We start from the raw sequence: 288,358 nt of genomic DNA, 5'->3' as shown, positions 1-288,358 counted from the left end.
CTTCCTCCTCTTCCTCTCTCTCCTGCTTCCATTCCTGGCTTGCCTTACGTGCTCTTCAACCCGTGCCTTCCGCCGCCAGCTGATTGTGTGTATGCGTTGGTATATATGTACATTGCGGTTGTGTATTGTAATTAGTGGGTGTTAGCATTTATTTATTTGTGTGTGACCTTGACGATGCGAGAGAAGCTGGTTCATTTTGGGATTTAAAGTGTTATCGTTGTATTGATGGTTTATTTTATTTCGTGCCGCTGCTGATGAGACCATTCGATGCCCCTGCCAATTGAGGGTGAAGAAGCCTAAAACAAGCGTAGGAGAACGTCTAACACTAATCTAATATTTTTTTATTTGAACATGTTTGATGCTTCAACGACCTTCTATGCATCATGTAGCACAGTGGTATAGTGGTTATATATTTTTTTTAATTTGCCGAAATCTGTCTCCAGTTTTTGGGTCTCGACACACACACACACGCACACAGCGCGGGGAAAGTGACCGTTCACTATATCATGCCGCGATCCCCCACCCCGCCCGATGCTTTGAATGAGGATGCGCTACAAGATAGCTGAACCAGTCTTTCTTCCGATAAGGTAGCCGTAATCGATCATTCGGGTGGGGGGGGGGTGCGTGCTCGCGTGCGCGCATGTGTGTGTGTGCGTGCGGTAACCCCCCATTGTCACCGGCTGCGTCTACACATTCCATGCATTCTCAGAAAACGCACTGTACGCCGCTCGATCGATTACCGCTACCTACGAGACAATACAACCATTTAATTGGCACCACCATCTTTGCGACCGGTTCTGCTGTTGGGGATATTCAAAAGACAAACGATCGAAGCGATCGTGCGTGTGACATTTATTTCTAATTCAGCTAGCGGACGCAACTGGAAACAAAACTTGAATTGAATTCATACAAAAGAGGATTCTGGATTTGTTTATTATGGTGCGCGTATGGTGCTGCACCTGTCCATCCAGAATCTGGCGGCTTGTTGGCTTGGAGTCGTTATCATGACGCCGAGCGACCGGAACTCCTTTGGAATGGGTAAGGCTCGGTAGTTTCATGTCCTTTGGTCAAGTGCATTCCGTGCATTTGTTGCGCCACGGCGGTAGGCCCGGCAGCGACAAAGTCAAGCCGGAAAGTCAGCCTTTGCTACGACGGACGGTTCATACGCGGTTAGAACCAACGACGGGCATGCAGATGTGAGGAATGATGGCAGTGCCGCGGGACTGCTCGTATCTAGCGGGCAACTTGCATACTGCCACACTGTCTCCTGCCCGATGCCGATGCCTACGCTGCAGCCAGGGGGAAGGATGCACCTCCACAGTAACAAAACACCGTCATGAACCAGCGGTGGATCTAACGGTAGATCCGAAGATGTTTGAGTCTGTATCGCCAAAGATGTTTGAGTCTGTAGTATGCCGTATGTCTACAATTGGACAGAGTATTAGCGACAAGGGCCGCCGGAAAGATGGTAGTTGGGGCTCCGTTGCTCGAGAACCAATTGCCCCCCCCCCCCCCCCCCGGCAACAATTTTAGGGCCTGTGATCGATGATCTTAGGGGTTCCATGGCCACCCACCTTCCCGCCAGCAATTTAAGTATACTATTCAATCTCCCAACAGCTGTGTGCCACTACCTCCTCCTCCCGGTCACCAGTTACCCTTTTCAGGGGCCTCAACTCGTCTTTCTGCCTAGGTCCCCCGATTCCCCTAATCCCCCGATTCCCCTAATTCCCACAAAACACTTTCCTTTCTTTGACCGATCGATCGTGACATTCCGGAAGAACACACATTCGGCGACAGTTTTGCACACATACGCACACCCACACCCATGCGCAGGCGGCTCAGCATATCTGTGTAATCCATAATATACGAAAGCACAAGCTTAGTGTAACAAAGTTCGGTGGCAGGCCCCAGGGACTGCCAGTGAACTTTCCAGTATGCCTGTTGGAAACTCGTGAGTGACCAACAATCTGCCAGGTCACAGCGCGAGAGAAGAAACGGAAAGATGAAGAAAGAGTGAGAGGGAAGTCAAGCGAGCGAGAGGAAAGAGAGGGAAAACGATAAGTTTGGTGATAAAAGGGCAGGATGCGCCTGCCCTCGCCCTTTTAGTTGAAAACGGAAATCTGTAACAGTGGACTAATTTTTTGATTCACCATCAGCACAATAAAATATAAGTGTTATCTAAAAACATCTACACCGTTTTCAACAATGCCGGTTTCACAATCAGCTTGCGTTCTGGATGCCGGCGGAGCGAAATGTTGATGAAAACAAGCGCCGGGCTGAACGTGTTTATGCGAATTAGGGTTCTGCGCGTTGCACAGCAAACCCTCCAACGTGAGCTAGCGATTCCTTAGTCATTTTTACATTGCAGCGTTTGAACTCATTGCGCTTTTTTGGTTTTGTTAAGGTCTGTCGTCATGTATTTAAAATAAGAGGTGGACGAATGCACGCGAATAAGTTAACACATATAAAAACGTTTATTCACTATCCTACCCAAGGAAACATTTTGGACCTAGCTTGAACAAAAACTGGGCTGTCTTGCTCTATCTTCTATACCGCACCTGCTTGCACTCATTTGCAAGCGTTAAAATATACTCTCCCGATTTCATGTTCTCGCGAATTGCCAGCTGCTGTAAGAATGTATGAGTGAATGTGCAGCGTTTTTCTCTGTGCTTCCTCTTCTCCTCCCTCTTTCGTACCCCCTTCCCAAGCGCCACAGATTAAGCTTAAACGACTGGAAAATTGAATATCCATAGAAAAAAAATGAAAGCTCCACAGCTTCATTGGTTTGATCAATAGATGGCGTATTACAACTCATCATCATATTGCTATCCTTTTCTTGCAATGTGTTTCGACAAGTTGCATTTTATTATGACCTATATAGCCTTCTAACTTTCTGAGCAAAAATCTATATAAATGGTCGTGTGGTTAGATACGTGGGTATCAACACCAATGACCATTGCTCAAATCTCACTAGCTTCAGTGCTGGTGGTTTCCGTTGGAGTTTAGTATTTAAACAATCGTATCGCCGTTCTAGTTCTAGCGATGCATAACTTCAATGCGAAACCATACAACAGTACAGAGGAAATGAGAAAGCTCTCCTCCAAGCGATGAAGCTCAACTGGTTGGGGTATCCCACCAACAGATAGCGCCACCAGCTTTTTTGCTATTTTTAGAATGCATGAGTCGTTTGGCGTCTGCTAAACGAAGTCTTTCTATATTCCGTTTAGGTAGAGAACTTGAGTCGTTTAGAAGCCGTTTAGTGGTCGTTTAGTGGATTTGTGGCACTTGGGTTCTTCCATCGATCCGATGCGCGATTCCTGATTCGACCGCGCAATAACATTTGTAAGGTTCCGCCGCAATGAGATACTGTACGAAAATATATACAACGATTTCATTTCGCATCAGTGGTCCACACGGAACGCCGATACCCCAAACACCACCGGCCAAAGTCAAATTCTCGATATTGGCGGTGACTGATGAATGCGTCCCTCCCCACTCCTTATCAACTTTAATTCACATGCTACATCTCCTCCCCTTTCCCCTTCACTTAGCACTCATACATATGAAATTCTAGAGAGTGGGAGACCAGGGAGAGGGAGAAGATCAGCTTTTTCGCTCTCTCAAAAAATAAGTCCAAAATTGTCTGCCTTTGGGTACCAGTTTGGGTACTGAGATAGGGCCCCATCTCAAGTCCATAGTTTTACCCATTCATCGCGTTTTGGTCGTTTGGGTAGGTGGAGGCGCGCCGGAGAGAGAGTGATTCTTCGGGGATCACGTCATAAGCCCGAACCTAACGGCATCTCACGAGATGCGTGCACTCATCAGTGAGAGCCGTGATACATACAGGTTGGCTCACTAAGGCAAAATATTCACCATAACAGGTTTGATTTGTGAAAATGCAACTTCATCGCTGCAATGTGTGTTAACGGCTTTTTTAAGCGACACAGCAACTCGTGATCATTGCCCACACGCGAGAAAGAGATAACGCTATGGAGAGAAAAAGCACGGATGACGGCTGACAGCGATTGGCAGTCTGGCGCACCAACACATCTAAACATGTGACAGCGCGCTCAGGCGAGGGGTTTGAGGCACAGCCAGGCCCAAGCTCCCGACCACGCTGGTTTTCGCTGGTCTTTTCGGGGATAATTCGTTAACGAATTATCCCCGAAAAGACCAACGAAATACAGATCATTTTCGGGGATAGTGAACACACGTGAAAGATGAACCCATGCAAAAAAGAGCTAAAAATAGAAATGAACATTCGGATTCACTCCCTCCACTCATGATCATGCTTCATCCTTGATGCTACCAACCACATCGCTAGTTCTACTTCGAATCACTTTGCCAGTTGCGCCACCATATTATTATTCATTATCGTGCTATTTACTGGTTTGTTTGTATGAAGGGGTACTGATACTAAAAGAATTAAAAGAAATAAATAAAACAATAAAAATAACAGATTAACTATTAAACACGCATTTCTAACAATGAGTAAATGGGTTTGAAGTTATTGGAGCTGGATGTTTTAAAAATTAAATAAAACTTTAAATCATAAAAAAAAAAACAAAAAAAATGGAATTGAACTCAGGTCGACCATGGTACAAACATTACACCATTAACATTTGACCATAACTAGTTCATGAACATGAATTGTTATCTATCACTTTTAAACCCTTCAAATATAGTACAATGAACAAAGAGATGTGTAAAAGTTCATCGATGCGTGTGAGAGAGTAGGGCTGATGAATAGAAAGAGATGGCATGAGTTTGTGTTCATTATCCCCGAAAAATTTCGCTTGGGAGGTACACAGCAAGGTGGAATGTATAATGAGGTGTAGTTATAGCGCTTTTGGCGATCCCCCCCCTGTGCAAGGTGTATGGATATTAGGAGGTGAAGTGCTTCAGAGCAAATTGACATTTCACTACTTAACATAACAATACTGTGGGCTTCGGTATTAAAATCGGGAAGGGCTGGAGGGGGTATAGAAAATTGTATGCGATTTGACATAACAATACTCAATGATGGCGCCTGGAAAACGCGCTAATAATTCACCTTCTTAATAAACACACCTTGCCCCTGTGCTCCGATTTTGACAGATGGTTTTCCGCCTGCATATGTATTGATGGATTGTTTACGTTTTGCATGGTCAATATTTGGTGGAGATCAATTTGGGTGAATATTTTAGTTTATTAGAACACAGCCCGTGATTTAAAATGGAAATTTTCCTTCGAGAACAAGAAGCGTTCGCCAAACTCGGAAAACTAACTGTCAGTTTTCTTCGTCGATTCTTCTTCCACCTAGCTGTCAAAACGGGCTTATAACTTGACCTGATATCTTTACGGTCCTTGGTACACAGTAAATGTTTATTTTTGACAGCTCAATGTTGTGGGCTGCTGCCGTAACTTGGAACAATATCACACCTTGGATTTGGCTGAAAATTTCTTTAAAAAATTGATCAGAACACTACAATGCGTATGTCGACACATAATATTACCTTTCTTGTACCAAATGTCACCAATTTTACGATAAAAAATACACTAACTTAAGAGAAAAATGAATATTTGTAAGCCAGTTCGCACCGTACGCTATAACCATCAAACTGTCAATTTTCTTCAATGGTTGCTCTGTTTAAACGTTGCATCAAAATGGCTGTCAAAATGGGCAAAAATAAGCAACTTTAAATTAATAATTAAAGTGCTATTTAACACCAATCTGAGCAAAGTAAGAGTGTTAAATTGCTTTAAACATTTTTTGGACATGTTTACATTGATAAAAACATTTTCTGAGCCGTATTCGCGCTGCCGAAAATAGGAACACAGCCTGCCAAAAATAGGGACAAACTGCCGAAAATAGGAGCAAAATCAATCCCAAATAGCCAGAATTGCTTAAGCAGCTCATTTTGGCACGCTAAAGATCGCTGCTCTAATTTGCCTTTTGCAGTAGATAAACAGCATCAAAGTTCTATGTGGGTCTTTCAAACAGCGCCTAAGCAGCTTCCTTATGCCACGATGCCAGGGATTATTTTTCTTTGTGTTTTATTTTCAAGCAAGCGTCATCGATGAAATAAACAACAAGATTTGTTTCGTTTAAACACATATGTATATTTTTAAATCTTTTGTATTGATGAATTACACAAAATTTTACACAATTTACTGATAATTCACAATCACTTCACTCAATATTCATTCTTCAATTAACGAATCTAACTTGTGCAGCAGCAATGAGATTATTGCCGGCGTCCGTGTTTGACACTTTGACAAGAGCCACTTTGTACCGATGTCATGCATTAAAAAGCTATAAAGTTCCACCAAGTTCGGTACGCTTTCTTAACAAGCCTTCAAGTTCCACCTTGAACCCTACACATAGTGCTAATCAGCCGCAAAGTTCCAAAGAGTACCATGTGCCTGTTAAAAAGCTTCATAGTTCCGCAAAGTACCGTCTATCTCTTAATGAGCCACAAAGGACGACATCGAAATGATTTTTCGTTAAACAGCCCCAAATCAGCTATAAAGTACGAGCTGGCTATTTGGGCAGTCTTTGACACTTTGGCAAGGGCCATCTCGTACTGTTGTCATGCATTAAAAAGCTATAAAGTTCCACCAAGTTCGGTACGCTTTCTTAACAAGCCTTCAAGTTCCACCATGAACCCTACACATAGTGCTAATCAGCCGCAAAGTTCCAAAGAGTACCATGTGCCTGTTAAAAAGCTCCATAGTTCCGCAAAGTACCGTCTATCTCTTAATCAATCACAAAGTACGACATCGGACCGATTTTTCGTTAAACAGCCCTAAATCAGCTACAAAGTACGAGCTGGCTATTTGGGAAAGTACAAGCTGCGCAATAACGTTCAATTAAAAAAAAAACAAAGGAGCACCCGAAAAGCTGAGAGATGACAGAAGCGAAACCGCCCAAGTGACATTTTCGAGGAGATTGTTTGCGTTTTTCGAGTTGCTGGAAGCTTAAAGAGCAGGCTTAAAACTGGCTTAAAGAGCAAGCGATATTGCAGAGTTTAAGCTTATTATAACAGTTGAAACATCAGAGTGAAGCGTTTTTTCTGGTGCCATTTTGAGAATTGTCATCACGTTGTGCACAAGCTTCCAGCCCAAAACAAAACATGCGTACTCTTCAATCCGTATCAAACAAAAAGTTTATTATAAAACACTCTTTCACGTTGTTTTTTATTTTCCCGGCGTTTCTCCACTATTCTGATACTCCTGGATAGATCGTTTATTTCTTCTTACTCAGTGTTTTGGTTGTTGAACACCGAGGACGAAACTGCAAGCTTCTTGTTTGTCTGGCTTCTACCGAAGTTCTGACATAAACATCAACGCTTCAACACATCGTTGTTCACTCACACATCCATGTTTTCAAGCGTTTATATGAGGCAATCCCGTCAAACATTGCGAGGGTTGCGAATGGTATCATGTGCTCGAAATCTTATGTTATTTTAAATAATCTTTGATTTTATTCATGGATTATTTTTTTGCGATAGTATTTGTCGAAAAGATCACTATTTAAATTTTTGTGAATTTTTAATAATAAAATGTCTTAATTCAAGTGTATAGTATTGTAATATTTTCTGGTGATAGTTACGGTCGCCATGTAATGTGATGATCGTACAACTGTACCTCGAGTACCGTCGCGGTAGGTCAGTGTTTCGCTGACATGTATCGATGTAGAATCATACTTTGTTCGAAGCGGACTCTTCGACACTTGATCGTCCAGGCGATCATAGAAACCTTTAGGAGGTTTCCCTTACTGGAAACGTTGGAGTTTAGAAGCATTACCTTGGGTAGGGGGACATAACTAAACTCTTGAAATAAGTTGGAAAGCGAAGGTTTTGGGGCAGCGTAATGTCCTATCCTGGCAGTCCGAACGAATCTGACTTGCCACGGTTGGAATTGGTTTTATTTATACTCAAATGAGTTAAGGGTTTCGCACATTTGGTTCCGGGTTGTATGTTGAAAATTCACAAAACACAATTTTGTAGTGAAAGTGTACTTATTTGTTATTAACATACGAAGTTTCACACCATTTCATTACGTATTTTTCAAAATATCTAATAAATTGTGTTTTTTTTTTCGGCAGCTTTGCTGTTGTGGCAGGTTTTGTGGTTCAGAGAATCTGAACAGTAAAACAATGAAACAGTGATGTATATTAAAGATTTTATGCTTATTTAATTTATTCTAACTTGTTTGGAATTTTAAAATTATGATAAATGAGTTATTTTTCACTATAAATGCTGCCGAAAATAGGTACACAGCAAGGTGGAATGTATAATGAGGTGTAGTTATAGCGCTTTTGGCGATCCCCCCCTGTGCAAGGTGTATGGATATTAGGAGGTGAAGTGCTTCAGAGCAAATTGACATTTCACTACTTAACATAACAATACTGTGGGCTTCGGTATTAAAATCGGGAAGGGCTGGAGGGGGTATAGAAAATTGTATGCGATTTGACATAACAATACTCAATGATGGCGCCTGGAAAACGCGCTAATAATTCACCTTCTTAATAAACACACCTTGCCCCTGTGCTCCGATTTTGACAGATGGTTTTCCGCCTGCATATGTATTGATGGATTGTTTACGTTTTGCATGGTCAATATTTGGTGGAGATCAATTTGGGTGAATATTTTAGTTTATTAGAACACAGCCCGTGATTTAAAATGGAAATTTTCCCTCGAGAACAAGAAGCGTTCGCCAAACTCGGAAAACTAACTGTCAGTTTTCTTCGTCGATTCTTCTTCCACCTAGCTGTCAAAACGGGCTTATAACTTGACCTGATATCTTTACGGTCCTTGGTACACAGTAAATGTTTATTTTTGACAGCTCAATGTTGTGGGCTGCTGCCGTAACTTGGAACAATATCACACCTTGGATTTGGCTGAAAATTTCTTTAAAAAATTGATCAGAACACTACAATGCGTATGTCGACACATAATATTACCTTTCTTGTACCAAATGTCACCAATTTTACGATAAAAAATACACTAACTTAAGAGAAAAATGAATATTTGTAAGCCAGTTCGCACCGTACGCTATAACCATCAAACTGTCAATTTTCTTCAATGGTTGCTCTGTTTAAATGTTGCATCAAAATGGCTGTCAAAATGGGCAAAAATAAGCAACTTTAAATTAATAATTAAAGTGCTATTTAACACCAATCTGAGCAAAGTAAGAGTGTTAAATTGCTTTAAACATTTTTTGGACATGTTTACATTGATAAAAACATTTTCTGAGCCGTATTCGCGCTGCCGAAAATAGGAACACAGCCTGCCAAAAATAGGGACAAACTGCCGAAAATAGGAGCAAAATCAATCCCAAATAGCCAGAATTGCTTAAGCAGCTCATTTTGGCACGCTAAAGATCGCTGCTCTAATTTGCCTTTTGCAGTAGATAAACAGCATCAAAGTTCTATGTGGGTCTTTCAAACAGCGCCTAAGCAGCTTCCTTATGCCACGATGCCAGGGATTATTTTTCTTTGTGTTTTATTTTCAAGCAAGCGTCATCGATGAAATAAACAACAAGATTTGTTTCGTTTAAACACATATGTATATTTTTAAATCTTTTGTATTGATGAATTACACAAAATTTTACACAATTTACTGATAATTCACAATCACTTCACTCAATATTCATTCTTCAATTAACGAATCTAACTTGTGCAGCAGCAATGAGATTATTGCCGGCGTCCGTGTTTGACACTTTGACAAGAGCCACTTTGTACCGATGTCATGCATTAAAAAGCTATAAAGTTCCACCAAGTTCGGTACGCTTTCTTAACAAGCCTTCAAGTTCCACCTTGAACCCTACACATAGTGCTAATCAGCCGCAAAGTTCCAAAGAGTACCATGTGCCTGTTAAAAAGCTTCATAGTTCCGCAAAGTACCGTCTATCTCTTAATGAGCCACAAAGGACGACATCGAAATGATTTTTCGTTAAACAGCCCCAAATCAGCTATAAAGTACGAGCTGGCTATTTGGGCAGTCTTTGACACTTTGGCAAGGGCCATCTCGTACTGTTGTCATGCATTAAAAAGCTATAAAGTTCCACCAAGTTCGGTACGCTTTCTTAACAAGCCTTCAAGTTCCACCATGAACCCTACACATAGTGCTAATCAGCCGCAAAGTTCCAAAGAGTACCATGTGCCTGTTAAAAAGCTCCATAGTTCCGCAAAGTACCGTCTATCTCTTAATCAATCACAAAGTACGACATCGGACCGATTTTTCGTTAAACAGCCCTAAATCAGCTACAAAGTACGAGCTGGCTATTTGGGAAAGTACAAGCTGCGCAATAACGTTCAATTAAAAAAAAAACAAAGGAGCACCCGAAAAGCTGAGAGATGACAGAAGCGAAACCGCCCAAGTGACATTTTCGAGGAGATTGTTTGCGTTTTTCGAGTTGCTGGAAGCTTAAAGAGCAGGCTTAAAACTGGTTTAAAGAGCAAGCGATATTGCAGAGTTTAAGCTTATTATAACAGTTGAAACATCAGAGTGAAGCGTTTTTTCTGGTGCCATTTTGAGAATTGTCATCACGTTGTGCACAAGCTTCCAGCCCAAAACAAAACATGCGTACTCTTCAATCCGTATCAAACAAAAAGTTTATTATAAAACACTCTTTCACGTTGTTTTTTATTTTCCCGGCGTTTCTCCACTATTCTGATACTCCTGGATAGATCGTTTATTTCTTCTTACTCAGTGTTTTGGTTGTTGAACACCGAGGACGAAACTGCAAGCTTCTTGTTTGTCTGGCTTCTACCGAAGTTCTGACATAAACATCAACGCTTCAACACATCGTTGTTCACTCACACATCCATGTTTTCAAGCGTTTATATGAGGCAATCCCGTCAAACATTGCGAGGGTTGCGAATGGTATCATGTGCTCGAAATCTTATGTTATTTTAAATAATCTTTGATTTTATTCATGGATTATTTTTTTGCGATAGTATTTGTCGAAAAGATCACTATTTAAATTTTTGTGAATTTTTAATAATAAAATGTCTTAATTCAAGTGTATAGTATTGTAATATTTTCTGGTGATAGTTACGGTCGCCATGTAATGTGATGATCGTACAACTGTACCTCGAGTACCGTCGCGGTAGGTCAGTGTTTCGCTGACATGTATCGATGTAGAATCATACTTTGTTCGAAGCGGACTCTTCGACACTTGATCGTCCAGGCGATCATAGAAACCTTTAGGAGGTTTCCCTTACTGGAAACGTTGGAGTTTAGAAGCATTACCTTGGGTAGGGGGACATAACTAAACTCTTGAAATAAGTTGGAAAGCGAAGGTTTTGGGGCAGCGTAATGTCCTATCCTGGCAGTCCGAACGAATCTGACTTGCCACGGTTGGAATTGGTTTTATTTATACTCAAATGAGTTAAGGGTTTCGCACATTTGGTTCCGGGTTGTATGTTGAAAATTCACAAAACACAATTTTGTAGTGAAAGTGTACTTATTTGTTATTAACATACGAAGTTTCACACCATTTCATTACGTATTTTTCAAAATATCTAATAAATTGTGTTTTTTTTTCGGCAGCTTTGCTGTTGTGGCAGGTTTTGTGGTTCAGAGAATCTGAACAGTAAAACAATGAAACAGTGATGTATATTAAAGATTTTATGCTTATTTAATTTATTCTAACTTGTTTGGAATTTTAAAATTATGATAAATGAGTTATTTTTCACTATAAATGCTGCCGAAAATAGGTACACAGCAAGGTGGAATGTATAATGAGGTGTAGTTATAGCGCTTTTGGCGATCCCCCCCTGTGCAAGGTGTATGGATATTAGGAGGTGAAGTGCTTCAGAGCAAATTGACATTTCACTACTTAACATAACAATACTGTGGGCTTCGGTATTAAAATCGGGAAGGGCTGGAGGGGGTATAGAAAATTGTATGCGATTTGACATAACAATACTCAATGATGGCGCCTGGAAAACGCGCTAATAATTCACCTTCTTAATAAACACACCTTGCCCCTGTGCTCCGATTTTGACAGATGGTTTTCCGCCTGCATATGTATTGATGGATTGTTTACGTTTTGCATGGTCAATATTTGGTGGAGATCAATTTGGGTGAATATTTTAGTTTATTAGAACACAGCCCGTGATTTAAAATGGAAATTTTCCTTCGAGAACAAGAAGCGTTCGCCAAACTCGGAAAACTAACTGTCAGTTTTCTTCGTCGATTCTTCTTCCACCTAGCTGTCAAAACGGGCTTATAACTTGACCTGATATCTTTACGGTCCTTGGTACACAGTAAATGTTTATTTTTGACAGCTCAATGTTGTGGGCTGCTGCCGTAACTTGGAACAATATCACACCTTGGATTTGGCTGAAAATTTCTTTAAAAAATTGATCAGAACACTACAATGCGTATGTCGACACATAATATTACCTTTCTTGTACCAAATGTCACCAATTTTACGATAAAAAATACACTAACTTAAGAGAAAAATGAATATTTGTAAGCCAGTTCGCACCGTACGCTATAACCATCAAACTGTCAATTTTCTTCAATGGTTGCTCTGTTTAAACGTTGCATCAAAATGGCTGTCAAAATGGGCAAAAATAAGCAACTTTAAATTAATAATTAAAGTGCTATTTAACACCAATCTGAGCAAAGTAAGAGTGTTAAATTGCTTTAAACATTTTTTGGACATGTTTACATTGATAAAAACATTTTCTGAGCCGTATTCGCGCTGCCGAAAATAGGAACACAGCCTGCCAAAAATAGGGACAAACTGCCGAAAATAGGAGCAAAATCAATCCCAAATAGCCAGAATTGCTTAAGCAGCTCATTTTGGCACGCTAAAGATCGCTGCTCTAATTTGCCTTTTGCAGTAGATAAACAGCATCAAAGTTCTATGTGGGTCTTTCAAACAGCGCCTAAGCAGCTTCCTTATGCCACGATGCCAGGGATTATTTTTCTTTGTGTTTTATTTTCAAGCAAGCGTCATCGATGAAATAAACAACAAGATTTGTTTCGTTTAAACACATATGTATATTTTTAAATCTTTTGTATTGATGAATTACACAAAATTTTACACAATTTACTGATAATTCACAATCACTTCACTCAATATTCATTCTTCAATTAACGAATCTAACTTGTGCAGCAGCAATGAGATTATTGCCGGCGTCCGTGTTTGACACTTTGACAAGAGCCACTTTGTACCGATGTCATGCATTAAAAAGCTATAAAGTTCCACCAAGTTCGGTACGCTTTCTTAACAAGCCTTCAAGTTCCACCTTGAACCCTACACATAGTGCTAATCAGCCGCAAAGTTCCAAAGAGTACCATGTGCCTGTTAAAAAGCTTCATAGTTCCGCAAAGTACCGTCTATCTCTTAATGAGCCACAAAGGACGACATCGAAATGATTTTTCGTTAAACAGCCCCAAATCAGCTATAAAGTACGAGCTGGCTATTTGGGCAGTCTTTGACACTTTGGCAAGGGCCATCTCGTACTGTTGTCATGCATTAAAAAGCTATAAAGTTCCACCAAGTTCGGTACGCTTTCTTAACAAGCCTTCAAGTTCCACCATGAACCCTACACATAGTGCTAATCAGCCGCAAAGTTCCAAAGAGTACCATGTGCCTGTTAAAAAGCTCCATAGTTCCGCAAAGTACCGTCTATCTCTTAATCAATCACAAAGTACGACATCGGACCGATTTTTCGTTAAACAGCCCTAAATCAGCTACAAAGTACGAGCTGGCTATTTGGGAAAGTACAAGCTGCGCAATAACGTTCAATTAAAAAAAAACAAAGGAGCACCCGAAAAGCTGAGAGATGACAGAAGCGAAACCGCCCAAGTGACATTTTCGAGGAGATTGTTTGCGTTTTTCGAGTTGCTGGAAGCTTAAAGAGCAGGCTTAAAACTGGCTTAAAGAGCAAGCGATATTGCAGAGTTTAAGCTTATTATAACAGTTGAAACATCAGAGTGAAGCGTTTTTTCTGGTGCCATTTTGAGAATTGTCATCACGTTGTGCACAAGCTTCCAGCCCAAAACAAAACATGCGTACTCTTCAATCCGTATCAAACAAAAAGTTTATTATAAAACACTCTTTCACGTTGTTTTTTATTTTCCCGGCGTTTCTCCACTATTCTGATACTCCTGGATAGATCGTTTATTTCTTCTTACTCAGTGTTTTGGTTGTTGAACACCGAGGACGAAACTGCAAGCTTCTTGTTTGTCTGGCTTCTACCGAAGTTCTGACATAAACATCAACGCTTCAACACATCGTTGTTCACTCACACATCCATGTTTTCAAGCGTTTATATGAGGCAATCCCGTCAAACATTGCGAGGGTTGCGAATGGTATCATGTGCTCGAAATCTTATGTTATTTTAAATAATCTTTGATTTTATTCATGGATTATTTTTTTGCGATAGTATTTGTCGAAAAGATCACTATTTAAATTTTTGTGAATTTTTAATAATAAAATGTCTTAATTCAAGTGTATAGTATTGTAATATTTTCTGGTGATAGTTACGGTCGCCATGTAATGTGATGATCGTACAACTGTACCTCGAGTACCGTCGCGGTAGGTCAGTGTTTCGCTGACATGTATCGATGTAGAATCATACTTTGTTCGAAGCGGACTCTTCGACACTTGATCGTCCAGGCGATCATAGAAACCTTTAGGAGGTTTCCCTTACTGGAAACGTTGGAGTTTAGAAGCATTACCTTGGGTAGGGGGACATAACTAAACTCTTGAAATAAGTTGGAAAGCGAAGGTTTTGGGGCAGCGTAATGTCCTATCCTGGCAGTCCGAACGAATCTGACTTGCCACGGTTGGAATTGGTTTTATTTATACTCAAATGAGTTAAGGGTTTCGCACATTTGGTTCCGGGTTGTATGTTGAAAATTCACAAAACACAATTTTGTAGTGAAAGTGTACTTATTTGTTATTAACATACGAAGTTTCACACCATTTCATTACGTATTTTTCAAAATATCTAATAAATTGTGTTTTTTTTTCGGCAGCTTTGCTGTTGTGGCAGGTTTTGTGGTTCAGAGAATCTGAACAGTAAAACAATGAAACAGTGATGTATATTAAAGATTTTATGCTTATTTAATTTATTCTAACTTGTTTGGAATTTTAAAATTATGATAAATGAGTTATTTTTCACTATAAATGCTGCCGAAAATAGGTACACAGCAAGGTGGAATGTATAATGAGGTGTAGTTATAGCGCTTTTGGCGATCCCCCCCTGTGCAAGGTGTATGGATATTAGGAGGTGAAGTGCTTCAGAGCAAATTGACATTTCACTACTTAACATAACAATACTGTGGGCTTCGGTATTAAAATCGGGAAGGGCTGGAGGGGGTATAGAAAATTGTATGCGATTTGACATAACAATACTCAATGATGGCGCCTGGAAAACGCGCTAATAATTCACCTTCTTAATAAACACACCTTGCCCCTGTGCTCCGATTTTGACAGATGGTTTTCCGCCTGCATATGTATTGATGGATTGTTTACGTTTTGCATGGTCAATATTTGGTGGAGATCAATTTGGGTGAATATTTTAGTTTATTAGAACACAGCCCGTGATTTAAAATGGAAATTTTCCTTCGAGAACAAGAAGCGTTCGCCAAACTCGGAAAACTAACTGTCAGTTTTCTTCGTCGATTCTTCTTCCACCTAGCTGTCAAAACGGGCTTATAACTTGACCTGATATCTTTACGGTCCTTGGTACACAGTAAATGTTTATTTTTGACAGCTCAATGTTGTGGGCTGCTGCCGTAACTTGGAACAATATCACACCTTGGATTTGGCTGAAAATTTCTTTAAAAAATTGATCAGAACACTACAATGCGTATGTCGACACATAATATTACCTTTCTTGTACCAAATGTCACCAATTTTACGATAAAAAATACACTAACTTAAGAGAAAAATGAATATTTGTAAGCCAGTTCGCACCGTACGCTATAACCATCAAACTGTCAATTTTCTTCAATGGTTGCTCTGTTTAAACGTTGCATCAAAATGGCTGTCAAAATGGGCAAAAATAAGCAACTTTAAATTAATAATTAAAGTGCTATTTAACACCAATCTGAGCAAAGTAAGAGTGTTAAATTGCTTTAAACATTTTTTGGACATGTTTACATTGATAAAAACATTTTCTGAGCCGTATTCGCGCTGCCGAAAATAGGAACACAGCCTGCCAAAAATAGGGACAAACTGCCGAAAATAGGAGCAAAATCAATCCCAAATAGCCAGAATTGCTTAAGCAGCTCATTTTGGCACGCTAAAGATCGCTGCTCTAATTTGCCTTTTGCAGTAGATAAACAGCATCAAAGTTCTATGTGGGTCTTTCAAACAGCGCCTAAGCAGCTTCCTTATGCCACGATGCCAGGGATTATTTTTCTTTGTGTTTTATTTTCAAGCAAGCGTCATCGATGAAATAAACAACAAGATTTGTTTCGTTTAAACACATATGTATATTTTTAAATCTTTTGTATTGATGAATTACACAAAATTTTACACAATTTACTGATAATTCACAATCACTTCACTCAATATTCATTCTTCAATTAACGAATCTAACTTGTGCAGCAGCAATGAGATTATTGCCGGCGTCCGTGTTTGACACTTTGACAAGAGCCACTTTGTACCGATGTCATGCATTAAAAAGCTATAAAGTTCCACCAAGTTCGGTACGCTTTCTTAACAAGCCTTCAAGTTCCACCTTGAACCCTACACATAGTGCTAATCAGCCGCAAAGTTCCAAAGAGTACCATGTGCCTGTTAAAAAGCTTCATAGTTCCGCAAAGTACCGTCTATCTCTTAATGAGCCACAAAGGACGACATCGAAATGATTTTTCGTTAAACAGCCCCAAATCAGCTATAAAGTACGAGCTGGCTATTTGGGCAGTCTTTGACACTTTGGCAAGGGCCATCTCGTACTGTTGTCATGCATTAAAAAGCTATAAAGTTCCACCAAGTTCGGTACGCTTTCTTAACAAGCCTTCAAGTTCCACCATGAACCCTACACATAGTGCTAATCAGCCGCAAAGTTCCAAAGAGTACCATGTGCCTGTTAAAAAGCTCCATAGTTCCGCAAAGTACCGTCTATCTCTTAATCAATCACAAAGTACGACATCGGACCGATTTTTCGTTAAACAGCCCTAAATCAGCTACAAAGTACGAGCTGGCTATTTGGGAAAGTACAAGCTGCGCAATAACGTTCAATTAAAAAAAAAACAAAGGAGCACCCGAAAAGCTGAGAGATGACAGAAGCGAAACCGCCCAAGTGACATTTTCGAGGAGATTGTTTGCGTTTTTCGAGTTGCTGGAAGCTTAAAGAGCAGGCTTAAAACTGGCTTAAAGAGCAAGCGATATTGCAGAGTTTAAGCTTATTATAACAGTTGAAACATCAGAGTGAAGCGTTTTTTCTGGTGCCATTTTGAGAATTGTCATCACGTTGTGCACAAGCTTCCAGCCCAAAACAAAACATGCGTACTCTTCAATCCGTATCAAACAAAAAGTTTATTATAAAACACTCTTTCACGTTGTTTTTTATTTTCCCGGCGTTTCTCCACTATTCTGATACTCCTGGATAGATCGTTTATTTCTTCTTACTCAGTGTTTTGGTTGTTGAACACCGAGGACGAAACTGCAAGCTTCTTGTTTGTCTGGCTTCTACCGAAGTTCTGACATAAACATCAACGCTTCAACACATCGTTGTTCACTCACACATCCATGTTTTCAAGCGTTTATATGAGGCAATCCCGTCAAACATTGCGAGGGTTGCGAATGGTATCATGTGCTCGAAATCTTATGTTATTTTAAATAATCTTTGATTTTATTCATGGATTATTTTTTTGCGATAGTATTTGTCGAAAAGATCACTATTTAAATTTTTGTGAATTTTTAATAATAAAATGTCTTAATTCAAGTGTATAGTATTGTAATATTTTCTGGTGATAGTTACGGTCGCCATGTAATGTGATGATCGTACAACTGTACCTCGAGTACCGTCGCGGTAGGTCAGTGTTTCGCTGACATGTATCGATGTAGAATCATACTTTGTTCGAAGCGGACTCTTCGACACTTGATCGTCCAGGCGATCATAGAAACCTTTAGGAGGTTTCCCTTACTGGAAACGTTGGAGTTTAGAAGCATTACCTTGGGTAGGGGGACATAACTAAACTCTTGAAATAAGTTGGAAAGCGAAGGTTTTGGGGCAGCGTAATGTCCTATCCTGGCAGTCCGAACGAATCTGACTTGCCACGGTTGGAATTGGTTTTATTTATACTCAAATGAGTTAAGGGTTTCGCACATTTGGTTCCGGGTTGTATGTTGAAAATTCACAAAACACAATTTTGTAGTGAAAGTGTACTTATTTGTTATTAACATACGAAGTTTCACACCATTTCATTACGTATTTTTCAAAATATCTAATAAATTGTGTTTTTTTTTCGGCAGCTTTGCTGTTGTGGCAGGTTTTGTGGTTCAGAGAATCTGAACAGTAAAACAATGAAACAGTGATGTATATTAAAGATTTTATGCTTATTTAATTTATTCTAACTTGTTTGGAATTTTAAAATTATGATAAATGAGTTATTTTTCACTATAAATGCTGCCGAAAATAGGTACACAGCAAGGTGGAATGTATAATGAGGTGTAGTTATAGCGCTTTTGGCGATCCCCCCCTGTGCAAGGTGTATGGATATTAGGAGGTGAAGTGCTTCAGAGCAAATTGACATTTCACTACTTAACATAACAATACTGTGGGCTTCGGTATTAAAATCGGGAAGGGCTGGAGGGGGTATAGAAAATTGTATGCGATTTGACATAACAATACTCAATGATGGCGCCTGGAAAACGCGCTAATAATTCACCTTCTTAATAAACACACCTTGCCCCTGTGCTCCGATTTTGACAGATGGTTTTCCGCCTGCATATGTATTGATGGATTGTTTACGTTTTGCATGGTCAATATTTGGTGGAGATCAATTTGGGTGAATATTTTAGTTTATTAGAACACAGCCCGTGATTTAAAATGGAAATTTTCCTTCGAGAACAAGAAGCGTTCGCCAAACTCGGAAAACTAACTGTCAGTTTTCTTCGTCGATTCTTCTTCCACCTAGCTGTCAAAACGGGCTTATAACTTGACCTGATATCTTTACGGTCCTTGGTACACAGTAAATGTTTATTTTTGACAGCTCAATGTTGTGGGCTGCTGCCGTAACTTGGAACAATATCACACCTTGGATTTGGCTGAAAATTTCTTTAAAAAATTGATCAGAACACTACAATGCGTATGTCGACACATAATATTACCTTTCTTGTACCAAATGTCACCAATTTTACGATAAAAAATACACTAACTTAAGAGAAAAATGAATATTTGTAAGCCAGTTCGCACCGTACGCTATAACCATCAAACTGTCAATTTTCTTCAATGGTTGCTCTGTTTAAACGTTGCATCAAAATGGCTGTCAAAATGGGCAAAAATAAGCAACTTTAAATTAATAATTAAAGTGCTATTTAACACCAATCTGAGCAAAGTAAGAGTGTTAAATTGCTTTAAACATTTTTTGGACATGTTTACATTGATAAAAACATTTTCTGAGCCGTATTCGCGCTGCCGAAAATAGGAACACAGCCTGCCAAAAATAGGGACAAACTGCCGAAAATAGGAGCAAAATCAATCCCAAATAGCCAGAATTGCTTAAGCAGCTCATTTTGGCACGCTAAAGATCGCTGCTCTAATTTGCCTTTTGCAGTAGATAAACAGCATCAAAGTTCTATGTGGGTCTTTCAAACAGCGCCTAAGCAGCTTCCTTATGCCACGATGCCAGGGATTATTTTTCTTTGTGTTTTATTTTCAAGCAAGCGTCATCGATGAAATAAACAACAAGATTTGTTTCGTTTAAACACATATGTATATTTTTAAATCTTTTGTATTGATGAATTACACAAAATTTTACACAATTTACTGATAATTCACAATCACTTCACTCAATATTCATTCTTCAATTAACGAATCTAACTTGTGCAGCAGCAATGAGATTATTGCCGGCGTCCGTGTTTGACACTTTGACAAGAGCCACTTTGTACCGATGTCATGCATTAAAAAGCTATAAAGTTCCACCAAGTTCGGTACGCTTTCTTAACAAGCCTTCAAGTTCCACCTTGAACCCTACACATAGTGCTAATCAGCCGCAAAGTTCCAAAGAGTACCATGTGCCTGTTAAAAAGCTTCATAGTTCCGCAAAGTACCGTCTATCTCTTAATGAGCCACAAAGGACGACATCGAAATGATTTTTCGTTAAACAGCCCCAAATCAGCTATAAAGTACGAGCTGGCTATTTGGGCAGTCTTTGACACTTTGGCAAGGGCCATCTCGTACTGTTGTCATGCATTAAAAAGCTATAAAGTTCCACCAAGTTCGGTACGCTTTCTTAACAAGCCTTCAAGTTCCACCATGAACCCTACACATAGTGCTAATCAGCCGCAAAGTTCCAAAGAGTACCATGTGCCTGTTAAAAAGCTCCATAGTTCCGCAAAGTACCGTCTATCTCTTAATCAATCACAAAGTACGACATCGGACCGATTTTTCGTTAAACAGCCCTAAATCAGCTACAAAGTACGAGCTGGCTATTTGGGAAAGTACAAGCTGCGCAATAACGTTCAATTAAAAAAAAAACAAAGGAGCACCCGAAAAGCTGAGAGATGACAGAAGCGAAACCGCCCAAGTGACATTTTCGAGGAGATTGTTTGCGTTTTTCGAGTTGCTGGAAGCTTAAAGAGCAGGCTTAAAACTGGCTTAAAGAGCAAGCGATATTGCAGAGTTTAAGCTTATTATAACAGTTGAAACATCAGAGTGAAGCGTTTTTTCTGGTGCCATTTTGAGAATTGTCATCACGTTGTGCACAAGCTTCCAGCCCAAAACAAAACATGCGTACTCTTCAATCCGTATCAAACAAAAAGTTTATTATAAAACACTCTTTCACGTTGTTTTTTATTTTCCCGGCGTTTCTCCACTATTCTGATACTCCTGGATAGATCGTTTATTTCTTCTTACTCAGTGTTTTGGTTGTTGAACACCGAGGACGAAACTGCAAGCTTCTTGTTTGTCTGGCTTCTACCGAAGTTCTGACATAAACATCAACGCTTCAACACATCGTTGTTCACTCACACATCCATGTTTTCAAGCGTTTATATGAGGCAATCCCGTCAAACATTGCGAGGGTTGCGAATGGTATCATGTGCTCGAAATCTTATGTTATTTTAAATAATCTTTGATTTTATTCATGGATTATTTTTTTGCGATAGTATTTGTCGAAAAGATCACTATTTAAATTTTTGTGAATTTTTAATAATAAAATGTCTTAATTCAAGTGTATAGTATTGTAATATTTTCTGGTGATAGTTACGGTCGCCATGTAATGTGATGATCGTACAACTGTACCTCGAGTACCGTCGCGGTAGGTCAGTGTTTCGCTGACATGTATCGATGTAGAATCATACTTTGTTCGAAGCGGACTCTTCGACACTTGATCGTCCAGGCGATCATAGAAACCTTTAGGAGGTTTCCCTTACTGGAAACGTTGGAGTTTAGAAGCATTACCTTGGGTAGGGGGACATAACTAAACTCTTGAAATAAGTTGGAAAGCGAAGGTTTTGGGGCAGCGTAATGTCCTATCCTGGCAGTCCGAACGAATCTGACTTGCCACGGTTGGAATTGGTTTTATTTATACTCAAATGAGTTAAGGGTTTCGCACATTTGGTTCCGGGTTGTATGTTGAAAATTCACAAAACACAATTTTGTAGTGAAAGTGTACTTATTTGTTATTAACATACGAAGTTTCACACCATTTCATTACGTATTTTTCAAAATATCTAATAAATTGTGTTTTTTTTTCGGCAGCTTTGCTGTTGTGGCAGGTTTTGTGGTTCAGAGAATCTGAACAGTAAAACAATGAAACAGTGATGTATATTAAAGATTTTATGCTTATTTAATTTATTCTAACTTGTTTGGAATTTTAAAATTATGATAAATGAGTTATTTTTCACTATAAATGCTGCCGAAAATAGGTACACAGCAAGGTGGAATGTATAATGAGGTGTAGTTATAGCGCTTTTGGCGATCCCCCCCTGTGCAAGGTGTATGGATATTAGGAGGTGAAGTGCTTCAGAGCAAATTGACATTTCACTACTTAACATAACAATACTGTGGGCTTCGGTATTAAAATCGGGAAGGGCTGGAGGGGGTATAGAAAATTGTATGCGATTTGACATAACAATACTCAATGATGGCGCCTGGAAAACGCGCTAATAATTCACCTTCTTAATAAACACACCTTGCCCCTGTGCTCCGATTTTGACAGATGGTTTTCCGCCTGCATATGTATTGATGGATTGTTTACGTTTTGCATGGTCAATATTTGGTGGAGATCAATTTGGGTGAATATTTTAGTTTATTAGAACACAGCCCGTGATTTAAAATGGAAATTTTCCTTCGAGAACAAGAAGCGTTCGCCAAACTCGGAAAACTAACTGTCAGTTTTCTTCGTCGATTCTTCTTCCACCTAGCTGTCAAAACGGGCTTATAACTTGACCTGATATCTTTACGGTCCTTGGTACACAGTAAATGTTTATTTTTGACAGCTCAATGTTGTGGGCTGCTGCCGTAACTTGGAACAATATCACACCTTGGATTTGGCTGAAAATTTCTTTAAAAAATTGATCAGAACACTACAATGCGTATGTCGACACATAATATTACCTTTCTTGTACCAAATGTCACCAATTTTACGATAAAAAATACACTAACTTAAGAGAAAAATGAATATTTGTAAGCCAGTTCGCACCGTACGCTATAACCATCAAACTGTCAATTTTCTTCAATGGTTGCTCTGTTTAAACGTTGCATCAAAATGGCTGTCAAAATGGGCAAAAATAAGCAACTTTAAATTAATAATTAAAGTGCTATTTAACACCAATCTGAGCAAAGTAAGAGTGTTAAATTGCTTTAAACATTTTTTGGACATGTTTACATTGATAAAAACATTTTCTGAGCCGTATTCGCGCTGCCGAAAATAGGAACACAGCCTGCCAAAAATAGGGACAAACTGCCGAAAATAGGAGCAAAATCAATCCCAAATAGCCAGAATTGCTTAAGCAGCTCATTTTGGCACGCTAAAGATCGCTGCTCTAATTTGCCTTTTGCAGTAGATAAACAGCATCAAAGTTCTATGTGGGTCTTTCAAACAGCGCCTAAGCAGCTTCCTTATGCCACGATGCCAGGGATTATTTTTCTTTGTGTTTTATTTTCAAGCAAGCGTCATCGATGAAATAAACAACAAGATTTGTTTCGTTTAAACACATATGTATATTTTTAAATCTTTTGTATTGATGAATTACACAAAATTTTACACAATTTACTGATAATTCACAATCACTTCACTCAATATTCATTCTTCAATTAACGAATCTAACTTGTGCAGCAGCAATGAGATTATTGCCGGCGTCCGTGTTTGACACTTTGACAAGAGCCACTTTGTACCGATGTCATGCATTAAAAAGCTATAAAGTTCCACCAAGTTCGGTACGCTTTCTTAACAAGCCTTCAAGTTCCACCTTGAACCCTACACATAGTGCTAATCAGCCGCAAAGTTCCAAAGAGTACCATGTGCCTGTTAAAAAGCTTCATAGTTCCGCAAAGTACCGTCTATCTCTTAATGAGCCACAAAGGACGACATCGAAATGATTTTTCGTTAAACAGCCCCAAATCAGCTATAAAGTACGAGCTGGCTATTTGGGCAGTCTTTGACACTTTGGCAAGGGCCATCTCGTACTGTTGTCATGCATTAAAAAGCTATAAAGTTCCACCAAGTTCGGTACGCTTTCTTAACAAGCCTTCAAGTTCCACCATGAACCCTACACATAGTGCTAATCAGCCGCAAAGTTCCAAAGAGTACCATGTGCCTGTTAAAAAGCTCCATAGTTCCGCAAAGTACCGTCTATCTCTTAATCAATCACAAAGTACGACATCGGACCGATTTTTCGTTAAACAGCCCTAAATCAGCTACAAAGTACGAGCTGGCTATTTGGGAAAGTACAAGCTGCGCAATAACGTTCAATTAAAAAAAAAACAAAGGAGCACCCGAAAAGCTGAGAGATGACAGAAGCGAAACCGCCCAAGTGACATTTTCGAGGAGATTGTTTGCGTTTTTCGAGTTGCTGGAAGCTTAAAGAGCAGGCTTAAAACTGGCTTAAAGAGCAAGCGATATTGCAGAGTTTAAGCTTATTATAACAGTTGAAACATCAGAGTGAAGCGTTTTTTCTGGTGCCATTTTGAGAATTGTCATCACGTTGTGCACAAGCTTCCAGCCCAAAACAAAACATGCGTACTCTTCAATCCGTATCAAACAAAAAGTTTATTATAAAACACTCTTTCACGTTGTTTTTTATTTTCCCGGCGTTTCTCCACTATTCTGATACTCCTGGATAGATCGTTTATTTCTTCTTACTCAGTGTTTTGGTTGTTGAACACCGAGGACGAAACTGCAAGCTTCTTGTTTGTCTGGCTTCTACCGAAGTTCTGACATAAACATCAACGCTTCAACACATCGTTGTTCACTCACACATCCATGTTTTCAAGCGTTTATATGAGGCAATCCCGTCAAACATTGCGAGGGTTGCGAATGGTATCATGTGCTCGAAATCTTATGTTATTTTAAATAATCTTTGATTTTATTCATGGATTATTTTTTTGCGATAGTATTTGTCGAAAAGATCACTATTTAAATTTTTGTGAATTTTTAATAATAAAATGTCTTAATTCAAGTGTATAGTATTGTAATATTTTCTGGTGATAGTTACGGTCGCCATGTAATGTGATGATCGTACAACTGTACCTCGAGTACCGTCGCGGTAGGTCAGTGTTTCGCTGACATGTATCGATGTAGAATCATACTTTGTTCGAAGCGGACTCTTCGACACTTGATCGTCCAGGCGATCATAGAAACCTTTAGGAGGTTTCCCTTACTGGAAACGTTGGAGTTTAGAAGCATTACCTTGGGTAGGGGGACATAACTAAACTCTTGAAATAAGTTGGAAAGCGAAGGTTTTGGGGCAGCGTAATGTCCTATCCTGGCAGTCCGAACGAATCTGACTTGCCACGGTTGGAATTGGTTTTATTTATACTCAAATGAGTTAAGGGTTTCGCACATTTGGTTCCGGGTTGTATGTTGAAAATTCACAAAACACAATTTTGTAGTGAAAGTGTACTTATTTGTTATTAACATACGAAGTTTCACACCATTTCATTACGTATTTTTCAAAATATCTAATAAATTGTGTTTTTTTTTCGGCAGCTTTGCTGTTGTGGCAGGTTTTGTGGTTCAGAGAATCTGAACAGTAAAACAATGAAACAGTGATGTATATTAAAGATTTTATGCTTATTTAATTTATTCTAACTTGTTTGGAATTTTAAAATTATGATAAATGAGTTATTTTTCACTATAAATGCTGCCGAAAATAGGTACACAGCAAGGTGGAATGTATAATGAGGTGTAGTTATAGCGCTTTTGGCGATCCCCCCCTGTGCAAGGTGTATGGATATTAGGAGGTGAAGTGCTTCAGAGCAAATTGACATTTCACTACTTAACATAACAATACTGTGGGCTTCGGTATTAAAATCGGGAAGGGCTGGAGGGGGTATAGAAAATTGTATGCGATTTGACATAACAATACTCAATGATGGCGCCTGGAAAACGCGCTAATAATTCACCTTCTTAATAAACACACCTTGCCCCTGTGCTCCGATTTTGACAGATGGTTTTCCGCCTGCATATGTATTGATGGATTGTTTACGTTTTGCATGGTCAATATTTGGTGGAGATCAATTTGGGTGAATATTTTAGTTTATTAGAACACAGCCCGTGATTTAAAATGGAAATTTTCCTTCGAGAACAAGAAGCGTTCGCCAAACTCGGAAAACTAACTGTCAGTTTTCTTCGTCGATTCTTCTTCCACCTAGCTGTCAAAACGGGCTTATAACTTGACCTGATATCTTTACGGTCCTTGGTACACAGTAAATGTTTATTTTTGACAGCTCAATGTTGTGGGCTGCTGCCGTAACTTGGAACAATATCACACCTTGGATTTGGCTGAAAATTTCTTTAAAAAATTGATCAGAACACTACAATGCGTATGTCGACACATAATATTACCTTTCTTGTACCAAATGTCACCAATTTTACGATAAAAAATACACTAACTTAAGAGAAAAATGAATATTTGTAAGCCAGTTCGCACCGTACGCTATAACCATCAAACTGTCAATTTTCTTCAATGGTTGCTCTGTTTAAACGTTGCATCAAAATGGCTGTCAAAATGGGCAAAAATAAGCAACTTTAAATTAATAATTAAAGTGCTATTTAACACCAATCTGAGCAAAGTAAGAGTGTTAAATTGCTTTAAACATTTTTTGGACATGTTTACATTGATAAAAACATTTTCTGAGCCGTATTCGCGCTGCCGAAAATAGGAACACAGCCTGCCAAAAATAGGGACAAACTGCCGAAAATAGGAGCAAAATCAATCCCAAATAGCCAGAATTGCTTAAGCAGCTCATTTTGGCACGCTAAAGATCGCTGCTCTAATTTGCCTTTTGCAGTAGATAAACAGCATCAAAGTTCTATGTGGGTCTTTCAAACAGCGCCTAAGCAGCTTCCTTATGCCACGATGCCAGGGATTATTTTTCTTTGTGTTTTATTTTCAAGCAAGCGTCATCGATGAAATAAACAACAAGATTTGTTTCGTTTAAACACATATGTATATTTTTAAATCTTTTGTATTGATGAATTACACAAAATTTTACACAATTTACTGATAATTCACAATCACTTCACTCAATATTCATTCTTCAATTAACGAATCTAACTTGTGCAGCAGCAATGAGATTATTGCCGGCGTCCGTGTTTGACACTTTGACAAGAGCCACTTTGTACCGATGTCATGCATTAAAAAGCTATAAAGTTCCACCAAGTTCGGTACGCTTTCTTAACAAGCCTTCAAGTTCCACCTTGAACCCTACACATAGTGCTAATCAGCCGCAAAGTTCCAAAGAGTACCATGTGCCTGTTAAAAAGCTTCATAGTTCCGCAAAGTACCGTCTATCTCTTAATGAGCCACAAAGGACGACATCGAAATGATTTTTCGTTAAACAGCCCCAAATCAGCTATAAAGTACGAGCTGGCTATTTGGGCAGTCTTTGACACTTTGGCAAGGGCCATCTCGTACTGTTGTCATGCATTAAAAAGCTATAAAGTTCCACCAAGTTCGGTACGCTTTCTTAACAAGCCTTCAAGTTCCACCATGAACCCTACACATAGTGCTAATCAGCCGCAAAGTTCCAAAGAGTACCATGTGCCTGTTAAAAAGCTCCATAGTTCCGCAAAGTACCGTCTATCTCTTAATCAATCACAAAGTACGACATCGGACCGATTTTTCGTTAAACAGCCCTAAATCAGCTACAAAGTACGAGCTGGCTATTTGGGAAAGTACAAGCTGCGCAATAACGTTCAATTAAAAAAAAACAAAGGAGCACCCGAAAAGCTGAGAGATGACAGAAGCGAAACCGCCCAAGTGACATTTTCGAGGAGATTGTTTGCGTTTTTCGAGTTGCTGGAAGCTTAAAGAGCAGGCTTAAAACTGGCTTAAAGAGCAAGCGATATTGCAGAGTTTAAGCTTATTATAACAGTTGAAACATCAGAGTGAAGCGTTTTTTCTGGTGCCATTTTGAGAATTGTCATCACGTTGTGCACAAGCTTCCAGCCCAAAACAAAACATGCGTACTCTTCAATCCGTATCAAACAAAAAGTTTATTATAAAACACTCTTTCACGTTGTTTTTTATTTTCCCGGCGTTTCTCCACTATTCTGATACTCCTGGATAGATCGTTTATTTCTTCTTACTCAGTGTTTTGGTTGTTGAACACCGAGGACGAAACTGCAAGCTTCTTGTTTGTCTGGCTTCTACCGAAGTTCTGACATAAACATCAACGCTTCAACACATCGTTGTTCACTCACACATCCATGTTTTCAAGCGTTTATATGAGGCAATCCCGTCAAACATTGCGAGGGTTGCGAATGGTATCATGTGCTCGAAATCTTATGTTATTTTAATAATCTTTGATTTTATTCATGGATTATTTTTTTGCGATAGTATTTGTCGAAAAGATCACTATTTAAATTTTTGTGAATTTTTAATAATAAAATGTCTTAATTCAAGTGTATAGTATTGTAATATTTTCTGGTGATAGTTACGGTCGCCATGTAATGTGATGATCGTACAACTGTACCTCGAGTACCGTCGCGGTAGGTCAGTGTTTCGCTGACATGTATCGATGTAGAATCATACTTTGTTCGAAGCGGACTCTTCGACACTTGATCGTCCAGGCGATCATAGAAACCTTTAGGAGGTTTCCCTTACTGGAAACGTTGGAGTTTAGAAGCATTACCTTGGGTAGGGGGACATAACTAAACTCTTGAAATAAGTTGGAAAGCGAAGGTTTTGGGGCAGCGTAATGTCCTATCCTGGCAGTCCGAACGAATCTGACTTGCCACGGTTGGAATTGGTTTTATTTATACTCAAATGAGTTAAGGGTTTCGCACATTTGGTTCCGGGTTGTATGTTGGAAAGTAATTGTTTTCACTCAGCTAGTTACGTTCGTCTTTTGTTGACAAGAACGATGGTTCTTGTCACTAAGTTCCTGTTTTGGGTTTAATGCATATACCCCAAATAGCCTGCTCGTACTCCATAGCTGATTTGGGGCTGTTTAACGAAAAATCGGTCCGATGTCGTACTTTGTGGCTGATTAAGAGATAGACGGTACTTTGCGGAACTATGGAGCTTTTTAACAGGCACATGGTACTCTTTGGAACTTTGCGGCTGATTAGCACTATGTGTAGGGTTCATGATGGAACTTGAAGGCTTGTTAAGAAAGCGTACCGAACTTGGTGGAACTTTATAGCTTTTTAATGCATGACATCGGTACAAAGTGGCTCTTGTCAAATTATCAAAGTCTGACGCCGTCAATCATCTCATTGCTGCTGCGCAAGTTAGATTAGTTAATTGAAGAAGGAATATTGAGTGAAGTGATTGTGATTGTACAGTAAATTGTGACATTTTGTATAATTCATGAATATTCAGGATATAAAAATATACACATGAACACAAACAAAACAAATCCTGTTGTTTATTTCATCGATGACCCTTGCTTGAAAATAAAACACAAAGAAAAATAATCCCCGGTACCGTAGCATAAGGAAGCTGCTTAAGCGCTGTTTGAAAGACTCACCTAGAACTTTGGTGCTGTTTAACTACTGTAAAAGGCGAATTCGAGCAGCGATCTTTAGCATGCCAAAATGAGCTGCTTAAGCAATTCTGGCTATTTGGGACTGTTCCTGCTTTGGGTTATAATGCATAAACTGTTCCTGCTTATGTTGTACGTTTCGGTTGGTTCTGTTATTTGTTGGAATGGACGGCCTGAACTCTTTCGGTTGCGGTGCTATGGTATGATCTGATTTACTGAATGTGTTATAATGAATGTGTTACAATGGTGTGGTTTGGCTTTCCAAAGTGTGTTGCAATGTGTCTATAGCTGATAGTGTGTATTATAATAAGTTTTGTATAGCAGATATGCTACAGTATGCTACAATTTTCACTGTTATACCTGCTCTCGCGGTGCTATAATTATAACTGCTGAAACTAGGGGTGAAAAAACTACCAAGGCTCGCAAGCTCTTTAATGCGAGGGCTCTGGGGCTGTGAACTTGTATGGCGTGCGAACCCTCGCGTGCCCTCGCAAATCGCTGTCAATTGCATGGCGGGAGGTGACAACTGTTCTACATTTTTAGCTTAAACTCCTTGTGAACAGCTCGATTTAACCCATCCCGCGAACGAACAACACCACCGACGCCAATGCTAATCTGCCCTCCGCCCAAGGTGTAGCTGCCGCCCTTCCCCGCGGTTCCGACGATATGGAGGCTCACATCGAAGCGCTGCGAATGCAGCTACAGTTAGCCGAATTGCGTCAGAAAGTGCATCAACTCGAGGCGCAGCAACCGACCGCCATTTGTACAAAGGATTTCGAATCCTCATCGAGCCACTTGATGCTGAGAAAAATTCCGATGTCATCCGCTGGTTCCGTGATTTGGAACGCCTTTTCTCACTCCACCGAGTGTGCGATGCGGACAAATTTTTGTTTACTCTTCGGCTCCTCACAGGCACGGCAGCTAACGTCGCCAAAGAATTTGACGTCACCACTTACGACGAACTGAAAATGGAGCTGATCGACAACCTTCATTTCGTCGCTACTCCTGAATCTATGTACCGCCAACTCCGCAATCGTCGGCTGCAGCCCCAAGAATCTGCCCTCCGCTACCTGTTTGATATGCAGCGCATAGCTGGCCAAGCCGACATCCCTGATTCGGAACTGATCCCGATCGTCATCGACGGCTTGGGAAGCCCGTCAATTACTTCAAGCCTGCATTTCATGCCCCTCACGATGGAAGATTTCCGGAAGAAGCTGAAGCTTTTCGAGTCTTGCCGTCATCTTCGAGCCATCAAGCCCCCTTCCGCCGATATTCGGGCCCCGATGAACAGCCGTATGGAACGGCCCCAACCGTCGCAGGAACCTGTCCGCTGCTTCAACTGCTCCCGATTTGGACACCTTCAGAGTGCCTGCTCCAAGCCGAAGCGCCCACCCGGCGGATGTTTCCGCTGTTTCCAGACTGGGCACGTCTACCGCAATTGCCCTGAACGTCGGGCCAACGCCACTGTTGAGGGCGGTATTAGCTCGGAAGATACTCTCGGCACAAACCAAGAGGTGAGTTTGACATTTCTACACCCTTCTACTAAGCGTACCACCCTCAATCGCGTTCGTTCCCTTCTCGATACAGGGAGTCCTGTGAGCTTCATCAGTGACACAGTAGTACCAGCTAGGCTGCTGTAATGTGATAGTGGCCTGTACGGTACATACTGTACATCGAACAGCGTCGCGGTAGGTCAGTTTTTACTGACATGAGCCGAGGTGGAATAATACATCGATCGAACGGACTTTTCAGCACTTGATCGTCCAGGCGATCATAGAAACCTTTAGGAGGTTTCCCTTACTGGAAACGTTGGAGTTTAGAAGCCTTACCTTGGGTAGGGGGACATAACTAAACTCTTGAAATAAGTTGGAAGGCGAAGTATTAGGAAGTGTAACGTCCTATCTTGGCAGTCCGAACGAATCTGACCTGCCAGGGCCGGAATTGGTTTTATTTATACTCAATGGGTTTCGTACATTTGGTTTTGGAATGTGTTTTTGTCCTAATTAAAGGTTATTGATATGAAGTACAATTAATACATTTTATTGGAGTGAGGTGTCTATCATTATGTGCCTATGCTGCGTTTTTAGTGATTTTACGAAGGTTCTGGAAAGTTTCAACTGTTCTAGCCAAAGAACGAGTGCGTTCGTCGATCTTTGCCTACACTGCGCTTTTAGCAATAAGTTGCTATGCGTTCTCTGTTTGTCCACTTTGCCGCAGTAACGCTTGAATTGCTTATGTTGCGCGTTTCGGTTGTTTTCGATAAATGTGTCTCAATTGTTTTTTCTATGAACGGTATGGTCTGGGTGTGTTGCTAAGGTGTGGATTGATTTGCTGATGTGTTATAATTAACGTGTCGCAATGGTGTGATTTGGCTTTCCGAAGTGTGTTACAATGTGTCTATAGCTGATAGTGTGTATTATAATAAGTTCTGTATAGCAGATATGCTACAGTTCCCTTCTCGATACAGGGAGTCCTGTGAGCTTCATCAGTGACACAGTAGTACCAGCTAGGCTGCTAGGACCTCTTTCAACAACTGAATACTGCACTATGGTTAAGGGACCACTTTATTCTCGAGGACGAATTAATTGCACAATCCAGTTTAGGATCATTCTGTTCAACATTCTTTTATTATATTACCTGGAATTGCGTGGCCTGTCATTATTGGTCGCGATTTACTTAATTCTCTTAACATTTCTCTTACTTATTCATCTTTTTCAAAATCATGTATTACTAAAACCCCGTTGGCGGAACTTGAAGAAGTTAATACAACTCTTCCAGAAAAATTAGAAGATGCTATTAGGAGTATTTGCTCGCTCGATGTAATCGAAGCCGAAAATGAACTGGATTTAGGAGATACTCTATCCTTAGAGCAGCGTTGAATTGTTATTTCTATTATTGAGAATTCATACCTCAAATATATTTCAAACACTAAACCACTCGTACATCCAATGAAAATCAATCTTACCCATGATACACCGATATTCACTAAGCCGCGTAGACTTTCTTATGGCGAAAGACAACAGGTGAAACAGATCGTTGATAAACTCTTAGCGGAAAACATCATCCGCCCTAGCAATTCTCCTTATGCTTCCGCATTAGTTCTCGTTAGGAAAAAGAGCGGCGAAGTTCGTATGTGTGTGGATTACCGGCCCCTCAACAAAATTACCGTTCGGGATAATTACCCCCTACCCCTTATCGAGACTTGTTTGGAGCATCTGTGTGGGAAAAGATTCTTTAGTTTGCTAGACTTAAAAAGCGGTTTCCACCAAGTCCCAATGAGTGATGAATCCATCCCTTACACTTCTTTTGTAACCCCAGACGGTCAGTTTGAATATTTGAAAATGCCCTTCGGTCTCCGCAACGCCCCTTCCGAATTCCAACGTTTTATCAACTCTATTTTAAGAGAATTTATTGATGATGGCAGAGTAGTCGTTTATCTTGATGACATCATCATCGCTTCCACCGATCTTAACTCACATCTTACCACTCTTCGATCTGTCTTAGAAAAGATTAAACAGAACAATTTGGAACTCCGTCTTGATAAATGCAAATTTGCTCACGAGGAAATAGAATACTTGGGCTACAAAGCTAATTACAATGGAATTCAACCTAGTGATCGGCATATTCAAGCACTTACCAATTACCCTATGCCCACGAACCTGAAGCAGCTTAGGCGTTGCCTTGGGTTGTTTTCATATTTCCGACGCTTTGTTCCTTCCTTCTCTTGCATAGCCAAACCTATGACAAAACTACTTCAGAAGGATGAAGCATTTAATTTCGATTCAACTTGCGTACACGCTTTTGAAACCCTACGTGACAAACTTGTTCATTCCCCTGTTCTTTCCATCTTCGACCCAAAGCGGGAAACTGAATTACACTGTGACGCGAGTTCTTTTGGTTTTGGTGCCATACTCCTTCAAAAAACAAGATGACAATAAATTACACCCTGTCGCTTACTTTTCCAAAACCACTTCAAAAGATGAGTCCAAGTTACACAGCTATGAACTTGAAACTATTTCCATCATTTACGCTCTTAAGCGCTTCCACACTTATGTTCATGGGCTCCCCATTAAAATAGTTACCGATTGCAACTCCCTGGTTGAAACCCTTAAGAACCGTAATGCTTCCGCTAAGATTGCCAGGTGGTCCTTGTTTCTGGAAAATTACGATTACACCATCTGTCATCGCTCAGGTACCTCTATGCCCCATGTCGATGCACCGAGTCGCACCGAAGCCGTGGGTGCCATCGGTGAGATTGACCTTGACTTCCAGCTTCAAGTAGCTCAGACACGTGACCCATCTATCGAAGCTCTTAAACATCGGTTAGAATCAGAAGAAGTTGACGGATTCTTACTTCAAGATGGGCTTGTCTATCGCGACATACCTGATGGTCAACCTCAATTGTATGTCCCTTCGGAAATGGTCGACAACGTAATTAGACAACTCACGAGCGAATTGGCCACCTAGGCATTAACAAAACCTTTAGCAAAATTAGTCAGCATTATTGGTTCCCCCATATGAAGCCCACCATCGACAAATTCATTAAGAACTGCCTCAAGTGTATCATTTATTCTGCACCTCATCATACTAATGCCCGAAATATGTACAGCATCCCTAAAGAACCTTTGCCCTTCGATACAATCCATATTGATCATTTAGGTCCACTGCCTAGTTCCCCTTTACGCAAGAAGTACATACTTGTTGTTATCGATGCTTTCACTAAATTAACCAAACTTTACCCAACCTCTTCCACTAATGCAAAAGAAGTGTGTTCTGCCCTCTCTCAATACATGTCTTACTATAGCCGCCCTAAGCGGATTGTTAGCGATCGAGCTACTTGTTTCACCTCCACCTTGTTTGAGGACTTTTTGGAATCGCATAACATTATTCATGTCCTCAACGCCACCGGATCCCCACAAGCCAATGGACAGGTAGAACGGGTGAACCGCGTGTTGCGTCCCATCCTTAGCAAACTATCTGATGCTCCAGACCAGGCCGATTGGGTGTCCAAGTTGCGATCAGCTGAGTATGCCTTAAACAATACCGTCCACACATCTACGAACTTCTGCCCCTCTGTCTTGCTCTTTGGAGTTGAACAACGCGGTAAGATTCCGGATGAAATAGTCGAACACTTAGACGAAAAATTTGACCAAGTGCCTAGGGACTTAGGAGCCATTCGGGCTAAAGCGTTAGAAAACATAGAAGAATCTCAACGGAAGAATGAGGATTATTTTAGCAAGAAGCATAAAACACCGCAATGCTACAAAGAAGGTGAATTAGTAGCCATACGTTATACCGATACGACCGATAGCGGTAATAAGAAGCTCAATCCCAAGTTCAGGGGACCGTATGTCATTCATAAAGTGTTACCTCATGATAGGTACGTGGTACGTGATGTAGAAGGATGTCAACTCACACAACTACCCTACGATGGGGTTCTAGAAGCGAATAAGTTGCGGCGCTGGACCGAGTCCAGTGATTAGGAAATTGAGGGCAATTTATTGTTCAGGATAGCCGAGCTGTAACGTCCGGACTAATATCGCCCACTTTGCACTCAACCCGAACCCCAAACGCAGCGGTATATACGCATTGTATTTTGACCGCTGGAGCACCCGGTGTGCTAGATGAACTGTCATAGAATAAAGCTCTCTTCTTGGCGCGACATTGAACTGAACAGACGTAAGCCACTGACTTCTGTGTTTAACTAATTGTGTGCTCTTCTGAATTGTGCTAAATATTATTAAAACGGCCAATTAACCTTCCGCCACTCGTAAAACGCTTGGTCGTTACAATAGTGATCTTTTCGACAAATACTATCGCAAAAAAATAATCCATGAATAAAATCAAAGATTATTTAAAATAACATAAGATTTCGAGCACATGATACCATTCGCAACCCTCGCAATGTTTGACGGGCTGGGCGGAGAGCAGGGTGAAAGCATACGGCGACAGAGGAAACAAAACCACGAAAACTTCAGTCTTGTGATTAAGCGAAAGGCCACGGGAGTGACAAAATGCTGACAAATTTTTCAAAATGTGAGCTTTTGTCACTTTTTTGAGCTTTTGTCAAAATTTTGTGACCTGGAGCAGCCAGGAAAAAAAGTTGACAAAAGTTGACAAAATTTGACGTTCGTGAAAAAGCGTAAACAATCAGCTATTTGGCGCAGTTGTGACCCATTGTTATGATAATAATGCTAAAATGCATGATTCTAATTGATTTATGTACCTAGTTAGTGCTTCTTAAACAAAATATCGATGATATTCAGATGTTGGAGCTTTTTGTCGCTCTTGTGTATGTTTTTGGTGCGGCCACGAGAAAAGCTCTTTTTTGCAGTTGACAAGCAATTTTGACAAAGTTGAAAAAATTTTCAACATTTTTTCAGCTCCGTGGCCACGCACTAATTGATCTCAAAGAGAGCTGTTGGCTGTGCAAGACGGATTGTAAAACGTAATAAAGAATCCCAGAAATTTAAGTGAAAATGAGCGGAATTCACCATACTCGTGTTAACAGTTTGTTTTTTGAGGAGGAGCATTTATGGCTTAAAACAATCAGCAAGGAGTGTTAAGAATAAGCAACGTTTTGTTTGTTTGGGTTTGATAGTACTGGCGTTTGGTAGTATATAAGCGATAGAAAATTGTGAACTTGTACAGTTGCGTCTCAGGAATAAAAGAACTAACATCGAAGCTTGGTCGTTATTCTTTTTGTTCAAAGTTCGTCGCGTTACATTTCTCTTGGTTGATGGTTTGCTTTTCGTCGTTGTTTTAACAATGGTATCATCCAGAAGACCTTGGCGAAGGAAAACTTTGCAACTTTGGAACTTTGCAATTTCATCTAGAATACATGGTACGAAAATACAAAAAACAATTTCGACGACCTAAACGGAATACGGAGACGGATATAGTTGATGTAAGCGCAAGCGGTACAAGTGTAGATACATCAAATCGGACGGATGATAGTTTAACTGAAATGGTATGTATTACATCAACCCTGCACCAGGTATTATCATTTTACACTTTTATATCCTGTCTTTATAGGTTAACAAGCTTAAACTTATTGTGCCTTCAGAAGAATCGTTCTCCCAAATTAGAGAAGATTGGATAAAAACTACAGTGATTCGACAAGAAATGAGAATGAAAAAAAACGGATATAACCACCACCATGATGGAAATGTTTCCTGTGTCAACGGAATATGACGGATATCTGGTAGTATCAATAATTTGGGTTTTTTTTAAACTTTAATCTATCTCCTGTATTCTTTAATATATTAATATTTATCATGATGTTGGTGTGATGTTTCCTACGGCAAAAGAACACACGGATGAAAATTGGAGCACGTTGCAACACAAGACATTGGATACGTTCAAGCATATCCACACAACAATTTACGAAAGTAAGCATACTATTATAAATATTATAAAATCTCTAACTTTATATAAAAAAACTACTAAAATTTTTACAGAGTTTGTTCGCTTGTTACTCATAATAAAACAGCGAACGCCGACACGAGGTGTTAAGCGTGTCAATAATGGATCACAGAAAATAGTTAATATGCTTGAGGCTGTTGTGGAATGGATAAATATGAGTGTTTATTTATAAACTTTTTAATACTCTTTTTTTAAACATTTTTGGATATTTTTTCAGCCAGAAGATGATATCGTGCAATTCATCGGGAAATATCGTTCTACCAAAAACCCTGTGCTAATTATAAAAGCAAATCAGTACACCTCGGGAGAAACATTTATACGCATTGGAAATCATTATTTCTCTGTAGGCTCCGATTTGCAGCATGCATTTTTCATTTTGATTAAGACACATTATTTTTTTAATTTGAAATTTGAACCTACGCTATCCAACTTTTATTCGTTCTTTACATCGATAGTAATGCAAATAACCGAGCCTTCAACTACTGTAATTAACTTTATTCTTCAGTTAAATTGATCCTCAATTTAAATCAGTTTACTTACATTCAAAGAAAGAAAAACAACATTACATGAAATAAAAAAGATTGAATTAAAAATACCATTCAAAAATATTTTTATTCTGGTGTAAAATTTGATTATTTCGTTACCCTTTTTCAACAAAACAAATTACTGAATTTTCAGTAAAAACAATAATTACTGGTTTTTCGGCAACATGAGCTTAGCTTTACTGAAAGTTCAGCAAAAGAACTGTCATTTTTGACGCACAACCATTTACTGAATTATCAGCATTCTTCAATTCCCTTTACTGTGTTTTCAGTAAACGAGCTGTCATTTTGTTCAATTCAATTTTTTGCCTCTTCAATTTCTTTGGTACGACCGCATCCACTGTGGCGATCTTCGAGCCCGCGTAGAACGACGTAGGGGCTGCACCGGTGAAGGCGATGATACACTGTCAGCTGTAGCGAAATCTGGAGAACTTAGAACATCCGTATTATTTGAAGATAACAAAAGGGACGGAGACGATTCAGACATAAAAGGTGACAGTGACGGGGATGACGATGAAGACGACGGAGACGACGTCGAAGACGAATACGACGGTGATGAAGACGATGACGATGACGATGGCACAGAAATCACAGGAGGTAACACCGCCGAGGTAAAGCTGTCACTAACAGTGGTTCGACATTCATCCAATAAAATGTCCAAAGCCATCGAAGTTTCTGTAGCGTCTGGCTGGACGATATGTGTACCAATATTCAGTCGTGGTCGTAGCTGGTTGATGTGTGAACGCCACTTCTTTCCGGCTGCGTTCTGTACTTCATACATCACGTTTCCACGCCGTTTGGTGATCTCACCAGGTACCCAACTCCAGGAATTATTACGGTACTCCTTAGCATAAACCGTTTCACCAACGTTGAACATTCTGGGTGGCATCTGCCTGCTAGCTGGTTCAACTTGTACTGGGGGACGCAGCAGTTCCAAGCAAGTACGGATTTTTCGTTCGAACATGACCTCTGCTGGAGTACGCATTCCTTCTAGCTGCTTGTTCGGTGTACTTCTGTAGGTCAGGAGAAACGTGTCTAAGGCTTCCTGTAATGACACCTTCCCCACCTTAATCTTTTTGAGTGCTCTTTTAAAGGAATCAACAAACCTTTCTGCTTGCCCATTCGACTGAGGGTGATATGGGGCAGTCTTAATATGCTCGATTCCATTAGTGTTGCAAAAATCGGTAAAAATTGCACTGGTAAACTGCCTACCATTGTCACTCACTATCGTGTTAGGCATGCCAAATCTAACACATAATCCTCTCAACATAGTGACGGTTGCAGTAGCGGATATACTTGAAGTCGAAATAATTTCAGGCCACTTAGAAAAGGAATCAATCACCAGAAGAAAGTAGACACCATCTATAGGTCCAGCGTAATCTATATGAACACGCTGCCAAGGTGCATCAGTTTTCGGCCATGATATTGGAGAGCTATGAATTGGCGATTTAGCTGCTAAAGCACACGATTTGCATGACTTCACAAGTTTCTCAACATCCGCGTCTATCATTGGCCAATAAACATAACTTCGTGCTATAGCTTTCATACGATAGATTCCTGGATGACCACGGTGCATCATGTCTAGCACCCGCCGACGCTGCGACGCAGGAATCACTAACCGCTCTCCAAAACAAATACAATTTTCAATTTTTTGAAAGGGACTCTCGCCTCGCGTAGAAGTATTTCAATTCCGCATTATCTATATTCTTTGGCCACCCACTTTGTATGTAGTTATACACGACCTGAAGCAAAGGGTCTTTATGCGACTCGCGCGCTACATCTTCAAATGCCAGCAGTAAACTCTTCGCTGCATTTTTCACAAGGGCTTCGACATCATTATCTAGATCAATACTGGCAATTATAAAATCTTGTTCCGGTTTCTCGTGTTTATCCATCAACCGGGATAGCACATCTGCATTTCCGAACTTCTCAGTTGGTACGTACTCTATTTCAAAATCGTAAAGCAGTAATGTCAAAGTGAAACGCTGTAGAAGGTTTGCGGTGTATATAGGTATACCTTTTTTTCGAGCCAAAGATTCGGAGCAATGGTTGATGGTCTGTTTGGAGTAGAAAATGTCGCCCAAACAGCATACGGTGAAATTTAATGACGGCAAAAATAATCGCTAGCCCTTCACGATCAGGTTGGCTATAACGCTGCTCAGCTGCTGTAAGTGCTCGCGATGCGTGTTGGACTACTTTTATTTTTCCATCCGGCCACCTATGCGATATAGTAGCTCCTACTCCTATCGATGAAGCGTCTGCCGAAACAATTATGTCGAGACGTGGGTTATAATGCGTTAATAACAAATCTGAAGATAAAATCTTCTTAAATTGCTCAAAGGTATGCTGACATTGTAGCGTCCAGCAAAAAACCTTTCCTTCCTTGAGCAACTCATCAAGAGGATGTCGCAGCATTCGCATATTATGGACAAATTTGCCGTAAAAATTTATGGCTCCTAGGAATGACCGCACTCCCGGCACATCAGTAGGGGGCAGCAACTTTGTAATGGCCTTAATCTTGTCCGGATCTGGACGTAACCCTTTTCCATCTAATAGATGGCCCAAGTATTTAATCTGGGATTTGTAAAAAGTGCACTTACTTGCGCGTATGGTAAATCCATACTCTTGTAGCTTCTCCAAAACCGCTCGCAGGTTGCTATTATGGGTTGCCATGTCCTTGCCTCCAACTACGATGTCGTCCATATATGCTGCGACACCATCCAAGCCAGCTAGAATTGTGTCGATTAACTGCTGGAACGCTCCCGGCGCTGCCTTGACTCCGGGTGGTAAACGGTTATATCGGAATAAATGCGATATAATTGCGATGCTCGATGCGTGTTGACCGTTAAAAGTCCGCGATGCTCTTCATCCACCTCTACCTGTAAAAATGCATCAGAGAGGTCAATCTGGCTAAACACAACACAACAACTCAAGTTGGCAAAAATTTCCTCGGGTAATGGCAGTGGGTATTGGTGCGCCATTAGAGCATTATTCAAACCCGTTGAATAATCTCCGCAGATCCTGATGGTTCCATTCGCCTTGCGTACCACTACTATAGGTGCTGCCCAATCCGAATATTCCACTCGTGTAATAATGCCATCATTTTCCAGCCTTAGAAGCTCATCGTCGACTGCTTGCAACATCGCATACGCTACTGGTCGCTTGGGTCTGAACACTGGTGTCACTCCTTCTTTCAGTATCAACTTCACACAACCTTTCGTACATCGCCCTAGCTTCGACGAAAATAATGCAGGAAAAGCTTTTTGCAGGGTCTTCGTATTCTCGCTTGCTTCTACGACACTTATCTCACTGCATACCGATGCCAAAGGAATATTCCAAAGGCCAAATGTGTCCATTAAATCCGCTCCCAGCAACATTAGATCAGCTTCTGTCACCCATATTGTACAACACTTGCACTGCTGGCCAATTGTTATATCACATTGGAACTCGCCCAAAATGTGTAAAGGATCACCAGACGCCGTCCTCGCTTTCACACTTGCAGGAATTAATGCAGGGCTACCGATCGCGTGCCATTGCTTGCTCGAAATTATGCTTATATCGGCTCCGGTATCTACCATCATCGGGATCTGGGTGTTATTCAAAAACAAATTTACACGGCCACGGCTAGCACTATTCACCCTGTTCACGATCACCGATTTCACGCATCGCTTCTTTCCATTGGCCCATCTCAAAGCTGACTCGCAGTACCCTTCCTTGTGTCCGTATCTATGGCAATTATTGCACATATAGGACTTGTGGAAACACTTTCGCGCATGGTGCCCTTCGCCACACAGGCAGCATTTTATTGCATTTTATTATTATTGGACTGTTTCCACGCTTGGTGCTCCTTCTTAGGGTATTTCTCACGGGATCCACGAACGATGCACACACTCTTCTCTCCCTCGCCTATCATTGCCGTATCACGCTTCAAGTTCACCATCCGTTTACACTCTTCTGCCATATCCGTTACCGTTTTATCACTTTTCTCCTCTAGTCGATTTAGGAGCCTTATGCGAATCTCGGAATAATTGTCGTCTTTCAGACCACATACAAAAATTAGACATTTTAGTTCCTCTTCCGATAACTTTCCCAGCTCGGATTCTATAACAGCCTTGTTCACGCGGCACGAGTAAGTCATGTAGTCCCCAAGTGCCACAAATCCCCTAAAAGACCACTAAACGGCTTCTAAATGACTCAAGCTCTCTACCTAAACGGAATATAGAAAGTTTAGCAGACGCCAAACGACTCATTCATTCTAAAAATAGCAAAAAAGCTGGTGGCGCTATCTGTTGGTGGGATACCCCAACCAGTTGAGCTTCATCGCTTGGAGGAGAGCTTTCTCATTTCCTCTGTACTGTTGTATGGTTTCGCATTGAAGTTATGCATCGCTAGAACTAGAACGGCGATACGATTGTTTAAATACTAAACTCCAACGGAAACCACCAGCACTGAAGCAAGTGAGATTTGAGCAATGGTCATTGGTGTTGATACCCACGTATCTAACCACACGATCATTTATATAGATTTTTGCTCAGAAAGTTAGAAGGATATATAGGTCATAATAAAATGCAACTTGTCGAAACACATTGCAAGAAAAGGATAGCAATATAATGATGAGTTGTAATACGCCATCTATTGATCAAACCAATGAAGCTGTGGAGCTTTCATTTTTTTTTTCTATGGATATTAAATTTTCCAGTCGTTTAAGCTTAATCTGTGGCGCTTGGGTCTTCTTCCTTTAATTTACACATCTGCAAGCATCGGTACCGTTTGGCGATGACGGATTCAAGAGAACCGAATAATTTTATCAGCTTGCCAGTCGTCGATCTAAAATCGAAATCATTTAGTTTAGCTGGAAGAATGTGACTTACATATCGCTCGTGTTCCGCTGCACCCAGCTTCCGCAACAAAAGACGCACTCGCGCGGCATCGTCCAAACGTTCCGCATCCCTTTCGAAGAGATCTTCGTATCGTGCAAACCAAGCACTGAATGTAACAGCATCCTCCGGATCATAGTGGAACTCTTGTATGTGTTTTGCTAGGGCATCAATAATATGTTCATTTCCCACTGGTTGTCGTGATCCAATTGTAGCTAGTACTTTAGTAATTAGCTGCTCCTGCTTTTGCAAGAAGGACTGTTGTTGCTGATGGAGAATTTCCTGCTGCTGCTTAAATATGTCTTGGATGAAGGCATTCGTGTCCAACGGTAAATTGGTGACGGTTCGCTGGCTTGGGTCATGGCTGCTCCGCGATGGCGATGGTTCACCATTTCGTTCCATCAGGTCAAAGACACGGATCCTCCGTTTACACAGAAAACGGGTAAAATGCAAATTAAATCGATAAATCACGGAAAACAGCTCGCCAGAATTATTCTCGTCGCCACTTTTGTATCTTGGATCTATAACAATAGCTTTTATTAATATTAAATAATATTGTATACACGGACCATACGATACGTCCTTTGCCTTAGCCGGTCGGGAGAGAAGAGAACGATCTATTTATCCCGAAGCGCGTCGTTCGTGCTTTCACGCACACGGTCGCCTAACATCGGGTGTCGCTGGTGGTTAAAATAATTAGTTTACTAGGTCGCGATAGCCATCCGGTCGATCAACCGATCGAAGACGGTTTGGCTGCGTTAGCCTTAAAATAAATAAATAAATAATAATAAACAATGCTGCGAGCACGCGCACGATCGGTGGTCGATCGGCATGTTGTCAACGCAGCATTTTAGCAAGTAAGAACAATTAGCATGTAACCATTTAGGTATAAATAGGTAAATTTTATGGTAATAAAGCGTCAGTGTTAACCCTACACCCTTTCGATCACAACAGTCACTCGGAGGTTATCTTCCAGTGTGACAAATTGGTGGCTTCAGAGAGGAATAGATCAAAGCGAAATTTCACTCCGGAGTTAAGCTCCGTGTGTGAAATAAAGGCTAGCATTCACCAGCCAGTGTTACTCCGAGGTCAGCCTCGAGTGTGACAATGACAGCCAACACCAAAAGACGAGTTCCGTGGAAGAATAGCCACCCTCTCGCAAGCAGAAGAAGATGAGTTACGTGGAAACATAGCCACCTGCTCGCAACCTACAAAGACGAGTTCCGTGGTACAATAGCCACACTCTCGCAACCAACAAAGACGAGTTCCGTGCAAGAATAGGCACCCTCTCGCAACACCAAAAGACGAATTCCGTGGAAGAATAGCCACCCTCTCGCAACACCAAAAGACGAGTTACGTGGAAGCTTAGCCACCTGCTCGCAACCTACAAAGACGAGTTCCGTGGTACAATAGGCACCCTCTCGCAACCAACAAAGACGAGTTCCGTGCAAGAATAGGCACCCTCTCGCAACACCAAAAGACGAGTTCCGTGGAAGAATAGCCACCCTCTCGCAACACCAAAAGACGAGTTCCGTGGAAGCATAGCCACCCTCTCGCAACCAACAAAGACGAGTTCCGTGCAAGAATAGGCACCCTCTCGCAACCAAAAGACGAGTTCCGTGGAAGAATAGCCACCCTCTCGCAACCAACAAAGACGGGCTCCGTGGCACTCATCACCGGAAGAGGTCACTCTCCTGCACCAGGAGACGAGTTCCGTGGAATTCAGCTGAAGAAGAAGCCACCCTCTCGCAACCATCAGACGACGAGCTCCCGTGACTCCCGCGACCAAAGGGATCACCCATTCGCATCGAAGTGAAGACATCGAACCACGACACCAAAGGCGACCTTGAACCAGCTGATCACCGACCGGCCTAAGTCCAAAACAACAGAGTCCAGCAGCGGCTTAAGTCGAGCACCAGAAGACGAACAAGACCTAACCGATCACCAGCTACACCCAGCAGAACACCACTCTCCACCCCGCGACGACCTCCCCGGCGTGACGATTGCCGGCAGCAACAAAAGCGAACCCATCGCACCTAGGGCGAACTTGATCCAGCGCAGCGGCAGTATTCTGCATCAGCACCGAGGTGAGTCATGGAATATAAATATAAGGTTAATCCGAACGGTAACTGCTGGTTATGTACACGAAAGAATGAGTGGGGAAAACTCATCGGTTGTTATATTTGATATAGGTATTTCCATAAGGAATGCTTAAAATTAAAGACAATCCCGGAAGAGTTTACATGCCCAAAGTGTGAAACATTATTCGGGAAAAAAGAAGCAGAGATTAAATCAATTCAAGAGGAAGCAGAAAGGCTTACTAACGAAAATAATCTACTTGAGAAAAAATTAGCAGAGATAGAGGAGGGAAAAATAAGCTCTTGCAACGCGTAGAAAAAATACAGTAGGAACAAAAGAATGCCGAAACACGAGTAGAACAGATATCAACTGAGAAGGAACAATTCAAAAAATTAGTAGACGAAAGAGATGCCGAAATTAAGAATCTCACTTGGCATCTGAAAGAGCTTATCGAAAAGGATTCAGTAGCAGAAGAAATTCATAAAGACCTACAGCTGGCTCCACTTTCTAGCACGAGTCAGCACACGGTCAACAGTTTGATTGAGCCTTTGGGACAAACCACTAAGGAAATATCCCAACCGACTCCTATTAAGGAGAGGAATTTAGGGATACTAGAGAACCAGCCGGTCTCATGGTACAGTCGTCAACTCGTACGACTTAACAACATGCCCGTCATGGGTTCAAGTCCCAAATAGACCGTGCCGCCATACGTAGGACTGACTAACCTGCTATGGGGGGAAATCAATAAGTCACTGAAAGCCAACCCTACAAGTGTGTTGGCAGGCCTTGACCGGCATCGGTTGTTGAGCCAAAGAAGAAGAAGAGAACCACGAAGGACAAAAGCTCGTCGCACTTTCCAGCACGGATCAGCATATGGCCAAAGATGGACACAATTTAAATGAACCCTCAGAACAAGCCACCCAGGCAATATCTCAAATTGCTACCGCTACAACGTACCCGAGAAAAGGATAGAAACAAATTTAGACCAGCAAAGAAATGATAGCCCCGAACTAGAAAGACAATTAACAGAGATAAAAAAACGGATCGAAAGTTTGAGCAAAAGCAGGTTGGATGAGTCTCCTACTACACCAACTGCACCCCCACAAGTCACAATTGTTCAACCTTCAAGTGAGATGGGGATACTAACCGCTACCTTGAACAAAATGGTGATGGCTATGAACACCTAAAAAAATTCACTACTGGTATTACCAAATTTTGATGGTGTTCAGAAAGAGTGGCCAAAATTTCGATCGATTTTTTACGAAACAGCCCAAACAGCTGGATTCACGCGCTTGGAGAACCTGAATAGGCTTCAAAAGCACCTGAGGGGAGACGCGCTAAAAGCCGTCAGCTCTTTAATGCACGATCAAAACAATTTGGATAACATAATGGATAGACTGGAAGAGTTATATGGGAACCCTGACGTCATTTACGACGCTCTTCTTGCAGATTTAACAAACGCTAAGGAACCTACGCTTGAAACATCTAGCACGTTCATTGACTTCACGAATGCCTTAAATAATTTGATTAGAAATATGACCTTGCTGAACAGAGAGGAATATTTAAATGACCAGCGACTCCTAAGAGACCTAGTCTCAAAACTTCCCTCAAGCCTACGAAATAACTGGCTAATAGAAAAATCTTGCTGTGCAACCTTAACACTAACCGACTTAGCTGAATGGCTCAAACCCACAGAAGAGTTGGCCATACTATTAGAATCTAGAGATCTTGGTTCTAAAAAGTCTGCTAAAATGAGCCCCATCCAAACAGCAAACAGACAACAGTTTAAGGACAAATGTCTAAATTGTAATAAACAGCACAAAACCACCGAGTGCAGTACGTTACTGGCAAACTCTGCAGAACAAAGATGGGCTATTTTAAGAGGTAAGGGAATATGCACTAATGGTTGCAGGTTAACGAACCATACCTCCTACAATTGCAAATTTCCACCACAGTGCAATGTCTATGGATGTAGAGAGAAACATCACTCTATCCTCCTCCTAGAAGAGTCAATTATCACTCAAGCAACAAACAACTCTTTTACCAGATCGTTCCTGTTACTCTGAAAAACGGCGAAGTAGAAGTAAATACATTTGCCTTTATAGATCCAGGGTCATCTACAAGTCTTATACTTGTACTTGATTTTCTTATGTAAAAAATCTCTTAAAGGCGGAAGGCCCAAACAAACCTCTCACTCTTAGCTGGACAAACGGTGAGGTCCAAGATGAAAACGAAAGCCAGTCCATTGCCATTCAAATTAGGGGAAAACAAAGGAAAACTTATGATGTAAGCAACGTACGCTCGGTGAAGCATCTCGATCTGCCCACACAATCAATAGATGCACAACAGTTAGCAGATAACTACAGCCATTTGTGCGATGTGGGAATTGACAGTTATACAAACGCAACCCCCACTATTCTCTTAGGTTTACCTCATGCGTACATTACCAGAGGAACTTCATCTCGTGAAGGCGAACCGGACGAGCCAATCGCACACCACACTCGGTTAGGCTGGGTACTGTTCGGTGGACATGATAAAAGGGATAGAGAATGCAACCTGTTTACCATGATCGAGAAACAGGAAGAAGACGAAAAATCATTAAGACAAATGATGAAGGAATATTTTTCCACCGAGGAATTTGGGGTAAAGGTTACCCAAAAATCCCTGGTTCCAAAGAAAGACGAGTTAGCGTTAGGCATTATGCAAGAAACGCTACGCTACAGCAATGGACAATACGAGATTGGTCTTCTTTGGAAGGTCGCTAACGTCATACTCCCGAATAGTTACGAACAGGCTTTAAGAAGACTAAAAACTCAAGAGAGAAAGATGGAGAAGGATAGCGAACTCAAAGATGGTATCACGCCAAGATCAGAGAATATTTAGAAAAGGGGTACGCTCGTGTAATAACACCATACGAGCTTCTAAGTACGAATCCTAAAATAAATTATATTCCACATTTTTCTGTGGTAAATCAGAACAAACTAGACCCAAAACCGAGGCTAGTGTTCGATGCAGCGGAAAAGAACCAAGGAATATCCTTAAATTCTATGCTCTTGTCAGGACCTGATGCCACAACGTCCTTGTTTGGCGTAATAACACGATTCAGAGAACATACTATCGGAGTTTCAGGGGACATCAAAGAAATGTTCCATCAGGTCAAGATACGAAAAGAGGATCAGTGTGCCCAAAGGTTCTTGTTTAGAGACACGCCCGCTGACCCTCCACAAGTATTCACAATGGAGGTAATGACCTTCGGCGCCACCTGCTCTCCTGCATGCGCTCAATATGTAAAAAATCAAAACACATTGAAATACAAGGAACAACACCCAGGAGCAGTGAAGGCCATAATAAATAACCATTACGTAGACGACTATTTAGATAGTTTCCCTTCGGTCGAAATAGCTTTGAAAACGATCCACGAAATCAACCAAATACATGACAGAGCCCATTTTTTTATGAGAAATTACTTCTCAAATTCAAGGGAGGAAATAAATTCTCTACCGGAGGAGCGTAGGTCATCTAAAGACCTACTACAAATCTCAGATAAGGAACATACCTTTGAAAAGGTTTTGGGTTTGTACTGGGATACCCACAACGATGTTTTTAGATACAAAATTAAAGACGAATTTAAAGATCATTGGAATAAGAGAGACATGCTCTCGTACATAATGAAAATATACGACCCACTAGGCCTGATAAGCAACTATCTGATTGAAGGGAAGATAATGATGCAGTCTCTATGGAAGACAGGGCTGAATTGGGATGAAAAAGTTCCCCTAAAAATAAAAACACAATGGGACCAATGGATGAAAAAATTAAGTAATGCCAGTGCCGTTGCAATCCCAAGGTGCTATGTATTAAGGGAACAATGTCTAACAAGGGAGCTACACGTCTTCGTGGACACTTCAGAACAAGCTTTCGCGGCCGTGGCATACCTACGAACAATATATGCCGACGGTGTTAACGTAGCTATAGTTGCAGCGAAAACAAGAGTTGCTCCCACAAAACCGCTTTCAATCCCCAGACTAGAACTACAAGGAGCAGTGCTAGGGACAAGACTTAGCGAAACAATAAAGAAGGAGCTAAGGTTACAAGTTTCCAAAGAATTTTTTTGGACCGACTCCAAGACGGTCCTTGCGTGGCTAAACTCAGAACCCCGCGATTATAAGCAATTCGTTGCAGTACGAGTAGGAGAAATTTTAGAAGTAAATTCACCTTCTCAATGGAACTGGGTAGCATCCGCAGAAAATCCAGCCGACGAGGCAACCAAAATCTATCATGAACCTTCAAAATGGTTAAAAGGTCCTCAATTCCTGTGGGAAAGAGAGATTAACCCATCAGTGTTGACAACCACTGAAGAACTCAGACCCGTACATGCCATAAGAAAGGTCGAAAATTGGATTGGAACATCATAAATATTGAATGGTGCTCGGATTGGGCTAGGCTAAAAAGATCAGTGGCAGTCATGCTAAAATATTTAGAATGGTTAAGGGTAAAGAAAAATTCATCGCAATTCTCTAAAACAATTGACAAAACTATCCTAGATAAAGCAGAAAGACTGCTAATTAAAAAGGCACAGTGGGAAAGGTTTGGACAAGAGATCACAAATCTCACCCAAAAAAATCCCGTAAACAATAACAGCGCCATACGCGGGTTAAACCCCGTTCTTGATGAAAATGGTCTTCTGCGATCTAAAGGAAGGCTAGAGAACGTTAAATTTTTACAATATGATACCAAAACCCCTATAATTCTACCAAAAGGGTACCATATAACTAGTCTGATTCTAAGTAACTATCACCAAAGATATTACCACAAAAAAAAAAACAGAATCAGTACTAGCAGCCGTAAGGCAAAGGTTTTGGGTGGTAGATTTAAGGGCTACCCTAAAACGCGTAGTCAACAATTGCCAATATTGCAAAAATATGCTTGCCAAGCCAAACCCCCCAATGATGGCCCCGTTGCCAAAATGTAGAACAACCCCATACGTAAAACCATTCACTCACTCTGGTGTCGACTATTTCGGACCCTTATTAATAACAATGGGAAGAAGAACAGAAAAACGCTGGGGCGTGTTGTTCACGTGCTTGACCACGCGTGCAGTACACATTGAAATAGCAACGGACTTAAGCACTGGGTCATTTCTAATATGTCTCAAAAATATGCAACAACGAAGGGGAAAAATCAGTCATCTGTATAGTGACAATGGCACAAATTTTGTCGGGGCCAGCAATGAAATGAAAAGATTGAAGGAAAGGTGCGCCTCAGACGGTATCGAATGGACATTCAATCCACCAGGTGCGCCACACTTTGGCGGCGCTTGGGAGCGACTCGTAGGGGAAATCAAAAGCTTGCTCCCAATTGAAGAAAGCTATAAGGAAGATGAACTAAGATCTATACTAATGGAAATAGAGTTCATTACGAATAATAGACCTTTAACTCATATACCCCTCGACCGCGAAGACGACGAGCCATTAACGCCTGCTCATTTTCTGATAGGTTGTTCAGGCGGAGCCGAGCCTAACGTCATAGACATCTCAAAAGCTGAGGCTACTCGAGCCGGTTGGAAGAGATCCCAGTTCGTGACCCAACGCTATTGGGACCGTTGGGTAAAAGAGTATCTTCCAAATCTGTCAAAACCTGGCAAATGGGCAGACCCAGCTAAACCTCTATATATTGGAGATATAGTGACGTTCCCGGACGAGCAAAGGAAGGGCCGCTGGATAATAGGTAGAATAATAAGTGTGAACGTGGGCAAGGACGGGCAAACGCGATCCGCTAGCATAAAGGTAGGAAACTCAATACTTACAAAACCAACAATAAAATTGGCACGGCTAGACTAAAAGGGAAATTTCTCAAATTGGGGTAAGAAACGTAAGGTCGATATTAACTTCGTTAAAGAAAGAGCAGCTGAGCTGTCGACACATCCAGCAAAGAAACGCCAAACGAGAATAAGACCGGTACACCGGTACAATAAGAATTCAATGGTACACTTACCAATCATAGTAATATTAGCAATTTTGGGTGCTGCGACAGGATTTTCCGTTGCACCGATCAATCAATCAGGATTATGTTTTGATCATCAAGGAACGCTCTTACTAAAAAGGGGGATATGGGAGACTAAACTCCATACGAGAGTCTACCCAAAAAGAGACTCAGAAATACTGAGGAAAATAGAGGAAAATTTAGACATAGCTTTTGATAAAATTAATGTCACTGACCCAAAGCTCTTCCAAATAAAAAAATACTTAAAGGAAATTGTGACCACGCTCTACAGTTGATGTCTGAAACTATTAAATCAAGAACTAAACGATCCAGCGGAGTTTTCGGCATTCTCAAAGATTTTATTTTTTGAGGAGACAGCATTGACGAACAACTGGCATTGTTTAGGGTCTCGGAAAATGAGAAGATGTCTCACATATCCGATTCCTTGAAACTGACAAACCAACAGCACGAAAGGTTAGCTCACTCGATTGATGACCGCATCAATCAAATTCATGAAGGGATCAGTATAATCGAAAAGCAATTTAGCGAGAACAAAATGAATGTTCTTACGAAATTTACATCAGAAACAATTGCAACAGTAAACATGTTAACTCAGGGCATAATAAACAAGTACACAGAAATGAAGATCAAACCCCTTCATCCAGATGATGAGATAAAAATAGTAAACAAAATCATGATAAAACTGCCTACAGGATATATCGTTTTACAAGATAGCATATCCAAGAATATGATAATTTTAGACGATCAGATAATAATACTAGTACACAACACTATAGTATTAGCAGATAGGTACGAAATGTTTCACGTCATCCCGATTCCAAATATGAAAACGAACACAATCTTCAATGTAACACACGATGTAATAGCTATCAATGAACATAGTTTTCTATATCCAACAAAACAGGAGAAAATTAATGCAACCCACAGCATTTCCGCCGATGTATTCATACAAATAAAATTAGATTGCGTAGCGTCAGCATTTTTCCATTCTAAAACGAATCAATCATGCCACACAGAAAGGTTAGGAAAGACGTACACAGAATTCTATGAATTAAGCAAACCTAATAGCATTTTATACTACACTTCCGATCCAAGCAAGATCTACATAAATTGTAACAACACTAAAACAAACCCGTATGAATACGCAGGCATAATCACTCTTTCGCAAGACTGTAACATTCAAACGACAAACGGGGAAATTAACCCGACCTTCGAAGTCAAGACCGAGGTCTTTCGTACGTTTTTTAAACCAATAATAGAAGACCCTCCGCAAGGTAATGAAAAAAATAACAATAACAAAGAGGGAGAAAAAACAATCAGCTTCATACTGATAGGCTTAGGAATTGCAATAAGCAGCAACTTTATATTAATCGTTATTATTATTTCCCTGGCAATGCGAAAACACAAAACCGTAACGATTCCCAAACCGCCACCGATAGATGTCACGACAACAAAATACACAAAATTGTAACCCCTTAGCAGGAATTACGGGGGCGGGGATGTCGCTGGCGGTTAAAATAATTAGTTTACTAGGTCGCGATAGCCATCCGGTCGATCAACCGATCGAAGACGGTTTGGCTGCGTTAGCCTTAAAATAAATAAATAAAATAATAATAAACAATGCTGCGAGCACGCGCACGATCGGTGGTCGATCGGCATGTTGTCAACGCAGCATTTTAGCAAGTAAGAACAATTAGCATGTAACCATTTAGGTATAAATAGGTAAATTTTATGGTAATAAAGCGTCAGTGTTAACCCTACACCCTTTCGATCACAACAGTCACTCGGAGGTTATCTTCCAGTGTGACATCGGGCGCATGACGAACTCTGTCAAGGCTTGTACAGGGTGGCTCCCAACAGATACAATAACCCATTACTGCAAATGCCATGATAATGCGTTCCGGAGACATTCGCATAGATCGGATTTTGAATCGAAGTCGAATATCACGTTTTACAACCAAAATATACTTGATTAATAATGAGTTTTTTTAATTGAATTTAGTTCATTTATGTAATTTGTTAAGTCTTCTTCTTCTTCTGTAATTTATTACGTATTTGATGCAATTGGTGAAGACGAATCGATTATTTCTGTTTTTTAAGTGATTTAAAACTTTAGAAAATAATGAAAATTATTTTTTATTTGACAACTAATAGACAAAATTCTACTGATTTGACATTTGAACCGACAAAAATAAAAATTCGCGTAACTCGAATCCACGTAATTCGGGGAAAGACTGTATAGTTAAGTCTCAATTTTCAATCTGAATAGAGTAATCAAACGAAACAAATCAGAAAATAATGATTATTTTGTAATTGAGCGAATTCAATGATGATTAACACGTTGGAAGGATCTATTTTCTTTGCGCCTTGAAAATAATATTCACTTAACCAGACCAACCCTACTAGACACATGGAAACAATTCCACAACGTAAAGCGAGAAAAGGCAGCCAAAATTAACATGGAAGTGTATGTATCCAAGCGTCATCTTGTATGGGGCGATAAAATGCCACAATTTTCACGGGCTCACACATGGCATGAAAATATTCGCCGTGAAACAGATTGGTTTTGTATGGACCTGTCATCGAATATCATCATAACTCATCGGATTTGGCTTCACGCTTCGCGGAGCGATGCTATTTGGCGGAGTTGCCCGTTAACAAAATGTGGTTTTCTAAGACTTTGGAATTTGTATAGTAAAATCGGTAGGACTAGCTTATATTTGCACGGACATCATGTGAATATAGTCGGACCTGACTGGTTAAACTTCATTTGCATGCCAAATAGTGAAGGTTTTTAGTTGGCACGTTTTCCCGTACAAATTAGATTCCTTTTTCAATATACCATGAGATTTTGCATTTTTTTTTTTATTGAAAAACCTGATTTTTCTAAACAGCTTTAAACTATTGATTTCTAATTGCAGCTGGTTTTGTTATAAAAAATAACGTACAAAGAACCATTTCGAAGAAGTGACGAACATACATGAGTAAACGATTCTTGTGGCCCCACGGGAAATTTGGTTCAAAAACACTTGGCAGTTCACATTCTACAACAGCCAACATAAATACTATATTGCCGCAGACCACTACAAGATAACTTTTATATATATATATATATATATATATATATATATATATATATATATATATATATATATATATATATATATATATATATATATATATATAAGGGACATTACTATCCAACAGGAATTCAAAGCCGCTTTAGACGAGTCTCTGCTACCAGAAAACAGTTATGAAACTACGAGCGAGAGGTGGAACGCTCTAAAAACAAAAATAATAGACTCTGCAAGAAATATACTCCCACCACGTCGTGGCCACACCAAATCTGGCTGGTTCGACGACGATGAATGCAGACAAGTGACCGAACGTAAGAATACTGCATACCGAGCAATGCAGCAACGGCATAGAACGCGGGCATGCGCAGAGGAATATTCACGGCTCAGACGCGAAGAGAAAAGAGTTCACCGCTCCAAGAAGCATGCTTTGGAAGAGCAAAACATGCGGGAACTCGAGCAAACCAGAGAGGCGTACGGACCGACACGAAAGTTTTACCAAGCGATAGCAGGTCACCGAAACAACGTTGTACCTAAGGTAACCTGCTGTCGCAACAAGAATGGAGATCTGGTCAGTAACCAGCCAGAGGTCCTCTCGCGGTGGGCTCAGTACTTTGATGAATTACTCAATGACCAGTTTAGCGAACAGCTAGAAGCGCCACTAGCAGATAGTGTCATGCTACTGCCACCTAGCATAGAAGAAACACGAAAGGCTATCCGTCGGCTGAAAAATAACAAGGCACCCGGAACCGACGGAATTGCAGCCGAACTGGTCAAGAATGGAGGTGCACGACTAGAAAACGAGATTCATCAAATTGTTACTGAGGTGTGGGATAGCGAATCGATGCCTTGTGATTGGAATCTCGGCATCATCTACCCCATATACAAGAAGGGAGATAGGTTGGACTGCAACACTACAGGGGTATTACGGTGTTGAATACCGCCTATAAAATATTCTCCCTGATCCTTCAGGATCGCCTTGTCCCGCACGTCGAAGAGATAGTAGGAAACTATCAAAGAGGATTCCGAAACGGAAAATCAACCACTGATCAGATCTTCACCATGCGGCAGATCTTGGAGAAGATGGCTGAATACAGACACGACACATACCATCTCTTCATTGACTTCAAAGCCGCATATGATAGCATAGCCAGGGTAAAACTGTATGACGCTATGAGCTCTTTTGGAATCCCGGCCAAACTGATAAGGCTAGTTAGAATGACTATGACCAACGTCACATGCCAGGTGAGGGTGGATGGAAAACTCTCAGGACCTTTTGCTACCACCAAAGGTCTGTGCCAGGGGGACGGGCTTGCCTGTCTCCTATTCAACCTGGCGCTAGAGAGGGCCATCCGTGACTCGAGGGTGGAGACTACGGGAACCATCTTCTATAAGTCAACCCAGATCCTGGCATACGCTGATGATATAGACATCATTGGTCTGCGGCTCTCCTATGTAGCAGAAGCCTACCAAGGGATCGAGCAGGCGGCAGAGAGCCTCGGATTGCAGATAAACGAGGCAAACACCAAACTGATGGTGGCAACATCAGCGGGCCCACCAATAAATAATCAGAATCTACGTAGGCGTGACGTGCAGATAGGTGAACGCACTTTTGAAGTGGTCCCAGAATTCACCTATCTTGGGTCAAAGGTCAGCAACGACAACAGCATGGAAGCTGAGTTGCGCGCAAGGATGCTGGCTGCCAACCGGTCATTCTACAGCCTGAAAAAGCAGTTCACCTCAAAGAACCTGTCGCGACGGACGAAGCTGGGACTATATAGTACCTATATAGTACCAGTACTCACATACGCCTCTGAGACATGGACACTGTCCAAATCTGACGAAACCCTCTTAGCCGCGTTCGAGAGGAAGATGCCTTCTGAGCATACTTGGCCCCGTATGTGTGGAAGGACAATGGAGGAGCCGCTATAATGACGAGCTATACAAGATGTACGGCGACCTCACTGTCGTACAGCGAATAAAGCTCGCCAGGCTCCGGTGGGCTGGCCATGTTATACGCATGGAAACGGACGACCCAGCCCGTAAAGTCTTTTTAGGCCGTCCACAAGGACAGAGGAGGCGTGGTAGGCCCAAATTGCGGTGGCAAGATGGCGTGGAGGCGTCCGCCATTAAGGCCGGGATAACGGACTGGCAGACGAAGGTGCGAGACCGTGAGCGGTTTCGGACACTCCTGAGGCAGACCAAGACCGCAAAGCGGTTGTAGCGCCGGATAAGTAAGTAACTAAGTAAGTATATATATATATATAGCAGCAACAGCACATATAATATATATATATATATATATATATATATATATATATATATATATATATATATATATATATATATATATATATATATATATATATATATATAATTATTATTAGTCGATGGGACTGGGTGACTGGCCCCGCGCCCACGTGACCGTTTTGTTTAGCGTCGGGTTGCCCCCCCGACGTTCAGGCACCCAGTTTCACGGGATACCCACCCCCCTCCTGGTTCGCCAAGGGTTTGGGTCAAGCCCGTGTACCCAAGCTTGGATATGTGGTGACACATGTTACCACTCTGCACGACGTATATATATATATATATATATATATATATATTATATATATATTATAATATATATATATATATATATATATATATATATATATATATATATATATATATCTACAGTGTCGGACAAATCAATAGGACCACTTATCAATTTATTATTCACTTATCATATTTCATGACTTAAAGTGAATCAATCTTTATCAAACTTTCATGAAAGCACTTTTCGGATGTTTGCTTAAAGTCTGCTTTGAAAGTTTGTTGAAAAGTTAACAAACAAAAAAGTTATTATAAGAAATGTTTAAAAAAACCCAAAAATCATGCGACAAAATAATAGGACCAATATAGATTTTTTTTTTATTTTAACCATTTATCATTATTAAATAACAGCTCCGGTTTTTAATTCGCAATGTGGCCAGGCCATACATTAATATTTTGTTGCATGCCCTTTGTTCCGGATGACAGCTCGCATCCTTTTAGGCATGGATTCCACCAAACTTTTACAAGTCGATGGCGGAATGCTGTACCAAGCATTCTCTATATGCTTCCACAGTTTCTCTTTAGTTCGAGAACCTGCCGGTGGAAGCTTAGCTTTAACAATCTTCCACAGGTTCTCGATCGGATTCAGGTCGGGCGATTGTGCAGGCCAATTCATGACGTCAATTTTTTGATCAACAAACCATTTTTTAACCGCTTTTGCAGTATGTTTTGGATCGTTGTCATGCATGAATTGCCATTTCAATGGCATCTCCCACTCTGCATGAGGCAACATGACAGTTTGGATGATGTTTAAGTATCGGTGTTGGTCCATGATATCTTTTATCCAAAAGATAGGACTGACACCGTACCAAGAGAAACATGCCCAAACCATTATGTTGCCTCCGCCGTGCTTCACGGTTTTAAAGTGTACTGTGGCCGGTAGGCGGTATTCTTTGGACGACGCACAAAGCGTTTCCCATCCGAACCTACCAAGTTCACTTTGGACTCGTCCGACCACAGTACATTTCGCCACTTGTTCAAGTTTTCACCTGCCCAGTCGTAGTGCTCTCGAGCAAACTGCAACCGGGCTTGAACGTGGCACCGTCGAAGCAACGGAACTTTGCGGGGATTCCGGCCGACCAGGTTGTTTTCAAATAGGCGACGCTGCACTGTCCGATCACTTACGGAAAGTTGCAGCTCGTCCCTAATTGCCCTGGCCGACATGAAAGGATCAGCCTTGCACAATCGCGGCATCCGAGCATCATCCCTAGCGGATGTCTTGCGTGGCCGACCCGTTGGTATTTTCGTGCCCATGCTATGCAGCGCGTTATACACGCATGTTTTGGCTCGGCCAAGTATTTCCGCGATTTTACGCTGAGAGTACCCAGCAGCGGACAAACGTTTTATATCTAAACGCTGTTGTTGTGTGGAGTGTGCACTACGGCCCATCGTTGGAATTCCTTCAATCAAGCACTTGAAGTAGTGCACCCAAAAATACACGAGCTAATTGATCGTGTGAAGTGTTCTAGGCAACGGCTTAGAACACAGTGTAAGCGATCCAGACGAAGGTACTCACCACAATTTCGTCTCTCAGTTCAAAGGGAACTCAAAACCCTCAAGCGAGTGCCGTAATATTCTCGCATTAGTAAATTAGAGCTCTGCTCTGTAATGGGATGGGATCCGAAGCCCCTTTGAGGGATAATACAGGCTCTCCCATCCAACTCCTATTCCGACACGTCCTCGTCGTGCAGAGTGGTAACATGTGACAGGCTAGGCTTTCAAGCACACTTATTGTCATGGCTTCGATCATATCTGATCAATAGGACTTACTACGTAAAGTTTGGGAAAGCTAGTTCAGATATCTTTACAAGCACATCTGGGGTTCCTCAGGGTAGCAACATTGGCCCCTTATTGTTTTTAATATATTTAAATGATGTCTCTTTTGTTTTACCTGACGGGAGTTACTTAATGTATGCAGATGATGTAAAAATATTTCGTCCAGTTAACACTCACTCCGACCATAACGAACTGCAACGCGTGATTAAAATGTTTTCTGACTGGAGCAATCGTAATTTTCTTGTCCTTTGTATCGATAAGTGTGCTATTATCTCGTTTACTCGTGCCCGGCAACCTATTTATTATAATTATGACATAGATGGACAAACGATTAACCGTGTAGATACAATTCGCGATCTGGTATCTTATTAGATCATAAATTAACTTTTACAAAACACATAGAAGACGTTGTTAGCAGAGCCAATAGGACCCTAGGTTTAGTACGGAAAATGACGAAAGAGTTCAATGATCCTTTGTGTATCAAACACTGTTTAACAGTCTAGTCAGGTCGATTTTAGAATATGGATCAATTGTGTGGTGTCCTCATACCGACCGATGGATCAAACGCATTGAAAGTGTACAAAGGAAAATGACTCGTTTCGCGATTAAAAAGCTTAGATGGCCAAATGGTGACACGCTACCCTATAGAACAAGATGCTTATTGTTAGGTGAAGAATCATTAGAGAAGCGGCGTGAAAAGGCTAAAACAATCTTTATGGCCAAACTGATAAAAGGAGAAATTGACGCACCTCGCTTATTAAGCAAAGTGAACATACACGTTCCTCGCTCTAGTCCTCGTTCATCGTCCCTTTTGTATGTAGATAGGCATAACACTAATTATGCGGCAAATGAACCGATATCAGCAATGGCACGCAGTTTTAATTCATTCTATGCAGGAGTTGATTTTCACACATCTATGTCCACTATTAGTGAAGGTCTGCGCTACATTAATCTATAATAACTTACGATATCTTGTGGGGCCATCATTGGCGGACAAGAATTATAAAATAAATAAATATATAAATAAATGTGTCACCACATATCCAAGCTTGGGTACACGGGCTTGACCCAACCCCTTGGGCGGATGGTGGCATATGGCGAACCAGGAGGGGGTGGGTATCCCGGGAAACCGGTTGCCTGAACGTCGGGGGGGGGGGCAACCCGACGCTAAACAAAACGGTCACGTGGGCGCGGGGCCAGTCACCCAGTCCCATGAATCAATGACTACGAAAAGCCACAGAAGTTTTCGAAACGGACGTCCCGATACCGACCATACGCAATGCCCCCGGACTACTCTGAAAATGGGATCATGGAACGTACGTACTCTAAGCGAAGCCGGAGCCTTGAAAAAACTTGATGATGCCCTAGCCACACTGAGCATGGACCTTGTAGCTCTACAAGAGATTCGGTGGCTAGGGAACGGTGTGCACAACAGGTAAGTGGTAAGCATTGCTACGACATATACTACAGCTGCCACGACCGCCACCGCGTGCTCGGAACGGGTGGATTTCAAGGCTATAAACGATAGGCTATGCACCCTGCGCATGCGAGGAAAATTCTTCAATATAAGCCTCATAAACGTTCACGCCCCTACCGAAGATAAAGAGGAAGAGGAGAAGGACCTTTTTTACGGCCGCCTCGCTAGAATCGTAGATGCGTGCCCCAGGCATGACCTCATAATCATCCTGGGGGACTTCAACGCAAAAGTCGGTAGGGAGCCAATGTACCGCCAATACACTGGCTGTCACAGTCTGCATGAGCACAGTAACGATAATGGTAGTAGATTGGTCCAGTTCGCCGCAGCGAACAATCTGGTTGTAGGAAGTACCGAATTTGCGCGCAAAAAAATCCACAAGATTACATGGACACACCCGCGTGGAGAATCCTTCAACCAGATCGACCACGTGTTAATAAGCCGCCGACGACAGTCGAGTCTGTTAAATGTCAGAACATATCGAGGAGCCAATATCGATTCCGATCACTACTTGGTTGGCTTAGTGATACGTTGTAGAATCGCCCGCCCCCGCGCCAATGGGGGTGAAGAAAACACGCAGCCTCGGCTCAACACGGACTCTCTAAGGGACATTACTATCCAACAGGAATTCAAAGCCGCTTTAGACGAGTCTCTGCTACCAGAAAACAGTTATGAAACTACGAGCGAGAGGTGGAACGCTCTAAAAACAAAAATAATAAACTCTGCAAGAAATATACTCCCACCACGTCGTGGCCACACCAAATCTGGCTGGTTCGACGACGATGAATGCAGACAAGTGACCGAACGTAAGAATACTGCATACCGAGCAATGCAGCAACGGCATAGAACGCGGGCATGCGCAGAGGAATATTCACGGCTCAGACGCGAAGAGAAAAGAGTTCACCGCTCCAAGAAGCATGCTTTGGAAGAGCAAAACATGCGGGAACTCGAGCAAACCAGAGAGGCGTACGGACCGACACGAAAGTTTTACCAAGCGATAGCAGGTCACCGAAACAACGTTGTACCTAAGGTAACCTGCTGTCGCAACAAGGATGGAGATCTGGTCAGTAACCAGCCAGAGGTCCTCTCGCGGTGGGCTCAGTACTTTGATGAACTACTCAATGACCAGTTTAGCGAACAGCTAGAAGCGCCACTAGCAGATAGTGTCATGCTACTGCCACCTAGCATAGAAGAAACACGAAAGGCTATCCGTCGGCTGAAAAATAACAAGGCACCCGGAACCGACGGAATTGCAGCCGAACTGGTCAAGAATGGAGGTGCACGACTAGAAAACGAGATTCATCAAATTGTTACTGAGGTGTGGGATAGCGAATCGATGCCTTGTGATTGGAATCTCGGCATCATCTACCCCATATACAAGAAGGGAGATAGGTTGGACTGCAACAACTACAGGGGTATTACGGTGTTGAATACCGCCTATAAAATATTCTCCCTGATCCTTCAGGATCGCCTTGTCCCGCACGTCGAAGAGATAGTAGGAAACTATCAAAGAGGATTCCGAAACGGAAAATCAACCACTGATCAGATCTTCACCATGCGGCAGATCTTGGAGAAGATGGCTGAATACAGACACGACACATACCATCTCTTCATTGACTTCAAAGCCGCATATGATAGCATAGCCAGGGTAAAACTGTATGACGCTATGAGCTCTTTTGGAATCCCGGCCAAACTGATAAGGCTAGTTAGAATGACTATGACCAACGTCACATGCCAGGTGAGGGTGGATGGAAAACTCTCAGGACCTTTTGCTACCACCAAAGGTCTGTGCCAGGGGGACGGGCTTGCCTGTCTCCTATTCAACCTGGCGCTAGAGAGGGCCATCCGTGACTCGCGGGTGGAGACTACGGGAACCATCTTCTATAAGTCAACCCAGATCCTGGCATACGCTGATGATATAGACATCATTGGTCTGCGGCTCTCCTATGTAGCAGAAGCCTACCAAGGGATCGAGCAGGCGGCAGAGAGCCTCGGATTGCAGATAAACGAGGCAAAGACCAAACTGATGGTGGCAACATCAGCGGGCCTACCAATAAATAATCAGAATCTACGTAGGCGTGATGTACAGATAGGTGAACGCACTTTCGAAGTCGTCCCAGAATTCACCTATCTGGGGTTAAAGGTCAGCAACGACAACAGCATGGAAGCTGAGTTGCGCGCAAGGATGCTGGCTGCCAACCGGTCATTCTACAGCCTGAAAAATCAGTTCACCTCCAAGAACCTGTCGCGACGGACGAAGCTGGGACTATATAGTACCTTTATTTATTTTATTTATTTATTTTTATTTTTTTTAATTGCTCGGCCACGTTGGGTTTCAGCAATAGTGCTTACTGACTATAGTATACAATTATTCACGAAGGAGTTGGAAGCAGTTTATGGTACGGAAAAGGAGCGAAGACGGGATCGGTAGACAGGATAGGATATGTTGAAATCGAACAGATCAGAAGTACTATTAAAAGACGACATAGCTCTTACAAAAGGCTCATTGCGAGCAAAACGTGTACGACATATAGGTAACTGGAGACGAAAACGATAACGTAAGGTGCGACAAGGTGCATACAAATGTAAGCGCGACAGAAGTGAAGGAGTCTCAATCGTAATGAGCAATATGCCAGCGACGAAAGAAGCCTGAGCGACCGAGAGGCGGTGCTCCAACTTGGCAAGGCCTAATAGAGTGCATCTACCGTCATACGAAGTGTTACGTTTTCGGGTGGTTCGTAATATCAAACGTTAAACAACACGCGTTTACTTATACAGCTAACAGGATACTTTTTATTCCGCTTACTTCCTAATCGCGTTCCTACTAGCTTGACCGCTTATCCGAGAGTGTCCTCACGATCCCTGGCTAAACCCGAACACACTCACGTTCCGAGGCGCGCAGCTCCTGAGTGCCTAAGGGCGTTTTCTACTCGTCACAACATCTCCCCCTTTTAGTTCATACGATAGGGTGCAAACCTTCGTGGTACCGTTCTATTTCTAGAAGAGCGACGAGGTGCAAGTGGCTGTTGGGCTTCGCGATGACAAGGGGTATGCTGCGTCGACCTTGATGATGCTATTGTTGGCTGTGACGCGCTTTCTGGCTGTAACATGCACGTCGAAGGAGTCTGAGGTATAGACGTACATGCAACGGGTGTCTCTGTCTCGCTAGGATTGATCGTGGTTTGCGGCGGTAACGGTAAATTCCACGATTCCAACAAAACACTTAGAGGAATGCTAGTTAATGACCTGTTTTCAGTGCTTTCATAAAATCGTTGTCTTATCTGGTTCATATGACACCTCCTAGTACGCCGATCATTTGTTTGCACCAGATACATTACGTGGCCAATCTTTCTAACTATAACCGCAGGTATCCATTTCCAATTGTTTCGGTTACACTCTTTGATAAATACTAGATTGCTTTGTTTGAATAATCTCGTGCTGTTGTATGTGGCTTGGTTCTCTAGTCTTGGTGGCGGCCGCAGTAACTCAAAACAGGTTCTAATATGTCTTCCAAACATGAGCTCTGCGGGTGATTTGTTCTACTCTACCTGAGGATTTGGAGTTGTTCTATACGTTTGCAGGAATATGTCGATTGCCTCTTGTAACGCCATGCCACCAATTCTTATCTTCCGCAATGCCCTTTTAAACGAATCCACAAAACGCTCGGCCTGGCCGTTTGACTGAGGGTGGAACGGCGCTGTTCTCATATGATGCACACCATTTTTCAAACAAAAATCACTGAATGCTTCGCTGGTAAATTGCGTACCATTATCTGTTACTAAAGTCACCGGCATGCCAAACCGGGCATATAATCCTCTCAACATAGTTATCGTAGCTGTTGATGTACTACTTGGTGTCTTGAATATTTCCGGCCACTTAGAGTGTGCATCAACTACAATCAGAAAATATTCCCCATCAATGGGTCCTGCATAATCTACGTGTATGCGCTCCCATGGAGTGTTAGTTTTACCCCAAGCCTGTGGAGATTCATGTGGTGGTGATTTTGCGGCAGTTGCACACGATGAACATGTTCTGACATACTCCATTATATCTCTATCCAAGAATGGCCAATATATGTAACTTCGTGCAACTGACTTCATTTTTTGCATACCTGGATGACCCTGGTGCAATTTCTTCAAACAACGCTCTCGCAATCTTTGTGGTATCACCACTCTCTCCCCGAAAAGAATACAACCATCAATAAGCGTTAAAGCATCCTTTCTGCTATTAAGACATGCTAGCTCATTACCGTAAGACACGCTTGTTGGCCAACCATCTTGTATATAATGTCGCACTTTACGTAGCATCGCGTCTGCCGATGTATGCCTTTCTATTTCCCTGAAGCTTATAGGAAAATTACTCATAGCCTCTATTGCCATAGCCATATCTATTTCCATCTCTACACTGGCGATAACATAATCATCCTCTGGTTGCGAACGGTTTTTTATCAATCTGGATAATATATCCGCGTTGCCAAACTGCTCAGTTCTTACGTATTCGATCTCAAAATCGTATAATTGCAGAGTTAATGCAAATCTTTGCAATCTATTTGCTGTATAAATCGGTATGCCTTTCTTAGAGCCAAAAATTTTCAATAGCGGTCGATGATCCGTCTGCAGTAAAAAATGCCGTCCATATAACATTCTGTGGAATTTTGTTATTGCATAAACTATTGCCAACCCTTCACGGTCAATTTGGCTATATCGTTTCTCTGCCTCTGTTAACGCTCTCGAAGCGTGCTGAACCACTTTCATACTACCATCCGCATACCTATGGCTCAATGTAGCTCCTAACCCAACTGAGGATGCATCAGCTGATACCACTATCTTTTCATTAGGGTTATAGTGCGCGAGGAGCAAATTTAATGAAAGTATCTTCTTAAACTGATCAAACGCTTCTTTACATTTATGATCCCACTGGAAACGCTCTCCGTGCTTTAATAATTCATCCAAGCGAAATCGGAGCTGTCGCATATTCGGCACGAATTTTCCATAATAATTAATGGCTCCCAGAAACGATCTAATCTCAGTGAGGTTTGTAGGCTCCGGTAAATTCCTTATCGCTGCAATCTTATTTGGATCTGGTCTTAAACCTTGACTATCAATTACGTGCCCCAGGTATCTTATTTCATTCGTTTTAAATTCGCATTTTTCGTTTCTGATCGTAAATCCATATTCCTCGATTCGCTTTAACACATCCTTTAAATGCCTATCATGTTCTGCTTCGGTTGCGCCTCCGATGATTAAATCATCCATATACCCACACACTCTCTTAGTTCCAGCTAGCATTGTGTCGATCAGTTGCTGAAAAGCTGCTGGGGCAACCTTTATGCCTGGTGGGAGGCGATTATAGTAGTATAGGCCACGATGCGTATTGATTGTAAGAATATGTCGGTAATCTTATCTGATGCGTTATCTGAACTTGAAGGAACGCATCAGATAAATCTATCTTGCTAATATGTGGCATCCTGATAGCTTTGCGAATATGTCATCGGGCAATGGAAGCGGGTATTCATGAGCACATAAAGATGAATTCAACCCTGTTGAATAATCGCCACATATTCTAATTTGCCCATTTGCTTTCCTTACTACTACTATGGGAGCCGCGCATTCAGAAAAATTTGTAGGTGTTATAACTCCGAGTTTTTCTAATCTATTCAACTCATCATCTACGGCACTCTCTATGGCATGAGCTACAGGCCGCTTGGGACGGAAAATAGGTGCAACACCTTCTCTTAACTTCAGCTTTATATTTGCCTTAGTACATAATCCCAATGTGTTCCGAAAAACTGTCGGAAATTGCTCTTTAATTTGCTCTATCTTCATTACACTTTCCGCTGGCCTCTCTCGATTTTCCGAAATATAGATAGTTTTACAGGCACGAACTTCCGCCGACCACATACGCTCATAGCATTTACTCGAACCACACGTAGATCTGCACTATCATTCCTTCGACGGAATCCAAACGGTTTTCTTCGGTGAAAGCAATTTTTCCCTATGTGCCCTTGTTTACCACACACGTTGCACACAATACGCTTTCTAGTACAATCACGTTGTAAATGCTGTCCTCCGCATGACCAGCATGATCGGTAAAACTTTAACTGTTGCTTGCTTCGTTGCCTGTGCTGGAACCCCTATTGCTGTTTAACATCTTTTTTTACGGCATAAACATTACCCTCGTAAACTTTTTCTATCATAGCACTGTCCTCTTTTAAATTGATAATACGCTGACAATCGGCGGTCAAGCTTTCTAGCGTTATATCTGTACGATCTTCGATACGCGATAGCAAACGTGTCCTTATTTCCACATCTTCTTCATTTTTAATTCCACATACAAACACTAGGCATTTTAATTGTTCCTCACTTATCTTGCCGATTTCAAAATCTACACACACACGGTTTACACGACACGCATACGACAAATAATCCTCCCCACGAGCCTTTGTTGTATTGAGGCACTTATACCTTCTGCTTAATAGAGATTCCCTATTACCAAACAGAGCCGTTAGCTTATTTATCGTTTCTTGGAAACTGAAATCTCGCGTATACCTCGGCAATATAAAATTAGCGTAACGATTATACTCCGCAGCACCTAACTTTCTGACTAACAAACGCACTTTCGCTTCATCTTCCAACCTCGATGCATCTTTTGCGAAAAAATCTTCATATCGTGCATACCAAGCCGCAAAAGTAATTTTAGCTTCCTCGTCATACTGAAATTCTCTTACATGGGAACTTAACGAATCCAGTATTTGCTCCGGATTAAGCACTGGAACGGACACAGATTGACGCTCTGGCTGGTGTTGTTTCTGCATCATCAACTGGTTCATTTGTATCTGCAATTGTAAAATCATCTGCATTAGATCGGGTGACGAAGCATTTTGTGGTTGGGAAGAAAGCGTTTGTCCCGTATTATACGATGGCGATATCGTCGCATTCTGCCCGGGAGCAGCACTCAGCGATGGCGGCACCCCCGCGTTTTGTGCCGGCGCTGTTACAAGCGATGGCGGATTCTGCACTGACGCCACTTGACCGCGCGCTTGCTGGTCCAATGACACCAACACGAACGCACTGGACGATCCGCTTGCAGGCTGGTGTACGGCTGCTGCGCTCTGCTGCCAAAACATCTGCGAAAGCCGTCGTTGCTCCTCTTCCGATGATTCGCTGCCACTTGGATTCATTCTGCTGCGCTTGCGTTTAGACGGAATTTTGTCCACTTTTATTCACAATACTTCTTTCACTGATAGTTCTTTTTTTTCTCGTACAATTCACTCGCTGCTATATTTGTCTTTAACACCAATTTTATCACGGAATAATGTTAATGTTCACATACACATACAATTTTCTTTTAACATCACTTTTTTTATCACTCGTCGCCACTGTTACGTTTTCGGGTGGTTCGTAATATCAAACGTTAAACAACACGCGTTTACTTATACAGCTAACAGGATACTTTTTATTCCGCTTACTTCCTAATCGCGTTTCTACTAGCTTGACCGCTTATCCGAGTGTGTCCCCAAGTGCCACAAATCCACTAAACGACCACTAAACGCCTTCTAAACGCCTCAAATTCTCTACCTAAACGGAATATAGAAAGACTTCGTTTAGCAGACGGCAAACGACTCATGCATTCTAAAAATAGCAAAAAAGCTGGTGGCGCCATCTGTTTGTGGGATACCCAACCGTGGAGCTTCCTCGCTTGGAGGAGAGCTTTCTCATTTCCTCTGTACTGTTGTATGGTTTCGCATTGAAGTTATGCATCGCTAGAACTAGAACGGCGATACGATTGTTGAAATACTAAACTCCAACGGAAACCACCAGTACTGAAGCAAGTGAGATTTGAGTAATGGTCGTTGGTGTTGATACCCACGTATCTGACCACACGACCATTCATATAGATTTTTGCTTGGAAAGTTAGAAGGCTATATAGGTCATTATAAGATGAAACTTGTCGAAACACATTGCAAGAAAAGGATAGCAATATAATGATGAGTTGTAATACGCCATCTATTGATCAAACCAATGAAGCTGTGAAGCTTTCATTTTTTTCCTATGGATATTCAATTTTCCAGTCGTTTAAGCTTAATCTGTGGCGTTTGGGTCCTCACGATCCCTGGCTAAACCCGAACACACTCACGTTCCGAGGCGCGCAGCTCCTGAGTGCCTAAGGGCGTTTTCTACTCGTCACAACACGAAGGAAGCGGAATAGAGTGATGACCCAGCGACCTACGAAATACGATCCTTGTAAAACGTCTCTGGATCCTCTCAATCCTTTGGAGCAGAGATAGTTGTACAGGAGACCAGATGACACAGGCATATTCTAGTACGGAACGGACCCAACAACAATAAAGGGACTTAAGACAAAAAGGATCACGAATTTCAGTGGACATGCGACAAATATAACCAAGACTTTTGTTGGCCTTGTTGATGACATAGTCCGTGTGCTCCTTGAAAGAAAGACTCGGGTCAAAGAAGACGCCAAAATCCTTAGACAAGGACGCACGGGGAATAGGGGCATCACAGACACTATAAGCATGAGTTATACTTGTAGAGGATCGGAAGAAAGACAAGACAGAACATTTTTCAGGACATAGGACTAAACCGTTAGAAGCACACCATGTAGAGAATTTACAGAGCCAGGATTGAAGGACTAGACAATCAGCTGTAGAAGATACAGGAAGAAAATTTTTTACGTCATCCGCTTATAGCAAGAAGCCGTTAGGAGGAAGGATCGAAGTACAGTCATTGAGGAAGAGAATGAACAGTAAGGGACTAAGGACACTACCTTGAGGGACACCCGAAGAACTAAGAAAACATTCAAAGAAAGAGCCACAGATTTTAACTACATATGAACGATTCTCAAGATAGGAGTTGAACCACGGCAATATAGAGCCACCGAAACCTAGTTTTCGAAGCTTAGCAACAAGTAATGATAGAGGTATACTGTCAAATGCCGCTTTGAAATCGGTATAGATAGTGTCTACTTGCTTACCACTAGACAGGTAGTGATATAGAGAAGACAAAAAACACATTAGGTTGGTGGACACTGAGCGATGGGGCATAAAGCCGTGTTGTTCCGTAGAAATATATTTTTTTACACAAGGCATTACAGATAAATGGACAATTGACTCGAGGATTTTAGAACACGCACAAATAATAGAAATGCCTCTGTAGTTTGATGCCAGTGTGCGGTCACCTTTCTTATAAATGGGAACAAGCCAAGCTAGTTTCCATTGAATAGGAAAAATCCCTACACTAAGCGAGCGAGAAAAAAGACGAGTGAGAATAGGAGTGACGAGTGAGAATAGGTATTGCCACATTTTTTCAAAACACAGGTAGGGATGCCATCGGGGCCTGGTGAAAACAAAGTTTTAAGTTTGGATAAAGCGGATTTTACTAGGCTTTCACTTACAACGACTGAAATAAGACGTGTAAGACAAGCCTACGTCCAAAGGAACCTTAAAAGAACTAGGATCGACAAATACACTAGAGAAATGTTTGGCAAACAGGTTACATTTTGTGTCTGATGCACGGGGATTAAAACAATTCGAAAACAAACAAGACTTAAAGGCATCGACACAAATTATTATAAACTTTATTCCCTATTCCTATACTAACGCTATAACGGGCCCGTTTATCCTAACTTAGCTCTACCGCACGAATGTGTCTGCTCTCTCTCTCTTCGCTCCCTTATCCTCCCCTTTTGCTTCTCTGGTCAGCGACCCGGGAACTCACGCACACATCATACGACAGCCGTCGACTGCTGTCGGTGAGTGGCGCGTCCCGGTGGACAGACTGCGTAGTCAGGTTGGACCACAATATCTCCCCCTTTTAATTGAGCTGGTACTCGTCAAACCTACGCGGAACTCTTCTAAGTCTAGAAGAGCGGCGTGGTGAATGTACCAGCTGACCGTTGTTGCGCCTGTGGTTAGTGGTCGTTTGCCCCATGGCTACTGGAGTAAGCGGGACGGAAGGTGTGCTTACCTCTGGTGCTACCGGTGGGTGATGTGGGGTGTTTGCTACTGGTGCGTTATCAGTTTCAGTTGCTAGAGGCATCTCGTATGCCTCTAGAAGGACATCTAGCGCCACCGTTGGACGGATCCTCGCTGCACTTTGGCCGATATCAACTTTGCGCCTTCTCATTTGGTTTCTATGCGACCTGATCATTCCGCGCTCTTCAGTCTTCACCTTGTACATTACTCTGCCCAAAGTGTCTACAATTGTCCCGCGTGTCCATCTCCAACCGTTATGCTGGTATATCTTAACGTAAACCGGGGAGCCTATCTCGAATCCTGTACCGTACTGACTGCTCCCTGGACTGATAGCTGGAGGTGCTCGAAGTAACTCTAAATGCGTGCGAATTGGTCTGCCAAACATAACCGTGGCTGGTGTAGTATTTTCTGGTAGCTGGGGATTTGGCGTCGAACGATAGGTTTGCAGAAATATATCTAGGGCTTCTTGAATGGGCATTCCCCCAAAAGTTATCTTTTTTATAGCCCTTTTGAATGAGTCGACGAAACGCTCAGCTTGACCATTAGATTGGGGATGAAACGGTGCTATTGTCCTGTGGCCAATTCCATTTCTCTTGCAGAATTCTTTGAACTCCGCGCTGACAAATTGCGTGCCATTATCGCTAACCAACGTTACCGGTAGTGATGAGTCAAGTACCACTTTTCACTGTGTGGTGCTGTGGTACCACGCACAGTCTACTGTGCTGTGTGTGCGTGGTAGCACACTTAATGTGTGGTCGCACAGTAACTGTGTTCCTGCACAGTTTTTGTGCACGCACACAGCTACTGTGCGACCGCACAGTTGCTGTGTTATCACACAGTTACTGTGTTATCGCACAGTTACTGTGTTATCGCACAATTAGTGTGCTTTGCACACTTTTTGTGCTCCGCACAGCTACCACACAGTTTGCACAGTTTGTGTGCTCCGCAGGACGACACGAGCGGCTTTCAGATTTTGAATGTCTAATTAAAGTCATTTAAGTTTCATTTTGATGAAACTTATTCGATTTAATCTTACTTTACAAATAAATGATGTTATAAGTATACATATTAATATATTAACACTTTAGATTGCAAAAATAACAATGAAAACCTCGATTTATTCACTTGCACAGTTTGTGTGCTCCGCACAGTTTGTGTGCTTCGCACAGTTATTGTGTGCTCCGCACAGTTTGTGTACAATCCGCACAGTTGCATACAATAACTGTGCGGAGCACACAATAACTGTGCGGAGCACAGAAACTGTGCGGAGCACACAAACTGTGCGGAGCACAGAAACTGTGCGGAGCACACAAACTGTGCGGAGCACACAATAACTGTGCGGAGCACACAAACTGTGCGGAGCACACAAACTGTGCGGAGCACACAAACTGTGCGGAGCACACAAAATGTGCGGAGCACAAAAATCGTGCGGAGCACACAAACTTTGCGGAGCACAAAAATTGTGCGGAACACAAAAAATGTGCGAAGTGTGGCACCACAATTTTATAAAATGTGCAATTGTGCTCGCACATTTTACTGTGCTGTGTGTGCGTGGTGGCATAGTGGTACTTGACTCATCACTAGTTACCGGCATTCCGAACCGCGCGAATACTGATCTTAGACACGCTATCGTCGATAAACTTGTGATGCGTGATGTTCTGATGATTTCAGGCCACTTCGAAAATGAATCTACCATTAACAGGAAATAATCTCCATTTATCGGCCCCGCATAATCGATGTGCACCCGTTGCCACGGTGCCTTTGCCTCGGGCCATGGTATCGGTGCCGCATGTGGTGGTGATTTCGCCGCCACCGCACAAGCTGAACAGTTTGCAACGATGTCAGCAATATTGGTGTCGAGATGTGGCCAATACACGAAGCTGCGAGCCAAAGTTTTCATCCGTTGAACCCCCGGATGTCCTCGATGTAGCTGGGTCAAACAGCGCGAACGAAGCTGCTCCGGGATGACCAACCTCTCTCCGAACAAAATGCAGCCGTCCACTATTAACAAAGCGTCCTTTCGCTGGTAAAATTGCAAAAATCCTGAATCTAATGATTTAGTTCGTGGCCATCCTTTTTTTATGTACTCAACCAGCTGGCGTAATACTGGATCTGCTCGAGTGGCCTGCTGTATATCTACAAATGTAAGTGGAAATGCATTAATGGCTTGCACTGCTACAAACCTTAGGTCTTTTTCTAAACTGATGTTGGCGATGATATGCTCTGCTTCCGGCTTGGCGTGGTTCTTTATCAACCGAGACAAGATGTCAGCATTTCCAAACATTGCTGTTGGTACGTACTCCATCGAGAAATTATACAGCTGCAGCGTTAGAGCGAATCTCTGGAGACGGTTCGCCGTATATACTGGTATGCCTTTTTTAGATCCGAAGATGCGTAGTAGAGGCTTGTGATCCGTTTGCAGGTAAAAATGTCGGCCGTAGATCATTTTATGGAATTTTGTAACGGCAAAAATTATGGCCAAACCTTCTCGGTCGATTTGACTGTAGTTCATCTCAGCTTTCGATAGTGCCCGCGACGCATGCTGTATGGCCTTTACAGATCCGTCCTGAAACTTGTGACTGAAGGTGGCTCCAAGTCCCACCGATGATGCATCTGCTGCTACAATGATATCAGCTGACGGGTCGTAGTGAGTCAGTAGCAAGTTCGATGATAAGATCTTTTTGAATGTATGAAACGCTTTTTCGCACTGGTCAGTCCACACAAACTTTCCATCATTTTTCAACAGGTTGTCGAGAGGGTACCGTAGATCGCGCATTTTTGGGACAAATTTGCCGTAATAATTGATTGCACCAAGGAATGAGCGAACACCGCTTATATCTGTTGGTGTCGGTAGATTCAGTATTGCCTCTATTTTCTCGTGATTTGGTTTTAAGCCATGACGATCTATGATGTAGCCCAGGTATTCGATTCTTTGTGTCTTAAATGCACATTTTTCCGCTTTAAGCGTGAAACCATATTCTTGAATTCTTTTCAATAGTTTAAACAGGTTATCGTCATGCTCTTTGCCTGTTCTACCGCCAACAACCACATCGTCCATATAACCACACGTTCCTTGTAAACAAGCTAACATAGCGTCTATTATCTGCTGAAAGGCTGCAGGCACTATTTTTACTCCCGGAGCTAAGCGATTATACAGATAGAGCCCGCGATGGGTGTTTAAGGTCAGCATTGATCGACACTCTTGCTCAATCTCTACTTGCAGGAAAGCCTCTGAAAGATCAATTTTACTATAATATTCACAATGGGCCAGTTTTGCGAAAATATCTTCAGAAATCGGTAACGGATGTTCGTGAGATTTTAGCGCTGCGTTGAGCCCCGTGGAATAGTCACCGCAAATTCGGATGCTACCGTTTGCTTTGCGAACTACGACTATCGGAGCAGCCCATTCTGAATGGTCCGTTGGTGTAATAATTCCCAGTTTTTCTAACCGATCTAGCTCTTTGTCGACTATTTCCTGCATTGCATATGCTACCGGTCTTTTTGGACGGAATACTGGTCGACAATCTTGCTTCAGCTGGAGCTTTATACGAGCTTTTGTACATAGTCTGATACCTTCAAAAACTGCTGGAAATTTAGTTTTAATGTTGGTTGGCTTGAGCTGAGTTGATATTTGTCCACAAAAGCTGTCCATCGGCATTGATGCTAGATTAAAAAGCTCAATTAGATCCGCTCCTAGCAGCAACATTTCTCCCTCAGCTACGCGGATCGTAGCTTGCTTTGTTACTTTTCCAATAGTAATGTTTGCTTTAAACTCACCACAAATCGGTAGACTTTCTCCCGTTGCTGTTTTAGCTTGAACCTCCGGCTGGATCAATCGCGGATTCCCGACACGGTGCCACATCAGTCGATTGATAATTGTTATGTCGGAACCTGTATCTAATTGAAGACTGGCGGCTGTCCCATTTATCGTTAGATGTACATATTTACGCCGTTCCCGAACACTGCAAGAATTAACGGTTACGAAATTAGTCACATGAGGCCTACGATAGAAATTCCGATACTTTTCCTGATGAATAGGTCTCTTGCAATAGCCTTCACGATGACCCACACGATTACAATTTTGGCACTGATGCGTTCTGTACGAACAATCGCGTGACCAATGAAGGTCTCCACATAACCAGCATGGGTATGAGGGCTGCTTTTGTAATGTGTTTTGTGACCTGTGATACGGATTCTGATGGTACTGATTGTGACGTGATGCCATATTTTGGTTACCTCTACGAATCGCTAACACCTGCTCGTCACTCCCTAATGCAATCATATTACTATCCTTCTTTAGACTGGCAATACGCTGGCACTAAGCCGCGAGTTGTTCGAGTGTTAGATCCTTTCTTCTTTCTATTTCAGCCAACAGCCTGGTTCGCATCTCTGCATCTTCCTCATCCTTCAAACCGCAGGAAAATATCAGGCACTTAAATTGACTCTCACTCATCCCTGCCAGCTCGAAATTTTCACAGGCTCGATTAACTTTGCAGGCGTATGCAAGGATGTCTTCACCCCCAGATTTAGCTATTTGCAAACATTTGTAACGTTTGCTTAATAGGGATTCAGCATGTCCAAAGAGAAGTTTTAGCTTTTGCACTGTGTTATCAAACGATAGGTCTCGCGGTAAACTGGGCAGGATAAAATTCGTGAAACGCTGATGCTCTGCTGTTCCCAGTTTACGCACTAGTAGCCGAGTTTTTGCCCTGTCATCGAGACGAGAGGCATCGTTCGCGAATAGGTCCTCGTATCGCGAATACCATGCCTCAAACGTTACCCCCGACTCGGCCTCGAACCTGAATTCGGTAATGTTGTTTGCTAAAACATACATAATCTGTTCCAAATTATTTGTCATAGGAGACGGCTGCTGCTGTTGAGGTGCCGGTTGCGAATATTGCTGCAAAAGTTGAGCCATAATTTGCTGCTGCTCGGCCATTTGCTGTTGCATTAGTTTCAACGTTTGTAGCATAATTGACCCTTCTGCTGATGCTGTTGGGGCGCGTGATGGCGGGTTTGACACATTTTGCGATGGTGGATTTACTTGTGTGGGTGCGGCAGGCTGGTAATGAAAAACGGATGCTGAATTAAATAATTCGGATAAACGCCGTTGTTCCTCTGCTGGTGGATCTCCTCCCGGGCTACTCATCCTGCGTCTTTTTCTTGATGGTGCAATTTTATCACGGTAATTGCGGCGCGTATGACAACACGGTAATACAGTGTATCGACGAACAGGGACAATTCAACGCGATGGCGGGTACGTTATAACACAAGAATTAACAAGTTAAAAATGTAGCCTACAACACTTTAAAACCTCGTCGCCACTTTTGTGTCGGATGCACGGGGATTAAAACAATTCGAAAACAAACAAGACTTAAAGGCATCGACACAAATTATTATAAACTTTATTCCCTATTCCTATACTAACGCTATAACGGGCCCGTTTATCCTAACTTAGCTCTACCGCACGAATGTGTCTGCTCTCTCTCTCTTCGCTCCCTTATCCTCCCCTTTGCTTCTCTGGTCAGCGACCCGGGAACTCACGCACACATCATACGACAGCCGTCGACTGCTGTCGGTGAGTGGCGCGTCCCGGTGGACAGACTGCGTAGTCAGGTTGGACCACAATATTACATATATCAGGATTGGACGTAGCAGAAGACAGATCAAGAAACAGGGTGGATGGAAGGCTAGCAGAGCCTCGCCGAGAGTTCGCAAAACGAAAGAATGACCCAGGATCAATAGTGAAGCGCATTTGAAGACGCCGAACGTAGCGACAATACAGATGGCGATTAAGAAGACGATAAGCCTTAGCCACATATTTATATACACAAAGATTGTGTAAAGTATTATTTAAACGGTAGGCGCGTTGCGCGCGGTTTTTGTCCGATTTTTATTGACGTAAAGCTCTGTTCGACCACTTAGGATTAGGAGCGGGTTTAAGGAGAGGACAGCAGGAAGGGAAGGCGGAAGTGATTACATTAGTAAACGCTGCTACAGCTTGATTTATGTCACAGTCAGCATCAATAAAGGACCAATCGGTATCGGCTAATATACGATGAAGCTTTTGGTAGTCCAGTTTCCTAAAATTGAACATACGAGCCGTAGGTATTCGTTGAGAGGATGCAGGGCGAGAGTGCGTAAGGAGCACGCTTGTCTCAAGAGTAGGATGATGATTGTCTAGCGCGACGAGTGGAACAGGTGAAGCTATGACGGGGGAGCAGCACTCCAAGAAGGCAGCATTGGCAAATAGAAGATCTAATTGTCTTCCGCGTATATTTTTTATGCCGGATAATTGCAGCAAACCGTTTACCGACATTCCATCAAGCAGAGAAACATTTTCACGAGATACACCAGTAGGAATGAAGTGATTAACGCACGATGCCGACGGTTGCCAGGAGAGTGATGGTGAATTAAAATCACCAAGTAACACCATAAGATCATTTGGTTTAAGTTTGCCAGCAACGAAACTAACACTCTCATGTAAAGGACTACTTCGGAAGAACGCAAATCGGGTGGGATGTAAACGGCGCCGATATAGATTGCAAGGTTTTGAAGCTTAACAATTGTCCAAACAGACTCCAACGAGTCGAACGGCAGTGATAAAGTTGACGTGTTCAGCACGGAAGAGCAGGCAATGAGTACACCACCACCACGGCAACGGTTACTGTTGAGAGAATTTCGGTCGCAGCGATAGATGACATACGCATCCTCCGAGATAAGAGAGGACGGAATTGAGCCATCGAGCCATGTTTCAGTTAACACCAACACATCCATATCAAGCTCAGATAGAGAGAGGCGTAACTCGTCTAGTTTTGTGCGCAATCCTTTTACGTTTTGATAGTAGATGTTTAGTCGATCGATCGAAGGGATGAGAGAGCGAGATGCGATGGGCGTGCTCTTGCTGCAAGTTGTTAACGGCGGAAGAGAGTCGGACGGATTGTGTGTATTAGATGCAGGGTTAGCTTCCATCAATTCGGGTAAAGTCGGTAGTTCATGATTTTCAGCCGGATCAGCCGGTTTACGCTTGCTGAAAGTACTGCGTATAAGGCAAGCTCATAGGACCATGATCGGGCGAAATAGTGAAATCAGCGTTTCGCAGTTGTGTCGTGTGGTTGATAGAAGGTGGCGATGAATGATGATCCGATTCACGGGTAATAGGCGCAGAAGGTGCATGGGATGCTGCAGTAGTGGGTCGCCAAACATTGACGGAGCGGGGATTAAGGTCGATGAACTCCTTAAAAGAGATCCCGCGAGGCCAGGTTGAAGCAGCCAAAGCAATAGCCCGGCGCGAATCCGGTACACCAATTTTAAAAGGTACGTAGGAGAGCGTAGAAAGATCCCGGTCGCGTCGTACAAGGCTGTATACCAAGATGTCGTCTGTCCCTATGTTGGAACAGGCCATTTCACGGATCGCTTCAATCGGAGTATCAGGAGCAATACGGGAGATAAAGACCCAAGTACGGGGTGGGCGTTCAGAAACGGTCGTAATATTATTGCAGGACAACCCTGTACCCGATGACAGCATAGCGCGTGTAACGGTATTGGTAGGCGACGGGTCGGGAGAGCGATCCATCAATCGACGTTTGGAAGGATTCTCACCAACAGCTTGATGGGTGAGCTTAGAGGCCGCAACTGGATTCGTGGTCGTTGAGTGCGTAGCAGGAATCGCGGAATGGTGAGCACTCGATGTAGTAGTATGCGTGGCAAGATGAGAGTTGAGCTTGTTCATTAGTGAGTTGAAGAAAGTGAGAAACTCACGGTGCATGAGATCAAGCCCCTTGATGCCATGCTTAACTTCATCAAGCGTTGTGAGTAGTGGAGCCTGTGAGTAGTTGCGTTCCATTGAGTGAGAAGCAGTAAGTGAGTCGATGAAATCTTTCACGGAACGAATTGATGATGCCGATTCCTGTTTCATCAAAGCTATCTCGTTTCTAAAACAATCAAGTGAAGAGGAAAATTCAAGTCGCAAGCCAGCTGATGTCGCCAGCACAGAACGTGAGGTATCGCGGAAATCGGACTGCAATGATTCCAACAGGTAGGCAGCATCACGAGAAAGGCCGTGCGAGAAGCGTGAAGTGTCAACGGCCCGCAAACGCTGAGCACAATCCGCGCAAGCCCAGAATAAATTTTGTGACTTCTTAAAATCACGCAGGAGCGGGGTTGAAAGTCCAATGCACTTATCGTGGTAGTAGTGTTCACACAGACCGAAGCACGGAATTGGATCGTTGCTAATAGCACCTTCACATTTCTTACAGATCACGGACGCCATCGCAAAATAGCGCAAAGTTCAACTGCACAGTGAGTGGTCACAACAACCGCAGGCGGATTGCAATGTTTATATGTTGAACCGTACAATTCACAGGTGCCGCACAAATTTGTGATACGTGAACGCGCGAGTGCAAATTAACCGAACTAAAACAGTTCAAGCACTTAAACACCAAGAAAATCGCGGTAAAAATCAACTTGGAAATAGCAGAGTGAGAAAGCACAACCAGCCGCTATGAGTGACAAGTGACAAGTGGTACCAGTACTCACATACGCCTCTGAGACATGGACACTGTCCAAATCTGACGAAACCCTCTTAGCAGCGTTCGAGAGGAAGATGCTCAGAAGGATACTTGGCCCTGTATGTGTGGAAGGACAATGGAAGAGCCGCTATAATGACGAGCTATACGAGATGTACGGCGACCTCACTGTCGTACAGCGTATAAAGCTCGCCAGGCTCCGGTGGGCTGGCCATGTTATACGCATGGAAACGGACGACCCAGCCCGTAAAGTCTTTTTAGGCCGTCCACAAGGACAGAGGAGGCGTGGTAGGCCCAAATTGAGGTGGCAAGATGGCGTGGAGGCGTCCGCCATTAAGGCCGGGATAACGGACTGGCAGACGAAGGCGCGAGACCGTGAGCGGTTTCGGACACTCCTGAGGCAGGCCAAGACCGTAAAGCGGTTGTAGTGCCGGATAAGTAAGTAAGTAAGTAAATTAGAGCATGTTAATTAAAGACACAGCGAATTGCCACTGCGCTAAGCGTTTCTACAAAAAAAATGTATACGCATTAGTTCACTAATTTAAGTTAAGTTATCCGACAACTTAATAACATCAAAATCTGTTATTTAATAATAATAAATGATAATTATTTTTAAATTTTCTGAACTGGTCCTATTATTTTGGCGCATGATTTTTGGGTTATTTTTACATTTCTTATCATAACTTTTTTGTTTCTTAACTTTTCACCAAACTTTAAAAACATTCTTAAAGTAAACAATCAAATAGTGCTTTCATGAAAGTTTGGTAAAGATTGATTCACTTTAAGTCATGAAATATGATAAATGAATAATAAATTGATAAGTGGTCCTATTGATTTGTCCGACACTGTATATATATCTATATATCTATATATATCTATATGTATATATATATATATATATATATATATATATATATATATATATATATATATATATATATATATATATATATATATATATATATATATATATATATATATATATATATAAATATAGCCTCCATAAAGCTTGCTTGTGCAAACGTTTTCACCCGTTCTGTCAAAAATTGATGTTCAAATTTGGTTATAAAAAACATGCTATGAGACCACATGGACTACATGCACTTTGATTCTAGATTCCACCATGTGATCTCTTTCATGCACCTTGGGATAAATGTAAACAACACCGTGTTTTTGGGCAGGTACTGGAATCTAATTCTAGCTTTGTGGCTAGAATAATCTAGACTGAAAATTACAGGCTAGTTTTTTGTGTAGTTTTGTATGGAGCGTTTACATGATTTCAGCTTCCAACTGTAAAACTACATACAAAAAACTAACTAGAATCGTGAAGGCCCCCTTTGACAGATAAATGCCAATCGATGACCGATCGATGGCCAAAATGACAGTATTTTCCTCCATCTAATAAGGCCTTAAATTGCCGTGCGTGTTAAGCTCGCCGCAAGCATCAAACCACTGAAAATCTTTACATCTCCAAAACTCCTCAATCGCAGATCCTTGTATGAAATCAGCTCGAACTTAGATACAATCTTATACATAGTAACATTTATAAATGACGTCAAATCTTGTAACCATTATCTTTTAAACGCTGATCCAAACACATTTAAGTTTGGAGCTAAGATACAGATTTTTAAAGCATTCAAGAACCGACTGAGATCATCAATAATGTTCATAAGTTTGAGCCGAAAACATTCTATATGTTATTAGTTGTCTTTATAATTTTTAATATGTGGCTCAAAATTAAACCGTTGTTGGTAGATTATTCTGTTTAGCTGTTCGATTCAAGATAGCCATTGATATATTGGTATGGATCCTATTTTATAATTATTTTTATTAACTGCACAGTCCACTGCCCTAAAAACTATTCATTTTTCCCATCTAAGGACACAAGCACGGACTTTTATTTAAGAAGATACAGTTCAGCCGTGACATTCTGGCATGCATTAAGCGCATAACTATTGATTCGCCAACCTCGGGGCCCCAACGTCCATCCTTCCGTGGCCCTTGTCGCTAGTACTCTGTCCATACGGCATACTATAAAATGCCGATCCACGAGTCCCCTAAATCGACGAGGCCCCAGGCGACCGCCTAGTCCGCCTACCGTTAGATCCGCCACTGACGCTGATGAATAGTGAACCCTCTCTCTAAACTAGGACCTCTCCTATTTGAAAACCCCTCCTATTTAATATTTTTAACAGTCCCTTCATTTTCAGAACATTTTTGCCCCTCTAATTTGGAAAATCTCTGAAATCTAATATTTAATTTGGGACAGAGAAACAGAGAAATATTTGGGTATGGTGTTGCCATGATTTATGTATGCAATTATGTATGCTCGAATCTGTAATCGAGTTATAGCTTGATAGTCAAAAGCAATTATCAAGGTTTCATACTAAATGTTCTATATCTTTCTAGTTTCTGTGAACTTTTCTTTCACTTTCCTCGCTGTAATTTAAAGATCCCTATTATTTGACAGTCCCAACGGCTTTCAAATAAGAAAGAGTTGAATGTACAATGAAATGTTTTCTAATACTTGGCAGCTGTAAAGTGTTAACATATCACCATGAATTGCTGCTATAATTCACTATTAGCTAAAGCAGCATTATACTTGCAAATAATCCCCAAGCAAAATAAAAGCACATAACAAATCAATGCATACTTATTGGCGGATATATCAAACAATTGATTTTTTATTATTATCTATATTTACCGCTTTGTCATTGTATTTATAAGCCTGATGCTGCTTAAAGCCCGATGTAAGTGCGTTAAGAGCAGTAATATGTTTTAAAATGTAGAACAAACTAAATTGTGTAGTTGTGAGGCATCTGTTAAATACCTCACGTATTGTTTTTGCTTATAACAAACAATAATTGTTATGTCTTTTTCAAATCTTCCTCGATTCAATATAAAACCAAGGATTGACTAGAGTTGCAATAATTTAATTTAAGAACATATATCAGTATGAAAATTTAACTAGTGAAAAAAATCGGTCAAAATCGTAATAATGGTATGTTTAAAATTCTAGTAATGATTCCCGACATTTCATAAATTACAAATCTGAAACATTTCCTTGCAAAGATAATCCATCTTTAAATAAGAGAATAGGAAAAAATACTTAAATACAATCAGGGATGCTGATTTTTTTACTGTTTTTAAAAGTCTTTTTATATATATACGTATGTATTTTATATTGGAATCACTGTTTATTGCCTGTTTCCTATTTATTTGTAGTAAGATTGCTGACATAACAAAACAACGAAATGGTCAATATATCGTAGAACGAATTTGAAGAACACATATAGAACATTCAAAAACTCCTTACAACATAAACAATTTTAAACTCAATTACAGAAATAATTAATCAACACAAGTAATAATGTGAATCCCGCGGGACAGTTGTCCAACAAAGTATCTGTCGTGGGTACAAGCCTCACATGGACTTTAGCAAGGACTGACAAACACAATTTTGCCAAAACTCATACATATGTATAGCTATCGTCAAGCGAAATGGCAATATAATAACCGTATATTAACAAGAAAACAAAAGTCAAAGAAACCGCAAACTATAAGAACATCGATATCATAACATATTTTGAGCCAATTTAAAAAAAGATGACGTGTTTAAGGTTTGAGTTTCCATACAAAAAATGAAGAAGTTATTTTTTTGGTTTTAATACATCATTACGATAATCTTTTATCATCGGATTAAGTTTCATTTTGAAGTAAAATCCGGCCAATAATTAATGTAATATCGATGAGTGGTCCCTTCGAACAATCGATCAAGCCAATTTGGTAAACCATCGAGTAAATTTTCTTCTAGTAGAATCCTTGGTTCGTATACGTCCGAAACGGATGTTTCGGAATCTGAGCTGTCCATACCCAGGAATGCACCAGCCTCAGGATCAGTTGGCATGGAACTAAGATGACGAGTTATTTTAATCATACGCTGTGAAGAGAAAAACAAGAATAAAAAAATAAAACTTTCAATAAACAAGTAATGGGGTGAATGCATAGGGTTATTCAAATTATTTAGCGCATTGAAAAGTTATACAAAAGAGTTCAATGTGTAGTTGCAAAGAGCAGCAAAGCAATTTAATTATACAGTACGTGACGGCTAACTGAGAGGAACGAACGAGGAACGTTCGCTAACTGGAGTGACGTTTCTATGGATTGATTATTTGCATTGGCGTTTACTTGAATAAACATACCAAACTTTTCTTTCATTTATGTTGATATAAAGAATAGTAATTCGTGTGATGACGTAAATTAATAGCTAACGTAGGCAAAAGACCCTAAATATGTGTGAAAAATGCACATTTGCAATAAATTTCTCTTCATAAGATTCCGGATGTTTCATGTTATGACGTTTAAGTGTTTTTTTTTTTAACTGGGAATCACTCAAGTTAGCAAACCTCCAGTTAAAAGCATTCCAGTTAAAACACATCCGGTAGCAAACTCCCAATGTGCTCGGTAATTTACACCCCACCCAGCATGGCGTGTTCGCCATTAAAGCCGGGATAACAGATTTTCAGACGAATGCGCGACACCGTGAGCGGTTTTGGACACTACTAAGTCAGGCCAAAACCGCAAAGCGGTTATAATCCGGATAAGTAAGTAAGTGAGCGAAATTACACGGTTTCACGCGGGTTAGCATAAGTTTTTAGTTTAAAGGAAAAATAGAACAAAAAAATTGAAAATACATGCTATTTGATCCAATACATCGTTTCTTCAGATCCGACGTAATAACCGAGAGTGGTCTAGATCAGCGGTCGGCAAAGTCCGGCCCGCGGGCCAAATGCGGCCCGCGGCAACATTCTATCCGGCCCGCGAAAGGTTTTGACTGATTTTGAAAGATGGGAAGAAACTATTCGTATACAAATCACTAAATATTTTTTAGAATAGCATTTTATGCCAACGAACTCTGTCAACTTTAATTAAAGTACTATGGAATGGCAGGCCTTGACCGACAACGGTTGTTGAGCCAAAAGAAGAAGAAGGCTATGGAATGACGAATCGATCGGTATGTTTGAACTCAAGATCAATATCCCCGTAACTTTTACGTAAAAAAATGCCTTTTTTCGGCTAGCTGTAGAAAAAAACTAGGAGAGACAATTTCTTTATATTTACATCATTTGAAAGGTAATTATTTAAGCTTACTTGCACAAATTAATCTCAGACTTTGCAAGTTGCCTTTCGTCAGTTATCCCGAATTTTCACCATGATGCACGAAGGCATCCTAAGTTTTATCGACAATTTTTTAGAGAAAAGCTTTTCCATCATGTTGATCCAGAAAAAATCGATGGAACACATGTGACGGATGTTGTGCCAGTTTGGGGACTAAGGTGTCATATCCAAATTCTGCCAAAATTAACCTAAAATGAAAGCAGTGAGTTTTGGCGTCATTGTTTGCCGCTGCGAAGCCAGTGGACGCGATTTTTGCTTCCTGATATAAACATATGTTCATGTTTCTCAAGAACTATTTCACTGTTTAGCGGGTTGTATCGATCTCCCGATCCAGATAACGCAGTAATGTAGACACTTGTCCCTCTGTCTTCATTTTTTGCATCTTTTGGAACCTCAAAAATAAACCTGGGCTTTCTTTCGATGCTTTGATGGTTGCCTAATAGTGCTAAGATGTTGGCGACCAAAACGCCGAAACGTTCTTATGCGACGACAAACTTATGTACTGAATCAATTCAAGACGCTACGGGGTGTCATTCGTTGATCGCGCACGCTTCTAAGTTGGTTGGTTCCCTTTTTGGGCTATCATGGTTCGAGTTCGATTGATAGAGGTGTTAAGGTGAGGTGACTGATAGAAGTTTTCTATTGTCTCATTGGATACTACTTTTCAAAGTGCAAATAACATTTTGTTAAAGCGGGTAAAGATAATCCCTTGATAATCCCATAAATTTGTCAATTTTCAACCGTCAACGTTTATGTAATTTTAACATTGTTTCAACACGACAATAAGATTTTCGGAATGAAGGAAATCGCATACGAAATTGTATGTTGATGAGATACACTAAAGCCTGGTTCAAGGACCGTAAAGATATCAGGTCAAGTTATAAGCCCGTTTTGACAGCCAGGTGGAAGAAGAATCGACGAAGAAAACTGACAGTTAGTTTTCCGAGTTTGGCGAACGCTTCTTGTTCTCGAAGGAAAATTTCCATTTTAAATCACGGGCTGTGTTCTAATAAACTAAAATATTCACCCAAATTGATCTCCACCAAATATTGACCATGCAAAACGTAAACAATCCATCAATACATATGCAAGCGGAAAACCATCTGTCAAAATCGGAGCCCAGGGGGGGGGATCGCCAAAAGCGCTATAACTACACCTCATTATACATTCCACCTTGGCCTGGTTACAATATTTTTATTTAAAGTTTTGCATGCGACTTTGCGATGGGGAGAGCATTTGACTTTCGGCAACGCAATACAAGCAATACAATGTTTTAAATATAGTAAAATAGCTCCATACATTTCCACGCGATAAATTTTTATGTTGTTTTATTCGTTCTTCTTAATTTCACATAAATCAGTTGATTTCTCTTGAAACTATTTGAGCGATATTTTCGATCGTATTTGAAAGCAAAAGTGAACATTTAAAACCCCTGTTGTTTTAACGACAACGATGATTCCATACTGTTGCTGTTTACGAGTTCAACGATTGTCAAAGTGCTTTATCATAAGGAATCAGTTATCAATCTATCTAACATGGCATGACTTGTCCACAAAGCATTTTAATAATTACTGACTCCACGTTTGCTTCGATATTTATTTAGCCATCTATTGCCGCTTCTCAAAAGAATAAAGATTACAATTAGTTTTTAAAGTAGGTATCATCAATTTTGAACCATGCTTAGATGATATAATTACAGAAAAACAACAATATTACCTAGGAGGTTTCTATAAGTTTAAATTGTAATAATTTTAGCGCAATGATAAAAAACCACATTCTCCTGGCCCGCGGCACTTGATCATTTACTTAGTTTGGCCCTTTACCTCAAAAGTTTGCCGACCGCTGGTCTAGATCTTTGGCCTGGATATTGATGAGTAGATTGGTTTACGCATAGTATCTTGAGTAACTAGGACTCAATCCGTTCAAAGCACATAATCGGCATTGTTTTTTTGGTAAAGCCTTACAACGGGCGGAGGGACAATAAGTGCTCATAAGTTAGATAAGAGTTAAAGGTACAAGATGTACGAAAAAAGGGGCGAATGAGGCCAATCGGCTAAAAGTCTATAAAAAAAAGTATATATATATATATATATATATATATATATATATATATATATATATATATATATATATATATATATATATATATAATATATATATTATATATATATATATATATATATATATATATATATATATCTACATATATATATACATTCATATATATATATATATATATATATATATATATATATAATGGGGAAGAGTAAGGAAGCGTGCGCGAGCGACGGAATGTGCGCGAGAAAGAAAGAATAAAGAGAACGTGCGAGAATAAGCTAGAAGGAAGAACACGGTTACGGCGGGTAACGCGGAGCGAGAGGGAAGATGGGCAGAAGCTATAAAAGCGGTGCGCGCTTTGGGGACGGTGAGTTAGTTTGGGACCGATACGCGAACTGTGAAATGTGAACTACTTAACGAGATGTGCGAATAAATCGTGTAGAATTTTACTTTCCGGTGTCCATGTTTTCTTCCCATATCACAGCTAACTTCACATATACACGATCCTACATCAGAACTGTTCTGGTCTGATCTGACAGCTTTATTTATACAGAAACATCTACAAGATAACGATCATTTGGCAACCAAATTTTTAAGCGGGTTACTTTCTGTTTGGAGCCTATGTGTACACCGCCAATAGGCCGCTCGCAAGTGACATCTAATAGTCACATTGTTGACATGTGCTCCGTGAATGATAGTCTGCGTCCACACGTGTTGTCCAAAACAGCCGAAGTCTGCGTCTTTGTGTTCTGACGTCCACCTGACGTTTACCGAGCCGAACCGAATAGTTGTTTTGTTAAAAATGTGTGTATCAGGTAGCAGCAGTTGTACTGCTTCCCTGGCGTATCCCGCTGTGATACCGAGCGAGACGCATAGACAACGCGTCTACAGGACATGTGTAGCCGTGAGGAAACTTTTCTATGTCTCTTTTACCTTGTCGTTGTCTTTAGATCCTGATGAGCGAAGCATGCATACCTTTCGGTTACGTTCGTGGTATAAGCCCTGTCCTTCTCATGTTAATGGTGAAAATATAATCGTATACTATACGGTTCTGCATTCGGGCATGGACAGGCCCATGGGCGTGGTGTGGATGCTCGGATAGGCCTCCCAGGATGAGTGTCTCTCTTCTTCCTCGACCGCTGACCAGGACGTATTGCTATTTTACTACCCGATAAGTTTAGATGTGTTATCTGTTATTTATGTTGTACTATTTTAGAATGAAGTGCATCAGATACAAAACAATTTGCGCATCCCAAACAAATGTTTGTTAAATGCTGTGCTTTCCTAGAAGGTTTTCAGGGAGAGTTCGGGACACACCGTTCATACAAAACCAAGTGTGACATACTTATGGAAAACAACCTAAGCAAAGCAAACGTTACTGCAGTAAAGTAGGTGAACTGAAAACGCATAGCAACTTAAAAGCGCAGTGCAAACAAAGATCTACACCAGAAACTCTCCGTGGTTAACAACCAACCGAATCAGCCCCCCCAAGGATCAACCTGGACCAGATGAAATGTATTGATGTTGCGGAGGGGTACGCGACAGCGCTCGGGGAAGCGCTGCCGGCCGACAACAACATCGCCGCAATGCCCCTCGCAGACCACTCGCGTATGATGGAACGAGCCAACACAAGATGGCCCCTTGCCACGTAGAGAGAAAAAGGAATGGTTCGACCAAGAGTGCAGACGAGCACTATCCGAGAAGAATGCATCGCGCGCCCACCTGCTACGGCATGAAACCCGTCAGAACGTGGAGATCTACAGACGACTGAAGAAACAGCAAACCCTGCACTTCCAGGCCAAGCAGCGCCGTTTTGAAGAGTAAGACGAACAGCTGCTGGAGCAGCTTTCTCAGTCGGGGGACACCCGCTTGTTCTACAGGAGATTGAAGGAGGCACGGAGCTGGTTTGCTCCTAAAACCGCAATGTGTCGGGATGTGGAAGGAAATCTCCTGACGGACGAGCGAGAGGTATTCGAATGGTGGAAGTGCTACTATGAAGGACATCTGAATGGAGCAGAGGCAGGAGAGGATGGCGCAAGTGGCAGAACAAGGCAACCACCACAGCAGCAGCACAGCAGTAACAACAGCGATAGCAACGGTGCAGACGACGAGGTGCCCCCGCCATCTCTGGATGAGATTGACAGCGCCATCAAACAGCTTAAGTCTGCCGGCAGTGATGGTCTGGCGGCCGAGCTCTTCAAGATGGGGCCGGAGAGGCTTACCGCCGAAATGCATCGGCTGATCGTGAAAGTCTGGGAACAGGAGGAACTACCGGAGGAATGGAAGCTGGGTGTTATTCACCCAGTCTACAAAAAGGGCGACTGGCTGGATTGTGCGAATTTCCGAGCCATTACAGTCCTGAATGCCGCCTACAAGATCCTGTCCCAGATCCTGTTCTGCAGACTCGCGCCCCATGCTACAAATTTTGTCGGCAGCTACCAAGCTGGGTTTGTTGGAGGCAAATCCACCACCGACCAAATTTTCACTCTACGGCAGATCCTCCAGAAGTGCCGAGAGCGCCAGATCTCAACGCACCACCTGTTCATCGACTTCAAGGCGGCCTACGACACCATACACCGGAAGCAGTGAAAGGTGAAAGGTGCAGTGAAAGGTGAGAGTATCGAACTTGACGTCGGAATCGTGCGAATCTCACAGGGGTCTGAGGCAAGGTGATGAACTCTCCTGTCTGCTCTTCAACATCGCCCTGGAAGGTGTCATTCGAGGCGCGGGGCTGGACAACGACATCCGGGAGTGTGGAATAATGATTTACCACTGTCAGGCGTGATGCTACCTGGCATGAATATAATGTCAAGTGACAGGAGGTAGGGTATAAAAGTAAGTTGCTAGGTTGGATAAAATCTCTCTCTGCGTTCTGAACTCTACCCCCAAGTGTGCTGCGTTATTTCATCGCGATTCTGCTGACATTCAAAAGGTCTGATATGTTTCGCACAGTTTTGCCACTTTTATAGTGGTTTATTATAATATGTCGTACGTGTTAAGGCAGGTGAGGCATTTTCACAAGTATGTCACAATATTATCAAATCAGACTATGGTCTGTAACGTATGATGGTCTCAAAAAGAATAAAAAGCCGGGTCGATGTTGCAAAGTATCCAAACATGTTGCGTTTGACCTGTAAAATAGTGAGCGTTCGCTTTCATCGCGACCGATTTTAATTATTTTTCTCCTTCTTTGCATGGTTGGAAGATGCAGAAGTCGAACCTTTTAAGAAAAAATAACTTTATTAATTCCAAGAACACGAAACTTGAGCGCAAAGACAGACTACCGTTCAATATAGGTTTTTCCGGTTTTCCGATTGAGGCACTGTATAATCTATATTGTAGTCAAGCTGCCAAATATTTCGGAGTTGCGTGAATCTGTTTGAATCTGATTTAGCTCCAGCTCTGAGTTAGCTTCTGCCTGATACTAATCCAAATTCATTTCCTTTCCTCCCACTCCCATTCCCATTTGACTTCAACTCCCATCGCGCTCCCGGTGGTTTATTGTTGCTCCCGGCGACACCTGTGGCACCGGCGTTTCCAAGAACTACAATCGATCATGCTTCGATCTTGGGCGGTACCAGTGCTGCGTGTACATGTGTAACGATGTCCATTGGGGGGTGTGGTGTGGCTGGCGTTTTGTGGGTGGTTCCGTATCGAGCACCGATTTCACGTTGTGTGCACCGATCTTCTTTCTATAATTTTTTTTAATTTGTATACACTACGCAAGCAAGCAAAAAATGTTGGAACGATATTCAAGTTTTAGTATGAATTTAGGTTTGTTCAAACGATCCATTTTGGTACGAATTCAGGCTTTTCGTCCATTTTCAGGGAAACGCCTGCTTGAGATGGTCGACACTTAGGTATTTTTAGTGCCAACCTTCTTTCTCTAAGAGACTTGGCTTTCAGTAACTTATTGATTACTTACAGCAAGATATTCAGACCTACGTATGTGAGAATTCACTATCTGTAGACTGTAAGTTTACAATACCGTAGTCTAAAGAAACCTTTTATTTTAAGAGGCTATCAAAATACCGAGGTGACAACTGTACTACATTTTTAGCTTAAACTCCTCGTGAACAGTTCGACTTATCCCATTGCCTCATATAAACGCTTGAAAACATGGGTGTGTGAGTGAACAACAATGTGTTGAAGCGTTGAAGTTTATGTCAGAACTTCGGTAGTAGCCGGACAAATAAGAAGCTTGCAGTTTCGTCCTCGGTGTACAACAACCAAAACACTGAGTAAGAAGAAATAAACGGTCATTCCTGGAGTATCAGAATAGCGAGGAAACGCACGGACTAAAAACAAACAACGAGAAAGAATGTTTTATAATAAACTTTTTGTTTGATACGCATTGAAGAGTACGCATGTTTTGTTTTGGATCGGTAGCTGTGCTCAACTTGATGACAATTCTTAAAATGGCACCAGAAAAAACGCTTCACTCTGACGTTTCAACTGTTTTAACAAGCTTAAAGTCGATGATATCGCCAGCTCTTTAAGCTAACTTTAAGTCTACTTTTTAAGCTACCAGCAGCTCAAAAACCGAAATAATCTACTCGACAATGTCACTTGGGTAGTCACTATTTCTAAGAATAAGAAATAAGAATCTCTGTAATTCGATAGCTTTTGATTTTTTTTTTCAATTTAACGTAGAACGATTTAGCACGGAGGTACGCAAATTTGTTGCTAGGTTTTAGTCAAATGTTTTGATTAGAAGTGTTCTGCTTTTCTAGCCACCGTGTTTTATACACGGTGAATCATACTACATTCGTTTATCCTGCTCTAGCTTCACGCGTTCCTGGTACATTTTTGCTCGAACAATTGCCGCACCGGTGGTAGCTGAGAGTGTACTCTACTAATATAGTGAGTGCTGGTACTAACGGCGTTCGACCGTAAGTAGTAACACAATCCTGTAGCAGGCTAAAGACCAATATCCTAAGTATAATACACTTGTCGGAGTGTAAAACCTAGGGCAGGACTCAAGTCATGAGTAGTGGAATGGTATGAATATATATTTTTTTAATTTTAGTTATGATTTCTGGACCTTAGCACAGGATAAAAACAAAATATCTCTTTTCGACTCCACGTAACGCCACCTTGGTCATCCGTATTCTCTGTACCTTACTGAGCGTCGAAGAATCCTTAGTTATAAAATGATTGAAGAACATCTCCTGGAAAACCCTGTTTGACTCATGTCTTCTTATTCTTTTGACTCCACAACCGTTGTCGGTCAAGGCCTGTCTGTACCACTTGTGGGCTTGGCTTTCAGTGACTTATTGATCCTCCCCATAGCAGGATAGTCAGTCCTATGTATGGCAGCACGGTCCGTTTGAGGTTTGAACCCATGACAGGCATGTTGTTAAGTCGTGCGAGTTGACGCCTGTACTACGAGAGCGGCACTGATTTTGATGGTTTGGCTCATGTATTTTGATCAATTATTTAAACGGATTGACGTTTTTGTTCATTCCTAAAGATAGTAGACCCTAAGCAATACGCTCAACCAGTCTCTTCAATATAAAAAAGACAGGGAGCCCCTTGTACAATAAAGGGATTGGAGGGGTATGGCAGATTTAAAATAATATGCTTTAATGCTGCTGATAATGCTTTAAAATAAGCCAAAAATTCAATAGCTGAGCTCTGTTCAGTTGATAGGCAATTCAATTGATGCTCGACTTTAGGCTGAAAGTGTAATTAAAATCAGGCGTTTGCTTTCAATAGTTTCAAATAGCTTTCAAAATTTTGAAAATTCCTCAATTTTTTTTTATGGAAATACGTGTTATCTGAAAAGCACATTTTCGATAGTTGGCAATCAAAACGATCGTAGTTCAAACAGCGAGTTCCGATTATACTTTTTTTTTCAGTGGGTAGAATGTGCCCTGCTTGGTGGCAGTATGTTGGACTGCAACAACTACAGGGGTATTACGGTGTTGAATACCGCCTATAAAATATTCTCCCTGATCCTTCAGGATCGCCTTGTCCCGCACGTCGAAGAGATAGTCGGAAACTATCAAAGAAGATTCCGAAACGGAAAATCAACCACTGATCAGATCTTCACCATGCGGCAGATCTTGGAGAAGATGGCTGAATGCAGAAACGACACATACCATCTCTTCATTGACTTCAAAGCCGCATATCATAGCATAGCCAGGGTAAAACTGTACGACGCTGTGAGCTCATTTGGAATCCCGGCCAAACTGACAAAGCTAGTTAGAATGACTATGACCAACGTCACTGGCCAGATGAGGTTTTGCTACCACCAAGGGTCTGCGCCAGGGGGACGGGCTTGCCTGTTTCCTATTTGACTTGGCGCTAGAGAAGGCCATCCGCGACTCGTGGGCGGAGACTACGGAAACCATTAACCCAGATCCTGGCATACGCTGATGATATAGACATCATTGGTCTGCGGCTCTCCTATGTAGCAGAAGCCTACCAAGGGATCGAGCAGGCGGCAGAGAACCTCGGATTGCAGATAAACGAGGCAAACGCGGCGACGAGATAATGAACCCCAACAACGATTCATATGCGGCAGCAACTGCTCCGAAACCCGAAGGAAAGACAAGTGCACCTGTGCCAGCAACGGTACCATCGGTACCGGTTCCACCACCAAACTTTGTCATTGACCCATTTGATAAAAGGAAATCAAAATGGAAGCGATGGGTAGAGAGGCTGGAAACCGCATTCCTGCTATACGGAGTAACAGATGAACAGATGCAAAACTTCCTTTTGCATTACATGGGTCCGGAAACGTACGACATCATCTGCGATAAAGTCGCCCCGGATTCTCCAAGGAAAAAAACATACGGTGAGATTGTTTCAACCTTAGATACGTTTTTTAGCCCGAAGGCACATGAAATCGCAGAAAACTACCGTTTCAATTGTCGCCGACAGGGAGACAAAGATGCTGCTGTTGCGGAAGAGACCGCCGAAGAATATTTGATAGCCCTTCGAAAAATTGGTGTTACATGCAATTTCGGAGAGTATCTGCAGAAGGCGTTGCGGAAGCAATTGGTCTTAGGGATTAAACGTGGCGATATCCGTGATCGGCTACTAGAGAAACGGGATCTAACACTGGACAGAGCACTGGAAATTGCTGTGAGCTGCAAGAGCTCCATATCTCGCGGAAGGGAAGAACGGAGATCGAAGGCGGATCTTCTAGACAAGAACTACATGCAGTTCATCAACCGCCAATTTTGTCGGCAGCTACCAAGCTGGGTTTGTTGGAGGCAAATCCACCACCGACCAAATTTTCACTCTACGGCAGATCCTCCAGAAGTGCCGAGAGCGCCAGATCTCAACGCACCACCTGTTCATCGACTTCAAGGCGGCCTACGACACCATACACCGGAAGCAGTGAAAGGTGAAAGGTGCAGTGAAAGGTGAGAGTATCGAACTTGACGTCGGAATCGTGCGAATCTCACAGGGGTCTGAGGCAAGGTGATGAACTCTCCTGTCTGCTCTTCAACATCGCCCTGGAAGGTGTCATTCGAGGCGCGGGGCTGGACAACGACATCCGGGAGTGTGGAATAATGATTTACCACTGTCAGGCGTGATGCTACCTGGCATGAATATAATGTCAAGTGACAGGAGGTAGGGTATAAAAGTAAGTTGCTAGGTTGGATAAAATCTCTCTCTGCGTTCTGAACTCTACCCCCAAGTGTGCTGCGTTATTTCATCGCGATTCTGCTGACATTCAAAAGGTCTGATATGTTTCGCACAGTTTTGCCACTTTTATAGTGGTTTATTATAATATGTCGTACGTGTTAAGGCAGGTGAGGCATTTTCACAAGTATGTCACAATATTATCAAATCAGACTATGGTCTGTAACGTATGATGGTCTCAAAAAGAATAAAAAGCCGGGTCGATGTTGCAAAGTATCCAAACATGTTGCGTTTGACCTGTAAAATAGTGAGCGTTCGCTTTCATCGCGACCGATTTTAATTATTTTTCTCCTTCTTTGCATGGTTGGAAGATGCAGAAGTCGAACCTTTTAAGAAAAAATAACTTTATTAATTCCAAGAACACGAAACTTGAGCGCAAAGACAGACTACCGTTCAATATAGGTTTTTCCGGTTTTCCGATTGAGGCACTGTATAATCTATATTGTAGTCAAGCTGCCAAATATTTCGGAGTTGCGTGAATCTGTTTGAATCTGATTTAGCTCCAGCTCTGAGTTAGCTTCTGCCTGATACTAATCCAAATTCATTTCCTTTCCTCCCACTCCCATTCCCATTTGACTTCAACTCCCATCGCGCTCCCGGTGGTTTATTGTTGCTCCCGGCGACACCTGTGGCACCGGCGTTTCCAAGAACTACAATCGATCATGCTTCGATCTTGGGCGGTACCAGTGCTGCGTGTACATGTGTAACGATGTCCATTGGGGGGTGTGGTGTGGCTGGCGTTTTGTGGGTGGTTCCGTATCGAGCACCGATTTCACGTTGTGTGCACCGATCTTCTTTCTATAATTTTTTTTAATTTGTATACACTACGCAAGCAAGCAAAAAATGTTGGAACGATATTCAAGTTTTAGTATGAATTTAGGTTTGTTCAAACGATCCATTTTGGTACGAATTCAGGCTTTTCGTCCATTTTCAGGGAAACGCCTGCTTGAGATGGTCGACACTTAGGTATTTTTAGTGCCAACCTTCTTTCTCTAAGAGACTTGGCTTTCAGTAACTTATTGATTACTTACAGCAAGATATTCAGACCTACGTATGTGAGAATTCACTATCTGTAGACTGTAAGTTTACAATACCGTAGTCTAAAGAAACCTTTTATTTTAAGAGGCTATCAAAATACCGAGGTGACAACTGTACTACATTTTTAGCTTAAACTCCTCGTGAACAGTTCGACTTATCCCATTGCCTCATATAAACGCTTGAAAACATGGGTGTGTGTGAGTGAACAACAATGTGTTGAAGCGTTGAAGTTTATGTCAGAACTTCGGTAGTAGCCGGACAAATAAGAAGCTTGCAGTTTCGTCCTCGGTGTACAACAACCAAAACACTGAGTAAGAAGAAATAAACGGTCATTCCTGGAGTATCAGAATAGCGAGGAAACGCACGGACTAAAAACAAACAACGAGAAAGAATGTTTTATAATAAACTTTTTGTTTGATACGCATTGAAGAGTACGCATGTTTTGTTTTGGATCGGTAGCTGTGCTCAACTTGATGACAATTCTTAAAATGGCACCAGAAAAAACGCTTCACTCTGACGTTTCAACTGTTTTAACAAGCTTAAAGTCGATGATATCGCCAGCTCTTTAAGCTAACTTTAAGTCTACTTTTTAAGCTACCAGCAGCTCAAAACCGAAATAATCTACTCGACAATGTCACTTGGGTAGTCACTATTTCAAACTGACATAAGCTAGTAAGAATGACTATGACCAACGTCGACTGGCCAGATGAGGTTTTGCTACCACCAGGGTCTGCGCCAGGGGGACGGGCTTGCCTGTCTCCTATTTGACTTGGCGCTAGAGAAGGCCATCCGCGACTCGTGGGCGGAGACTACGGAAACCATTAACCCAGATCCTGGCATACGCTGATGATATAGACATCATTGGTCTGCGGCTCTCCTATGTAGCAGAAGCCTACCAAGGGATCGAGCAGGCGGCAGAGAACCTCGGATTGCAGATAAACGAGGCAAACGCGGCGACGAGATAATGAACCCCAACAACGATTCATATGCGGCAGCAACTGCTCCGAAACCCGAAGGAAAGACAAGTGCACCTGTGCCAGCAACGGTACCATCGGTACCGGTTCCACCACCAAACTTTGTCATTGACCCATTTGATAAAAGGAAATCAAAATGGAAGCGATGGGTAGAGAGGCTGGAAACCGCATTCCTGCTATACGGAGTAACAGATGAACAGATGCAAAACTTCCTTTTGCATTACATGGGTCCGGAAACGTACGACATCATCTGCGATAAAGTCGCCCCGGATTCTCCAAGGAAAAAACATACGGTGAGATTGTTTCAACCTTAGATACGTTTTTTAGCCCGAAGGCACATGAAATCGCAGAAAACTACCGTTTCAATTGTCGCCGACAGGGAGACAAAGATGCTGCTGTTGCGGAAGAGACCGCCGAAGAATATTTGATAGCCCTTCGAAAAATTGGTGTTACATGCAATTTCGGAGAGTATCTGCAGAAGGCGTTGCGGAAGCAATTGGTCTTAGGGATTAAACGTGGCGATATCCGTGATCGGCTACTAGAGAAACGGGATCTAACACTGGACAGAGCACTGGAAATTGCTGTGAGCTGCAAGAGCTCCATATCTCGCGGAGGGAAGAACGGAGATCGAAGGCGGATCTTCTAGACAAGAACTACATGCAGTTCATCAACCGCCAATTTTGTCGGCAGCTACCAAGCTGGGTTTGTTGGAAGCAAATCCACCACCGACCAAATTTTCACTCTACGGCAGATCCTCCAGAAGTGCCGAGAGCGCCAGATCTCAACGCACCACCTGTTCATCGACTTCAAGGCGGCCTACGACACCATACACCGGAAGCAGTGAAAGGTGAAAGGTGCAGTGAAAGGTGAGAGTATCGAACTTGACGTCGGAATCGTGCGAATCTCACAGGGGTCTGAGGCAAGGTGATGAACTCTCCTGTCTGCTCTTCAACATCGCCCTGGAAGGTGTCATTCGAGGCGCGGGGCTGGACAACGACATCCGGGAGTGTGGAATAATGATTTACCACTGTCAGGCGTGATGCTACCTGGCATGAATATAATGTCAAGTGACAGGAGGTAGGGTATAAAAGTAAGTTGCTAGGCTGGATAAAATCTCTCTCTGCGTTCTGAACTCTACCCCCAAGTGTGCTGCGTTATTTCATCGCGATTCTGCTGACATTCAAAAGGTCTGATATGTTTCGCACAGTTTTGCCACTTTTATAGTGGTTTATTATAATATGTCGTACGTGTTAAGGCAGGTGAGGCATTTTCACAAGTATGTCACAATATTATCAAATCAGACTATGGTCTGTAACGTATGATGGTCTCAAAAAGAATAAAAAGCCGGGTCGATGTTGCAAAGTATCCAAACATGTTGCGTTTGACCTGTAAAATAGTGAGCGTTCGCTTTCATCGCGACCGATTTTAATTATTTTTCTCCTTCTTTGCATGGTTGGAAGATGCAGAAGTCGAACCTTTTAAGAAAAAATAACTTTATTAATTCCAAGAACACGAAACTTGAGCGCAAAGACAGACTACCGTTCAATATAGGTTTTTCCGGTTTTCCGATTGAGGCACTGTATAATCTATATTGTAGTCAAGCTGCCAAATATTTCGGAGTTGCGTGAATCTGTTTGAATCTGATTTAGCTCCAGCTCTGAGTTAGCTTCTGCCTGATACTAATCCAAATTCATTTCCTTTCCTCCCACTCCCATTCCCATTTGACTTCAACTCCCATCGCGCTCCCGGTGGTTTATTGTTGCTCCCGGCGACACCTGTGGCACCGGCGTTTCCAAGAACTACAATCGATCATGCTTCGATCTTGGGCGGTACCAGTGCTGCGTGTACATGTGTAACGATGTCCATTGGGGGTGTGGTGTGGCTGGCGTTTTGTGGGTGGTTCCGTATCGAGCACCGATTTCACGTTGTGTGCACCGATCTTCTTTCTATATTTTTTTTTAATTTGTATACACTACGCAAGCAAGCAAAAAATGTTGGAACGATATTCAAGTTTTAGTATGAATTTAGGTTTGTTCAAACGATCCATTTTGGTACGAATTCAGGCTTTTCGTCCATTTTCAGGGAAACGCCTGCTTGAGATGGTCGACACTTAGGTATTTTTAGTGCCAACCTTCTTTCTCTAAGAGACTTGGCTTTCAGTAACTTATTGATTACTTACAGCAAGATATTCAGACCTACGTATGTGAGAATTCACTATCTGTAGACTGTAAGTTTACAATACCGTAGTCTAAAGAAACCTTTTATTTTAAGAGGCTATCAAAATACCGAGGTGACAACTGTACTACATTTTTAGCTTAAACTCCTCGTGAACAGTTCGACTTATCCCATTGCCTCATATAAACGCTTGAAAACATGGGTGTGTGAGTGAACAACAATGTGTTGAAGCGTTGAAGTTTATGTCAGAACTTCGGTAGTAGCCGGACAAATAAGAAGCTTGCAGTTTCGTCCTCGGTGTACAACAACCAAAACACTGAGTAAGAAGAAATAAACGGTCATTCCTGGAGTATCAGAATAGCGAGGAAACGCACGGACTAAAAACAAACAACGAGAAAGAATGTTTTATAATAAACTTTTTGTTTGATACGCATTGAAGAGTACGCATGTTTTGTTTTGGATCGGTAGCTGTGCTCAACTTGATGACAATTCTTAAAATGGCACCAGAAAAAACGCTTCACTCTGACGTTTCAACTGTTTTAACAAGCTTAAAGTCGATGATATCGCCAGCTCTTTAAGCTAACTTTAAGTCTACTTTTTAAGCTACCAGCAGCTCAAAAACCGAAATAATCTACTCGACAATGTCACTTGGGTAGTCACTATTTCTAAGAATAAGAAATAAGAATCTCTGTAATTCGATAGCTTTTGATTTTTTTTTCAATTTAACGTAGAACGATTTAGCACGGAGGTACGCAAATTTGTTGCTAGGTTTTAGTCAAATGTTTTGATTAGAAGTGTTCTGCTTTTCTAGCCACCGTGTTTTATACACGGTGAATCATACTACATTCGTTTATCCTGCTCTAGCTTCACGCGTTCCTGGTACATTTTTGCTCGAACAATTGCCGCACCGGTGGTAGCTGAGAGTGTACTCTACTAATATAGTGAGTGCTGGTACTAACGGCGTTCGACCGTAAGTAGTAACACAATCCTGTAGCAGGCTAAAGACCAATATCCTAAGTATAATACACTTGTCGGAGTGTAAAACCTAGGGCAGGACTCAAGTCATGAGTAGTGGAATGGTATGAATATATATTTTTTTTAATTTTAGTTATGATTTCTGGACCTTAGCACAGGATAAAAACAAAATATCTCTTTTCGACTCCACGTAACGCCACCTTGGTCATCCGTATTCTCTGTACCTTACTGAGCGTCGAAGAATCCTTAGTTATAAAATGATTGAAGAACATCTCCTGGAAAACCCTGTTTGACTCATGTCTTCTTATTCTTTTGACTCCACAACCGTTGTCGGTCAAGGCCTGTCTGTACCACTTGTGGGCTTGGCTTTCAGTGACTTATTGATCCTCCCCATAGCAGGATAGTCAGTCCTATGTATGGCAGCACGGTCCGTTTGAGGTTTGAACCCATGACAGGCATGTTGTTAAGTCGTGCGAGTTGACGCCTGTACTACGAGAGCGGCACTGATTTTGATGGTTTGGCTCATGTATTTTGATCAATTATTTAAACGGATTGACGTTTTTGTTCATTCCTAAAGATAGTAGACCCTAAGCAATACGCTCAACCAGTCTCTTCAATATAAAAAAAGACAGGGAGCCCCTTGTACAATAAAGGGATTGGAGGGGTATGGCAGATTTAAAATAATATGCTTTAATGCTGCTGATAATGCTTTAAAATAAGCCAAAAATTCAATAGCTGAGCTCTGTTCAGTTGATAGGCAATTCAATTGATGCTCGACTTTAGGCTGAAAGTGTAATTAAAATCAGGCGTTTGCTTTCAATAGTTTCAAATAGCTTTCAAAATTTTGAAAATTCCTCAATTTTTTTTTATGGAAATACGTGTTATCTGAAAAGCACATTTTCGATAGTTGGCAATCAAAACGATCGTAGTTCAAACAGCGAGTTCCGATTATACTTTTTTTTTCAGTGGGTAGAATGTGCCCTGCTTGGTGGCAGTATGTTGGACTGCAACAACTACAGGGGTATTACGGTGTTGAATACCGCCTATAAAATATTCTCCCTGATCCTTCAGGATCGCCTTGTCCCGCACGTCGAAGAGATAGTCGGAAACTATCAAAGAAGATTCCGAAACGGAAAATCAACCACTGATCAGATCTTCACCATGCGGCAGATCTTGGAGAAGATGGCTGAATGCAGAAACGACACATACCATCTCTTCATTGACTTCAAAGCCGCATATCATAGCATAGCCAGGGTAAAACTGTACGACGCTGTGAGCTCATTTGGAATCCCGGCCAAACTGACAAAGCTAGTTAGAATGACTATGACCAACGTCACTGGCCAGATGAGGTTTTGCTACCACCAAGGGTCTGCGCCAGGGGGACGGGCTTGCCTGTCTCCTATTTGACTTGGCGCTAGAGAAGGCCATCCGCGACTCGTGGGCGGAGACTACGGAAACCATTAACCCAGATCCTGGCATACGCTGATGATATAGACATCATTGGTCTGCGGCTCTCCTATGTAGCAGAAGCCTACCAAGGGATCGAGCAGGCGGCAGAGAACCTCGGATTGCAGATAAACGAGGCAAACGCGGCGACGAGATAATGAACCCCAACAACGATTCATATGCGGCAGCAACTGCTCCGAAACCCGAAGGAAAGACAAGTGCACCTGTGCCAGCAACGGTACCATCGGTACCGGTTCCACCACCAAACTTTGTCATTGACCCATTTGATAAAAGGAAATCAAAATGGAAGCGATGGGTAGAGAGGCTGGAAACCGCATTCCTGCTATACGGAGTAACAGATGAACAGATGCAAAACTTCCTTTTGCATTACATGGGTCCGGAAACGTACGACATCATCTGCGATAAAGTCGCCCCGGATTCTCCAAGGAAAAAAACATACGGTGAGATTGTTTCAACCTTAGATACGTTTTTTAGCCCGAAGGCACATGAAATCGCAGAAAACTACCGTTTCAATTGTCGCCGACAGGGAGACAAAGATGCTGCTGTTGCGGAAGAGACCGCCGAAGAATATTTGATAGCCCTTCGAAAAATTGGTGTTACATGCAATTTCGGAGAGTATCTGCAGAAGGCGTTGCGGAAGCAATTGGTCTTAGGGATTAAACGTGGCGATATCCGTGATCGGCTACTAGAGAAACGGGATCTAACACTGGACAGAGCACTGGAAATTGCTGTGAGCTGCAAGAGCTCCATATCTCGCGGAAGGGAAGAACGGAGATCGAAGGCGGATCTTCTAGACAAGAACTACATGCAGTTCATCAACCGCCAATTTTGTCGGCAGCTACCAAGCTGGGTTTGTTGGAGGCAAATCCACCACCGACCAAATTTTCACTCTACGGCAGATCCTCCAGAAGTGCCGAGAGCGCCAGATCTCAACGCACCACCTGTTCATCGACTTCAAGGCGGCCTACGACACCATACACCGGAAGCAGTGAAAGGTGAAAGGTGCAGTGAAAGGTGAGAGTATCGAACTTGACGTCGGAATCGTGCGAATCTCACAGGGGTCTGAGGCAAGGTGATGAACTCTCCTGTCTGCTCTTCAACATCGCCCTGGAAGGTGTCATTCGAGGCGCGGGGCTGGACAACGACATCCGGGAGTGTGGAATAATGATTTACCACTGTCAGGCGTGATGCTACCTGGCATGAATATAATGTCAAGTGACAGGAGGTAGGGTATAAAAGTAAGTTGCTAGGCTGGATAAAATCTCTCTCTGCGTTCTGAACTCTACCCCCAAGTGTGCTGCGTTATTTCATCGCGATTCTGCTGACATTCAAAAGGTCTGATATGTTTCGCACAGTTTTGCCACTTTTATAGTGGTTTATTATAATATGTCGTACGTGTTAAGGCAGGTGAGGCATTTTCACAAGTATGTCACAATATTATCAAATCAGACTATGGTCTGTAACGTATGATGGTCTCAAAAAGAATAAAAAGCCGGGTCGATGTTGCAAAGTATCCAAACATGTTGCGTTTGACCTGTAAAATAGTGAGCGTTCGCTTTCATCGCGACCGATTTTAATTATTTTTCTCCTTCTTTGCATGGTTGGAAGATGCAGAAGTCGAACCTTTTAAGAAAAAATAACTTTATTAATTCCAAGAACACGAAACTTGAGCGCAAAGACAGACTACCGTTCAATATAGGTTTTTCCGGTTTTCCGATTGAGGCACTGTATAATCTATATTGTAGTCAAGCTGCCAAATATTTCGGAGTTGCGTGAATCTGTTTGAATCTGATTTAGCTCCAGCTCTGAGTTAGCTTCTGCCTGATACTAATCCAAATTCATTTCCTTTCCTCCCACTCCCATTCCCATTTGACTTCAACTCCCATCGCGCTCCCGGTGGTTTATTGTTGCTCCCGGCGACACCTGTGGCACCGGCGTTTCCAAGAACTACAATCGATCATGCTTCGATCTTGGGCGGTACCAGTGCTGCGTGTACATGTGTAACGATGTCCATTGGGGGGTGTGGTGTGGCTGGCGTTTTGTGGGTGGTTCCGTATCGAGCACCGATTTCACGTTGTGTGCACCGATCTTCTTTCTATAATTTTTTTAATTTGTATACACTACGCAAGCAAGCAAAAAATGTTGGAACGATATTCAAGTTTTAGTATGAATTTAGGTTTGTTCAAACGATCCATTTTGGTACGAATTCAGGCTTTTCGTCCATTTTCAGGGAAACGCCTGCTTGAGATGGTCGACACTTAGGTATTTTTAGTGCCAACCTTCTTTCTCTAAGAGACTTGGCTTTCAGTAACTTATTGATTACTTACAGCAAGATATTCAGACCTACGTATGTGAGAATTCACTATCTGTAGACTGTAAGTTTACAATACCGTAGTCTAAAGAAACCTTTTATTTTAAGAGGCTATCAAAATACCGAGGTGACAACTGTACTACATTTTTAGCTTAAACTCCTCGTGAACAGTTCGACTTATCCCATTGCCTCATATAAACGCTTGAAAACATGGGTGTGTGAGTGAACAACAATGTGTTGAAGCGTTGAAGTTTATGTCAGAACTTCGGTAGTAGCCGGACAAATAAGAAGCTTGCAGTTTCGTCCTCGGTGTACAACAACCAAAACACTGAGTAAGAAGAAATAAACGGTCATTCCTGGAGTATCAGAATAGCGAGGAAACGCACGGACTAAAAACAAACAACGAGAAAGAATGTTTTATAATAAACTTTTTGTTTGATACGGATTGAAGAGTACGCATGTTTTGTTTTGGATCGGTAGCTGTGCTCAACTTGATGACAATTCTTAAAATGGCACCAGAAAAAACGCTTCACTCTGACGTTTCAACTGTTTTAACAAGCTTAAAGTCGATTATATCGCCAGCTCTTTAAGCTAACTTTAAGTCTACTTTTTAAGCTACCAGCAGCTCAAAAACCGAAATAATCTACTCGACAATGTCACTTGGGTAGTCACTATTTCTAAGAATAAGAAATAAGAATCTCTGTAATTCGATAGCTTTTGATTTTTTTTTTCAATTTAACGTAGAACGATTTAGCACGGAGGTACGCAAATTTGTTGCTAGGTTTTAGTCAAATGTTTTGATTAGAAGTGTTCTGCTTTTCTAGCCACCGTGTTTTATACACGGTGAATCATACTACATTCGTTTATCCTGCTCTAGCTTCACGCGTTCCTGGTACATTTTTGCTCGAACAATTGCCGCACCGGTGGTAGCTGAGAGTGTACTCTACTAATATAGTGAGTGCTGGTACTAACGGCGTTCGACCGTAAGTAGTAACACAATCCTGTAGCAGGCTAAAGACCAATATCCTAAGTATAATACACTTGTCGGAGTGTAAAACCTAGGGCAGGACTCAAGTCATGAGTAGTGGAATGGTATGAATATATATTTTTTTTAATTTTAGCTATGATTTCTGGACCTTAGCACAGGATAAAAACAAAATATCTCTTTTCGACTCCACGTAACGCCACCTGGTCATCCGTATTCTCTGTACCTTACTGAGCGTCGAAGAATCCTTAGTTATAAAATGATTGAAGAACATCTCCTGGAAAACCCTGTTTGACACATGTCTTCTTATTCTTTTGACTCCACAACCGTTGTCGGTCAAGGCCTGTCTGTACCACTTGTGGGCTTGGCTTTCAGTGACTTATTGATCCTCCCCATAGCAGGATAGTCAGTCCTATGTATGGCAGCACGGTCCGTTTGAGGTTTGAACCCATGACAGGCATGTTGTTAAGTCGTGCGAGTTGACGCCTGTACTACGAGAGCGGCACTGATTTTGATGGTTTGGCTCATGTATTTTGATCAATTATTTAAACGGATTGACGTTTTTGTTCATTCCTAAAGATAGTAGACCCTAAGCAATACGCTCAACCAGTCTCTTCAATATAAAAAAGACAGGGAGCCCCTTGTACAATAAAGGGATTGGAGGGGTATGGCAGATTTAAAATAATATGCTTTAATGCTGCTGATAATGCTTTAAAATAAGCCAAAAATTCAATAGCTGAGCTCTGTTCAGTTGATAGGCAATTCAATTGATGCTCGACTTTAGGCTGAAAGTGTAATTAAAATCAGGCGTTTGCTTTCAATAGTTTCAAATAGCTTTCAAAATTTTGAAAATTCCTCAATTTTTTTTATGGAAATACGTGTTATCTGAAAAGCACATTTTCGATAGTTGGCAATCAAAACGATCGTAGTTCAAACAGCGAGTTCCGATTATACTTTTTTTTTTCAGTGGGTAGAATGTGCCCTGCTTGGTGGCAGTATGTTGGACTGCAACAACTACAGGGGTATTACGGTGTTGAATACCGCCTATAAAATATTCTCCCTGATCCTTCAGGATCGCCTTGTCCCGCACGTCGAAGAGATAGTCGGAAACTATCAAAGAAGATTCCGAAACGGAAAATCAACCACTGATCAGATCTTCACCATGCGGCAGATCTTGGAGAAGATGGCTGAATGCAGAAACGACACATACCATCTCTTCATTGACTTCAAAGCCGCATATCATAGCATAGCCAGGGTAAAACTGTACGACGCTGTGAGCTCATTTGGAATCCCGGCCAAACTGACAAAGCTAGTTAGAATGACTATGACCAACGTCACTGGCCAGATGAGGTTTTGCTACCACCAAGGGTCTGCGCCAGGGGGACGGGCTTGCCTGTCTCCTATTTGACTTGGCGCTAGAGAAGGCCATCCGCGACTCGTGGGCGGAGACTACGGAAACCATTAACCCAGATCCTGGCATACGCTGATGATATAGACATCATTGGTCTGCGGCTCTCCTATGTAGCAGAAGCCTACCAAGGGATCGAGCAGGCGGCAGAGAACCTCGGATTGCAGATAAACGAGGCAAACGCGGCGACGAGATAATGAACCCCAACAACGATTCATATGCGGCAGCAACTGCTCCGAAACCCGAAGGAAAGACAAGTGCACCTGTGCCAGCAACGGTACCATCGGTACCGGTTCCACCACCAAACTTTGTCATTGACCCATTTGATAAAAGGAAATCAAAATGGAAGCGATGGGTAGAGAGGCTGGAAACCGCATTCCTGCTATACGGAGTAACAGATGAACAGATGCAAAACTTCCTTTTGCATTACATGGGTCCGGAAACGTACGACATCATCTGCGATAAAGTCGCCCCGGATTCTCCAAGGAAAAAAACATACGGTGAGATTGTTTCAACCTTAGATACGTTTTTTAGCCCGAAGGCACATGAAATCGCAGAAAACTACCGTTTCAATTGTCGCCGACAGGGAGACAAAGATGCTGCTGTTGCGGAAGAGACCGCCGAAGAATATTTGATAGCCCTTCGAAAAATTGGTGTTACATGCAATTTCGGAGAGTATCTGCAGAAGGCGTTGCGGAAGCAATTGGTCTTAGGGATTAAACGTGGCGATATCCGTGATCGGCTACTAGAGAAACGGGATCTAACACTGGACAGAGCACTGGAAATTGCTGTGAGCTGCAAGAGCTCCATATCTCGCGGAAGGGAAGAACGGAGATCGAAGGCGGATCTTCTAGACAAGAACTACATGCAGTTCATCAACCGCCAAGAGATAACAAAGGGCCAAATATTGCAAAACAGAATGCTACGGCAACCAGTACTACTTGTTTTCGTTGTGGAGATAAAACGCACTTAGCAAATGCGTGCAAGCACAAACGCACTGTGCTCTTTTTGCAAGCTGCAAGAGCATTTAGCAAAGGTGTGTTTAAAAAAGGCTGCTTCTACTAAAACCGACACACGGCCGATAAGAAAAACCCATTCGGTTCACGCAAATTATGCTATTAACCACCAAGGAACAAACAATTTACAGATTCGAGATATTTGTTCGGTGGGGGGTTATCGCACTGTCGGAAATTTATGCTGGACGTTTTGGTCAATGGGAAGAAGATAAATTTTGAAATCGATACCAGTTCGCCCGTCATCATCATTAATGCTGCACTATATAATAGATTCTTCGCTACGACAAAAATGCTTAAAAGTGACACAGAGTTAGTAAGCTATTGCAATACAAGCATCAATGTGTTGGGTATAAGCGATGCGTCAGTGACGTTGGATGAGAAAAAACATCCACTATCGGGTCGAGAATGGCTTAAAGAGATGACGTTAGATTGGAATAGTATATTTGTAAAGAGCGATATTAATACACTTGCTAATTATACAGACTGCACGATTGCTGCTGCTTCTATTTCTTCTTATCGTGCTACTGCTACTTCTTCGGATACGTATACTTCTGCTGCTGATCCTGCCTATTCTGTTCGTACTAATGCTTCTGCGAGCGGGTCTGCCCCTGTTTTACCGAATAATGTTGCTACCTTACTGCAACGTTACCCACAAGTGTTTGATTCTTCGATTGGTCGAATTTGAAATGTGCACGCAAACCCTCGTTTATAGGAAAACGCACGACCGGTGTTTATTAAGGCACGGAAAATACCCTTCAATTTGATGAAAACAGTGGAAGAGGAGCTGAATAAACTTGTGAGGGAAGGAGTGCTTACGAAGGTGGATTCCAGCAATTGGGCAACACCTATAGTTCCGGTAAAGAAATCGGACAACCGAGTTAGGATTTGTGGTGACTACAAACAAACCGTGAACCCTAACCTCGTCGTGGACAAGCACCCACTGCCGACTGTGGACGAATTATTCACTTCCCTTGCTGGAGGAACAAAATTCAGCAAAATCGACCTCATCCAAGCGTATTTACAACTAGAAGTTGCCCCTGAAGATCGTGAGATCCTTACGTTATCGACTCATCGTGGCCTGTACCGCCCAAATCGCCTTATGTATGGTGTAGCATCGGCCCCTGCAATTTGGCAAAGAAGAATGGAAGCAATACTCCAAGGTATACAAAGGGTAAGTGTTTTCCTGGACGACATTAAAATTACAGGTGGAAGCGATGAAGTACACTTGAATCGTTTAGAAGAAGTTCTTAAGAAGGTTTAGAAGGGCGCCTTAACGACTGCGGAATACGCGTGAATAAGAACAAGTGTGAATTTTTTGTTGACTCGATCGAGTATTGCGGTTATGTAATCGACAAAAATGGCATTCACAAGATCAGAGAGAAAATTGCAGCTATACAAAAAATGCCCGTACCGAAGAATAAGGATGAAGTTCGATCATTTATTGGCTTAATCAATTACTACGGTCGATTCTTTCAAAACCAGAGTACAATTTACTAAAAACCGACGTACCGCTTAAGTGGGCAAAACAATGCGAAGATTCTTTCAATCAGGTGAAAGAACAGATACAGTCCGACAATTGTTTAGTACATTCTTCTTTGACACAACAACCATTGTCGGTCAAGGCCTGCCTGTACCCACTAGTGAAATGAGCTTGGCTTTCAGTGACTTATTGTTACCATAGCAGGATAGTCAGTCCTACGTATGGAGGCACGGTCCATTCGGGACTTGAACCCATGACGGGCATGTTGTTAAGTCGTAAGAGTTGACGACTGTACCACCAGACCGGCCCAATGAATTACACAAATAAACTAAATTCAATCAAAATTCATTATTAATCAAATATATTTTTGGCTGTAAAGCATGACATTCGAATTACGCGAAAATCCGAGTGACGCGAATGTCTCCGGAACGCATTATTCGCGTAACTCGAGGAAAGACTGTATAAAAGGTATAAAAGGGGAAAATTATAGAAATAAAATCAGTGTTTAATCTGCTAAACCCTTGTATCGACTACTAGTTACTCCGAAGTTAGCTTCGTGTGTGACAGATACTCATATCTGAAATATATGAATTTTAAGCTGCAGTTTAGTTATATGCAGCTTAAAACTAGTACTAACGAAATGTATGTTAAACTTTTCAAAATTTATTGTATCAAACTTATTGTTTAATTATATTTAATATTTTCTTACCTTTGCTCCTCGATTTGATTCCGGATGTTTAGCATGATACATGCAAAAATATTTTCGATGTCCATTTAAAGCTACAACTGTTCCAATACAGTTGCGAGGATTAATATTCATTTCGCGACATTCAGATAACGACAAACGCAATAATTCTGCATACCATCCAATCCCTTTTTCAATCAACATGTGTGCAAACATTAATGTTTTGTTCCTGTATTATAAAAAAAACATTATTCATAAAGTTTATTTATTAAGAAAAAAAGAAACTTACTTCCGATATGGCCACACTGCTTTATGAAATGAAGGAATCAATTTCGATCGCGATTGTAAATCTGTAAGTAATACTATAGTGCGACACCCCGGCTTCAGGAGACGAACCAGTCCATTGTATTTTTCAGCGCGTAATTCATGTAATCGCAGCTCTGGTATATAACTGATACGTTTTCCTATCAATGAAAGGTTTAGAAATCAATATATACAATGTTACTTAAATACAAGAACATGAGTTCAAAATACATCGGATAAACGTGCAGGTTATAACGTAAAAGAAATTGACAACTGTCGAAAGATCTTTTATCAAGTATCATTGGATAGCTAGCCTTTCATTAATGGACGATGTTCACTACGAGGTCAATATACATACATTTACCTACAGTGGTGGGTATTCAAAATCAGACAATTCCAATTCGGTCGCTCTTTTTACCATCAAGAATTTCATTATGTTTCCCCGCTATTCCCATACAAAAGTTTATTTTTGATTATTAGTTCACATTCCCGTGTAATACAGGGTTTCGAATCATATAAGGGAATAGTTCAATCACTTAGGGGAATGTTGCAAATCGGTAGGGGAATGTTGCAAGCAATCTGTGGATGTTTGCAATCACTTAGGGGAGTTTTGCAATCGATTAGGGGAATGTTGCAATCGTACTGTGGAGCTGTCATCAGACTGTGGGTGCCGGTGTAAAAAGCTAAGAATTGGTACCGATGATGTTTTTTTAAACATCGTTTGGAGTTGTTTTCGTGTGGGATTCTGCTGTACACATGATAAACTAAATAAATCCTGCTGCGGAGCCATAATTAAACATGATATGTTAGTAAGATTGACGAAAATATTTTAAGGTATTTACAGCGGCACCCACAGTCTGATGACAGCTCCACAGTACGCTTGCAACATTCCCCTAATCCAGGTATGTCAAACTGGCGGCCCGCGGGCCGCATGCGGCCCTCGTCAATGCTAAATGCGGCCCGCGAAAGTATTTTTAGAATTACTAAAATCACTACAAATCAAAAAACTGTTATTACTATTTGTCGAAGTGTATTAAATTTTCCAGAGAAGAACAATCATTTTGCTGGTATATTTTCCGAATCTAACGTGAATGTACCCATACCATCTCATAAACTTATTCTACACAATCGTACACAACAATCGAGACCCTTAAGAAACATTAAATTGAATGCAAACTCAGTCTTAATATGTTTCGATTATATTCTGAATATTAGCATAATTTTGTGCACACTCGATTGCACATTCTATATGGAAAAAATAGATTTGCACTAAACTTCTACAAATGAAAAAGGAATGAAAATAACTTGATACACACACTTGGAAACTTCGCAACAACTAGTGATGGTTTGTCAGAATCGCATTCACGACTCAAAACCATTTTCGATCTTAGCTATAGCGAGTCCGTATTCGGCCATATAAAATCAACAGTTCCGTTCGGTGCCGTCCGAAGCCTAAAGAGCCGTTTAAACTTTAAAACCATTCGGAACCGTTGGAGTCATCGGTTGTCGTACGGAGCATCTAATATGCAGTGAGAAATGGAATACCTCAATTGGAATACCGGTCCATACCTCAATTCGCGAATCATCTCTCTTCAAGTGTCAAAACAAGATTGGCCGATCTTTATGGGATCACACACCACGAATCTTCGTCAGATAAAATTTTCGTAATTTAACAAAATTATTCGTAAAATATGGGTTCTTGTAATAAGAAATGAATATACCACCATATACCCTTTGGAACATGGTATTAGCGAAAAATAATGTTTAAACACGTTTTATTACAATTTTCCTTTTCATCTGTCAAAAAATTGCAGGCAAATATTTTTGTTATTCATCAATCGATAGATCGGATGGCTTGAAAAAGATTCGCAACAGGCTGGTAGACTTCCCCTACCTCAGTGAAAAAGTGTGGTTGAGCGATATTTTCGAACTGTCGTGTTAGAACGCGACTAATAAAAAATATCCTTTTTTAACAAAAAAGATGAAAATAGTGCATGTGACTTTAAAAGTACATTAAACATTTTTTTTTTTCAAAGAAAAAAGTACATAATGATAAAAAACATAGCAACTTTGTAAATAAGAAACTATTCCAGATTTGAAGCGAGGAGTACAAAAAGTCAATTGGTTTAACAATAATAATTTTAAACAGTACTTTATATAAATATTGAGGTAAATTTTTTATTCTCAGCTTTGCGGCCCACGAAACACTGAAAATCTGTAATTGCGGCCCTCTGATAAAATGAGTTTGACACAGCTGCCCTAATCGATTGCAAAACTCCCCTAAAGATTGCAAACATCCACAGCTTGCATGCAATATTCCCCTACCGATTTGCCACATTCCCCTAAGTGATTGAACTATTCCCTTATATGATTCGAAACCCTGTAAAGAAAGGTAATAAAAGAAACCTACTGAACAGTTTTCATGACGATTTAAATTCTAGGACATTGATGTATGGATCGCAAAGTAGGAAGAGCCGCCGGACTTCAATGTGCATTTTGTTAAAGTGTCCGATTTTGAATACCCATTACTGTATACAATGGAACGCCGTTTATCTGAGCTCAACAGGACTCAACTTAGCCCGGATAATTAGTTTTGACTATAAACTTCATGTTCGTTTAATGAATTTATTTGAAATTTTCGATGAATTTCAGTGTTTTTCTTTATTGTAATTTATAATGTGCTCTGATCGTACGACTTAACAACATGCAATGAACTATGCCCCCATACGTAGCACCAGTGTTGCGAACGGTGATAGTCGTCGACATAAAATTTTACAAAATGATACTTTTTGAAGCATCGCATTCTAGATCCAAGCATTCATTCGACAATCACGGAAAAAAATATCATTTGACACGATGATATTTTTCTGCTACAATCATTTGACTTTTTGATTTTGCCGTACCTTAAGTTAACTAGATCTTCATCGAAAATGGGTCCTTTTTCGTGTTTTCGCGTGAATTTCTATACTTCTGTAAGATAACACCATTTTCCTGGTTGACTGAGTAAAAATATCAAGTGGTCTAATGCCTTAGTATCGATAAATGCACGATTAAGCAGTTCTGGCGTCTCATGACAAATGTCAAATGACATTCATTCTACATTTTTTGCAATCATATCATCGCAAAAGCATTGATTGTTATTGCACAAATGATTGTCGCTTTTGGAAAGTCGTGTCATGCTAACCATGAATATCATAATAAAAAATGATTTTGACACCCGCTTACTGCGAATATCATAAAAAAATGTCGACAATTAACAACACTGCGTAGGATAGTCAGTCCCTATAGATAATTGTTGAGGTGAAAGGTTAAAATCACTGAGCGGCGAAAACAATAATGCGGCGAATATGCGTTACGGGCAGGGGTCCGTACCGGGGGACGGACAACTGTGAAAAGACGATGAAGTCTGCCTTCCGCAGCGAGAGGGGTATTTTGTTCACCATCACTTCGAATAGCCAGACGATCGGACTAAAATTTGAACATACAGGGTTTTCGAGGATTATATAGACATGTTCAGCGAGATGTAGATTTGTTCAGGTATATAATAGACTCTTTCATCGAGATATAGAATTGTTCGCAAGTAGGCGTTGACATGTTCAACGTGTTGTAGATTTGTTCAGGCATGTAATAGACTCTTTCATCGAGATATAGAATTGTTCGGAAGTAGGCGTTGACACGTTCAGCGATTCTGTAGAGCTGTCACTTTCGTACCCCTTAGACTGCAGCTTGCATCATTCTTATCAGGAGGTAAACAAACGATTTTCGAAAAAATATGCCTTTTCAACTAATTTATGTATTAAACAGCTTAGAAAATGATTATTTGCTACTTGTTGTATTTTTAAGAATGAAATATTAAACGCTGCGGCACAAGGTGTAAACAAAACAAATGACAGCACTACAGAATCGCTGAACATGTCAACGCCTACTTCCGGACAATTCTATATCTCGCTAAAAGAGTCTATTATATGCCTGCACAAATCTAAAATCCTACAAATATAATGCTCGAAAACCCTGTACAGTCTGTTCCCGAGTTACACGGTTCTCGACTTACGCGGATTCGGAGATACGCGGTTTTCCAAATTTGATAGATCAAATGTCAATTCAATACAATTTGCTGCAAGAATTGTCCAATGCAGTATGAATGCCATTTTTGCTGATCAACTTACAAGCAAAAATATCAGATATTCTGCACAAATCGTATCAAATAGGGTAAATGTACCAATAGTGGTGCAATTTGTAGAGGTACCGATGTGTTTTAATGGATTTAAAGTGTCAGGAAGGACAATTCTGAATATTTTAACACAAAGCAATTGAAATATGTTTTATCTTCGCAATCACAATCATTTTCATCAGGAAACACATCAAATTTACGAAAAAATACATATTTTTGTGACTGCTTCGTTGTACCTATAATGGTGGTATGGTTCCTATAGTCGTCTTATTGTGTTCCTATAGTGGTGGTAAACAAAGATGCCTTAAAAACAGTGTATAATATCAATATAACTTAGTTTTGAAGCTGTTTTCGTGTGAATAGCAAGGTTTACTGCGATAATAATGATATCTTTCGTAATTTGATCGTAAAAAATGTATAAATATGATCGATGAAACTCTTGACTAAAGTACTGCATCACACCTGTCCTCAACCCATACCCAGAAGAGTTAGCTTGATTGGAAGTCGATTTTTCACTCAGTAGAATAAGCGAATTTCGGCATTTGTTAGGTAAATTACTAACAGAAAACTCATCTTTGTTGCTTATTTTAGTGAAAACAGTACGAAATGTCAAAAATATTCTCAAAAAATCTAAAACGACCTGTTTTTATTGATTTTATAACTATAACCACTATAGGAACATGCCTGTTTTGTGTGCCTGTAACATTATCGTAAAAAACACTTAAAAATACGTAAATATTATCAAAAGCCAACAAGTTTGAATAAAATAATATCATTTGATAACAATTATGTTGAAAAACTAATGATTGCGTTGTTATGTGGTCATTTAGAACTAGTGATGGGTCAAGTAGCACTTTTTACTGTGTGGTGCGGTGCTACCACACACAATTAAGTGTGCGGTGTTTTGGTGGTACCACTTTTGTGTATCCGCACAATTTTGTGCAACCGCACAATTTTGTGCAACCGCACAATTTTGTGCAACCGCACAATTTTGTGCAACCGCACGATTTTGTGCAACCGCACGATTTTGTGCAATCGCACAATTTTGTGCAACCGCACAATTTTGTACAACCGCACAATTTTGTGCAACCGCACGATTTTGTGCAACCGAACGATTTTGCGCAACCGCACAATTTTGTGGTACCGCACAATTTTGCACTATAGCACAATTTTGTACTATAGCACAATTTTGTGCGCGCACTATTTTGTGCTATAGCTAAGTGAAATGATTATCACTTAGGGGCGCTCCCGTAGTTCACTCGAACGACTTAATAAAATGCCTGTCATGGGTTCAAGCTTCAAATGAACCGTTACCCCGTAGCAAGGACTGACTATCCAGCTGCGTGATAATGAATAAAGTCTCGAAAGCCTGTATAAGCCGGAAAGTTCGCGTAGGACGCTACGCCAAATAGAAGAAGAAGAAGAATAAAACATACAACAACAGCAGTAACATGATGTTTGATGTCATCGATTTGATGGAGGTGATTTCATTTAGCCAAAGTGAATAAATGTTGTATTTTATATTCAAATTCTTAATATTTTAACAATTCTAAACAACAGAAGAAACCAAAACTGTGCGTAGTATACTGTTTATGTGCAGCACATTTTTCGTACCTAACCCAACAATTGGGTTCAATTGAAAAAAGAGCATCACAAAAACTGTCTGCAGAACCAAACCGACGTAGCACGAGAATGTAGAACCTCACATTCAATGTGGTAACACACTTACTACAGTTGCGCAAAACTGTGCACACAAAAAATTGTGCTATAGCTCAAAACTGTGCTCTACCACAATATTGTCCTCCTCCACAAAATTGTGCTCTATCATAAAATTGTGCTCTACTACAAAATTGTGCTCTACCGCAAAATTGCTTGCACACAAAATTATGCTATAGTACAAAATAGTTCGCGCACAAAATTGTGCTAGAGCACAAAATAGTGCGCACACAAAATTATGCTATAGCACAAAATTGTGCTATAGCACAAAATTGTGCTACAGCACAAAATTGTGCGGTACCACAAAATTGTGCTATAGCACAAAATTGTGCGGTTGCACAAAATCGTGCGGTTGCACAAAATTGTGCGGTTGCACAAAATTGTGCGGTTGCACAAAATTGTGCGGTTGCACAAAAGTGGTACCACAATTTTGATTAGTGTGCAAGTCTGCTCGCGCATATTGATGTGCTGTGCGTGTGTGGTAGCACTGTGCTACTTGACCCATCACTATTTAGAACGTTAACAAAAATATGAGTATCGTTATGAAATCCTAAGGATTTTGGAAAAATGTTGACACAATTCACAAAATAATGGATTTTTCGGTCACTCAGTAACGGAATGGCCCCATTTAACTTTAAAACCCTTTGTAAAAGGCTAAAGAACATTTCACACTAACGTAAATAACTTAATTACTTTTAATTTGCCATATGAACCACATTTTAGTGCAATACCACCACTATTGGTACTAGCACCACTATAGGTACATTTACCCTAAATGATAAAGTGTATAAAAGTATTAAATTTAATTTAAAAAATACCGAGTAAACTATTGTATTTTGGTCGAAAACCGCGCAATTCGACTTACGCGGATATTCGAGTTACGCAGATTCCTCGGGAACGAACAAACCACGTAACTCGGGAACAGACTGTATTTAGTCCAGATAGACCAGATTAACAAACATACTTCATATATATATATATATATATATATATATATATATATATATATATATATATATATATATATATATATATATATATATATATTATAATATATATATATATATATATATATATATATATATATATATATATATATATATATATATATATATATATATATATATATATATATATATATATATATATATATACGGGGCGAGTACCGGCTTCGAACGACGAAATCCGTTCGACGCTCATGAGAGAATGAGAATCATGAGATACAACTGTCAATCATTTAAAGACGTTTATATCTACGATTCAAGGATGGTAAAGTTTTGAATTTTTATCTTTTTTGCCGTTGGTATTGGATTTCATTCGTTACATCATTATTGGATGATTTGTTATCAATTATAAGGCAGCTTTACTCACTATCTTGAAATTTTGATTGAACTTAGTTCAAATTTAGGACCGACGCATGATTGGATTTACTTTCTAAAATGTATAAAAATACTGATTGATTTTATTTTAAAGAGTTATAAACGTTATTTACATGGTGAAAATGTTATGCAATATTTTTCTATAAAGTTTTCAGCAGTGTTACAAATTTATGCGAAAAAAATTATTTTTTATATATATTATTATGTTATTGCATAATACTTTATGTACTTTACTTTTTATATATGTACTTTATATATATATATATATATATATATATAGATATATATATATATATATATATATATATATATATATATATATATATATATATATATATATATATATATATATATATAAATTATTTATATAACTATATTATTATAGATATGTATATATCTATATGTATGTATGTATATTTATATTCCGATATATTTTATGTTTTTTTATATACATTTTCAAAACTGATCAAAATGTTTTTGTATTGGAAATAGATCACAAAACATTTTCAAATGTTCTTCTTCTTCTTCTTCTTTGGCTCAACAACCGATGCCGGTCAAGGCCTGCCAACACACTTGTGGGGTTGGCTTTCAGTGACTTATTGATTTCCCCCCATAGCAGGATAGTCAGTCCTACGTATGGCGGCACGGTCTATTTGGGGCTTGAACCCATGACGGGCATGTTGTTAAGTCGTACGAGTTGACGACTGTACCATGAGACCGGCTTCAAAATGTTACATACCTCTAAGTTCAATTTACTTCAATCATTTAAAGCAAAATTTAAAGCAAAACTTTACATTGAAAACAACATTCGTTTCAAATCCGCAACGCAAAACCTCGCGGATTTCTCCCCATACAAACGGGAACGTTCGACCCCGGCAGGTAGAACTCATTCTTTCACGCGCTTCATACGGTCTCTCAATGGTACGTTATTTTAAAACTGAGCGCCAAGTGAGCGCCTTCTAACAACCGCGGCGAACGGATCTCGTCGTTCGAAGCCCATAGTCGCCCCGATATATATATATATATATATATATATATATATATATATATATATATATATATATATATATATATATATATATATATATATATATATATATATATATATATATATATATATATATATATATTCTTATATATATTCTTTATCTTTATTCATTATTATATATTATTATTAATGTTTCCAAAATTTCCAGAAGTGGTATAGGATGCTCTGATACCGATTTTTTTATATCCTCCTAAGCATAAAATCTCGTTCACCGTTCCCCGATCAACAAATTCAAAATGATCTAAAACCGAACACCCGGTTTACTTTACTTCGTGTGTCGGTTGTCGATACTTTAATTCCTAATTATTATTTCATAAAGCGTTTTCAAAAATCTCTATCTATATTAGACGGGCATTACGGGAAAGATGAATACTTGTCATAAATACTGAATAAAAGTTATTGGTGAATTATTCAACAATATAATATCCAATCTGATCTGATCTGATCTGATTTTCAATCGTGTGCTCGTTTGTGGATCTAATTTGGCTACAATTGATCTTAAACTATTAACATATGCATTCTTTATATTTCCTGAAGTTTAATATGAGCAATATACTGATGAAAAAACGACAATTAATAAACGACAACAATAAGAGTTTGGGTGTATGCCAAGAATAGGAAAGCTGAAAATCAAGTACTGAAGCAAATCAGATATAAAGGTGAAATATATTGTGAACATGACATAGCAAAAACATTTGCATCTCTCTTTCATGACGTTTATGATAGTCAAATATTTAATGCAACTTAGATTAATTAAACTTAAAAAAATACTCCCCATAATGTTGTCGATGTTCATACCATCAATGTTGACGAAGAATCTATGTCAGCTGCATTATGCAAACTAAAACTGTCATTTTGTCCAGGCCCTGATAGTTTTCCATCTGTGGTACTAAAACGTTGCAATAATCTCGTCAAGTAATTACAGATATGTCACCTCTCTTACAGCATGTGCAAAATTGATTGAAATAATTGTACACAGTGCATTGATAGGGCCTTTAAAAAACTATATTGCAATTGCGCAGCATGCCTTTATGCCTAATCGCTCGACATCCACAAATCTAATTGAATTTGGCTCGGAATGTACGAGTAATATTAGCAAAGGCATCCAAATAGACTGCATATATACTGATCTAAAAACTGCCTTCGACAGTGTATCCATTGATATACTGATAGCAAACTCGACAGGCTAGGCTTTTAAGCACACTTATTGTCAGGGCTTCGATTATATTATAATTATGAAATAGATGGACAAACGATCAACCGTGTAGATAGAATTCGCGATCTTGGTATCTTACTAGTTCATAAATTAACTTTTACAAAACACATAAAAGACATTGTTAGCAGAGCCAATAGGACTCTAGGTTTAGTACGGAAAATGACATAAGAGTCAAATGATCCTTTGTGTTGTAAAAGTTTGGAAAATGTATATACGTGTAAACGCTACTTGATGTCACGGTACGTGTATATTAGCATTAGGTTATTTTTGACAGCTGCCATTAGAACAGAATAAAAAGTGAACGAATCAGGACGCCAAATCGAAGTGACTACAATTTAATCGATTTTACAGTGTATCAAAACACTGTTTAACAGTCTAATCAGATCTATTTTAGAATATGGATCATTTGTGTGGTGTCCACATACCGACTGCTGTATCAAACGCATTGAAAGTGTTCAAAGGAAAATGACTCGTTTCACGATTAAAGTGCTTAGATGGTCAAATAATGCCAAGCTACCCTATGACAAGATGCTTATTGTTAGGTGAAGAATCCTTAGAGAAGCGCCGTGAAAAGGCTAAATCAATCTTAATGACCAAACTGATAAAAGGAGAAATTGACGCACCTCGCTTAAAGTGAACATACACGATTATCGCTCTAGTCCTCGTTCATCGTCCCTTTTGTATGTAGATAGGCATAACACTAATAATGCGGGAAATGAACCGATATCAGCAATGGTACGTAGTTTTAATCTATTCTATGCAGGAGTTGATTTCCATACATCCATTTCAAGTATTAGTGAAGGTCTGCGCTACATAAATACATAAGAATTTACGATATCTTGTGAGGCCATCATTGGCGGACAAGAATTATAGAAATAAATGAATAAATAAATAAATAAATAAATAAGTAAATACATAAAAGCTTTAAAAATACTGAGTAAGTGTATCAAGACACTAACGGGTAAAGACTTTACCCGTGACAAAGATATTTTGCATATGCTATCAGTTGTTGATTTACAGATGTCATCACCCAACCTTAAAAAAGGGTTATCGGAAATCATAGACCAACCAGCCACTGGAGAAAGCATACAAATCTGCGAAGAACAGAATTCTGGTGAAACAACAGCGATACATTATGTTGTTGTAACAACAGCGCACGACGCTGATGATGCACCTCACGACTAGATACAGGAAATTTCAGGGTTTACAGGATTTTACAGGATTTTTTTTTACTCATCCATCGCGCTAGTGAAGAATGGATGGGTTAGTGCGAATCTCGTGAAAACAAAGGAGCAACGATCGGACTGCAGAAGCGACTCCAGCTCAACCTGCGCGTATCAGGGTGGGAACACAGTCAACCGGGCGGAATGAAGGAAATGCCCCAAACCAAAATGCAAAATGTTAATGTACAGGTGATATGTGAGTGGGTAACCTTAAAATTACTAAAGGGGACAAAAATTATCAGTTATCGCCTTGACGAGTACGGAGCGTAATTGAAATCGCCCACTAAATCCACCGTTAAATTCGACACGACCCAACTTCAGGAGAGATGAACAACAAAAGACGAGTGCAAGGTAGCAGTTTTTGAAATGAAACAAGATAGCAGTTTATTACATAGTTATTCTATTTCACATATCTAGGCGTCATCCTAGCGTCATTGCTGGGGGGCCGGTTCATACGAGGATTGAACCCACAACGGAGTTTGGTTACCACGGACGGACGGTCAGAAAAAAATGACAAAGGAACGTCACAGTAACGTTGCATTCCGTTTCTGTGACGACTGCAGTGGCAAGCATTCGATTGTACAAGCAGGCATTTGAACATAGTAGCATGCGATTCGCGGGTAAAGACACGCGATTCGAAGCAAATGGCACGAAATTCAACTGTAACGCTGCAAACAGGTGTGACACCAATCCAATTCCTTTCAAACACAATTCATTTCAAATAAACTGTACATGGAGTAAATGCTCCTTGCCTTTTTTCCTCATAGTTGATCATTGGTCGTCATTGTATACATACATTGAAAATGCCACACACACTCCTACAAACAGTACCGATTTTGTTCGTAATTTGTAAGACATGCGTAATATATCAATCATCCTCTGTCCCCTGTATTTCCTGTATGACTGTATAGGGAGAGCGTCCGAACGGAGAATCATTACCGTGCAGCGTGCAGAAGAATCATTTTCATCTATCTGGCTGGCTGTCGTTCATTAAGCGTAAAGATTGGAATGAATCAGTCACTTGACAACTTGTTTTTGATTTAAAATCGTTATTCAACTAATATTGGGCTAAGAGATTAATTATTTGAAATTTAAACATACATTGAACAAGAATCTTACAGTTAAGCATGTTAAAAACCAGTATTATTCCTGTCATGGGGGTCCTTCACGATTCTAGTCTGTTTTTTGTATGGAGTTTGACAGTTGGAGGCTGAAATCATGTAAACACTCCATACAAAACCCTACACAAAACTAGCCTGCAATTTTCCCGCTGCGCAAAGCGACGGAAGAAATCATGGAGTTCTGAGAATTTTATCATGCCTTCCTTTTCTCTCCAACGGCAAATTTGTCAAGCAGCTCGTCGAGCTACCCGTCCCTGGCTCCACCTCATACCCCTCGCCTGAGCGCGCTGCCGAAGGTTTGGATGTGTTGGTGCGTCAGATGGCCAATCGCTGTCAGCCGTCGCCGTGCTTTTTCCCTCCATAGCGCCATCTCTTTCTCGCGTGTGGTCAATGCTCGCGAGCTGTTGTGGCGCCTAAAAATGCCGTTAACAAACATTGCGGCGATGAAGTTGCATTTTCACAAATCAAACCAAAAAATCGCAATGAGTTCAAACACTGCAATATAAAAATGACTAAGGAATCGCTAGTTTACGCAGGAGGGTTTGCTGTGCAACGCGCAGAATCCTAATCCGCATTCACACGTTCAGTCCGGCGCTGATTTTCATGAGCTTACCGTTCCGCCGGCATCTAGAACGCAAGCTGATTGTGGAACCGGTATACTGGAAAGTTCACTGGCAGTCCCTGGGGCCTGCCATCGTGCTGAACGTGTTAAGCAGTAAGCATAGCACTAAGATTTTGCTTTCGCCTGTTGTGGATTACTTAGATATGCTAAGCATCCTGCGCATGGTTGTGAGTGTGCGTGTGTATGCAAAACTGTCGCCGAATCTATGCTCTTCCGGAATGTTATGATCCATAGGTCAAAGAAAGGAAGGTGTTCATGACCGGGAGCAGGGGTACTGGCACACAGCTGTTGGAAGATTGAACGGTATACTTAAATTGCCGGCGGATGGGGGGGAGGGGGGGTGGCCATGGGACCCCTACGATCATCTTTCCGGGGGCCTTTGTCGCTATTACTTGTAGACATACGGCATATCACAGACTAGAGATCTTCGGTGACCGCCTAGTCCGCCTACCGTTAGATCCGCCGCTGGTTCATGACGGTGTTTTTTTTATCGTGGAGGTGCATCCTTCCCCCTGCCTGCTGCGTATGCACCGGGCAGGAGACAGTGTGGCAGTATGCAAGTTGCACACTGGATAGGAGCGGGCCCGTGGCACCGTCATCATTCCGCACATCTGCATGCCCGTCGTGGGTTCTAATCGCGTATGTACCGTTCGCCGTTGCAAGGGGTTAGTCACCGGCTCCGACTACGTGGTACTCAAGTCCTGAAAAGGCCGGCATGATCGCGTTGGCTATTACGCCAATAATAATAAATATAATAATAATAATAAAAAGAACTTAACATAGCAGTGCACACCCGGGTAAGGGTATCGCATCCTCATCCCTAGCGCCGGGCGGGGTGGGGAATCGCGACATGATAGAGTGAACGGTCACTTTCCCCGCGCTGTGTGCGTGTGTGTGTGTGTCGAGACCCAAAAACTCGAGACAGATTACGGCAAATTAAAAAATAAATTATAACCACTATACACTGTGCTACATAATGCTTAGAAGGTCGTTGAAGCACCAAACATGTTCAAATAAAAAAATATTAGAATAGTGTTAGACGTTCTCACACGCTTGTTATAAATAGGCTTCTTCACCCTCGATTGGCAGGGGCATCGAATGGTCTCATCAGCAGCGGCACGAAATAAAATAAACCATCAATACACCGATAACACTTTGAATCCCATCCAGCTTCTCCCACAGCGTCTCAAGGTCACACACAAATTAATAAATGCTAACACCCACCAATAACAATACACAACCGCAATGCACATATATGAACCAACGCATACACCACAACACCCAATCAGCTGGCGGCGGAAAGCACGGGCAGAAGCGCCGCAAGTACAAGTAAGAGGCAGGGCAGGGTGAGGGAGGGAGAAGAAGCGGACGAAAAAATTGGCGCCAATATTTTTAAATTTTTTGACCGTTTTTTTTTTTTTTTTTGCTCCGCCGCCACAAATAGTTCGTCCATTTCGCCAATAGATGGCGCTAAACTTGCTCGACCCAGCGCAGGAATCGCTGAAGTCCAGCGCGGGAGACCAGCCAAAATCTGCGCTGGCCAGCGCAGATTTTGGTACATTTCCTGCGCTGGAAACTGCTCGAATTTGCGCAGCGGGTTCAGTCTAGATTATTCTAGCCTCAAAGCTAGAATTAGATTCGAGTACCTGTTCGAAAAATGGCAAAACAAGGTGGTGTTTACATTTATCCCAAGGTGCATTAAAGAGATCTGGTGATGGAATCCAGAATCAAAGTGTATGCAGTCCAGGTGGTCTCATAGCATGTTTTTTGTAACCAAATTTGAATATCACTGGACCTGATCGCCAACGAAAATCGCTAATATTTATCCGATCGGTTGATATGCTCGAATCCACCGGTGGAATTTGTTTTTCACCGGTGGATAATTTTCTCCACTGGTGGATAACTCTTTCCGATTCGAGTAGCTATTGGTTTTGCCTATCTGTCAATAACACTTTTGTTTACATTTAGGGGTGTTCTTTTGCGAAATGAATTAAATAGTAAGTTTGACTTAGTGACCATCTAGAAGAAACCACACCAGAAGTGGCCTTAGACAGTACCGACTGTAGGCCTATTCAAACAATCCGGGTAAAGTGTAAAACGGGCTGTAGGCTGAACGAGTTTAGATGAAACAAAATCGTATGAACTGGAGGACGAGGTTTGAATCCTTTCTGAAATTGCCACCTTTGCTGACCCTTGTCCTGTGCCATGCACTATGTGCGCTAATCAACTCCAGCCACCGCGAACGTTGGATCCGTGAACGTCCGTATTTTACGCTCTCGTGCAAAAATATAATGAAACTACGCGGTACAATTATTCCGTGCAATAAGGAGTGTCTGAAACCGCTCACGGTCTCTCGCCCTCGCCAGTCCATTATCCTGGTCTTAATGGCTGACGCCTCCAAGTCATCTGGCCACTTAAATTTAAACCTACTTCGACCCCTCCGCAATGGCGGATTTAACGGTAAGCGGACTGAGTGGCCGCGGGAGGCCCCGTGGATATAAAATTCAGCATATATGGTGTGTACAGTAGTCTCATCGCGGGCCTCCATGAACGATAGAGGCTCCATGGGACGAAGGAACTCAAAGACTACAGGGGACCATATATCAGGCATCCCGACCAACACCCCCCACTCCCCCAAGAAAAAAAAAATCAAAGTGTATTTGATACAAAACCAACCCCCCCCCCCTCCCTCTCGCACAACACCTGAGTTGTTCGTTTCCATGCGTTGAACATGGCCTGTCCACTGAAGCCTGGCGTCCTTGATACGACAATGAGTGTGCTTCCACACCTACGATGATGATTTCGTCAGATTTGGTAAAAATAAAATAACTACGTTAAAATTTTAATCTATGTGATCCAGTATAGATGCTATTCAAGTGTTCATATTCGATTAAGTGGATGAAAAAAAATCAAATTCAAAATTCAATCCGAACATTCCCGGGCTGTATCCATCCATAAGCGATCCCTTGTTTTTGGGGATAGTCTGGAAGGTACAAGTAAGCACAACACCTGCGATAGGTGCAAAACAACGCAAACGATTCCGACCGGAACTCGCCGCTCCAACGGATATGAGTTGCTTATACTTCCTTATACCTAGTGATCCTACGGGTCTTCTCTATCTCGTTGTATTTACGTGTCGGAACCGATTCTAACATGCCATAAGACCATAACAAAAGGTTGGATAAAAGAAAAGGATTAGCAGGAAAGGATTTCTTATGTTGGTTTCTTATTTCTTAGCTTGAACCATAAAACTAGACAACTATTATAATCCTAAATTAATGTGTTTTGATTGTTTAAAAAAAAACAAGTCAATTTATATTTTCTAACAAAGAATATTTTAGCTACATCGAGTGATAAAACATCTCAAATAACTCAAACAGCGATTAAACATCTCTTTTGCGAGCTGTTAAACATGGTTTTAACTTTTAAAAAATATTAAGTTTTCCACTGTTATATCAACTGTGCTGGAGCAGTGGATAGGGCTATCCGACTGAAATGGTTTTTTTATATGAAGTTTTCAACTGCATATCCCACTGCTCGACTTTTTAACCACGTTGCTATGGCGGCAAACACCATTCCACTCCACTGCCAAACCGATCGGATTTTGCTAACCGATAGACTAAATTATCCACTCCGTTATCGACTTTTGTTCCCGATCAGGCCCACTTTTTGACAGGATATGTGATTTTTTTTTGTTCAAACAAGCTTTCTGTAGGCTTGACCAATACTCAAAACACTCTTACAATCTTCACCTTGGGATAAGCCCACCTGTATATTATACCCACTTAGATAGCTGCTCGAAAACTGCAATACAATGCAAACAGCTGACAGGCTAAAATTTCAGCCTACCAACTTAAAACGGAAAGGACACCAATGTTGAAAAAGTTTTGGAGGTAGTGAACATGCAACAATTGGTAACATTTCTGGAAACCAATCAACTATTAGCTCGCGAGCAATCCGGATGCAGGGAGGGACACTCATGTGAAACTGCTCTAAATCTTGTTGTTGTTGTTTGCAAAATGGAAAAGTTTGATAGAAGAAGAGATGTCAATTGCGGCAGTGTTCCTAGACCTTAAAAAGGCATTCGAGACGATATCCAGAACTAGATTGCTACATATATGGTATTCAAGGGAAGGAATGGGAATGGTTTGAAAGTTATCTTAGTGATAGAACACAAAAAGCTAAATTTGGAAATTCTGTTTCTAATCTATTATAACTTCTAAGTAAAAAACTTAAGTTTGATGCTCATATTGATTTGGTAACAGCCAAGGTAGCAAAAAGTGTGGTAAAATTCTACTCATTAGAATTTATAAAGACATAAATTTTGAAGCAAAAGTGATTTGTAAAAAGCACTTATTGGACCACATTTTGATTTCTGTGCCACTATATTATTTTTGGCTAATCAGGGGTAAACAAAAAGACTGCAAAGGCTACAGAATCGAGTAATGCGGATAGTGTTGAGAGTGGCACCATACAAATCCTCTCTCGTGATGTTGTAAATCCTTCAGTGGATGTCTGTGAAATAGCGAGTTGTTTTCCAAACACCGATTTTTATACAGCGTTTGGTGCAAGGTGGTTTACCACAATACTTGGGGGAGCGTATAGTGAGGGGGTCAGATTTACATCATTATAGTACACGGAGATCGAGCGCACCAAGGCTGCTAAACTCAAGACAAACCAGTCAAGGAACTCTTTGTATTTCAAAGGGTTGCAATTGTATAATCGAATGCCGCGAACAATAAAAGATACGAGCAATGTAGCTGAGTTTAAACGCAGATGTGCTGTTTATGTTAAACAAGCCTTCTAAGTAATGTAATATATGTTATGTTATGTGTCTTTATCTTATGTTTAGCATGATAAGTTATGAACTACACTTGTCATCTTTGATGATGATGAGAAAAAATAAAATAAAGAATGAGTCAAAAACAGTTAAGCCCGCGCGTTCGCAAAGGGACGTTAATAATTTCTAGTAGGGTTGCATGCTGTCTTGTTTTGTTGGTCAGCATGGGTAGCAATAAAAGAAAATGGGATATGTATTGCTACTATGTGCATCCACTATAGAAGAAGATATTTTGTAAACAGAAGTTGAACATTTCGATGGCACTCGATCGAATTAAGAATTAATTAATTAATTAACAAATTAGTAAATGACAACATAAAATATTATCGTAAGATACTTCCGGCTCGCTCAAACCTGTTTTTGGGATATGCAGTGGGACTCATCATCATCCCAGATCCTGTTCTGCAGACTTGTGACCCTTACTACACATTTTGTCGGTAGCTACTAAGCTGAGTTTGTTGGAGGCAAATCCACCACCGACCAAATTTTCACTCTACGGCAGATCCTCCAGAAGTGTCGAGAGCGCGAGATCCCTACGCACCACCTATTCATCGACTTCAAGGATGCCTACGACACCACAGACCGGAATGAGCTATGGAGCATCATGCAGCGGTACCACTTCCCTGGGAAGTTTATCCGGCTGTTAGAGACCACCATGAACGGGGTGCAGTGCAAGGTGAGAATATCGAACATGACGTCGGAATCGTGCGAATCTCACAGGGGTCTGAGGCAAGGTAATGGACTCTCCTGTCTGCTCTTCAACATCGCCCTGGAAGGTGTCAAGTGCTAAGAGACGTTGTAATGCCCAATGTACGTTTATGTCCAAGCTTATTGTCGGTGAGATAGATTCGCCAGAACTACTGGCTAGAGTCAACATAAATGTCCCTCCTAGAGTGTTCCGTAACTAGAGACTAATAAGAACTGACCTTACAAGACGTGCATACAGCGAGAACGACCCTATGACTGCGATGGCCCGTAAATTGAATCAGCGTTACACTTTATTTGACTGGCACCAACCTACAAGATTCTGTTGATCCGTCTTGACATTGTACACTGCGTTTAACCTGCTCTTTGTGTTATTAAAGTTAAAGTTCTAGTTTTAATTCAGTGATAAGGCGGCTTATTTGGCCAATGACTTAAATACAATATACAATACAATTGGATTGAGAATCAATGCGACGAAGACAAAGTACGTGCTTGCCGGAGATTCAGACAATCTGGGAAGTAGTGTATTAGTTGACGGCGACAGTCTCGAGCTGGTAAAGGAGTTTTGTTATCTTGGGACGGTCATTACTTCGAACAACGACATCGAGATCCGGAGACGCTTTGTGCAGAGGAATCGTGCGTGATATGGGCTTCACCGACTGCTGAGTTCTAGAAGACTTCAATCCCGCCCGAAATGTGAGATATATCGCACATTAATTCACCTGGTGGTTCTTTACGGACACTAATCCTGGACCATCCGAGCTGAGGATGCAAACGCTCTGGGCGTGTTTGAGCGGCACATCCTCCGGACCATCTTTGGCGGTGTGTTCGAGCATGGAGCGTGGACTTATGCCCCACCAAGAAGGTGTTCGACAGCGATCCCCAGTTCGGCATAAGGCGCAGGGGAGCACAGCGAACTCGATGGCTGGACCAGGTGAAGCGAGACCAGTAGAATCGGGTGTCTACATGGATGGGAGGCTGCTGCCAGAGATCGAGCATCCTAGAGAATTATTGTTGGCCGGGCCATGTCACATCGACGTGCCCTATCGTGAGCAGGCCAACAAGAGAAAGAAAGAGAGAGAGATAGAGAGAGAGAGAAACTTGCTGCTGGCATTCATCACCGGGCTTCTTAACGGAAGTATCGAATGTCCTATGCTGCTCTCGTGGGTTCAGTTGTTCGTGCCAGCCAGATCACTTCGTGCCCGTTCAATGTTGGCTATTGCTGTACCCCGGACTACGTTTGGTGTCTGCTACCCAATGATCTGCATGACCAGGTTGTTGAACTCTTTGAAACTCTTGAACTCTTTAAAACATAAAACATAAAACATAAAACATAAAACATAAAACATAAAACATAAAACATAAAACATAAAACATAAAACATAAAACATAAAAAAACATAAAAATAAAACATAAAACATAAAACATAAAACATAAAACATAAAACATAAACATAAAACATAAACATAAAACATAAAACATAAAACATAACATAAAACATAAAACATAAAACATAAAACATAAAACATAAAACATAAAACATAAAACATAAAACATAAAACATAAAACATAAAACATAAAACATAAAACATAAAACATAAAACATAAAACATAAAACATAAAACATAAAACATAAACATAAATTAATAATAACATAATAAAACATAATTGTGTGTTTTCATTAGCCCTCTCGGACCTTTCCAAACTGAGCTACTGAATACCCACAAGTGATGGAAAACCCATCCATCGAACCCATCGTATCCTCAACTCCATATAATTTTGACAGGAGTTCGATGGGTTCGCTGCTGGCGATTGGCATGTGTAAACAGGGGGTTACAAACCTCGTTTCAAACAAATTGGATATGGAGTTGATGCAGTCAGCCGTTTCTTCATCAGTGATAAATACAACCGAAACTCTTGCAAACATTATTGCTTCTGTTCGTAATTTGTAGGACATGCGTAACATATTAAACATAACATATTAAGTGAAACAGAATAATTAATTTGATGATGATACAATATCTAAAGCCATAGAAACATTTCTGGCAAGATAGTCATATTTATGTAGGACCAGGAAGATGGCTGAATGAAAAACGATTCTGATGATGGTGATGCTAGTACATTGTAAACAGTGCTGAGGATTCGATTATATTATATGTGGCGAGCAACCTCCGAAACGGCTGGATCATTTTCAACGAAACTTTGCACACTGCTCATGGTGGCATGAGAATAGGTTTTAAGACTAAAATGCACAATAACATTCCTTTGGTTGAGTTTTAAAAACCATTTCAAAGGTACAAGTATTTCTCGATATACGCCATACCCGATACACACGATTTTCTTAATTTGACAGTTCTTATACTAATTTGACACATCAAATGTCAAACTCAAAATAAATTCCCTTGTGGTCGAATTTAAAAAACCATTTTAAATAGAACAAAATTGAAATTTTTACTTGAAATCAGATCAAATAACTAATTAAATGGACAAAACCTACCCCTTCAAGCAGAATGACGAAAATTAACTATAATTTGATCGAAAACATGGAAAATCGACTTACGCTAATTTTTGAGACACGCTATTGCCTTATATCGGGGAATATCTGGGTAAAATTAGAATCTTCAGTTGAATCAGATGAAACAACTAATTTAGAGGCTGAAACCTACTACTATAAGCAAAATTATAAAAAAATTAGCTATAATTTAACTGAAAACCTCGAAATTCGTCTTACGCTCATATTCGAGATACGCGATTGCCTCCAGTCCGTATTAATAGCATATATCGGGGAGTACCTCTATACGGTATATGCTATATGGGTCTAATAAACTCCGTGGTAAAATAAAAACTCAGAGGTATCCAAACGGATGATTTCCATAGCAGATCTTAATTACCTACGGTTATTACGACAGATAAGAAGAATCGAAGCTTTGGGATAAAATAATTGTAATCATTGAAACCTTTGTTTTTGTTCTCCTCGGATTGCATGTTCTTCTATTTTCAATTAAAATGAGACATAAATTTTATCCCGTGTGAAACCGGGTAAATCAGGTAGAAAAAATATATATATTTTTTTAAATTGTGAATGTACCAGAATAAAGTTAAAAAGAGAAAAACTCACAAAAAAATATTTTATTCAATAAACTAAGCCACTTGAGGCAGGTTGGGTATATCTGTTACGCTATTTGGGGGAGGAGGGGTTTATTCCAACGTTACAGCTTGTTACACTAGGTGGGAGGGGGTCAAAAATTTGCAATTTTTACGTTACATAATTTATGGATGACGGCTTAGGAGATATTTCATTTACGGTCATAAAAAAGGACGTACAGGGGCAAGGAGAACAGCTTAAAATAGTATCGCGATGAATCAACGCGGATTGAATTGTGGTGGCTGTGAGTGGCTTATTACTGTGAATGATATGGTGCTCTGTAATAAGAGCAAAATGAGGTACCACTGTGTCGGGTTGTGTCGGCGTTACCACAGTGACTAAATCCCGGTCATGGTGCAGTTCGTGTGTGATAAATGTGTCAGAGTGCGAAGCTAAGGAGACGGGTCACCCAGGAAGCCAACGCGAAGTCGAGGAAGCCTGCAGATAACTGCGAATGCGATAATAAGGCCAAAGAAGCAGTAACAGTGTACCTCAGCGTACAAGCTGTCCACAGGAGAAGAAGTGCCCATGATGATCCATGCTGTAAAGATGACATCTACCACGAAGGCATAAAAAATCGCTAATCACCGAGGTGCGTAGCGGATTTACTCTACTGCAAAATGCACCCATACCTAAGCTAGGCAATACCGGCCCTCGTCCCGCCCCGGGTACAAAACGGAGGCGTATCATCGAGGATTCTATGTCTCCCAATGTCAACAAAAACGTAAACAATCATGAAAATAATATTTATGCTGCGCCATCGTCGCCAAGTGCTTACACAAATACTACAATCGGCATCCCACCCCTGCCTACACTACCGGAAGAAATCGTGGGAACCGATCCGTTATCGTCACCGCTTCGAGCAGCGCATCCTCAGCCGTCCACAGACAGAATATGGATCCGACTATCTCGCTTATACCCTGGCGTCACCGTGGACCAATTGGTCGCTTCGTGACGCGGCACTCGCCTCGTCGACCTGGCCTGTCGGTATTGAAGTAGGCTAATTATTGCAATCCCGTCAGCGAGAGCGTCACCATTCGTCATCACCAATCACCACCAAACACCGTAGTTATCGATCGCCAATCGACGGCACGTACACCCACATCCACTGTCTATCACGCACCGGTTCACGCATCAACATCACAACTTCAAACACTAACTTCACCGCAACTGGGAGAACACATGCTGAACGACACCACTGATGGTCCTAATTCGACACTCATTGACGGCTCGCTTCAAATTCGCCTCACTTCCAATACGAACTTACAACAGACTACACTCGACCGATTTTTTCACGAATAGCTCTGTTCAATCTGCACAAGCACTTACCTGCTTTGATTCTACTGCCAATACGCATCGCGCTGCTCGTGCCGCAGCTTTTGTTTACGATCAAAACGTGCGGGGAATGCACACGAAGGTCGATGAGTTTTGGTTATCGTTGCTGGAATCAAACATACATCGATTGTGCTTACGAAAACCTGGCTAGATCCTAGGCTACCTTCGGTTTTGCTGTTTGACGATAGATTCCCAGTCTACCGCTGCGATTGTAGGTCTGACAATAGTACATTCTCTCATGTTTATGTGTTGATCACATTCTCTAGCACTCTGACGTCACAGGAACACACAACGGTACATTCATCGTTGTAGCTTGGGTGCGTGGTCATTCGACTAGTCTACCGCTGAGGCAAACTTTACGATCGAAAGAACCAAATTTAACAATGATGTTCGTAGAGTTTCATATGGAGAGCCAAATTGTTAAACCAAGAGCAATAATGTGTGAAATTTCTATGAAATATATGAACTGTTTAGAGCCGCACTTTGCCGATCCCTGAGCAATACTCAGCTGTTTAATGTAGCTGCATATCTTCCGCCTAGACTTGTCGCAAACGATGCTACGCTTAGAGGAATTGAGGAGTGCATTTGCTCACTGTGCTTGATTATGCGCCGTGGTGACGGTTTCTTCTTGCTAAGGGACTTCAAACAGCCCTTCAGGCCAGATGCTCGACATGATCCAGAAATACCTTTCCTGTTTTATGAGCCGCAAAACAGCCCTCCCGATACCACGAGCGAATTCAGCTGTTCCTGCACCAACACCAAGGCAATACCGCCCGGACAAATTTCAACAGCCTTATACCGCTGCTTTCATCTTTTGCTGCTGACTTTAAGTGTCTCAGCTACAACTGCCTTGATCGCGCCGTTGACGATTTTGCGCGGTTCATGTCGCAAGCGTTGAATGCGTGAACACCATTCAAGCGCCCGAAACGAAGCCCTCCCTGTGGTGGCATACACTTACAAAGGATAAAAAAGCTAAGACCTTCATATATTGCGACTATCGAGTTCGAAGATATCCCTCCACTAAAAGCGTCTACGTCACTGCGCACTCGCTTTATCGGCGATACAATCGGAACTGCTACCGGGCGTATGTGCGCCGCATAGCTTGGCGCTCGCGCGGAAATTCTCGTGTGCTTTGGAAGTTTGTAGACGCTAGGCGAAAATCGTCTGGTATCCCGACCTTCGTCTGCTACCATGACCGACGGGCATAACGGTCATACTCCGTCCACAGTTTTCTTTTTTTTGCCTAACGTTTAACCGCACATTCTCTCCGGCGGTAACTGATGAGAGGCAGATAGCCGATGCACTGGCAAACGTACCGATGGATGCCAAGACCCCCAATTTGCGTTTAATCAACGAGTCTCTAGTTTCTAAAGCGATTAACCGTCTGCAGCCATCGTTTGCCCCGGGACCGGACGGGATTCCGCCTTCTTCACTGAAGCTCTGCGGTGCTGCGATGGCGCCTATCCTGGCTTTGATCTTCCGCGACTCGGTAAGGTTGGGGATCTATCCAGCCCGCTGGAAGGCCTCTTGGCTTGTTCAAAAAAGGAGGACATATCTAGCGCCTGTAACTAAAGCGGGATCACCTCGCTTTGCGTCTGCGCTAAGGTTTTGTAGTTGCTTGTGTACGAGCCACTTCTTACTGCTGCGTCAAACTAAATCAGCCCTCTGCAACATGGGTTTCTCCCCAAGCGCTCTACCACCACCAACCTGGTCGAGTTTGTCAGCCTCTACTCCCAGATCGACGCGGTCTACATCGACATCAAGGCTGCCACACGCCCTGCTGCTCGCAAAGCTCCAGATGCTTGGACTTCCCGTGCAGCTGCTGGCCTGGATGCGCTCCTATCTTGGCGATCGCACATACTGCGTTAAAATGGGACCCCATACTTCGCAACGTATTTCTGCTTCCTCGGGAGTGCCTCAAAGGAGCAACCTTGGGCCGCTGTTGTTCTGAATTTACATTAATGGCGTAACTCTAGCGCTCCCTCCTAATAGCTTGCTATACGCGGACGACGCGAAGCTATTCCTACCGATCCGCGACCGATCAGACCAACTTTCCCTTCAAGTGCTTTCCAGTCCTGGTGCTCTCGGAGTGGGCTTGCATTGTACGTCGAGAAGTGTGTTGTCATGACGTTTGCGAGAAAGCGGTACCCCTTAGTGTACGACTATGCATCAAATGGATCTACCATTGAGCGCAAAAGCTGTGTCAGAGACCTAGGAGTGCTCCTTGACGAAAAGTTGAGCTTTCACGATCAGCTAGAGCACGTTTCGCTAAGAGAAACCAATTTATCGGCTTACTAAAACAAATTTCTCGTGACATCACTGTCCCGGTTTGCATCAAAACGCTGTACTGTGTTCTGGTGCGGTCAGTGCTGGAATACTCTTCGGTAATATGGTGGCAATCTGCTGTTTGTCCCCTGGCTCGTTTGGAATCGGTCCAGCGCAGAGGTTCACTTGACGCTTCTGGGGATGTCACCAATGTGACGATGTGACCTAACATGTCACTCGCTACGTTCATGAACTATATTCGTGCCGTGCGACCTCTATATTGATTTATTATTACTTCGTTTAAGTTCATGTTTATGATTTAGTATAACTTTTGTATTTAAGCATTATTTCACTACAATGATATATTCCAATGTCCAAATTTTTTTTTTCGACAACATGGATCGTGGTACTCAAGTTGATGCAGTATATATCGACTTCATGGCTGCGTTCGATAGTATCTCTCATGATATTCTACTCTCGAAGCTAAAAAAACTCGGTTTCCTGGACTGGCAAATCACCTGGCTGCGTTCATACTTAACTAGTCGTTCGTACTACAAAAGCATAGGATCTCATCGCTCTCACTCCTTCACCAGCTCCTCCGGTGTGCCTCAAGGGAGTAACTTGGGACCGCTACTCTTCCTCATCTATGTAAATGATCTATCTTTTGTTTTACCGCCAGGCCAACACCTAATGTACGCCGACGACGTAAAAATATTCATATATATTTCATATATATATAATATATATATATATATATATATATATATATATATATATATTTCATATATATATATGAAATAAATAAATAAATAAATAAAAAACCCTTTAATAAGAAATAACCAAAAAAAAAATGCAAAATTAGATCAAGTATCCTTCTGATGTAATGTACCACTTCGAAAATTAGCTTAAACCAGTGTCACAAAGATGCTTGGAGGTGTTACATGATATATTTTTAAAGATATGACATTTCTATATAATTGTCTCAAGAAAGCCAGGCAATTGAATGCGCATTTTTAATAATATAACAAAACATGCAAACATATTTCACGTGGGGCAAAATGGACAGTTACGCTTGGGGAAAAATGGGCAGATGCTTTTGCAGGGTGACCACTCGAATAAGGATTTTAAATTCCCGGTTTTTTCCCGGATTTTCCCGGATTTTATTGGAGTTTTCCCGGTTCACTATGCTTTGTTTGCCGGTTTTATCGATACTTCAATTCCAAATTATTATATCATACGTTTTCAAAAATCATTATCTAGAGGATGGTAAGTAAACACGGGTATTGCGGGAAAAATGGACACTTGTCATAAAAACTAGATAACATTTATTAGTGAATTATTCGACAATATAGTATCCAATCTGTCGGTCTGGTCAACTCGTACGACGTAACAACATGCCCGTCATGGGTTCAAGTCCCGAATAGACCGTGCCCCCATACGTAGGACTGACTATCCTGCTATGTTAACAATAAGTCACTGAAAGCCAAGCTCACTTCACTAGTGGGTACAGGCAGGCTTGGACCGACATCGGTTGTTGTGCCAAAGAAGAAGAAGTATCCAATCTGGAAGTGTGACAACACATTTGAGAACCATTTTTGGCATGATTTCTATCAAATTTGTACAAACAAATTTCCAATCGTGCGCTCGTTTGTTGATCTTATTTGGCTACAATGGATCTTAAGCTATTTAAATATGGATTCTTTATATTTTCGGAAGTTTTATATGACTAACGTGTAAAGACTTTACCCCGTGGCAAAGATATTTTTCATGTGCTATCATTTGTCGAATAACAGATGTCATCACACAACCTTAAAAAAGGGTAACCGGAAGTCATGGACCAACCAGCCACTGGAGAAAGCATACAAAGCTGCGAAGAACGGATGCGAACTTCCTGTTAAACAGCAGCCATGCATTATGCTGTTACTCGCACGACGCTGATGATGTACCTCACGACTAGATACAGGAAATTTCAGGGGTTTTCTTAATTTTGGCACACTCTCTTGAATATGTTTTACGGGAAGAGTACTTTATGTGAAAAAAATAAAACTAAGGAGCAACGATCGGACTGCAGAAACGACGCCACCTCAACCATTAGTGCCAGTGTGGGAACCCAGGCACCCGGGCGGAATGAAGGCAGAGGCCCGAAACCAAAATGCAAAATGCCAATGTACAGGCGATGTGTGATTGGGTAACCTTAAAATTGCTAAAAGGGACAAAAATTATCAGTTATGTTCAAAAATTGGGATCGCCCACTAATTCCACCGTTAAAGTCGACACGAATACAACTTCACGAGAGATGAATAACAAAAGACGAGTAAGGGAAAGCGGGGCAATTAAGGCCCATGGGCATGTTAAGCAGTTTACTGAATATTCCTTTAAATATGCCACAAAACACCATTTTTCTTTCATTATTGTATGCCTCCACCCTTTATCTATGGATTAAAATTGCCACATAGAATGAAAACAACTTAAAAACATGAAAATAATGTAAAATAAAAGTTGATGTTTTACGAGAAGTTTTTTTGACACGCGGGGTAAAATGGGCATAGCCCTGGGGCAAAATGGGCATATGTAAACAAACTATGAAACGTCAAAACACTGGGGCAAAATGGGCCACAACAACTGCGCTTAGGTAATGGTCTATGCTTTTGCGCACGTTTCGTGAATTGTATTTTCGTTTTATTTTTTGTTTTGCTGATAGCCCTTAAAATTGTTCCAAAAATATGTTATAAAAATTAAAACAGTTTTTACACGTTTAAATCAACAAAATCAAAACTTTTGAAGCTGTGTCTGTTATCATTATTGAGGCAACAAATACAACACCATAGCCTCACCAAGCGCCGTATGTCAAAAGCATCTGCCCATTTTGCCCCACGTGAAGCATTTGTGTATTTTTTGTTATTTTAGTAAAAATACGCATTCAATCGCCTTGCTTTCTTCAGAAATTTTTTATAGAAATATCATGTCTTTAAAAATATACCATGTAAAACTCTCAAGTACCTATATGACACTGGTTTAAGCTTATTTTCTAGGTGGCAAAAAAAAGCCTTATTTTGCATTTTTCTTGGTTATTTGTTATGTAAGTGTTGCGAACTGCAACAGGATTCTTTCTTTCAGCCCAAGTAAATTGTTTTTATCAAATCAAGCGTTTTTTAAGCATCGATATTTTTATTTGCGAAGCTAAAAATCCATCGCTTGTCTCGGGGTTAGTAGAAAGAAAGAACTTTGTTCTCTCCTGCAGCTCCGATCGTAAGCGTTCGGGAATACTCGGCCCGATCAGCGTTGAACGTTGACCACACTAAACGCGGGCCGTGTCGCCCTCTATCGATAAATACTGGGAACAAAACTGATTTAGTTAGTGAATTTCTCAACTGGTAGAGAGAGGAACGTCTGTACTGATTGAACGCTTGCGCTAGACTCATTCTTTATTCCTTGTTTCCTTCATTCGTCCCCTCAATACAATTCCCAAGCAACAAATTCAAGTGACAGAAGGTCATATGTTTATACCGTACAAATTCATTACTCAACATAGCCGCCCCCTGTTGAAAGGTAGCTTTCAACCCTTATTACGAAACCTCTCTTTCTTCCTTCTGTCCGGGCAGTATGCAGATCTTGGTGATGGCTCTTCTGTAAATTCCATCCTTCGTTTTCACATCAACCACTCGAACCAAGCCGTCATCACCAGGATAAATCTTCAGCACTCGGCCGAAGCGCCATTTGAGAGGGGGAAGGTTGTCCTCCTTCAGCAGGACCATAGTGCCCTCCCGAACGTTGTCTCGCCTTGAAGTCCACCGGGTACGCGGATGCAAACCAGACAAGTAGTCTCGATTCCATCGCTTCCAAATCCGCCGAACATACTCCTGCAATTGTTGATAGCGGTCCAGGCGGTTGCCTGGAATCTCAGCATAAGATGGCTCAGGGACCGATGTAAGCGCCCGTTGAATCAAAAATGACCCGGTGTCAGAATTTCCAGGTCCTCTGGATCGTTGGAAAGTGCAGTTAACGGTCGCGAGTTCAAACAAGCCTCCACTTGAACTAAGATAGTTTCCAGGTCGTCTCGCCGCAAGATACTGGATCCTATCGTCGCCTTGAGATGCCGTTTAAGCGACTTCACTGCGGCCTCCCAGATCCCACCGAAATGGGGTGACCGCGGAGGGATGAAGTTGAAGGTGATCCCTTCCGTTCCGCAGTAATTTGTAACAGCATCCTGATGTTGTTGTTTCTGGAACAGCTCATACATCTCCTTGAGCGCTCGATCAGCTCCCCGGAAATTTTTGGCGTTGTCGCACTGGATTACGGATGGTTTACCGCGACGAGCTATGAAACGCTTCAATGTAGAAATGAAGGCTGGAGTAGACAAATCGGCAATAAGCTCCACATGTACTGCCTTGATCACAAGACAGACGAAAACAGCAACATAGCATTTGATTGGAGCAGCCTTCTTGTTGGTTTGTCTATAGAATAATGGACCACACAGATCCACACCAGTGTTGTAGAATGGGAGAACTGGGTTTACGCGTTCGCTGGGCAAATCTCCCATGATTTGCTCTGCCGTTGTTGGTTTGGATCGGAAACAACTTACACACTCATATACGACCTTTCGTGCCAGGTTGCGTACGCGAAGGGGCCAGAATCTCTCACGCAGGCTAGATATGAGCTCTTGTTGTCCCGCATGCAGATATTGTCGATGATAAGAACGCGCAATCAGTAGGGTCAATGGGTGAGAAAACGCTAAAATTATCGGATGTTTGCGTTCATACGAAACAGGCGCGTTTCGCAAACGACCACCCACACGTAGGATACCCTCTTTCAGAATAGGTGTTAGCGTTTTCAGTTTTGAGTTCGGCTTGACCGCTCCAGTTTGACGAACATCCCGAAGCTCCTCAGCAAAGGTTTCTTGTTGGGCCAGACGAACGAGCGTTAGAGACGCTGACACTAATTCATCTATTTTTAGAAACCCCTTTCGTAGCTTTCCGCGGTGTGTCGGTTGACAATTGTACATGAATCGCAGCAGATATGCCGTAAGTCGCACCAATTTTTCGTAAGATGAAGAAAGATCGAATAGAAAATTTGGCGGTACCTGTTGAGATGTGGCTACAATCGATCGCTCTTCCAAATCTTCCGAGGAAATTTCAGTATTGGGTTTGTTCGTAGGCCAAGCTTGACTTGGAAGATGCAACCATGAGGGCCCTTGCCACCAAAGTTGGGAATCCATGAGCTGCAAAGGCATCATTCCCCTGGAAATAATGTCAGCTGGATTGTGCTCGCTGGCCACATAACTCCAAGGCATCTTGTAGGTTTGGTGCTGGATTTCCGCAACTCGGTTCGCAACGAACTGTTTCCAACGGGAAGGACTGCTTGAAAGCCAATGAAGAACTATCGTTGAATCAACCCAGAAGTTGATTTTAAGCTCCAATTTCACCCCTTGCTTCACCTTCTGCCATAAGTGTGATAGTAACAACGCTCCCGACAACTCGAGCCGTGGAAGGGACACGTTTTTCTTCCGTTTGGTATTAGGTATCGGTGCCACCTTTGACTTAGCACATAACAACCGTACTGAGACTTGGCCATCGGACGATTCTGCTCGTATGTAGATACAGGCGCCATAAGCCCGTAGGGAAGCATCACTAAATCCGTGAGCTTCAATTCGCACTGTTCCACCAATTGCTCGTCGTGGAATTGTCAAGCTAGTCAGATCAGCGAGTTGTTCTCTGAAGCGCAACCAGAATTGTTGCCGTTCAGACTCCAAAGGTTCATCCCAGGTATTTTCGTTCTTCCAGAGCTCCTGCATGAAACACTTTGCTACTACAATGACTGGTCCTAACAGTCCAAGAGGATCGAACAACTTAGCTGAGTCTGATAACGCAATGCGTTTGGTGATGATTTCTGATTCCTTCCAACCAGGCACACTAAACCCTAGCTGGTCCGATGATGGCATCCATCTTAAACCCAAAGCCTTGATGGATGTGCTGCGATCGATGTTCAAAACATCTCCCTCGATTTGTAGTTCAGCTGGTATTTGCTCCAGTAACTCAGACGAGTTTGAAGCCCATTTGCGCAGGTGAAATCCTGCCGATTGTAGCAGCTGATTTATTTCGCTGCAAATAATCCGGCCATCTTCCACAGATTCCACACCGGTGATCATGTCATCCATGTAAAAATCTTGCTCGAGGACCTTGGATGCCCTGGGATATCTTGTTTCTCCTTCCTTAGCCAACGCTTGCAGACAACGGGTGGCCAAGTAAGGTGCGCAGGCTGTGCCGTACGTAACGGTTTTCAGCTGATAGATGCGAATTCTATCATCAGCAGATTCTTTCCACAGGATGCGTTGAAGTGGACGATCGGATTCCTTCACCCAAATTTGGCGATACATTTTTTCAATGTCAGCCAAAATCGCAAATCTGGGTACTCTAAATCGGAGTAACAACGACAAAAGATCATCTTGCACTGAAGGTCCCACCATCAGTGCATCGTTGAGGGATACCCCTGTATCAGTAGAACTGGATGCATCAAATACGACTCTTAGCTTAGTCGTGAGGCTGTCGGGTCGTACTACACAATGATGCGGCATGTAATATGTCTTTCCAATGTCATGGCGGTCAGATGGAATTTCTTCCATGTGTCCTAGATCGAGATACTCCTGTAGGAATTTAGAATATTCCTGCTTCAATTTCGAGTCGATATTTAATCGCCTACAGAGCGATTGTAGCCGCCGTGATGCAGCTTCATAAGAGTCACCTAGTTGATTAAGCCTTTCAGTACGCGTTGGTAAGGCTACCACGAAACGGCCTTCGTGGTCTCGTGAAGTTGTTTGTACAAATGCTGCCTCACACTCAGCTTCCTCGACGGATAACATCGCAGGGGAGTAGCAGCCTTCCAGTTCCCAAAACCGGCTTGGTTGGTCATTCAGCGTCATGACGTTGAGCACTAAGGAAGAGTGTGTTAGACCTTGGCTTACCTGACCTGAGACAATCCAACCCAGCTCCGTGTTTTGCAGTAGTAGTTTTGGGCTATTCAACCGAAGAATGTTACCCAAAAGTAGATCGTTGTAACCTTCTCGCCCAATAAGTAGATCAATTGGCCCTGGCTCATAGAAATGAGGATCCGCCAACGTCACTCCCTTCGGTAGGTTCAATCCTTCCGGATTGACTGCATGTGCTGGCTGGTCCCACGTCACTTCTCGCAGCACATGGAACTTCCAGCTTGCCTTGAAGGTAGAGCAGTGAGAGTGGATAGCAAGGCTCACAGAATGATGAGACGAATGCTGTGCCTTCCCTATTCCACCAAGCAGATGATGCTCGTTCCTCTTCTGGACTCTCAACAGCTGTACCAATCGTTCCGTAACAATGTTGATCTGTGAACCTCCATCCAGTAAAGCTCGAGCCCAGATACGTGTTCCGTCAACATTCACTACTTGTACCATTGCTGTTGGTAACAGGATTATTTTTTCGAAATTGTTGCGCGCACAATGTTGAACAATAGAAGCCGGTGTAGCTGCTTCTGCATTTGATGTAGACGGCAGTGATGACGCTGATGCTAATGACGACTGATCAATTGGAGAATTCGGTTTGTGAAGCATCGTATGATGATTTCGCTGACATACACGGCAAGATCCGGACGAACAATCCTTTCGCTGATGACCCGCCGACAAACAGTTAAAACACAACTGTCCGTTCCTCACTAGCTCGTGTCGCTTTTCCACAGATGCATTTCGAAACACTTCGCACAGGTACGCAGCATGTGAAACCCTTTTGCAGAATGAACAAACCTTTGTGGCCGGCTTAACCACGCTGTACACTTCGTTGCGGGTTTTCATTCTGCCTCCAGCTGTTGTTGCTTCACTTGTTCGATTCCTGTCTGGAGCCATGGCTTGCAAAACAGTTGCTTGGCTGCGAAGGAATTTCATGATCTCGTCATACGTGGGAACATTGGTTGAGCTATGATGTATTTCCCATTGTTTAAGTGTGGCCAGGTCTAATTTAGAGCAGACCATGTGAGCTAAGAGCACGCTGCATCCTTCCGTGGCCACTCCCATTCTAGTCGTCATTTTAACACCACGCTCAAAACTGTCAATTAAAGAAATCAGTGATTCGTATGATTCCTTTTTCATGTGTGGTATCGCAAATAATCCATCAAGATATCGTTTCACCACTAGCTTTTTGTTTTCGAATCGCGATTTCAATACTTCCCAGGCAACAGAATAATTTGCGTCGGTGATTTCGATGTCTCCTACTACGTTAAGAGCCTCCTTTTGAAGAGAGCCTTTTAAGTATCGTAGCTTGTCTACGTCGGCTAAATTCTTATTGCGATCAATAAGACTGAGAAAGGCATCTCGAAACGGTAACCAATCTTCCATCTTTCCATCAAAAGTTGGCAAGCGCATTTCGGGAAGTTTTGTGTGTGGCATGGTATCGCGTGTTGGTGTGGAAACTACACTTGATGACAAGTTTCTTTCAATTGCCAATGAAAGCTCAAAATGGCGGTTCTCGAAAGAGGCGTACTCTTCTTCTTCTTGTTCGAACTGTGCATTGGAAGAAGAAACCAAATTGTTGGTGTGCCATGTTTCATATTCCGTGGATAGCATCGGCAAGCGTGACGCACATCCTTTCAGAAAAGCGGCATCCGCTCTTGTTGCATGCTGTAGTGCTTGATCAATGCGGTCCAGCCTTTGGTCGAAATGCTGACGCATTCGCTTTCTTTTCTCCGCCAGCATTGCTGCTGTTGGAAAAGTAGGACTTGAATTTACTGATTCAAAACCTGCAAACTCACTCTCCGAAGCTTCTCTTGCCACGGCTGCCCTCAGTATTGGATTGGCTTGGACATGATCGCTGTCTGATGCAGCTTGCACATGTGATACACGATGCGATGCGTCTTGTTCCTCAAACGCCGCCGAAGTCGTTGGAACTGGTGAACCAGGCATTTTCACTTGTAACAAAAAACACTTTTCACAACACTGAATGTTCGTAAAATAGTTCAATTTGTCCCGTACTCTACCCGTAGAATTAGTTCAAACCACGCGGTTTTATTGTTCGCACACTCACGCACACACCCGGATTAACACACGCGGAACTTTGCTTTACCCGAGAAGAGAGAATTGTTCACTCGCGCACACGCTCACTCCGTTTGAATAACGCGCGCGAACCTTTATCTTAACCCGAAAAGAGAGAATTGTTCACTCGCGCACACGCTCACTCCGTTTGAATAACGCGCGCGAACCGTATTGTTCACAATACGTTTGTTAGCACCGACCACGTTTTCCACGAATTAAAACGTTCGATATGCCTTAAGCAGGGAACTTGCCTCCTTGCACTGAAAACACTTCTTGCGTATTCGAACAACTGATGATCGATCACAAGCAAAAAGATACCGTACCGACCGCGTTTCCACAGATTGAAAACGTTCGATGTACGTGTATAGGGAACTTGCTCACCTACACTTGAAACATACAACTTTGAATTCAATGTTCACTAACACTTGAACAATGTATTGTTCAACAAGCGTCCAAAAGACTGAGGCTTGACCGTCAGAAACAATAACTGGCACCGACCACGTTTCCACGTATTGAAAACGTTCGATATGCTTTGTACAGGAACTTGCAAACCTGCACTGGTAATTTCTTGTGAATTCGAACGGCAGCGGTTCGACGACACACAATAATGTATCGCACCGACCACGTTTCCACAGATTGAAAACGCTCGATGTGCGTGTGTAGGTAACTTGCGCACCTACACTGGAACAAACGATACCACCAACGACGTTCCACGAATTGGAAGTCAGGTACTCTGTTTGTGGGGACACTTGCACTCCCGCACTGAAGCTACACAACACTTCTCACCGAAAACGTTCTACACTTTGAACGCTCGATGCACCAAATGTTGCGTATCTGGACTTCACAATTAAGCCACTTGTGAAGTGCACGATCTAACGCATGCGTATGCTCAAGTATGAGCCTGTCCGAACGCGCACAGCTATTTTACACGCACACTGAATGTCCTAGTGTCCAACTCACACTGTGACACTCGCGCGAACAATACACTGCCGTTATGCACACTTCCTCAATCTCTCTACGAGTATCGAAACAGCAAACGCACAATACACTGCCACTAATGCACCCGTGTGCAACGAATTGTCGTTATCTCGATAGCCAATTCTATCCGGTTCTACGAAGGACCATAATGATTTAGTTAGTGAATTTCTCAACTGGTAGAGAGAGGAACGTCTGTACTGATTGAACGCTTGCGCTAGACTCCTTCTTTATTCCTTGTTTCCTTCATTCGTCCCCTCAATACAATTCCCAAGCAACAAATTCAAGTGACAGAAGGTCATATGTTTATACCGTACAAATTCATTACTCAACAAAAACCTTGCGATCGAATCGGTCGTTAATAATAATTAACAGTAAGGGTTATGAAATTTACATGGTGTTCATAGAACACTCTAATGAATATATTTTGAGCATTGGAAAGTATCTTTGTATTCAATTAATGCTTAAATAGAGGGTACCCATTATGCTCCACATGCCCATTTTGCACCGCTTCCCCCTAAAAGGTGGAACGAATAGGCACACCATACCCGAAATGTGCAATAACCGATATCGGTGAACGTAAGTATTGCACCAGTGCGAATGAGAAGTATAGTACATATATTGCGTACCATATGTGAGAAACGGAAAATGTTGTCCTTACACATTGGTGTGATGTTGCTGGCCTGTGGTAAGTTGGGAACAATATACAAAACACCCCATTAATTGAAAATGCACTTAGTGCGATGGTAAACAGTGATAGCCAAAGTTTGTGATAATTTCCCGTTTTTTTGGAGAATTCCCCGGTTTTTAACGGAAAAATAAAATTCCCGGCTGATTCTCGGGTTTGCCGGTTGAGTGGCCACCCTGCTTATGACATATGGCACTTGGTGAGGCTATGGTGTAGTATTTGTCCCCACACTTCAAAAGATTCGATTTTGTAGATTGAAACGTGAAAAAGCTGTTATAATTTTGATAACATATTTTTTGAAGAATTTTAAGGGCTTTCTTGAACAGCGAAACAAAAGATAGGGCTAGAACACATTTCACGAAAAGTGCGCAAAAGCACCTTTACCTAAGCGCAGTTGTTGTGGCCCATATTGCCCCAGTGCACAATGGGCAGTTTAGAACAAATTGCGGGATAAAATTATTTTTGCAGAAATTGTTAGTTTTTATCGTTTGTAGTAAAGTATTATGATAGCAAATAACATTTATATGTAGTTCGCATCCATACCACCAGGTGGCGATACATAAAATAGTGGTTTAAGGGATCTTTGCTTAGTTTTATTAATTTTGTGTGTTTTTTTCTTGTATTTGTTGTTTCTAATAGTATAAACCATTTTAAAATATACTGTAATGTTCCATAATATATGAACAAAACATAATAATTTTGAATAAGATAATATTTTCTGTTTTATATAGGACAATTGTTGATAATTCTCATTACTTTTACTCGCAGGTAGTACAAATACAGGCAGTCCCCGAGATACACGGTTAATGGGGACCGAAAACGACCGCAATATACCGCGTATCTCGAATTTCCGCGTAAGTCGAATCTCGTGAATTCCAGCCAAAATATCACTAATTTTCGTACAATTTTGCAAGTAGGGAGTGGTTTTCGCCACCAAATTAATTATTTGATATGTTTCTACTGAATTGAACTATTTTAAAAGTTTTAAATAGTATTTAACATTCGTTCAATACGGAAATTATTTGGTATTTCACAATGGATGTGTCAAATCAGTACAATTTGCTCAAAGAACTGTCAAATTTAGATAATCGCATATCTTCGAATCCGCGTATAAGAGGTACTGTGTATCTCTGGGACCGCCTGTATTAAAAATTTACATACATAACTTAGGTGGATGCTATTACAACCTCCTGACTTCTAGTTCACATTTCTAAAGATATGAATAAAGGCATTTAAATAATTAGATAGAGCAGGTACATTGAAATAAAGTAGTTCCCAAATTCGTAATGAAAAGCAGCACATATTGTTTGTCTTTGAAGGTTAAAATTTTAAATCTGTTGTTTAACAAAAATAGAAATTACACTTTTTCCTGGCCATTGATATCACACATAATTCATCCAATACTTTTCCAAGTCCTGAACTGCCTTCAGAAGGGGTTAAAAAATAAAAATCTGATGTTGTTGGTTTTACAACTATCTAAAAAATCAGAATTCAATGATAGCTACAAACAAAGTATTTACTTCATTTGTAAAGTTAAACTCTGTCTTTGTTTTAGTGCGTTTAGCTACTGATATTGAACTGGTTAACGAATCAGAGGAATACAGCTCATTATACAAAATGTCCTTTTGGATGCATTTTCTTTCTTGCTAAATATTCTTTATAGCATACTCCCCTCTATCCTTATATTTAGTTTGTCATGACTTTTGGGAGTTTCTTCTTCCAAAACGCCAATAGATGCTGGTGCATTCATAACGTTTTCCTGTTATGCATATAATTTTAGAATTATTTTCCTTACATCCGTCTATAATCTGGAGTAGAACCAAAAAGTATTTGGTTCTGATTTGCTTCATTATATTCAAAAATAAAGTTAGGTTAGAATAGCAATTTACGTATTAGATAAGTACATGAGATACGTATTACGTATTAGATAAGTACATACACAGCTTCGTAATGGAAATGAAAGTTGATCAAAAGCACGTAGAATATATTTTTGTAGAATACACGAAATACGCTACACTAGGCACCTATGGAGCCGCCTAGTTACGCATGTGTCTGTTTTTTTAAAAAGTTGTTGTGGAAAAACTTCAATAAAATTCGCGTTCGCAAACTTTCGCAGAATATTACTTCACAGATTGATAGTATATATATATTACACTATCATGCGACATATATGAGACAACGCTCTACGCCACTTTCATAATGGCATCAAGTCAAAAATTAAAATGATGAAAATTTTCATGAAGTTTCTTCAGTTATTATCTATATTTTTGCACAAAATTAACCTAACTAAAAATCTTTTATGTATTTATAAAGCTGCCTAAATATCCTTTAAAAAATGGCTAAACTTATCAAAATCGGTTCATATTTGAAAAAGTTACAAAGGTTCAAAGCTTTCCAAAAAAGTGAAGATTTTTCTGCGTTTTTTAACAAGTCTCAACTATGAGAGGTCTTTTCTAGAGAACCAAAAAAGATAAAGAACTCATATTTGGTATATTTCTTGATTTAACCCTTAGTATTAAAACCAAGTCCAGTTTAACCTTTAAGTTGGCAACCGGATACCCGGGTATTTTTTTTCAACTTCGAACTGCAATAACTTTTGATTCATTGCTTTTATTGACCTGAAATTTTCCGTATCCTCCCAACTTTTAATTTATGATTTTTTGGTGCATAAGTTGTAATTTTAAACAGCCTGTAAGTATTTTATTTTGATTTTTTAACTTTACCACGTAAGTTGGCAACCAGCATACCCGGGTATTCCATACTTTTTTATGGAGAATGACGTTTCTCTTCTTCCTCTTTTCGTATTGTACTTATTTTCGAGTCAAATTCAAGCGATTCCAAATTTCAATTTGACCGTTATTTTTATAATAAAATGAAAAAACTTAATAAATAAATGAAATAGAAGAGAATATGTGGTCGGCATTACTTGCTTACAGCATTAAAATATAGAAAGCATTGTTTACCTATGAAAATCGTTAATTTTTTGCATCAAAACGTGTGGAATACCCGGGTATGCAGGTTGCCAACTTACGTGTGTAAATCTGGTTGCCAACTCTACGGTTAAGAAAGCACGGAAAAATAACATAGTTTCTGAAGAAGTACATAATTTCATGGCAACATGTTTCGGTCAGTTGCTGCTAGATGCGCTAGTGAAATAAAAATTTCGCTAGCGAATAAGATCAGTAAACCCGGGCCTTTAGTTATTTTTTTTTTATAAAAGAAGAAAAGAACGGAAATCACTTTCACGTTCATAGCAATCAATGACTCGGTTCACTCATGTTACCTTTGAAAACACTTAAATTCCCATCTCTAGTGTTGAAGGACAGTATTGTTTGTTTATCGACGGCAAAGGACCAGTCGATAAAATTAAAAAATGTACTATATGCGATGCGAGCTCTTTAATGCGAGGGCTCTGGGGCTGTGAACTTGTATGGCGTGCGAACCCTCGCGCGCCCTCGCAAATCGCTCTCAATTGCATGGCGGGATAACAGTGCAAATTGTAGCATACTAAACACCTGCATATTGACATTTTATTTTGCAAAAATCCACAATAGTTTAAATAATGATATTTTTGACGAATAAACCCGCAAAAATAATAATTTATGAATAAAACAAAAAGATTGTTTTAAAAACATTAGATTTCGAGCAGATGATGCTACTCGCAACCCTCGCAGTGTTTGACGGACAGCCTCCAGCTGTCAACCTCCGTATCGTGAAAGACCCCACTGTTTTAAATACTTAGTTACTTTAAGAAAAATTGTCGAAAACAAGCCCAGGAAACGATGTATGACATGATATACTTACCGTTTGAATTTTCCAAGCGTTTGCTTTTGTTAAGTTGGATGTCTTCTTCTTCTAAATGCAACAGGTAGGACATTAAATATCCAATGATAAGAATAAATGTTACGGTACCAAGAACAGATATCGCTGGAAGAATATGTTCGTGTCCTAAATTATCTGAAATATATTCTAATGCCAGAATGATGCGGTTTAGCATGCGCATAATCGAGCTTTCCGAATTCTCATCAAATAGATCCTAGAAAAAGAAATAACATGAAGTAATATTAGATTTTGTAGCAGTAACAGGTTCTGTGATGAAACTAAAACGACATGTTTAACGCAGCTATGGCAAAATGATAATATGTTTCGTACATGCATTAAAACGATATGAGTATTGCCGTTTCTATATTTTGCTGGCAACTGCAAACCCTGCTGCCGTTTCTTTTCATTTGAAAGTGAAACCGTTGTCGGTCAAGCCTTACATAAACCACCACTGCGCATGTTAATTTATGAATTTCCCATAGTAGGAAAGCCAGTTCTACGTATGGGGATTACGGTCCATACGGGGTTTGAGAAGGAGGTGTACCAAATGGGCCAGAACCGTACGGTTCATTCAGTTGACCTAAAAAATTGAATGAACCGGTTCATAAGATTTTAACTATATGGTTGTTTTGATACATTCATTATAGTGAGGCGCGTTGCGTTCCGAACCAGCCAGGTGCGATCCGTTCCAGTATGCAAGCATCCGGACCGCGATCCTTATTTTTAACCCAATCAGGTTCAAACTGAACCTGTTTCTCCAACCGTTCTTTGCGATCCGACCTGAACCGACTGCTATCAACGTTCTTATCGATCCGATGTGAACCGGCTATACTAAGCGTTCTCGGCGATCTGTGCTGGACTGGTTGCTCTCAGTGCTCTTTGCGATCCAGCCAAGAACGCTCGACGGAGAGAGCTGCTCTTTGATTTGCTGTAAACAAAGCATCCAGGATCATTTTGAACTTGTTTCTCTCAGCGTTCTTTTCGATCCGGTCTGGAACGCTCAATCATCTGCTCTCTTTCATACGATTGGCCGATTTGGTACATACAAAGGTAGCAGGTAAAATCTGAACCTGTTTCCAGCGATAGCGGTAAATGCAATCAATGAATTGCTTCTCTTTTGCCATATGGATATTATCAGCATTGGTGAGTTATTTTGACTGGATTGTGGTAATCAATGAATTGCTATGTGTTTGGTGCTAAGCTGTTTCGTTGCGCATTCAATAAACTAACTTGAATGTTTACCTGAAAATTTCTTTGTGCAAATAAAAACTTAGAGTGCACAACACGTGTAGCCGTCAGCAATAATTTATTGAACACCGTTTATCGACTCGTGGAATAGCGCTATTCTTATAGCCAATTAAAGTGAACTACCGGACAAATGGAAACTCCGTTAGTGCACCGTAAAGTATAATGTAAACCCTACGGAAACAATTTAACTCTCTATGTACAGTGAACCCTCTCTTATTTGAACATTTTCTACAGTCCCTTCATTTCCAGTACATTTTTGTCCCTCTAATTTGGAAAACCTCTGAAATCTGTATCCCTCATATTTGAATATGGTGTTGCCATGATTATTGAATGATGTATGCTCGAATTGGCAATCGTGTTCGCAATTTCCTGTAGCAACAGTTAAGGCTGCATACTAAATGTGCTGTCTCTTTCTTGTTTGTATGGACCTTACATTCTCTTTTAACCTCTGTAATTTGAAAAGCCCTCTTTTTAGACAGTCCCATCGCCTCTCATTTAAGAGAGAGTTGACTGTATTTGTTATAGACCGATAATTCGATGCTAGTTCCTTCTATTGTGAAATATTAATTCAATAAGTGTAGTGTGCGTTGCAAAACATTTCTAATTTAAATTATTGATAAGAAGAAAAAAAAGAGAAAAATGATCTATTTTAGTTAAAAACAAAAACAACAAAATGTCTCGACCTTTTAATATCAAATGCACTGTATAGCGGGTTAAATAAGTTAAGCGTTTTTCTTTTAGCAGTAGAATAGTTTTACACATTCAATAAACTATTATTTAGCTTTACTTGAATCAATCTGATTGCACATAAAATATATTACACAGTATTAAATGAATACTTTCAAGTTATCTATAAATAAAGCAACTGCAATGAGCAACTAAAAAAAGCGTAACCATGACAGGTTATCTTGAACCTGTGTTCCGCGTTCCATTCTTTTTCTCCAGATTGGCAGTTTCGTTCCGTTCTTCAATTTTCGGAACTATTCCCATCACTAATTCATTATCATTTTGAAATAAATAAAAAACAATTGAAAAACTTGCAACATAAAAAATTTGTATCCTAAACAAGAAATGCTACATTTAGCTGTTTGTACGTTATATCGTCAAATAATAAATTTTAAATATTGGCATGCAGTGCAGGCAACCAGACGACTTGATCTAAATTTCTACTGATTTTCGAAACGTGTACCAACTCTATTGCTTGCTATTATGCTATTTCCAAATGAACCGAAATCGAGCTCACGTACATTCTAATGAACAACTCGGTTCATTAACGTTCCGAAAAGCCCACCTTTAGTACCTAACCTATTCACAGAATCAACGAGTATTGCTAATTGCAAAAAAAAACAACGAAAGAATCGAAATCACGTTCACGTTCATTCTGATTAACGACTCGGTTCATTCACGTTTACTTGAACTTAAACTAAGGAGCAACGATTGGACTGCAGAAACGACGCCACCTCAACCATCAGTGCCAGTGTGGGAATGGGCGGAATGAAGGCAGAGGCCCAAAACCAAAATGCAAAATGCCAATGTACAGGCGATGTCTGATTGGGTAACCTTAAAATTGCTAAAAGGGACAAAAATTATCAGTTATGTTCAAAAACTGGGATCGTCCACTAAATCCACCGTTGAATTCGACACGACCGCAACTTCACAAGAGATGAATAACAAAAGACGAGTGGAAGATAGAACGAATAGGCACACCATACCCGAAATATGCAATAACCGATATCGGTGAACGTAAGTATTGCACCAGTGCGAATGAGAAGTATAGTACATATATTGCGTACCATATGTGAGAAACGGAAAATGTTGTCCTTACACATTGCTGTGATGTTGCTGGCCTGTGGTAAGTTGGGAACAATATACAAAACATCCCACTAATTGAAAATATATTTAGTACGATGGTAAACAGTGGTAGCAAAAGTTTGTGATAATTTTCCGATTTTTTTTTTTGAGAATTTCCCCATTTTCCCGGTTGAGTGGCCACCCTGGATCTAGAGCTAGCCCTTGATTGTTATTTTTATTATATCGTTTCATAACCTTGAAAAAACGATCAAGTATAATTATTCATGTTAGGTTGTGTGTTAGATTGCCGTCATGTTTGTGATCTAAGTGTTGCACTGTACTCTAGTTTAAATTTTCGATAACACGTTGACAACATTGCTAACAATGCATACAAGATGCTAGGTTTTATCTTTCGACAATTCCGATAATTGTCTTGTGCGCTGGTAGGTGAAGTCTTTGGTTCGCGAATTGCACTACGATGATTAACGCAAAAGAGGCAATACAACAGTAGTTTACAAGACTTGCTTTAAAATGCGACCAATTCAGAGGACTTACAACCATGCCAAGTTATCGCTCGCGTTGCCTTCTGCTTGGCCTACAGTATCTAAATAATAAAAATAATAGCAAAAAGGTGAAAAAAATACTTTAAAAATATTTCACCTGTTCTGCATATCTGCATAGCTTTACACAAAAGATGATGTGCAAAATGTGTCATTATCATTGTTGTATCTCCCTTTCCCATTCCTTGCCCCCACGCGACGATTGAATCGGAACGGAGAACAAAAGCACTGTCAGAGTCTCTCGGGCAAATGACTGGATAGGTTAATAACTCTTCGTTTTAGTTTCATAAAAGCACTTAAAGATTAGCATAGTTACCTTGACTTCCGTTTCAAAACTAAGCGCTTCCGTGGATCGTAGCAAGCGATGAATTATTGAATCCAGTTTTTGTTTTGTATTGTTGAAATATTGATCGTGTGTGTCGTTTTCTAACACTTTATCTGCTTCGAGAATAGTTTGATCGACCCATTCATAACGAATATGTTTGGTATCTCGACGCCAAAAGATAATAATCTGCAGTAGCGTTTCTTTCGATTGATTGTGTTTTGAAAATGCGCTGATGAAATCATTCTGTTTTTCTTGATAGATGTAAGCAAACCGTACTTTCTCTCGATTATAAAGAGATTCTAGAGCTATCTTACGCATTACAGTACGTGCTCCATCATGCAATCTGGTATTTTCAGTGACTAACACAACACACAATTTTTTACGAGGGCGGTTCCATTCAGCTGGACATACACTTTCCAGCATGTCTTGGGATGAAAGTCGTGGAAGTATGAGATATTTGTTGAGTGAAATAATATTGTTCAGCGTTGTTGAAGGAATATCAGACATTGTGACCGTCGCAATTGGTTGAGGCGGAAATTCATTAAAAATAAGTAATGTATCAAGTTCAGGATGCGCTTTAAATTTAGCTTGAATGTATGCAGTTTCTTTGGAGTTAAGTTCAACGAATCCAAATACTACTCGTTCGCGAAAGTAATAAGCAGTTATAAGGTAACGTAGTCGTGGTTGCATTCTTGGTTCTAAAATTAGAGCACGAACCCGATTATCAACCCATCCGTTCAAAAATTTGTCAAGCGTATTATCTGTAACTGGCGTCAATAATTTATAAGGCATTTTTTGTCTTATAAAATCCACAACGTGCTGTGGATTGAAAACACTATCCTTGTAAACATAATTATGGTCATTTAGCACCATAATTACGCATGGTAGCGAGTGTACACCGACTTTTCTTACAAGTTGTTCTTCGTGCCCGGCATTAACAGTGGCAAAAGTAATTCCATATGGTTCAAGCGTGTCTATTAACTTTTTGAAAGAATTTGCAGCTTTCATGCATGCAAAGCACCAATCGGCGTAAAACATGAGTATTTGAGGTGTATGACGACTTTTTGGTACAATATTGGTTTCATAGTATTTTGTAGTAATTGAAAGGCGATGATACAAGCTTATATCCTGATCATGATAATTGAAGTTATGTGCTCCATAAAAATGTTCAAACGTGTCCTTGAAACGACCGTAATTATTATATTCTGGACGATTATGATCGAGAACTGCATCTTCGTTTGTTATTCCATATTGGTCAAAGGCTCGCCTACGTTCCGAATCTGATAGCAATTCGTAAGATTGTTTGATTTCTACAAATTTTGTTTCAGCTTCGGGATGTTTGGATTTATCAGGATGCCTGTAGAAAAATCAAACATTTTGCATAATTTTTTATTCTCTTTGGTATCGCTGGGACTTCATTGCGATTGATTTGTATCATTACTTACCATTCCTTTGCCAATTGTTTATAAGCACGACGTATGTCCTGCATGGATGCTCGTTTATGTACCCCTAGAATTGAGTAGGGATCACTGGACGCACTCAGACTTAAGCAGATTGAGGCAAAAAATAGTAAAAGCCTGATCCAATAAACTAAAGATTTCGAATGACGATTAATAATTGCTTTGGTATTCATTTTTTCTCATTGATCTAACGTGTTTATGTAAATTGTGTGTATCTATACGTTTTCCCGTGACAGCACTTTATAATACTATGCAACACAACGAATTCGTGACTAGAACTTTTCCTTATTCATGGTGTTATAAACTTAAAATCAAGATACATTGAATGCATAGCAGATACACCATGACAATTTTAACAAATAATCATGCTGCTGTTCTGCACATATCATTTTGACATATGCGTAAAGAATACCAAGGTGTATGTACTTAGAGAATTAATTGTCATCGCATTTGCCGGGCGCCTTCATTGGGACTTCCTAGCCAGACAAAATTACCAATTTAACCGTTGTGTCTACGACCAAAAGGATACATGTTGTGCTACCACCGCCTACCATGGTAGGATCACACATTTTGCATGGGTCATCGCATCATTGCGGATTCAATAGCTAATATCTATTAATCTGCTCACCGTGTTTGCATGATTTTTTTTTCAAAGCTGCATCTACTTGCAGTTTAACTAAACACAGTTTTTCTGTAATTTTGAAAAAAGTTTTTTTTTATTTGCAAACAAATTGGCCCTTCCCAAATAGCCAGCTCGTACTTTATAGCTGATTTAGGGCTGTTTAACGAAAAATCGTTCCGATGTCGTACTTTTTGGCTGATTAAGAGATAGACGGTACTTTGCGGAACTATGGAGCTTTTTAACAGGCACATGGTACTTTTTAGAACTTTGCGGCTGATTAGCACTATGTGTAGGGTTCATGGTGGAACTTGAAGGCTTGTTAAGAAAGCGTACCGAACTTGGTGGAACTTTATAGCTTTTTAATGCATGACATCGGTACAAGGTGGCTTTTGTCAAAGTGTCAAACACGGACGCCGGCAATAATCTCATTGCTGCTGCACAAGTTAGATTCGTTAATTGAAGAATGAATATTGAGTGAAGTGATTGTGAATTATCAGTAAATTGTGTAAAAATTTGTATAATTCATCAATACAAAAGATTTAAAAATATACATATGTTTTTAAACGAAACAAATCTTGTTGTTTATTTCATCGATGACGCTTGCTTGAAAAAAAACACAAAGAAAAATAATCCCTGGCATCGTGGCATAAGGAAGCTGCTTAGGAGCTGTTTGAAAGACCCACATCCCAAGCGCCACAGATTAAGCTTAAACGACTGGAAAATTGAATATCCATAGAAAAAAAAATGAAAGCTCCACAGCTTCATTGGTTTGATCAATAGATGGCGTATTACAACTCATCATTATATTGCTATCCTTTTCTTGCAATGTGTTTCGACAAGTTTCTTCTTATTATGACCTATACAGCCTTATAACTTTCTGAGCAAAAATCTATATGAATGGTCGTTGATACGTGGGTATCAACACCAACGACCATTACTCAAATCTCACTTGCTTCTGTGCTGGTGGTTTTCGTTGGAGTTTAGTATTCAAACAATCGTATCGCCGTTCTAGTTCTAGCGATGCATAACTTCAATGCGAAACCATACAACAGTACACAGGAAATGAGAAAGCTCTCCTCCAAGCGATGAAGTTCCACTGGTTGGGGTATACCACCAAACGAAAACGCCACCATCTTTTTTGCTATTTTTAGAATGCATGAGTCGTTTGCCGTCTGCTAAACGAAGTCTTTCTATATTCCGTTTAGGTAGAGAACTTGAGCCGTTTAGAAGCTGTTTAGTGGTCGTTTAGTGGATTTGTGGCACTTGGGATAGAACTTTGATGCTGTTTATTTACTGCAAAAGGCGAATTAGAGCAGCGATCTTTAGCGTGCTAAAATAAGCTGCTTAAGCAATTCTGGCTATTTGGGAAGCCTCCAAAGTCACTGGCTATACGGGTAGCCCGATTGCCTGGAATAGGGGTATTGGAAAATTTAATTCTTAAAAACAGTTTAATTATACAGTCTGTTCCCGAGTTACACGGTTCTCGACTTACGCGGATTCGGAGATACGCGGTTTTCTACATTTGACAGATTAAATGTCAAATCAGTACAATTTGCTTCAAGTTAGGAATAAATGGCATTTTTGCTAACAAATTGAAACCGCTTAAAAGCCAGAAATATTAGAATTTTCTGCACGAATTATCTCAAATAAATGAAAAAGTGTATAAAAGTACTAAATTAAATCAAAAACTCCGAGTTATCAATAGTATTTTAGTCAAAAAACGTGAAATTCGACATACGCGGATATTCGAGTTACGCGGATTCGTCGGGAATGCAGAAACCGCGTAACTCGGGAACAGACTTTACTCCAAAAAATCTACGAAAAATTCCAGAGAAAGATGGCTGTGAATTACACAAATACAGGCGGTCCCCGAGATACACGGTACCTCTTATACGCGGATTCGGAGATACACGGTTTTCTAAATTTGACAGTTCTTTGACCAAATTGTACTGATTGACACATCAATTGTAAATTGCCAAATAATTTCCGTTTCGATCGAATGTTAAAAACTATTTCAAAAGGTTTTAAACTGTTATATTCAGTAAGAATCATATCAAATAACTCATACAGTGACTAAAACCGCCCCCTAATAGCAAAATTACACGAAAATTAGTGAAATTTTAGCTGGGATTCACGAGATTCGACTTACGCGGAAATTCGAGATCCGCGGTATATTGCGGTCGTTTTCGGTCCCCATTAACCGTGTATCTCGGGGACCGCCTGTATACCAAATTTCAAGTCAATCGGATTCCTAGAATCAGAGAAAGGAGAATTCAAAATTGATTTGGCTACCCGGGTAGCCGGTTGCCTTGAATACCCTACCCGCAAATTTTCGTTAAATGCCTTCTAGTAATCGCCGGCGAATCAAAGGCGATTAGCAGTGCATTTAGCAGTAATTAAATGCCGTTGAAATATTTCAATGAAAAATTTCGCTTTTAATTTGAAATTTGAAATTGCAACTGTCAAAAGAAAACCTTACAAGCGTCTTCAGCACTGCACTGTTGTAGTGTTCCCATGTATGAGCGTGAGATTCGATAGCACGATTTACGTGTTTTACCGTATTAATACACGATGCGCAATCTCAGATTGCGCATATATTCGTTTTATCAAAATATATATCAATTCGCGTAGCCAACCCTATAGCTATAAACGTCATTTCCATACAATTTCAGATTGCGCCAAGATTGCGCATAAATTTTCAAGATTATATGTCCGAGATATATAAATAGTTTTTGACAGATAAATATATCAAACCGATCCGTTTGACAGATAAATATATGCACAATCTGAGATTGCCCCAAGCGCCACAGATTAAGCTTAAACGACTGGAAAATTGAATATCCATAGAAAAAAATGAAAGCTCTACAGCTTCATTGGTTTGATCAATAGATGGCGTATTACAACTCATCATTATATTGCTATCCTTTTCTTGCAATGTGTTTCGCTATAATACCTATTATATAGCCTTCTAACTTTCTGAGCAAAAATCTATATGAATGGTTGTGTGGTCAGATACGTGGGTATCAACACCAACGACCATTACTCAAATCTCACTTGCTTCAGTACTGGTGGTTTCCGTTGGAGTTTAGTATTTAAACAATCGAATCGCCGTTCTAGTTCTAGCGATGCATAACTTCAATGCGAAACCATACAACAGTACAGAGGAAATGAGAAAGCTCTCCTCCAAGCGATGAAGCTCAACTGGTTGGGGGGTATCCCACCAATAGAGAGCGCCACCAGCTTTTTTTGCTATTTTTAGAATGAATGAGTCGTTTGCCGTCTGCTAAACGAAGTCTTTCTATATTCCGTTTAGGTAGAGAACTTGAGTCGTTTAGAAGCCGTTTAGTGGTCTTTTAGTGGATTTGTGGCACTTGGGTAATGATGAGTTGTAATACGCCATCTATTGATCAAACCAATGAAGCTGTGAAGCTTTCATTTTTTTCCTATGGATATTCAATTTTTCAGTCGTTTAAGCTTAATCTGTGGCGCTTGGGATAGTTCCGCAAAGTACCGTCTGTCTCTTAATCAGCCACAAAGTACGACATCGGAACGATTTTTCGTTAAACAGCCCTAAATCAGCTATAAAGTACGAGCTGGCTATTTGGGTATGTTCATCAACATTCCAGATAATTGTGCAAGTATAGAAGGAGAAAGTCTTTTTTTAAAGCCAAATTTACCTTCAATCAAGCCTATCAAAAATCGTTTTGTTACGCCTAAGTCAATTAAATGCAACTGATCACTAACAATTATTTGAAGGATGATATCAAAGTTATCTAATAACAGTAATGGCGAATCAATTTTGTGATGATCACCGTACATTTGTTTCCGAAAGGCTTCATCCGTTCGTTCTGATGCGTTGCAATCGAGAAATGTAACCCTTCCTTGCAGTTTGATCCCTTCGGTGGTGCATTTTAAACAGCCTGCGAACGAATTAAAGTTGGCAACTCCTGTAAATAATTGTGTAATCTGTAAATCGAATAATTGTGTTTCTAATACTTTGATGTACACAAAGGTTATACGTGTAAAAAATATTCGACCGCATGTCCTCGGCGCGGTACTGTGTGTTCGAGTAATGTGCCGCAGATTCAGCATCGCATCCGATGAATTCAGGTATCATCAACGTTTTCAAGCATCATTCCGCAGTCTTGGGATTGGCTAAGACAGATTCGGGAAGAGGTCCCGCAGTCTTGAGATTAAGTGTGAAATCCTGTAAAGTTGAGAACTGTCATTTTGCCCTGAACAACTTTAACGTATTAATACACGATGCGCAATCTCAGATTGCGCATATATTCGTTTTATCAAAATATATGTCATTTCGCGTAGCCAACTCTGAGCTATAAACGTCATTTCCATACATTTAGATTGCGCCAAGATTGCGCATAAATTTTCAAGATTATATGTCCGAGCTATATAATTTTTTTTTGACAGATAAATATATCAAACCGACCCGTTTGACAGATAAATATATGCGCAATCTGAGATTGCGCATCGTCTATTGGTACGGTTACCGTAGCTATAGACGATGCGCAATCTCAGATTGCGCATATATTTATCTGTCAAACGGGTAGGTTTGATATATTTATCTGTCAAAAAAATGTATATATCTCAGACATATAATCTTGAAAATTTATGCGCAATCTTGGCGCAATCTGAAATTGTATGGAAATGACGTTTATAGCTCAGGGTTGGATACGCGAAATGACATATATTTTGATAAAACGAATATATGCGCAATCTGAGATTGCGCATCGTGTATTAATACGGTTAGGGCGGTGGCAACGCTGATCGGATGCGATTTTATCGGACGAGATTTATATGGGATTTGAAAGATAACGTCGGAAGTGCGATTTCGTCGTCCGACGTTATCTGTCAAATCCCATTCAAAAATTTGACAGGGCGTCCGATAAAATCGCCGTTCATGTAATTTATCTTCTACATTTTTTCGATTAAATATTCTTTAGAAATATATTTTATGCTTTGCAAGTTCGTCTTTAATATTAAAACATTGAATCAAGTGTGTACTTTCGTGTTATTTCGTAAATTTATTCTATAATTCATTGTGTTTTCTACATTTTTGAGGTTATAAACTAAGACATCATTATTTTTTGCAATTTTCAGATTAATTCCTCTTTATCTGCAAGCTGCATGGACAATTTACGTGAGATTGGAACTCTTACTTACATGATTTTACATTTCGTGCATAAACAAATCATCAAATATTTTGTTACTACATCTCATTTTTTCGATAAAATCAATAGAAACACAAAATTGATTGTAGTTACAAAGTAATCGTTTATATTTGCTATGCTTTATGAGCTGAAACCATTGCTTAACGGTTTTAAAATGACGTAAAGTCTCTCAACTATGGCGATCCCGCAAAGGCCCTCATTCACCACCTGATATTTTTAAATAACCTTGGGTCAAATAGACACAGAGCGACAACGTCGCGGGCGACGACGTCTCGCGCAACGAAAAGTAGCTAAATTTTGCAATCAGAGCTACTGGCCTCGTGCAACATTATCCGAAATTATCGAATTATCAAGTTTTTTACGAGCCAAATCAATGCCATACGTAAAAAATTAGACTTGAACACATTTTAACCTATTTTTGTGTGTTTTCAAATAAAAAACAATTTGGTTGACTGAGTCAAATGATCTACTTTGATGTACACGGATTGAAATTTCATCGCGCGCGACGTTTTCTATTTGAACGGTTACCTTGTCATATTATAACACCTTTGGTTAATTGCCCTCTCAAACCACTCCGCAACTCCGCGTTCAAATAGACATAGAGCGACAATCTCGCGCGCGACAAAAAATAGCTCAAAAATTTCACTCCGCGTAGATCAAAGTAGCTCATTTGCAACCATCATCAATAGCTCAGTCAACCAACTTAGCGCCTGGCCACGGAGCTGAAAAAATGTTGAAAAAATTTTCAACTTTGTCAAAATTGCTTGTCAACTGCAAAAAAGAGCTTTTCTCGTGGCCGCACCAAAAACATACACAAGAGCGACAGAAAGCTCCAACATCTGAATATCATCGATATTTTGTTTAAGAAGTACTAAATAGGTACATAAATCAATTAGAATCATGCATTTTAGCATTATTATCATAACAATGGGTCACAACTGCGCCAAATAGCTGTTTGTTTACGCTTTTTCACGAACGTCAAATTTTGTCACTTTTTGTCAACTTTTGCCAACTTTTTTTCCTGACTGCTCCAGGTTACAAAATTTCGACAAAAGCTCAAAAAAGTGACAAAAGCTCACATTTTGAAAAAAAATTCAGCATTTTGTCACTCCCATGGCCTTCCGCTTACTTGTTTTAAGTTTGAAAACACAAAAAAAAACTTAAAATGCGTTCAAATCAATTTTTTTGCGTTTGATATTAATCTGGCTCGTTAATTAACGTGGTATTTTTTATTATTTCATTTGAAGCAGAAATGTCGCGCGAGACAAGTAACTCTGTGTTGGCGCGAAGTTTTCGCTTTATGTCTATTTGAACGGTAATGTTGAAGTTTTGACAACAAATGCGGAAGTACAAGAATAATTGCAAGAACTGCAATAATTACACATCACACTGTTAGCCTTACACCTTCAACTTAATGCTGGGTTATTTTCCTGAATAACGTGTAACAGAAAAAGTAGTATGTATTGTTTAATCTACGGTTGAGCTCTTTTAATATCTTGATTTTGTAAAGTATATGAATGCCATGTTATACAAATCTCTTTAAGGGCTTATTTAAAATAAATTCACATTCATTTATGAATTGGTAAGATGGTGTTCCGGATCGGACAATGAATATAAAATGAGTTCATATTAATGTGTTACCTTTTCTTTTGTCAATAGGTTTAACAAATCTTGAACTGGATAGCTATTACAAATCATTCGGATTTCGGATTTCTATGCGGACAAATATTTCTTAAACACCTGTGTATCATTTTATCCACGAAAGTAATTGAAAAAAATTGGAATAAGTGGATGAGGATTAATACATCACATATATTTGTTTAACAAAAACATCTTAGCTGTCAACGACCATCAACAATGAATATACCCAATCAATACATAGAAAAGACTGAAGAAGTTGCAGATCAGGTATGCTATTGAACACATTGGTCAATAACTCATCATATTAAGATACTTTCGGTGGACATCTTCGTTCAGCCGTCTTGCAGGCCGTAATTTAAACTTTCGATTATTCAGTCATAATTTAACACGTCGCTATGCGATTATTTTCTTTTTCCTCATTGATATCAGCGGTGCGCATTCTATAACCAACCCACCAGTTCCACCAAGAACCGAACCCGGTGACCGGATGGCATAACTTATGTTCTTCCATCATTCTTGATAGTTGATGGTTGGTTTGATACGATCGTTCAAAATTCTTCGTTTTTCACCGTTCATTTTTATGTCCATTTACTTATCATGCCCTACAATAATTGGAAAACCCCTTCTTCGTATGGGTGTGTAAGATGCGGCAAACTGAATTGATTTGCACAAAAACCCGTTCGCAACTCCTTCGGAACAAATACCGATCGTTTAACATTCTGCGAGTTTTTTATCGGTCCGATTTGTTGCTAGGTGTGGTAAAGCAGTTAGGCAAACTCTGAATGACATATTTCCGTCTTCGAAGGTCCAAAAAATCGCCAGGAATTCGCAGGGGCTGTCCGTGTGTCACCTCGGTGACGGAACAATCGATATCCCCGATAGCTGTTCGCAAGCCAAAAAGGACCAACGTCAGCTTATCGCACGATCGTTTCGAATCGACACAGGTGAGCGACGTTTTTAACTTTCGATGAAAACATTTGAAAAAGCCATTAGCTTCGTGACGGTACGCCGTAGTACGAATACGAAGAGCCCCAAGAAGTCGTGTCAATTCCATGAACAAATCGGGGTTTCGTCCTTGAACTGTCGTGATTATTTCTGGAACACTAAACTAAGATTTCCAAAATTCACAAAATGTTTTAGCGACTGTTTCAGATAACATATCTGGAGAACTGCTACCGGCCAACGACTAAGCCAGACCATAATCGTTAGTAAGTACCGCTTTCGATTTGTCGTCGGAATTGGTCCAACCAAATCGATATGAACGTGGCGGAAACGACTTTTGGGAAGTTCGAATTCGCACAGTGCTGCAGATGTTGTGATGCTGGATTTTCGATCGTTGACAATCGATACAGGATCTTACCAAGCGGGCGACGTCCCGATTCGTAGAGGGCCAAACGAACTTTCCCTTAACCATTTTTCTCATTGCTCGAATAACAGGATGAGAAAGGCAATGGATGTTATGAAGAACTTGTAGCCGTAATTTCTCTGGTACATACGGTTTAAATTGTCCGGTATCCAACACATCAAAATTCAGAAATTATTCAGTTAAAACAGACGATCTTAGATTCTTAGTGATGATTGTAAAAGCTTTGATGAATTTCGATCAGCCAGTAGTTTCTGTAGTTTTGTCTCTTGCAGCACTTTCGAAATCTACTGTTTAAGGAGCTGAGATGATTTTGACTTGGGATAATGTTTCTGCAGCAGAATTGTCTTTACCACTAACATGCCGGATATCTTATATGCAACTTGCAATGTACTCCAAATACCGTTCTTCGTGAAGCAGATGATTCGAATCATCATTCAGAGCATACGTGAGCAGACGGTGGCCAGTAGAAATAGTGGATTATCTCCATATGGATTATCTAATTTCATAGCTGTCAATGGTCTGGTGGGACTGGATCGAATGTTGATTTTATCCCGCCCAAGTTTAATTTTGACAGCTCTATTGAGGTGCAGGTTTTTCTGTTTTCTACATTATTTAACCTTTAAGTTGGCAACCGGATACCTGGGTATTTTTTTCAACTTCGAACTGCAATAACTTTTGATTCATTGCTTTTATTAACCTGAAATTTTCCATAGCCTCTCAACTTTTAATTTATGATTTTTTAGTGCATAAGTTGTAATTTTAAACCGCCTGTAAGTATTTTATTTTGAATTTTTTTTAACTTTACCACGTAAGTTGGCAACCAGCATACCCGGGTATTCCATACATTTTGTATGGAGAATGACGTTTCTCTTCTTCCTCTTTTCGTATTGTGCTTATTTTCGAGTCAAATTCAAGCGATTCCAAATTTCGATTTGACCGTTATTTTTATAATAAAATGAAAAAATTTTATGAATAAATGAAATGGAAGAGAATAGATGGTCGGCATTACTTGCTTACAGCATTAAAATATAGAGAGCATTGTTTACCTATGAAAATCGTTAATTTTTGCATCAAAACGTGTGGAATACCCGGGTATGCCGGTTGCCAACTTACGTGTGTAAATCTGGTTGCCAACTCTACGGTTAACACATTTTGACATTTTGACATATATATGTACAAAAAACGGAAAGAGGAAGACTTAAGCTTTAAAATGATGTGTCGTTCGACTCATAACTCGTTTTATTCACTGAGTAATTAGCGTTTGAAAATGCACTTCAAAATTGTTTACATTTCGTTCGCCACAGTACGTAGCGCCATCTGTCAAATCCAAGCTAAACGAAACGAAAGTGTCCCACAATTAAGAAAACCCTTTGTAATGACCACTGATTTTACAACAATTAATTGACAGAAGACTGAAGAACTGAAGGCGGAAGATCTGAAGGCGGAAAACTGAAGACAGAAGAATTGAAGGCTGAAGACTTAAGGTGAAACGCTGAAGATGTTGCCTAAGCAACGATCCAAAGCAGAATGGTTCCTTATTGTAACACTTTATACGATCGCACAGTTGACATTAGTATACGGGTATAATACAGGGTTTTCAATGATATTATTCACATGTTCAGCGAGTTGTTGATTCGTTCGAGCATATAATCGACTCTTTCAGCGAGATATAGAATTGTTCGGAAGTAGGCGTTGACATGTTCGGTTATACTGTAGAGCTGTCACTTTCTTACCCCTTGGACTGCAGCTTGGATCATTCTCATCAGAAGGTAAACAAACGGTTTTCGAAAAAATATGTCTGTTTCAACTAATTATTGTATTAAACAGCTTGGGTAATGATTATTAGCTAATTTTAGGACTTTTAAGAATGAAAAATTGAATCCTGCGGCACAGTGTGTAAACAAAACAAATGACAGCACTACAGAATCGCCGAACATGTCAACGCCTGCTTCCGTACAATTCAATATTTGGCTGAAAGAGTCAATTATATGCTCGAACGAATTAACAACTCGCTGAATATGTCAATATAATCCTCGAAAACCCTGTAAAGACGATAGCAAACGATGGAGAATTGCCGGTGGCCTCTGCTAGTGTGTTAGAGTCGTGATCAGGAAGGGTGAATGCATCAGCAAAATCTTACCCTATATACCCCATGACAGAGATATTTTGAATTGGATAGCTACGAGATTAAATTTTTAAATTACAAGTAAATAACAGGAATAATATTTTTCTTTGTTGCACTATGGTTTATGAAAAATAATCTGAAAGAAGGAAGTTCATAAACTCCCCAAAAGTTTTCAATTGGAGTAACATTTCCTATGAGTAGAAAATATAAAATATTGAAAATATATACAAAAAATGAAATACATGAAATAAGTTTCCGGCCTTTTTAAATCAAAATTACTTTAGGTGCGGGGGCTCTTTTTCAAAGTGAGATTAATGAGGTTAATAAATACTTGTATGTATTTCATTATCCTGCGTTGTCAATAGCTGGGTAAATAAATAAAGAATCATTTTTTATTATTAACCCTTTTTAACGTATAAGATTGTTATAATTGCAATTCTGTTTAGTTGATGTTACAACTCTGATTGGTGTTAAAAATGATAGCTTAATAATAATAATATAATCTATTTCTACTCATGAATTATTAATAAGTTGTATCTTTAATAACGATTGCTGTACTTTTTTATGTTCATATATAAAACAGCATATGACAATTCGAAACATTGTTGCTTTTCGAATATTCTTCTTCTTCTTATATATATATGTATATATATATATATATATATATATATATATATATATATAATATATATATAATATATATATATATATATATATATATATATATATATATATATATATATATATATATATATATATATATATATATATATATATATAAATCTCGTGTCACGGTGTTTGTTGCGAGCAACCTCTGAAATGGCTGGATCATTTTCAACGAAACTTTGCACACACCTTATGGTGGTATGAGAATAGGTTTTAAGACATAACAATCGTTCAAATATTACACTAAAATTAATTTAATAGTGATTTTCTAACTCCCATACAAAGAGCAGGATTGTTGTGTTTTATGCAGCACTTCGACACTTGGTGTAAGGTGGCTGGCGGTTTACACTCGATGATCGGATCCTGAGATCCCCTATCGACGACGGGCACGATACAAATATCCCAAAAAACAATAATGAAATATTTTAGTTTTTTTTTCTGAGTAACTCAGTTTGTCGGGCCAGCTAGTTAGCATATAAAAATAATCAAAATTAAGGCATGATTTTCTATTAATTTGCTCATCCACGGTTGTTAAAACAGGCGTTCAAAAATGCTGCTTAAGTTTGCGATAAACATGCGTTACACGTAATACTAGTGTAACGTAGAGTAGTGATGGGTAATCCGGAGCGGAGTCATGGATCAACTCCGACTCCGGTGCGCAAAATATGACTCCGACTCCGGATTACAACCGGATTAAACTCCGGATCAGTCCGGATTACTCCGGATCACTCCGGATCACTTCGGATCACTCCGGATCACTCCGGATCACTCCGGATTACTCCGGATCACTCCGGATCACTCCGGATCACTCCGGATCAGTCTGGATCAGTCTGGATCAGTCCAGATCACTCCGAGTCACTCCGGATCACTCCGGATCACTCCGGATCACTCCGGATCACTCCAGATCACTCCGGATCACTCTAGATCACTCCGGATCAATCTGAATTACTCCGGATCAGTTGAAATGAGTCCGGATCAGTCCGAATGAGTCCGGGTCACTCTGGATCACTTCGGATCAGTTCGGATCAGTCCGAATGAGCCTGAATGTCGGCGAACAGACGGCGTCCACGGGTCTGCCCACGCCCGAATGCACAGCCGAGGGCATACGATTCTATCTTCATCATTAACATGACAGGGACAGAGCTTATCCGAACGTACCCGAAAGGTATGCATGCTTCACTCATCAGGATCTAAAGGCATGGTAAAGGCAAAAGAGACATAGAAAAGTTACACGACTACACATGTCCTCTAGACTGATCCCAAGTGATCCGAAGTGATCCGGAGTAATCCGGAGTGATCCGGAGTGATCCGGAGTAATCCGGTGTGATCCGGAGTGATCCGGAGTGATCCGGAGTGATCCGGAGTGATCCGGAGTGATCCGGAGTTATCCGGAGTGACTGATGCGGACTCGGAGTCGATGAGTCCGGAGTTTTGCTCGGATCGATCTGACTCCGGTAAAAAAGCGTATTTACCCATCACTAACGTAGATGGTTGAGCCCAATCTCAGATTGCGCATATATTTATCTGTCTATATTACAGTCTATATTATTATTATTATTATTATTATTATTTATTTAATCTTCAACGGGCCGTATGGCCTAATTAAGATGTAACAGTTCAATTGAGAAAAAAAATACATAGCAAAAATTAGATTTACATCGCAATTCACTGCGGCCACGGCAAAAGCCGGAGACGTTCCTTGAAGCACTGAGTTGAGATGTCGAAGTCGAAGCAGTCCGAGACAGTGTTGAAGACAGCCGACATGCGGAACATAGGGTCAGACCGACCAGCACTGGAACGGGGTTGAGCGAGCCGTAGAGTTTCTCTACACCTAAGTGTTCGGGATGGTGCATAGATATCGACTCGATGCAACAAAGGCGATGAGTCGATAGAGCCATTTAGCAATCCAGCGATGAAAGAGCACTGTGTATTACGTCTTCTAACCGAAAGAGGTTCAAGGCCTAGAAGACGGCACCGCGCAGCGTACGGAGGAAGATTATTGCGATCCTGCCAGGGAAGTAGGCGTAGGGCATATCTCGTGAGCTTACGTTGAATCGCCTCGAGTCGAGCAATTGAAGAAGCGGTAGTTGGGCTCCAGACTACGCACGAATATTCCAGAACCGAACGAACGATGCAGTTGTACACAGCTTTGATGCACATGGGGTTGCGGAATTCATTAGTTGTCCGGATAACCACGCCAAGTAATTGATTTCCTCTGGCTACAACGTCATCGATATGCTGTTTAAAGTTCAAACTAGAGTCAAGCAGAACGCCCAGGTATTTGGCATGATTCTGTCGATTAACTGCAGTGCCGTCCATGAAGTAGGTCCCAGTCACTGGGCTCCTGCATCGACTAAAAGACACACAGTAGCATTTCTCGATGCAGATAGTCAGTCCATTACGCTTGCACCACGAACAGAAAATTTCGATGCAGTCTTGCAGGAATGTACAATCACCTGTTTTGTGAATAGGCGCAAAAATTTTTGCGTCGTCGGCAAACAGACTGATACTGTCGGGAGGTAAAGCCATGGTAACATCGTTGATAAACAATATGAAGAGAAGCGGGCCAATATTGCTTCCTTGTGGCACACCCGAGCTGCTGACTATTTCTTTGGACATGTGCTTATCAATTTTCACGATGTATGTGCGATTAATTAGGTAAGACTTAAGCCACTGTACGAGCGAGCTGGGAACTCCTAGCTTATCGAGTTTAGCGAGAAGAATTGCGTGCGGAAGAGAGTCGAATGCTGCTTTCAGATCTGTATAAATTGCATCGACTTGAGCTCCGGCATCAATTTGACTAGTGCAATAGGTTACAAATTCAACCAGGTTCGTGGTACTCGACTTTTTTGGCACGAATCCATGTTGATACGGGCTTAGGTAGCTGCGGCATGCATGTAGCAGATGTTTGTATATCACTAGTTCGAACACCTTGGCAATGGCACACAAAGATGTAATACCCCGGTAGTTGATGGCATCTGTCCTGTCGCCCTTTTTGTAAATAGGAACCATCCAATATTTCCTCCATGTTTTGGGAAAGTAGCCATTGGCTAGCGATGCATTGAACAATTTTGCAAGGATAGGTGCTACTGTCGTTTGACAGCGTTTCAGCACGGTAGAAGGAATTCCGTCGGGTCCAGGAGCGAAGGAAGGCTTTAGTTGCGCTAGGGCAGATAAAACGATCTCACTGTCGATGAAAGGAGTGCTCATGTTAATTGCGCCAGCCGGAGTGTTGACGAGAGCAGCATCAATGGTATCGGTATCATTCATGGCCGGTGAAAAGCAATCTGCGAAGCGATCTGCGAAGAGATTGCACATTTCATTAGTGTTGGCACTTGTTGCTCCTTTGTACGTAATGGATTTCGGTGTATGCGTGGATTTTGTTTTGCTGTGGTAGAAGCGCCAAAACGAGTCAGGCCACCTGCAGAGGTTACGTTGGATTTTACTCAAATATCTGCGATATCGAAACCTGTTATAGCTGCAGTATAAAGAGTGCGTGTCAAAGTAGATCGAGCGAGATCTTTGGCAGCGGCGCGTTTGGTAGTGACGATAAGCAGCTCTTTTTACACGTTTGAGTCGTTTGAGTGTGCGGTCCGCCCAGGGGGGGTTAGGTTTAGGACGCTGAACTGGGACGCATACAACAAAGGCTTGCAGCATAAAAGACGAGAATGAACATACTGCTTCGTCAAGTGAAATAAAATTGGAACAATGAAAGCTATTGTTAAACATTGATATCATGTCGTTCAGTTTCACATAGTCAGCTTTAGCAAAGTTATAACGATAAAATGCGGTTGTCGTCGAGTTTTGTCGAGTCGTCGAATTGCGTCGGGTCGACGAGTTAATACGTATATTGAAGTCAAACGCCGGGTGATAGGAGTCAAGAGGTACAAGCGGAACAACACTTGGAAAGACAGGCGAACACAATTTAGCTGCAGCATTGTTAGCGTAGAGCAGGTCAAGCATGCGTCCGTGCGAATTATTGATGTGATTAAGTTGCACTAATCCGTTAAATTTAAATCCATCCACAAAGGTGTTGTTGGCCAGTGAGCGCGCAGTTGGTTCATAGTGCGTGATTGATGAGTATGCTGGCGAGGACGAAGGATCAGCTGTGGACCAGCTTATGCTAGGCTGATTGAAATCGCCAATAACAAACAGCAGATCCGAAGGCTTCAGTGTGAGAGTGAAGCCGCTGATACAATCATGTAGAGAGCGAAGAGTCGATATCTCGGAGCTAAGCTGCGGTGGAATGTATACTACCATGATGTACAGATGTGCGTTATTGCAGATGACGCGCACACAAATATACTCGAGAGAACGATCACGGGAAGGTAATTCTATCGACTCGTATGCGTTAGAAACGGCTAGCAAAATACCACCACCGCGAGAGCTAGAGCCGCTGAGAGAGCGATCACAGCGGTAAACAGAGAAGTTGTTGTTGAAGAGAAGAGCAGATGGAATGTTGTCAACAAGCCAAGTTTCCGTGAGGGCGATAAGGTCGAAGTCAGCCTCTGATACAGCTAGCGATATATCTGTTTATATTACAGGGTTTTCGAGGATTATATAGACATGTTCAGCGAGTTGTAGATGAGTTCAGGCATATAATAGACTCTTTCAGCGAGATATAGAATTGTTCGGAAGTAGGAGTTGACATGTTCAGCGATTCTGTAGAGCTGTCACTTCCGAAATGTAGAAAGCTTGGAACAAAATGATCGTTTTTCTCCCTCTATCCTCTATACCGCGCTTGCTTGCACTCATGCGCGAGCGCTCGAGTATATTCTCTCAAAACTGAGTTTTTTTTTCTTTGGCACAACAACCGCTGTCGGTCATGGCCTGCCTGTACCCACTAGTGAAAGTGAGCTTGGCTTTCAGTGACTTATTGTTACCATAGCAGGATAGTCAGTCCTACGTATGGGGCACGGTCTATTCGGGACTTGAACCCATGACGGGCATGTTGTTAAGTCGTACGAGTTGCTCAGAACTGAGTATTCGCAGTTTAACCAGAGCGATCAGAATGTATGTGTTCATGTGCAGCACAATTTGTCTCTGTATCTCACACCCCCACCCCCACATACCCACATACACTCTCCGCGCACTCTTAAAATTTTGGCGCGCAGGCTACCTAGTTGTACACACAATACAAAAGGTCGTTTTAACCGAGCGCACTGATCAAAGTCGCGATGGTCCAATCGGAACGCCGACACTCCAAGTCACAGATTTGGTGTGAAGAAAAAGTTTTACTGACCAAACCGACAACACACGACGACGACACACATCGTCACAATTGCTTGGGAATTTTGAAAATGCATGTAACGCTCCTCCTATGTAACGTAGAGGGCTGAGCCTTTCTTTTATCGATTTCTGTGGAGGAACGTAGAGCAAGAACGTAAGCGTGAGTCGTCGCGCGTGTGTGTGTACACTCCAAAACTCATTTTTATGCTCTATGAACCCACATGTTCTACATTTTTCTGACCCTAAGCAAGCAAAGTGGCACGGGAAGTATAAGCTAGCTCACATTCTATTTTTCTTACTAATTTAAGCGTTTTGAAGCGCCTGGGCCAGTGTTTGTGTTTGTTTCTTTCGTGTTACGCTGTGTGTGTTTCTTTCGTTCAGCGATCGCACTGGCACTTTATTGAAACTTTTACAGTTTTATACTACACGATTCCGCACAACTACGTGCGTAAACACACAATATTTTCCTTTTAAATTCGATCGCTCCATCAGTGGAAACGTATTAGTGACCGACTATCTGCGAAAATTCTGTTTCATACGTTGATTGCTGTAAAAAGGTATGAAATAAAGCTGCGCGATGTACTTAACATACATAACAAATCAAACACTTCAACACTTGAACACTTCACAAAATTATAACACCAAGCAGCCAGGACTTAGACTAACACACGCGCGGCTGCTCGCTGCGGATCCTTGAGCTGTACTGAGAATTTCGCGTGGCTGTAAGAACGAGAGCACACAGAGGAACTTTCGGTGCAGCAGTGCAAGCGAGACATCGATATCACTCCGCGGCGAGCAAATCAAACTAAGCGCGCTGGCCGAATGTGACTGCACACATTTGCACATTTGTAACTGTGTTAGTGCCAAAACTGTGAAGAAACCAAATTGCGCTCTCGATCCTTTTGTTTCACACCGTTTCCACTTACTTCTACGTACCCCTCGCGTGTAAATCGCGCTCTCTTTGTTTGTAGGTATGTTGTGCCGAATCTGACCGTTGTGCAATCAAAGACGACAATTGTGTTATGAATTTGGTCAGAGAAGCTTACACCATCTGACGTGTGACCAAGTGGTAGACAGCGGTGTCTATTCAAAACAACTATTGTTATAAACAAGTGTAAAGTTGTAAGAGTTAGGATCTGCGGATAAAACTATCTGTTTGCCGATGTGCAAGAGATAATTAATAATACGTCTGTTCAGCTCCGAGAGTGATGTGCAAAAGCCCAGCATCCTGTAAATGTTTTCCTTCTTTGTTTCTATTCCGTTCCCAGAGCGTATCAGCATTTGTGTTCGCTTTTAAGTGCTTAGGCTGAAATTTTCACGCTAGATTAGATTAAATTTGATTAGACAATAAATATAAAAATTAACCCTTAATAATATGTTAACCCTGATTGGCGGACAGATTTTTTAAGTACACATTTTCTCCACCAATTGTCAAATGTAAAATAAATTGCTGGATGTTTCGGCCGGGTTCGTACAGTCGTCAACTCGTATTAACAACATGTTCGTCATGGGTTCAAGCCTCGAATGGACCCTGTCCTCATACGAAGGACTGATTATCCTGCTATGGGTAATCAATAAGTTATTGAAAGCCAAGTCCACTGTGGTTCTGGCAAGTCCCTGACCGACAACGGATGATGTACCAAAGAAGAAGAAGAAAATAATTGCATTTTTGTTTAAAGTTTGAAATTGAAATTGAAAGCTTCCACCCGGGCTTTAAGATTGCTTTACACCTTAAGGAGGCGGAGCAAAGTATCCCATTCAGAGGGATCTATCAAGAGTTAACTTAGTGAACGTTCTCTGCACGCGCTCCAATCGGTCAATTAACAAATTAACCGATAAGACAAACATCAAAGGCTTCCTTGAGAGATACTGGGTAGGTGTACCAATTGTTGTGCTAGCACCAATTGTTGTGCTGTCAAAAAGTTCAATGTATTCGTTTGTGGTGTCAATGTATTCGTGTAAATTATCGTATTTCCTTATTTTTATTCTAATAACTTTCATAATTATTCAAAGTGAAATAATAAAATAATCACTATGATTATGATCACCGTCCAAAACTCAACCACAGCTTATCGATGAGCGAAAAAACCGCCCAACATTCAATTCGAACTAAACTAGAGCGCAGAACATATGTCAAATGACGTTAAAAATTATGATTATGATTCCTTAACACTGAAACAGCACAGTTTTTATCGTTTGAATAATGTTAAATAATTATTTTATCGAGTTAAAAGATAGCACAACAATTGGTGCAAGAAAAACTACCATGTACCAATTGTTGTGCTATGCTCATGCCTACAAGTTTTGCTGTCAGATAGCTAAAAAAAGTTGTGTCATTTCTCATGGAAATCGTACAAAGTTGACATTCTAAATCTGATCTTTAACCCTATTCCAGGCAACCGGTCAACCAGGTAGCCAAATCGATTTTGATTGCTCCTTTCTCTGATTCTAGGAATCCGATTGGCTTGAAATTTGGTATATTTGTGTAATCCACAGCCATCTTTCTCTGGAATTTGTCGTAGATTTTTTGAATATAATTAACTTGTTTTTTATAATTAAATTTTCCAATTCCCCTATTCCAGGCAACCGGCGAACCGCGACTCCGTGTAGCCAGCGACTTTGGAAGCTTATACTTTTGAATGCGTTATCGACGAATATCGATGCAATATTCTGATGAAAATTAAATATAATAATACAGTTTACATAACTGAGCATAGATTGGATCAAATCGCTACCGTTTTTTAGTTATAGCTTTTCAAAGTTGACAAGATTTTTTTTAATTACAAAATGTAAAAAATATTTTTTCAGTTCTTTACAAAATTTCCGCAGCAAAATGGCTCTAGTATTTTTGAGAACTGAATGTTGCACGTCTTTTATAAATTTTTCAGATTTTTTTTTACTAGGAATTAAATATATGGAGGAGTTTCCATTTCATTAAAAACCGTTACATTATGATCGTTGCTGGTAGAAAGACATCAACATCAAAACAATTTCACACACAATGTTTCAATTCAGTCTCTTTACAATGTATAATCAACATAAGTTACCAACAGAGATCACTTTATGAAGTTTTTGCATTTGTCGCAGATGTTAATTTTATAAAATTACTATGACAGGTGATGTAACGGTTTTTATTCAAATCAAAACTCCTTTATAATTTTTATGGCTTATAGAAAAATTCTGAAAAATTTATAAAAGACGTGTAACATTCAGTTCTCAAAACTACTAGAGCCATTTTATTGTGAAAATTTTGTGAAAGTATTGAAAAAATATTCTTTTACATTTTGTAATAAAAAAAATCCTGTTAACTTTGAAAAGCTATGAATAAAAACGGTAGTGAGTTGAACCAATCTATGCTCAGTTATAAAAGCTGCATTAGTTTATTTAATTTTCATCACAATATTACATCGATATTGGATTGCACATTCAAAAGTTATAAACTTCCAAAGTTGCTGGCTCTAGCCCTTTAGAAGCTTATACTTGCTTGGAATATGGGTATTGGAAACTTCGATTCTAAAAACCAGGTTAATAATACTTCAAAAATTCTACAAACATTCCAGTGAAAGATGGTTGAGGATTGCACGCATATTGTATATTTCAAGACAATTGGATTGCTAGAATCAGAGAAATCTTCCTCTTTTTGGCCTTCACATGTGCGAGCACGTCTAGTAGACATGGCCAGGTCGCCAATCCGTTTCCAGGAAACTCGGTCCTGGGCTGCAGTCCTCCAACCACGACTGCATCCGATCTCCGACAGGTTCGACTCCATCTGATCCAGCCAACTAGCTCGCTGTGCTCCTCTACGCCTCGTGCCGAACGGATCGCTGACGAGCACCCTCCTGGTGGAGCATGAGTCCGGCATCCTCATCATGTGCCCCAGCCATCGCATCCTTCCGGCTCTGATGACCGTCAGGATATCAGCACCGCCAAATAGCTCAGCTAGCTCGTGGTTCATCCTCCTTCTCCACACTCCCTGATCGCACACACCGCCAAAGATAGTCCTTAGCACCCGCCGTTCGAAAATGGCGAGTCCATTGGCGTCCTCCGTTAGCATAGTCCAAGACTCGTACCCGTAGAGGACTACTGGACGAATCAGTGTGCGATATATGGCGCATTTCGTGTGTTACTGAGTCTTCTGGATTGCAGGAGTTTGTGGAGCTCGTAGTAGGCACGATTTCCCAGAACAATGCGCTTTCGGATTTCGCTGCTTAAGTTGTTGTCCGAAGTTACGATCGTACCAAGGTAGCAGAACTCCTCTACCACTTCGAGATCGTCGCCGTCAACTGATACTCTGCTTCCGAGTCGGGCTTTATCACGTACAGAGCCCCCGGCAAGCAGGTACTTTGTCTTCGTCTCATTGCGAGCGCCTACACGTGTAGTCCAAAACAGCCGAAGTCATACAAAATCATGAAAAAGTCTGCGCCTTTACGTTCCGGCTACTCCATCGGGTTAACCCGACCTTTACCGAGCCAACCTGAATAGTTGTGTTCGTTAAACATGTGTGCGTATCAGGTAGCAGCATTTGTACTGCTTACCTGCCGTATACCGCTGTGATACCGAGCGAGACGCATAGACAACGCATCAAAAGGACATGTGTAGCCGTGAGAAAACTTTTCTATGTCTCTTTTGCCTTGTCCTTGCCTTTAGATCCTGATGGGTGAAGCACACCTTTCGTGTACGTTCGTGGTATATGCTCTGTCCCTCTCATGTTAATGGAGAAGATAGAATCGTATACAATCGGCTCTGCATTCGGTCGTGGGCAGGCCCGTAGACGCCGTCTGTTCGCACGCAATGATCCTCAATCCAATCCTTTCGGCCTCGCCTTTCAGTCGGGTGTACGCTTCGCATACCGCCGCAGTTGTACGTCCGATGATGTCGATGTCATCCGCGAAGCCAAGGAATTGGAGAGATCAGGTGAAAATCGTGCCCCGGATGTCGAAGCCCGTGCTTCGCATGACACCTTCCAGAGCGATGTTGAACAGCAAACAAGAGAGTCCATCCCCTTGCCTAAGACCCCGGTGAGATTCGAACGATTCCGAAAGCATGTTCGTCACTCTCACCTTGCACTGCACCCCGTCCATAGTAGCCCTCAACAACCGTATCAGCTTCCCAGGAAATCCGTACTGCTGCATGGTGTTCCATAGCTCATTCCGATCTATAGTATTGTAGGCCGCCTTAAAATCGATGAACAGGTGGTGCGTCTGGTGGGTCTGGTGCTCTCGGCGAATCTAGAGAATCTGCCGTAGAGTAAAAATTTGGTCGGTAGCGGATTTACCTCCAACAAGCCCAGCTTGGTATCTGCCGACGAAATTTGTAGCAAGGGTCGCAAGTCTGCAGAACAGGATCTGGGATAGAATCTTGTAGGTGACATTGAGGAGTGTGATGGCTCGGAAATTCGAGCAATCCAGCCTGTCGCCCTTTTTGTAGACTGGGTGAATAACACCCAGTTTCCACTCTTCCGGTAGTTCTTCCTGATCCCAAATCCTCACAATCAGCCGATGAATGATGACGGCAAGCCGCTCCGGACCCATCTTGAACAGTTCGGCCACTAGACCATCGCTGCCAGCTGACTTGTTACACTTCAGCTGTTTGATGGCACCAATGACTTCGTCATTGGAGAAAGATGGCGGAGGCACTTCATCATCGTCATGCTAGCTGTCGTAGGGCTGCTCTCCTCTGCTTCCTGCTTCTGTTCCATTCAGGTGTCCGTCGAAGTAGCACCTATCGATCACCTCTCGCTCGTCTGACAGGATATCTCCCTCCTCGTTTATTTTAGCATCCTGTAGAACTTGCGAGTTTCCCCCGACTGGGATAACTGCTGCATGAGTTGCTCATTCGACTATTGGATGCGCTTCTTGTCCTGGAAGAGCCGGGTCTGCTGCCTCCTCAGTCGTCTGTAGTCTTCCACGTTCTGTCGGGTCTCACGTTGGAGCATGCGGGTATGCGCGGCGTTCTTCTAGGATAGTGCTCGTCTGCACTCATCATCAAACCATTCCTTCCTCTGGTTACGGGTCACCCGGCCAATTGTTCGCTCGGCCGTGCTCCTGATGGCTTGCTACACCATACGCCAATGGTCATTGAGAGATTTCGCCTCGGTAGTGGTGTCCTCCGCGAACGCTTCCCCAAGCGCGATTGCGAAGTCCCTCGCCACATCAGTTTGTCTCAGCCGGTCTATGTTGAGCCTTGGGGTAGGCTGGTAGCGCAGTTTATTAGCCACGCATAGTTTTAGGCGTAACTGAACCATGACCAGGAAATGGTCTGAGTCGACGTTTGCTCCTCTGTAGGTCCCTACGTCGATTACATCCTAGAAGTGCCTTACATCAATGAGAACGTGGTCGATCTGGGATAATGTCTGCTGCGGTGATCTCCAGGTGTAGCTGAAGCGAGATGCGTGCTGGAAGAAGGTACTGCGGATGGTCATGTGTTTGGAAGAGGCGAAGTTGACGAGCCGAAACCCGTTGTCATTCACCAGCTTGTGGGCACTGAAACTTCTTATCGTCGGTTTAAATGCCTCCTCCTGTCCGACCTGAGCATTAAAATCCCTTATGACAATTTTGACATCGTGTTGTAGGCAGCGGTCGTACTCCCTCTCCGACTGCGTATAAAAGTTGTTTTTATCGTCATTGGTGCTCTAAAAATGCGGACTATGCACATTTATAATGCTCAGGTTGAAAAACCTGCCACGAATCCTCAACCTGCACATCCGGTCATTGATCGGTCACCACCCGATCACTCGTTTCCGCATCTCACGTATGACCGGGAACGCCGTACCGAGTTCATGCTTTTCACCATCGCTCTGGTAGATCATGCAATCACTCCGATACGGGTGCTCCGTCACTCCTTTCCAGTGCACCTCCTGAAGTGCTACTATTCCGAAGCCACGGGACCTCACCTCGTCCGCAAGAATGCGGGTACTTCCAGGTACTGTGAGGGACCTGCAGTTCCAATCGTTAGGCTTGTTCGGTTGCATAGGACGGTATCGTTTAGTCCGGTTCAAAATCTCTTGATTTCCTTTCGTTGCATTTGGGTTTTTCTAGGGGTGGCTTGCAAGGCCTCTCCCCCAACCTCCTGTATCGTCGGAGGGCCTACGCATCATTGATTAATTTTCCTTAGGATGCCAGGACAGAAGGGCCAGCCAGCCGCCCCTAACATGGAGACCAGACGCTTACCATCCCCCCCCCCTCCCCCGATATATATATATATATATATATATATATATATATATATATATATATATATATATATATAGCGGGGGAGGGGGGGGATGGTAAGCGTCTGGTCTCCATGTTAGGGGCGGCTGGCTGGCCCTTCTGTCCTGGCATCCTAAGGAAAATTAATCAATGATGCGTAGGCCCTCCGACGATACAGGAGGTTGGGGGAGAGGCCTTGCAAGCCACCCCTAGAAAAACCCAAATGCAACGAAAGGAAATCAAGAGATTTTGAACCGGACTAAACGATACCGTCCTATGCAACCGAACAAGCCTAACGATTGGAACTGCAGGTCCCTCACAGTACCTGGAAGTACCCGCATTCTTGCGGACGAGGTGAGGTCCCGTGGCTTCGGAATAGTAGCACTTCAGGAGGTGCACTGGAAAGGAGTGACGGAGCACCCGTATCGGAGTGATTGCATGATCTACCAGAGCGATGGTGAAAAGCATGAACTCGGTACGGCGTTCCCGGTCATACGTGAGATGCGGAAACGAGTGATCGGGTGGTGACCGATCAATGACCGGATGTGCAGGTTGAGGATTCGTGGCAGGTTTTTCAACCTGAGCATTATAAATGTGCATAGTCCGCATTTTTAGAGCACCAATGACGATAAAAACAACTTTTATACGCAGTCGGAGAGGGAGTACGACCGCTGCCTACAACACGATGTCAAAATTGTCATAAGGGATTTTAATGCTCAGGTCGGACAGGAGGAGGCATTTAAACCGACGATAAGAAGTTTCAGTGCCCACAAGCTGGTGAATGACAACGGGTTTCGGCTCGTCAACTTCGCCTCTTCCAAACACATGACCATCCGCAGTACCTTCTTCCAGCACGCATCTCGCTTCAGCTACACCTGGAGATCACCGCAGCAGACATTATCCCAGATCGACCACGTTCTCATTGATGTAAGGCACTTCTAGGATGTAATCGACGTAGGGACCTACAGAGGAGCAAACGTCGACTCAGACCATTTCCTGGTCATGGTTCAGTTACGCCTAAAACTATGCGTGGCTAATAAACTGCGCTACCAGCCTACCCCAAGGCTCAACATAGACCGGCTGAGACAAACTGATGTGGCGAGGGACTTCGCAATCGCGCTTGGGGAAGCGTTCGCGGAGGACACCACTACCGAGGCGAAATCTCTCAATGACCATTGGCGTATGGTGTAGCAAGCCATCAGGAGCACGGCCGAGCGAACAATTGGCCGGGTGACCCGTAACCAGAGGAAGGAATGGTTTGATGATGAGTGCAGACGAGCACTATCCTAGAAGAACGCCGCGCATACCCGCATGCTCCAACGTGAGACCCGACAGAACGTGGAAGACTACAGACGACTGAGGAGGCAGCAGACCCGGCTCTTCCAGGACAAGAAGCGCATCCAATAGTCGAATGAGCAACTCATGCAGCAGTTATCCCAGTCGGGGGAAACTCGCAAGTTCTACAGGATGCTAAAATAAACGAGGAGGGAGATATCCTGTCAGACGAGCGAGAGGTGATCGATAGGTGCTACTTCGACGGACACCTGAATGGAACAGAAGCAGGAAGCAGAGGAGAGCAGCCCTACGACAGCTAGCATGACGATGATGAAGTGCCTCCGCCATCTTTCTCCAATGACGAAGTCATTGGTGCCATCAAACAGCTGAAGTGTAACAAGTCAGCTGGCAGCGATGGTCTAGTGGCCGAACTGTTCAAGATGGGTCCGGAGCGGCTTGCCGTCATCATTCATCGGCTGATTGTGAGGATTTGGGATCAGGAAGAACTACCGGAAGAGTGGAAACTGGGTGTTATTCACCCAGTCTACAAAAAGGGCGACAGGCTGGATTGCTCGAATTTCCGAGCCATCACACTCCTCAATGTCACCTACAAGATTCTATCCCAGATCCTGTTCTGCAGACTTGCGACCCTTGCTACAAATTTCGTCGGCAGATACCAAGCTGGGCTTGTTGGAGGTAAATCCGCTACCGACCAAATTTTTACTCTACGGCAGATTCTCTAGATTCGCCGAGAGCACCAGACCCACCAGACGCACCACCTGTTCATCGATTTTAAGGCGGCCTACAATACTATAGATCGGAATGAGCTATGGAACACCATGCAGCAGTACGGATTTCCTGGGAAGCTGATACGGTTGTTGAGGGCTACTATGGACGGGGTGCAGTGCAAGGTGAGAGTGACGAACATGCTTTCGGAATCGTTCGAATCTCACCGGGGTCTTAGGCAAGGGGATGGACTCTCTTGTTTGCTGTTCAACATCGCTCTGGAAGGTGTCATGCGAAGCACGGGCTTCGACATCCGGGGCACGATTTTCACCTGATCTCTCCAATTCCTTGGCTTCGTGGATGACATCGACATCATCGGACGTATGCGAAGCGGCGTCCTGCGGCGGTATGCGAACAACTGCGGCGGTATGCGAAGCGTACACCCGACTGAAAGGCGAGGCCGAAAGGATTGGATTGAGGATCATTGCGTGCGAACAGACGGCGTCTACGGGCCTGCCCACGACCGAATGCAGAGCCGATTGTATACGATTCTATCTTCTCCATTAACATGAGAGGGACAGAGCATATACCACGAATATATATATATATATATATATATATATATATATATATATATTATATATATATATATATATATATATATATATATATATATATATATATATATATATATATATATATATATTGCCCTTTCCCCAACTAAAACCTTATCACCATAGCGCTTTTCATTAAATTCATTGTAAACAAGATCATTTGCGTCAAAATGATAACAATTCGTGATGCCTTCCAAAACACTACATTTGCTTTGTTTTGTTTACCTTTTACAAAAATTTTGAACATAATATTTGTACAAAGTCTCACGTGTTTCATTGCTGTTTCTCCTTTTGCATCAAGTACAAGTATTTATAACTGCGTAAGAATTATATTTTATAGAGTAACGAAGTGTTTTAACCAAGAAATAAATGCACACAAGCGGGAAAAGAATATAATCGCAACTAAAATTCGTAACAATTTGAATGGTACGTGTACCATTTTGAGGTCGCTTCTCATGCTGTCAATCGCCCCCTTTAGATGTCAAACGTCCCCTTGATTCTATTTCTTCTTGAATGTCAAATCGCTCTACATTACTCGACCTTCTATCGTAAAGGGTCCTTGAAAAAGACGATCGAACGTTTTTGAGAATAATATGGGTGTTCTTTCTGATTTACGCTGCGCGTTTGGTTTTGCCATTGCGTTATTGTTTACGAAACGTTGCGATGCGCTTCCTGCTTGACGGTTTTATGTTTCATTAACATTTATGTTTTTTTTTATCGTGTATGGTGGTTTTCTGCTAAAGTTGAACTACTGTGTGGTTGTTTGTTTCGTATGTTCTGGAAATGTTGATATTTATTTACTAATTTGTATTGTTATAACTTTTGTTATAACAAAAAAGCGACCTTTATGTGGTGTTTAAGTTTGATGACCTACTGTTAGCATTGAATCTGCTACAACCCATTCAGTGATTTTTCCGAGCGAGAGTCGGGCAGTGCTTTTGTTCTCAGTTTAGGTTTAATCGTCGCTTGGAGGGAGGAGGAGGGAGATAAACCATGATAATCACACATTTTCCCATTTTGTTATTACGGGTTTGTTAACTTTTTTTTTATCGTGGGATTTTAATTTCGCGGTTTTCGGCCATAATACAACAGATTAATCGATCGATTTAGTACTTTAATACAATTGATCTTTTATTTGATACGATTCGTGCAGAATTCGTGTATTCTGATATTTTTGGCTTTTAAGTGGATTAAATGTATTAGAAAAAATGCAATTAATACTACACTGGACAATTCTTGAAGATATTCGTACTGATTTGATCTTTGAACAGTCAAATTTAGAAAACCACGTATCTCCGAATCCACGTGAGTCGATAATCGCGTAACTCGGGAACAGAATGTAGTTACTTCCACGTATGATGTATAATTGTTCTTATAATATTTATTTTTTTATTGATTGATGTACTTATTTATGATAGTGGAACGAATGCGGGACTATGTAACGTGATACTCGAACAACTTACGCAATTGATTATATGAAGCTCTTAACACCAGAGTGGCCAATCAACCGGGAAAACCGGGAATTTTATTTTTCCGGGAAAAAACCGGGAAAACCCGGGAAATTCTCCAAAAAAAACGAGAATGGAATGGGTGAATATGAAACCAAGAGCGTGTGTTTCTACGCAAAAGTAAATATATAATTCATGAGGTGCATCATCAGCGTCGGGCGAGTAACAGCATAATGCATGGCAGCACTCAGGAAAAATCATTTCGTGTAATAAACAACCCAAGTGCCACAAATCCACTAAACGACCACTAAACGGCTTCTAAACGACTCAAGTTCTCTACCTAAACGGAATATAGAAAGACTTCGTTTAGCAGACGGCAAACGACTCATTCATTCTAAAAATAGCAAAAAAGCTGGTGGCGCTCTCTGTTGGTGGGATACCCCAACCAGTTGAGCTTCATCGCTTGGAGGAGAGCTTTCTCATTTCCTCTGTACTGTTGTATGGTTTCGCATTGAAGTTATGCATCGCTAGAACTAGAACGGCGATACAATTGTTTAATTACTAAACTCCAACGGAAACCACCAGTACTGAAGCAAGTGAGAATTGAGTTATGGTCGTTGGTGTTGATACCCACGTATCTGACCACACGACCATTCACATAGATTTTGCTCAGAAAGTTATAAGGCTATATAGGTCATGATAAGATGAAACTTGTCGAAACACATTGCAAGAACAGGATAGCAATATAATGATGAGTTGTAATACGCCATCTATTGATCAAACCAATGAAGCTGTGGAGCTTTCATTTTTTTATATGGATATTAAATTTTCCAGTCGTTTAAGCTTAATCTGTGGCGCTTGGGAAGATTCAAAAGTACAGGAAGTCCCTAAGATGTACGGTACCTCTTATACGCAGATTCGGAGATACGCGGTTTTCTAAATTTGACAGTTGTTTGAGCAAATTGTACTGAATTGACACATCAATTTTTGTCAAATGCAAAATAATTTCCCTTTTGATCGAATGTTTAAAACCAAATCAAAAGGATTAAAACTGTTAAATTTAATCAGATTCATATCAAATAATTAATTACGTGGCTAAAACCATTGCAAAATTACACAAAAGTAGTGATATTTTGACTGAAAATTAACAGGCTTGACTTAGGCAGAAATTCGAGATATTCGGTATTTTGCGGTCATTTTCGGTCCCCATCAATTGTGTATCTCGGGGACCGCCTATATATCAAAATTGCTTAATCTTTGGTACTAAAAATGTTTGTATTGAAGATAAGAAAAAGAAGGAACCTGACTGGTTCGGTCTTTTCAGATGGGTTGTCTATTAGTTGGCACCTCAATATATAGCTATCTTCCAATCAACGAGGTGGATTAGCCAGATTATAAACACTGGGTTGTTTGTCATACAGGGTTTTCCGATAGAACTCGAGACCGCGGGACACTTCGATGAATATGCGGGAGTCAATCGTAGGACTGCGGAACGATACTTGAAAAAGTAGACAATACCGGGATCTGCGGATTTGTATCGCAAGACTGCGGCACATTTTTCGAGCACACTATCCCACACCCACCACTACAATCGCAATTTTTGTAGCTTGCGCATTTCACTAATACTTGCGCAAAAGCACTCACTATGTCATTCGATGGAGCGGGCTTCATAGTAGATTGTGAATCCCTTGTGAAACCTCCTTTGTAAAACCTTTACGGTCTTGGATTGCCTCAGGAGTGTCCGAAACCGCTCATGGTCTCGCGCCTCCGTCTGCCAATCCGTTATTTCGTCTTTAATTGCAGACGCCTCCACGCCATCTTGCCTCCTTAATGTGTGCCTACATCTGTACCTTGTGGACGGTCCAAAAAGACTTTACGGGCTGAGTCGTTCGTTTTCATGCATATAACATGATCAGCTTACCGGAGCCTGGCGAGCTTGGTACAATATCGGACATTAAGATAGGACCCCTTTTGTCATCGCATCGTGCACTTGTTTTACCACGTTACTTGTGTTTGTGTGTGTTTTTTGTGTGAAACGCGCACAATAGCAATGAACTCGGCATTCCCTCACAGGTGTTTCGCCAGTGCACGCCATTGAAAGGCCTGCGTGCATCTCTGCGTTGAACGTTGTGTGCGCATGGGAAACTTTGTGCGTGCATTGAGCTGGCGCGCAGTTGTTCTTTTCAATGGGCGTTTTGTTTCATGAGTGCGGCAGTATTCTGTTCTCGATTTAAATGGGTAGACGCTCACTCGCTTACTCATTGCTAGTTATTATCCATACGCTTTTTTTGCTGCTCAACAACGATGTAATTCATCATGTGTAGAAGCAGAACGCAGGTAGAGCACGGGATCAGCCGTGTCCAAGTTTTTAACCAGCGCGTTCTTGACGGTCCAAGCAAGCAATGTTAGTAACAATGGGTCGAGGTAAACATTGCACCGATTATCAGCGCCATATCATAAAGCGAATGGCGGCTGATGGCATTAAGCGCAAAACGATCGAGTTCGTGATGGAACGATCGCGCACTTTTGTGGCAAACGCGCTTCGGACAACCGAAACGTGCTTGGACAACCGAAACGCGCTTGGACAACAGAAACGCGCAAGTCAACCGGACGTCCTCAGAAGACCACGGCGAAAGAAGCCCGTTAAATTGTTAATATATCGAAGAAACACTGATCCCGAGGGCGGTGGTCCTACTTATTACAACAAAAACCTAACCCAAAACACAAAAAAATTACTAACAAATCTATCCGAAACGACATACTTGTGACACAAACACAAACACCAATACACATTCAAACATACATACACACACACATGCACACACACTCAAACATACCTACACTCACACACACACACACACACACACACACACACACACACACACACACACACACACACACACACACACACACACACACACACACACACACACACACACACACACACACACACACACACACACACACACACACACGCACACAAACACGCACACAAACACATACAAACCACACACAAACACATACAAACCACACATAAACCTGGCCCAACGGGTGCATGGTGTGTTGAAAAAACCAAGGCCCTATCATTATGTCCGATACTGTACGCTGCACGACAGTGGGGTCGCCGTATATCTCGTATAGCTTGTCATTATAACGGATCCTTCATTTTGATTCCACTCATACGGCCATCCTTCTGAGCATTTTCCTTTCGTACGCAACTTACTCGTGTCCATGTCTCAGAGGCGTATGTGAAAACCTGTACTATATAGGTGCCATTAACAGGCCTATTATTTTACTAGAATGACATTCGATTCCGGTCGAAGCACACGAGTCGAGGGGGAGAAAAATTGGTATCGTTTTTGCCATTTTAATCGATGATGGTTTCGTCGACATATTTGTTCTAGCATCTGTATGTTTGACAGTTGGTCGAAGGAATCGGCGGTCGGAGTGAGTTTAAAGCAACACTTCTTTAAAATATTTTTTTTCCATAATGTTGTTGGAAATTGGGTAAATATGAGTGTTGATAAATTAATGTTAAACTTAATTACAAACATAGACAGTGGCTTACATTATTTGTGTTAAATTTGCGCGTTCCCGACAGCTTGAGCTGTCGGCAGATAATTTTTCGAATGCTCCTTCCTGTTCGAGCAGTTACTCGAGGGGGGATGTCGCTAGCAAAACGATACCAAAATGAACATAATGAACATGCGAATGAATCTTATCGAATCGATCGATAGGTTCTTTGTGGTGAACTGCTTTCTCTGGGATGACCGTTTGGCAACAGTCCAATGTTGTCTATATCATCAGCGTATGGCAAGATCATACAAGAAGTGGGCAATCATGCAAGATTGCTCCTCGCGTATTGGATGGCCCTCTTTAGAGCCCAGTGGAATAGGCGCAGATATTTGGTGGTAGCTAAAGGCCTTTAGAGTTTTTCATTCACCTTCATCCGACAGATAACGTTGGTCATGGTCATTCTAACTAGCCTTATCAGTTTGACCGGTATTCCAAAAGAGCTCATAACGTCATACAGTTTTAACCTTGCAATGCTATAATACTTGTTATAAGGTTCCTCCCATGGAGACATGGTGACGTATGTCCAAATTACGTAACTGTTTGGGTCTGAGATCCTCGTCTTGAAGTGGGAACGGCAAAATTTATGCGCTCAATCTACTCAGCGCTGTAAACTTTTCTGCTTCGTATGGGACTCTAAGGCAAAATAAAATAATACGCGTGTCACATTATCGTTACTTTTGGTCGGTCATATCCGATAAACATAATGCGAGTCTCCTTCAGATAAGTTTACAATTGATATTAATATAGTGTGTCTCAATCTGGGCTCCGTGAGCGTTTGCGTGTTCGTCAATTAAATTAAATGTTACGTCCTGCAGTTTGTAAGCACCTAGTTCATTAACCTAGTGGCTATTATTTGTTATATTCCCAGCTCTTTGATTCGCAAGCCAAATCGAAGTCATATATACCAATATTGGGGGCCTTTCCTTTTTAAGTTCGTAGGCTGAAATTTCAGCCTGTCAGCTTTTTGCATTGTATATCTGTTTTCGAGCAGCTTTCTAAGTGGGTATAACATACAGGTGGGCTTACCCCGAGGTGTATGAATTTAGAAGTCTGATTTTTATCGCTTCTGTTTCTGAATGAAGATTTTAAGAGTGTTTTGTGTATTCGTCATGCCTTCAGAAAGCTTGTTTGAACAAAAGTTTTCACTCATCCTGTCAAAAAGAGATATTCAAAATTGGTCATAAAAAACATGCTATGAGACCACCTGGACTATATACACATTGATTCTAGATTCCACCATGTGATCTCTTTAATGCACCTTGGGATAAATGTAAACAAACCCGTGTTTTCGAGCAGGTACTCGAATCTAATTCTAGGTTTGAGGTTAGAATAATCTAGACTGAAAATTGCAGGCTAGTTTTTTGTGTGGTTTTGTATGGAGTGTTAACATGATTTCAGCCTCCAACTGTCAAACTCCATACAAAAAACTAACTAGAATCGTGAAGGCCCCCATTATTCGAAACATTCGTAGAATGTGCTGGACAAATTTTCTGATTGGTGTTGTTTCTATGGTCTCCGTTTCTCTTTTTCTTCTTCTTCTTTGGCTCAACAACCGATGCCGGTCAAGGCCTGCCTGCCAACACACTTGTGGGGTTGGCTTTCAGTGACTTATTGATTTCCCCCCATAGCAGGATAGTCAGTCCTACGTATTTGGGGCTTGAACCCATGGCGGGCATGTTGTTAAGTCGTACGAGTTGACGACTGTACCATGAGACCGGCTACCGTCGGTCGTACGAGTTGACGACTATACCATGAGACGGTCTCCGTTTATGTCTTCGTAAATGATTTGTCATATCGTTTGGTCGTTCATTCCGCAAAGTGAAACTCTGAAACTTTTACATGTGTGATTCTGAACTTGCTCGAGTCTCATTTATCAAAGACCTCGGTGAATAGTTGGATGAAAAAATACTGTGTAACGTACGTGTCGAATTCATCCTAAAAAAAGCCAACAAAGCTTTAGCAAGATAGCAAGTTTACCTGTATCGCCATTTGCCTCTTCCTTCCCGATTAGTCGTCTATTCCTCCATACCATGTCTGTTGTCGTCTACTTATTTTGGAGCCGGTTCAAATCAGACATTCCATTATTTGGTCCCAGTCTGTTGCCAGTCTCCTCTCCTCTGTCCTTGATTCCTCATCTCTTTTATCGCGTACATCCCTTTATGTCCCACCCTTATAGATTCCGCTCTCCTTCCCACTTCATCATTCGTTCACCCGGTAACATTCCTTCCTCTACTTAGCCAAATATTGTTAAGCCAAGTATTGTAAGCCAAATATTGTTAGGCTTTATGCGAACAATTGACATAAAAAAAGAAAAAAAGAAAATTAGGACTTTTTTCTATGTCACCGTAATACCGTAATATCTCCCTTCCTGTATATGGAGTAGATGATGCCGAGATTCTAATCACAAGGCATCGGTTCGCTATCCCACACCTCAGTAACAATTTAATGAATCTCGTTTTATATTCGTGCTCCTCCATTCTTGACCAGTTAGGTAATATTCCGTCGGTTCCGGGTGCCTTGTCATTTTTGAGCCGACGGGTAGCTTTTTAAGTTTCGTCGATGCTAGGTGGCATTAGTATGACACTGTCTGCTAGTGGAGCCTCTAGCTGTTGATTAAACTGGTCGTTGAGTAATTCATCAAAATATTGAGCCCACCGCGAGAGGACCTGTGGCTGATTACTGAGCAGTTCTCCATCCTTGTTGCGATAGCAGTTTACCTTAAGTATAACCTTGTTACGGTCTGCCATAACTTGATAAAACTTTCTGTTTGTCGGTACGCCTCTCTGGTTTGCCGTAGAGTAAAAAAATCACGCTTTTTAGACTGAATGAATGATAACCAGCTTCCAATCCTCCGATAGTTCTTCCTACTCCCAGTTTCTCGCGATAAGTTATTGCATTTCGACGTTAAGCCTCTCCAGCCCCATCTTGAAGAACTCGGCCGCCAGACCATCGCTGCCAGCAGACTCATTGCTCTTTAACTGCTTGATGCCATTTAAGAGTAAAATCGCTCAGTTCCTCCTTGAATCTTCTGTAAAACAAGCGGGTGTTTCCCGACTGGGCTAGCCGCTCCAACAGCTGTTTGTCTGACTCTGCAAAACGACGCTGCTTGGCGCAGGGTTTGCTGTTTCCTCAATCCAAACTACGATTGAGGAAACAGCAAACAGGACCCACGATCTGTCGGGTTTCACGCGCGGACGAGTGCTGCATTCTGCTCGAATAGTGCGCCTCTGCACTTTTCGTCGAACCATTCCTTTTTTCTCCACGAGGAAAGCGGCCAATCTTTGATTCGGCTGTATTGCTTATGTTCGTTTCACCATACGCCAGTGGTCTGCAAAGAGCATCCCCGCGATGTTCTTGTCGGCTGGAAGTGCTTTCCCGAGCGCTGTCGCGTACCCCTCTAGCACATTAGCTTAGCACACTTCAATCGGTCCAGGTTGATCCTTGGGATGGGGTGACTCCGTTGGTTGTTAACCACGGAGAATTTCTAGAGCAGCATTCCCGTGATCAGGAAATGGTCCGAGTCGGCGTTTGCGCTTCGATATGTTTTGACGTCGATAATATCCGAGAAGTGCCTTCCGTCTATAAGAACGTAGTCGATTTGGGGCATTGAAACACCTCTAGGGTATTTCCAAATGTAGCGAAGGCGGCGTGTATGCTTGAAAAAGGTGCTGCGGATGCGAATCAAGTTATGAAAGATTATTTTACGGATAGCTTAAATTCCAGATGATAAAAGTGAAAAATTCAAACTTGCAATTTGCTCTCCGATTATATTCGTTGGCGATCCTTTTTTAAGACACAATAGGCTACCATTTACTCACACATTCTTTTCAGAAAAAAAAACTTTTATCTTAAATCAAACTATCATCAGTCTGGATGGAAAAACGTAATATGCAATGCGGTTTGTTTGCCGAACCTTTACAAATATTTCAAACTGTTCAGGTGATGCGTAAGTAAATGGTAAACTAAAGTGTTTCACAATTTTTTATACATGGAACATTATTTGGTGAACAGTACGACATATTAAAACCAGGATATATAGAAAGAACTGTTTTTCAGAATAAGTAGTTTGATAGTTTTGGTATGGTTTTATTCATTTCAAGGTTCTGTTTTTTTTAATAAATTTTGTTATTTAATTATTTTTGCAGGTAATTAGAAAAGGTAAACATGTCCTCCCACATGTCGCCCGGTTATGCCTGATAGCAACATTCCTTGAGGATGGTATCCGGATGTGGGTGCAATGGAACGAGCAGCGCGAATATATGGATATGAACTGGGGCTGTGGAAAATTTTTGGCCACATCTTTTGTTCTTATTAATCTATTAGGACAGATAGGAGGATGCGTTATGGTTCTAGGACAACTGAAGGTCAGCATTGCCTGCTGGATTTTGTTTGCCATTGTCATCCTACAAACAATCGCTTATTCTGTTCTATGGGATATACAGTTCCTGTTGCGTAATCTCGCCTTAATTGGTGCACTCTTACTCGTTCTAGCGGAGTCGCGAGGTGAAGCTCGTTCGCTTTTCGCAGGTATTCCATCGCTCGGGGAAAACAAACCTAAGAGTTTCATGCAGTTAGCGGGGCGAATTCTTCTTGCATTCATGTTTATCACTTTGATCCGCTTCGAACTTAGTTTCATGCAAATCCTGCAAGATATTGTAGGATCCATATTGATGGTGTTAGTAACAATTGGATATAAAACAAAGCTCTCATCTCTTATTTTAGTTGCCCTGCTTACTATTCTTAACTTATACCACAATGCTTGGTGGACTATACCATCATACAAACCTCTTCGCGATTTTCTTAAATATGACTTCTTTCAGACGCTCTCTGTTATTGGTGGCTTATTAATGATTGTATCACTAGGTCCAGGCGGTGTTTCTATGGATGAGCACAAGAAAAAATGGTGAACAGGCTTCATACAAAATCAAAACAGTCGTTAAAATTTAATTAAAAATCAATTACATTCATTTTTTTTGCATACAGGCAGATTGAGATAAAACCAAGTTTTACATTGCACAAAAACATTTTCTGGTATGAATAGGAACGAGTAAATAAAAAAAAAACTTTCTAGCTATGTTAATCATTCCAATTGTACGATGTATGTTCTATGAAAACAACAATAGCAATTACAAATAAATATATACTGTGACAAACCAGCAAAAAAAGAACAAAGTTTCAACATCATTTCAAATTTATGAATGTGTGTTCAGCCAGATATGGAGTACTTGAGAAATTTACGTCATTGTAAAAACCAGTGATTTATTGTGGTGAGTTTATTTTTATCGTCCGTAATAGCCCTATCCAGGCAAAATGTTCAGTCATTTTGAATGCAATTTTAAGACTTGCGTCCTTCCTGGATTATAAGTACTTTTTATCTAGAGCGCCCAAGAAGCGTGATCAGTATTGCGAACGGTGATAATAATCGACTCAAAATTTTACAAAATTATAATTACGTATGCGTAACCCTGTAACCGCATTCTACATCACCATCACCAAAGAAATCGGATTTGGATATCGGCATTCGGTTTTGATCGGTATAATAAAGAGGTTATCTTAAACTCACTCCGCTCGACTTGCATTTTTATACTTCTTGAAACATTGCATTCTAGATTCACGCTTTCATTCAACAATCACGGAAAAAATGTCATTTGACACAATGATATTTTTTTGGTGAAATAATTTAACTTTTTTTTATTTTTCCGTACGTCAAGTGAACTAGGGTCCTTCGTGTTTTTGTTGTTTTGTGTGAATTTCTTTACTCTTGTACGTGGACATCATTTATATATATCGGTAAATGCACGATTAAGCGGTTCTAGCGACAAATTAAAAATGTAAAATGACATTTATTCTACTTTTTTGCTATCATGTCCTTCGGACATCTAAATGTCCTTCGGACATCTAAATGTCCTTCGGACAAGGACAGCAGCAGCAAAATCTCGAGAAGTATTTTGCAGGGGAATCGTGTATACTATGGGCTTCACCGACTGCTGAGATCCAGAAACCTTCGAGACTGCACGAAATGTGAGATATATCGCACATTGATTCGCGCGGTGGTCCTTTACGGACACGAGTCCTGGACCATCCGAGCGGAGGATGCAAACGCTCTGGGCGTGTTTGAGCTACGCATCCTCCGGACCATCTTGGGCGGTGTGTTCGAGCATGGAGCGTGGGGGAAAAGGATTTATACGATGGCTGGGGTATATCATGAGGATGCCGGACTCATGCCCCATCAAGAAGGTGTTTGACAGCAATCCCCAGTGGCGCATGGCCGTGGACTACCGCGAATTGAATGCAGAATTAAATATCGTTATCGACTACGAAATATCGAGCGATGCCTCAATGCTCAAAATGGTTCGGGAGTATTTGTAACATTTCACCTTTACACAAGGTACTATCAAATTCCAGTGCAACTATCGTGTAGGAGAAAAAATACGTTTTCGACACCAGACGGCCATTTTCAATTCAAAAGAATGCCTTTCGGGCTAGTAAACAACAGTGCTGTCTTCCAAAGAGCTTGTAGTGACCGTTACGGCTTTAGACCGGTTCTAACCGTTCGATTCGCGTTAGACCAGTTCTAGCGATCTTCGCCTAGCAGGCAACAAATTATAGCAGGTACGCCACCTGTCGCTGTGCACCTCAACCTTCCACTGAATCAAGTTAGGCCATGGTTGCCAACTGCGTTGGCAACCGGAGTGAGAATTAGGGAACTAAGGACATGCGGCCCTTAGCTCGATCTCTTTTGCTCGCTGACCGTTGTAGAGACAGGACGCAATAAAAGTAATTGATAACTCACACACGAGAGTTGTGGTGACCCCGACGATAAGTGGTGACCCCGACGAGTGAAATAAAGTAGCTTGTGTTTGTGCAGTGAAGTGAAAAAGCAGTTATTTTTTGTCTTTTCTACGCCAACTGAGTAGACATACGGCAAACGCTAATCGTCGCGAAAAAAAATCCTAATACTCGTTAGAGTGGATACATTGCGATAGCGGTGACGCCACGTGTAAAAGCCGTGCTCACGATATACACGAGCACACGCTGATACAGCTAGGACGGCAGGTTAACGGCCGCGCTCACGTCACACGGGCACACGCTGCTTCAGCTGAACGGCTCTGCATTCACGCGAAATTCTCCGGCAGCAGCAAAGAAAGAACGTACGTTAGTACGTATTCAGCGTACGCTACACACACGCTGACAAAAAGGTACATCCAGCGCACGGATTCTGCACAGCAGATTCCCCCGGCAACGGCATTTACGAGGTAAGGTACGTAATAAGTGCACGCTACGCACACTTACACACCTCACAACCTCATGCGCACGGATACGGTACCTCATCGGAAATCCGTCGACGAGCGGCGACCACGAGGTGACTTACGTATTACGTACTAAGTGCACGCTACGCACACTTACACACCTCACAACCTCATGCGCACGGATACGGTACCTCATCGGAAATCCGTCGACGAGCGGCGACCACGAGGTGACTTACGTATTACGTACTAAGTGCACGCTACGCACACCTGCACACCAGTGGCGCACGAGGAGAGCTATCATCATCGCATCCTCCGTCGGCGACACCAAGTACCACGAGGCAATTGCATTATCGTCGCACACACATATCGACACACCTCGGTACATGCGTCGCAGTACGTCCAGTGCATCGCAGTTGTACGAGAGCGAGACGTTTAAGGACAAGGAAGTGATCTACAGGTCGACGATCGGCACTATATCCTACAAGTTCGACGGCGCGGGAGAGCGGTAAGCAGCAGCTCACAACGGCAGGGATCGTCACATCATCATCGGAACGGCGTTGTTACCGCTGAAGACCATCTCATCACCATCGGACCGGCGGTGTTACCGCTAAGATCGTCACATCATCACCGGAACGGCAGTGTTACCGCTGCGAACCATCTCATCACCATCGGACCGGCGGTGTTACCGCTGAAGACCGTCGCATCATCATCGGAACGGCGGTGTGACCACTGAAGACCATCACAGCATCTTCCAGGAGCGGAACAACCGCTGAACACCATCGCTGCATCCCCCGGCAGCAGGGTAACCGTTGAAGCATACGGTTAAGGGAAACATCTACTCGGTGATTCAATAATTGGCGGTGAGCACGTTCCTTTTTTTATCCTGTTTATATATATATTTTTTTTTTCTCACGCACTTTTCGATCTTGAGATCCAATCATCTAATTATTATATTATAAGAATATTAAGATTAAGATAGCACTAGGATTAGCAGTTAGATTTTTTATCTTATTTTTTATAGTTCAATTTCATTTTCTGGTATATTTTTGATCCATTATCCGCTTTCAATCATTCATTGCATTATCGTATTTCCTTTATATTTTTATTACTCGCTAAATTTTCATTATATTTTTTTGCGTTAAATTTTTATCTTAATTCACATACACATAAAATTTGAATTGTATAACATGACATTAGAACGGGAGGTTGAGAGGCCTAGTGCCAGCATGGCGCAGAACCCCACATCAGTGCCACAGGTGGAGCGCATCGCCACTAAGCTACCCCCATTCTGGGATGATATGCCTGAAATTTGGTTTGCTCAGGCGGAGGCTGAGTTTGAGGTATCTCAAATTACAAGGGAGCGCACCCGATACTCGTATCTTATAGGCGCTCTTCCTAAGCAAACCTTAGCGAAATGGATGTTATCAAGGCTCCACATGAAAAAACACCATACACTCATTTGAAGGAACAGGTTTTGAGTCGCCTTTCAACCAGTGAGGAGGCCCGACTTTCGAAACTTTTATATCACGTGGAGATGGGTGACAGGTCACCATCCGAACTTTATCGGCACATGGTGCAGCTCGCGGGTGGCTCGGCTGATATCTCTGCTACACTTATACAAAAGTTGTGGAAATCGAGATTACCAAAATCCATTGAGGTAGCACTCATTGCAGTCGATTCTAAGGACCACGATGAGCAAATGAAAATCGCTGATAGACTCTGGGAATGCACCAATTCAGGTAGCGTTTCTGCAATTGAATCTAAGCCAAATCATTTTTCGCACAATTATGCGACTGACGATATTCGTCAAGAAATATCGGAGCTGCGAAACATGATTCGCCAAATGGCTGTCAATTCTAATCATCAGCGGAGGGGACGACAGAGAAATCGCTCAAAATCGCGAAATAGGAACAACACACCCTCACAACAGGGACAACGTCCACTATGTTGGTACCACCACAAATATGGACGGAACGCAAAAAAGTGTATCAATCCTTGCAATTTTCATTCAACGCAGGGAGGGAACAATTTATCTCTTCAAAAAAACTAATTTGCTCTGAAGCGTTGACGGATAGCCCACGAGCAATTTTAAGCTCCTCACGTCGTCTCTTCATCAATGATGAGATTACTTTATTCACATTTCTTATAGATACCGGAGCTGACATATCCGTCATTCCACAAAATTTGGTAGGCATTGTAGCCAAACCAACTGACCACATATTAGCTGCAGCCAACGGTAGTACCATTGCTACATATGGCACCAAGCTAATACAAGTATCTCTTGGATTGAGGCGGTCTTTCACTCATACTTTCGTTATAGCAGCGGTGAATCGTCCCATAATAGGAGCTGACTTTATTCACAAACACGGTTTGTTAGTTGATCTTAAGGAACGGCGCCTAATTGATCCAACCACAAATCTTGTGCCAAAAGCTACTATAGCGACAGTGGACACTCCCACACCAAAACATTTTTCTGTGGAACCAAATGAGTTCGGTGAAGTCTTACGACAATACCCTTCGTTGATCGAGCCCCCTGACTACAACACACCAGTCAGTCATTCTGTTTCACACTACATTGAAACAAAAGGCTCTCTACCATTTGCTAAGCCTCGTCGTCTGGAACCGAAGAAACTTAAGATTGCCCAGGCAGAGTTCCAGCATATGCTGAACTTAGGTATTTGCCGGCCGTCTTCTTCTCCAGCTTCTTCGCCACTGCACATGGTTCCCAAAGCAGATCATGACTGGCGACCATGTGGGGATTATCGACGACTAAACGCCATAACTACACCCGATCGATATCCCATACCACACGTGCAAGATTTCACAATGAACTTGCATGGGTGCAAATTTTTCTCAAAATTGGACATTGTACGGGCGTACCACCTTATTCCTATTGCCGAGGAAGATGTCCACAAAACTGCTATTACCACTCCATTCGGATTGTTTGAGTTCCTAAGAATGCCATTTGGTCTTAGGAACGCGAGCCAAACTTTCCAAAGATTCATGAATAGCATTTTTAGAGATCTGGAATTTGTGTTTGTCTATATTGACGACATCCTTATAGCTAGTCCGACGAAAGAAATGCACATTGAACATTTACATAAAGTGTTCCATCGGCTGGCTAGTCATGACATAAAAATAAAGTCATCTAAATGTGTTCTTGGCGTACCATCGTTGGATTTCCTTAGCCACAACATTTCTGAAAAAGGAATAACTCCTTCTTCTTCTAAGGTAGAGGTCATTACTAAATTTCCCTCTCCGTCATCCGTTAAACAACTTCAGCGATTGGTAGGAATGATAAATTACTACCATCGATTTATTCCACAGGTTTCCGACAAGTTGAGACCCTTGTATCAACTCATCGCTGAGCACAACGGCAAAAAGAGTAAACAAAATTTTGAATGGTCAGAGGAATGTGAACAAGCAGTACTTCAAGTAAAACATGACCTATCAAATGCAACCATGTTAGCTCATCCACAGAGTAATGCCAACTATTCTCTCACTACCGACGCTTCTAACTATGCAGTTGGTGCAGTACTACAACAACATCTTAATGGTGAAAGTCAACCATTGGCGTTTTTCTCAAAAACACTAACACCAACCGAACAGAGATACTCAACCTTTGATAGAGAACTACTTGCCATTTTCCTAGGAATCAAACATTTTCGGCATTTTCTCGAAGGGAGAGACTTTACGGTATTAACAGACCACAAACCCCTAACAATGGCGTTAAAATCCATGGCTGAAAAGTCTCCGCGACAAAGTCGACATCTCGACTTCATCTCCCAGTACACATCTGATATACAGTACATTCGGGGAGAGAGCAATGTATTAGCGGACGCCTTATCTAGGATTGGGGGCATGGATTCCATAACGGTGTTAACGGATCAAACTTTCTCAAAAGAGCAAAAGAAAGATTCACATTTAAAAATATTGCTGGAAAAACAGAACAGAAAAACTAAATATAAACTGACACAAATATCTTCAAACAATGTTAAGCTATTTATTGAGTCTTCGACAGGAAGACAACGCTTGTATGTTCCCTTGTCTTTGCGCAAGCTTACATTCCAAGGGATCCACAATAACTCACATCCTGGCATTCGGGCTACTAGAAAGCTTACAACCGATCGTTATTTTTGGCCTTCCATGAACAAGGACGTGGGAGATTGGACACGTGCCTGTATTGGATGCCAAAAGGCCAAAATAACACGCCATACTCACTCGCCATTGGAAACTTTCGACATTCCAAAAGGCAGGTTTGACCACATCCACATGGACATCGTTGGTCCTCTACCTCCTTCGGAAGACATGTGTTACCTACTCACAATAGTAGATAGATTTACAAGATGGCCAGAGTGCTATCCAATGGCAGATATGTCAGCAGCTACCATCGCAAAAACATTTGTCGACAATTATGTCTCGCGTTTTGGATGCCCTGAAACCATCACAACTGACCGTGGAAGACAATTTATCTCTAAACTGTTTCAGGAGCTAACCAAGCTCCTTGGGGCCCATCACATAAAGACCACAGCATACCACCCACAATCAAATGGGATGGTCGAAAGATTTCACCGACAACTAAAAGGTGCTATCATGGCAAGTGAAGACTCCATGCGATGGATGAGACGATTACCATTGGTCTTGTTAGGTATTAGGTTGTCTTTTAAAGACGACATTAAGGGATCACCAGCAGAGATGGTATACGGCCAGAGCCTTAGGCTCCCAGCTGAAGTATCTGTACCATCCTCTAAAAACAACTCAGAAGATCTCCCTGACTTTATCGTCAATCTGAAAAAGGCATTTCAAACTTTGAAGCCTACAGCCACTACACAAAAAACTTCGATCACTCCGTATGTTCCTAAAAATCTAAACGATTGCGAACAAGTTTTTGCACGAGTGGACAAAGTAAAAACTGGACTGCAAGCTCCTTACGAAGGACCATTCGACGTAGTTCGGCGTTTCAGAAAATTTTTCATAATCAATAGGAAAGGAAAAAACGAGTCTATCTCAATAGATCGCCTGAAACCAGCATACCGCTCGTCAAGCATACCAAAGATCAGGCAGAGTGGAGCGGTGATTGGAGAGGTGCGAATCCGCCTTTAACGCTCATATCAAATTCATCTCGTGACTCCGTCACTGGTGGGGGGTTCTGTAGTGACCGTTACGGCTTTAGACCGGTTCTAACCGTTCGATTCGCGTTAGACCAGTTCTAGCGATCTTCGCCTAGCAGGCAACAAATTATAGCAGGTACGCCACCTGTCGCTGTGCACCTTAACCTTCCACTGAATCAAGTTAGGCCATGGTTGCCAACTGCGTTGGCAACCGGAGTGAGAATTAGGGAACTAAGGACATGCGGCCCTTAGCTCGATCTCTTTTGCTCGCTGACCGTTGTAGAGACAGGACGCAATAAAAGTAATTGATAACTCACACACGAGAGTTATAAGCTATTGATCAAATGGTAAAGGGGTTGAAACAGAACAGGGCGGTAGCGTGCGTAGAGGATATCACTATAAAGGCCCGCTGTATGAGAGAGGGGGGCGGTCCCGTGGTACAGTCATCAACTCGAACGACTCAATAACATGTCCGTCATGGGTTCAAGCCCAGAATGGACCGTCCCCCCGTAGCAAGGATTGACTATCTGGCTACGTGGTAATGAATTAAGTCTCGAAAGCCTGTATAGGCCGGTATGTCCGCGTAGGACGTTACGCCAAATAGAAGAAGAAGTATGAAAGAGGGGTTGGACCATTAAAAAAAAAAACTTTTAACAGAGATCAGGAAGCACGGATTTATCATTGACCTACCATTAACCTACCATACCATTTACCAAGCAAAAGTAAATTCATGAATTCGAAGGTATAATGCCTAAGAGTTGAAATTTCAAAAGATGGTATCAAACCAAAAACAGAGAAATGCCGAGCAGTTACATAATTTCCCACCCCATAAGACAGTAAACAAGATCAGGGATTTCTGGGACTGGAGGGATATTTTAGAAAGTTTGTAGAGAAATTCAATAACAAAGCTAACCCCTAAGTGTAGTAACAAAACTTAGAGTATTTTTGTTGTATTGCATAAAACTTATTCCATTTATTTAAACGGCTGGTACACATTTCGTGCGGGCTTCAAGTCTTCTGGATCTCAGCAGTCGGTGAAGCCCATAGTATGCCCGATTCCCCTGCACAATGCGTCTCCGGATTTTGCTGCTGATGTCGTTGTCCGAAGTAACGTCCGTCCCGAGATAGCAAAACTCCTTTATCACCTCGAGACTGTCGCCGTCAACTAATACACTGCTTCCCAGATGGTCTGAGTCACCGGCAAGCAAGTACTTCGTCTTCGTCGCATTGATTCTCAATCCAATTCTCGCTGCATCGCGTTTGAGTCGGGTGTACGCCTCACACACCTTCGCTGTTGTCCTGCCGATGATGTCGATGTCATCCGCGAAGCCAAGAAATTGGAGAGACCGGTAGAGGATCGTGTCACGGATGTCGTTGTTCAGCCCCACGCTTCGAATGACACCTTCCAGGGCGATTTTAAAGAACAGACAGGAGAGTCCGTCACCTTGCCTCAGACCCCGGTGAGATTCGAACGATTCCGACGTCAAGTTCGATACTCTCATTTGCACTGCACCCCATTCATGGTGGCTTTTAACAACCAAATTAACTTCCCAGGGAAGTGGTACCGCTGCATGATGTTCCATAGCTGCTTCCGTCTTATGGTGTCGTATGCCGCCATGAAGTCGATGAACAGGTGGTGCGTCTGGTGGGTCAGGTGCTCTCGGCGATTCTAGAGGATCTGCCGTAGAGTAAAAATTTGGTCCGTAGCGGATTTACCTCCAACAAGCCCAGCTTGGTATCTGCCGAAGAAATTTGTAGCAAGGGTCGCAAGTCTGCAGAACAGGATCTGGGATAGAATCTTGTAGGTGACATTGAGGAGTGTGATGGCTCGGAAATTCGAGCAATCCAGCCTGTCGCCCTTTTTGTAGACTGGGTGAATAACACCCAGTTTCCACTCTTCCGGTAGTTCTTCCTGTTCCCAGACTTTCACGATCAGCTGATGCATTTCGATAGTAAGCCTCTCTGACCCCATCTTGAAGAACTCGGCCGCCAGACCATCGCTGCCGGCAGACTTATTGCTCTTAAGCTGCTTGATGGCGTTGGCTATCTCATCCAAAGATGGCGGGGGCACCTCGTCGTCTGCACCATTGCTGTCGCTATTGTTACTGCTGTGCTGCTGTTGTGGTGGTTGCCTTGTTCAGCCACTAGCGCCAACCTCTCCTGCCTCTGCTCCATTCAGATGTCCTTCGTAGTAGCACTTCCACCTTTCCCTCCCGCTCGTCCGTCAGGAGATTTCCTGTATATCTCCACGTTCTGACGGGTTTCATGACGTAGCATGCGGGCACGCGCTGCATTCTTCTCGGATAGTGCTCGTCTGCACTCTTGGTCGAACCATTCCTTTTTCTCTCTACGTGGTAAGCGGCCGATCTTGTGTTCGGCTGCAGTGCTGATGGCTCGTTCCACCATACGCCAGTGGTCTGCGAGGGGCATCGCGGCGATGTTGTTCTCGGCCGGCAGCGCTTCCCCGAGCGCTGTCGCATACCCCTCCGCAGCAACAGCACACTTCAACCGGTCCAGGTTGAGCGTTGGGGTGGCCTGACTCCGTTGGTTGTTAAGCACGGAGAATTTCTGGCGCAGTTTTACCATGACCAGAAAATGGTCCGAGTCGACGTTTGCGCCTCTATACGTTTTAACGTCGATATTATCCGAGAAGTGCCTTCCGTCAATCAGAACGTGGTCGATTTGGGACTTTGAATCACCCTTCGGGTGTCTCCAGGTGTAGTTATGGTGGTGTGCATGCTGGAAGAAGGTGCTGCGGATGCTCATGTGCTTGGAGGAGGCAAAGTTTATCAGCCTGAGGCCGTTTTCATTTGTCAGCTGGTGGACGCTGAAGCTTCCAATTGTTGGTTTATATGCTGCCTCCTGCCCGACCTGAGCATTAAGATCTCCGATGACGACCTTCACGTCATGTTTTGGACGTATTTTCTCTCCAACTGCATATAGAAGGCCTCCTTCTCGTCATCGGTGCTCCCAAGGTGCGGATTAGCCGACAGACAAAGCTAACGAAATTTTCAAGCGAGGGGTAGGTAAAAACACGATGTGGGGTTCCAGGCCAAGATCGGATCCGAAGTTCGTTGTTTTGGGCTGGAAATTAAAAATGGCGGATGGAGCGCTACTGTAGCATATCTGCTAAACAAAACTTATTGTAAACCACACTATCAGCTATAGACCCATTGTAACACACTTCGGAAAGCCAAATCACACTATTGCAACACATTCAATATATTACATAAGCAAATCAATCCACACCATAGCAACATACCTAGACCATACCGTCCATAGAAAAAACCATTGAGACACATTTATCGAAAACAACCGAAACGCGCAACATAAGCAATTCAAGCGTTACTGCGGCAAAGTGGACAAACAGAGAACGCATAGCAACTTATTGCTAATAGCGCAGTGTAGGCAAAGATCGACGAACGCACTCGTTCTTTGGCTAGAAAAGTTGAAACTTTCCAGAACCTTTGTAAAAACACTAAAAGCGCAGCATAGGCACAAATTGATAGACACCTCACTCCAATACAATGTATGAATTGTACCTCATATCAATAACCTTTAATTAGGACAAAAACACATTCCAAAACCAAATATACGAAACCCATTGAGTATAAATAAAACCCATTCCGACCATGGCAAGTCAGATTCGTTCGGACTGCCAAGATAGGACGTTACGCTTCCTAATACTACGCTTTCCAACTTATTTCAAGAGATTAGTTATGTCCCCCTACCCAAGGTAAGGCTTCTAAACTCCAACGTTTCCAGTAAGGGAAACCTCCTAAAGGTTTCTATGATCGCCTGGACGATCAAGTGTTAAAAAGTCCGCTTCGAACAAAGTATTATTCCACCTCGGCTCATGTCAGTAAAAACTGACCTACCGCGACGTTGATCGATGTACAGTAGTATGTACCGTATGTACGCTTATCACAGTACATGGCGACCGTAACTAGCTCCGAACTTACTACATGGCGACCGTGACCATAATCTGCAATCGACGGGCAGAATATTAAGTAAAAATCAAGTAAAATGTGATACGTACAACGGTAACGTAAAGCGTAAGTGTCGTGTGACGAACCAAAAGTATTGTGACCATAACCGGCATTCGACGGAAAGTGAAAAAAAAGTGTCAAATATGCATTTTTTTTACGGAACATTCATCAACGCAGCTGGCGCAAGTAACCCATATGTAAAAAAACAATAACGGTGAAAGAACAGCTACAAGCAAGTTCGGTGCAGTGCAAAATAAAAAATAAAAATATTTAGTGCAGTGTAAGTGCAAAATGAATGTTTAACTGATGAACAAACATTATCCGTACACAGTGTTGTGAGAACCTATCCCAATGTGTAAAAACGTATGAACGATATTGCGATCGATTTACTAACGTTGAAATGAGAAACGATGAAAGCTTAAAAAAAATGCTAACTTTTCACAATAACCCACAGTACAGCACAGATTTATAAAATGGGTAACGACGCATCAAACCCTAAAGCTAATGTCAATGGTGATAATGATCTTACCATTATACAAACACAAAATGTTCACTCAGAGCAGCATGAAAACCATGAGTTAAAACTGAACATTGCGCTGATACTTCTTGCTAACATACTCATGCAAAAAGTAATTAAAACCATTTTCAAAATATTGAAAACTTTAGCAAAACGTGATGCAATCAATAACATGCAACTGTCTATATAATATAACTCTTTTTGGTAATCTATACGATTCGTGGAGCAAGTGATATGGAATAATAAAGTTGTGGTCAGCGTGATTGAAAGGAACAACCGTTCGCAACGTGGAAGACGAAAAGACAAGAAGAGCTCACTGCCCAATCAGGATTGGCAGGCGAGAATGAACAAGTGTCCCAACCCCGACAAAACATCGAGTGAAGACTGATGACATCGTAAAAATTCACATCAAACATCGAGTATGTACCAAACACCGATTAAACACCAAGCACCGGTATAAAAACAGCGTAGCATCATCATCAGCTGCAACAAAATGCACGCCGCACATTCCATTAAGGTATTGTAACTTTGAAATATAATATAATGGGTTTTTAAAGCTAGGAAATAGGAAGTAACTGAAAACAATATGAAAAAGGAATGACTACTATAAGCGATAAAATAGAAATTTTGAAATATATATTTAAAAAAATACAGGATCCAAATCAAAGAACTTGTACAAGAACATAACTAAGAATTAAAGCTGAAGAAACATTTAAAGAAATTCAAAATGACATTGAAAAAAATAGATACAACTATACTTTTAACAAACTATTAGAATTTAGCAAAGTTTCTAATGCATTAATACAAAATATCATTGCTATGAGCACATCAAAAACCAACGACGATTTACGTAACAAGTCATCTGAGTTTTCTACAAATAGCTCAGAGGATAAAAATATAAATTTAACACTGTTAACAGCCAGTAGATTATCATTTAAACTCTTAGCTCAGATCATATTAGTCTTACTAAAGCTGCATAAAAAAATTAAAATGGCTAATTTTGATATTAAAACAGCCACAGGTCTTGTACCCACATATGACGGGTCACCCGATACCTTTAATGCATTTGAGGACGCTTCCACGCTATTGTTCGAGTTAAATCCAAACCATGAAGAAATACTCGTAAAATTCATGAGAACCAGACTGACTGGTAAGGCAAGAATAGGGTTACCTAGCAATATAACAACTTTTAAAGAATTAATCAGTGATATCAAGAGAAGATGTGAAGAAAAAACAACACCTGATAAAGTAATAGCAAAGCTAAAATCCATAAAAACAAGAGATGGACAATCAATTTGCAATGAGGTCGAACTGCTTTCAGAAAAACTAAAGATAATTTATCTTAAACAAGGAATTCCAGAAAAAATAGCTAACGATATGACAATTAAAACAGGTATCGATACACTTAAAGAAAAGGTAGCAAACTCTGAAACTAAAATACTGTTGAAGGCAGGTACTTTTTCGACAATAACCGATGCAACACAGAAAGTAAGGGAGAATGAAAGTGAAGAAACAAACAGAACTACAAATGTCCTTAACATAAATACACAACGCTACGGTAGAAACTATCCTAGAAAGCAAGGAAATCAGAATAGGAACAATCAAAACAACTATGGTTCAAATCAAAATCGACTGAACAGAAACTACTATAATAATAGGAATAATAACAACTTCAACAATCGAAATAACAACAATAACAGCTACAATAACAACCAACGAAGCAATATTCGCTATAACAACAGATTTATTCAGGGATACAATAATGAAAGATACAGCTCCCACTTCAATAGTAATCAGAACAGACCAAACAACAACCTAAGGGCAATAACAAATGGAGAAACAGGCCAACAACAACGAAACATATACCATACTACAGCTCAGTTACAGGAAGTAGAGGACAATAATTTTTTAGACCAACAGGAGTCAACTCAAACCCTAGATTAATTTACTCATTAGAGCTAAATGGAGTTGATTATATAAGATTAGATTGAGCATTGCAAATAATGAAACATCAATATTACTAGTTGATACAGGAGCATCAATTTCTTTATTCAAAGCAAGCAAGTTAAAGAAAAATCATGGCTCAATACGTTCAGATTCAATATCATTAACAGGGATATCTAACACACCAATTTATTCAAAAGGAAGTACAACATGCACTATATATTTCAACAATCTAGAATTGGAACACGGTTTTGTATTAGTTCCAGATGAATTCAACATAGGAGCAGATGGTATATTAGGCAGAGATTTTTATAAACTATACAGATGTTCAATCAATGATCATTTAGAAATGCTCACATTCACGTGTCAGGGAGTAGAAATTCAGCACAACATCGAAGAAGATGATGGAAAAGGATTTATTTTACTTATCAGAAGTGAAGTGGTACGTAAAGTATATCTTCCAAACATTACACAAGATACCATAGTATTCGCACAACAAATTCAGCCAGGAGTATTCTGTGGTAGCACTATTATTTCAAAGGATAATCAGTTAATTCAATTCATCAATACCAGGCAGAGAAATATTTATATAACAAACGCAGAATTTAAACCCATTACATAACCATTAGCAAATTATGAAGTGAAACAAGTAAATAACAAAGTAGAAGAAAATAATAATGATAGATTGTAAAAACTATTACAAAAAATTAAAGCAGATAAAATTCCCACTACAGAAATTAAGAATTTGAAGAAAATCGTAACTGAATATAACGATATATTTTGCATAGAGGATGATCCAATTACTACAAATAACTTTTACCCTCAGAAAATTGAATTAAAGGATAATATTCCTACGTATATACAGTGGCCGGCAAAATAAAGTGACCACTACTTACAATTTTACACTTTTTACATTTTTTACGTGAAAAAGGAAGTTATTGCACTGCTTTATATTTTGAAACATTGTTCATGATATGCTTAAGAATGCGCAGTACCATAGCATGACAAAAATGAGAAGTTTGCTTCAAGAAAAAATATTTTTTCCAAAATTGATCAAAATCACTGTGCCAAAATAAAGTGCCCACTTTATTCATTCTACAGAAAATATTTTTCTGAACAAATATAACAGCAAACTTATAATTTATATGCGTTCCTCTCGCATTCTTCATATGTTTGAGGATCTATGCCATAATTTATTATGTTTTTATCTGCACATATTTGGCATTGGTTCTTTCTAAGAGTATTTCAGAGCTTTAACACATTTTGTTTTTCTTAATCACGTCATTTTCACTACATTTGCATTAAAATTTGCACACTAAATGTCGATTGAATTAAAATTAAGACTAACTAAGAGCCATTAAAATTTTTTTATTTGATTGGATTGAAAAAATAAAATAAAAAATTCTCGTGTATAACTTGAGTCGTCTTCCTGTTGTAACATCATTTTATTTACTAACTCCGTATTTTCACAGAAAACAGATAAATTCACACCGGATGCTTGTATAGGTATTAGCTTTCATGATGCTGTCGATTCAAACCATGCTCCCCACTTCTCGTATAGAAATCCCCTCCCTGGTCATCACATTGCACTCTTCATACATATTGGTTTGTTGGATCGCGTCTAGATTTTTTTTGAACATCAGTTCTAATTTGGACTCATCTGTCCAAATATCAGTTTTTCAACTATCTAACGATATATCTGCATGTTCTTGATCATATTGAAGCCAATTGGCTTTGTTAGTCTTGCTGTAGCTCGGGCGAGGAACTTGAAGGACGCTACATCTAACGGGCAGTAAATTACGAAAATTGCAATGTGATAGCTAGGGGGTGTTTCTCTTTAGGAGTAGCAAGAAAACTGGTGTGAATCGAAAGTACAACTATGACTGATACCTTTTTTAACATTCTTCATCACTACTTTGGGATATTTCTTTTTAAAAAATGGGGTTTGAAAACTAAAAACATGTTCCTACAGGCTAACATCTCAACACACACAATCAATACAAAAATCATTTCTCAACTTGTATCGTATTAAACACCTTGCATGTCCCCCATGAAGTCTAAATCTTTGTTCCATCGAGAATTTGAGGCAGATTCTATATGCGAAGGTGGATAAAACTGGTGTCAAAAACAAATAAATTAAATTTAAAGCTCTTGATAACGCTTGAGAAGAACCTGATGCCAAAACTAGATGCAGAACTAGATAAACCTTTAAAAATTAGAAAAAAAATACGCCAACGATCTTCGAACATGTAAAGAATGCGAGAGGAACGCATATAAATTATAAGTTTGCTGTTATATTTGTTCAGAAAAATATTTCTGTAGAATGAATAAAGTGGGCACTCTATTTTGGCACAGTGATTTTGATCAATTTTGGAAAAAAATATTTTTCTTGAAGCAAACTTCTCATTTTTGTCATGCTATGGTACTGCGCATTCTTAAGCATATCACGAACAATGTTTCAAAAAATAAAGCAGTTCAATAACTTCATTTTTCACGGAAAAAATATAAAAAATGTAAAATTGTAAATAGTGGCCACTTTATTTTGCCGGCCACTGTACCAAATTATAAACAAATATACTCACCGGCTAATAAAATACAAAACCAGGTAGACAAAATGCTTAAGAATAACATAATTGAACACTCAGTCTCCCCATATAACTCACCTATATTATTGGTTCCAAAGAAATCAACGGATGATAACAAAAAATGGAGACTTGTAGTAGATTTCAGGCAGCTGAACAAAAAGGTTATACGAGATAAATTTCCATTGCCAAGAATTGATACAATATTAGAGCAGTTAGGGAGAGCAAAATATTTTAGCACCCTTGATCTCATGTCAGGATTCCATCAAATACCTTTAGAAAACGATTCACGAAAATTTACAGCTTTTTCAACCGGATCAGGGCATTACCAATTTAAACGTATGCCGTTCGGTTTAAACATTAGCCCCAACAGCTTTCAACGCATGATGGCTATCGCTATGGCAGGATTAACTCCTGAGTTAGCATTTGTATATATAGACGATATAATCGTTACTGGCTGCAGTGCACGGCAGCACATCAGTAACATAGTAAAGGTTTTTGATAGGTTAAGGTCTTACAATTTAAAATTAAATCCAGAAAAATGTTCTTTTTTCAAAACAGAAGTTACTTATTTAGGTCATAAAATAACAGATAAGGGAATATACCCAGACGATTCTAAGTTTGAAACAATTAGAAACTTCCCCATACCCAAAAATGCAGATGAAGTACGAAGATTCGTTGCATTTTGTAATTATTATCGTAAATTTGTACAGAATTTTGCAAAAATTGCGTAGCCTTTAAATAATCTAATTAAGAAAAATGTCAAGTTTATTTGGAATGCCAAAAAGCATTTAATAGTTTAAAAGAAAGCCTTTTGTCTCCAGAAGTCTTGAAGTATCCGGATTTTACTAAAGAATTCATATTAACAACTGATGCTTCAGACGTCGCATGTGGAGCAGTTCTTTCTCAAATCACAGATGGAAAAGATCACCCAATCGCGTATGCAAGCAAAAGCTTCACGCAAGGAAAAAAGAATAAGCCTATCATAGAAAAGGAACTTACAGCAATTCACTGGGCAATCAATTATTTCAAACCATACCTATACGGCAGAAAATTCACCGTAAAAACAGATCATAGACCATTAGTATACCTTTTTGGTATGAAAAACCCAACATCTAAACTAACAAGAATGAGACTATATTTAGAATAATTTGATTTTAAAATAGAATTTTTAGCAGGTAAAACCAACGTAGTAGCAGATGCTTTATCCAGAATTGTAACCGATTCTGATGAGCTTAAAGCATCAATTCCTAAAAATAAATCAGATATATCAAATCCTATCTTACTGGTAAATACTAGAGCTATGATAAAGAAAAACAACGTTGTAGAAAACAAAGAAAACAAAACGAAAAAGGAAGAAATAATAGAAGAATATAATCCAACAAACATGTATGAAACAGACAGGCCATCTGATACAACTAAAATGTTGAAAATGAAATCAAACATTAACGAAACAGATGAATTTATTGAGCTCGTGATATACAATCAGAATTATTACAAAGCGCTGGGAAATTTTAAAATACCCATAACTTCTGCGAAGCAAAGTCAAAACATTAGAGTTTGTACTGCATGAATCATGCCTAATCGCTAGAAAGTATCACAAGAATTTAGCAATTGCATCGAATGACAGATTATTTGAATTTTACTCAATGTCGACCATACAAGAAATAATTAACAAAATGATAACAGACGTTCACATTGTCGTATTTACACCACCTAGACTGGTAGAAAATACAGAAGAACAGATCAAAATAATGTCCAATTTCCACACAACACCATCAGGAGGTCATATAGGACAATTCAAGCTGTATAGTAAGATAAAGGATAAATTCAAATGGAAAAATATGAAAGCGGATATCATCAAGTATGTAAAAAGTTGTAAAGCATGCGCAACTAACAAGATCTTAAAACATACTAAAGAGGAAATGGTTGTGACGACAACACCCTCTAAACCTTTTAACATCATAACGATCGATACCGTAGGCCCTTTACCAAAAACAGCAAATAATAATCGATACGCAGTTACTATCCAATGCGAATTATCGAAATGTATCGTAATCATCCCGATTCAAAACAAAGAAGCAAATACAATAGCAAAAGCATTAGTAGAAAATTTTATTCTTATATTTGGAAACTTTTTAGAAATGAGATCAGATCAAGGACTTGATTATAACAATGAAATTTTGGCACAAATATCAAAAATATTACAAATCAAGCAAACATTTGCAGCAGCATATCATCCACAAACAATAGGATCTTTAGAGCGAAACCATAGAAGTTTAAATGAATATTTACGAAGTTACACCAATGAGCATCATGATGACTGGGATCAATGGACTAAGTTTTACGAATTCGTTTATAACACATCAATACACAGCACAACTAATTTTACACCTTTTGAATTAAATTAGGAAGAAAAGCTAATTTACCACAAGAATTATACAAAACAAAAGTAGAGCCATTATACAATATAGAACAATGCTATGTAATGTTGTAACGTACGCGACTGGGTAGATCAACGGTGTTGTAGTTTTAAACATCACTCACTAGGTACATTTAATTAGAACAAAGCAGAGTTTCGGATGATCACTGGGAGCCATCGGGGGTCCAGGTAACGAGTGGACACAATGCATTAATTTAACACATTTGTGTTGTTTGTGCGAATTACAATAAGACTTAAACGGCTCCACTGAACCGTGTCACTGTGCGTACTGAGCAGTACTCGTTCTTATCTTACATCTTTATTTATACGAGTTACGGGTATAGTTAGATTTGGTTTTACTTTCGCTTTATGTTTTGTGTCAATTATGCTGAAGATCAGAGTTTGAGTTTTTATATGGTTTCGCTTATTCTGTAAGGTCAGTTCTGGATTTTTGTGCTTATGCGGTGTTTTGTTTCTACGCTTGCGGGTAACGGTTCTATTTGTACACACGATGGTACGGTGTCTCCTATTTCATTGTATATGACACTTGATGGTTGCTATTATGCAATGTTATGGTTTACGCTTCAACTGCGTTCTAACGGGTTTGTGCTTAGTAATGTTTTTTCGTCCTTGAAAGTTAGTGTGTGGCTTGCATGTTTTGTAAGTGTTTTGGGATAAGAGTTTTTCTGCTGATTTACATTTCCTGACTTAAGGGTTGTTATAGTGTGTTGTGTGTTGACAATTTTTGTTATTTGAGTGTAATGAGAATTATGTGAACTAAGATGCATGCTACAACTACAATGAAATGAAGTTTAAATTACAAAAATCACATGAGATTGCAAAACAAAAACTTATTCAAGTAAAATTACAATGTCAAGCAAAATTGAATGAAAATGTAAACAAATTAAACGTACAAATAGGAGATTATGTCTATTTAACAAACGAAAATAGAAGGAAATTAGATCCAGCTTATATAGGACCATTTACAGTCGTATAAATTACAAATACGAACTGCATTATAAAACACAATCAAACAGGAAAAACCACAACAGTACATAAAAACAGATTATAACATTTTTAGTGAATAATGCACTCTTTCGTATAAACTCAATCGTACATTATTCAAAAACGGTGGAGGTGTAGCATATCTGCTAAACAAAACTTATTGTAAATCACACTATCAGCTATAGACCCATTGTAACACACTTCGGAAAGCCAAATCACACTATTGCAACACATTCAATATATTACATAAGCAAATCAATCCACACCATAGCAACATACCTAGACCATACCGTCCATAGAAAAAACCATTGAGACACATTTATCGAAAACAACCGAAACGCGCAACATAAGCAATTCAAGCGTTACTGCGGCAAAGTGGACAAACAGAGAACGCATAGCAATTTATTGCTAATAGCGCAGTGTAGGCAAAGATCGACGAACGCACTCGTTCTTTGGCTAGAAAAGTTGAAACTTTCCAGAACCTTTGTAAATACACTAAAAGCGCAGCATAAGCACAAATTGACAGACACCTCACTCCAATACAATGTATGAATTGTACCTCATATCAATAACCTTTAATTAGGACAAAAACACATTCCAAAACCAAATGTACGAAACCCATTGAGTATAAATAAAACCCATTCCGACCATGGCAAGTCAGATTCGTTCGGACTGCCAAGATAGGACGTTACGCTTCCTAATACTACGCTTTCCAACTTATTTCAAGAGATTAGTTATGTCCCCCTACCCAAGGTAAGGCTTCTAAACTCCAACGATTCCAGTAAGGGAAACCTCCTAAAGGTTTCTATGATCGCCTGGACGATCAAGTGTTAAAAAGTCCGCTTCGAACAAAGTATTATTCCACCTCGGCTCATGTCAGTAAAAACTGACCTACCGCGACGTTGATCGATGTACAGTAGTATGTACCGTATGTACGCTTATCACAGTACATGGCGACCGTAACTAGCTCCGAACTTACTACACTACCACGGAGAGAATCCGCTCTCTTGCTTGTCTTTAAAATAAACGAGGCGCTCTCGCTGTAAAGAACGCTCGCTCCCGCTGTTTTATCGCATTTTCCTCATGCTTCTTCCTTCCCGTTTCATTCGGCTTGCGCTGCGCTTTACCCCTCCCTCTTGAAGTGAGTTGCGCTGCGCTGGACTGACACCACCGCCCGCTCGTTTCTTTCGTAGCGCGCTGTGCGCTTCTCTTCACACGGACTTGGTGCACCCGAATCAAAACAAAAAATTGAACACATAAAAAACTTGGTTTATATTTTATCACTTTTATTGCAAATAAAAGCACATTTTAATTCATAGCTTCACACAATCTTGCTTCAAACCACACACATTCTTTATAAAAAAATCGTCGTATTTAAAATAGCTGCCTTACTGCGTGGATCCCGTTGTTGATGTTCAATACAGCAAAAAAAAAAAAAGAAATAAAGTAGCGCAAATCACTCATTTAAGATAAATGATGAAAGATAAGCGCAGCTTCATTTCAATGTGCACAACACTTCAAAACTTAGCAAAATTTGGATCGCCCGGGACTTAGGTTAACACGCGCGCAGCCTTACACTGCGAACGCTTGAACTGAACTGACGATTTCGTGTGTTGGCAAGAAAGGGAGCGCACAGAGGAACACTCGCTGCACTAGTGCGAGCGAGACACCGATGCCAGGATGCCGCTGCGAGAAAACCAAACTGAGCGCGCAGGCTGAAAGTGAACGCACATATTTACACATGTGTGATTGTGTGAGTGCAAAAACTGTGTAGAAACAAAAACACGCTCGCACCTCCGCGTAATTCCGCGTATTTACATCCGTCTCCCCATGCTTCTACATGCTCAGGTTGAAGAATCTGACGAATTCTCAACCTGCACATCCATTCGTTGACCGGCCACCACCCGATCACTCTCTGCTGCATCGCACCCAGCACCATGAACGCAGTACCGAGCTCGAGCGTCTCTCCACCACTCTTGAGTGATGCATGTTTATTGGTGTTTGGAAAAGATGCCAGGTATAGTTATTGAATGTGGAACTGTTTAGATTAAGTATGATCATTATTTCTTCCAAAGCGACTATTTTTGGGTTGTGGCGGGTAATTAGAATTAGATCATCAGAGTTACGGTTCATGCTCCTGATATTCCAGAACATGGCATGTTATTTAACGGAGGATGAGAATTTGAAGAATGAATGTTAGGAGTCAATAAAAAAGGTGTGGTGTATGTGGTCATTGTGTTACAGGAGTTTTCTTCCTCTCTGACTTCCTCACCTCGATGATTGGGAAATTATCGGGTGAGAGAAGGGGCTCCTTTCCCTCGGAGTTGAGGGGATTGGAAGAGGAAGGGATAGGGATAGGAGATGGGGGGATTTTTGTGAAGGGGTTTTTTGGGAGGGAGGGAGGTTTCTTCCCCGGAGGAAGAGGAGCCCTTTGAGAGGGCTCGTTTTTTAAGCGCCTTTGAAAAGGTCGCTTTGCTTACGTCCAGAAGGGACCCGCATGGCAAAATGTCGCACGACATGCATGCTTGAAATCGAATCTTGTTAACATTTTATTTCAAGCATCGTGAGTGTCCCAACGTGAGCGCTAAGCACACCTCCCCTCATTCTCAATGCCGCGTTTTTGGTTAATCCTCACTCCCACCCTTTCTTTTCTTCTCCTCAACGGACATACCATTCCCGCGAGCGTAGCCCGACCAAAAAATTCCAGGAAATTCCGACAGTAAGTGTGCAGTTTTTTATTCCCAAAGCTATTTGAAAATATTTCAATTCTTGATGGTGCGTGCTGGGCGAACAAAACGTTAGCTGCTTGCTCCACCGATGGTGCGTGCTGTTAGAAAAAAATACATGCTGTTTGATGTGTTTGCCTGAGGAATGAAAGATAAATCGAGCATTAGAATGGTGAACAAAACTACTACTATTTAAAACTTACCGATCACGAAGATATTTTAAGTTAAACGGCGACTCTGTATGCCCGATCCATCTGCTTTGATCTGTTATCAGGAGCTTTGGTAATGAAATAGCTAGGTGTGATGGAAAATAATAGAAGAATAATCAAACATTATAAGCTGTTCGATTGTTAGAACACAAACATCATTTGGAAGATTCTTCTTCTTATGCATGCACTTAACCGTAGATCATGTATCAAAACAAACTGCATTTACGCCTGCGTTGACATCTTTCACGATTAACTTAACCACTTTTCTATTAACATTTCATAATTTTCACTGCATCTTCCGACACCGATCTTGCCCAAATGAAATTTGCATTCGTTCTGGCAATGAGTTTCGAACGATCACAACACAGCGCGAGAGTGAAGAACACAAAGTAAATGGCACTATGTACAAGTGTTGATCATATGGTCAAAATAAAGTATAATGGAATTTATTTTACTTCAAATGAATTGATTTTATTCTGATTTACATTTAAAATATTGTTATCAGCCTAGTTATTAACGTTTAAAATTTTGATGAAGTGAAAACATCATTACTAGATAAATGAAACGACAATCGACGCATTTTGACCATATCGAATAATGATCGTATTTACACATAGCGTCATCTCTTCCGCTTCGGGGTATCACGCTCGCAACGGTGGGAGCGATCGGCTATGGAGGGGTGGAGAAGTGCGAGTGTGTGTCTAATGCACACAGCGAAATTTTGGTCAACACCTCGATGGTGGGAGCGTTTTTCCATGGGATGGGGTAGTGGAGTGCGAGTGTGTCGCATGATTCCTTTAAAACTGGGGCCAGGGGTAGCGAGAGGCATCAAAATGAGTTACTCTTTGCCAAGCGGGGATAAAGAAGAGTCAGACTCTTCGGATTGGTCCATTGTTTCAAATTTATCGATGGTTTTGTTTTGAATAAAAGTGTTAATAAATTTGGTTTGTTCGATTTGCATGTTTTTGATAGTTTCTGTAAGTAGTTCAATTTTCTTTTTTAGATTAGTTTATTTTTTGTTTAAGTTGGACAATTTTTTTAACAATCATAACATCGAGGAGTTCAGACGTGTTTTTGTGCCGCTCTTGTTTCACACTTTGAACTAGTTGTTTTTGCGTTGATTGTCGATCATGAGTTGAGGAGTCACCTTTGAAACGGATTGTTGCTGGTGTTGGTGAGCTTGCTGTTTCTGCACTTGAATGGATTTCGTTATGTTGCTGCTTGCGTTAAAGCTGCTAATTAATTGTGTGTTCGTGCGTTCGGTTGCTGTTCGCCATGTCTTGGTGGTGTCGTTACCCCGAGACTGCTCTCACTACTACACCTCACGCATTGGAACATTCTTTCTCATCCCAATAGATTGTGCCATCTGCTCTACTACCATCACCAAGGATCCTGTTCTCTGCTGTGGAAGATTTCCTTTTTCGAGATACAAGGCTGCGTTTAATGCATTAAAATCGCTGCAACTTGAGTTAAGGTTAGGGCCCGTAATCGTGGCCTTTGCTGGATGTGTGAAAGGAGTCGTGAATCAAGAGCCAACTTCGCTTCTTCTATTGCTGGTTTGATGAGTGATCTGAAAAATGAGATGAAAAATGAAGTGTTTCACGACCTAGATAAGATGTCGTGATATGACTCACTTGCCTTCATTCAAATTACCATAAACTAAACCTACAAATACAGCTTCAAGTGCATAATATAGAGTCATCCACACCTAAATCCGTTTAATTAGGCACTATTTCACGCACACACCCATCAGGGCTTTCCGAAACGTCGATCACTGAATTCTCTCATCCAGCTCTCCACACTGGCACTTCTAACGATTTAACCATGAACAGCGCTATACAGTTTTTACCAGCACCAGAACCAAAAACATGGATTTTTATTACGAGAGTTGCACCAAAAATTATCTAAGAAAGCATGAAAACATTTAGTCAAGGGAGATTGAATTGCGCTAACTGTTCCGTGAAACGTATTTTGCCTAACGGCCGCAATCCAAACGCTCTCACATACATATCCGTGTGGTTTTGTTCATAGAGAGTTTATCTTTCGCCCACGCGCTCCCAAAATATCCACACCATATTCGGGATTCACCTTACCTGCACCGCTTTATCCTCAAACTGCTGTTCGGGAACCTGCGAAAACAAACACTTCTTACCAGGACATGAATCACACCAACACTAACACATCACCACAACCAACTTATATTCATCCATCACCAAATCACTGAAACACGAATAACTTGTATGAACAACCGACTACTTCTTGCTCGATCTCTACCGCGGTTATTCAAACAAACGCTGCACCAACAACACTACCGCAAATAAGTATTGATGAGCAGCCAACCATTCCGGATCACCTTTTTTACACAAACAATAACGTGTCCGCGCCGACACGATGTTTCACTAAAGGATCCATTCTATATCTTCTATCAAAATGCTAGAGGTTTACGTACTAAAAATACCGAATGCTTTACCAGTACAGCTATTTCCGAGTGGGATGTGATCGTTCTTACCGAAACCTGGCTCGCCGATAGTTACCCATCTTCTCTATTGTTTGACAGCCACCGCTACAATACCTTCCGATTGGATCGCTCTGCCATAAATAGTGATAAATGTATTGGTGGAGGCGTTCTCATGGTACGAATATCATATATGCAGCTTTCCTGTGCACTACTAATACATCATCAATTGAGTTTCTTTAGGTGCATATAAAAGTTTTCGATGTTTCCCTAGTCATCGCCTCATTTTACCTCCCTCCTGACCAAGCTGCTAACCCCGATGTTATAAATGTTTGGCTACCTCGTGGGTAGACCATTTTTTATTGGATTCCCGAGATGTCACTAAATACAATTGTTAATGATCACGCGTTACGCAGGCTACGGGAGCACGTCCAGGAGCGGATGAGAACGAAAAGAGAAGAGAGCGCGTAGTGGGAACGACGGCTTTTTATAATCTTCTACGGGAAATAGTTTAGTAAGTCTAACCCCCTGTGCAAAGCGACGGAAGAAATCATGCCCTTTCGCGCATTTTCTCAGGCCTTCTTTTTCCCTCCTACGGCAAATTTGTCGAGCAGCGTTTCGAGCTACCCGTCCCTGACTCTGCCTCATACCCCTCGCCTGAGGGGGCTGTCGAAGGTTAGTTGTGTTGGTGCGTCAGACGGCCAATCGCTGTCAGCCGTCGTCCGTGCTTTTTCGCTCCATAGCGCTATCTCTTTCTCGCGTGTGGTCAATGCTGATGAGCTGCTGTGGCGCTTAAAAAAACGTTAACAAACATTGCGGCGATGAAGTTGCATTTTCTCAAATCAAACCAAAAAAGCGCAATGAGTTCAAACGCTGCAATGTAAAAATGACTACGGAATCGCTAGCTCACGCTTTATTCGCATTATCACCTTCAGCCCGGCGCTTGTTTTCCTCAACATACCGTTCCGCCGGCATCTAGAACGCAAGCTGATCGTGCAAACGGCATACTGGAAAGTCTGTGTTGTCTTCCGGAATGTTATGATTCATTGGTCAAAGAAAGGAAGGTGTTCATGACAGTGGCGGATTAGGGGAATCGGGGGAAAAGATGAGATGAGGCTCCTGTACATGGTAACTGATGACCGGGAGGAGGGGGTACTGGCACACAGCTGTTGGGAGATTGAACAGCATACTTAAATTGACGGCGGGCGCGGGCTTCGACCATGGGACCCCTACGCTCATCGGTCACAGGCCCTACAATTATTTCCGGCATGAGGGGGGAGGGGGGGGGGGCAAATGACTCTCCAGCCACTTGGCCACAACGACCATTTTTCGGGGTCCTTGTCACTAATACTCTGTCCACTTGTACGGTGTTGACGGTGTTTTTATTGTGAAAGTGCATCCTTCCCCCTGCATGCAGCGTATGCATCGAGCAGGAGACAGTGTGGCAGTATGCAAGTTACCCGCTGGATAGGAGCGGTCCCGCGGCACCGCCGTCATTCCTCACATCTGCATGCCCGTCGTGGGTTCTAACCGCGTATGAACCGTCCGCCGTAGCAAGGGGTGACTATCGGCTACGCGGTACTCAAGTCCTGAAAAGGCCGGCATGATCGCGTAGGCCATTACGCCAATAATAATAATTATTATAATAATAATAGAAGAAGAACTTAGCATAGCAGTCCACACTCGGGGAAGGTTTTGTTTTGACTTTGGTGCTGCCGGGTCTACCGCTGTGGCGCGACAAATGCACGGAATGCAATCGACCAAAACATGAACCTACCGAGCCGAAGGCAGTGCCGGTCGCTCGGCATCATGATACCGACTCCAAGCCAACAAGCCGCCAGATTCTGGACGGACAGGTGGAGCAGCTTACGCGCACCGTAATAAACCAAACCAGAATTCTCTTTTATATGGACTCAATTCAAAATGTTGTTTCCACTGCGGCCGCTAGCTGAATTGGAAAGAAATGTGCTACATATCACACGCACGTTGCTTCGATCGTAGCGGTAATCGATCGGGCAGCGTACAGTGCGTTTTCTGAGAATGCATGGAGTGTGTAGACGCAGCCGGTGACAATGCACGCATCAGAATCAAACAGTTTTGGGTTCCCGCACGCACACACACACACGCGCACGCACGCATGCACGCGTGTACGCGAGAACGCTCCCCCGAACGCGCGTACACGCACGATCGATTTCCGCTACCTTATCGGAAGAATTGCTGGCTTATCTTGTAGCGCATCCTCATGCAAAGCGGCATGATAGAGTGGACGGTAACTTTCCCCGCGTTGTGTGTGTGTCGCGACCCGAAAACTCGAGACAGATTTTGGCACATTAAAAAATATTTTATTGCCACTATACATCGTGCTACATGATGCTTAGAAGGTCGTTGAAGCATCAAACATGTTCAAATAAAAAAATATTAGATTAGTGTTAGACGTTCTCGTACGCTTGTTTGAAATTGGCTTCTTCACCCTCGATTGGCACGGGCATTAAATGGCCTCATCAGCAGCGGCACGAAATAAAATAAACCATCCATACACCGATAATACTTTAAATCCCAAAATGAACCAGCTTCTCCCGCATCGTCAAGGTCACACACAATAAATAAATGCTAACACCCACCAATAACAATACACAACCGCAATACACATATATGAATCAACGCATACACCACAACACCCAATCAGCTGGCGGCGGAAGGCACGGGCTGAAGCGCAAGTAAGGCAAGGCAAGGTGGGGAAAGGAAGTGAGAGGAAGAGGATGAAGAATGGGCGCCAAAAATTTTGAATTTTTTTACCGTTTTTTTTGCTCCGCCGTCTGAAATAGTTCATCCATTTCTTCAACAGATGGCGCTCGTTCCGCACCTAAAAAGACCCGCTGCGCAAATTCGAGCAGTTTTCTGCGTAGTTTTTTGCGTCGTTTTGTGTCAAAAAATACGCAAAAAAATACGCTAAACTTCAGCCAAAACTACGATAGCCAGCGTATTTATTGCAGTTTTTAGGTGCGGAACGAGCGCCATCTGTTGAAGGAATGGATGAACTATTTCAGACGGTGGAGCAAAAAAAAAACGGCCGAAAAATTCAAAAATATTGGCGCCCATTCCTTCCTCCTCCTCTTCCTCTAACTCCCTTCCCCTCCCTGCCTTGCCTTATACTTGCGCTTCAGCCCGTGCCTTTCGCCGTCAGCTAATCAGTGTGTATGCGTTGGTGTATATGTACATTGCGGTTGTGTATTGTAATTGGTGGGTGTTAGCATTTATTTATTCGTGTGTGACCTTGACGATGCGGGAGAAGCTGGTTCATTTTGGGATTTAAGTGTTATCGGTGTATTGATGGCTTATTTTATTTCGTGCCGCTGCTGATGAGGCCATTTAATGCCCGTGCCAATCGAGGGTGAATAAGTCAATTTCAAACAAGCGTACGAGAGCGTCTAACACTAATCTAATATTTTTTCTGAACATGTTTGATGCTTCAACGACCTTCTAAACATCATGAAGCACGGTGTATAGTGGCAATAAATTTTTTTTTTTTCAATGTGCCGGAACTTGTCTCGAGTTTTCTGGCCACGACACACACACACGGACACACACACAGCGCGGGGAAAGTGACCGTTCACTCTATCATGTCGCGATCCCCCACCCCGCCCGGCGCTAGGGATGAGGATGCGCTACAAGAAACCTGAACCAGCCGTTCTATCGAGAAAGTAGCCGTAATCGATCATGCGTGGACGGGGGGGGGGTGATCTAGTGGGGGGGGGAGTGCGTGCTTGCGCGACTTCGGGGGTGCGTGCTCGCGAGCGCGCTTTCGTGGGTGCGTGCTGGCGTGCGCGCTTTCATGCTCGCGGGCGCGCGTACATGCGTGTGTGTGTGTGTGTGTGTGTGTGTGTGTGTGTGTGTGTGTGTGTGTGTGTGGTTTGCGCGTGCGTGTTTGTGTGTGAGTTTGCGCGCGCGTGTTTGTGTGTTTGTGTGTGTGCGTGCGTTTGGAAACCCCAAAACTATTTGATTCTGATGGGTACATTTTCATCCGCTGCGGCTACAAAGTCCATGCATTTTCGATCTCGCTACCTGAGAGACAACACAACCATTGGCATTGGCATCTTTGCGATCGGCTCTGCTGTTGGGGTATTAAAAAGACACACGATCTAAGTAAACGTGCGTGTGATATGTTGCACATTTATTTCTAATTCAGCTAGCGGACGCAAGTGGAAACAACATTTTGAATTGAATCCATACAAACGAGGATTCTGGATTTGTTTATTACGGTGCGCGTATGGTGCTGCACCTGTCCGTCCAGAATCTGGTGGCTTGTTGGTTTGGAGTAGTTATCATAACGCCGATTGACAGGCAATGCCTTGGAATGGGTTCGGATCGGTAGGTTCATGTTTTGGTCGAGTGCATTCCGTGTATTTGTCTCGTCACAGCGGTAGCCCGGCAGCAACAAAGTCAAGACAAACTCTTACCCGGGTGTGGACTGCTATGCTAAGTTCTTTTTATTATTATTATTATTATTATATTATATTATTATTATTGGCGTAATAGCCAACGCGATCATGCCGGCCTTTTCAGGACTTGAGTACCACGTAGCCGGAGCCGGTGACTAATCCCTTGCTACGGCGGACGGTTCATACGCGATTAGAACCCACGACGGGCATGCAGATGTGCGGAATGATGGCGGTGCCGCGGACCCGCTCCTATCCAGTGTGCAACCTGCATACTGCCACACTGTCTCCTGTCCGGTGCATACGCAGCAGGCAGGGGAAGGATGCACATCCACAGTAAAAAAAAAACCCGTCATGAACCAGCGGTGGATCTAACGGTAGGCGGACTAGGCGGTCACCGAAGATCTCTAGTCTGTAGTATGCCGTATGTCTACAAGTGGACAGAGTGTTAGCGACAAGGGCCCTCGGAAAGATGGTCATTGGGGCTCCGTGGCAGGAGAACCATTTGCACCCCCCCCCCCCCCCTCCATGGCGACAACAATTTTAGGGACTGTGACCAATGATCGTAGGGGTCCTATGGCCACCCCCCCCACTCCCCCGCCGGCAATATAAGCCCGCTGCGCAAAGCGACGGAAGGCGTTATGGCGTTCTGAGAATTTTATCATGCCTTCCTTTTCTCTCCAACGGCAAATTTGTCGAGCAGCTCGTCGAGCTACCCGTCCCTGGCTCCGCCTCATACCCCTCGCCTGAGAGCGCTCTTACAGGTATCGATGTGTTGGTGCGTCAGACGGCCAATCGCTATCAGCCGTCGTCCGTGCCTTTTCTCTCCATAGCGCTATCTCTTTCTCGCGTGTGGACAATGCTCATGAGTTGCTGTGGCGCTTAAAAAGCCGTTAACAAACATTGCGGCGATGAAGTTACATTTTCACAAATCAAACCAAAAAAGCGCAATGAGTTTAATCGATGCAATGTAAAAATGGCTACGGAATCACTAGCGCACGATGGAGGGTTTGCTGTGCAACGCGCAGAACCGTAATTCGCTCTAACACGTTCATCCCGGCGCTGATTTTCATCAACATTCCGTTCCGCCGGCATCTAGAACGCAAGCTGATTGTGAAACCGGTATACTGGAAAGTTCACTGGCAGTTCCTGGGGCCTGCCATCGAACTGAATGTGCTAAGCATTAAGCATAACTTTCTTACACTAAGCTTTTGCTTTCGTATGGTTTAGATTGCACAGATATGCTGAGCCGTCAGCGCATGGGTGTGTACGTGCGTGTGTATGCACTTTAGCCAAATGTGCTTTCTTCCGGAATGTTATGATCCATCGGTCAAAGAAAGGAAGGTGTTTATGACTGTGGCGGAAGGACGAGTTGAGGTCCATGTAAATGGTAACTGATGACCGGGAGGAGGGGGTACTGGCACACACCTGTTGGGAGATTGAACATTATACTTAAATCGACGGCGCGGAGGGGGGGGTCGCCAAGGGACCCCTACGATCATCGGTCACAAGCCCTAAAATTGTTGCCGGCATGGGGAGGGGGAGAGCGGTGCAAATGGTTTTCCAGCCACGGGGCCCCAACGACCATCTTTCCAGGGGCCCTTGTCGCTAATACTCTGTCCACTTGTTGTTGTTGTTGTTTTATTTACGAGGCCTCTGTCCACTTGTAGACATACGGCATACTATAGACTAGAGATCTTCAGCGACCGCCTAGTCCGCCTACCGTTAGATCCGCCGCTGGTTCATGACGGTGTTTTTTTTGTGGAGGAGCATCCTTCCCCCTGCCTGCAGCGTATGCATCGGGCAGAAGACAGTGTGGCAGTATGCAAGTTGCCCGCTGGATAGGAGCCGTCCCGCGGAACCACCATCATTCCGCACATCTTAACAGCATGCCCGTCATGGGTTCTAACCGCGTATGAACCGTCCGCCGTAGCAAGCGCTGACTATCCGGCTACGTGGTACTCAAGTCCTGAAATGGCCGGCATGATCGCGTAGGCTATTACGCCAACAATAACAATAATAAGAAGAAGAACTTAGCATAACAGTCCACACCCGGAGAAGAGATTAGCTTGTCTTTGTTGCTGCCGCGCTACCACTCTGACGCGACAAATGCACGGAATGCCCTCGACCAAAGGACATGAGCCTACCGAGCCGAACTCATTCCAAGGCAGTGCCGGTCGCTCGGCGTCATGATACCGGCTTGCCCAGCCAACAAGCCACCAGATTCTGGACGGACAGGTGCAGCACCATACGCGCACCGTAATAAACAAATCCAGGATCCTTTTTTGTATGGATTCAATTCAAAAAGTTGCTTCAACTTGCATCCGATAGCAGAATTGGAAAGAAATGTGCTACATATCACATGCAGGTTTGCTTCGATCGTGTGTCTTTTTAATACCCCCAACAGCAGAGCCGATCGCAAAGATGGTGGTGCCAATCCAATGGTTGTGTTGTCTCTCAGGTAGCGAGATCGAAAATGCACGGACTTTGTTGCCGCAGTGGATGAAAATTTACGCATCAGAATCAAATATTTTTGGGGTTTCCACACGCTCGCACACACACACACACACACACACACACACACACACGCGCGCGCAAACACACACACGCATGCACGCACACATGCACGAACGCGCGCACGCGAGCGCGCACCCACGAATGTGCGCACGCGAGCGCGCACCCACGAAAGCGCGAAGGCGAGCGCGCATCCACCACCAGTCCCCCCCCCCCCTCTCCCGCACGAGCGAGTACGGCTACCTTATCGGAAGAAAGGCTGGTTCAGCTATCTTGTAGCGCATCCTCATCCAAAGCGCTGGGCGGGGTGGGGGATCGCGGCATGATAGAGTGAACGGTCACTTTCCCCGCGCTGTGTGCGTGTGTGTGTGTGTCGAGACCCAAAAACTGGAGACAGATTTCGGCAAATAAAAAAAAAAATTATTACCACTATACACTGTGCTACATGATGCATAGAAGGTCGTTGAAGCATCAAACATGCTCAAATAAAAAATATTAGATTAGTGTTAGACATTCTCCTACGCTTGTTTTAAATAGGCTTCTTCACCCTCAATTGGCAGGGGCATCGAATGGTCTCATCAGCAGCGGCACGAAATAAAATAATCCATCAATACACCGATAACACTTTAAATCCCAATCCAGCTTCTCCCGCATCGTCTCAAGGTCACACACTAATTAATAAATGCTAACACCCACCAATAACAATACACAACCGCAATGCACATAGAAGTATCAACGCATACACCACAACACCCAATCAGCTGGCGGCGGAAGGCACGGGCTGAAGCTTAAGTAAGGCAAGCCAGGGTGAAGGAGGGAGAGGAGAGGAAGAAGCGGACGAAAAAATGGGCGCCATTATTTTTTTTTAAATTTTTTGACCGTTTTTTTTTTTGCTCCGCCGCCGCCCGAACTGCCCGAACTGCCCGAACTGCGCGAGCCAGCGCTGGAATCGCTGAAGAACAGCGCGTCAGACGAGCCAAAATCTGCGCTGGCCAGCGCAGATTTTGGTGCATTTTCTGCGCTGGAAACTGCTCGAATTTGCGCAGCGGGCGGTTCTTCGGACATTTCTGCTCGCTTTCTCGATCGGTTTCGGCGGAAAGCGAGCTAGAAAGCGAGCTCAAAAACTGCTCGATTTTGTTGTGCGGGTATTATTATTTTATTGCGACGCTAAAAATCAATCGCTTGACTCGGGCTACCGCGAAAGAGTGGCCTTCGGTCATTGCCTTAGCCACGACGTTTGGGAGCCTTTGAGCGATCGGGAGTATTCGGCTCGATCGGTATCGGATGCTTCCCACATTACGCGTTTGTACCGCGCTCTGTCGGGAATCACGGTAGATAACACCGACAGATCGAATCTAATGTTAATTATTATTAACAATGACCGTTAAGGGCTTGTACGTTAAGCCTATTTTTAAATGCGCATAGTTTCCTGTTAACTTATTCATGGTGTAAACGGTTTTGGCATTTCTAAAAAAAATCGATTCTTCTTGTTCGTTTGTCTCTTCGTCGGGATCGTTGTTTGTTTGAGCATGATATGTTTGTACGTTTGCCTGGTATCCACCACGAATTCTGTAATTTTTATTATATCCGCGTCGAGAGAATGATCTTGTTTTGTAAGCTCCTCTACCTCTGAAGTTATTATTGTTATATCCGCGGTTGTAAACTGTTCCTCGTGAACAATAATCTCTTCTATATGATCCATTTCGATCTACGTAAAACGTTTGTGCGGTGGAAATTTCTGGCTTATTGGGTATGTAATTATTTATGCTTAATTCGTTTTGTTTTTGTATAGCGTCATCCATTTTAGTGTATGATCCTGCTTTGAATAATCTTCTATTTTATTTGTTATTTACTCCTTCTGAAAGAGCATCTACACCACTTTTCGTCGCCATTTTGTGAGCTATTGTTTCTGGTATACCAACATTGGGGCCCTTTCCGTTTTAAGTTCGTAGCCTAAAATTTCAGTCTGTAAGCTGTTTGCATTGTTTAGCAGTTTTCGAGCAGCTATCTAAGTGGGTATAATATATAGGTGGGTTCATCCCAAGGTGTATGAATTTAGAAAGCTGATTTTTATCGCTTCTGTTTCTGAGCGAAGATTTTAAGAGTTTTTGTGTATTCGTCAAGCCTCCAGAAAGCTTGTTTGAACAAAAGTTTTCACCCATCCTGCCAAAAGGTGATAATCAAATTTGGTTATAATAACATGCTATGAGACCACCTGGATTACATACACTTTGATTCTGGATTCCATCACCAGATCTCTTTAATGCACCTTGGGATAAATGTAAACAGCATCTTGTTTTGCCATGTTTCGAGAAGGTACTCTAATCTAATTCTATCTTTGAGGCTAGAATAATCTAGACCAGCGGTCGGCTGCAAAGTCCGGCCCGCGGGCCAAATGCGGCCCGCCGCAACATTCAATCCGGCCCGCGAATGGTTTTGACTGATTGTAAAAGATGGGAAGAAACTATTCGTATACAAATTACTGAATATCTTTTAGAATAGCATTTTATGCCAACGAACTCTTTCAACTTTTATTCAAGTACTATGAAATGGCAGGCCTTGACCGACAACGGTTGTTGAGCCAAAAGAAGAAGAAGACTATGGAATGACGAATCGATCGGTATGTTTGAACTCAAGATCAGTATCCCCGTAACGTTTACATGAGAAATGGATTTTTTCAGCTAGCAATGCAAAGAAAAATGCAATATAGAAAAAGAAATAGGAAGGACAATTTCTTTACACGAACATCATTTGATAGGTAATTATTTAAGCTTACTTGCACAAATAAATCTAAGACTTTGCGAGTTGCCTTTCGTTAGTTATCCGAAATGTTCGCCATGATGGACGATTTTCTGTCAGCTTTTGCATTATGCTGGTTCAGAAAAAATCGATGGAATACATGAGACGGATGTTTTCCAGCTTGTGGATTAGGGTGTCATGTCGAAATTCTGCCAAAATTAACCTAAAATGAACGCATTGAGGTTTGGCGTTATTATTTGCCGCTGCGAAGCCAGTGGACGCGATTTCTGCTTCGTGATATGTGTTTTCATGTTTCTCAAGTACAATTTCTCTGTTTGGCGGGTTGCATCGATCCCCCGGCCCAGATAACGCAGTAATGTAGCCACTGTACAAGTGGTCTTCGCAGTGGTTCTTTTGGAAGTGGAAGTTGCTTGGAAGTTGCTTCTTTTGGAACCTCAAAAATGAACCTTAGCTTTCTTTCGATACTTTGATTGTTGCCTAATAGTGCCAAGATGTTTGCGACTAAAACGCCGAAACGTTCTTATGCGACGACAAACTTCTGCACTGAGTCAATTTAAGACGCTACGGAGTTTCATTCGTTGTTCGCACACACTTTTAAGTTGGTTAGTTCCCTTATTTGGCCATCATTGGTTCGACTGGTTTTGACTGATTGTAAAAGATGGGAAGAAACTATTCGTATACAAATTACTGAATATCTTTTAGAATAGCATTTTATGCCAACGAACTCTTTCAACTTTTATTCAAGTACTATGAAATGGCAGGCCTTGACCGACAACGGTTGTTGAGCCAAAAGAAGAAGAAGACTATGGAATGACGAATCGATCGGTATGTTTGAACTCAAGATCAGTATCCCCGTAACGTTTACATGAGAAATGGATTTTTTCAGCTAGCAATGCAAAGAAAAATGCAATATAGAAAAAGAAATAGGAAGGACAATTTCTTTACACGAACATCATTTGATAGGTAATTATTTAAGCTTACTTGCACAAATAAATCTAAGACTTTGCGAGTTGCCTTTCGTTAGTTAGTAGAGCTGTCAAGCTGAGGTGATAGACGTTGTCTGTTGTCTCATGGGATACTACTATTCAAAGTGCAAATAACGTTTTGATAAAGCAGGTGAAAATAACCCCTTGATAAACCTATGAATTTGTCAATTTTGTTAATGCAACCGTTATGTAACTTTAACTTTGTTTCAACACGACAATAAGGCATTTGGGATGAAGGAAATCGCACACGAAATTTTATATTGATGAGATATACTAAAGCCTGGTTACAATAAATTTATTTAAAGTTTTGCATGCGACTTTGCGATGGGAGAGCATTTGACTTTCGCCAATGCAATACATGCAATACAATGTTTTAAATATAGTAAAATAGCTCCATACATTTTCACGCGATATTTTTTTTATTTTGCTTTATTCGTTCTTCTTAATTTCACACAATGAGTTGATTTCTCTTCAAACTATTAGAGGGATATTTTCGATCGCATTTGAAAGCAAAAGCGGACATTGAAAAACCCCTGTTGTTTTAACGAGAACGACAATTTTACACTGTTGCTGTTTACGAGTTCAACGATTGTCAAAGTGCTTTTACACCAGGAATCAGTTATAAATTTATCTGACATGGCATGACTTGTCCATAAAGCATTTTAATAATTTCTGACTCCACGTTTTCCCCAATTTTTTTTAAACCCTTACGATTTTTGTATCATCCCCGGAATATCCGCAAACATTTTGCGGCGTCTTCAATAAGCGATATTGATCATTTTTTGTTATTTTTTGATTGATCACATTTTTGGCCATCTATTGCCGATTCTCAAATGAATTAAGATTACGATTAGTTTTTAAAGTAGGTGTCATCAATTTTAAACCATGCTTGGATGATATAATTACAGAAAAACAACAGTAATACCTAAAAGGTTTCTAAAAGTTTAAAATGTATTGATTTAAGCGCAATCATAAAAATCCGTATTCTCCTGGCCCGCGGCACTCGATCATTTACTTAATTTGGCCTTTTGCCTCAAAAGTTTGCCGACCGCTGATCTAGACTGTTAATTGCAGGCTAGTTTTATGTGCGGTTTTGTATGGAGTATTTACATGATTTCAGCCTGCAACTGTCAAACTCCATATAAAAAAAACTGGTGATCGTGGTTGCGTCTCTAATTATCGTGGCATATCTATTTTATCGGCGTTCAGCAAAGTTTTTGAATCTGTTATTCGTTTACCTCTAATGGAAATGGTGAAATCGTGGATTATTCCAAATCAACATGGCTTTATGGCTGGCCGCTCCACCACTACTAATCTTATGGAATTTGTTTCCTCAGCACTCTTAAATCTGGACTCTGGCATGCAGGTTGATGCTGTGTATACCGATTTCAAAGCTGCGTTCGATAAAATCCCCCATTCGCTGCTCATTGCAAAAATTCAAGAAACTTGGCTTCTCTCCTTTCTTTCTTGAATGGCTACAATCATTTCTATCGAATCGTTTTTGCTGTGTTAAATTGAATGACGGTTTTTCTTATGAGTTTCATTGTTCGTCGGGTGTACCCCAGGGTAGTGTCTTGAGTCCTTTACTTTTTATTTTATTTGTCAATGATGTGTGCTCTGTTCTTCCATCCGATTCCTTCCTTATGTTTGCAGATGATTTAAAAATATTTTGTCCTATCACTGACTCTAATTCATGTGTCTCTCTTCAATGTCTGTTAGACTCCTTCTCCTTTTGGTGTTCTGCTAACTTTCTCTCCCTGTGTATCGATAAATGTGCTTGTATATCTTTCTCTCGGAGCTTAAATGTGTTGTCTCATAATTATTCACTAAACTCTGTTGTATTAAATCGTGTTAATGTCGTTCGTGATCTTGGGGTTCACCTTGATGCAAAGCTGTCATTCTATCATCATATTGAGCGTACCATTAACCATGCCAATAGTGTACTAGGAATGATTTGTGCTATGGCAAATGATGTGCGTGACCCTATATGCCTTAAAGCCCTTTTCTGTAGCTTAGTCCGCCCTATTTTAGAATATGCTAGCACTGTGTGGTGCCCAGTCAGCTCGGTATGGATTGAAAGGGTTGAAAGTGTTCAACGCAGATTCACCCGTATTGCCATTAGGCGTCTTTTAGGGCAATTGGGTGCTTCTCTTCCCCCTTATGTAGTCCGATGCCGTATGCTTGGATTGATGACACTGCATGATCGTCGCTCTGCTTCTCAAGCTTTGCTTATCAGTGGTTTGCTTCGGAACGAGATTGATTGTCCTTCACTTCTTAACAGAATACCGCTGTACGCGCCTGCTCGCTTTCTTCGACGCCGCGATTTCCTTCAAATCCCGTCGAGAAGAACGCTGTATGGCACCAATGATCCGTTTTTTCGATCCCTCCATCGCTTCAACAGTGCCTCTGGTGTGTTTGATTTTCATATTCCCCCTCAATCCCTTCGCCCCCTCTTCCTTCAGTTCTTTGACTCCCTTTTTGTTTCCCCATCCTAATTCTTTCATTTTACTTGTGTTGGCTGTGTTACAAATTGCTTGCTGTCTAGTATATGTTTGTCTAGTTAGATTTAAGTATTTGTTTGTTATCATTAATTTTAAGTTTTAGTCAGTAAGTTTCCCTATATTTAGCCCTCTGAGGCAGATATTTGTATCGTAATAAATAAATAAATAAATAAATAAATAAATAAATAAAACTGACTAGAATCGTGAAGAGCACCATTTATGTAAACGCTTTTGAGTCGCATAGTAATCCTATCTACCTCGTCACAAAATGAATTAAGATCATCGTTTTTTTTACTGATTTTAGTCTATCGATAAGCGATATTGCACTTTCTTTCGGGGAACACTTTTTTTAATTGCTTGAATTAAATCGTCTACGTTTTTTATGTTCGATGCTGCCATTCTTGCTTTTCCCGTTAGTTTGCACATCACAAATCTGGGAACCATTTTGTTTACTGTTTCTAAGTTGCTTGGTTGCGCTTCTTCGAAACTGTCTTTTGTGTAGGTTACAAATAGATTTGCAGAGTCAATGAAAGAGTCTATAGCTGCAGGATTACCGTCAAACTGCACTATTAAACTTGTGCCTAATTTAATATCAATTTAAGCTGTAAGCTATAACAATCTGGATGCTTTGTGTAATTCTTTCGATACGCTGCGATGGTGTGCTGTCTATGTCACGAGTAACGATAGTGGGATTCTTTTTTTCTCACGTAGTTGTGTATATTGCCGATTAGTGATGGGCGTTTCGGAGCGCACCAACGGCTCCGGAGCCGGCTCCGCTCCGACGGCTCCGGAGCCAACTCTGCTCCAATGGCTCCGGAGCCGGCTCCGCATCAACGGCTCTGTAGCCGGCTCCGGACTAACAACTCCGTAGCCGGCTCGGGACTAACGGCTCTGCACTCTACGCAAAAACTACGCGGGTAAAAGACCGTACGAGAGCTGCGATGATGATTCCGAGGAAGAAGCGGATCTGGATCTTCCGGAAGAAGAACAAGGTGATAGCTTTGTTGCCGAGGATGACGATGAAACGGAAGAAGACCCTTTTCAAACTGCTGTGCGAATCTCGACGCCTAAACGACCGCAACGCGTTTACGCATTTCGAGATGTGGAAGATAGCATTGAGACGTTTGGAGCAGAGGATGAGCACGATGTGCGTATTTGGCTGGCACACCTCGATTCCGTTTCAAAGTCAGCAGGATGGAAGGACGAACAAAAGCTTATCATGCCACGTAAAAAGATGACGGGAATCGCAAGAAAGTTCGTTTCGTCTTTACATAATGTGCAAACGTATGCGAGATTGAAAAAAGAGCTGATCGCGGAATTTGCTCCATTTGTGAGGTCGAGTGATGTGCATCGGATTGTCGCAAATCGGAAGAAGGAAACGGCCGAGACGATGCGAGAGTACGTTTACGAAATGCAACGAATAGCTGCCCAAATCGATTTGGACGAACCAAGCTTGTGTGAGTACATCGTGAACGGTGTGACCGACGATGATTTTTTCAAATCATTGCTGTACGAGGCGCAAACAATCCGAGTGTTAAAAGCAAAAGTTGCTCAACTTTAAAAAAGTGCGCATGGCTCGAAAGAAGAAAATGACGGATAAAGAAGAAAACAAACGAGTTTTGTCATCCAGTAGCCGCGTCGACAAACGGGCGGAGCAGCGATGCTACAATTGCGGAAACAAAGGACATCAAGCTCTCGCGTGCGCGCAGTCACAGGGTGGTCCGAAATGTTTCTCGTGTCGTGAATACGGTCATAAGGCGAGCGAGTGTGCGCGGAACAAAAGCGTCGTGTAGAGAATAGAATAAGAAATAATAAAAAATATAGAAGATCGATGTATAGGCAAGTGTCAAAATGATAAGCAACCTAGGACGAGAGACGGAGCCAGAGAAAGGAAGCACAAAGTGCAGAGAAACGAGAGCGGGAGAGAAACGAATTGAAGCGATGACCACGAGAGACGAACGAAAATCGGAGAGAGCTTTGGGGACGACGGAGAGAGAGAACGACACAGCGATCAGTTTTTGGACGAATGTTGACGAGAGCGGTCATAAAGCACCAAGCATCCTAAGCATCTGAAGCACGAGACAGCAGTAAAAAAAAGAGATAATAAAAAAGTAAAATGAAAAAAGCGAATGTTATAAGCGGCGAAGAAAGTTACGGATATCACGACACGTCGTTCCTGCGAAAATCAACGTGACGGAAGAATCGGTGGGAATGGTTGATGTCGTGTTGAACAAAACATCGGTCAAGGCATTGTTTGACAGTGGAAGCAACCAAAACTTGGTGACAATAGGTTGTTACAAAAGAATCGAGGGATCGCCGCTGATCGATACTTCGATGTGGTTCCAGGGCTTTGGTGGCATGAGAACATAGGCGATCGGCATGTTCACGGTGGACGTTAGGGTGGATGATAACGTTTTTAGTGGTGTGCGATTTTTTGTGGTTTTGTGGATTTTTTGTGTGATTTTTTGTGCCAAACGAAAGCATGTCTTACGATGCAGTATTGGGCAGAGATTCCTTGAACTATTTTGAAGTTACGATGACAACGGCGGGCGTCAAAGTCAGGCCATATGGTTCAACGGATGAAATGTTTTCTATTGTGTGTGACAATGAAGACAATTTGGATGTGTCTCCTCGATTTTCGGAAAGAGTAAAGGCGGTTATTTCGGGGTACAAACCTGCGGGAAACGTGAATAGTCGTGTTGAGACGAAAATTATTTTGCATGACGAGACGCCTGTGCGTTCGTCGCCAAGGCGTTTTGATCCGGGTGAAAAGGCGGTGCTGGAGAAAACAATCGACGAGTGGTTAGCCGCGGGAATAATTCGAGAAAGTGAGAGTGATTTTGCGAGTCCGGTAACGTTAGCGAGAAAAAAAGGACGGTTCCTTACGCGTTTGTGTTGATTATCGCGAACTTAATCGAAAAATGGTTAAGGATTGTTTTCCCATGAGGAGCATAGAAGATCAAATCGATCGCTTGAAGTCAGCCAGAGATTTTACCACACTTGACTTGAATAATTCGTTTTTTCATGTTCCTGTGGAAAAGTCGAGCCAGCGGTACACAGGCTTTGTTACCCACACAGGCCAGTACGAGTTTCTTAGAACGCCTTTCGGGTTGGTCAATAGTCCAGCGAATTTCAGCCGGTTTGTAGCGGATGTGTTTCGGGAATTCATCAAGAGTGAGCATGTGTTGGTGTATGTGGATGATCTAATAATTCCTTCATTAGATGAGGAAAGTAATTTTCAAACGTTGAAGGAATTGTTAAATGTCGCGAGTGAGAACGGTGTGCAGTTCAATTGGAAAAAATCGCAATTTTTAAAGGACGAAGTGGAGTATCTCGGGTATGTGGTTCGCGGCGGGTGTTATCGCATAGCGCCGAGTAAGTTGCGATTGGTTCAGCTTTTTCCGGAACCGAAAAATGTGAAGCAGCTGCAATGATTTTTGGGACTTACGAGTTACTTCCGAAAATTTATTGCTGGTTACGCGACAATTTCGAAGCCTTTGACAAGTTTGCTTCAGAAAGCTGTTGAGTTTGTGTTGCGTGCGAAGTGCATGCAGAATAAAAATAAAAAAAAAGTGAAAAGACAGAAGATCGGTGAATTTCCACGAAACGCCAGCCGCACTCCCCGATGAACGTCGCTACCAGCACGCGCAGCACCGGTACCGTCTACACAAAGCGTGAAAAAAGCTAAGTCCGTGCTTCTGGCCAGAGTGTTCAGCCATCCGCGTCGTTAAAGTGCGCCGTGGTCCCGAGTGTCCAACCGCATCAATTTATGTTGTTTTGTCATACGACTGTCAGTCGTAGAATTGTCGTGAAAATGGCTACCAAGAAGAGCAATTATTTTGTTGAGAACAAAAACGGCGCATGTCGGCTCTGTACCGAACCAATCGGGGATAGTCCGTTTGTTAGATGTGAGGAATGCGATCGATCGAGAAAAGCACACCAGATCAAGCCATACTAGAGCTCGCCATGGTATTACAGAACAATAGTTTGGAAGCTAGCCGCCATATCAAGAAAACCACATTAGTAAACCTTCCAGAATTTGATGGGAAACCACAAGACTGGCCACATTTCAAAAAGACATTTGAAGACACAACAATAGAAGCAGGTTTTAGCAAGCTAGAAAACTTGAATCGTTTGCAACGATTTGTTAAGGGAGAAGCCGAAAAAGCAGTGCGTGCCTTACTCTTGGATCCGCAGAACGTTCCGGCCATCATGGGTCGTTTAGAAGAACAATTTGGAAGAGCGGACCAAGTGTACAAAGAGCTATTGAAAGATGTGGTGAAAATAAAGATCGAAGGACAAATGAAAATAATGGAGCTTTCTGACGCTCTTGATAACCTAGTAACAAATATAAAGATTTTAGGAAAAAGATCTTGTTTGAATGATCCTCGACTCATCGATGAATTGTTGGCAAAACTTTCGATCGATAAACAACTGAATTGGGCACAGCACAAAGCCAGTCTAGAGGCAGCTAATTCCGAAGTAACGCTTGACCAGTTCAACGATTGAATGCGCCAAATATCAAAGGCATTGCGAAGTCTGCCAAAAAGAACAGAACGACCACAGAACAAGGTAAATGTTCACAAATATCACAATCGCAAACCACCAGGAAATTCCCAGCAAATGAACATTGCTCAAAACTTGCCCACAGTTTGTCGCTTGTGCAAAGGACAACATACGTTGCCAGAGTGTGAAAACTTCTTACAGAAAAACATAAGTGACCGAATTGCATTCACCACACAACACCATCTGTGTTTCACATGTCTCCTCTCCAGCGAGCATGTCCAAAGAAACTGCCCATTGTCCAAAGTATGTAGTGTGCAGGGATGCATTCGGCGGCATCATCCTCTGTTACATGAAGTGCCCCAGCCAATATATTATCACTATAACGACGTACGAGTCTACTACCAGATCGTTCCGATAACCGTACGCAATGGGTCAGTGGCTATGAAAACGTTTGCTTTCTTGGACGCTGGATCGTCATTAACTCTCATGGAGGAAGATTTGGCAAACAAGTTAGGTTTACAAGGGCGGCAAGATCCACTAACAATGACGTGGACCCAAAATCTAACGGTAGAACAAGACACCAGTCTTCGAGTGCAACTTACGATTGCAAATGATCAAGGAAAAGAATTCCTATTGAAAGAGGTGCGAACCGTTAAAAATCTACAACTACCACAACAAACATTAGACACCAATAGATTGCTTGCTCTTTACCCACACCTGAAAGGCATTAAAATAGAATCGTTTACAAACGCTTACCCTACCATCCTCATCGGCTTAAGTCACAGCCACCTTATCATGCCATTAGACCGCAGAATGGGCCGTCCAGAAGAACCGATGGCCATCAAAACAAAACTCGGATGGATAATATTCGGAAATGAGTACACGCAACCAGCAACAAGATCGGATCATTTCATGGTGCACAAGAACGAGGAAATAATGAATAGAATGATCCAACAATACTTCAGCACGGAAGATTTTGGAGTGAAAGTGACAAAACCTCTTGTGCCCAAAGAGATAGAGCAAGCGAATAAAATTCTAGAAAAGACGCTAGAGAAAAAGGATGGATATTATCAAGTGGGACTGTTGTGGAAACCAGAAGTGGCACACTTCCCAAATAGCTATCCAAACGCACTGAAACGCCTAGTAAGTTTGGAAAAGCAGTTGAATAAGAATAGAGAGCTGCAAGTCTGGGCAAAGAACACATTTGCAGATTACATAAATAAGGGTTATCTGAGAAAGTTGACGCCAAGCCAGGTTGCTATTGCAACACCAAAAACTTTCTATCTACCGCATTTCGTTGTAGTCAACCGAAACAAACCAATACCGAAACCACGATTGGTGTTTGACGCGGCTGCTGAAGTAAATCACATTTCGCTGAACTCCCAATTACTATCTGGCCCTGACGAAATGGCTTCACTTTTCGGTGTCTTGCTACGTTTTCGAGAAGGCAACATCTGCGTCACAGGGGACATCCAAGAGATGTTCCACCGAGTAAGAACGACTTGTTTGCCTGCATGCGCGTAAGTAGTAAAGAATACCAACGCAGCCGCTCACGCCGAAACACACCCTCTGGCAGCAGACCCAATAGTTCGGCAACATTATGTTGACGACTATCTCGATAGTTTTTTCACAATGGAAGATGCAATTGAAACAGTGAAACAAGTAATTGAGGTACACAAAGCTGCTGATTTTCACATAAGAAATTTTACCTCAAACCGGGGGAGTTACTGAAAACAATTCCTCAAGATCGTGTACAACAAAAAACAACTTCAGTACAAATCGAAGAAAAGGGCCAAGACTACGAGAAGATACTTGGTGTTCATTGGAACTCAACGATCGATCGTTTTGGGTTTCAAGTCATAATGAACAAAGTAACAAAAGACAGGCCAACAATGAGAGAAGTTCTTAGTTTTGTCATGAGTGTTTACGATCCGCTGGGCTTAATAAGCCACGTAACAATAGCTGGCAGAATTTTAATGAGAGAACTTCATGTTATAACGAAGGATTGGGACTCCACCATTCCAGATGAATTACAAGAGAAATGGGAAGAATGTCTACGCGTAGTAAAGAGTGCCGAAAACATGCGAATTCCGAGGCAATTGGTGAAATCCTTGAATGATCCGCTAGAATTGCATACTTTCGTAGACGCTTCTGTAACTTCCGCACTGTAACTAAGGAAGGAACAGTTTTTATTAATCTTGTGGCCGGAAAGGCACGCGTGGCGCCAATTAATCCATTGTCCATTCCTAGGCTGGAGTTACAGGCTGCGGTTCTAGGTGTACGTCTAACCGAAAGTATAAGAAAAGAACTTCGCCTATTCGTAAAACACATAAAATACTGGAGTGATTCGGAAGTAGTATTGAGTTGGCTCAAAAATCGACGTAAATACGCACAATTTGTTGCTCATCGTGTGGGCGAAATTTTAGAATCAGCTCGTGCCGACTAATGGAGATGCGTTCCATCTCGAGAAAATCCAGCAGACATCGCAACAAAACCATATCCAAATGATTGGATTTGGGTTAATGGACTTGCGTTCTTAAAGAACAAAGAATCAGATTGGCCACACAAAGAGATCGTAGAAACGAATGAAGAATGCCGCGTAGTAGCTGTACACCAACACGCAGAAACAGCTATACCAGTCGAGAATTATTCTTCGTGGCCAAGATTGTTAAAACATCTAACAATTCTGAAAAAGTTTGCCGATTTTATTAGAAATCGCTCAGCATTTAAACGTTCCATTCAGCCTAATGACGTACAATTAGTCCGAAATGGAATGTATCGCAGTGCTCAATGGGAAGGATTTCCCGAAGAAATGGCGACTCTCACTAAAGGGCAACCAGTATCAAAGCAAAGCTCTTTAAACAAGCTATCACCATTTTTAGACTCCGATGGCATCATGCGTTTCCGTGGAAGATTGGAAAACATTTGCGCGCTTCCCCAAAGTACACGCACGCCAATCATACTGCCACAGAAACCAAGATTGGTAAAATTGTTAGTGAGAAATTTCCATGAACGTTACTGGCATCAGGCAGACAACGTAGTTATTGTCGCAATTCGACAAGAATATTGGATAGTGAATTTGTGAGCAGTCCTAAAGAACATAAAGAAATGTTGCCAAAAGTGCATTCTACAAACCGCTGCACCAGTAGCCCCCTTTATGGCACCTCTCCCACAATTCAGACCTCACCCATACACACCACCGTTTTATAATACAGGGGTCGACTATTTTGGACCTATCGAAGTACAAGTAAAAAGGTCGTTGGAAAAACGATGGGGTGCTATCTTCTCGTGCATGAATACTAGAGCAGTTCATATAGAACTAGCCGAGAAGCTAGACACAGACAGTTTTATGGTATGCCTGAAGAATTTCCAAAATCGACGAGGAAAAATATGCAACATGTATAGCGATAACGGAAAAAACGTTGGTGCGGAGCGCGAATTAAGAGAATTAGTAACAGAAATCGACAAACGCATGGGACACGAATCGGCGCTCAAGTACGAAATAAAATGGCACTTCAATCCCCCTTCTGCCCCCCATTTTGGTGGAGCATGGGAGCGGCAAATACAAAACATCAAAAAAGGATTGCGGCACATGTTTACTGAATGGAGTCACCGACACCCGACTCCAGAGACACTACGTGCCACTTTAATTGAAATCGAGGCAATGCTTAATTCCCGACCCTTAACACACATACCGCTGGAGAATGAAGAAGACGAAATACTAACACCATTTCATTTTCTTATTGGACGAAATGGCAGCCATATACCACCAGTAGTGAACGAAACCTCGGCAGCAAACAGGCAACAGTACAAACTCACACAGCATTACTCAAAGATATTCTGGACCGTTGGAAAAAAGAATATCTTCCAACACTAATACGCCGAAATAAGTGGACTAACCACGTAGAACCCATAAAGGTGGGAGACATAGTCGTGCTGTTCGATGACAATGCACCTCCAGGAAAGTGGATCAAAGGAAGAATAGTAAAAGCGAATATGGCCCCGGATGGACAAGTACAATCAGTAGAAGTAAAAGTGGGAGAAAACATATTAAAACGGCCAGCTGTCCGAGTTGCCGTATTAAATGTAGAGCAAAAAGAACATTTGCTTGTCCACACAACATCTCAGCAACACCAGCAACATTCCCCGGCTGTGAATTACGTGGGGGAGAATGTTGCATGCGAAGTGCATGCAGAATAAAAATAAAAAAAATAAAAGTGAAAAGACAGAAGATCGGTGAATTTCCACGAAACGCCAGCCGCACCCCCCGATGAACGTCGCTACCAGCACGCGCAGCACCGGTACCGTCTACACAAAGCGTGATCGACAAGGAGTTTCTGGAATCGCCGGTGCGAACAGATGTCGCCGGGAGTGACAATGGAAACCGGGAGCGCGATGGGAGTTGGGGACAAACGGGAATGGGAGTGGGAGGAAAGGCGTAGAATTTTGGGTTAGTATCGTGCAGAAAAAATTGTGATTTTTTTCGTATATAAAGGCGGCTCAAGCTGGAGCCAAATCAGATTCGAACGATAATCCAAAGCGTTAAGAGCTTCATTTCAGAACATCCGAAATAATCCGAATCTCTCAAGGAACGTACCCCCTTTCTGTTGCATAGACTCCCGAGGCAGCGAGGAGCACTAGCTGAAAGGCTTGGAGAATTCCCCCTTGTAGCCGTAGGAGCCGGAACCTTCGCCCGGCGGAGCCCCTCGGCCGCAACAGTTTGTGTTTGGTGAAGAGGAGCGTTCGAGTTTTGATGAGTTGAAACGGTGTTTGGTGACCGATCCGGTGTTAAAGATATACGACAAAAGTGCCGAAACCGAGCTTCATACGGACGCGTCGAAGTACGGCTATGGTGCTGCACTTATGCAGAAGAGCGACGACGACAAGTTTCATCCTGTTGCTTTCATGAGTCAACAAACATCAAACGCGGAGAAGAATTACAGTGCGTATCATTTGGAAGTGCTAGCGGTGGCTCGCGCTGTTGAGAAATTTCGTGTGTATCTCTTAGGCATCAAGTTTAATATCGTTGTGTTGTGCAGCGTTTGCGCATACTTTAAAATCGAAAGAACTGTCGGCTAGAATCGCGAGATGGGATTTGATGCTCGAAGAGTATGAATATGAAGTGGTGCATAGGCCAGGTTCATCGATGAAGCATGTGGATGCGTTGAGCAGGGCACCGGTGATGATTGTGAAAAGCGATCCTATGATAGAAGCGATCAGAAAATGCAACAAAGTGACGAGCGTGCGAAGGCAATTATTGAATTGTTGAAAACACAATTTATGAAGATTTTGTCATGTGTGATGGGCTGCTGATGAAAGTAGTGAAAGGAAGGGAAGTGATTGTGGTACCACCGGGGATGCAAAGCGATTTGATACGTAGGATACACGAAAAGGGTCACCTAGGAGCTCGTAAGATTGAGGGTATTATCGAACAGGAGTTTTACATTCCAAACGCGAGTGAGAAAATAAAACAAACGATTGAGTGTTGTGCGAGATGTATCCTCGCAGAGCGTAAAAGGGGAAAAGTTGACGGTTTATTATACCCAATCGCGAAAGGTGACGTTCCGTTAGACACGTATCACGTAGACCATTTGGGCCCAATGGACATTACGGAGAAAAGGTATAAATATTTGTTTGTAGTAGTTGATGCGTTTAGTAAGTATACTAGGATATATCCTACTAAAACGACGAATTCATTTGAAGTAATTCAGCGATTAACGACACAGAGCGAGGTATTTGGTAATCCAAGCCGTACTATAAGCGATAAAGGGGCTGCGTTTACGTCAAACGATTTTAAGCGGTATTATGAGGATCAGGATATCGAGCGTGTGGAAGTTACGACAGGTGTTCCGCGCGGGAACGGGCAGGTAGAGAGGGTAAATCAAGTGATTATTGCTATGTTGCGAAAGATGAGTGTAAACGATCCCGCGAAGTGGTATAAGCACGTTGCCAATATTTAGCGGTGGATTAATTCTAGCCCACATCAGAGCATCGGTGTTACCCCTTTTGAGGCGATGTTTGGGGTACCGATGAGACACGAAGGAGATTTACGACTAGGTGAGCTGATGGAAGAAATTCGAGTGGCCCAACATCACGATCAACGAGAGCAGACTCGAGCTGGTGCCAGGGTTTCTATCGAGAAAGCCCATGAAGAACAACGGAGATCATACGACTTACGAGCGCGGTCGGCTACAACTTACCGCGAAGGCGACCTGGTGGTGATTAAGCGGACGCAGTTCGGGCCTGGAAGGAAGTACGCGGCTGAGTACCTTGGACCATATAAGGTAACCAGCGTTCGTCCTCATGATTGCTATGACGTGGAAAAGATCAATGGCGAAGGGCCAAAAGTGACGTCGACGGCTTCGTCACATATGAAACCCTATCGGTTTTAATGCGGTGGGGATCCTTCGGGGCGAAAGGATCGGTCGAGGAAAGGCCGTGTGAAGTAGGGAAAAGAGATAGCGATATCGTGGCGAGCGCCGAGTGAGCGAAGGAGGGAATTTAAGCGGCGCGCGCTGCTGGGTCGGGAGGTCAGTATAACGTGAAAGGTCGAATGTGAAGGACGTGCGAATTGAAGGAAAATAAAGTGAACTGAACGAAAGCCACCCATCTGCTTCTTTTCGTGTTAAATTGATATCTCACATATAGTCCCAGCTTTGTCCGTCGCCACAGGTTCTTTGAGGTGAACCGATTTTTCAGGCTGTAGAATGACCGGTTGGCAGCCAGCATCCTTGCGCGCAATTCAGCTTCCATGCTGTTGTCGTTGCTGACCTTTGACCCCCGATAGGTGAATCGTGGGACGACTTCAAAAGTGCGCTCACCTATCTGTAACAGTTTGGCAGATAAGTCCCCGGTCTAACAAAGAAAAACACATTTTTTGTCAAAATTCGTTTTTATTATTCAACATAGTTCCCTTCAAGAGCGATACAACGATTATAAAGACCTTCCAATTTTTTGATACCATTTTGGTAGTACTCCTTCGGTTTTGCCTCAAAATAGGCCTCAGTTTCGGCGACCACCTCTTCATTGCAGCCAAATTTTTTCCCTGCGAGCGTCCTTTTGAGGTCTGAGAACAAGAAAAAGTCGCTGGGGCCAGATCTGGAGAATACGGTGGGTGGGGAAGCAATTCGAAGCCCAATTCATGAATTTTTGCCATCCTTCTCAATGACTTGTGGCACGGTGCATTTTTGGTCAAATGTGAGCTCGCGCGGCACCAATTTTGCACAGAGCTTCCGCATATCCAAATATTGATGAATGATATGACCAACACGTTCCTTTGATATCTTTAAGGCCTCTGCTATCTCGATCAACTTCATTTTACGGTCATTCAAAATCTTTTTATGGATTTTTTTATGTTTTCGTCGGTAACCACCTCTTTCGGGCGTCCACTGCGTTCACCGTCCTCCGTGCTCATTTCACCACGCTTGAATTTTGCATACCAAACAATTATTGTTGATTTCCCTGGGGCAGAGTCTGGAAATTCATTATCAAGCCAAGTTTTTCCTTCCACTGTATTTTTTCCCTTCAGAAAACAGTATTTTATCAAAACACGAAATTCCTTTTTTTCCATTTTTTCACAATAACAAAAGTTGCTTGACAAAAGACGCTCTGTCTCACAAACTAATTAACATACAGACGTCAAATTTTGACAAATAATATGCTTTTAATACTAGCGGCGCCATCTATGTGTCAGACCGGGGATTTATCAGCCAACCTGTTACGTCACGCCTACTTAGATTCTGATTATTCATTGGTACCCCCCCCCCCCCCCCCCCCCCCCGTCATATGCGGCTTTGAAGTCAATGAAGAGATGGTATGTGTCGATTCTGTATTGAGCCATCTTCTCCAAGATCTGCCGCATGGTGAAGATCTGATCAGTGATAGATTTTCCGTTTCGGAATCCTCTTTGATAGTTTTGTCCCGACGTGCGGGACAAGACGATCCTGAAGGATTAGGGAAAATATTTTATAGACGGTATTCAACACCGTAATATCCCTGTAGTTGTTGCAGTCCAACCTGTCTCCCTTCTTGTATATGGGGTAGATGATGCCGAGATTTCAATCACAAGGCATCGATTCGCTATCCCACACCTCAGTTACAATTTGATGAATCTCGTTTTCTAGTCGTGCACCTCAATTCCAGTTCAGCAGCAATTCCGTCGGTTCCAGGTGCCTTGTTATTTTTCAGCCGACGGATAGCCTTTTGTGTTTCTTCTATGCTAGGTGGCAGTAGCATGCCACTATCTGCTAGTAGCGCTTCTAGCTGTTCGTTAAACTGGTCGTTGAGTAATTTATCAAAGTACTGAGCCCACCGATCTGATGTTCTGATGAAATGACAGAAGAATACAAATATCTACCCACTTTAAGACATGATGATGCTATGATAAACACCGATAAAACAGTCAGTGTTGTACGAGGTCAGTAAAGCCATGGACCATATTCCAAAACACCAAATAACACTAAGCATGAGAGCAAGGCCGAGTCCTTTATTAAGTGTTCGTTATGCGATGAAGGGAATCATGCCAGGTGATGTCCACATTAAAGTCACCAATGTCGTAAATGCCGTCGGTATGAGCGCATGGACGGATTTTGTAACTCCGCTTTAAGATGGTCCAACGGTGGGAGGCAGAAGAGCATAAGAACTGTTTGGATAAACAGAATTTCGAATTTTAAACGTGAACTGGAGAATGTTATTTTAAATGAGATGCCAACTCGGATGATGATCGATTCTGGTGCCGACATAATCCTAATATCGAAAAAGCATTGGTTGGATATGGGTAAACCGGCGATGACACAATCTGACGTTAAAGCCAAAACAGCATCCGGAGAGCCTTTGCACATTTTGGGCGAATGCTATGGAGATTTTTGGTTTGTGGGATGTTCCGTTATCATCAATTTGCCGGCAAGTCAATGTCGGCGATGTGAGCTGTAAGGCTCTTAGTACATCATATTCGGAGTTATTTGCTAATAGGCTCGGGCTTTGTATAAAGACACAGGTTAAGCTTGAATCGAAGGATGATGCTTCTCCTGTGTTCCGTCTCAAGCGACCTGTTGCGTACGTTATGTTACAGCCAGTGACTGATGAGCTTCAGTGGTTAGAGGAAGAAGGAGTAATCACACATGTGGAGTATTCGGAGTAGGCCGCTCCAATAGTGGTGGTGCGCAAGGCAAACGGTAGTATAAGGATCTGTGGTGACTATTCCACAGGCCTTAATAATGCGCTAATGACACACCAGTACCCGTTGCCTCTTCCAGAAGATATTTTCGCGAGCTTGAGCAATTGGGTAGTTTTCAGCCAATTAGACCTCTCTGACGCATTTCTGTAAGTGGAGGTAGAGAAAAATGTCGTGATTTTTTAACAGTAAACATCCATCGTGGGATATTCAGATACAGTGGAGCGCCGTTTATCCAGGCTTCTCGGGACTTGACCTTGCCCGGATATGTGAATAACACGGATAATGAGAGTCTCATGATATATTTTATCATCAATTCCTGATTAATTTTTGAAAAATCATCAAATTTTTTGATAAAAATAACCTAGCTTTTATTAACTTCATGTTTTTCCAATGAGAATAGTTGAATTTTTCCATGAGCTCTAGCGTTTTTTTGTTACAACAATGTGCTCTTATAAGCGCTTTTTCAAATATCCTCCTCATAACGCAATATCACCTTTGTATTGAACTGTCATTTCTCAACAGCACGGATTAACGGACGGCCGGATAAAAGGTACCCGTATAAACGGCACTCCACTGTACAACCGATTGCCACCAGGTGTTAAAACTGCGCCGGGAGCGTTCCAGCAATTAATGGATACAAAGGTGACCAGTTTGGCTGGAGTAGCTGTGCATCTGGATGACATTGTTGTAGGAGGAAAAGATATGGCAGAGCTCAATCGTAATTTGTTTATTTGTTTATTTGTGAATGTTAAGCGATTGGCCATTATTGGCCTTATCACTGATCTTATAAACAAAACTTTTAATAACATAAAGCATCACGGTACAATGTAACATCAGCACAAAATAAATAACAAAGACTATCACAACAAGAAAAACAGGTTAACCTAGGGAATTCCAGTCGGAAGAGTCATAGTGCGCATTAAATCGCATAGCAATCGCAGTCAAAGGTTTATTATCGCTATATGCACGTCTAGTTTGGTCAACTCTTAGTAGCCTAAAGATTCTGAAAATACGAGCAGGTACGTGGAAATTAACTCTAGCTAAAAGGTCCGGTGAATCTATCTCTCCTAGGATGATTTTTTTCGTGAACAATATTTGCGCCGTTTCGTGACGAGTAGCGAGAGCTTCGAGTCTAAAAATTAAACACCGGGCATGATAACTAGGTCTCGCTGCTACGTTACGCCAGGGTGTGAACCGTAAGACCAAACGGGTGAATTTTTCTGCACTGACTCAATCTTATTCGACCATAACGACGACGATGGGCACCAAACTACTGAGGAGTATTCTAAGATGGATCTGACTAGTGATTTGTAGAGTGCGACAAGACAATGTGGGTCGGAGAATTCTCTCGACTGCCTGCGTATAAATCCTAGCATTCTGTTCGCTCTATCAATAATTTCGTTATGATGCACATGAAAGTCAAGTTTACGGTCAAGAGTAAGTCTTTTACTGCACTGTGTCGTTGTAATTGTGTACCGGAGATGCAGTAGTTAAACACTATTGGACAATTAGAACGCTGAAACGACATGGACAAACATTTATCAACAGAAATTTGTAGGTCGTTGTTCAGACACCAGTCGGAAAAAGAGTCGATCGATGCTTGCAGGACAAGACAATCACCAAAACACCTCACAGGAAAAAAAAGTCTAAGATCGTCCGCATACAATAAACATTCAGATTCCCTTACTACAGTAGTACGTCATTGAAAAATAGAGAAAACAGCAAGGGTCCAAGGTTACTACCCTGTGGCACGCCTGAACAACTCACGAATTCCCTAGATGTCATACAATCAACTTTGACGCGATATCGACGATTGGTGAGGTAAGATTCGAACCACTCCACTAAAGGGATAGAGAATCCAAGACGAGCAAGCTTCGCCAACAACAAGCGATGATTCACCCGATCAAAGGCAGCCTTAAGGTCGGTATAGATGACATCCATCTGGGCTCCCGAAGCGAATGCAGCATGGCAGTGAGATACAAACTCCACCAAATTGGTGGTCACACTGCGGCGAGGGAAGAACCCGTGTTGGCGTGTTGATATCAGCGAGCGGCAACAGTTCAAGAGCGAGTTCTGGACGACGACTTCAAAAACCTTAGCACCTGCAGGCAAAGTAGTAATGCCACGGTAGTTTTCCACTAAGCTCTTATCCCCCTTTTTATGCACAGGAAACATGTAGGACGATTTCCATGCTGCTGGAAACATACGCTGATTGAGCGAGAGTGTGAAGATACGAGCCAGAGGTCCGGCCAAAACTTCGCTGCATTTGGCAAGAACTGCGGTTGGAATACCATCAGGTCCAGGGTTGTAGGATGGTTTGACCTGCTTGAGCGCCTTTAGCACAGAATCTCTGGAGATGTTTATGTCACGCACATTAACATCGACAGCGTCGGAGGGCACGTTGTTGAGAGCAGCATCCAATGAGAAGCCAGGAGCTTCAGTGGCAAACGAACTCATGAAACGATCGGCAAATAAATTGCAGGTTTCCTCTTTGGTACACGAAGTTGTTCCATTAAAGGAAACTATAGCTGGCAAGGAGCTGTTTTTCCGTTTTGTGTCGACATACCTCCAAAATTTTTTCGGTTTTCTTCTTAAGCTGAACTGTATACGGATCAAAAAACGAGAGTGAAGTTGTCTATTATAGCTTCGATATACATTGTGTGCAGCGATGAACCGCAATCTCGATTGTTGTGTTCCACTGTTTTGATAAAACCGATAGCAGGAAGATTTGTTTCGTTTTAAGCGGCGTAATTGAGCATTACCCCACGGTGGACCCTGTCGTGAACGTTTTATAAGACAACAGGCAGATAAATGTTCCGTAAATTTCCGATTGAACATATCGAGTGCATGGTTTACGACCGGGTTTCCATCAAGGAATGACCAGTCAGAAGATTGCAGTAGATCATTTAGAATCTAAAAGTTAGTGCGACTGTAGTCGAGCATGCCTGGTTCTTGATGTGATGTTGTATGATGTTCTGCTTTGGCTAAGCCGTTCGGCAGGCACAGCTCTATAGGCGGATGATAGCAATCAATAGCAACTATGGGGAAGGGTGTTATTGACGGTGGAGAGCATTGTTGCAGGATATCGTCGCATACAAAGATCAAATCGAGGTAGTTAATCGACGCATTATGAATTTTGTTAATCTGGTACAGTCCGTTGCTATTCATACAATCAAGAAGAAGGCGACAGTTGTCCGTGATCCTCGAGCTTTCGTAGTCAACTTGGAGCATAAGTGGATTTGTTTCATCGGGTATCCAATTCAGGTTTGACAAATTGAAGTCCCCGAATAACAAACACATTTCATTAGCTTTACATGCTACGTCGTCAATAGTTGAACAGATTGTATGAATAATCGACGTGTTATTTGCCATGCCAGGAGGAACATACATTGCGCCGATAACATACGTTTTCTTAATGCTGTAAATCTTTAACCAAAGTTGCTCGACAGTGTCTGTTGTAGAACATAAGAGTACTCGCAAATGTGAGGCGACAGCTATGAGAACCCCACCACCTTTGGTTTTCCTACTATTTCTGTCATTACGGTCCTTTCTGAAGACGATATAATGGTCCGGAAACAACTGTGCCGAGTTAATAGAAGAGTCCAACCATGTTTCAGTCAGGATAATGGCGTCGTAATGAGTATTAGAAACATAATCGAATACCTCATGCCATTTAGTTTTTAGTCCTCTTACATTTTGATATAAAAATAACAAATCGTCAGTATTATTTAAGGAGGCAACCCCTGCAGGAATGACATGACCGTCGTGCGTTTGTGTGAGTGTAGGATCTGTACTGTAGCAATAGTGCTGCTGAAGTTGCGTAGTGTTGGGTTCACGATCGTTAAGTAGCCTGCACGAGATGCCGTTACTACAGACTGCTTCAGTGGTGGTAAAGTTGTTTGTTGTTGGAGGAACAATCATCAGGTGAGTGCGTAAATTATCAACAAAAGTTGTTTCGGCGTTATTTGGCTCATATACGGTGTACAGCTGATTAGCGAGCGTGCGAGTGTGCGTGATGTGTGTGAATTGTTTATCGGTGTTGATAATTAGTAGGTTTGCGGTGTGGGTGAAGTGCGTCGAGTGTGTGCTGAAAGTATTGTGTGATCCAACAGCTGTGGTGATCGAATATCCTGCGCTGTAAATAGGGTTGTAGGTGTTGAAAGTCTCATTAGCGGTAGACGAAAATTTGCACCTGGTTGTTGAGCTCGGTAGTCGACAAATTCACGCACCGATAGACCAAGCGGCCAAGTATCGGGGGAAAGAGCCCTTTCACGTTGAGTAAGAGGCACTAACACCTTAAATGATAGAAATGAAATTGTTGCTGTGTTTGTGCCTTGTCGTATAAGGCAATATGCAGTGACATCCTCAATGGACAAAGCATGTTTGACCATTTGCACTATTTGGTTACTGGATGTATCTGGAGCGAGCCGGGAAATATACAATGCGCACTTCTGCACCGCAGACTGAGCGGGGACTATTTTGATCGGAAATGTATTTGTATCTTTGTTCGTGCCTGTGATCATGGGTGGAGCTCGATTTTTGCGATACATATCATCGATCGGCTTATTATGTTGGTTCTGGTTGTGATTGTTTTGGGTGTTGATGGGTCTGGCGCCAAATGTAAACAACGTACGGTTGTCAGTAGCGACTTCCGAGAACAAACGTTTTGACCGATTTATGCGACGAATTTTAGCGGGGGGTGCCACCTTCGTGGAGTTTTTAGATCGAGCTGGCTCATCCGTGCAAACCCAGTTTTAATTTCATTAGTCAATGGCTCCATAATGGTCTTGATGCTTTCGGCGACTGTTGTTATTGCCGCCTGGAAGCCAGATTGCATGGCTGCGTCTTTTACGAACTTGGTGCGCGGATTCATAAATACGTTGTTGCAGCCAATACAGCACCAGTGTAATTGTTTATATTCCGCAATGCGCAGGAACAGATTAGCAGGAACCGAAGTGCAGCGCTGGTGAAATGGAGAGTCGCACAGGCAGCAGCTGATAGATGCCTCCAAAATTTCCATAGTGCAGGCGTTGCAAATACGGGCCATTCTACGGGAGCGGTGCAGGTTTTCGTTGCAACAATAAGAGCGATGGCGGTTAGGACGCGCGAACTCAGATGCGATCCAAAAAACGAAATTCACGCGAATTTTATTGTCAGCAGAGATAAACGCACTATTGAACGATAATGGAACGGTGTTCTAAAATACTGTGATTATACAGAAACCGGAAAATAGTGTGATAAACAGCGCGATTTTCTAGAAAATATACGGAGCGAAACGCGAATGCGACTTTTACGTTAAACGTCAAACGTCAATGCTCCTCAATGCTGAAAAATCTTCATGCCGTGTTAGAGAAACTACAAGAGTACGGTTTTACTTTACGTGCAGAGAAATGCAGTTTTCAGAAGCCCCAAATTAAATATTTGCGCCATTTGTTGGATGCAAAAAGATTGCTGCCAGACCCTGATAAGATTACTGCCATCATTAAGCTCCAGCCTCCGACAGACGTCCCGGGAGTGCGATCGTTTCTCGGGGCGATCAACTATTACGGAAAATTTGTCCACAACATGCGTATGTTACGGCAGCCTCTGGACGAGCTGCAGAAGGAAGAGAGATTATTTAAATGGACATAAAGCAGTGTCAGCATGCTTTTGAGCAGTTTAAGAAGATATTGGCTTCGGACCTTTTGCTGACTTATCATAACCCACTGCTCGAAATCGTAGTCTCAGCGGATGCTTCTTCGGTAGGCATCGGAGCTACAATATCACACAGCAGGCCTGACGGAAGATTGAAAGTGGTCCAACACGCATCGAGAGCACTCACAGAAACGGAACAACGGTACAGTCAGCCTGATCGTGATGGCTTGGCCATCATTTTCGCCGTCACGAAGTTACATCGAATGCTGTTTGCTGCTAAAAAGGGGATACCAACATACACCGTGAATCGGTTGCAGCGTTTCGCTTTGACGCTGTTACTTTACGATGTTCATATTGAGTAGGTTCAAACTGATAAATATGGAAATGCTGATGTGCTCTCTCGTCTAATGGATCGACTAGAAAAACCTGAGCAGAACTTTGTAATTGCCAGCATCGAGCTTGAGAACGACATAGGAGCTTTAGCTAGGAGCTAGCTTTTAAAGACGTTGTGCGCGAGTCGTGCAAAGACCCTGTGCTTCGGGTTTTGTTAAAGTACATCCAGAATGAATGGCCAAAGAGGTTAGAAGACCTTGAGCTAAAAAATTTTCACGCGCGACGTGACTTTTTATCGGCAATAGAGGATTGCATTATTTTTGGAGACCGGTTAATCATACCTTTGTCGCAGCGCCAGCATGTACTTGAGTTGATGCACCTATGACATCCTGGGATTGAGCGCATGAAAGGAGTAGCACGAAGCTATGTATATTGGTATAAATATAGATGCAGATATTAAGGATATGGTGAAATGCTGTAATTCGTGCGCTTCTGCGGATAAGTCTCCAAATCTAAGCTCACCGATACCTTGGCAAACAACGGAAGCGCCTTGGCAGAGGATACATATTGATTACGCTGGGCCGATTGAAGACATGCATTTCTTGTTAGTGATTGATTCGCATTTCAAATGGCCAGAGATTGTACGCACCTCACAAATATCTGATAATGCAACTGTTGCTATTTTGAGACGATTGGGTGTTGGTCTGGGAATGCCAAATTTAATCGTAAGCGATAACGGAAGGCAGTTCACGAGCATAGCATCTGCTGATTTTCGAACACCAATGGTATTGAACACATCAGAACTGCCCCATACCACCCGCAGCTCAACGACCAGGCTGAACGGTTCGTGGGCTCGTTCAAAAGAGCGTTAAAAAGATTAAGGTGGGAGGGGTGTTGTTGCAGGAAGCATTGGACATGCTTCTTTTAACATATCAAAATACACCTAATAAGCAGTTGGAAGGCTTTAAAACACTGGCAGAAGTTATGTTTGGTCGCAAGATTCGTACTTGCCTAGAGCTGCTGCGCCCACCTGTACAAGCTTCACCTAATCAAGATGATGGACAGTTTTCAACCAGAAGTTTTGACATTGGTGAATCTGTGGATGCGAAGAAATATCATTACAACACCTGGAATTGGGTGCTAGCTATTATTGTTAAGCGAATTGGAAAAGTGATGTACCAAGTGGTCAAGCAGTTACGGCCGCGATTGTTTCCTCAGTCGTCTGTAGATCTCCACGCTCTGACGGGTTTCATGCCGTAGCATGCGGGCGCGCTGCATGCTCGGATAGTGCTCGTCTGCACTCTTGGTTGAACCATTCCTTTTCCTCTCTACGTGGTAAGCGGCCGATCTTGTGTTCGGCTGCAGTGCTGATGGCTCGTTCCACCATATGCCAGTGGTCTGCGAGGGGCATCGCGGCGATGTTGTTCTCGGTCGGCAGCGCTTCCCCGAGCGCTGTCGCATACCCCTCCGCAGCAACAGCACACTTCAACCGGTCCAGGTTGAGCGTTGGGGTGGCCTGACTCCGTTGGTTGTTAAGCACGGAGAATTTCTGGCGCAGTTTTACCATGACCAGAAAATGGTCCGAGTCGACGTTTGCGCCTCTATACGTTTTAACGTCGATAATATCCGAGAAGTGCCTTCCGTCAATCAGAACGTGGTCGATTTGGGACTTTGAATCACCCTTCGGGTGTCTCCAGGTGTAGTTATGGCGGTGTGCATGCTGGAAGAAGGTGCTGCGGATGCTCATGTGCTTATCGCTAGTGTTGGGTCAAGAGCGAAAGAGGTACCTCAATCGCTTCGCTCTTCTTATTGTGCGTGCTCCCGCACTGTCCACAGGAAAAAGAGGTAGCTCTGCACGGAGCGCTGCACACAGGAGCGATTGTGCAATGCGCTCCCAGGAGAGAAGTTTCGCACCTCGCAGAGCGCTGCAGGCAGGAGCGATATGCAATGCGCTCCCAGGAGCGAATTTTCGCACCACACGGAGTGCTGCACACAGGGCTGCGTAAGTGCAATGCGCTACTAGGAGCGAAAATGCTCTCCGCCTGGAGTGCTGCTGGATAATTTGAAACAAGGAGCTAGAAGATGTGCGCTTGAAAGCTTCGCACAGAAAATAATGGCTTGCATAAATCCAGGCTTTAACTTGCGGAATGTGAGCGGAATGCGCCAATTATTTTTACTCATCTGTTTGAAAGAAAATATTTTCTTATGAGTCGAGTGACAAAAGTTTATATAACGTAATACATACATAATTGGCCTATTCCTTTGCGGGCCGGATTTTTAATAAAATTTATTTTGAATATGTTTAGTGTGTTATGTGTCTTACGTTTGACGTTTAATTGTTCGGCCGCACTTCCGTCGCGCTCCGTGATTTTTCAGTAATTTTCTTGTGTTTTATGCGTCGCATCGCATTGTTGTCTATTCTACGGACTATTAAACTGCTTCACATCATCATTGCGTGTTGGCGAATTGTTTAGTTGCACCGCAACTGTGGTTTCCTGCTGTTTTTTCCTGCTCGGCTTAGCAGTGTTGTGCTGTGATTATGCGTGATTTCGCGATGGCGGCTATTTGCTTCTCGTGTGCTGAACCGGTAGAGGCCACCGGCTGCATCATCAGTTGTGCATATTGTGACGCTACGTTCCACCGCGGCTGTTGCAAATTGCCCTCCGAGCTGATTGACACAGTATTGTCCAATGTCGACCTGCACTGGAGCTGCATTGGCTGCACTAACATTCTTAAAAATCCGCGCTGCCGTTCGGTAAAAGAAATAGGCGCCCAGGTCGGTTTCCAAGCCGCCCTCACCTCAGCTGTAGCAGCTATCGGCAAGCTCGTCGAGCCTATTGTCGCCGAAGTTCGCAGTGGTTTTACCTTCCTTCAAACTGCATCCACGCCTCACATTCGGAATCCTGATCCTCGACCGGCTACTGGTAGAAAGCGGAGGCGCTTAATCGAGGATTCGGCATCTCCTGGTGTAAACAGAATTGTAAACAGTCGGGGTAACATCCTTTGTGCCGCGTCATCGCCAAACGCATACACCAATACCACAATTGCCGTCCAGCCGACACCTACACAACCGCATGAACTGGTGGGAACCGATCCGTTATCATCACCGCTTCAGGCTGCACCTCGTGAGCCATTCACAGATAGGATCTGGATCCGCCTATCCCGCTTATCAACGGCCGTCACTGTGGAACAAGTGGTCGCTTCTGTAAAGCGTCGCTTAGCCACCGATGACGTTATAGCGTATTGCCTGCTGAGAAGAGGGGTTAGTGTGGACAGCATGAATTGGCTTTCATTCAAAGTGAGAGTCCCGGCTATCCTTCGAGATGCGGCACTCACACCATCCACCTGGCCCGTCGGTATCGGTGTACGTGAGATTTTTCCATCCCGTCAACACGACCACCAAACCTCATCTCCTATAGCCACCCGAAACCGCTTTACAACTCGCACACCAGTTACTAGTACTGATCACCGCTACACCACACGCACACCAACAACGACTCACCGTTTAGCAGCACGCACGTCTACTCCACCTGGTCCTGAAACAACATCATCACAACAGTGTCACCCCCCGGTGAATGATACCTTGGAAGCACCCAACTCAACACTTGTATCTGGACCGCCCCAAAACCACCGCGCTTCATCTCCGCACCTGCACCAGTCTACAATCGATCGCTTTTTTCTCAACTAGACGAAGTTCCGCTCATTGCACGCAACAAACACGCCAAGCCTCATGCTCTGACAACGCAGCTCAATTGACTTACCGTATACCCGCTTTATCCAACCGCCACAATGACAACGTTACCATAGAGTACTTAAGCTGCTATTATCAAAACGTTAGAGGTTTGCGTACTAAAACAAAAGAATTTCACCTAGCTGTATCGGAGGCTGACTTCAACCTCATCGCCCTCACGGAAACTTGGCTTGTTGACAACATTCCATCTGTTCTTCTCTTCAACAACAACTTCTCTGTTTACTGCTGTGATCGCTCTCTCAGCGGCTCTTGCTCTCGCGGTGGTGGTGTTTTGCTAGCCGTTTCTAACGCATACGAGTCGATAGAATTACCTTCCCGTGATCGTTCTCTCGAGTATATTTGTGTGCGCGTCACCTGCAATAACGCACATCTGTACATCATGGTAGTATACATTCCACCACAGCTTAGCTCCCAGATATCGACTCTTCGCTCTCTACATGATTGTATCAGCGGCTTCACTCTCACACTGAAGCCTTCGGATCTGCTGTTTGTTATTGGCGATTTCAATCAGCCTAGCATAAGCTGGTCCACAACTGATCCTTCGTCCTCGCCAGCATACTCATCAATCACGCACTATGAACCAACTGCGCGCGCACTGGCCAACAACACCTTTGAGGATGGATTTAAATTTAATGGATTAGTGCAACTTAATCACATCAATAGTGTCGATTATCTGATTCAAACGGAAATGTGTCAAACAAAATCGCGCTACACGAACTAAAACGAAATCGGTATTATACAAGCTTGTTAGAGACTTCTTTCGTTGACTCGAGAGATTGCTACCAAATTGATCTGAAATGGATTTGTTAGTCAAAACAAACTGCAACGCGTATCGCAGGAAGTATCGTACCAATTTATAATTATTTCTACGTGTGGCATATTATTGTTCTTTAAATGTGTTTGGCAATGTCATGCAAAGTAGCGTTTGTGGTATGATTTTCTAATTTCTGTGTATTTTGTCATTCCCACCCTTTTTGTAATGAATAATTACAAAAAACCCTTTTGAATGTAATTATATGCAATTCGTGTGGTTTAAATATATGTATTTAGTAGTTAAACCGTAAAACAAAACGTTTTCCGTAGCTTTAACCTGACGGAAAGCTGTTTGACAAAAAACGGTCTCCGTTTGAGTCAGGTAATGCAAATGACCTTCGTTCAGTTCGATATATCAAACCAGAGACAAATCGAGTGCTCTAACACGGATCATAATAGAAAATGAACATTTTTGATACTTTTCCTCAAGCTGTTGAGTCACATAATCGGCACTAATAATTCGCACGGAAGCATGCTTGACCTGCTCTACGCTAACAATGCGGCAGCTAAATTGTGTTCGCCTGTCTTTCCAAGTGTTGTTCCGCTTGTACCTCTTGACTCCTACCATCCGGCGTTTGACTTCAATATACGTATTAACTCGTCGACCCGACGCAATTCGACGACTCGACAAAACTCAACGACAACCGCATTTTATCGTTATAACTTTGCTAAAGCTGACTATGTGAAACTGAACGACATGATATCAATGTTTAACAATAGCTTTCATTGTTCCAATTTTGTTTCACTTGACGAAGCAGTATGTTCATTCTCGACCTTCATGCTGCAAGCCTTTGTTGTATGCGTCCCAGTTCAGCGTCCTAAACCTAACCCCCCCTGGGCGGACCGCACACTCAAACGACTCAAACGTGTAAAAAGAGCTGCTTATCGTCACTACCAAACGCGCCGCTGCCAAAGATCTCGCTCGATCTACTTTGACACGCACTCTTTATACTGCAGCTATAAAGGTTTCGATATGGCAGATATTTGAGTAAAATTCAACGTAACCTCTGCAGGTGGCCTGACTCGTTTTGGCGCTTCTACAACAGCAAAACAAAATCCACGCAAACACTAATGACATGTGCAATCTCTTCGCGGATCGCTTCGCAGATTGCTTTTCACCGGCCATGAATGATACCGATACCATTGATGCTGCTCTCATCAACACTCCGACTGGCGCAATTAACATGAGCACTCCTTTCATCGACAGTGAGATCGTTTTATCAGCCCTAATGCAACTAAATCCTTCCTTCGCTCCTGGACCCGACGGAATTCCTTCTACCGTGTTGAAACGCTGTCAAACGACAGTAGCACCTATCCTTGCAAAAATGTTCAATGCATCGCTAGCCAATGGCTTCTTTCCCAAAACATGGAGGAAATCTTGGATGGTTCCTATTTACAAAAAGGGCGACAGGGCAGATGCCATCAACTACCGGGGTATTACATCTTTGTGTGCCATTGCCAAGGTGTTCGAACTAGTGATATACAAACATCTGCTACATGCATGCCGCAGCTACCTAAGCCCGTATCAACATGGATTCGTGCCAAAAAAGTCAACTACCACGAACCTGGTTGAATTTGTAACCTATTGCACTAGTCAAATTGATGCCGGAACTCAAGTCGATACAATTTATACAGATCTAAAAGCAGCATTCGACTCTCTTCCGCACGCAATTCTTCTCGCTAAACTCGATCAGCTAGGATTTCCCAGCTCGCTCGTACAGTGGCTTAAGTCTTACCTAATTAATCGCACATACATCGTGAAAATTGATAAGCACATGTCCAAAGAAATAGTCAGCAGCTCGGGTGTGCCACAAGGAAGCAATATTGGCCCGCTTCTCTTCATATTGTTTATCAACGATGTTACCCTGGCTTTACCTCCCGACAGTATCAGTCTGTTTGCCGACGACGCAAAAATTTTTGCGCCTATTCACAACACAGGTGATTGTACATTCCTGCAAGACTGCATCGAAATTTTCTGTTCGTGGTGCAAGCGTAATGGACTGACTATCTGCATCGAGAAATGCAACTGTGTGTCTTTTAGTCGATGCAGGAGTTATCCGGAGTTGGCGTGGTTATCCGGACAACTAATGAATTCCGCAACCCCATGTGCATCAAAGCTGTCTACAACTGTATCGTTCGTTCGGTCTGGAATATTCGTGCGTAGTCTGGAGCCCAACTACCGCTTCTTCAATTGCTCGACTTGAGGCGATTCAACGTAAGCTCACGCGATATGCCCTACGCCTACTTCCCTGGCAGGATCGCAATAATCTTCCTCCGTATGCTGCGCGGTGCCATCTTCTAGGCCTTGAACCTCTTTCGGTTAGAAGACGTAATGCACAGTACTCTTTCATCGCTGGATTGCTAAATGGCTCTATCGACTCATCGCCTTTGTTGCATCGAGTCGATATCTATGCACCATCCCGAACACTTAGGTCTAGAGAAACTCTACGGCTCGCTCAACCCCGTTCCAGTGCTGGTCGGTCTGACCCTATGTTCCGCATGTCGGCTGTCTTCAACACTGTCTCGGATTGCTTCGACTTCGACATCTTAACTCAGTGCTTCAAGGAACGTCTTCGGCTTTTGCCGAGGCCGCAGTGAATTGCGATGCAAATCTTATTTTTGCTATGTATTTTTTTAATTGAACTGTTACATCTTAATTGGGCCATACGGCCCGTTGAAGATTAAATAAATAAATAATAATAATAATAATAATAATAATATGAGTGCGTATATCTTTATTATAATTGAAATTGAATACAGTAATGAAAATAATGCCCTATGTGCAGCACTCCGTATGGTGCGAAACTTCTCTCCTGAGAGCGCATCGCACAATCGCTCCTGCATGCAGCGCTACTTGTGGTGCGAAACTTCATCCTGCGTGTAGCGCTCCGTGAATTGCGAACCTTCGCTCCTGGGAGCGCATCGCACAATCGCTCCTGCGTGCAGCGTTCTGTGAGCTACTTGACCCAACACTACTTATCGCAGTATCCTAGAATTCTTTTTTCTATACCTTTTTTGGTCAACCGCAAACGAAAATCGACTGTACCTTTGAAGTATCATACCACCCGTTTAACCACATTTAACCTAATCTTTTTCTGACTCAAAATCGAAACTGCTGCTGCGATATCGGGCTTCGCATTTATCGCCATGTAAAGTAACTTACCGATCACCTTTTTTTCATTTTTTATTTTTTTTGTGTTAACGAAGAGTGAGCGTATTCTATCCCCCTCTCCGACTTACCCAACCCGGCCGGTACGCTGTGGTGAGTATTACTTCATGCGGAGTCGTGTGTGCGGTTGCACCCTGGTTCACGACGCATCTTCTGCGGCGATCTGGTCTGCTGATTCTGCTTATTACGCTGCTTTCCGTGGTGCGACGCGGTCCCTGTGATCCTATCGCCCACACTTCGGGTGGGCTATGGGGGGTCTTCATCGTTGGTCACCACTCCAAGCACGTAAAGCAGTTCTCCTGAAACGAAATTTGGATAGAGGAAACAAGAAAAAAGAACTAAAGAGAAAAGGGATAGAAGAAAGCTGAAAATAGAGGAGAGAAGAGAAAAAAAAAGCTGGAAAGAATCGAAAAGAAAGGAAATGAAAGATTAGTATCTTTCCAGCTTACGGTGGCCCTTGTGGCACGGGTTGTTGCCGTGCCACAAGGCCTGAAGGACCGCCATTTGCGTCCCTCGCCCGCCGTCTGGTCCGCCTGCGTCGCCTTGCCGTTGGTGGACGCTCAACATCCCATCTAGCTTGGAGAGTGGAGAAGATTGTCCTGGCGGCGGCGCGGACGGCCTCCCACGTATCGCTGCGGGCGCACATTTCCGAGACAATGTTATCCATTGTTACCGTGGACAGTGGAACAGCACGTGTTCAACGTCTTCCACGGCGTCCCCGCATTCGGGGCAGTAGGGCGAGCCATCCAGGATGCCTTTCTCGTTAAAGTAGGAGCGCAAGAACCCGTGCCCCGTGACGAGCTGGGTGAGGAAAAAGTCGACTTCCCCATGCTTGCGGCTGACCCAGAGATTAATTATTATTATTATTATTATTTATTTAATCTTCAACGAGCCGTATGGCCCAATTAAGATGTAACAGTTCAATTGAAAAAAAAAAATACATAGCAAAAATAAGATTTGCATCGCAATTCACTGCGGCCACGGCAAAAGCCGGAGACGTTCCTTGAAGCACTGAGTTGAGATGTCGAAGTCGAAGCAATCCGAGACAGTGTTGAAGACAGCCGACATGCGGAACATAGGGTCAGACCGACCAGCACTGGAACGGGGTTGAGCGAGCCGTAGAGTTTCTCTAGACCTAAGTGTTCGGGATGGTGCATAGATATCGACTCGATGCAACAAAGGCGATGAGTCGATAGAGCCATTTAGCAATCCAGCGATGAAAGAGCACTGCGCATTACGTCTTCTAACCGAAAGAGGTTCAAGGCCTAGAAGATGGCACCGCGCAGCATACGGAGGAAGATTATTGCGATCATGCCAGGGAAGTAGGCGTAGGGCATATCTCGTGAGCTTACGTTGAATCGCCTCAAGTCGAGCAATTGAAGAAGCGGTAGTTGGGCTCCAGACTACGCACGAATATTCCAGAACCGAACGAACGATGCAGTTGTACACAGCTTTGATGCACATGGGGTTGCGGAATTCATTAATTAATGTCTGGGATCAGTCTTCTCGTCTTCAATCCTGGTGCTCTTGGTTGCCCTGCACCCGTTGTCCACTGGTCCTGCCAGCGCCTCATCGTCTCCTCCCGTTGCCGCTTCCGTATGTCCGATTGAACGCCACCACTCGCTACCTTTTCGTCGTGGCAGCGGTTATCCTCCTGCATGAGGAGGACTAACGGGGTGGTGTTGGCGACAACGCAAGCGGCGTCATATGAAACGGTCTGGAAGGCGCTGGCAACTCGGAGAGCCCCCGGTCGATGCTCCCTTTGGACCGATTTGCGATGGGTCTCCTTGTCGAGCACCCATCGCCCCCGAGTGGCAACTCCGTATCGGATGATACTGTTGCCGACGTTTACAAGCTGTCTCCTACTGCGGCTCTTAGGAACACGCTTATTCGGCATCAGGCAGGTCAAGGCATTCGTAATCCATGAAGCCTTATTGACGACCCTCTCCAGATGCCGGCTGTGGTTCTGTTTGCGGCAGAGTTTCACTCCCAGGTATTTCAGCGTTTCCGTGGATTTGATCGAGTGACCGCCCGCTTGAAGTTCTGCGAGCTGCGGGACATGATGTGTACAAAAGATCATGGACCCGATCTTTCGGTGAGCAAGTTCCAAACCGACTCCTTCCAACCATCGCTCGATCCTCTCCAGGTCAGCCGTTGCTAATGCGCTGACCTGTTCCGTGGTCCTTCCCAAAAATGTGAAGGCCACGTCGTCAGCAAACCCGATGATGTCCGCTCGTAGTCCTTCGAGCGGCAAGCGGAGTATGTCGTTATACATGACGTTTCATAATGTTGGTCCTAGAACCGAACCCTGAGGAACGCCTGCAGATACAGTCCTCGACACTACTCCTTCATCCGTATCATAGTGGAGCGTTTGGCCAATAAAATAGTTCCGCAGCAACGCCTGCAAATAAGGCGGAGTGTTTTTACGCTGCAGAGCTTGGCCGATCGCTGTCCAGTTTGCCGAGTTGAAGGCATTCCGGACGTCCACCGTTACCACCACACAGAAACGATCCCCCTTTCGCTTTTTGTCTAGAGCGACTTTCCCGTTATCCATCACCCGAGTGATGGCATCCACAGTCGAACGCCCTTCACAGAAACCGTATTGGGCATCCGAAAGTCCCCCAGTCGACTCCAGGTGGGTTGTCAGCCTCCGCTGAATCAACCGCTCCAAAATTTTCCCCAGCACACTCAGCAGACAAATGGGCCGGTATGACGAGGGCTTCTCAGGTGGTTTCCCCGACTTGGTAAGCAGCACCAGTTGCTGCCGTTTCCATACGTCGGGGAAAGTGCCTGCCTCCAGTAGCTGCTTATAGCTTTATAGCTGCTTATAGCTTTAGGCTTACCGATCATCTTCTGATAGTCATAGTTATTTGCTAGCGTTACTTCTTCTTCTTCACGCTTAACGTAACCGGGGTCGAGAGAGATATTGGATATCTTCGCGTCGACTAAGCCACAAGTCTCGATCACATCGGTTATGTATTTCCTCCGGCTCAGGAAAAAATCGCCTCGTTTATCCTTTTCAATCTCGATTCTTAAAAAGAAACAAACATCACCGATAGCATTTACCTCGAATGGCTTTGGTAGTACCGCAAGTAACGACGATATCATTCCAGGATCTTTTCCCGCCACGATCAAGTCACCACGTTAACGAGAACATAACATCAGCTTCCACAATGCCGCCTTCGATACAAGTAAGTGTTCGCTAAACAACTGTTGAAGCCTTGACGTCTCAACTCCTCATCCAGTCTCTGAAACCATGACCTTGCCGCCTGCTTCAGTCCGTAAAGTCCCTTGTTTAATTTACATACCTTTCCATCAGCTTTCAGACCACATGGAACCCGCATGTAAACCTCTTCTTCCAGCTTTGCATATTATAATGCGATTTTGATATCATACTGCTTCATCGTCATATTCTTCTTAGCTGCTACTGACACTTCGCATCGGGGCAGCGCGGCATACACAAGTTAGCAATAAAGCGTCCGTTAAGTTTATAACTGTATTTATGTTCGTGTGTGTATTGTCCATTCTCGCATATATCACTAACGGACGTAAAAGTGGCGACGGGGATAAAGTTTTATAATATACCTCTAGTTTGCGTGTTTTTAACCATCGCAGGCAGCATGATGACACGATGCTGAAAACGTTAAATTTGCTTCAACAGCAAATGGCCCAGCAACAGCAGATTCTGAATGAGTTTTTGCAGCAACGCCTTCTAAGTGACGGCGCTGCAGCAACCAGTTTTAGTCATGAACAAATAATTGATTCCTTGTCTCGAAATATTTCAGAGTTCCGGTTCGATACGGACACGGGAATCACGTTCAGAAACTGGTACTCACGCTACGTAGACTTATTCCAGAAAGATGCTGCTAGGATCGACGATGCTGCGAAAGTCCGATTACTGCTGCGGAAACTGGAAGCTGCCGAGCATGACCGTTATTTGAGTTTCATCCTGACAAGCCAACCGTCCGATTTTTTGCTCGAGCAAACGGTGAAAAAGCTGTCAACCCTCTACGACTACCAGGAATCGCTGCTGAGTAAGCGATTCAGATGCCTGCAGTTAGTGGAGAAGCGGAACGAAGACCATGTAAGTTATGCCTGTCGAATCAACAAGGCGGCCGTTGAATTCGAGCTCGGCAAGCTCAACGAGGAGGACTTCAAGTGCTTGCTATTGGTTTGTGGTATGAAGGACGAGACTGATGCAGACATACAAACGCGCTTGCTGGCGAAAATAGAGGACCATAGCATGACGTTTCAACAGCTAGCCGCCGAATGCAGTAGATTGGGAAATTTAAAAAAAAGACAATGCGATGATCGAGACACCGGGAAATGATCGAGTTTTGGCAGTGAACCTGAAAACGCCCTACCCTCAGAAAAAGTTTCCAAATTCCTCAAAAGCGAATCCCAGTAAACCATGTTGGCTCTGCGGTGGTACACACTGGGCGCATGACTGTAGATATCAAGCACACCAGCGTACGATCTATTCCAGAACGGGACACAAAGAGGGTTTCTGCAAAACAGCAAATTGCCAGAAGTATAATAAGCCGAAATATAAAAAGCAAGGCAAAACGCAGACCAGAGTAGTTACGGTGAACGTGCATAGTGTTCAGAAACGCCGCAGATATGTCACTATTGCAATGAATGGCACGCCCGTCCGTCTGCAGCTTGATACGGCATCTGACATCACAGTCATTGATCGTAAAGCTTGGAAAAAGATTGGCAGTCCGACATTATCACCACCAGCAGGGGTTGCACGATCAGCTTCTGGCACTAATTTGGCACTAGACGGGCATTTGTATGCAAAGCCAGTGTAGGCAATCAGACCAAAGAAGCTACAATTACTGTTTCCCCGACACGTTCAATGCTTTTAGGTGCTGACCTCATCGATCTTTTTGCGCTTTGATCTTTACCAATAGATAATTTCTGCTGCCAAGTACGAGGTACTAAATTCACATCGCAAAGAATGTGGCAAGAACGTTTTCCTAAAGTATTCCAAGGAACCGGACTTTGTAAGAAAGGACACGTCTCTTTTGCTATAATAGAAAATAGTCGCCCTGTGTTTCGCCCTAAACGACCAGTGGCTTACGCCGTACAAGAAGCAGTTGACAGGGAGCTAGATCGACTTCAAGCCATAGGAGAAATTACTCCAGTGAAGTTTTCACAATGGGCAGCGCCGGTCGTTATAGTAAAAAAAGCAAAGGGTGCCATTCGCATATGTGGAGATTACTCCACTGGCCTCAACGATGCCAAATGATTACCCGTTGCCTTTACCGGATGACATATTTTCAAAGTTGGCCAATTCAATATTTTTCAGCAAGATAGACCTAACTGATGCTTTTCTAGAAGTGGAAGTCGAGCCGCAGTACCGCCCACTGCTTACGATAAATACGCATCGCGGGTTATATCATTATAACCGCCTTCCACCAGGAGTTAAGGTCGCTCCAGCTGCGTTCCAGATGATCATGGACAAAATGTTAGCCGGTCTAAATAACGTTTCTGGATACCTGGATGACATTATTGTCGGGGGCATTTCAGAAAAAGAGCACGACGAGATTTTAGCCACCGCATTCAAGAATTTGGATTCACAATTCGTGTTGATAAATGCGCATTTAAAATGCAGCAAATAACATATCTCGGAATTGATCGTCGTAATTGATCGTAATTGATCGTCGTGGACTAAGGCCTGATCCCGCAAAAATCCAGGTTATCAAAAATCTTGCTGAACCAACAGATGTCACCGGTGTTAGATCCTTTTTGGGTGCAATCAACTTCTACGGGAAGTTTATACCAGACATGAGAAATTTGAGGCATCCTTTGGATAATTTACTCAAGGCAAATACTCCATTTCATCGGTCGTTGGAATGTAAACGGGTTTTCAGAGAGTTTAAGACAATTTTATCGTCAGACCTACAATTGGCTCACTACGATCCGCAAGAAAAGATTGTGATCTCGGCGGACGCATCATCAATTGGCCTTGGGGCAACTATAAGCCATCTGTACCCCAATGGTCTTAGACGTGTAGTACAACACGCTTCTCGTGCCCTTACTGAGGCAGAACGTCGGTACAGCCAGATCGATTGAGAGGGACTAGCGATCATTTACGCAGTAAAAAAGTTCCACAAAATGATTTTTAGTAGGCATTTTACGCTTCAGACTAATCATGTACCTCTACTGCATATGTTTGGATCGAAAAAGGGCATCCCAATGTTTACTGCTAACCGTCTTCAGCGTTTCACACTTACTTTGCTGGCCTACGATTTTAACATTGAGTACGTGCGCACTAATGATTTCGAAAATGCTGATTTGCTCTCACGACTCATTGACACGCACACCAAGCCAGACGAAGACTGTGTTATAGCAAGCAAAGGAAAAACACTTTAAATCGGTGGCAATAAGCGCGCTTGATTCACTACCGCTGAACTTTGCTGATCTCGCTAGAGAAACAAAACGAGACCCACTTCTGAAAAAGGTGTCAGTTTACATCAGCGAAGGTTGGCCCAGAATCGATCTCTCCGTTAAGGAGCCGGAATATGAAAAGGCATTGGGCGTTTTTACGTCGAGAGCAGAGTGGTTCAAGTTCGAGAAGCAGACACCGCTGATGGTAGGAGGGCCGAGCGTGGTGGGATTGCCATGGAAGGAGTCGAACCGCGTACCTGGTGAGTCTCCGTTGAATGGCTTCGAGGCGATTGATGTCACCAACGCCAAGCGGGCACCAGATCTGACAGCAGTACTCCAGGCACGACCTTATGATGGCACAGAAGATCGACTTGACGCACATGGGATCGGTAAACTCGCTACAGGTCCGCGTAATTAGACCAAGTAGCTGATTTCCCTTCGCAACAACGCTATCAATGTGAGGGCGAAATGACATCTTCTGATCGAGTAGCATCCCCAGATGACGGATACATGGCGTGCGAACCAAAGCCGTGTTGAGCATAGTGTATGTAAACGTGATGGGGTGACGGGCTCTGCTGAATGATATACACTGGCATTTATCAGCACACACTTGGAGGGCGTTTCTGCTGCACCAGCTGGCGAGATTCTCAAGGATCATTTGAAGGCGTACACAGTCACTGTCGTTTCTAACTGGAGCGAATATTTTTACATCGTCGGCGTACTTTAGGTGTTGGCCTGGCGGTAAAACAAAAGATAGATCATTTATATAGATGAGGAAGAGTAGCGGTCCCAAGTTACTCCCTTGAGGCACTCCGGAGGAGCTGGAGAAGGAGTGAGAGCGATGAGATCCTATGCTTATGTATTACGAACGACCAGTTAAGTATGAACGCAGCCAGGTGATGTGCCAGTCCAAGAAACCGAGTTTTATTAGCTTCGAGAGTAGAATATCATGAGAGATACTATCGAACGCAGCCCTCGATATATACTGCATCAACTTGAGTACCACGATCTATGTGGTCGAAGCAGAAACCAACAAATTCAGCAAGATTTGTGGTGGAGAAATCCATGCTCCCAATTTTCCTTGGGAGAAATCCATGCTGACTAGGGCTCATATAGTTTTGAACTGATGTGAGTAGCGGATTGTATAGAATGAGCTCAAACACATTTGCACAAGCGCATAGGGAAACAATGCCACGATAATTGCAAGCATGAAGTCGACTGTCTTTTTATGGATAGGAACCATTCGCGCGTGTTTCCAGGACGCAGGATACGTGCCACGCATAAGGGAATCATTAAATATTTTGGCAAGAATGGGTGCGAGAGATTGACGGCAGTGCTTCAAAATGTATGCGGGAATATTGTCAGGTCCAGATGATGTAGAGGGTTTTATATCGCTGAGTGTGCGCGCAACTAATGCTTCGTCAATTGTGGGTGTAATGAAATCGATAGCATCCGATGGAGTATTGCGAGTGGCCTCAGCTAGTGTGTTAGGATTGTGAACAGGAAGGGTGAATGCATCAGCGAAACGATTGGCAAAAGTGTTGCAAATATCGGGTGTATCGATACTAGTTCGGCCATTGTAGCTCATTGACGGAGGGATACTTCTTATATTGTGCCGTTTGTTCCAGAAGCTCCAGAACCGTGTCGGCTTAGAAAACAGCTGCCTTTCAGTACGGCGAATGGAGGAGCAGTAGAGCACACGATTTTGTCGACGATAATTGTTCAGTGCGTCGAAACAAATTCTCATATGCAACGATGATCTCGTTCTACTGTAATCCGCGTAGGCTGTTGATTTTATTTTTTTAAACCGTCTTAAAGATGCATTAGACCAATTGGGGCCAGACTTTCGTCGAGCAACAGGAACGCAGGAGTTAATCGCTGAGCGCATAAAAACGCTAAAGAAATCGGTGGCTTCGTCGATAGTGGCAAAGTTGGAGCAGTCAAAATTGCGGTCAAACGACACAATAAGAGAATTCATACGTTCCACATTCGTTTTGAAGAAATTTCTATTGACTGTACTGCGAGTGTGACTGTTAGTGGAGTGGGATAATTGTGCGGGATAGTAAATCATCATATCCAATGAAGGATGATGAAAGTCCTCACTGAGAAGTGGAATACTACAGTGTGTTACGTATGGGAGGGAGTTCTCTAGAGCCGAAGTACCATTCACAGAGTACAGAGGTGTGATTGAGTCGCACAAAATATTGGTTGCGGCTAGGATTGCGAAGACCAGATCCAATTGACACCCAGATTGATTTGCAATACCACTCAACTGAAATAAACCGCAACTATGCAACCCATCAACGAAATCGGTATTAGCTACGGAATTGCATAAAGGTGCATAATGCATGACAGAATAACATGGAGAGCAATCAGTGGCTTCTGATGTATTAGTCAGCGCCCATCTGATATCAGGTTTATTGAAGTCTCCGAAGACGTATAATAAATCGCTCTCTTTAATGCGGCTTGAAATTTCACGTACACTCTCATGTAAAGCGTTCATCACTGCAGGGTCATTCGCATGACTAGGCGGAATGTAAACAACGCCGATGTAAACAGAGACACCTGCAATGTTTTGATCCAAAGTTGTTCCAGGCGATGCGATTTCACATGTCGGTAATGAAGAGGAACATGAAATTAAAACACCCCCACCGCGTGAGAGGGCACTGTTGGAAAGATTCCTATCGCACCTGTAGATATGATAGTGATCGTCAGTGAGGAGCGAAGAAGGTATGGACTGAGTAAGCCAAGTCTCAGTGAGAATGATAAAATCATATGCTGATTCTGATAGCGCCAGGCGAAGATTTGTAGTTTTCGTTCGTAGACCACGTACATTTTGGTAGTAGATAGAGAGACTGGGATAAGCTGAACGAGGTGCATCGCCGGATGCAGTGCAAGATTGCTATTCATCTGACGGGCCAGCGTCAGCAGATTCATCAGTCCGTTTAGCGTTTCGCTTCGGTCGTTTTTTAGGAGCGGCTAAGCATTCGGGAGGTGACCTGGTAGGTGTGGTGGTAACAAGCATTCGCTCATTAAGGTCAAGATGTGGTTCGTTTGTAAACAAATCTGTGTCTGTAGTGGTCATGGCAGGTGAGGAAATCGTAACGGGCTGTGCGAGCGTATCTGTTGTAGTAGTTGGTATCGCGGCACTCCCTCCAGAATGTGAGAGAGGATTATGATAAGTGTCGGTAGCGAGAGTAACGTTTTGATCGAGCATCGAATTTGTTTCAGTTGTTGCACAGGTATTAGTGTTAATATTATTGGTCCGATAGTCACGGAACTCTCGGTAGGTAAGAGCAGAGGGCCATGTCTCAGGTGAGAGAGCCTTGTTGCGTAGAGTGGCTGGTATGCCCACCTTTTTTTCTTTTTTTTTTGTTAACGAAGAGTGAGCATATTCCATCCCCCTCTCCGACTCACCCAACCCGGCCGGTACGCTTGTGGTGCGTATTACTTCATGCGGAATCGTGTGTGCGGTTGCACCCTGGCTCACGACGCATCTTCTGCGGCGATCTGGTCTGCTGATGCTGCTTATTACGCTGCTTTCCGTGGTGCGACGCGGTCCCTGTAATCCTATCGCCCACACTTCGGGTGGGCAATGGGGGGTCTGCATCGTTGGTCACCACTCCAAGCACGTGAGGCAGTTCTCCTGAAATGAAATTGGATAGAGGAAACAAGAAAACAGAAAAGAGATAGAAGAAAGCTGAAAATAGAGAAGAGAAGAGAGAAAGAAAGCTGGAAAGAAACGAAAAGAAGGAATAAAGATTAGTAACTTTCCAGCTTACGGTGGCCCTTGTGGCACGGGTTGTTGCCGTGCCGCAGGGCCTGAAGGACCGCCATTTGCGTCCCTCGCCCGCCGTCTGGTCCGCCTGCGTCGCCTTGCCGTTGGTGGACGCTCAACATCCCATCTAGCTTGGAGAGTGGAGAAGATTGTCCTGGCGGTGGCGTGGACGGCCTCCCACGTATCACTGCGGGCGCATATTTCCGAGACAATGTTATCCATTGTTACTCGGGAATGGCACCGCAGCTGCATCTCGTTCCGTATCCGACCGAACCGTGGACAGTGGAACAGCACGTGTTCAACGTCTTCCACGGCGTCCCCACATTCAGGGCAGTTAGGCGAGCCATCCAGGATGCCTTTCTCGACGAAATAGGAGCGCAAGAATCCGTGCCCCGTGAGGAGCTGGGTGAGGAAAAAGTCGACTTCCCCATGCTTGCGGCTGACCCAGAGATTAATGTCTGGGATCAGTCTCCTCGTCTTCAATCCTGGTGCTCTTGGTTGCCCTGCACCCGTTGTCCACTGGTCCTGCCAGCGCCTCATCGTCTCCTCCCGTTGCCGCTTCCGTATGTCCGATTGAACGCCACCACTCGCTACCTTTTCGTCGTGGCAGCGGTTATCCTCCTGCATGAGGAGGACTTACGGGGTGGTGTTGGCAGCAACGCAAGCGGCGTCATATGAAACGGTCTGGAAGGCGCTGGCGACTCGGAGAGCCCCCGGTCGATGCGCCCTTTGAACCGATTTGCGATGGGTCTCCTTGTCGAGCACCCATCGCCCCCAGGTGGCAACTCCGTATCGGATGATACTGTTGCCGACGTTTACGAGCTGTCTCCTACTGCGGCTCTTAGGACCACGCTTATTCGGCATCAGGCAGGTCAAGGCATTCGTAATCCGTGAAGCCTTATTGACCACCCTCTCCAGATGCCGGCTGTGGTGCTGTTTGCGGCAGAGGTCCACTCCCAGGTATTTCAGCGTTTCCGTGGATTGAATCGAGTGACCGCCCGCTTGAAGTTCTGCGAGCTGCGGGACATGATGTGTACAAAAGATCATGAACCCGGTCTTTCGGTGGGCAAGTTCCAAACCGACTCCTTGCAACCACCGCTCGATCCTCTCCAGGTTAGCCGTTGCTAATGCGCTGACCTGTTTCGTAGCCCTGTGCTTCACGGTGTCCCTGATAAACAGCATGAGCTCATGTTTTGCTTTTTGCAATGGGCCCATGGGATTGGAATCTGCTGGATATGCAGTTGCAAAAAATTTCCTGTCGTATATTTGCCCTGCCTTGGAACCCTCTCCTTGGCTGTCTTTCGCGATCTGCGGGAGAACAGATACCCTTTTTGCTTTCCCCTCCACCTCTACCGAAGAAGCTATTCGTAAGGCAGGTGCCATCGCCTTGGAGACCATCAGCTGGTTTGTTGATGCCCGTCTACCAAAGCTGGTGGCCGAAGCCTTAGACGGGGACATCGTTCCCAGTGAGCTACGGCGGGTGGAATATCTACTGGTTCCTGCCTTCGAGGGACTATTTCTACGAGCTAAAGTGGATCGTGTGTTCATCACCATTTTTCTACCGTTAATTTCTATGGTTAATTTCTATGGAGTTATTTATGACTGTCTACTGATTTTCTAAAGAGACTGGCAAAATGTTAATGAATTGATTGAACATTTAAGCTACTTTTGGGATATTGTAACTAAGAAAGTATCAAATAAGAAAGATTTTAATGTTAAGTTATTACAATTAAGACGGAAAATTAAGCTAATTGTCGGGTTTTGACGCGAGATGTCAATAGATTTCGCGCTGTATATAAACTGTCAATAGTTTTTTTTTTGTTGGTGTTGTTGAACGTTTAATGTAAATGTCAGTCACGTTATAAATTAATACATCAGGCCAAATTAAGTGTCAATTCAACAAAATTATTAGTTGTCAATTGTCTAAGGGTGAAAATTTAATGTCACGTTTGTGGTTGAAATAAAACAGAAGCTTATTTAAGAGATTAAAAATTGTTACGAACAGAGGAATTTTAATCGGGTAAGATGAAATTTTATTAATAGCAACAATGATTTAAATCAGAAATTGCATGGAGAGAGAGTATTAAGTAAATTAGATCGGATTTAAGTTAAGTAAAAGGGGGCTTTTTTAACAAACTTTGGATGGTTAGAAGGGGGGAAGGAATTCCGACAATTATTTAATAAGGTATCAAGCTTAATCAATTGAAAAAAAAAATAGTTTTATTTAAAAAGCTGTCAGTCTATTTAATGTCAATGTCCGGTGTAAAAAAGTTGTTAGAATTGTTTAATTGTCAAATGAAAATGACGTTATATGTCCAAGTGCTGATGTAAATCTAACGAAACAGTTGAATTAAATACTTACTTACTTATCCGGCACTACAACCGCTTTGCGGTCTTGGCCTGCCTCAGGAGTGTCCGAAACCGCTCACGGTCTCGCGCCTTCGTCTGCCAGTCCGTTATCCCGGCCTTAATGGCGGACGCCTCCACGCCATCTTGCCACCTCAATTTGGGCCTACCACGCCTCCTCTGTCCTTGTGGACGGCCTAAAAAGACTTTACGGGCTGGGTCGTCCGTTTCCATGCGTATAACATGGCCAGCCCACCGGAGCCTGGCGAGCTTTATACGCTGTACGACAGTGAGGTCGCCGTACATCTCGTATAGCTCGTCATTATAGCGGCTCCTCCATTGTCCTTCCACACATACGGGGCCAAGTATCCTTCTGAGCATCTTCCTCTCGAACGCGGCTAAGAGGGTTTCGTCAGATTTGGACAGTGTCCATGTCTCAGAGGCGTATGTGAGTACTGGTACTATATAGGTACTATATAGTCCCAGCTTCGTCCGTCGCGACAGGTTCTTTGAGGTAAACTGCTTTTTCAGGCTGTAGAATGACCGGTTGGCAGCCAGCATCCTTGCGCGCAACTCAGCTTCCATGCTGTTGTCGTTGCTGACCTTTGACCCAAGATAGGTGAATTGTGGGACGACCTCAAAAGTGCGTTCACCTATCTGCACGTCACGCCTACGTAAATTCGGATTATTTATTGGTAGGTCCGCTGATGTTGCCACCATCAGTTTGGTCTTTGCCTCGTTTATCTGCAGTCCGAGGCTCTCTGCCGCCTGCTCAATCCCTTGGTAGGCTTCTGCTACATAGGAGAGCCGCAGACCAATGATGTCTATATCATCAGCGTATGCCAGGATCTGGGTTGACTTATAGAAGATGGTTCCCGTAGTCTCCACCCTCGAGTCGCGGATGGCCCTCTCTAGCGCCAAGTTGAATAGGAGACAGGCAAGCCCGTCTCCCTGGCGCAGACCCTTGGTGGTAGCAAAAGGTCCTGAGAGTTTTCCATCCACCCTCACCTGGCATGTGAAGTTGGTCATAGTCATTCTAACTAGCCTTATCAGTTTGGCCGGGATTTGAATTAAATATGGAGATAATAAAGACCGGCAAGGAATTATTATTTATTAATTTAAATTGAATATTATTTGTATTTCGATATTTAAAAATGTTTCAACTGTTAAGATGATTATTCAGAAAATAAGGAATTCAGTTTATAAATTGCTATTGTCAATCGAATGATTTGGATATTAATAATGTAAATAAGTTAATTATTATGAATGCCAGCAAAAAAATTAAGATTTATGAAATATTTTAATTGAATTATTTAGAGTTTTTAAGCAAAAGTGAGTTAAATTAAATTTAAATATTTGAATGTAATTAAATAAATCCGTTACGACTGTCAATTAATTTAAACTGTCAACCAATTTAAATGTCCGAGTGACGTCAAGTGTCAGATAATATTGAGCTGTCAATTTTGATAATGTGTCAACGTTTGATGTCAATTGGTCAGCTGTTAGTTTGATAATGTAAATAAATCTATTTAATTTTAAAAACTATTCAAATCAGAAACTAATTTATTTTTTTATTAAACATGCAGAGGACCGGGATAAAAATAATAACTACGTGATGAAATAAAGTTTCTAATTGTTAGTAAATTTAAACTTGTAAATAAATTGAAATGGAAATAAATGTCAGTGTAATTAATATTGGGTTTGTAGGGAAGTGATTTAAATGGCTTGTAATGGGAAATGTGCTATTAAATAATGGAGCAATAAAATAAATCGAAAATATTTATTTGTGCTGTATTGCGCTGAAGGCGATGTTAATGAATTACTTGTTTAAATAAATATATGTTCGTATTTATATTTAAAAAGAATAAAATAATATTTAAAAGATTTAATTGAAATAAAATTGCCGACGGAAAGTAACTGAACTAGTGAAAATATTATTATTGTCGCGGAAGGCTTTTTAAAGGTTTGATTTAATTCTTCAGAGTTTAAGTCATTTCAAAATTTTAAGATTTGAATGAAATGAATGAAATGAATGAAATGAATGAAATGAATGAAATGAATGAAATGAATGAAATGAATGAAATGAATGAAATGAATGAAATGAATGAAATGAATGAAATGAATGAAATGAATGAAATGAATGAAATTTAGGAATGCTTAAAAGTGACAAACTACGTGAGGAGACGTGTGTGCTTCAACGTTACAGGTAAAATGGGAAATTTCCCCCGTTCTATTTTGGCTATGCTACGGGTTACAGGTAAAATGGGTTTCCGGTCACCTTGCTCTATGCTCGGTTATTGAAAATTATTTTGTTAGCTTTACGAGAGTTTTGAAATTTAGTTAGGATGGATTTTGAAATTTTAAATTTTTAGCTCTACTGGGTTTGGAATTATTCTACTTTACGAATGGTGGTTTGAATTATTTATGTAAAATATTTTGTTCGGCTATTTCTACTGTTAGTTTTATATTTAATATGAAATATAATGCTGAGGGGGAGAAAGAATCGAAATAAGAAAATAAATGCAGTTTTATATAATAAAGGTTTAGTTGGGGAGCTAATTGTGATTTGGTTAGGTTGTGAATGGGATTTCAAATTCTACACTATAAAAATTTAAACTATTTGCCGGTTTGAAAACTCTCTATGTTTCTACGCCGCTTGGAGAAATTCTCGTCGCTGGAACAGATGGAACCGGGAGTCTCGAACACACATTAGCACAAGTATTCTCGTGGACCGCTCAACGAAAGCTTATTAGCAGAAGGCTTAATTTAATTGATTAATTAATTAAACGCAGAAGGCGATGCTAATAAAATAATTGTCTTATAGGATTTTTAGTAATTGTTTTTTCTTGCAGAGGGCAATTTTATTAAATAAATATATTTTGCTGAAGGCTGATGTAATTAATTTGGTTTTTTAAGCGCAAACAGTTTATTTTATACTAATTATTACTTTTATAATAATTGGAGAAGTATTTTGCAGAAGGCAACTATTGGAAATAATTTTATTTCAACGCTGAGGGCGATGCTAATTTCCCAATGGCAAAGTAGGATTTAAAAGAGGCAAATTTGATTAATTGATTTTAATTAGATTAAATGCAGCAAGCTTATGGCAATCGGAGCAGTCAACACGAGAACACTGCACTTCACTTTCACTTGATGCAGAAGGTATAATTTAATATAAGACGCAGAAGGCAATGCTTTTACTATTAATTTATTTAAATTGGCAAGTAAATTTTAATTTTAATATTTAAACTATTATATATATTCAATGGTTTGAAAACGTATTTAAACGCTGAGGGCGATGCTAATAAGCAATCAAATGAATTTCTTTGTGAATAAGTTATCAATGCAAAATGCTAAATACTTTAATAAAATATTTGTTTTTGATTTTTAAGTTGCAGAAGGCAATTCTAATTTATTTAATTTAATATAACTTGATTATTTATTTGATTTGTTTGCAGAAGGCAGTTGGTAAAGACGCTGAAGGCGATGCTAAATTCCCGACGGCAAATGTGGGTTTACTGAATAATTATTATTTGCAGAAGGCTTAATTAAAATGGCAATCGGAGTTATCAAGACACGGAATCACTTGACTTCACACACACTTGGCACTTATAGTACCGGTTAACAATTCCAAAGCTTAATTATTTTTAAATTTAAAATTGCAAAAATGCTGACGGCAAAAGAAATTTAAAATAAAATACACATAAGGTGATGCTAAAGTGCCGACGGAAAAAATAATAATTTAATTGAAATACACAGAAGGTGATGCTAAATGCCGACGGGGAAAAAAGCCGACAGCAAAATAAAATAAAATAAAACACAGAAGGTGATGCTAAAATGCCGACGGGAAAAAATCCGAAGACAAAAATAAATAAAATAAAATAAATTACACAGAAGGTGGTGTTAAAATGCCGACGTGAAAAAGCCGACGGCAAAATAAACTAAATAAATACACAGAAGGTGATGCTAAAATGCCGACGGGAAAAAAGCCGACGACAAAAAGAGAAAAAATAAAAAAAACACAGAAGGTGATGCTGGTATGCCCACCTTAAATGAGATAAATGAGAGTGTACTAGTGTCGGCACCAAGCTTCGTCAGACGGTGTACAAACACATCCCGCTTATCGAGTGCTAGACGTACTTGCACCATGAGAGAAATCTGCTCAGTGGTAACCGATGGGGAAAAACGCGTAAAGAAAAGCCACATTCGCGTATCAGTGTGTGGGATGGTGTCTAGTGTGTCAGAATCGAGCGGCGATCCCGATCCTCTGAGTAGTGGTGTTTGCGGGTTGTAAACTGGTGGCATATTGGTGAAGGATGACGGTTCGTTCGCACTCACACTAAGAGAAGCGGCTAATGATGGATTCTGTTGTAGTGTGGGTGTAATAGTACCAGGGATATTTTTGACCACTGAATTAAACAATTTAGGCTCTGAATTGTGATGAATGGGCCGTTGAGACGGTAAATCGGTGGCGGCATGCGTCGATCGCAAGCAGGAACGGATCTCCGCCTTTAAAACTTCCAGAAGCTCTAACTTAATGGCTGTGGTATGCTGTGACAGCTCGCTACGGAGGCCCGCTTTAAGGTCGGCTATGCTGGACGATAGGTCGGCAGAAGTGTGGGTGTAGGGGGTGGAAGACCTCAAGACGGCCGTACGCGGATCCTTATGAAACTTCACACAGGCCTTACAGGCCGAAAAAAGTTGTGCACAGGACTCAATTGTCGTATACAGCTCCTCAGAAAGTCCGCTGCATGAGAAGTGAAACTCAGAGTTGCACCAACCCTGACACTTCACAACGCGATCAGCAACTACGGTATCATTGGCACAGGCGGAATAGATACCGGCCATTGTTCGTGGTACAGTGAATGTTGAAGCGATGTTTTGATTGTAGGCCAGGAATCGTTTCCAAGTGATTGTAGGTGGGTGATCTAATTGTAAATGAAAACCAGGTTCTTGGATCCACTGCGCAAGCAGTCAGGTTGTGCAGAAAATGTGTTTTCATTGAATAATATTGAAAACTTTCCGGAGCGCAAAGAATCTTCGATCAGACACAAGGCGTTTGACGTTTGATGTGTTGGTAGCATGACTGGAAAGAACACAAACACATTGAGAACTGCAGAGCGCACCGTGCGTTCCGGGTGGGGAGGGAGGGCTCGCGCGAGGGTGTAACTCATTCCTCTAAGAGTAACTGCTAACGAGGGACGGTACTCAAATCACTCAAAAAATACACTCATTTTGCCGGACGGGACTGTTTTTCGCTAACGTCACTCAAACCACTAAAAAAATACACTCATTTTGCCGGACGGGTGTATTTCGCTAGTGTCACTCAAATCACTCAAAAAATACACTCATTTTGCCGGACGGGTTGTCTTGGCTCTCATTCCCTGGCAGTCATATTACATCTAACCCGTCCGGCAAAATGAGTGTATTTTTTTAGTTATTTGAGTGACGCTGTCCCACGCAAACAATGAGACCCCAAATTTTGAGCGATTCAGGCCGAGGGGTATGAGGAAGCTTGAGGAAGCAAGGAGAAACGCGCTGCGATGAGAGTTCGCATTCTGTTTTACACGCGCGCTTCACTAACACCAATACAAATACCGTGCTTTGACGAGCCGTCTGTGAATGTGTATGTGTCTTTCAGCGAGCTCAACAACTTGGAGCTGCTCGTCACATCGTGTTGTCTCGCTTACACTACAGCATCGAACCATCGCTCCGTATGTCCCCCCTCCTACGCGTACAAAACCACCAGTACAGCGCGACGCTTTGTCGGAGATGGTTGTGCGCGTTTTGTACTAAGTCCCGCGCGCAGTGTTTGTGCGCTGGTGCGCATTTCGTTCAAAGTCTCGTGCGCTGATGTGTTTTGGTGAAGTGTGAAGTGAACAAACAATGTGCACAGACGCACATGCAGTGCGTGCATCGACATGTAAGAATTTGCTGAACAGAGGCAACGCAGATTGCCGACAAGTTTCCCGCAGCCTGGCTCGACCTGGTACTTTACAGTACGACGCCATTCGTGAAAATGAAAGATTCTAAATGAATTGTGAAAGTGTACTTTATGTTGCAATAAAGTGTTATATGTAATAAAAAATGACCATGTTTGTGTTTATTTTTAGAATAAGTTCGTATTTGCGATCGTGTCTATGCATGAAAGAAAACGAGAAACGAAAGAAACAAATATCTTTGGATGTGTTCGTAGCATGTCTGGAAAGAACACGAACACATTGAGAACTGCAGAGCGCACCGTGCGTTCCGGGTGGGGAGGGGGAGGGCTCGCGCGAGGGTGTAACTCATTCCTCTAAGAGTAACTGCTAACGGATGGCGGTACTCAAAACACTCAAAAAATACACTCATTTTGCCGGACGGGTCGAAATACAGTGTCTCTTCGACCAATGAGTTACCCACTCACGCGAGCCCTCCCCCACCCCACCCGCAACGCACGGTGAGCTCTGCAGTTGTCAATGTGTTCGTGTTCTTTCGAGCCGCATGCTAAGGTAATAGTGTGCGTGTCATTTTTACACATCCATTTTTTATTAGGCTGACAGCGCATCATTCACAAAACCGGCTTCAAAACGATTACAACAGCATCAGGATAGTGTTATAAATCGATATATGTTACAGTTTACAGGGTATTACTGAAATAAAAAGATAGGAAGTGTAAGTTACTGTGATGAAAAGTTAAACAACCATAAAATTAATACCTTTTTGTATTTATGTGCAGCAAAAACATCATGTCTTCACCGGGGAACGGAGCGCGTCTAGTTGAAGGAGACCGGGATGAACTGTTGTTTTGTTTAGGCCGGATCCCGGCTTGTATAGATGTGCGAGCAGTTACGCGTTTTGAAGAGGGACAACTAGCCACGGCATCTGCTTCATCAACGGTGTCGGCTGCATTCGGTGGTAGTGTTGCTCTTGTGACACGGCCAACCGTAACAGAGCAACGCAACGATGGACAACAGCCGAGTACGGCTGCAAGTCCAACGGTGCAAGCGACTGCTGGTGGTTGTGATACGGTTGTGATACTGCCGTTTGAAATCGTCCGACGCCTTGGTGAGCAGCAACCGACTTCAGTAGCATATTCGCCGTTGCAAGTAGCTGCTGGTGGTGGTGTTACTGTTGTGACACTGCCGTCCGGAACTGTTCGACGCATTGGGGACCAGCAGCCGAGTTCAGTTGTATATTCGCCGATGCAAGCGGTTTCTGGTGGTGGCGTTGCTACTGTGACACGGCCACCCGGTATCGCTCGGCGCAACGACGGACTACAGCCGAACTCTGCTAGATGTTCAACGGTGCAAGCGGCTTCCGGTGGTGGTGTTGCTGTTGTGACACGGCCACACGGTACCGTTCGACGCATCGACGGACAACAGCCGAGTTCAGCTGCACGTTCAACGGTGCAAGCGGCTTCTGGTGGTGGCGTTGCTGTTGGGGCACGGCCGCCCGAAATCGCTCGACACATCGGTGATCTGCAGCCGAGTTCAGCTGCCTATTCGTCGTTGCAAGCGGCTGCCGGTGGAAGTGTTGTTGTTGGTGCACGGCCGCCCGGTACAGTTCGACGCATCGACGGACAACAGCCGAGTTCAGCTGCACGTTCAACGGTGCAAGCGGCTGCTGGTGGTCGTGTTGCTACTGTGATGCGGCCGCCCGGTACCGTTCGACGCATCGACGGACAACAGCCGAGTTCAGCTGCACGTTCAACGGTGCAAGCGGCTTCTGGTGGTGGCGTTGCTGTTGGGGCACGGCCGCACGGTACCGTTCGACGCATCGACGGACAACAGCCGAGTTCAGCTGCACGTTCAACGGTGCAAGCGGCTGCCGGTGGTCGTGTTGCTGTTGCGGCTCGACCGCCCGGAATCGCTCGGCGCATCGGGGAGCTGCAGCCGAGCTCAACTGCCCATTCGTCGTTGCAAGCGGCGGCTTCCGGTGGTGATGATGCAGTTGTGGCACAGCTGCTCGACTCACTCGTGTCAGATGATATGAGTGTTGATGCGGCTGATTCACAATTGCAAAACACATCGGCTTGTTATAACGAGAACGAGCCGACGGTGTCTGCTGCACAACCAGAACCGACTGGTATTGTCGGGCGACAGCAACCGTTGGCTTCAGCTGTGCTTTTGCGTGACACAGTTGCAGGGAGTTTGGATTCCCCAAGTATGCCATTGCCCTCCGAGTGCCATGGACATAATTGTTGCGTGCGCTGCCGGAATACGCTCATTAGGTTGGATGCTCGTAACGCACAAATTTTGGTTTATACGATGGACATACTTTCCATCGTACAACCAATGCAAGGAACGCGCAGAAATACTCAGGCCTTTGAACTCACTGTTATATCGAGCCTTCAAGAGTTCGATGTTGAACAAAGATTAGGAGCTGATGATTTTTTTTTTCTATTCTTATATACATAAAATAGATTCTCAGATCGACTGTCAAGATACAAACAATAGGCTACACCAGGCTATAAATATTTTATTTGAAAAAAAAATCCTTTGCAACGTGCAGCTGGGACGAACTGTCCCCAGCTCCGAACCGGATGGAACAAAAATTCCTTTCGAACGATACATTAATGTATTGCGGCTTATGAAAGCTGACGCCACTAACCATTTGGGAATTGAAGTGGACATGAATTATGTACACGAATTTTTTAAGCGTAAACTTAAGCATGCACATGAACGCATTAACATGAAAGACGAGCGAAAGAGTGTATGTCACACTAGGTGATGAGCGATGAATTACTGTTTTTTAAACATGTGTATAAACTCTATTATTATCTAATGAGATCAAATCGGAATAGAATAACGAAAAATGTAAATATGCTATGATATTTATTTAATTTTTTTCGGTTTACTTTTGTTTTATCGAATGTGAAAATTAAATCACTTACTGTGATCGGGAAATATCAGGGTAAACATATTTTAGAACTACAAGAAAACAAAGGAATATTTATGTGATAACTCTGGTTGTGATAATTATATGTAATGAAACGTTTACTTAAACCTTTTTTCTATTTTGTTTCATGCAACAGAAACATATCGATTTACAAACATTTATGATTCTAAGACAGTGATAAAACGAACATCGTTAGTACATAGTATTAACATGTGAATAAAAAAGGCTGAAAATAAAAAAAAACGAACTTCCAATCAATTTCATATGCTCGATTTTATTTCTAAAAAATAGTTTAAATTACTTTTTACCTCTAATTATTAAATGTTCTAAGAAATGGAACAAACACTAAACTGCTGTTACCTGTTTAATTAGCTACTAATTTACGCTTCATATCTTTGGTTTCGATTCACCAAAAAAGTTGCCAACCATCAATACTGGAACTTCCGGCATTTCTTGAATGCTCATTAATATGGGCCAAAACTGTTTTCCAGTGCTCTTGTGCAGTGGAAGTCCATCAATTGAAGAGGTTCAACGAAAATTTGCTGACTCTTGGTGGCACATCGCTGTAAAAATACAAAATGCAGACAAAAAAAAAATAATATTAATAAAAAGTAACCATCGTATTTAATACTATTGCTTTCTTACCGAAAGTGATCCTTGAGAACCGATCGTACCCCAGGGAATCAAAATTCTCCCCCTGCTATAGGGGGTACGTTTCTTTTCCACATTGCCTTGTCTTAAGCAACGTGCACGCAACTTTCGGCAGCTGATAGTCCGTTTTTTACGTAAAATGTCTAATAGTCGATTTAGAGCTTGAAGTGTTTAGTATGTTTTTAATGATCAATTTCGAATAAGCTCATCAAATGGTTCCTCGTCGTGTTGAGACTCTTGTGTACTGTGAATAGTTTCCTCAGCTTCATCTTAATCTTCGTCGACCTCTTCATGTACTTCCGCATCGTCGAATGCATCGATAGTAATCAAATGACTGACGTATTCTTCTTGCAAGATGTATTCATCAAATGGACAAGGATGGTTCTCTGCAAAGAGTAGATAAAAAATAAGTATTGTAATTGTGTTTAATTTCCATTGGTCACAAATTTAAATTTTTAATTTTGCACTTACCACAATGGGGGTGTTCACTGAACTCTACATTTGACGTTGCTGTCTGAATATTACTTGACTCAGCTTCACTACTCTCTTCAAACAATTCAGCATGATGCATTTTATCGTTGCCTACTATGGATCTACCATATGGATAGATTGCCTACTTAGCTCTGTAATGGGATGGGATCCGAAGCCCCTTTGAGGGATAATACAGGCTCTCCCATCCAACTCCTATTTCGACACGTCCTCGTCGTGCAGAGTGGTAACATGTGTCACCACATATCCAAGCTTGGGTACACGGGCTTACCCAACCCCTTGGGCGGATGGTGGCATATGGCGAACCAGGAGGGGGGTGGGTATCCCGGGAAACTGGGTGCCTGAACGTCGGGGGGGGGGCAACCCGACGCTAAACAAAACGGTCACGTGGGCGTGGGGCCAGTCACCCAGTCCCATGGATTTATAGACTACGGAAAGCACCAGGAATCATCGAAACGGAACCAACGATACCGACCCTACGCAATGCCCCAGGACTACTCTTAAAATGGGCTCATGGAACGTACGCACTCTAAGCGAAGCCGGAGCCTTGAAAAAACTTGATGATGCCCTAGCCACACTGAGCATGGACCTCGTAGCTCTACAAGAGATTCGGTGGCTAGGGAACGGTGTGCAGAACAGGCGTGGTAAGCATTGCTACGACATTTACTACAGCTGCCACGACCGCCACCGCGTGCTCGGAACGGGTTTCGCCGTAGGTCCCCGGTTGAAACCCGCAATCATGGATTTCAAGGCTATAAACGATAGGCTATGCACCCTGCGCATGCGAGGCAAATTCTTCAATATAAGCCTCATAAACGTTCACGCCCCTACCGAAGATAAAGAGGAAGAGGAGAAGGACCTTTTTTACGGCCGCCTCTCTAGAATCGTAGATGCGTGCCCCAGGCATGACCTCAAAATCATCCTGGGGGACTTCAACGCAAAAGTCGGTAGGGAGCCAATGTACCGCCAATACACTGGCTGTCACAGTCTGCATGAGCACAGTAACGATAATGGTAGTAGATTGGTCCAGTTCGTCGCAGCGAACAATCTGGTTGTAGGAAGTACCAAATTTGCGCGGAGGGACATCCACAAAATGACGTGGGCGCACCCGGATGGCGAATCCTTCAACCAGATCGACCACGTGTTAATAAGCCGCCGACGACAGTCGAGTCTGTTAAATGTCAGAACATATCGAGGAGCCAATATCGATTCCGATCACTACTTGGTTGGCTTAGTGATACGTTGTAGAATCGCCCGCCCCCGCGCCAATGGGGGTGGAGAAAACACGCAGCCTCGGCTCAACACGGACTCTCTAAGGGACATTACTGTCCAACAGGAATTCAAAGCCGCTTTAGACGAGTCTCTACTACCAGAAAACAGTTATGAAACTACGAGCGAGAGGTGGAACGCTCTAAAAACAAAAATAATAAACTGTGCAAGAAATATACTCCCACCACGTCGTGGCAACACCAAATCTGGCTGGTTCGACGATGAATGCAGACAAGTGACCGAACGTAAGAATACTGCATACCGAGCAATGCAGCAACGGCATAGAACGCGGGCATGCGCAGAGGAATATTTACGGCTCAGACGCGAAGAGAAAAGAGTTCACCGCTCCAAGAAGCATGCTTTGGAAGAGCAAAACATGCGGGAACTCGAGCAAACCAGAGAGGCGTACGGACCGACACGAAAGTTTTACCAAGCGATAGCAGGTCACCGAAACAACGTTGTACCTAAGGTAACCTGCTGTCGCAACAAGGATGGAGATCTGGTCAGTAACCAGCCAGAGGTCCTCTCGCGGTGGGCTCAGTACTTTGATGAACTACTCAATGACCAGTTTAGCGAACAGCTAGAAGCGCCACTAGCAGATGGTGACATGCTACTGCCACCTAGCATAGAAGAAACACGAAAGGCTATCCGTCGGCTGAAAAATAACAAGGCACCCGGAACCGACGGAATTGCAGCCGAACTGGTCAAGAATGGAGGTGCACGACTAGAAAACCAGATTCATCAAATTGTTACTGAGGTGTGGGATAGCGAATCGATGCCTTGTGATTGGAATCTCGGCATCATCTACCCCATATACAAGAAGGGAGACAGGTTGGACTGCAACAACTACAGGGGTATTACGGTGTTGAATACCGCCTATAAAATATTCTCCCTGATCCTTCAGGATCGCCTTGTCCCGCACGTCGAAGAGATAGTCGGAAACTATCAAAGAGGATTCCGAAACGGAAAATCAACCACTGATCAGATCTTCACCATGCGGCAGATCTTGGAGAAGATGGCTGAATACAGACACGACACATACCATCTCTTCATTGACTTCAAAGCCGCATATGATAGCATAGCCAGGGTAAAACTGTATGACGCTATGAGCTCTTTTGAAATCCCGGCCAAACTGATAAGGCTAGTTAGAATGACTATGACCAACGTCACATGCCAGGTGAGGGTGGATGGAAAACTCTCAGGACCTTTTGCTACCACCAAGGGTCTGCGCCAGGGGGACGGGCTTGCTTGTCTCTTATTCAACCTGGTGCTGGAGAGGGCCATCCGCGACTCGAGGGTGGAGACTACGGGAACCATCTTCTATAAGTCAACCCAGATCCTGGCATACGCTGATGATATAGACATCATTGGTCTGCGGCTCTCCTATGTAGCAGAAGCCTACCAAGGGATTGAGCAGGCGGCAGAGAGCCTCGGATTGCAGATAAACGAGGCAAAGACCAAACTGATGGTGGCAACATCAGCGGACCTACCAATAAATAATCCGAATCTACGTAGGTGTGACGTACAGATAGGTGAACGCACTTTTGAAGTCGTCCCACAATTCACCTATCTTGGGTCAAAGGTCAGCAACGACAACAGCATGGAAGCTGAGTTGCGCGCAAGGATGCTGGCTGCCAACCGGTCATTCTACAGCCTGAAAAATCAGTTCACCTCAAAGAACCTGTCGCGACGGACGAAGCTGGGACTATATAGTACCTATATAGTACCAGTACTCACATACGCCTCTGAGACATGGACACTGTCCAAATCTGACGAAACCCTCTTAGCCGCGTTCGAGAGGAAGATGCTCAGAAGGATACTTGGCCCCGTATGTGTGGAAGGACAATGGAGGAGCCGCTATAATGACGAGCTATACGAGATGTACGGCGACCTCACTGTCGTACAGCGTATAAAGCTCGCCAGGCTCCGGTGGGCTGGCCATGTTATACGCATGGAAACGGACGACCCAGCCCGTAAAGTCTTTTTAGGCCGTCCACAAGGACAGAGGAGGCGTGGTAGGCCCAAATTGAGGTGGCAAGATGGCGTGGAGGCGTCCGCCATTAAGGCCGGGATAACGGACTGGCAGACGAAGGCGCGAGACCGTGAGCGGTTTCGGACACTCCTGAGGCAGGCCAAGACCGCAAAGCGGTTGTAGTGCCGGATAAGTAAGTACTATGGATCTATACGTGGATCCTGACTGTTGAATATGTGCTTTTTAGTTGACACGTTTTTCCATACAAAAAATAATGATTTTTTTCTCTGCAGGCCATGAGAATTTTGTGAAATTTTCAAAAACCGGTATTCCCATACAAACGCATGCTTTTAAATTGAACTGTCAGCCAACTATCAAGCGTTCAACTAAAAAGCAATCCAACTTAAAAAACGTTCAACTATTGAATTCTGAGTGTAGTTGAACGCTTATTAGTTGGCATGTTTTTTAATTGAACATTTGATACTTGGTTGACAGTTCAATTTAAAAGCATGCGTTTGTATGGAAAACAGGGTTTGTTAAATTTCAAATTATTTATTAAAAGTTTACTGTATATACTATATCCAGATCGAACTGTTTTAATTTAGATTTTAATAATCACGCTCATAATAAAATTTGATCGTTTATGTAATGCCATAATATAATTTATGCATGCATTGTATGGTGGTCTCGCTTGAATATTCAGGCTTTGGTGTGACTCGAGTACATCTGACGGAGGCCACACGGCTTGCTCTTCATAATTGCCATCAGCTTCTAGATTACGAAACAAGCGTCTAGATTACGAAACAGTCTGGTAATGCTCCCTCATCTTGTAGACCGCATTCAACCAGCCAGGCGGGCATTCATAATCGGGTTTCTAACAAAAGTATTAACTGTCCTTACTGCTCTCGTGGGTTCAGCTATACTTGGGGTGGGTCACACGATTAATTTTACGATACGATCCCGAGTCTGACGGAATCGATCCCGAACCATGGTTGCAGTAAGGGTTGCTAGATCACATTAGGAATCAAATTCGACCTGTGGGTGCAGCGAGTTTGGGTCAACCGAATTATCAGTAGGTACGTAAAAGTATAAGCATTTCCGACCCGGTGCTTCGACCTACTTTACCTACTTGTACCTTTCGGGTCAACCCGAACGACTACTGGTCACTTACGGATGACTCTGACCCGGTAAGTTCGGATCGACCCGCTCATCACAAAGCCAAGACGGACCAGCCAATGTACACGTTCGATCCCGGTTATTGCTGCACCTCGGATTTCGTTTGGCGTCCGCAAACCCCACGATCTGCATGTCCGGTATGCTAAACACGGCAGCGAAATTAACTAGCCGCACATAAAACACATTACGTTCACAACAATTTGCCACGATTTTTATTATTATTATTATTATTTTGGCTCAACAACCGTTGTCGGTCAAGGCCTGGCCTATACCCACTTGTGGGGATGGCTTTCAGTGACTTTTTTTTATTACTCCCCATAGCAGGATTGTCAGTCGTACGTATAGGGGCACGGTCTATTCAGGACTTGAACCCATGACGGGCATGTGTTAAGTCGTGCGAGTTGACGACTGTACCATGAGACCGGCTTATTATTATTTTATCGGTACACAAATGGATGGGTGGGGAGGGAAATGGAACAACGCATGTAAATCATAAATACAAACACTTTTCTCACATATCTTACATAATATTTAGGTATGGCATAATACTTTTGCATTTGCAAAAAGAGCTTATACCTCGATGCAACATGTTGTTTACCACTTTGGCCGATGTACAAACAGGCATACATATCACTACAACTCTTTGTTTTCCAACACTTTTCATACTTCAACTAACTATGCACGTCGAAGTAACACTAAACTCATTAAAACACTTCACAAAAACAAGTTTTTTTACACATTATCACGCAGAATCAAAGGGATTAAAACATCAACATTCGAAACGTCAAACTTTGCCTGTCGATGCCTGCACTGCATGTGCGTCTGTGCACACTGTTTATTCACTTCACACTTTACTAAAACACACTGGCGCACGAGACTTTGAACGAAATGCGCACCAGCGCACAAACACTGCGCGAGGAACTTAGAAAAAAACGCGCACAACCATCTCCGGCAAAGCGTCGCGCTGTCCTGTTTTTTTTTACGCGTAGGAGGGGGGCATACGGATCGATGGTTCGATGCTGTAGTCTAAGCGAGACAACACGATGTGACGAGCAGCTCCAAGTTGTTGAGATTGCTGAAAGAAGACACACACATTCATACCCCTCGGCCTGAATCACTCAAAATTTGGGGTCTCATTGTTTGCGTGGAACTTACATCTGCACTAACTTACGCCTGCGCTACTCGTCCGGCAAAATGAGTGTATTTTTTGAGTGATTTGAGTGACGCTAGCGAAATACAGTCCCGTCCGGCAAAATGAGTGTATTTTTTGAGTGATTTGAGTGACGCTGTCGAAATACAGTGTCCCTTCGACCAATGAGTTACCCACTCATGCGAGCCCTCCCCCACCCCACCCGCAACGCACGGTGAGCTCTGCAGTTGTCAATGTGTTCGTGTTCTTTCGAGCCGCATGCTAAGGTAATAGTGTGCGTGTCATTTTTACACATCCATTTTTTATTAGGCTGACAGCGCATCATTCACAAAACCTGCTTCAAAACGTTTACAACAGCATTAGGACAGTGTTATAAATCGATATATGTTACAGTTTACAGGGTATTACTGAAATAAAAAGATAGAAAGTGTAAGTAATTGTGATAAAAAGTTAAACAACCATAAAATTAATACCTTTTTGTGTTTATGTGCAGCAAAAACATCATGTCTTCACCGGGGAACGAAGCGCGTCTAGTTGAAGGAGACCGGGATGAACTGTTGTTTTGTTTAGGCCGGATCCCGGCTTGTATAGATGTGCGAGCAGTTACGCGTTTTGAAGAGGGACAACTAGCCACGGCATCTGCTTCATCAACGGTGTCGGCTGCATTCGGTGGTAGTGTTGCTCTTGTGACACGGCCAACCGTAACAGAGCAACGCAACGATGGACAACAGCCGAGTACGGCTGCAAGTCCAACGGTGCAAGCGACTGCTGGTGGTTGTGATACGGTTGTGACACTGCCGTTTGAAATCGTCCGACGCCTTGGTGAGCAGCAACCGACTTCAGTAGCATATTCGCCGTTGCAAGTAGCTGCTGGTGGTGGTGTTACTGTTGTGACACTGCCGTCCGGAACTGTTCGACGCATTGGGGACCAGCAGCCGAGTTCAGTTGTATATTCGCCGATGCAAGCGGTTTCTGGTGGTGGCGTTGCTACTGTGACACGGCCACCCGGTATCGCTCGACGCAACGACGGACAACAGCCGAGTTTAGCTGCATGTTCAACGGTGCAAGCGACTGCTGGTGGTCGTGTTGCTACTGTGATGCGGCCGCCCGGTACAGTTCGACGCATCGACGGACAACAGCCGAGTTCAGCTGCACGTTCAACGGTGCAAGCGGCTTCTGGTGGTGGCGTTGCTGTTGGGGCACGGCCGCCCGGAATCGCTCGACACATCGGTGATCTGCAGCCGAGTTCAGCTGCCTATTCGTCGTTGCAAGCGGCTGCCGGTGGAAGTGTTGTTGTTGGTGCACGGCCGCCCGGTACAGTTCGACGCATCGACGGACAACAGCCGAGTTCAGCTGCACGTTCAACGGTGCAAGCGGCTGCTGGTGGTCGTGTTGCTACTGTGATGCGGCCGCCCGGTACCGTTCGACGCATTGACGGACAACAGCCGAGTTCAGCTGCACGTTCAACGGTGCAAGCGGCTTCTGGTGGTGGCGTTGCTGTTGGGGCACGGCCGCCCGGAATCGCTCGACACATCGGTGATCTGCAGCCGAGTTCAGCTGCCTATTCGTCGTTGCAAGCGGCTGCCGGTGGAAGTGTTGTTGTTGGTGCACGGCCGCCCGGAACCGTTCGACGCATCGACGAACAACAGCCGAGTTCAGCTGTCCATTCGTCGTTGCAAGCGGCTTCCGGTGGTGGCGTTGCTGTTGGGGCACGGCCGCCCGGAATCGCTCGGCGCAATGACGGACAACAGCCGAGTTCAGCTGCACGTTCAACGGTGCAAGCGGTTTCTGGTGGTGGTGTTGCTAGTGTGACACAGCCACCCGGTATCGCTCGGCGCAACGACGGACTACAGCCGAACTCAGCTAGATGTTCAACAGTGCAATCGGCTTCCGGTGGTGGTGTTGCTGTTGTGACACGGCCACACGGTACCGTTCGACTCATCGAAGGACAACAGCCGAGTTCAGCTGTTTATTCGTCGTTGCAAGCGGCTTCCGGTGGTGGAGTTGCTAGTGTGACACGGCCACCCGATATCGCTCGACGCAACGACGGACAACAGCCGAGTTCGGCTGCACGTTCAACGGTGCAAGCGGCTGCTGGTGGTCGTGTTGCTGTTGCGGCTCGACCGCCCGGAATCGCTCGACGCATCGGGGAGCTGCAGCCGAGCTCAACTGCCCATTCGTCGTTGCAAGCGGCGGCTTCCGGTGGTGATGATGCAGTTGTGGCACAGCTGCTCGACTCACTCGTGTCAGATGATATGAGTGTTGATGCGGCTGATTCACAATTGCAAAACACATCGGCTTGTTTTAACGAGAACGAGCCGACGGTGTCTGCTGCACAACCAGAACCGACTGGTATTGTCGGGCGACAGCAACCGTTGGCTTCAGCTGTGCTTTTGCGTGACACAGTTGCAGGGAGTTTGGATTCCCCAAGTATGCCATTGCCCTCCGAGTGCCATGGACATAATTGTTGCATGCGCTGCCGGAATACGCTCATTAGGTTGGATGCTCGTAACGCACAAATTTTGGTTTATACGATGGACATACTTTCCATCGTACAACCAATGCAAGGAACGCGCAGAAATAATCAGGCCTTTCAACTCACTGTTGTATCGAGCCTTCAAGAGTTCGATGACGTTGAACAAAGATTAGGAGCTGATGAATTTTTTTTCTATTCTTATCTACACAAAATTGATTCTGAGATCGACCGTCAAGATGCTAACAATAGGCTACACCAGGCTATAAATATTTTATTTGAAAAAAAAATCTTTGCTACGTGCAGCTGGGACGGTTCGGCTGGAACAAAAATTCCTTTCGAACGATACATTAATGTATTGCGGCTTATGAAAGCTGTCGCCACTAACCATTTGGGAATCGAAGTGGACATGAATTATGTACATGAATTTTTTAAGCGTAAACTTAAGCATGCACATGAACGCATTAACATGAAAGACGAGCGAAAGAGTGTATGTCATACTAAGCGATGAGAGATGTATTGCTTTTTTTTAAACACGTGTATATACTTGATTATTACCAAATGAGATCAAATTGGAATAGAATAACGAAAAATGTTAATATGCTATGATATTTATTTCATGTTTTTCTGTTTAGTTATGTTTTATCGAATGTGAAAATTTAAAAAAAAATACTGTGATCGGGAAATATAAGGGTAAACGTATTTTAGAACTACCAGAAGGAATATTTATGTGATAACTCAGGTTGTGATAATTATATGTAATGAAACGTTTACTAAAACCTTTTTTTCTATTTTGTTTCATGCAACATAAACATATCGATTTTCAAATATTTATGATTCTAAGACAGTGATAAAATGAACATCGTTAGTACATAGTATTAACATGTGAATAAAAAAGGCCGAAAATAAAACACGAACTTTAACTTCCAATCAAATACATATGCTCGATTTTATTTCTAAAAAATAGTTTAAATTACATTTTACCTCTAATTAGTTAATGTTCTAAGAAATGGAACAAACACTAAACTGCTATTACCTATTTTAATAGCTACTAATTTACACTTTATATCCCTGGGTAAAAATACCATTTCGGCGGTACGAAGGTTACATGAATCTTCTTCATATATATCCTTCATAAAAGGTGAAATATAGTACGAGCGGGTTTCCGTTATATAATTGAATGCTCTTCCATTAATTATTATAGTTGAATCTTTTGTTCTGCGCTACAATATTTAACTATGTAGTTATCATGAGTCAAAAACCAATTGGACTGAAAACCAGGAGAAAGAGTTGATTGTGGATTTATGTGCAATGCTACTCCATTAGTTTTGGTTTTCAAAAATGGAAAAGAGAGATTTGTTCTATTTGATGACGCAGTACTTGGTTTTTGCTCCGATATCCTATTTGCAGCCTGCACCAAAACCTTATGACCGTTTCGAAGACAGTTCTTAACATGCTGGAGCTTACTTTCAAAGGGATAAGATGAAATGGTGTAAAGCGGGCCGAATTTGTCTACATCATCATACACATGCAACAAACTATGTATATTGCTGGTGATGCAATGTTCCCCGTAGATAACACCATAGTCTAAAACGAACTCTTTTAGCAAGCATTTCGCCTCAAGCCAATCATTCTTATACACTTCGGATGATAACAATGTTACCGCACAGTAATATTTCATAAAATGGTCATACTGTACATCTGTTAATACATCCTTCAAAACGATAAAACTCGCGTAATGTAGAAACATTTGGAACTCACTAGCTTTCCACAATCCAATGTCTTCAACAGAACGGAGTTTGCGATGAAACTCTAAAGGAAGTTCCACCTCCTTCAGCAAAGCATCAATCTTGCTTATTGTGTCTTCAGACCACTTGGCACCCCCTCCTAATTTGTCTGATTTCCATCCTTTCAGCATTGTTCTTGTTACGCCGTAGTCAAAGAGGTGCAAACGATCTGCTATAATAATCTGCTTTATGATGTCAAAGTTCTTAAGATCCATGAGAGGCGTTTTTTCCCGATGATGTGCTCCGTAATTTGATTGGACGAAATCTTCATGCGTTCTTGCTGGATGATCCATTCCCGGGAAACATGTAACTCGGTGTGCGCTGTGATATTTTCCTTGCACCGTACATTTTTGGCAACCATGTGTGTGGTTGAAGTAAACTGAACCTGTAGGAATATTTAAAAATATGTATTAATACACCTCATAAGTAAATAAGTTTCAAAAGCCTACGTTTTTTCAATAGAAGAGAAAGCAAATGTATCATTAAATTTAAGAAGATTTTTATAATTTACCTTTTATGAATGCTCGTGCTGGTGAGTCCGCGATGAAAGCTCTAACGTGTATTTCGATTGGCTTATTGGCTATTACAATGCCATTATCCATCAACCCATTTAGCTCGTCGACTAGCGGACGCAGATATTCCTCAACACTCTTTGGTTTCGATTCACCAAAAAGTTGCCAACCATCAATACTGGAACTTCCGGCATTTCTTGAATGCTCATTAATATGGGCCAAAACTGTTTTCCAGTGCTCTTGTGCAGTGGAAGTCCATCAATCGAAAAGTTCAACGAAAATTTGCTGACTCTTGGTGGTACATCGCTGTAAAGATACAAAATACAGAAAATAAAACATATAATATTAGTAAAAATTTACCATCGTATTTAAGACTATTGCTTTCTTACCGAAAGTGATCCTTGAGAACTGATCTTACCCCAGGGAACCAAAATTCTCCCCCTGCTATAGGGTACGTTTCTTTTCCACATTGCCTTGTCTTAAGCAACGTGCGAGCATCTCGGCAGTTGGTAGTCCGTTTTTTTACGTAAAATTTCTAATAGTCCATTTAGCGCTTGATGTGTTTGGTATGTTTTTAATGCCCAATTTCGAATAAGCTCATCAAATGGTTCCTCCTCGTGTTGAGACTCTTGTGTACTGTGTATAGTTTCCTCAGCTTCATCGTAATCTTCGTTGACCTCTTCATATACTTCCATATCGTCGAATGCATCGATAGTAATCAAATGACTGACGTATTCTTCTTGCAAGATGTATTCATCAAATGGACAAGGATGGTTCTCTGCAATGAATAAATAAAAAAAAGTATTATAAATGTGTTTAATTTGCATTGGTCACTAATTAAAATTTTTATTTTTGCACTTACCACAATGCGGGTGTTCACTGAACTCTACATTTGACGTA

General features: G+C 42.1%; 6 protein-coding genes, 1 long non-coding RNA gene and 1 pseudogene across 12 annotated transcripts in view; 4 read left to right on the top strand and 4 right to left on the bottom strand.

Annotated features, from left to right (window-relative positions):
- Positions 1 to 30,315: 30,315 nt before the first annotated feature.
- LOC121588082 lies at positions 30,316 to 31,943 on the top strand. 2 transcript variants are annotated; one of them, XM_041905772.1, is made up of 2 exons: positions 30,316 to 30,861; positions 31,815 to 31,943. In XM_041905772.1, the coding sequence occupies exons 1-2, from the start codon at positions 30,316 to 30,318 to the stop codon at positions 31,824 to 31,826; spliced, it is 558 nt and encodes a 185-aa protein (XP_041761706.1). In that variant the 3' UTR covers positions 31,827 to 31,943. The 2 variants fall into 2 exon arrangements, with proteins under 2 accessions (XP_041761706.1, XP_041761615.1); XM_041905681.1 differs by lacking the exon at positions 31,815 to 31,943 and adding an exon at positions 30,935 to 31,011.
- Positions 31,944 to 74,712: 42,769 nt separating this feature from the next.
- LOC121603519 lies at positions 74,713 to 77,765 on the bottom strand. Its single transcript, XM_041932401.1, has one exon. It carries the CDS (start codon positions 77,453 to 77,455, stop codon positions 76,205 to 76,207), a length of 1,251 nt encoding a protein of 416 aa, XP_041788335.1. The 5' UTR covers positions 77,456 to 77,765; the 3' UTR covers positions 74,713 to 76,204.
- A 2,599-nt stretch (positions 77,766 to 80,364) lies between these two features.
- Positions 80,365 to 152,511, bottom strand: LOC121593902 (dnaJ homolog subfamily C member 16). Of its 2 annotated transcripts, XM_041917083.1 has the most exons (6): positions 152,113 to 152,511; positions 150,659 to 152,024; positions 146,726 to 146,957; positions 107,410 to 107,584; positions 107,145 to 107,349; positions 80,365 to 81,651 (listed from the first exon to the last, which is right to left on the bottom strand). In XM_041917083.1, exons 1-6 carry the CDS (start codon positions 152,298 to 152,300, stop codon positions 81,418 to 81,420), a joined length of 2,400 nt encoding a protein of 799 aa, XP_041773017.1. In that variant the 5' UTR covers positions 152,301 to 152,511; the 3' UTR covers positions 80,365 to 81,417. The 2 variants fall into 2 exon arrangements, with proteins under 2 accessions (XP_041773017.1, XP_041773829.1); XM_041917895.1 differs by lacking the exons at positions 80,365 to 81,651; positions 107,145 to 107,349; positions 146,726 to 146,957; positions 150,659 to 152,024; positions 152,113 to 152,511 and adding an exon at positions 126,187 to 126,304 and having other exon boundaries at positions 107,498 to 107,584.
- Positions 152,512 to 159,303: 6,792 nt separating this feature from the next.
- On the top strand, positions 159,304 to 188,959 carry LOC121587712 (surfeit locus protein 4 homolog). Of its 2 annotated transcripts, XM_041904815.1 has the most exons (5): positions 159,304 to 159,394; positions 159,483 to 159,520; positions 159,598 to 159,846; positions 160,009 to 160,523; positions 187,940 to 188,959. In XM_041904815.1, exons 4-5 carry the CDS (start codon positions 160,362 to 160,364, stop codon positions 188,699 to 188,701), a joined length of 924 nt encoding a protein of 307 aa, XP_041760749.1. In that variant the 5' UTR covers positions 159,304 to 159,394; positions 159,483 to 159,520; positions 159,598 to 159,846; positions 160,009 to 160,361; the 3' UTR covers positions 188,702 to 188,959. The 2 variants fall into 2 exon arrangements, with proteins under 2 accessions (XP_041760749.1, XP_041760832.1); XM_041904898.1 differs by lacking the exon at positions 160,009 to 160,523 and having other exon boundaries at positions 159,309 to 159,520.
- A 23,384-nt stretch (positions 188,960 to 212,343) lies between these two features.
- Positions 212,344 to 214,469, bottom strand: LOC121589108. Of its 3 annotated transcripts, none has more exons than XR_006004271.1 (3): positions 214,020 to 214,469; positions 213,184 to 213,383; positions 212,344 to 213,119 (listed from the first exon to the last, which is right to left on the bottom strand). It is a non-coding gene; the product is annotated as an uncharacterized LOC121589108 (long non-coding RNA). The 3 variants fall into 3 exon arrangements; XR_006004262.1 differs by having other exon boundaries at positions 213,184 to 213,453; positions 214,059 to 214,469; XR_006004264.1 differs by lacking the exon at positions 214,020 to 214,469 and adding an exon at positions 213,643 to 213,897.
- Positions 214,470 to 249,376: 34,907 nt separating this feature from the next.
- On the top strand, positions 249,377 to 250,537 carry LOC121587962 (annotated as a pseudogene).
- Positions 250,538 to 283,645: 33,108 nt separating this feature from the next.
- Positions 283,646 to 285,814, top strand: LOC121590701. Its single transcript, XM_041910607.1, has 2 exons — positions 283,646 to 285,116; positions 285,795 to 285,814. Exons 1-2 carry the CDS (start codon positions 283,646 to 283,648, stop codon positions 285,812 to 285,814), a joined length of 1,491 nt encoding a protein of 496 aa, XP_041766541.1.
- Positions 285,815 to 286,357: 543 nt separating this feature from the next.
- The window catches only part of LOC121590695, a 2,126-nt gene continuing 125 nt past the window's right edge, over positions 286,358 to 288,358 (bottom strand). The window contains exons 1-5 of the mRNA XM_041910581.1: positions 288,321 to 288,358; positions 288,096 to 288,236; positions 287,749 to 287,764; positions 287,458 to 287,636; positions 286,358 to 287,331 (exon numbers count right to left, since the gene is read on the bottom strand). The exon at positions 288,321 to 288,358 is cut by the window's right edge and continues 125 nt beyond it. Coding sequence (XP_041766515.1) covers positions 286,358 to 287,331; positions 287,458 to 287,636; positions 287,749 to 287,764; positions 288,096 to 288,236; positions 288,321 to 288,358 — 1,348 coding nt within the window. The remainder of the gene's footprint in view (positions 287,332 to 287,457; positions 287,637 to 287,748; positions 287,765 to 288,095; positions 288,237 to 288,320) is intronic.

The sequence above is a fragment of the Anopheles merus genome, chromosome X, assembly GCF_017562075.2.
Source record: "Anopheles merus strain MAF chromosome X, AmerM5.1, whole genome shotgun sequence".
NCBI classification, from domain to species: Eukaryota; Metazoa; Arthropoda; class Insecta; order Diptera; family Culicidae; genus Anopheles; species Anopheles merus.
The sequence above is the reverse complement of the archived record's forward strand: the minus strand, read 5'-3'. Positions and strand labels throughout refer to the sequence as shown.

Excerpts from the sequence above, each read along its gene's own strand:
- LOC121587712 (XM_041904815.1), top strand. The coding sequence starts at position 160,362 with ATGACATATTTCCGTCTTCGAAGGTCCAAAAAATCGCCAGGAATTCGC. Across the intron at positions 160,524-187,939 it reads ATCGTTTCGAATCGACACAG|GTAATTAGAAAAGGTAAACA; the intron begins GTGAGCGACGTT and ends TTATTTTTGCAG.
- LOC121588082 (XM_041905772.1), top strand. The coding sequence starts at position 30,316 with ATGGAGCTGATCGACAACCTTCATTTCGTCGCTACTCCTGAATCTATG.
- LOC121590701 (XM_041910607.1), top strand. The coding sequence starts at position 283,646 with ATGCAAGCGGTTTCTGGTGGTGGCGTTGCTACTGTGACACGGCCACCC. Across the intron at positions 285,117-285,794 it reads AGGGAGTTTGGATTCCCCAA|TTATGTTTTATCGAATGTGA; the intron begins GTATGCCATTGC and ends TTTTCTGTTTAG.
- LOC121603519 (XM_041932401.1), bottom strand. The coding sequence starts at position 77,455 with ATGGCGTCCGTGATCTGTAAGAAATGTGAAGGTGCTATTAGCAACGAT.
- LOC121593902 (XM_041917083.1), bottom strand. The coding sequence starts at position 152,300 with ATGAATACCAAAGCAATTATTAATCGTCATTCGAAATCTTTAGTTTAT. Across the intron at positions 146,958-150,658 it reads GTTTTGAAACGGAAGTCAAG|GATCTATTTGATGAGAATTC; the intron begins GTAACTATGCTA and ends TTCTTTTTCTAG. Across the intron at positions 81,652-107,144 it reads AATCAAATCGAGGAGCAAAG|CGTATGATTAAAATAACTCG; the intron begins GTAAGAAAATAT and ends TTCTCTTCACAG.